Genomic DNA, 288,358 nt, shown 5'->3' on the forward strand with positions numbered 1-288,358 from the left:
TCCCCCACTTTTGTTGACCCCCAGTGTCCCTTTCCTAAGGGAGAACTCACCACCCTCCCCCCTCTAACTAAGGAAACCCTGACATCCATAATACCCTTTGTCAAATCCGGCTCCCCACTAGACCCCTGTCCTGCCCATATTCTCCGCCACATCTTTATCACTTGCCCAGACCCCCCCCCTTCACCTCCTCAATAGCTCCCTTTCTCAGGGCGTAGTACCGAACCCAATAAAATCTGCGGTTATTGTACCCATCCTGAAAAAGCCGGGCGCGGACCCCTCAATCCCCGCCAATTTCCGCCCCATCTCCCTCCTGCCATTCCTGGCAAAGGTGCTCGAGCGCCATGTCACCTGCGCTCTGAGCTCTTTTGTGGAGAAGCATGGAGCTCTTGCCCCCCGCCAGGCCGGGTTCCGCCCTGCACACTCTACGGAGTCCGTAGTCCTCTCGGTCCTGGACAACCTCAGGGAGGGTATGGATACTAACCAGCCCCAGGCCCTGGTGCTCCTCGATCTCTTGACACGGTGGATCATACCATCTTGCTTTCCCGTGTCAAGGCGGCGGGGATCGGGGGCACCGCTCTGGTCTGGCTATCCTCCTTCCTGAGCGACCGCACCCAGGCTGTCCGCCTGGGCGACTTTACTGCGGACGTTCGGAAAGTTCAGTGCGGGGTCCCCCAAGGCTCCTCCCTTTCCCCTCTTCTGTTTAATCTTTATATTGCCCCTCTTATCTTTTCTCTGCAACAAATGGAGGTCGCCGAATTCAATTATGCGGATGACCTCCAGCTTGTATTTAATCTGTCTTCTTCCCTCTCTTCTGTTCTAAATTTCCAATCTATTATGCTCCATATCCGGGACTGGATGAACCACAACCACTTGAAGCTCAACCCAGACAAGACCGAGCTGGTGTTGACGGGTGGTTCATCCAGCCCCTGGTCCTCTTTATTCTGGCCCCCCTCTCTTGGCCCTTCACCTATCCCTTCTACCTCAGTCAAAACACTAGGCATAAAACTCAACTCTCAACTCACTCTTCACTCTCAGGTTAGTTCTGTGGTTTCTTCTTCTTTCCTATCACTGCGCACTATACGCAGGGTGTCCCGTTTTTTTTCCTTCACTGCCCTCAAACTGATCATCGTGGCCATGGTGGTTTCCCGCCTGGATTACGGCAACGCCCTATATGTAGGTATTCCTGCATATAGCCTACGGCGTTTGCAACAGATTCAAAACCAGGCGGCCCGCCTGGTCTTTAAACTCCCGAAATTTCACCACACTACCCCCCTCTTGAAATCTTTGCATTGGCTTCCTGTTCGTGCCCGGGTCCAGTTTAAGCTCGCCTCCATCACCTTTCAGGCTCGACTGGGCTCGGCACCGGCTTTCATCTCTTCTGAGATTACCCCTTACGTTCCCACCAGGGAACTACGCTCATCCACTCAGTCCCTTCTCACTATCCCACGGTACCGGAGAAAGAAATGGGGAGGTTCGAAATTTGCAACCCTTGCCCCGCTCCTCTGGAACTCTCTTCCTCTTGAACTCCGAACCCTCACCCTGTACCCGCAATTTCGGAAACACCTCAAGGCTCATCTGTTCATGAAGTCCTTTAACTAACCCTCCTGTAGTTTGTTTTTGTTTTTCTGCTCCGGTCCTTTGTTAATTGTAGCGCCAAGAAACCGCTGGTGTATGTGCGCTTTAAAAATAATTTAAATTCAAATTCAATTCAAATTCAGTGTGTAATGCTAACACATTCAACGTCACCAAGGCTCATTTCCTTTGCTCTACTCTAATCACTCACCCTGTAACACATGCTGATGGTCTCAAGTAGCTGTTAGGACATGTACTCTTTTCTGCCTCTCTAAAATATAAGGAAAATGTGTCAGGCTGCCATAGTAATTATCACTTACTCTTCCACAGTAGTAAATGTGCTTTGAAATTGCCAAACCAAAATAGTTTTTTTGCCTAGAATCACACCATGAGTCTGTGTGCACACAGGGATTGATGTTAGAGATTTAATATGTGTTGCTCTTGTTCTGTCAGACTTGCAGTTGTAGGATAGGGACAGGTCATATGATAGGATTTGAAAAGCTCAAAAAAAAATCGTAATGTATTAAAATTACATAAAGGTCTTTTTTTTTTAGTTTCTTTCAGGTATTGCTGAACAACAGTGAAATTAATTAAAGATGCCTATAAAGTCAAGAAAGAGAAAAGAACAGCAACAACATCTATATTTGAAGAAAACTGGACCAAAAAAAATAGTTGAAGAACCTCATGTTGGAAAAAAGAAAAAGTCTTCTGGTAAGCAGACTAAGGATTTTTTTTTAAATATCTTCAAAAAAAGAAAAAATTTTAAGAATATATCCACTGCAAATAGTGTTTCATGTACAAAACAACAACAGAGGCGACAGAAAATACGAAAAGCCAATGTTGAATCAGAAGTAAGAAAGAGTGAATTAACACGAAAAATAGATTTTAAAAACATTCATAGAAAAATGTGTCAGAGAAGAGTGATGTTAAATTTGCCAAAGGATGTGAAAAAATATAAGAAGAAAACCAAATTTTATAAAAAAAAAAGAAATATATTGAAACAATTGTTGCTAAGGCTTTGGAAATAAAACGAAAACTATTCATTTTAATTTTGAACAGGATGCGTAGATTAGAAAAAGTAGTCAAAGCAATGAAGTCACAAAGCAAAAGGAAAAGAGTAGTGAAAAAAAATAACTTTTGTAAAGTGTTCTTAGGAGAATGGAAGCATAGTTCAAGTACTGAGCCATTTTTTAATGAATAGAGTTATCTTCAAAGTAATATTTTGTTGCATGCAGTTGACACCAATGGTCGAGCTTATGAAGTTAAAGATGGTTGTGTAATGGAAAAGGAGAAAATGGTTCCAAGAAATGAGGAAGAAGTGTTAGCTGATGAGGTTGTGGGGAGACGTCCTAAAGCCCCAGTGTACACTTGGAATTGTAGTAGTATTTGCACTGTGCGACAGGAATCTATTGAAAAATTATGTGACTTCCTAAGAGAATATAGTAAAAAGAGTGTTAAACAGAAGATTAAGGCGCTTCAAAGACTAGACCCATGCAGAGTGAGAGAGAATACTGGTTTGCAAGGACATTCTCTTGCTTGTCTATCTAGGAAAGTTTGCCAAAGTGTTTTACACTATTTTAGGATGCTGGCTATTCATCATACTGAAATGAGAAAGTTTGTGAGAACATTGTATTTTGCTAAAAGTCCAGCACTAAAGTTAAATGAGTTGAATAGTGCTCTGTTCCGTGGATCTGTATCAGATGTAGTGAAGGTTACTGATGATATTCAGTTTTGTTACTTTGGTCCAGAGCAAGAAAGTGCAGGAAATGACACAGTTATTGAGGAAAATGTGGAAGAGAATGTAGAACTCACTGTTTTTGAAGATGAAATGACAAAATTTGCTATCATCTCTAATGAAAGACCAAATATTACTTGTATTTGTTGCCGGAGAAGCCATTATAAAATTCAAACAAGAAATGTTGATCTGTATAAAAAAAGTGAAAATGAAGATAATTATAAGTGGAAGGATTTTGCAACATATATGTTTCTGGAAAATAGTTTTGATTTGGGTGAAGATCAGCGTATTTGTAAATACTGTTATAACAAGTTAGAAGAAAATAGAATGCCAGCCAGAGCTGTACATAATAATTTAGAATTGGTTGATATTCCAGCAGAACTTTCTGATTTAAATACGTATGAGTCTATACTCATTCAATGTGTCCATCCGTTTCAGACCATAGTGCGTATGGAGCCAAAAACAGGTAAATTACCTCCTTCGGATTTACAAATAGGTTTAAAAGGAAGACTTGTCTATTTGCCATTGGATTTGAAAGAAAATATGGAAACAATTGATGCAGATAGATTGGAAACTGAACCATTAGTTATTCTGGTTAATGGAGTACCAACAAAGAATAAGAAAATTTGGCAGGAGCTGGTAGATGTACGAAAAGTACAAAGAGCAAATTTATATTTGAAAAGAAATAATAAATGGTATGAAACAATTTATATGGATGAAGATGAAGAAGTTTTGCTAGCAGACTCAGGAATACCAGCTGGGCAAATTGAAAAAGTGGATAAGTCAAAAGAAGAAGAAATTTATGAACATTTCAGCATACATCCTCTTCATTCTAAAGAAGTTATGGGAAACACTATTGATCTGTTTCAGATGAAAAAAGCACAAGGAACTCCCATGAGTGTATGGGAGGAGAGCTTGGAAGCTCGTTGTTTTTCCCAGCTGTTTCCTACAGGAAAAGGTGGACGATATGATGAACGTCCAGTACAGATTCCTGCTTCTCAGTATCGGACTACAAGGTTATATGCAGAAGATCCAAGATTTCGTCAAAGTATTCCATATTTGTTCCATCTTTTATTTGAAAGTGACTTGTCTGCACTATCTTATGCAGTAAATCACATTTTAAAAACTGGAGTACATCTACATAATGTGTCTGCAAAGGATTTTATGAACAAAGTGCAACAGCGAGATGATCATTTGGAATCTCAATTGATAAATTTGATGGCTTGTCAGCGAGGAACTAATGAATATTGGTACCGACGCCATGGAGAATTGAAATGTATGTTACGGAATTTAGGAACTCCTACATGGTTCCTTACCCTAAGCTGTGCTGAGTACGCTTGGGATGATTTACTGGATTTTCTTCGAGAGGCAAATTCAAATATTGAAAACATCCAATACAAGACAGCAGGAGAATTGTGCTCATTGGATCCGGTTAATGTTTGCAGATATTTCAATCAAAGATTTGAGGCTATGATGTCCTTCATCTGCAATAAAAAAAATCCACCTCTTGGAGAAGTTGTGGATTTCTTTTGGAGAAAAGAGTACCAAGCAAGAGGTGCTCCTCATATTCATATGCTGTTGTGGATCAAGGATGCCCCAAAATTTGGAACAGATTCTGATGATGCAGTTTTATCTTTCATTGAAGAATATGCAACATGTGCTATACCTAAAAGCACAGAAGAAAAAAACTTAAAAGAGCAAGTTTTATGTTTTCAAAGACATCGGTGTGGAAAATACTGTCGACGAAAGTACAAGAGTAAAGATAAATTCTACACAAAATGTCGATTTGGATTTCCACGACCTGTTCTTTCAAAAGGAAGAGTAAACAGTTTTATGTCAGCTGTGCGACATACTATTACAACCTAAGAAGAAAAGAAGAGTCAAAATATATAAATGACTACAACCCAGTCATTTTATCCATGTGGAATGCTAACATGGATATACAGTATGTAGCTGACAATTCTATTGCTGTTGCTCGGTATGTCACATCTTACATCACTAAATCTGAGAAAACAGAATTGAAAGAAATGTGGGAAGAGATTTCTCACGAGAAGACTGTCAGTAAAAAGCTATACAGTTTCAGTTTAAAGATGTTATCGCATCGAGAAATTGGATCCTACGAATGCTCAGATAGGTTATCATCTGCAAATCTGTACTCCAAATCCAGAAGAATAATTTGGGTAAGTTTAGGCCGAGAAATTGAATATTTAGCAGAGTACGAACCTGAAAGTACAGACATTTTAAGAACAAACATGTTGGACACATATTACCCACAAAGAAGTCATCATCTTGAGAACATGTGTCTATATGAAGTGCTGCAGAACTACATTTATAAACGGAATACCACAGAAGACATCAACAATGGAAAATATAAAGTCACTGGTGAGGAAGGATGTTTGGTAAAACAAACAAAAGGAAGTTTGATTAATCACCGGAAGATGAGTTGTGACGCTACTGACAAAAAGGAATTTTACTACTTGGCACTTTTACAGCTGTTTAAACCCTGGCGTTCAGAGGACGAACTACTTGGAGATTTTCAGAGCTATGAAGATTCCTTTAATGCTTGCAAAGATAGCATAGAATGCAGTACTTTCTCAACTTATGTTCAAATGTTAAATGAAGAAATTGAACAAGAAGCAACAATTGCAGCTGAAGTAGCTAGAGACAGTTCTCAAGACAGTCAAAGTTCTGGGATGTTCAGTCAAGATCCTCTAGGACAACCAATCGTAGAAAATGAAGCTGCAATAGCCATGACTGAAGTCGAAACAGCTATGAATCAAGCTCAGGAAGACTTAATAAACTTACCAAATATGGAACAACAACTGAATGATGAACAACAACAAATTTATGAGGAAGTCAGAAAAAAAATTGATCACGGATTACTACATGAAAATAAAGAGTGCTCATGCACATCGTTTCAACCAATCAGAATATATATGAGTGGACAAGCCGGAACTGGAAAAAGTTTCTTGATTAAAGTAATTAGAAGCTACCTACAGCAAAAAACAGATTCAACTTTGTCTTGTGTTGTTACTGCTCCAACTGGGTTAGCAGCATATAACATAAAAGGAATGACCATCCATCATTTGCTAATGTTACCAGTAGAGCACGAGAACAAAATACAATACCACAAGCTAACAGGAGAAGCATGTTTTGAAGTTGCAAGAGTATTGAATAAAATGAAAGTTCTCATCATTGATGAGGTAAGCATGGTATCAAACTTAATGCTTGCCTTTGTGCATTTAAGAATGCAGCAAATTCTAAAGACAAACTATGACGTGCTATTTGGAGGAAAACATGTTATAGTTTTTGGGGATCTTCTGCAGCTTACTCCAGTTAAAGGACAACCAGTATTTCAACGCCTTACACATGAAGACACGAAAAAGTCATTAGGAAGTATAGGTAATGTGAATATTTGGACATACTTTGAGTATAAAGAACTCATTACCAATATGCGGCAAGCCAATGATGAGGATTATGCAAGTATTCTCAAAGATATCAGAATTGGACTACTCACAGAACATGGCAGAAAAGCTTTACAGAGTCGATTGCTATGTAATGTGTTTCCAAAAGAACAAATAGTTCCAGAGAAAATATACAAGATCATTGCTGGAAAAAATACTGTAATCTGCTTAATGCCAACACTACATGAATGCTCTATATTCAATCAAGAACTTTTGAAATTGGAAAATGAAGAGATTGTCAAACTGGAAGCTGTGGATAAAATACAACATGAAGGAATAACTATTATATTGACAAACAAATTGACAAATAAATTGGATTCTCTAGAGAAAAACATCTCGAAAACAGCCGGTTTAGAAAAGAATCTTTATGTATGTATGAACTGTCGAGTAATTTTAAGACGTAATTTGGATGTAGAGAAAGGTTTAGAGAACGGAGCTATAGGTAAAGTTGTGGGTTTTGTTAATTACCAGAAAAAAGTTGGAATTGAATTTTTAAAAATAAATTTTGATCAGATTGAAGAGATAAAAGACATTTGTCGTTGTTCAGTTCGTTTCTTGCTTGTGAAAGACTTATATGTACGTAGGAAGCAGTTTCCGTTTTCTCTAGCATATGCAGTAACTATTCATAAATCTCAAGGATTAACTGTAGATAGTGCATTTGTAAACATTGGATCTACTGTGTTTAAAGAAGGTATGGCATATGTTGCTTTGTCACGTGTGAAAAAAAATCTGGTTTATTCATGATAGACTTTGATGACTCAAAAGTAAGTGCTGATGCAAACTGTGTAAAGGAGTATAATAGATTAAGAAGAAGCTATGCTCCTCATTTAGGTCAGTATTCTGTGTTTGAAAAACGTGTTGTTTGTCGGAAAAGGAGATTTGAGAATATCTGTAATGAGGATGTACAGAAGAGAAAACAAAAAGAGAGTGAAGTGACTGCAAGCAAAAAGAAAAAGGACAATGTTGAAGAGGTTGTTGGTTGTCATTTTGAAAATAGCTCTGGTGTCAACTGCTACGCAAATGTAGTGCTCAATGTTGTATTTTATCTTCAAATTTTGCAAGAGCAGATAATACTAAATCATGAAAAACGATTCTGTTCTCTGCTGAGTCTCCTTTATGAGAAGCTGAGTAATGATAAAACTAAAATAGAAAGTGCTTCTGATGTTAGAAATCTTTTAGATGAACGTTCTGGATGTACACAGTTTACACAAGATGTCCAGCAAGATGCACAGGAATTCTTGATGTATATGCTTATGGTACTGGAAGATGAAGGGGTCGAAATAGAAAATATATTAGGTGTCTCATATAAATGGGAACATTGTTGTGAAAACTGTATGAACACATGCAGCAGTAATGTTGATTCTGAAAGGTTCATATATTTAATATTACCAGAGAGAAAAACAGTGACTTTTAGTAAATTAGTTAAAGATGCAAATCACAACATGGAATGTTCTCAATGTAAATCAGACATGTTATCAACGTTATTTTTACATAAATATGGACAGTATGTAATTTTAATGATGCAACGTTGTAGAGCAGATGGAACTAAAATGGAAACTTTACTAAAGAAGTTTGTAGGAAATCAATTATCAATATTAGGTAAACCTTTTGTTGCAGTTGCAATTATTTTTCATGATGGACCTTCTATAACTTCTGGTCATTACACAGTTTATCTTAAATGTGAAAAAGGATGGACACTGTGTAATGATTCTCAATTAATTTTCAAGCAACGTTTGCCTTATGATTTACCAAATTGTTACTTAATTTTTCTAAAACCAAAATTTTAGATACAAATTCCAGCATCTGAAGAAACCATTATTTCAATTTTATAGGATTAACATTGGATATTTCACTTACAAAGGATTTTAAAATTACCATTTGGCCTCAAGGAAAGGTAAAGGTAACAATTGTGGACTTGTTTGACAGATAATATTTTGGTGTACGTGCTTAAGCAGCAAGATTTACAGATGTTATTTATTGCAAATAGTTATTGTTCTTAGAAGGTATTTTTAATATATTTGTGACATTTCTATCAAGGTCTGTTTTAGTGAGAAGAGATTCAGGGCTTTTTTTAAACAATCTTTCAGATTGTTTTTTTTTTTGCCGCTGTTAAATGATGAAAACAATTGATATCACTATTTTCAGTGAAATTCAATACATTCGGAAAACAGCAAAAAAAGGGCAAAACATTGCTTTGATAAGTATGAAAAAATATGTACTGCTTAAGAAAATGTATTGTTGAATATTAATACTTTTTTTCTTTTTTCAGATCTTGAAAGAAAATTTAGGAAATGTAATCCATTTTACTTGCAATTAAAAAAAACATTTAAAAATGTGTTTAAATTTAAAACAAAGGTGGAGAACATGGGAAGGGGGCATGGTAGAGACTTCCTGACCCCCTAGTCTTTGTCAGAGAGTCCCTGAAGGATCACAAAGGGTGAAAAAAATGATTATTATTTTTTTTTAAATCATGGGGTGTGCGCACCGTGCGCGCACCCTAAAAAAAAATCGACAAATAGATTTAAAAAACAAGTTTTTGTGTTTAGACTTTAGGTGGCTCTAAAAAGAGCCCTTGTGTTAATGTAGGGACAGAGGAAGAGAAAAACAAAAAAATGAAAAAAACTATGGCCTGGTGCATAAGTGCTGCTCTAATTTCCTCACAATGAGATCAATACTGGTCTCACCCAGAGAAATGAGAGCATGACAGTCCATACACCGTGTATACAGCCTCCCAAAAGAAGGGTGTATATCCAGAGGTGTAGAAGTAGGAGAAGGCACCACTGCAAAAGAAGTGCTCGGCTGAGCTGCCAATGGTGTGCTCGGCTGAGCTGTTGCGGATGTGCTCGGATGAGCTGCTGGTGAGTTTTCACTAACAGCGCGAGCAAAAGTCGCAGGATGCACTTTTTCAACGTGCCTTAACATTGTGTGAAAACTAAAAGAGTATTTCTTATTAGCATTTCCACGTGATAAGGTCCGGTGACAAAGAATGCAGGTGACTTTTGGTGCATTCACCTTCTTTTGGCCTTCTGGAAAAGTGAAAAACTGCCATATGAAGGAGTCTTTCTGCTTCCTCTGACTCTGTCTCACAAGAGTATCCTGTTCACTCTCAGAAGATGGCTGCTGCTCTGCCATTGTATCTCAAAAACAGATTAGCTCCTTCTCCTAGTGAATCAGAAGTAATAATGAGGGGAGTGGGTGTGGTATTGGAAGAATCTGGAACTGAAACTACTTTGAACCAATGAAAAGTGTTGTTTCTTGATCACATGACTTGTCATGAGGGGAGTGGGTGTGGTGTTGGAAGAATCTAAAACTGAAACTAGTATGAACCAATGAAAAGTGTTGTTTTTAAATCACATGACTTGAGGTGCGCGCTCGGGGCGCGCACGGCGGAGCAAGTACGCATGCGCGAACGAGTATGCGCGCATGCGCGTAGTATTACACGCGTACATAGCGCGCATATGAAGCACGTGCGCATGCGCGAACAACTACGCGTGCATGCGGGAACTCAGTGCGCGTAGTATGCGTGCATGCGCGAACGTACCGCGCAGTGCACGCACGACGTACGCATGCGTACGTAGATAACATACGCATGCGTACACGAAAAACGTACGCATGCGTACTTAGTGCACGCACCGAGCGCACACTGTGACGTATGCATGCGTACGTAGATAACGTATGCATGCGTACACGAAAAACGTACGCATGCGTACTTAGTGCACGCACCGAGCGCGCACTATGACGTACGCATGCGTACGTAGATAACGTACGCATGCGTACACAAAAAACGTACGCATGCGTACTGGGTGCGCGCACCGAGCGCGCACGGTAAAAAAACCCTTTAAAAAAAATGAATGAATTAAAATGTATAAAAGTTAATAGAAGATATTAAGTATGCTGTTCAACTTTATCCAAATTCAAAAATTAAAAAAAAAAAAAAGCTGAGCCATTCCAAATTAAAGGATACAGATAATCTATAAATATATACATAGGTAACTTGTTGTAAAAGAAATATATAAAAAATATAATAAAAAATTCAAAAATTTGCATTTAAAAAACCTTTGAAATTCACTGAAAAAACCATAGGTTTCACACACGTTATAGTTAGGAATTAGCATTTAAAAAACCTTGCAAATTCACTGAAAAAACCATAGGTTTCACACATGTTATAGTTAGCTGGACATTTCACTCGTACAAAACCATTGAAATTCCCCCGTTATAGTTAGTTCAGATAACTATAACTCGCGCGCCCGCAATGCACTGCTGATGACGTCACATATTACATCACTCATGACATGGTCAGTGACATCACTCATGACATCACTGATGACATCTCAAATGACATCACTGATGACATCATCCTTGTGATTGAGAGGCAGACCTCCTCTCCCCCTAATATAACCTTTGATACACACATTCAAAAATAGAAACAAAAATGTTCAAAACAATGGACACACCAATATCAGTTACAACAACCTATTCAGTAATTCTAAGATCCACATACACATCCACTCATTCACAAACAGTCCTATACAGTCACTCATACATGTACTCACTCATCATATGTACTCATACACCTATACATCCTGTTACACAACGCCACTCATCCATAGAGTTACTCACACACATAGTCACTCAAGCTAATAAAGAATCAAACATCCATTTACTTGCATATACAGTTATACACATACCACCACACTTACTTCTCCAGAAACTTACACATACTTAGTCTTTTCAACAATCACTTATAGAAACACATACTTATACATACAGGAACTCTTTCAATCTCTCACTCTCACATATACTCACTTATAGACACCAATAGTCACATATACTAGTTTAAAACATATGTAGTTACTCATAAAGACACTATTGAGACAGTCATTCACTCACTAACACACCCATGCACACACTCATCCACCCATACAGTCCTGCACACATGCTGTCTTCAACACATACAAACAGTGAGTCACTCATTCATGCACCTATGCACTACGTAATACCCCCACCGAACCATACAGACACTCAGACACTCATACTGATACTCAAAAAACCAACTAATAACCTATATAAACACTCATGTAGCTACTTACCAACCCATGCAGCCACTCATACACAAAGTGAGAGACTGATACAGATATTTACATATTTAAACATCACTCACTAAGCCATGTATTCACTAAGATACACTTAAACAGTCAGTTATACAATCAATTTTTCGAAAAACAAATCATCCATTTAGACACTTATATACCCATTTATTCTTCCATCGACCTTGAGATATACATATATAAAACATATGTAATTTTCAGAAAAACACACATTCACTGGATGATGTCATCAGTGATGTCATTTGAGATGTCATCAGTGATGTCATGAGTGATGACATTTGACTCATATAAAACCAGAGAAATTTGCCTGTTATAGTTAGTTGAGCTAACTATAACTTGCGCGCCCATGATGCACTGCTGATGATGTCACATATTACATCACTCATGACATGGTCAGTGACATCACTGATGACATCTCAAATGACATCACTCATGACATCATCCAGTGAATGTGTGTTTCTATAAAATGTAAATATGTTTTATATATATATGCCAAGGTGTATTGAAGAATGAATGCATTTACAAGTGCCTAAAGGAATTATTTTGTATGTATGTGACTGACTGTATAAGTGAGTGATTGAACGTGTCTTACTGAATGCATGGGTTACTGATTAAACTGTGTAAAAGTCTGTATTAGTCTCTCCATTGGTGTGTAAGCAACTGCATGGGTTGCTGAATACCAACATGAGTGTCTATATAGGTTATTGATTTGTTGTCTGAGTATCTGTTTGGGTCCCTGACTGTCTCTGTGGGTGGGTGGGTGTATGAGCCTGTGCATAGATGTCTGATTGGGTGATTCAGTGGTTGTATGGATTAGAAAATGCCTCTGGAAAGGGCTGTATGGGTGAGTTAGTGTGTCTATGAGTGTGTTGGTGGGTGAATAAATGTCTCAGTGGTATATCTGTGACTAACTACATATGTTTTAAGCCACTATATGTGAGTGTATAAATGAGAATACGTGAGACTAAGTTATTTCAAGAGTGGGTGTATAAATAAGTGTCTGCTTCTATCAGTGATTGTATAAGACAGTAAATATGTGTTAGTATCTGTATAAATAAGTGATGTGGTATGTCTAAAAATAACAAAGTTGGTGTGTATAACTGTATACATGATTAAATGGGTATGTGATTCATTCTTTGCATTACTGACTAAGCATGTGAGTAACTCTATGGATGAGTGGCAGCGTGTGAATACATGTATAAATGTATGAGTGCATAGTATAGTCCTCTATTGATGAGTAACTACATGTAAAAGTGACTGGATGTATGTGTAGACCTAGGAAATAGTGAGTGCTATGTAGTACATGGTATTCTTCTGTGTATGGTTTCAAAAATAATAGTCAGCATTTTAGAATGGGTGTATCAAAGTTTATATTAGAGCATCAGTATGTGCATCAGATTGTCACGTGGATGATGTCATAAGTGATGTCATCAGTGCTGTCATTTGAGATGTCATGAGTGATGTCATCAGTGATGTCACTGACAATGTCATGAGTGATGTAATATGTGACATCATCAGCAGTGCATTGCAGGCGCGCGAGTTATAGTTAGCTCAAATGACTATAACAGGCGAATTTCTCTGGTTTTATGAGTCAAATGTTCAACTAACTATAACGTCCCTAAAACATATGTTTTTTTAGTGAATTTCTAAGGTTTTTTAAATGCTAATTCCTAACTCTAACGTCTGTAAAACCTATGGTTTTTTTAGTGAATTTCGAAGGTTTTTTAAATGTTAATTTCAAATTTTAATGTTTATAACACCTATATTTGTTCTATTATATTTTTTAATATTTTGGAACTCTATTATACTTCTTGTTTTTAACTTTAAAAATCATGTAATGTTTTATATCTTCCCCAAAAAATATGTCTATATTTCCTTTGGGGGGGAGAAAACTACCCTCCCATACCGGTAGCATACCAAGCACCATCACCACATGAATCCTATCCGCCATTTTGCTCAACTCGTAAATGATGTGCATTTCGTATCCGACAAGTTCATGGCACTGCGTCCCGCGTAACATCATATACACATGAAGTCACCCCAGGTACTACTTTGGTATCCGACGGGTACCAAGCCACGCATTACATCATGTACATATGGGGTCACGCCTGCTGCGCGTTGCGTATTCGACAAGTACACGCTGCCAGGCCCTGTGTTACGTCACAGACGTATAGTATCGCGCTGGGTACGCCATTCCCTTTTTTTTGTCTCAAAAGTATATCTAAATAACTTTAAACAGTATATGAGAGCACGCGAAAATCTAAATTATTTTAAACATTCATATATTTCTAACTGTCATAAACTTATATTATGATAAATATATTTTGTCAAAATCGCGTCGTGGGCGGCATCCTTGCGCGCTCGGTGCGCGATTGCCATGTGACCTTAAAAAAAAGCATTTGATTAGTTCATAACATTTCCCATTGTAACAGTTGTACGACCCCACCCATTTTACTCATTCTCTCTACAGCGTTTGATGAGAGACACCTCTTCTGCTTAGAAAGTTTTTTTGAAAAGTGTTTTCCTGTATACACATATCTTATACTACATACAACATGCAACGATCATCTTGATCAATATTCATGCTCTGTGCATTAGCCTTCCACGTGTGATTGCCATGCATCTCAAACGTTCCATCAAAAAACAGATATGTGTTACACGATGCCCCTGGTGTGGGTGTCTGCACATTATTGTGCTGCCTTTCGGCCTGGGTATTGCTGGCTCTAAGGAGCATCATCAGCCACGGGCAGACTGCACATCCTAGATCACATGCCATCTCATTAACGATACTTTCCACCCTCCCGACACATGCTACATTAATCAAAATTGCACACTCTGCGAGGTCAAAACTACAAAAGTACACTTCCTGGCCAGGCAGGAACTGAACAACGGCGGAATAATTATTCACACCCCTACACTGGCCTGGCGTATGCAAGCCCAGCCCACTACGTATAAGTAGGATAATCACAACGCCACACGTCCCTCTTCTTCCATACTACCTCAAATGATTTGCCGCATCCACCTCGTATATCACAATGCTCAATAAAAAAATAAATGGATCCATGAGGTGTACTCCATCCTGGCAATCAACACAGGCTCTAAATTGTGAGCCCTACTGCCTGTCGTCCACGAAAGGGATCCATGAGGTGTACACTCTCCTGCAATCAACACTCCATCTGAATTGTGAGCACTGCTGCCCGTAGTGGTTGCTCACACAACAATGACAGCAGGTAAGCAGAGCGGCCTGGGTGCACAGGGCCTCCAATTGAGCTCATGGGGGAGCGGGGAGATGGGTGGGGCGCTTCAGCTTAGCTGTGCAGGTCCGAACAAATGATATTGCCATGTGTTATGATGTGATCTTTGACCTCATTCAGTCACATCTCTGTCTCATTTTAAAGACCTGCTAGACTGTACTGTAGACCTGAGCCAGCGGGCAGCGCTGCCATACAGACACCTCTTCAGCACGGTGTTATATGATCTTTGACCTTATTCAGTCACATCTCTGTCTCATTTTAAAGACCTGCTATACCATAAGGTAGGCCTGAACCTAAGGGCAGCGCTGCCCTACAGAAACCTGTTGAGGGTGGTTCTGTGGGAGTGGTGGGGTGCATCACCCTGAGTGCACACGTGCGAAAAAGCAATGTTGTTGTGCGTAATGATGTGATCTCTGACCTCATTCAGTCACATCGGTCTAATTTTAAGGACCTGCTGGACCGTACTGTAGGCCTGAGTCAGCAGGCAGAGCTGCCATACAGACACGTGGTGTTGGCTTTTAGGACACTGTAGTGAGCTCCTTACTAAGTGTACATGCACACATGCTCCCGCCACTGCATTACATGCGCACATTATGCTTCTAGCATGCGCTCTGTTCCTTTGTATGTGAACGCTGGCATAACATATTATTATTTAACCTTGTGTATTCTTGTGCACTCCAACTCCTCTTCGAACCACGATTACCACTAACAGTTGGTAGATCGTACTTCAAAAACGAAGGATGCACTCAACTCCTATTTTCTATCAAGCTTGAAATAAACCTTCATTTACCTCCAGACATTTCCAAGATTAAATTATTTCTCCATTTTCAGACATTCCATTGATTGCCACAAGATGGGCGGAGCGGGAGCTGACCCCGCAATGATGCCCTGGCATTCTGACACCTTCCATCGTGGTATCAAGACACCGTTCCCGACCGGAGACCTAGTCTATCGGACAAACATACCCCGGACTAGGAGCTTGCACCAACACGTCGTGGGACACATCAGTGGTGGCAGGTGAGCAGTGAAGCCTCGGTGTGCATGACCTACAATTGAGCACAGTGCGGGGGAAGGGGTTGGGGTGCAGCACCCTGGGTGAACAGGTGCATGCAAGCGATTTTCCCGTAGCTAATAATGTAGGACTATATTATCAAACAACGGCGATAACTTTATCACCACTTTAGCGACAGGAAACTGCCGCTAAAGCAACGATAAGGGATTGATAATATGCCCTTCTAAATTCCCATAGAAGCCCAGGTTCCCACCAGAACCTGGGCTTCTAAGGGAATTCACAAGGACATATTATCAACCCCTTATCGACGCTTTAGTGGCAGTTTCCTTCCGCTAAAGCGGCGATAATGTTATCGCCCTTCCTTCATAATATGGCCCATAATCTCTGGCCTCATATATTTAATTTTAAGGACTTGCTGAACCACACTCTTTCTCGCAGACCCCAGCGTCCTAGACAAACGGGTGATGGAGGGTAAACACTAAGGGCTGGGTGCAATAGGCCAACGATCTATCTCCTCCTCCCTCTCTTCTTTTGACTCTCCCTCCCCTTCTCCCTTCCACCCACTCCCCCTCCCCTCCCTTCCATTCTCACTATGGTCCTTTCATTCGGACTACCTTTCTTTACCTCTTCCACATAGCACACATACTTATGTTTCATTTTTGTCTTGCAGGTTTCCTATGCTGCTTCCACTGGAGTCCAACTCACGTTTTTTTATTATACTGTTCTATTAAAGTTACATTTCTATTTATTTCTGTTTTAATAAAGGTTACTTATTTTTTCAAATATATAACTGAGTGTATATGTCTTCTTTTTCTGACGACACGTGTCTATTGTTTATTGTGAAAATCATCTGTTTATAGGAGATTTTAAGGACAACATTATTTAATATTAGAGTGCACCTACCAAACATAATCTAACTGACTATTAGACAAATGAAGCCTGGGTAATTGTACAACTGCAAGAGTTCCACAAGTGTATCACTTTATAACACCATAAGTACTGCCCGTGTGATTACAGAACAAATAAAGCACTTCCTAGGACCACCGAGGCTTCTGGGACTGCCGAGGCCCACCCTGCATATTTAAATAAAGACCCGGAGTGTGGCGATCCCCGGACTTCAGTTGGCCTCGAACCCCCCGAACAATTAGTAAACAATACCCGGGAAGGTGGCGCTCCCCTAGGCTGCAAAATGTTTCTGTGCCCTTCCGCGCCAAATTTACATGTGACATTAATATCCCCAGTCCTACAGAGACTCCGCAATATAATAATTGGATTGGCCACGGAACATTACCCACCCACCAGGGGCCTCATTTAAAAGAACGGGTGAGACCCCGCTTTTTGTTTGTTGTTCTTTTCTCTCTATTTTTACCATCCGCTTCCCCTCTATTACAGCGATACGAGGTTTTCCTCCTCAGGCTTCAAGTAGTCGAACAAGTATTTGCTATGACAGGGTGGAAGCCATGCACCATCCTCTAATAGCAAACACAAATGTCCAGCGAATGCACACCCCGGGACATTGTATGAGCTGCGCCTGAGAGGTCGCCCTCCCTACTACCATGATGCATTTGTTAGTATAATCGCATACTAACACTACTTACACACGTGTAGTACAGCGACCAGAATGTAGTGAAGAAGCAGAGGAAGCGCAAAATCTAAAAATATAAATCCTACCAGAAGTCGGATGACATAGTTCAATGAGCCGACGACCCTGGCATGAGTAGAAACAGCCACACAAATAAAACGGGTCTTCAGCACAACGCAAGCAATTTTGAAATATTGCTGAGTGGTGCCTTCTTTTTGCCTTCTCCCACTCGGCGCCAAATTTATGTGGTGAAGAGGCAGACAGCAGTGAATCCAATAAGTAGATTTATTACAAGAAAACAAGACACCTGAAACAACCACCAACAGGAGCAGACAGCAAAGCAACCGTCCAATCCAGCACCGTGTACAAACTCCGCAAGGTTCCCCTCATGACAGCCCTACATTCTAACATTACATACTGAGGGCCATATTATCAAGGAATGGCGTTAAAATTATCGGCGCTTTAGCGGCAGGAAACTGCAGCTAAAACGGCGATAATGGGCTTGATAATATGCCGTAGAGAATTCCAATAGAAGCCCATGTTCTCGTGTTAACATGGGCTTCCATTGGAATTCTCTACGGCATATTATCAAGCTCATTATCGCCGTTTTAGCTGCAGTTTCCTGCCGCTAAAGCGGCGATAATTTTAACGCCGTTCCTTGATAATATGTCCCTTAGATTCTAGTAGAATTACATACTAACATTCTATTATGACTTACAATAGAATACTACACAGAGCACATGACTTTACAGCAATGAGCTCATAGTTTCATCCACGAGTCTTGACACCGGTAGGGGTAAGACTTTCGCTTCCCACTCCCTACATTGTATAAACGTAAACTAACACTTCTTCCACAAATATGCTACAGTACCCAGAGCACATCACTTTACAGCAATGAGCTCACAATTTAGGCTCACGGTTTAATCCCAGAGTCTTCACACCAGTAGTGATGAGTAGATTGCTTCCCACTCCCTATATACTATAAACGCATACTAACACTACTTACACACTTATACTACAGCGGCTAGTATCCTACACCGCCCAGAGCCCATCAATGTATAGCAATCAGCTTGGTTTCATCCTTAAGTCTTAACTACTTCGCTTCCTGCTTCCGGTATACTGTCAACACACAGTACCGGTCAGTAGTTCGCTTCCCACTCCCTGTATGGTATAAACGCCTACTAACAATACTTGTACACGTATGCTACAAACAGCAGACCACATCACTTTACAGCAATGACCTCACGGTTTAGACTCTCGGTTTCATATCCGAGTGTAGCACCATATCATATCACCACCATGCCACTCTGAGCAAACCGCACTTTCAGACCATTAACAGTGATAACTACCTACTGACGACCACCAGTAGGTAATCCAGAACAAATGACAATAGTTCCTTGATTCTTTTAGCTTTCAAAAATTCTGCCTATTACTGTCTTTCTACTTTTCCATATAAATAGTTTTTTTAATATCCAAGTACACATCGAAGTCAGAAATGCAACGTATTCTATCAACACACTTTCTAGAACATTCTACAACACGTGGAGGTTAAAAGTTCATCAATTTTTGTAAACCTAACAATATTTTTTTGCAACATTTTCTCGAACATTTAACGGCACGTGCAGGTTAAAAGTTCACGATTGTTTTCAGTTCGAACAGTGCCTTTCAAATGCAAGTAGCAGGTGTGGTTGAGTTGAGAACATTTTATCCTATAATATGTACTATAATATGTACGTGCAAACTGCTTTTTCTTTACCAATCACAAACATACTTTTCCACAAAACGAATGTGCACCCTACTTTTAAAAAATAATGCTTTTCATCTCCCAATCAGGTACCGTTTTGTATGCGAAAAGAAACTAGTTCCCCATCTTTAAACATATCTCTTATTCTACGAAGGAACTGCATGAGCTACAGACATCTTTCCATACCTTCCAGCCATACCTTCAAAGTGCTAGTGTGGATCGTAGGACATAGCTATGTTTTCTGGTGCAAAAGGTATGCAGAACAGAGACGTATTGACTTAGACCTAGGTTTACAAAATGTGGACATTAAATGGTTTGGACAGAGAGGATTGAAGTGGCACAAATTGTTGCCTTTGGTTAAAACCTGTTTGCATCTCCAACACCCTGACCTCTTGATTGTGCACTGTGGTGGCAACGACCTAGGCACATTGACTGGGGTAGATTTGGAAATGCTTATGAAGGACACCTTTGGACAATTGATGTTACTTTTGCCTCAAACTGTCATTGTATATTCCAATATATGCCAAAGACAGAAGTGTAAATGGTCCAAACAATTTTGTCCTCAGATTGAAAAATCTCGGAAAAAAGTCAACAAAGCTGTATCTGCATACCTCCGAGACCACAAAATGGGGTCCATATACAACAACAACATACGCTTTGATATGGCGGATATATACATAAATGATGGAGTACACTTCACAGATCAGTGAAACCGAGTTTTCCTGAATAACGTGAAGCTGTGCATCCACACTTATATGTAGCTCCAACTAATGAACACAAGGGCTCTTTTTAGAGCCACCCTATAACTTACAACTTAGGCTCGCCATTTTAGGGCCAGATAACGCCAACTCCCGCACCCTCGCCAAGATGTATTTTCCACACAGCTGTGGCGCAGCGGCCAGACCATCTCACTTTGCAGCACAGACCTCTCGCTTTGTTCCCCAGCTCTACTCACCCATAGGGGTGAGTAGTTTGCGCTCTAAAAATACCATATTTATTTACCTTCGCACTCCCTGTACAACACCACCTAAGCACCATACACAAGCTACAATGTTCTAAACAAAAGTTCATCCAAGTACCTATAACTACATGCTGACACTACTTGCACAGATGTGGCACAGCGGCCAGAGCACATGACTTCACAGCATATGACACACAGTTTGGGCTCATGCTTTAATCCCCGACTCCGGCAGCAGCTCAGCTTAGCAACATGAGACTCTAGACAATACCTCACATATATTCCATACCCCAGGAATTTCATACCAGTATGGGTCAGTAGTTCGTCCTAGTAGTTGTAAACACATCCGGACACTACTTCCACAACTGTAGTGCAGCGGCCATGGCACATGACTTTACAGCATCAGACACACAATTTGGGCTCACGCTTTAATCCCCGAGACCCGCACCAGTTCACCTTTCCCGCATCAGACTCTACCCAATACCTCACTTAATTTCTGTAGCCCACCACTTACACACCGGTAGGGGTAAATACTTTGCTTCGCACCCCCTCTATAGCACACCCTAAACACCCCACAGAGGTTACAGTGCTCCTACCCTCCTATTTCCCACTTTTTTCCCCCTTTTTCCCCCTTTTTTTACCTTACTCGATTCAACAAAATGGTGGCCAACACTTCCTAGTTGCAACCGCTCGCACCGCTCGCAGCCAATCAGCAACAAGCTTGTGCTCGTAACGCCTCAGCCAATCAGATGGCAGAATTCCCAAATATCGATATTTGTAAATTTCGACATTTCTCAAAAATTACTGAACGAATTTACACCAAATAAACAAAAGGGTGCTTTCTAGACCAAGACCCTTCTCCTTTCCAACTTTGTGGTAATTCCGTTCACCCGTTCGACCTGTAGCCTTGTCTAAAGTTTTCAATGGAAATTAACATGGAGAAAACACGTTTTGGGACCCCCCTTTTTTCTCGGCCCCCCTTGACAAATCACCCCCAAACTTTTAACATAGGAGCTGATCTCAACAAAGAATTAGTTTTGAAAATTTCGCGAAGATTTGTCAATCGGCACCAAAGTTATTGGGAATAGAATGTTGCCATTTTCCAATAGTAACTAAGTGATGAATCACCCCGAGACTTTCAGGGTAGGAGCTGAGCGGAGCGCCCCATTAGTTTTGAAAATTTCGCGAAGATTCGTCAACCGGCGCCAAAGTTATTCAAAATAGAATTTTGAGATTTCCTATGGAAACACGGTCCTAACTATAACTACCTACTGGCGATTGCCAGCAGGTTATATATATATATATATATATATATATATATATATATATATATATATATATATATATATATATATATATATAAAACCTACTGGCAGTCGCCAGTAGATAGTTATAGTTAGGACCGTGTTTCCATAGGAAATCTCAAAATTCTATTTTGAATAACTTTGGCGCCGGTTGACGAATCTTCGCGAAATTTTCAAAAACTAATGGGGCGCTCCGCTCAGCTCCTACCCTGAAAGTCTCGGGGTGATTCATCAAGCGGAGGCCGAGAAAAAAGGGGGGTCCCAAAACGCATTTTCCCCATGCATTTTTCCATAGGACCTTTAGTCGAAGGTACAGCCCGAACGGCTGAAGAGAATTACTTGAAATTTGGCAAAGAGGTAGTCCTCAGGTCAGGGAAGTGCCTTTTGCAGGTCTGGTGTCAATCTGTTCAGTATTTCCTGAGAAAATAGCATTTAAAAGCATATAAATATCTATACGCGCGCACCGTGCGCGCACGGTGCGCGCACGGTGCCGTGCGTGAGCGAAATTCTGATTGGTTGTTAGATGTCAGTCAACATCCGAATCGGTCGAAATCAGGAAGTGTGGCCGCCATTTTGTCACTCGCACTGAAACGGAAAGGGAGAAAAAAGGTGGAAAACGTGAAAAGGGGGCAGAGAAGAGAGTTCCTGACCCCCTAGCCTTTGTCAGGGGGTCACAGAAGGACCCCCAAGGGTGAAATAAACATTTTATATTTTTTTATAAAAATCGCGGGGTGCGCTCACGGTGAAATACCTTTAAAAAAATATATATATATTAATAAATACATAACTTAGCATTTAAAAAACCGTACAAATTCACTGAAAAAACCATAGGTTTCACACATGTTATAGTTAGGAATTAGCATTTAAAAAACCTTGCAAATTCACTTAAAAAACCATAGGTTTCACACAGGTTATAGTTAGGTGGACATTTTACTCGTAAAAAACCAATGAAATTTCCCCGTTATAGTTAGTTCAGATAACTATAACTCGCGCGACCACCACTCTATCACAAGGATGATGTCATCAGTGATGTCATGATTAATACCACTGACCATGTCATGAGTGATGTAATCTGTGACGTCATGAGCAGTGGATTGCGGGCGCGCGAGTTATAGTTATCTGAACTAACTATAACGGGGGAATTTCATTGGTTTTTTACGAGTAAAATGTCCACCTAACTATAACCTGTGTGAAACCTATGGTTTTTTAAGTGAATTTGCAAGGTTTTTTAAATGCTAATTCCTAACTATAACGTGTGTGAAACCTATGGTTTTTTCAGTGAATATATATATATATATAACTTCCAACGGTGTCCAAAAAGTGAAGACGCACTCCAGAGCAGTAATTCAAACCAAATTCTTTATTGAGGGAAGCCAGCGATTGCAATCCTGATCTTCTTTCCCTCCTTTCGACCGGTTTCGGAGCCCCCAGCTCCTTCTTCAAAAGCACACTGAAATCTTGCAGACGCTGCTTGCATGCTAATTAGTACATTGCCCTCCGGTAGGCCTCACAGGTGAGTGTTTCAGAAGGCATGCTGGATTTCGTAGTTTCCATGCAGCTACATCTTACCCTTCGGTGGGTTCTGCAAGAATGCAGTTTATTAAAAGGTATTCGCAGCCCTCCAGTGGGCCTCATAAAGACAATTGCATGGTTTAATTTTTAAATCTGCTGCTGCCAATTGTGGGTTTTCAACAGTTCAAGCCCCTGTGGCCCCATCATGATTTCGAAGGAGGTGTAGTCCTCCACGGCTTGGACTGTCGTGATTTATGTCTTCCAACGTAGTCCAAAAAAGCGAAGACGCACTCCAGAGCAGTAATTCAAGCCGAATTCTTTATTGAGGGAAGCCAGCAATTGCAATCCTGATTTTCTTTCTCTTTGCTTGACTGGTTTCGGAGCCCCCAGCTCCTTCTTCAAAAGCACACTGAAATCTTGCTGACCCTGCTTGCATGCTAATTAGTACATTGCCCTTCGGTGGTCCTCACAGGTAAATGATTCACAAGGATGCTGGATTTTGTAGTTTCCATGCAGCTACATCTTACCCTTCAGTGGGTTCTGCAAGAATGTCACCAGTTTATTGGCCAAAACCTCAGCTAATACTTTTGCCTCCATATTGATCAAGGAGATTCGGCGGTAGGAGCCACATTGGTCAGGAGGCTTCCCAGCCTCGTGTATCACCACAATGGTAGTCGCCCGTAGGTCTACTGGAAGTTGTCCCTTCTCGCAGGGCTCTGACAGCATGTTTGGGAATGGTGCTGATACTATGGAAGCCTAAATTTTTCATAACTCGACTGGGAGTCCGTTTGGACCCGCAGCCTTTCCTGATTTAAGGAATCCCAGGACCTCCGTTAACTCTTCCTCCGTAAGGTCAGCGTCCAATTTCTTACGCGCTTCCTCAGTTAATGGGGGTAACGAGAAGTCCCTTTATAGTTCCTCGCAATCGCTCTAGGTTCTAGTGCTGACGGGTGCATAAACCCCCTCGAAGTACGTGGTGAAAGCTTCCGCTATTTCTGCGCTTGAGGTTAGCAGTGTCCCTGCTTCGTCTCGTACCCCAGTCACCAACGATCGTTCCCTGTTGCTAGTAGCCTCAATGCTTTTTCTCCACATCGTATAAACGATGCTGCGTTGCCAGGACATACGCTCTCACTTCGCTGTCTGCCAAGGCACGCAGGTCACGCTGGCGCAGCGCTAGAGTATGACGTAGATTGTTATCAGTCCCAATCATCATCTCCCCTCCATATGGAGAATTTCCTGCTCCAATGACCTGATTTGTAGAGCCTCTTCTTTCTTTTTGGCCTCAATTAGAGCCTGTGCCTGCCCCCTCAACACCGCTTTATAGGCCTCCCATAAAGTTATGTGTGATTCCACTGACCCCATATTCTCTTTGAAATACAGATCCAAGCTCTCTTGGATTTTATCTCAAATTATTGGATCTTGTAACTGCCAAGGGTCGATCCTCAGGAACCCTGCTCTGTCAATGGGCAGACCCTTGATGACCACACTCACCAGAGAGTGATCTGAAATGCCCTTTGCCATGTGTATGGGATGCATAAATTCTCCCACCCTGTCATTTAGTGTAAAGAGATAAGTCGATTCTAGTAAAGGAGCTGTGGCGCGCAGAGTAGTATGTGTACTGTTGTGACAGTGGGTGGTGTGCCCGCCACAAGTCCACCAGACCCATGACCATCAGGAAGCCCGAGATATGCTGTTCCCCCTTCCGGCCTTCTAGTGCGCTGGACCGGTTCAGCCCCGGATCAATGTCTGCGTTAGCCTCCCCACCCACAAGAAGGGTGCCCAGGGGCAGTCCCGTTAGGAACTAACTGATCTTCAGGCAGGCGATAGTGTGGAGCCCGGGGGGGGAATACAGAACAAGCACAGTACCAATGAGCTCCCATGCCATCTCCCCGCTACCGTGGTGCAGCAGCCAGTGTCATTAGCCCAGGTGCCTGTTATAACAAAGGGCAGCGTGTTATGGATCAGGATTCTCACTCCCCGGGCCCCTGTTGAGTACCTGGAGTGAGCTACCAGCCTATACCCAAAGCAGACCAGGGCATTTCATCGACTCCCTTTTAAGTGTGACTCCTGTACTTTGTCTGGGGAGTGCCGCTTAATGTGTGGAAGGACAAGTGTTCGCTTGATTTTATTTCCCAGACCATTTACATTCCAGGTCCATACGCTTATATTAACCAGTTCTCCCATAATTCCAAGTTAGAAAAATCATACTTATAAAACCCTCCCTCCCTCCCTCACGATAGTCTTGAGTCATCCTGAAATACGTCCTGGCTATAGTGGTCTTAAGTGCTCGTACAATTGCACACAATAAAAAGTAATATTTTCCCCAACTCCCCCCTTCCTGCAACCCTGGTAGGTGAGTTGCAAACCTCCCACCTCCCAAACACGCAGAGTGTCTGTCGTCCTAACTGAATAATAAACATTGGTGAGGGGTTGTGGGTCAGCCTCCAGCATGAAGTTAAATAAATCTGCTGTTGGATATGACCAAATCCTTTTAAGATATGTCTTGAGAGTAACCTTGTTCAACCTCTCTTTGTCGATGTCCCCCAAGAGGACCGCAGGGGTCACATCACTTCAAGTGTTCACTCGGCTCCCAGCTTCAAATGGGCAGCTACTTCTGTTTCACCACTGAACCTCCCCGCAGTCCTCCAATGCCTGCTTCCGCCGTGGGCACCTTTTTGGGCCTTATTAGGAGGTCCGCTCGGAGTAAGTTTATCTCCTTGGTTACAGAATCAAGTTTCGGTTCTAGGGTCCCTCACGGCTCCCTTATTGCCACCATAATGTCTTTTGGGGATCGATCAGGGGTCTGATCGTCCTGTTCGGTCGGTGGCACCCCTCACATCGCTCCCTCCTCACGGGCCACAGTCATCATGTATTTGTCGATGTGTTTAGCCTGGCCTTGCCCCACATTTTTGGTTCGATCCATGGCTGTTTTTGCAAGATTAGTAGCTTTCCGTCGGTTTGCTCAGGTTCTGAGGAATATTCATTCTCTGGCTGGGATAATAGGTGCTGGTATTAATATCTTTAATTGCCACTCTTTATCTCGTCTTCTTGTCAAAGCTCATACAAGGCTGCAGGCATGTTACTGTCTACCTCTTGCCAGTGGGAGACCGTCTCGCCATCTCAGCCAATTGGGGGGGACCCGCTTGCTGCCTCTCTGCTTGGGCCTCTCACGATTCTTTGCTGGCTCTTGCGCCGGCTTCATTCTGCGTCTTCCTATCACCCAGACTGTAATGGTTCAGCGCCGTTTTACTAGGCACCCCTGTGAGCTCACTCAGTGCCCATCCTCTCGTAACTCCCTTGCCTTGACCCCGGTGTCCTAGCCTTCCGGCCCGGGTCACACCCCGGCAAGACTCTGTTGAAGCCTGTGAGGGACCTCACCCACAGCACCCAGTCCACACCTCGGTCATATCCCCAGGGGGGCCCCCGCTGTCGGCAACCTCCCGGGGCCCCGCACATGCAGCTACTTGGATCACTGCTCCGGCCCAGTTAAGTCTGGGAGGCGGGGTGTATCAGCGCAGCTTCTCCATGCAGCCTGGTCAGCTTCTTGCTGCTCCCAGTGCTCCGGTGTCTACCGTCATCTTTACCTGCCGGTCCTTAGCCCAGCTACGATCGGTACTTCTCGGGTCTGCGATTGGCACTCCATGTTATTCAGCACTAGCACTCTCAGCAGTCCCTTCGCTTATGTAGCTGTGCGGTACCTCATCTCCTCAGACGGAGCGCTGGGCCTCCGTCCTTCCCCTGAACACAAGGGCGCCACCATCTTGCCCGCACAGGCCGACATTGTTCTGTTCTTCTTGCCCGGACATGCAGCCTCGTTAAGGAGCTGTATCATGTACTGGGGCAGCCACCGCCTCCTTGACTGGTCCCGTGTTCCTGGTTTCCTCCGGAGCAACGGATGGTGATGGATTGTAGCAGGTTTTTAGCTGTCGGCTAGCGCTGCTCACTCAGATGGCAGCCATCTGCATAGGCTGCTGGCCACGTCCCGGGCTGACTATTGTTGAGGTAACTGTTAGAGTGGCCCAGCTCTTTCAGGTGTCAGGTGCTTGTAGTGCAGTCTCACAGCAGAGAACTTTCCAGAATTTCCAGGAGCAGCATCCTGGTTAAAGTAGTACACGAATTTCCTCATGGTTACCCAAATGAACAACCAGGTCCCAGTCTCTGATCTCCTAAGATGGGTTGGAGATGGTGTTATGGAACACATTATGATTTCGCTCAACGTTGAAAGCTTGTGATGTGAATCAGAACTCGTCAAGCTTCTAATACACTTGGAGTCAAACTCCACTTCGTCACCCCCTTCCTCCATGCATGCTGGGACACACCAATATTGATGTTGTACCTCAACAAGCAGGGGCACCCAATGCTCTCTATCAGCTATCTAGAGAGGTGATGGAAGACGATAATGTCTCAACCAATCATCATCCTCCCTCTTTCATACACTACTCTCTCCTTGCTTTTGCACTCTTCCACCTCTCTCAACGCCCCGTACATTAAGTGCCGTAAATCATTTTTGCCATAGAGAGGCAGAGATACTTTGAAAAGCAAATACATGAATTATGAAACAAACAATGGTATAATTACAGTGGTATTTGCACTGCACTTTGCTGTGGTTTGTTCCGGGGCAGTAGGCTTGACAAGCTTTGCAGGTGATGCTGCTTGTTCCACATTTTCAGTCACACAAAGAAGGGAGGTTTTGTAAACACTCTAAAAATGTAGTGGAAAGTCAGTATGTTCCTCTGATGGCTTGTGTTCCTATTATAATAACTCTCAGGTGCCATGTTGGCACTGCCTACAAAAGTTAAATATATTGATCCATATCCTGGTTTCTTTCTTCTTTGGCAAACACAAGATGATGGATGAAGCACTGAAACTTTTCAGACACTCACCCCCCAGTCACAGATCTGGATTGAATCCATCATCGTTCTTTAGCTCACTTGGCCACCCCAGTTCAGACACAGCTATGTGCAAATCAGTCTTGCCACTGTGCCTCATGGGAACAGTCCAAAAGGAGCTGCCAAGCCATGTCTTTCCTGGACCGGAACCAAGCATCCTGGGACCGGATTCTGGCTAACAGCCCTCATCAGCTAGGCGAGCTTGAATCCAGTGGCAAAGTGAGCAAGGGACCCACGTCTGGGCATACCCTGCCAACTTAGGGTGAATAAAGCAAAGACAAGGAGATGACGGACAGAGTGCTGAAACTTTTCAGACACTCACCCCCAGTCACAAATCTGGGTTGAATCCATCATCGTTCTTTAGCTCACTTCGCCACCCCAGTTCAGATACAGCTATATGTCACTGGAGTCAAGCTAGCAAGCTCTCTTCCACTCAAGCTTCCTTCTATCTGTCATGTCCAGACAGCAAAGATATTACAAAAGTAAGTTTGATCCATGATACTCCATGTTGAAGAAGAGGTCCAACAGTGCTGGTTCTCCACTGGAACACACCTTGAGAACTTGTTTTCCTGTGGAGTGCCATTAGTGCGCCAAGCAGCACATTGTTGAGAGAGATCCTGAACTGAAGCAGCAACTCGAGTTCCTGCTTGTAGGTGTGCTGACAACGATCAAGGAATTCGATACCTGTCATGGCCATATTCAGATTCAAAGAATCAAGGGAAGTTTGGTTAGCTGGGTGCAAGTAGCACAAACACCGACACCTGGCAAGTCCTAATGGCAAAGGCATTCAAGTGCAAACAGTAAGCAAGGGAAATATAGAATGATATCTCAATGCACGAGATGTGTAATTGCGGCAATATTACAAATATAGAGTAATTTTTCTGTCGATAAATGTCTTTGAATTTACATCTGAGGGTTTGAAGCTCTTTGGTGGGATGTTTATAGCAGGCGTAGAATCTAAGCCATCAATTGCATTGATTGTGCTAAGCTATTCGAGGACTATATGTTTATTTCTGTGCAAAATTATGCCTGATTGAGTAATGCATTTTCTAATGTACAGAGGCTAGTAACTGATTATTGCAGAAAAAATCATTGTTTTTTGAGTTAAGACAGAGTTATACACTCTCATAATCATTAGTATTTCTACTTAGTTTAAGGTTATTGATTGATAAGTCACAATCAAAAAGTAAAACTCCCAGGAAAGTCAGTTCAGTGGCTGTGCTTTCAAATTTCTGTGAAAAGTGTGTGTGCTTCGAAAAAGGCCTTTTACCAACAGCTTAGAAGAAATAAAGCAGGCATTAACTCGATAGTTAATTGGCCTACACTTTCAGACCACATGTGCTAGAGAATGAATGCAGAACTAGCAATGCAAAAGAAGGGTTTTTCTATCATTTTAGGCTTTGAACCATAATTCAGGCTTTAACAAATGCTAAAAAAGGCCATACGTTGAAAATAGGCAGCTCTTTGCCTCTGGTAGGGCAAAGGCAGAATTTCAAAATATCATTTGGGGCTGGGCCTCCTAATTTAAATTGGTCAACTAGTGTTGCGGACCGATTTCCCCTAAAATTGAGCCATATAAAAAATCATAACTAATAACCCACACATGATAGCAGAGGTGTATTTATTAATAGTGCAGCGGGGTCAGTCAGTGGTACTGGGGGCCCAAGGGTTAGAGGGCTACCTTGGATCACTATTATAGTTGTTTTTACCAACCAAAACAGGCATGGTGGCATTTCCCTTTCTTACATTAAGAATTGAGGCAGCTTTGCTACACCCACTGCGTGACGGAAGCATTCACTCAGTCAGTGTGTGGGTGGAGGGAGTCAAAGTGAGAGTGAAAATAGGATCTGCAGCACCACCCTAATTGGATGGGCCTTCACATACCACTTCCCAAAGGGTAAGAGGCACATACAAAATATGTCATAGAGGGTGCGTACCCATCCATAACAATATTTTATACGGTGAAAGTGGCAGATTTGAAAAAAATAATGTGAGTGTGTTCCTCCCATTGGCTTCCATTGAAACAGGCAATTTCAGGTGGGAGACTGCCATAATCGAGACTGTTGGTATGTATGCTTACCATAGCTCTGCTGCCAGGAACTCTGCCTTCCCCCTATTGGTAAATGAGGGAAAGATGAGTGGTCGTGACTGTCGCTGATTTCTGGTGAATGTCCCTTTACATCTAATTTAAACATCTCCTATAGCACAACATAAAATATATTGCTGCTTGGTGCTAGAGCAGACCAGATGAGGAAACAATGTACTGTCTGCTCTGACTGCCCCCCCCCCGACATCCATCCATGCGACAAGAACCAAAACTGACCCAATCATAAGTTAAAAAACTGGGCTTGGGCCTAAAGTGGTGAATTGCTCAAGTTCACATAACACCCCACACACCAGAAATAAGTCCCAACAGCAACCTGCAGTGCTGTGCGCAAGCAACCATTAGGACTAGCTGCCAGCACTGCAGTAAATCATGTGTTAGACTCAGATTTCCTCGACCGACAAACACTCAGCCAGACTCTATGTTTATAAAATAGCATCCATGACCACTCCCTGATTGACAGACTTACGTGCGTGAAGAAGCATCAGACACTACAGGTCAAATCTGCACAGACTCGATTCCTTGGTTTTCGAACTGTCACACCCTTTCCAACTCGTCACAGAATGGGGATCCTGCTGCAGATCGGAGCATATAAATTCTCCCTACTTCCACGGACAGAGTAAATCCACGGTCACACGCACATACACTCATCATACGCTAGGGCCCATCACACTAACATTCATTGTATTACTCTATCCACACTGAATATATGGGAGAGATCCTAAACCAATCTACATCTAAACGAGGTCAATGCGACCTTAAAGAAATTGTCCTGAGTCATGATTTTAAACATAGGAAATACATTTGAAAACTCAATAAATGACAAGGAAATAACCACCCGACACTGGAATTCAAACAAAGATCATCTTTTATCTAAATTAGTTCTAAAGAAAGTCAATCATTAGTGAAATCATTATTCTCATAGTTACCTATTCTAGCTAAATGGGTCAGGACAGGTCTCTCAGTAAAGTCTCCCGAGTCGCCGTCCTCTCAATCAGCATCGATCCTCACGAGCATAGATTCGGGAAGAAGTGGCCTTAGACCCTCTCTAGTCTAACATTATTTATAGGCAAAATAACAATTTGAAAGTAACAAATAAACTCTAAACGTCCGTTGAGCTGCTGAGCAGAGCGAGCAGGAAAGGATGTTGACTAGCAACATTTCGAAAACCTCCGCTCAGAAAAAACACAAAAATAAAAACACGGAAGAAGGAAACTCAAGCTAGGAAATCGATACATTCATGAATGCTTTTCCTCGGAACCATTGTGAAGCCACCGCAAGTTTATCAGAGTTCATTGTGACTTTATTCTCCTCCAAGGGCAATTGGCAGCAAGCCTGGAGCTGCTGTCCTCACGGAAACTTTTAATCCAGACAGAGGCTGTGGTCAGGTGACTTCCAACCATGTTCAGCAAGGCCTCTCGTCACACTTCAATCACTCGAGTACAGGCTGCAAATAGCGGCCATCTTGGTTTAGGCCAAAACGGACCATCTTAATTAAAAGAAACACAAAACAACGTTACCACATCGTAATGACTATACAGTGTTAATCCCCACTAATACCCTTATGTGTATGTAATTATCTAGCCGTCTGCGACACAGAGAAGCATTAGAGCACGTTATTTAAAAGCGCAAACACGAAACAAATAGCACTTTTGCTCACCAATTTAGTTCACGTATTAATAAAGAAACATAAACGTATTCCCACGTGTAATTTCTCTCATTAGTAATGTTGATTAGTCAAGACTTCTAACAAAGTTAGTAATTAATGATTATAAATCAGTAATTTTAATCATGACATATAACGTAAACTGGAGTTTAAATCTCAATAAATTTTCAATAGAAAACCCTGCTCCAGCAATCCCCCCTTTGGTGATATATATCACCACAAAAACCAACCCAAAACAAAATGTAGTCCCCATTTTTAGGAGAAATTGAAAATGTCTTTTATGACACAACATTAAACACCAGATTCTCTTTCATCATCCCTCTTCGACTCCAAGTAAACACTCTCCCTCAATTCTTCTAATTCTATTTCTTGTGGGTCTCTCTTTGACCTCTTTTGTTTCTTTGCAGTATTTCCTCTAATTATTCTCTTTTTCCCTCCCCTGTTTTTACAACACAAACACCCCAATCTAAGCATCAATAAAGCAACAATTACACATGTCAAAGGAAATAATATCTTACCAATAATGGTACTACCTATCTTAGCAATAAAACTCTTAACAGCAAGTAGCTTGGTTTAGGCCAAAACGGACCATCTTAATTAAAAGAAACACAAAACAACGTTACCACATCGTAATGACTATACAGTGTTAATCCCCACTAATACCCTTATGTGTATGTAATTATCTAGCCGTCTGCGACACAGAGAAGCATTAGAGCACGTTATTTAAAAGCGCAAACACGAAACAAATAGCACTTTTGCGACACTCATTTAATTAATTTGCTCATCAATTTAGTTCACGTATTAATAAAGCAACATAGACGCATTCCCACGTGTAATTTCTCTCATTAGTAATGTTGATTAGTCAAGACTTCTAACAAAGTTAGTAATTAATGATTATAAATCAGTAATTTTAATCATGACATATAACGTAAACTGGAGTTTAAATCTCAATAAATTTTCAATAGAAAACCCTGCTCCAGCAATCCCACCTACACTCTGTAACGAGTTGGTAAAGGGTGGGGTGACAATACTCTCCACTCTCTGATTGATGTGAAGGATTAGCATTAGCGGGCTTGTATTTAAAACTTTACCTCAACTCCATTAGTGGGTGGAGACTCGGTGTTGAAGTTAGGTCTTTGCCAAGCTAATGACCTAACAGGCTTCAGGGCTTCAGGGCTGTGAGGTTGTCAGCTCGGCAAACATTTAAGACTTTCAGCCTTCCTGGTGAGCAAGTTGTTGACGCAGTGAGTCATGTGTCCACATGGTTATTGGGCACAACAAAATCATTGTCGGTGAGTGGGGCAGACAGTGCCCCGTGTTCTTCAAAATTACAAGGGGGGTTAAAAAGCAATACAACATATCAGTATTGTTAATAATGCTTTGAATGTAATGGGGGAGGAGTTCCGACACCCTTGGATAGAAACCGCAGCTGACGTGTTCTAGTCTCTATCAAATCTTCAACGAAATCCAGACTCCAGACTTGCCAGAATACTTCTGGGATCTAATTCATTCAAAAAGTGTTGATATGAATAAACTACCACTGCTTCAATATTTTATAGTACCTGATAGTAGACTCGACTTCAATCCGATATTTTGAGAAGTTTAAATTGAGGAAGTCCACAACATTTTGATATCCATTACTTTCCCATCAGGAGGCATTTTTTAAAATCTAATAGAGGTATATGGCTGATATATATCCCCAAACAGGATAGTCCACTAATGTTGGGTATATTATATCGTAGTGTTTGAATATTTGTTCCTTTGCATTTTAGTGACCATTGCAAGGTCTTATATCTAAAGTTTTTGGGTGTTCTAGTAAGGCATAAGGCGTAACAAATCATCTATCTCATATTCCTTAAAAATTACATTTACAAAAAAAATTATCTATCCAATTTATTCCTGGGGATTCAAAATATCTATAAGAACAATGCACAAAATTCATAAAATAATATTCTTTTTAAATCAGACAGGGCGGGACCCTTGTCCTTAACTGACCTGTAGAATGTGCCTATCGCCAACCTAGGAGTTTTGTTGGCCCAAATAAAAGCTTAAAACTTTTCTGCCATTTCTTTAAAAAACTTCATCAGAAGAGCTCAGGGAATAGCAGCAAACAAAACATTACGCAAATGTAAAACCGACATACAGACCAGTGCAATCCACCCCACTATTGATATGGGTAAATTATCCCATCATGTAAAAAGCAACTTAATTTAACTGATCAAATGGGAACAGTTCAGTGCATATAGATAATTAATATTCTCTGTTGTGTTTATTCCCAGATAGGGCTTAGAACTGGAATTAACGAGATAATGAAATCCTGGAAGTACAGTGTCGGGTGTGCAGTTACATAAAAAAACACAGTTTTTAACTTATTAACCTTATATCCATTGTGTGCATGATACTCTTGAAAAATATCAAAAAACGTCTTTTGATTCTTTAGATCAGGGTTTAAAAATAAAGCTATTACACCAGCATACACTTTGAAATTAGTCATCTCTCTTATCGGTGGCTATATACCCATGTTTGTCCTTACAGCTATGGATAAAGGTTCTATAAAAAGAGCAAAAAGTATGGGTGACAGGGGACAGCCTTGTCTAATTCCTCTGTGGACTTCACAAGAACCAATATTTATAGAGTTAATAATCAATTGAGCTGCTGCACATTTATACAATTGTGATATACACTGTATGAAACTAGTGGGGAATCTAAATTCTCAAACAATAATGAAAAGGCTCTCCCAACAAACCAGGTCAAATGCCATTTTGGCTTCTAATAGCAAGACCTGTGAGCAAACTTGTTTTAGATGAAAATAGTCTAAAGCCTCAGCCTAAAAATTTGTATTAGAGAACAGTCGTCAGCCAGAAATAAAACCACATTGGTCCAGATGGACAAGTGTTCCAATAATTTTACTCATACAGTTGGCCAAATGTTTCAGCACGATTTAATAATCCACATTCAATAGATTAATTGGCCTATAGGAGTTCACAATTTCCCTTAACTTATTCTTTTTCAAGAAACTGGCCATCTCTGCTGCAAGCTTTTCCCTTAGCCAGGGATTTAAATACTTTCTCAACTTCTTCTGGGGAGAATTTAGCTATCAAAACTTGGGCTTTCAAAAAGTGTTTTACGATATGAATGAATGACCATTTCATCAATATTTTAGAGTGCCTGGGCTTGTGCTTCTCATTGCTTTGGAATGGGAAGCCGACTTAAAAACGCCTGAGCTGGGGAACATCCACCGTCTGATGTATACTATATATCTGTTCATAGTGTTATGAAATGTTTCCTGAATTTGAACGGGGTCTACAATATGAGTTCTTATTTCTTCACCAAAGAGTAATGTTATCCTATTCTGAGCTTGTTGCTCTCAAGCCTGCCATTCCTCTCCATAAACAGGATCTATGAATTGTTTTATGATGCTCAAAGAAATGGATATAAAGGTGCTCAAAATGATTGTACTGTGAGTCAGTCCTCATACCAGTTTCTATATGCTGTACCCCCGGCGCGGTGTTCAATTAAAACAATTGTTCCTGTTTTGACAAATGCCTCCTATCCTTGTTTTTTCAAGGTAAATTTGTATTCGAGCAACAAAAGTAACGCATGCCAAAAAGTGAAAAAAATTGGGTTTTTTCACTATTCGTTGAGGGGGCGTTCCATGGGCAGTACCTGGATGTTTCTGTGCAACCACCCATGGATTCTAATGCTAAAACCTATCTACTAACAATAGTAGCCAGGGTTTTGCACCAAACGTTAATTACACTTGAAACCAAGCATTAGAAGAGAGAAATGCTTTTATTTCTCCTAAAAATTACCGCTTTAAATGTAAATTGTAAATGTTAATTGATACTTGTATAGCGCACTACTCACCCGCAAGGGTCTCAAGGCACTTGTACGAATACCGCTGTGGAACCCATCCTGGCTTTCCCTGTGAGGCGTCCACTCCTGGGCACCCCCAAGGTGGAGGCCAGGCATCCTTAGCGTTGTGGGGGCCGTTGTGGAGATTAAGCAAGCTATTGCCCAGAGTTGCAGAGTGGGACTCCATGATTGGAATGGCACCGAGGTGAGAATTATCAGGTCCGTGGAATTTTTGAGCCCAAGACCCGCCAAGGCGGGGAATTGAACCCTGGTCCCAGGCTAGACCTCTGCATCAGGGTCTGCCGCTCTAATCATTGAGCTAATCATTGAGCTTTGCATGTGTGCTGCACGGTACAGCACACATACAAAGTAGGAAAAAATGTTAACTTCGTGTAAGCATAGTATTTTGTACCGACTAGCATAAACTGGTCTTGAAAGTAAAAAAAGTATTGCGCATTATATTTTGGAAGATGACTGACAAAATATCTGTCGGCTCCCAGGAGAAGTGAGTGCTCTACATGATGAAATGCAACTCTGCTACTACCCAACATCCTGTTGATGAGACTAGAGACTTGCTTTCCAGAGCAATTTCCACTAAGACATGGAACTGGCAAACTGCCAATCATAAGATAGACCTATGCATCTATAAATCACTTTCCGACCCCACCTCCCAACATTTCATTCCACATTTCTGAAACTACATTCCACATTGCCCTTGGTTAAATTACTTAAAAGACCGAACCTTTGCTGGCACAAATTTTGACATCTGGAGAAAATAATCGATTGTGAGTAATTTCTGAATATTTCATGTGCAACATATGGTACGTTTTTACTGCAGCTTTTTCTTTTTTCTTTACTCAGGTTATCTTGTTCGATATTTTTATCTAAGGTTGCATTAAAAACTTTTACTTCTTATTCTGTTCTTTGTACAAGTGATGATCCTGTTTCATTTGAATGCTTTTCATACTTAACTTTACAAATACAAATATAAATCTTTGTATGTATATCAGAACACAATGTGCATCATCGTATTTTATTTTTTGGTGAAGCAGCTCTAAATGTCTTTTAATGTATTAACAATTTATTATAACTTGTTCTGGGCCACAAGGAACAGCCATAGATCAAACTTCTAACAAGCCTGCATAACACTGAGTATATTTGGAGCATTTCATCATATACAAGCAACCATCTCAAATTCTTTGCAAAAGTTCTGAGCAGAGCAAGTAAACTCTGTGATTGGAGCACAACTAAGCCCTTTCTAGTGTGGTATGCTGACAATCTGTGAGCATCATGAAAATCCTGTGCCTTCTGCTCATCGCTGGGATCTTCCTTATTGGAGCTTCTGGTACGATCCGTAACATTAGAACAATGGGGCTTTAATGGAAGCAAAGATTTAAGATTCTGCAGAGTGAATTATTGTTTGGGTGAATTCTATCAGTCGCACAAAAGGTGATGGCAGGAATGCTTGCAAATAATCTAAACACTGATAATCACTCAGGGTAGCATTCAACCTATTGTTTTTTGCTCACTGTGCCAATCTAGCCAAAAACCTGCCTTATGCAAATCAATACTGACCCTGCTCCTCCTGAGAGCAATCTATCTCAAACTGCAGGTGGGGACCCCTCCAGAAGGATACACAATCAACTCCAGACCTGTTTTGGCCTCGTCAGCAAGGTATAGCGTGTATCTTATGGCACAGTGAGCAAGGGACCCACGTCTGGGCATAAATTCATAAGGAATGAGTTTATCCTCATTTATAGTTAACTATGATGCCAGATATTAAATATTTGTAACAACATATTTATTCTGTGATGGGATGGGGCATATAAGAAGAGTCTGTGCATTGTGATTATTTAATTTGTAACCCAAAACCTCGCCAAAAGAGAAGACATTAGCCTTGACGACTAAAACTGCTATTTTGTGGTCAAGTTTAATGACCAATACATCGTCACCGTGTGCCATTACTTTGATTTCATTTATAACAAGGTACAGGAGGATTTTCAATATAACCCATCAATGACAGAAAAATGATTCCATGTATAGTGGCCAAAGGGCTGGAGACAGAGGATATCATTTTAAAGTTTCTAGGGACATTAAAAATGGAGCTGAGGAGTGGATATTAGAAATGGAGCTGAGGCGTGTTTGTTACTGTCTAATACTACAAGTGGGGCAGACTATGACATGAGACTGCCCATAAAGATATACACTTCACTTGATCAATTGCCTTATTTCATCAAAAGATATAAAATAAATAGGATGTTGTACAGACTTTGCGTATTCAAACAGAGCGACAGCTAGATTGGCATTTTACATTGTATCACGACCTAGCATAAACTCGTGTTGCCAACAGATTGGTAATAGGCTAATAAATGTATTGGTTCTCAAAGAAACATGATGTGCATACATTTTATAGTCATTGCATAATAGTGATATAGTATGTTTTGAGTTTAGTTGTAAGGAAAATCTGCCTTTCCGAAGGAAAGCCCCCCTTTAAATGAGATTCCAGAAGGCGGGAGCTGCTGCTCCCTTGAATATTGCCTTGAGGAAAAATCGGGCTCATTCATTAATCACCAATCTCAGCCACTTTACCTAGTGGAACTTGTTTAACATCATCCTGGAGCTCATCCAGAGGTACTGGAGCTGTAATGATACCTTCTTGAGCTTGTGTGAGGTCAGTCGGAGCAATTTGGACTCAGAATTGCTCCAAAGTCTCCTATTCACTATAATTGCCTACTGAGGTACTATATTGATCTGTGTAGTATTTTGACCAGACAGTAATATTGGTAGGTTATGTTAGGCAAAGCTTCCCTTCCTAATGTTTAAAATAACTTGGACGGCGAGGTTGTCTCAGGCTTGCACAGCTAACAGAGGTCCAGCTTTGTCCCCAAGGTCATAGTGATCTCTACAGGATTGGAAAAGTTGATTAGCTTTGATGCTCCAATTTCAGAGCAACCAAAGGCTAATTCACCCCATGTCTTTTGGTGTTGCGTATTCCAGGTCTGAATAAATAGAGAATGTTATTTTTTCCCAAATCACTAATTTAATTCTAGGCTCTGCCTGTGTTATTATGGCATATTTTTGCTTTTGTTCTCTGTATTGTTTAATAATACCTCAAATGGCTGACTTCATGGTATTTAAGACTATACTGCTTGAGGCTAACTGGATGTTAAACTCCTGCAAATCATTTATGAAACCCTTGATCTTGTTAACATATACATCATCCCGCGAAGAACATGAAAAAAATGTCTATTATGGCCTATCTTGTGAGTCATCTGTTGATATTAACAGCAAAGTCAAACATGCATGATCACAAACCCAAATCAACTGATACATGACCTGAGAATATTCTAGTAATGCAGGACTAACCAAAAAGAATTCAATCCAATCCTCCAATATTATTGATAGAGCAGAGAGTAGAAGGAACAAACTCTCTCTCTTGCAGATGCTGAACCCCCAGAGATCAGAAATAACTAGTGATGTGGAAAGTGATAAGAACTTATTTCAAACTAGTAACAAGCCCATGCCATTGGGCATTGGTGGTATCTAACTGCGTGATACAATTGAAATCTTTAGCTATTATGATATTTCTTGAAGTCGTTAGGCGTTTCTCTTGGATGTGAATAAAAGGCATAGGAACTGGTGTGGCCATGTACTGAACAGATATGTAATTTCAGTGTACCAATTCCAATAATAACCTAATAGACATTGATACCTACAGTTATACAAAAAATGTTTAGGGCGGGATGAAACAAAATAATATGATGTTTGAGAAGTAGTATCTGATGATTTGGACCCCAAGTGAGAAAAACGCTGCAAATGTGTAAGCTCTTCTTTAATTTCATATTCCACATTGTGCACATATAGCCCTTTACCATTAAGGGAAGCAATTTTCAAATGCTCAGACATGACTATATAGTTATAAATATCACTTTCTTTCTTAAGCAGAAAACTGCCCTTGTTTTTTTCAATTTGTCTATTTCTTTTTCCCAACCCAGCACCCACCCATAACCTATGTACAGCGGTTCCAAAAGGGTGCAGAGACCTAGTGAGGTCATGTACTTTTTCTCATATCTTCGTGTTTGGGAATGTCTGTAGCAGTAATCCAGAAAGTAGCTTAACTGTACCTCACCCACATTCAATTTCTTTTATTAATGCCTACATCTGACTTACTTTAGACTAGAACTTAGTCAATAAATAAGTCTCCTTTTTTACTGACTTTTTATATGAAAATTGTGAACTTCTGGTTCATGAAAGGCATTTGTTTCCCTCTGAGAGGTGATTTTCAAACTAGGCAAGGCTAATATGGAGGCTGGAAGACCCATTGTCATTAGTTTGAATTGGGATGATCTAATTTTTCTTAATATCTTCAACGTACTACAGGAGCAGTCAGGTAATATAGAAAAGCAGATGGCAATTTACAGTAGCGGTACGTGGAGGGAGTGACGGTGGGGCAATGAGGCGGGGGAGGGGCAGGGTGGGGAAATGTAAACACAGGAATATGGATATACGGAGGTAAGTACACATTTAAATAAGTAAAACGAATTTCGTTGCGTACGCTGCATCACATTTTGCGATGCAGAGCGCGCAAAGGAATTCGTTTTATTTACACCGTTCATCCATATTCCGGTGTTTACATTTCCCCACCCTGCCCCTCCCCGCCCCACCTCACTGCCCCACCGTCACTCCCTCCACGGACCGCTACTGGCAATTTAACAATAATTCGGTGTGCAGTTCTTCTTCTTCCTCCAATATCTAATTCCTACGTTTCTGGGAGATCCACTTTATCCCCTTCTGCAGCATCTTTGACACCCTCACGAATACCCACTATCCTCATGATATTCTGTCATGAAAATCCTTCCATTTCCTGGCACATTTGAGGCTCTTTATGTGTAGACTTTGCTGTATTGTTTCTTTCTGCAATATAGATCCCCTCTTTATAACCCATTCCTCGGTCTGGGTTATTCTCTTACCAAGCACTCAAATCTTTTCAAATATTTCATCCACCCTTTCATATAAATTCTCAGACAAATTTGCATATGTTTTTTTTAAATAAAACATTTTAATATGTGATTCAATAAGATTTTTGTATTTGTTTGACTTACATCTATATTTTATTGAGCATTCAGGCACTTAATGTCCTTGTTTCGTTTTATCTGATCTAACTAATTTCTGTTTTAGTGGATTAGTTACTTTTTTCAAAGCTAGAATTTTTCACATTTTTTGAGCCAACTTAGTCAGTGAAAAGATATAGATCTGGAAACCAGAAGCTGTCTTGCAGCACATATATACAGTAATCAGGGTGTCGTTTGATGTTACTCTTTCCTTGAGCAAACTGCGTTTTGTAGCTATTGTCATGGCCTCTTGCTTTCTTGATGCTCTTCCTTGTCACGCCTTCTTCATCTCTTCATCAACATTTCTACTAGCAGTTTGCTGTTTAGCCAGGCACTGCCTTTCACCTTTGGTTATACCGGGAAAATGTCCTACACATGCAGCTGCGAGAACGGGTGGAAGATCAACCATCCTGCTGTGAAATCAAGTCCAGTCTGTGCATGAAACACAGGCAAGTCTACTCCAAGAAGAGAACATGGGAGATGTTCTTGTTAGTTTTAAATGTCTTGGTAGGGATAAACCTACCTTATTGTAACTAGTAAGCGATAATGTCTAAATAGGAGATGGTACCAAGTTCAAGTTCGGTATCTTTGCAATTGTAATGGAAGATCCTCTCTCATGGTGAAGTCAGATTTTAAATTACAATTTTGTAAATGCCACTTTTAGCCATTTAGTGCCTGCAGCCTGTCTCTGGGTCACATGACTGGGTGTGGTTGACAGTTGGGCTTTGTTTATTCCTCCTAGACAGCCACACACAACAGAGAGCTTAGATGTTTGTGGGTAGGACATCACTGGCAGGATTGGAGAGCCTGAGCTCCGCACAGCCCAACTTAGAGCTGGATTTGGCTGTGCCCTGCCTCTACACAAAGGGCTACACGCCCCTTGTAGTTAGTCTGGTGCTTAGACAGAGACACCTCTAGAAGCTTTTCCCACTTCAAAGGAAGGACCTGTTATAAATAAGGGTCCCCAGACAACAACTCTTCAGTACACGTCTAGACTTGTGGATTCTCTGCCATAAAGAAGGACTGCTGTTCTGCTGAAAGGACTGCCACTCTGCTGGACAGCTGCTCTGAAGGAACTGCCTCCCTGTTGTGCTGACTGCTACACTCTTTTTTGAAGTTTAAAAGACTTTATTTAAACTGCAAGATAAGCAAACAGGAGTAACACAATAAACAAAGTAAACAACTGTTACATCATATGATAAGAGGTCATAACATCACTAAATTCTTTATAATTTTAAGGAGACGGGGAAGGAAAACAAATAGCGAAAGGAAATTTCACATATTGCAATAAAAGAGAAAAATGTCTCCTAACCATTAAAACTAAGACAATTAATTACAAAATTGAAATAGAGGGTAACAGTAACAATAAGCAAGCATACTGTGTGAAAAAGCTGAAGTGACAGACATTTAGTTTATATTGGTTGGAGATTTTCAGACAAAGTAGAGGTGGTAGAGGATTCACAATTTGATTGATTTGAAATTGTTGACAGGAGAGGATAAAAGTAACCATAACAACTGAGCATTATGATAAGAAGAGCATTGAGAAATATACAAAGTATCCAATTTATGGTGTAAACAAATATATTTCCACCAGGCCTTATATGACAGTTTTGAGGAACACTTCCAGTTAGAAGTAATTTGCTGACAGGCAATTGCTAAAACAATATCATGGAGTTTCCAGTCGGGGAAGAACAAAGAAAACTCAGTAGTTAAGGTACCGAAAAGAGATAGAGAATGTGAAAAGTATATTGTATGTGAAATATTTGTTTAATTTGTGACCAAACCTTATGCCAAAAAGAAATCATATTGGGACATCTAAATAGTATATGTATAAGATCACTATTGGGAAATTTACAGGACCAGCATTGGGACGAAGTGGTTGGAGGGAATTTTGAACACTGAATGAAGTAAAGTATGTGATAAAAAAAAGAAAGTTTGAGTAATACTAGTTGTTCTACAGATGTTATATGTACGTGGCAAGCTCTTGTTCCAGAAGGAAGTATGCCAGACAATGCCAATATCCTTTTCCCAAAGGAGTTCATCTTTGGACTTGGGTCTAGAAGGAGATAAAGATTAAATACTTTTTATAAATAGTAGAAGCTCTCGGGCAAATAGGGAGAAGCTTGGTGAGGTTTAAAGGATGTGATATGGAAAGGGGAGTCTCTTGAAGGGAGAAAAGAGCGTATAGGATAGAATTAATGATAAGTGAGAAACAGGAGTGGAAAGATTGGGGACATTGAAAAATACTCTTAACTTTAGGAAAGGAAAAAGGGGCATAATTCTGAAATAATTGCACAATCCATATAATACATTTAGGCCTCCAAGAATGCCAAAATATCGTTCTGTTGTTAATTTTAATAAGCTTATTATGCCACATGAGCATATTGAAGAAAATGGAGGGTGTTAACATAAAGGTATAAATGTAGAACTACACAAGGAAGTAGTATGTTTAAAAACAGGGAATATGATCAGAGAAGTTTTAGAGGAAAACAAGAGAACTTATTTTTAAATATAAGGATGAAGAAGGGCTCTCTCCACTTCCGCCCATAAAGGAGAAAAAGATTAGATCAAGTCAGAAACCCAGAAGGCAGCCTGAAGCAGACCAAAAGCTTTATGGTAATGGGTAAAATCTGGGAAATTAACTCCACTCTCAAGTTTTGATTTTTGTAAAATCGACGAAGGAAACTCTTTCTTTTTATTCTTCCATAGACATTTCTTAAGTTTAAGTTCTTAAAGGTAGTCTTGGGAATAGGAACTGGCATCTTAGAAATAAGATAGAGTACTAGTGGGGAAATCATTTTAATGGCGTCTAAATATCCCTACCAACAAAAAAATAAGGGGATTTATGCAGAAAGCATGCTATCAATTTTTGCAAATAATTCTTTAAAATTAATTGATATGGATACCTGCTCTGATTTTGCAAATCAAATACCCAGGTATTTAATTTTTGAAGTTGATGCCGATTGAAACCCAGACTCTAGAAGGGGGTGTTTAATGGTATATTTATTTAGGGGAAGAATTGTGGTTTTGACTCTGCTAATTTCTAACCTCAAATGGCGGGAAGAGGGTAATTTCATTAAGTAATGCCAGCAAAGATGATTCTGGGGATGAAAGAAAGAGGAGAATATCACCTGCATAAACTGCCAGTTTTAGAAGGCGATTACCATAGTGAAAGCCAGGTATAGATGAGTTCAAACACATATGGGAAAGGAAAGGTTCAAGAGCAAGGACAAATATTAATGGGGGCGGAGAGAACCTTGTTGAATACCACATTGTAGGGGGAAATATGAAGAGGCTATACCATTGACAAAGACAGATGTGCATGGGGATTGATTTAGAAGAGAGATTAGAGCAATAACCTTAGGGCCAAAACCATGCCAAGCCAGAGATTTTGTCATAAAATCCCAGTTAATCCTATCGAAAGCTTTCTCCGTTTTAATTATCGCTGAAAGCGGGGGTTGTAAGAAAAGGATATTTACTAAGAACATTAAGGAATAATCTAGTGGTCTCTATTGCTAATTTTCCTTTTATTAAACCAGGCTGCTGTTTACCCATAAGATGTAGAAGAAACAATTCTGGTCGGATAGCTAAGAGTTTTGCAAAAATCTTATAATCTATATTTACCTAAGAAATGTATAGTTTTTACATAAAATGTAATTTTATCGTCCTTATGTGTCAAACAGATTGTGGCTTCTTGAAAGGTGTCAGAGTAGAGCCAGAATCAATAAAGTGGTTAAACAGACTCAATAGATGAGGAAGGAGAATAGTGGAAAAGTGTAGGAAAAATTCTACAGTAAACACATTCCGCCCGGAAGCATTCCCATTTTTTTAAAGAGAGTTCAAGTCTTTGGAAATCTCCTTAACAGTTAGATCCGACTCAAAGGAAGTGAAATCTAAAAGAGAAAAAACAGTTAGGCGTCCATAGTAAATAGTCATCAATGTGAGAGTGTTGTATGGTATTGCAAGGAGTGTCTAGGGTCTTGTAAAAATTGACAAATACATTCAGGATGTTGTTGTGATTAGTCAGTGAAACTCCTTGCAAATTAATTAATGAATCTATCTGGAGTCTCTGCTTTTTCACCTTTAGATAGTTAGCAAGTAATTTGCCAATCTTATTTCTTCCTCCATGATAATGAGCATTACTTCTTTATTAGATAGAGAAAGCATCATTAGTGGATAAAGCATTACATTTTAGTTTGGCATTAAGTAGGTTTTGTTGATTTGGTTTTAATTTAGATGAGAAATGTTTAGCTCTAAGATCTTAATAGAGGGAAATACCACTGCATATTCTTTATTTTGAGCTTTCTTCTTTTTAGATACATAGTTAAGGACAAAACCACATTCTGCTGCTTTTATGGTGTCCCATAGTATAGGAGGAGAGGTGGAGGTAGAATCATTAATGTGGAAAAAGTCAGAATCGAATGAAACAAAGGAAGTGGAAAATCGTGCATCCAATTAATTATTAAATCTCTGTCTATGAGAGACTAAGTGAGGGGGAACCAAGTCCAAATCTGTAATGACCATGGCGTGATTAACGAGTACGATAGGACTAATTGAGGATTGTATTATGTGTTGTGATAGCGGTTTAGAAACAAAAATATGATCTAATCTTGTAAGGGTACCATCTGTAACAGAATGTAAAGTGTATTCTCTGGATGTGGAATTAGAAAGCCTCCAAGATTCAACCAAAGCACCATGAGAGACACTAGTATGGAATTGTTTATGCATCTTATGAGGGAAAAACTGGATCTGAGATTGTCTATCCCAAAAAGGATCCATAATTTGGTTACAAACGCATCCTAGGATAACATTTGTTGCGTTATGTTGCACGCTTTTATGAGCTACTGCAGGCAAAAAGTATAATTGGGTTGTGTTGGTGCATGAATATATTGAAAACAGTTAAAGGAATTTTATTGACTAAAAGTTTTATAATGATCCATCTGCCCATAACATCATTTTCTTGCGAGACTACTACAAGGCCTAAAGATTTCTTACATAGTATAATGAACCCATTCTTTTTATTGGCAGTGTGAAACACAAACACAGAACCAACCCACCCACATTTGAGTTTTAAGGCTTAAGGCTCAGTTAAATGTGTTACTTGAAATAGTACTAAATCTGGAGCCCTATTGGCCAAGTGGGATACAACTCTGTCGTTTGACATGGTTAATGTAGCCTTTTATACCCTTGTTTACAGCCACAGTGTAGTGTATTCTGCCCTGTCTGCCTCAACCGTTTCCTGCAACGGGACTTTGGCTGTATCGCCGGTTGTGCGACTTCATCCTCCAGATTTCCTGGTCTGGTGGTGTCGTGGCACAAGGTACCGGAGCGCTAAAACATCAACAGAGGTGTACCACAGTGTGGGACCCTTGTTTACGGCTGCAGTGTGTTCTGCCCTGCCTGCCCTGCCCATTTCCAATACCCAGGACTTTTTTTTGCTGCAAACCTGGGGTGGGAGACTATGTCCCCCAGCTTGCATGGCCCGGCGGTGATGTAGCACAAGGTGCCGGATTGCCACAAAGTCAGAGGTGTCCTTCAGCACCGGACCCGCATTTACGGCCTAAGTGTGTTCTGCCCTGCCTGCCCTGGCAATTTCCTTTATCTGGGACTTTGGCTGCATCGCTGGTGTGGGAGACTTCATCCCCCAGCTTACCCAGCCCAGTGGTGACATGGCACAAGGTGCCGGAGCACCATAAATTCAACAGACATAAAATATAATGGGGTAACGCAGTATCCCTCAGAATCTGGGTGCCTAAAAAATATACTACAACTGGTTCTATTGGGCAACCAATTTCTTAGCATTCCATCAATAATGTACAGAAGTAAGAAGAAACACACAAAAATGAGATACATCAAGATTAGTATATTGTACTATTATTCATATGCAAGGCTGTCACCAAAACAAGTTCATAGTAGAAAAGACAAAGAAGTGACTTATAATTGAATAAGTGACTAGGTGTTTAAGTGAAAGCAATATGTGCAATGCAATTGGATAAAAACAGCATATATAGTGTTTGATTCAATGGATATCCATCCCTAAGAACATGAATCTCCAGCAATGCTTCTTTGGATTCTATTATTTTTAATGCGGTGGAGAACGTAGGGTATGGATTGTCAAGATCCGTCAATGTTTCGACCCAAGAATGTGTGTGATTACGACAAAGTCACCGTTGGTCTTCTTCAGGGCAAGGTGTGGACAGCCTATATGGACAGAATGAACAATGAGTGAAGTGTGTTTCACACAAGTGTCATAGGAAACTGATGGTCAGGGAGACCGACCAGTATTGGTGGTGTAGGGAACACTTATAGTCCTTGTGAGAATTAAAGATGAGAAATCCACCGTCCGGTTGGATTCTGAAAAGAAGCAAATGAAGGAAGGGTAAGAAAGGGCTAGGATGAGGCTAGCTCAGTTGGAGTCAATTGTAAGGAAAGGGGCGTACCTTTGGAGTATCAGGCACTGGAGTTTATCAGGTACCAATCTGTTCAGGGTGGAATTTGATTCTGATAGCCAGAACAAGATGGAGGCAATGAATTCAAAATTTGTGGTGTGAACATGGTGCGTCTAATTCGATTGTGTCCCAGAGACTTGCGTGGGGTGCAATAGGTGGCTGATTTGGAGCTAAAAAAAGGTGTTCGCCACAGATTAACAAAAATGACTTTGCGTGTGAATAATGCTCCAGTTCAGGAGATAAGAGGGCGAGAACAACATGAGTGACTGTCAAGAGCAGAGGGTTGCTTGCGTGTAGTAATTGTCACCACAACTGAAATGTTTAAGAGACAATGCCGTACAAGCCGGGAGCTAAACAAGGTGCATGGTATTGGAGTGTGACCCAAACACTGGCACGTAGTGCAATCAGTCTCTAAATAAATTAGTAGCTAACGAGGGTGTTTGACACATATGAGCCAAAGGACCTTGCGAATGCATAACTGAACAGCAGAACCGCTCTAATCCCAGTGCGGGAGATAAGAGGGTGGGAACATCAAGCGCAGCGGGGTACTCACGTATTAGAATGGTAGAATTACATGTTTAAGATACAATGCTGCATGAGCCGGGAGCGCATTATTACGAAAGTGAATATTTTAGGGGTAAACGGTGGACCGGAAGCATGTCCCCCAATTTGTGGAGGGCCTGTTGATCAGTAGAATAGTGAGGGTATTGTTAAGGTTACACCAAAAACGAGCAACACAGAGCAAGATGCTAGCGTGTCTTACCTTCTGTCAAGCCTTCAGTTCCCAAATGACGTGGTCTGCAGAAGGAATTTAAAGACGGGCCTGTAAAGTACAGGCAGAGACGTGCATGCAATGACGTGCTAAAGTGAAGCGTACTGATTGTTTACTACATGAGGCGCCTGTCAAAGTTTTTGACAGTGACGTGCACGTAATGATGCGCCACGGTGAATATATGTAACATAGGGCTCCATCATTCATCGCAGGAGCCAACCATTTGCGTCGAAAATTCATAACGCGGTGTAGGCTATGGCGGAATTTCTATCCTTGGATTGATTTAATCAATTTGTGTCAAAGTTGCTAAGACAAATTACCACATATGTAGACAAGTGACAAAGGTTCAATGGATATTTCAGTTTTGTATATCGTGGTAACAATTATACTTCAATGTGAACCTATTGGAGCGAACTTTGGATCTTTCAGTTTCGTATATCATGGTAGAGAACTACTTATACTCCTACTTATACTCAGTTGAAAATGTCCATCGTGTGGCAAGAACAATTGAACATGATCACTTAGCATTGCCTATACAGTGACAACAAATAAAATTGAATCACAGGTATTTGAATTGAGCAAATCACAGTAACTGATCCAAGTGCGTTCACATAATGTGCATATTCTGTTAACATAGCACATACTATCACCAGGTCATTTATAGGTACCTACATGGAACAGAGTACGATAAAACATTCAATATTAGGATCAAGAACGTCATGGTGAGATACCTGATCAAAAATTGTATTGACATGGATGCAAAAACTGGATTTCAGGATGCTACATGTAGACTCATAATGCACAACACAGGATTTAGTTTTCATAAAACAATTACTGGATTAAGGGTAGCCTGTGCAGAGTTATATTGTAGGGTCCAAGCAATTGTTTTAAAATAACAGAGTTACATAAAATCTAGATGCAAATACTGAATCAAAGGTGACATGTAGACAGTCATATTGCACACTCCTGGCAGTTGTCTTTAGATCAACAGAGTTAAATACGGTAGAGCAACACTCGAGAATTAGCTAGACTTATGCAGATGTTGGTGATGATATTTTAACCTCTCTTCATGTCTTAGACAAGAGTCCAAGTTGTCTACTGGTCTCCTCTAGCTCATTCAGGCCCTAGGTCATCGTGTTCAGAATACATATCCATTTTGCATTCTTTGCAGCTGAGGGATGATATAATATCCCCACCTCTGGAATGTTGGTAAATCCTTGCCACAACCCACCACTTAAGGCTTTCTACCTCATGTCCCATGTTAGAAAAATGATCTACTTAGGGCGCTCCTTGTACTTTGCAGAGAAGCTTGCTGCAATGTTGCAGGATCCTGCTTTTCACCTTTTGTGTTGTTTGGCCAATGTATATCTTATTACAAGAACATTTAATAGCAGATAACATTCAAACTGTTGCAGTTTGTGTGGCTTGATGGTTAGAAATTAGGGGTGGGCGGAATTTGCGTAGTCGCGCTACACAAAGCTCTACGAAAAGGTAAAAAAGCTCCGCAAGCATGCAGAAATTCCGCGAACACGCGGAACTGCTTTTTCGCAATACTTTTTTCCTGTTTGCATGCTCGTGGGGAAATATCTCACGAACCTGCATTTTGACAACGCGAACAAGCAAAAAATTCCGCGAAGTCGCGGACCGCAGAATTTTGGGCAATTCCGCATTCTCCGCGGAAAGCGAAATTACCCAAAGTTGCCGATTCCGATCCGTTAAAAAAATTTACCGTCCGACTCGTATCCGTATATTTTTACGTACGAATCGTACAAGTACTGTACAAACGGCCAAGTACGATTCATACGTGAAAAATACATACGAATGGCGTCAGGAAAATGGTCCGAGAGGGAGCCGTAAATATTTACGTCCGAATAGCGTTGGGAAAAGTGTCCGATAGGGAGCCGGACATTTTTACGTGCAAATCGTAAAACAGAAGTCCAAGCGCGCAAGTACGATCCGTACCGCCCGTCCGAATACACAACCGCATGTAAAAGGCCCAGTACGGAGCGAACGCTGTAGCCCACATGTACACGGGTAAATTTGTGCCCGAATACGAGTCGTACAGCCCCCCTCACCCCGCACATGTCAGCACCGTACCCCCGTATGTCAGCACCGTACCCCCCTCCGCACCGTACCCCAACACCATAGCACAGCCCCGCACCTGTACGGGCCACACCCCAGGTGCGGCTCCCATCCCCGCACCTGTACGCCCCGTACCCCAGGACCGTACCCCAGCCCCCCACCTGTACACGCCGCACCCCAGGCCCATCTCCCAGCCCCGCACCTGTATGCGCCATACCCCAACACCCTAGCCCAGCCCCGTACGTGTACGCACTGTACCCCAACACCGTAGCACAGCCCGCACCTGTACACGCCGCACCCCAACACCTTAGCACAGCCCGCACATGTACGCGCCGCACCCCAACACCATAGCACAGCCCGCACCTGTACGCGCCGCACCCCAACACCATAGCACAGCCCGCACCTGTACGTGCCTCACCCCTACACCGCAGCACAACCCCGTACCTGTACGCACTGTACCCCAACACCATAGCACAGCCCGCACCTGTATGCGCCGCACCCCAACACCTTACCCCAGCCCCGTACCTGTAAGCACCGTACCCCAACATCGTAGCAGAGCCCACACCTGTACGCACTGCACCCCAACACCGTAGCACAGCCCGCACCTGTACGCGCCACACCCCAACACCGTAGCACAGCCCGCACCTGTACGCGCCGCACCCCAACACCGTAGCACAGCCCGCACCTGTACGCGCCGCACCCCAACACTGTAGCACAGCCCGCACCTGTACGCACTGCACCCCAACACCGTAGCCCAGCCCCGTACCTGTACGCACCATACCCCAACACCTTAGCACAGCCCGCACCTGTACGGGCCGCACCCCAGCCCGTACCTGTACGCACCATACCCCAACACCGTAGCACAGCCCGCACCTGTACGTGCCGCATCCCAACACCGTAGCCCAGCCCCGTACCTGTACGCACCGTACCCCAACACTGTAGCACAGCCCGCACCTGTACGCGCCGCACCCCAACACCTCGCACCGTACCCCAACACCGTAGCACAGCCCGCACCTGTACGCACCGCACCCCAACACCATAGCCCAGCCCTGTACCTGTACGCACCGTACCCCAACACCGTAGCACAGCCCGCACCTGTACACGCCGCACCCCAACACCTTACCCCAGCCCCGTACCTGTACGCACCGTACCCAAACACCGTAGCACAGCCCGCACCTGTACTTGCCGCACCCCAACACCGTAGCACAACCCGCACCTGTACGCGCCGCACCCCAACACCGTAGCACAGCCCGCACCTGAACGCACCGCACCCCAACACTGTAGCCCAGCCCTGTACCTGTACGCACCGTACCCCAAAACCGTAGCACAGCCCGCACCTGTACGCGCCGCACCCCAACACCTTACCCCAGCCCCATACCTGCACGCACCGTACCCCAACACCGTAGCACAGACCGCACCTGTACGCACCGTACCCCAACATCGTACCCCAGCACCCTCACCCAGCATCGCGTATGTACGGCCCGTAGCACTATGGCGTACGCCTACGGCAACACTACTATAGTGCTACGGGCCCTACACACGCGGGTACGGCCCGTAGCACTAGGGTAGTGTTGGCGTAGGCGTACGCCATAGAGATACGGTCCGTACCCGCATATGTACGGCCCGTAGCACTATGGTGGTGTTGCCGTAGGTGTACGCCATAGAGATAGGGTCCGTACCCGCGTATGTACGGCCCGTAGCATTATGGCGTACACCTACGGCAACACTACCATAGTGCTACGGGCCATACCCGCGTGTGTAGGGCCCGTAGCACTATGGTAGTGTTGCCGTAGGCGTACGCCATAGTGCTACGGGCCGTACATATGCGGGTACGGACCGTATCTCTATGGCGTACGCCTACGCCAACACTACCCTAGTGCTACGGGCCGTACCCGCTTGTGTAGGGCCCATAGCACTATGATAGCGTACGCCATAGTGCTATGGGCCCTACACACGCGTGTACGGACCATATCACTGGAGTAGTGGTGCCCTAGGGGTACGTGTGGAACGCAACATACCTGTGTGTGGATAGTGAAATTACATAGGGGACACATGAGGGACAAGTAGAAGGGCCTAAATGCATGCTGGTTGTCATGGAGACCGAGTTTCCAGTTCAAAATTTTGCATCAGGTGGCCAGCAAAAGTCGGTTGGAGACAATATACTATGTTGCAAAGTGGTTGTTGACGTGACATCATGCTCAAATTTTGAACCATGCAAAGGCCCTCACTGGGGTATGTTTAAAGGGATTGGAGGAAACGTAGGATGCAAATGAGATTGACCAATCACTCTGTACTCCTGCAAATGAAACAGCCCAGCAAGGTAGATATAAGGCAGCCAGGACCCATGAGAGAGCACTTGCCTGCACAACCTTTTATTCCACACCACTGCTGCTGCTTGTGATTCCTCTGGCACCATGTCCAGGTCTGTGGAGAGGGCCCAGCCATTCACCCAAGAGGAGAATGAGGCGTTGCTGCACGTCATCCTCCCACAGTACCCCAGCCTGTATGGGAGACCAGGGGAGCAGGTGAGTGCTGACTCCACTAGCTTTGACTGTGCCCCTTTTTTGTGTCTGTCACTTCTGGCATTGTGTCCAGGTGTGACAGACATGCAATGTTGTTCATGGTGGGTCCCAGGGGGGGGAATGCCTTATGTCTCCCATGCAGAGCCTGATGTGGTTCATATCTGCACTCCTCACTTGCATTGTGCTTACTGTGACAATCACTGCATGGTGCATGCCACATTCAAAGCATAACCAAAGGAAATGATGGACGGAGTGTTGAACATTGCAAGCACTCACCCCCAGTCAACTGATCTGGGTTTAATCCATCACCGTTCTTTAGCCCACTCTGCCACCCCAGTTCAGACATGGCCATAGGCAAATCAGTCTGACCCTGTGCCTCATGGGAACAGTCCAGCCCGAACTGCCAAGCCATGTCTTCCCTGGACCGGAAACAAGCTTCCTGGGACCGGTTTCTGGCATTTCAGCCGTCTTCAGCCAGGCTTGCTTGAATCCAGTGGCAAAGTGAGCAAGGGACTCACGTCTGAGCATACCCTGCCAACTTATGGCGAACAAAGCATAACCAAAGGAAATGATGGACGGAGTGTTGAACATTGCAAGCACACACCCCCAGTCAACTGATCTGGGTTTAATCCATCACCGTTCTTTAGCCGACTCTGCCACCCCAGTTCAGACATGGCCATATGCAAATCAGTTTGACCCTGTGCCTCATGGGAACAGTCCAGCCCTAACTGTCAAGCCATGTCTTCCCTGGACCGGAAACAAGCTTCCTAGGACCGGTTTCTGGCATTTCAGCCGTCTTCAGCCAGGCTTGCTTGAATCCAGTAGCAAAGTGAGCAAGGGACTCACGTCTGAGCATACCCTGCCAACTTATGGTGAACAAAGCATAACCAAAGGAAATGATGGACGGAGCCACATTCAGCCTGGCTAATCCTCTTGGGAATGTTGTTTCTATAGTCCTGATGTGATCCTGTGGTCCCCCCAGTGTGACAGGTGACTGTACCCACAGATGTGTGTGAGTTGAGTGTACCTGTGGTGATAGTGTCCAAATGATGTGTACGGCCCATGGGCATTGGTGTGTGTGTAAGTCCCCTGTCTATGTGGAGTGTTGCACCCCAGCTGCATGGAGGATGCATATGCCCTACCCATCTGATGTGAGCAGGGAGCCGTGCTGTGTGTCTGACGTGCTGAGCTAGCCCCACACCTGTGACTCCCCCCAGTCAAGTGGCACATGTGCAGAGTGATGTTTGTACCTGCAGTTGTCAATGGCAGGTGATTGTCCGGTGCATGTGTGTGTCTGTGTACTCCGCTGAGGTTGCGTCAGTGGCCTGGGGCATGTGACTGCTTTGAGGTGCTGTCCATAATCCTGGTGTTGCTTGTGATGCACAGTATGAGCCATGATCATTGATTCTGTCGCACCCCTCATGCCACCTGTGTACTTTAAATGCCACGTAGTGCATTTGGCCTTCCCCAGAGGATATTGTCCCTATGACATGGTTCAATAAGTTGGCTGCATACTATGCCCTGTTCAAACAAGCCCAATTGTTCTAATGTGTGTCTCTGTGACATGGAGAAGGTGTATTGATGTTGTCTCACTTTGTCATCCTCAAAGGTAGCCGCCTATGCCAAGGGGGAGATATGGAAGCAGGCCGTCAGGGCCATGAGGTCGGTGGAGGGTCGCAGTCGGCGCCTGGCCCAGGTGAGGAAACGCTGGCAGGATATCCGGTGCTGGACCAGGAGGATCGCCCGGGTCCTGCTTGGGGACTCACCTCCATGCAAACACGGCGGGCGCGGGCGCCTGACCCACCAAATGAAGCGTGTCCTGGCTGTGGTCTTCCCTGAAATGGATAGGCGGTTACAGGAGAAGCAGCAGCAGGAAGGGGGTAGGTACATGTGTGTTTGTTGTGTGTCACTAGCTTTTGGAAGTGCTCATTCGCCTGGATACACAGCCAGGGTTTATATGTGCAGTGCATATCCTGTTCCCCAAAGTCAACCGGTCCTGTTCTTCCTCCCTTCCCCTCCTTGACATGTGTTCCCTGGTCTGTGTGTAGTCACTCTTGCACAAGGTAATCTAGGCTGGCAGTTAATCCAAGTGCCCAATGCTTGCAGCATCATGTGTGGGGGTGGTCTGTGACATGTGTTGGGACCTTGCCTGTGCCCTGTCCAGTTCAGTCATTTGGGGGTCCTTGATTGTTGGCACTGATGCAGAGTCTCAACATAGGAGTGTGTGGCTTAAAATGAACTGCCTTGCAGCATGCATGACCGATGTTGTGGCCTCAGACATGATGTGCATGAGAGGGAGATATGCATAGTGCGGGGACGGTTGCTCCTGTTGCAATCAGATCTATCCAGGTCCATGGAGCAGTGTGGCCACTACAGTCCCCTGAGACACCTTTTCCTAGGAATCATGTGTGTCATCCAACACTGTGGACATTCTCAGTGTCTTCAGCATAGGTTGGCCTCTGTGGCATTGTACCCTGGCCTTATTTGTATTTACGTAAAGTGTGCTACATGTGTACACTGTACAGGGTGACCCAATGTGGCTTGTGCATCCTCACACTGGCCAGTGCCTGTGTGTCTGTGTACAACTATCTGATGATGGTTGTTTGTCAATTATATGTGTGGTCAGCCCCACGAGGGGTAGTTAGAGTGCAATTAGGATTTAATGGAGTCCATTTCTGTGATCCCTGATTAAGAAGTGTAAGTCCTTCCTCTGTCTCAATCACATTGTCTCAGGTAGGGGGGGGTTTGTGCGGGCAAGGCCTACATGTCCAAACCTTATGTCTCCTTGCCAGGTCTGGCCTGTTTGTGATGATAGTCGGAACAGACACTCAACAAGTATTGACCCAGTCATGTTGTGCAGGGTTTAATGTTTGTGCTTTGCAGCATGTGTCAAAAGTTAAAAGACATGGTTCCTGCTCATCCATTTTTGGCAACGGTGTGTGGTCCAGATGCTGTGCTCGACTGTCCACAGACACTAGCTTCTCTGTATAATTCGATATCAAGTTCTTTGCTGTTGTGTCATGCTCTCCATTGTTTCAAAGTGGCATGGTGGGTCAACCAACTGTGTAGTGCAGGGCCTACATATGCGCGTAGTATTGTAGATGCTACTCATGATGCTTTTCATGCTATGCACTGTGACCTATGTAGTTTGGACTCATGTGTCATATGTATACAGGTGTCTGATTATTTCCTGTCTCTTCACCTTGCCCACAGCATCGTCGGGGGACACCGAGGGAGACACCGGCACGGACGTGGAAGAGGGATCCAGCACCGGTGCCACCAGTGCTGGGGAGTCTGGCGCAGAAAGGGCACGGAGGGCGAGGGGAGTCAGGCGGAGGACCTGTCCAGTCCCAACACCGACTATGACGCTGACGGGTCCGAGGCTGAGCTCCCAGAGGGGGCGGATGTACTGCTGAAAGCAGCAGTACATCTCTCGCCGCTCCTCCGTTCCCATCACCGCCCTCCCACTTGCTCGGGTCCCTTCTGTCCATGCTAGGAGACAACATGTCTCCTTCGTGCCAGGCACCGCACCCCCTGCCCCTGTCTCCCCTGCTGCCGTCAATGCCGAGTCTGTGGACATCCTGCGGCAGTTGCAGGTTGGTCAGACATCGCTGCTTAATGTCCTCCATGGCCACACCAGACTGCTGACACAGATGGTGTCGTACATGGAGGGCATGTCAGCAGCAATGTCTGACCAACGGATGTTGCTGAGATCCATGGACTCGTCACTGACGGCAGCAGTGGGTCTCCTGCAGCGCTCCGTCCCCCCCTACCCCTGCACCATCCACACTTCCCACTCCCATGCCTGTCCCAAGCACACCCAGACATCCCCATGCACGCACCCCACCAGACACAGGCAGCACACCAACAGGGAAGGCCAAGCGCACACCTCCTGTCACGCACACACAGGGGAAAGTAGGCACACCCACTGGGTTGGGGGGCAAACGGCAGCCACTCAGCCACAGTGGGAGTACGCAGTCCTCACGACCCACTTCCTCCAAAACCACTCCCCTTAGCTCCCCTGCCCAACAGTCGGACAGAGAGTCCTTCATGGCCAGTCAGTCCCTCAGCCCCAGTGTGACACCACCCCGCAAGCGGTCGAGGAAGTCCCCAGGCAGGGGAGATGAGTCTCCCCCTGTCCACACCCTCCCCCATTAGCGCTGCAACCCATCCCTCTGACCCCCCCCCCCTCCTTGGGGCTTGTGGTTCCTTCGGGTGCAGGGGAGACGCTGGGAGACCTTGCTACCGTGTGCAGTGCCATCCTAACCACCACCTTTGGCGCTGCCCCGCCCCCTGTGGTGGAGTCGTCCGTCACTGCACCCACAACACCTACCCTTGCCCCTCCTGTCCCTGCGGTGCCTGGTCCTTCCCCCCCACATGATGCCCCCCCCCTGTGGATGAAAAGGAACTCTGAACTGTGCAGGCAAGCTAGGGGAGACACGTCCCAATGTGTCCCCCCCCCCAGGAATTGGCATATGGACTGGCCTATGGGCCTTGTATATAGTGTACATTTCAAATCCAATCATTTTTTATGCTGAATAAAGCCTTTTGGTTTTCATTTGCACACAAATGCTTTTCTGATATTGCTGTTGGTGCTGCTGCTCCCTGAGTTGGGGTTGTGATAATGTGTTAGGTGTCTGGGAAATGTTGTAGTGTGCTGCTCATGGGGAGGACCCTGGTATCTGCGTGCCATCACAAGGTCTCTGCAAATAATCTTTGGTCATGTAAGCTCTTACTGTATGGTGACATTGTCCCAAGGAGTGTTCCTTCCTCTGTGGCACCTGACTTCTTCCCTGCGGGTGTTTCCCAATTGTTGTGCTGACCTGTGTCTACATTTCCTTGCTGCGTGAGGGATCCCTTCAACTTTGCCCATGCCTGCTCAGCAATGTCTCCGCCTGCATCGTCTGTGCCATCCTTGGTAGTCACTGTACTTGTGTATGGAGTATGTTGACATGGCTTTATGTGGACATGGTCCCTTTTCCGCACTATGCATGTGTGTACTCCCAGCCTAGCACACATGTGTTACTTGTTCTGCAGGGTATTTGGGCACCTGACTGACAATTGTGGGCATTGTATCTGTGGGTACTTCACCTTTTCCCTCCATGGGAGGCAACAACTTGTTGGCTGCCCCAGCACCTGTACATTCCTATCAGTCCTGGAATGTGGGTGACCGTGTGTGTTCCCTTAGGCTCTCTTAGTTGAGTGGGGTTTAACATGAGGATGCAGTCTTGTTGCATGATCTCAGTGTGTGTATTGTGCTGCCACTGCCAGGGGTGGGTATGCATGTGTAATTTGTCATCACACCCACATGTGGTGTGTCATGCAGTGGGGGAAGGACATCCATCCTCATGGGAGTGGGACACTGCTGTCAGTGATGTGTTGTCATGGCACTCTCAACATAGTCGCACATTGTGGATGCCTTCATGCACCCATGGAGTTTTGCTAATGGGAGGATGATGTACACACCCCCATGTCTCTGTCCACTGCTGGGGGTCCTCTGCACCCACCCCTCATATGTCTGGCCACTGCTGGGAGTGATAGGTACCCACCGCTCATATGTCTGGGCACTGCTGGGGGTCCTCTGCACCCCCCCTCATATGTCTGGGCACTGCTGGGGGTCATCTGCACCCACACCTCATATGTCTGGGCACTGCTGGGAGTCCTCTGCACCCACCCCTCATATGTCTGGGCACTGCTGGGAGTGATAGACACCCACCCCTCATATGTCTGGGCACTGCTGGGGGTCATCTGCACCCACACCTCATATGTCTGGGCACTGCTGGGGGTCCTCTGCACCCACCCCTCATATGTCGGGGCACTGCTGGGAGTCCTCTGCACCCACCCCTCATATGTCTGGGCACTGCTGGGAGTGATAGGCATCCACCCCTCATATGTCTGGGCACTGCTGGGGGTCCTCTGCACCCAACCCTCATATGTCTGGGCACTGCTGGGGGTCCTCTGCACCCACCCCTCATATGTCTGGGCACTGCTGGGAGTCCTCTGCACCCACCCCTCATATGTCTGGGCTCTGCTGGGAGTGATAGGCACCCACCCCTCATATGTCTGGGCACTGCTGAGGGTCCTCTGCACCCACCCCTCATATGTCTGGGCACTGCTGGAAGTCCTCTGCACCCACCCCTCATATGTCTGGGCACTGCTGGGGGTCCTCTGCACCCACCCCTCATATGTCTGGGCACTGCTGGGGGTCCTCTGCACCCACCCCTCATATGTCTGGGCACTGCTGGGAGTCCTCTGCACCCACCCCTCATATGTCTGGGCACTGCTGGGAGTGATAGGCACCCACCCCTCATATGTCTGGGCACTGCTGGGGGTCCTCTGTACCCACCCCTCATATGTCTGGGCACTGCTGGGGGTCCTCTGCACCCACCCCTCATATGTCTGGGCACTGCTGGGAGTCCTCTGCACCCACCCCTCATATGTCTGGGCACTGCTGGGAGTCCTCTGCACCCACCCCTCATATGTCTGGGCACTGCTGGGAGTGATAGGCACCCACCCCTCATATGTCTGGGCACTGCTGGGGGTCCTCTGTACCCACCCCTCATATGTCTGGGCACTGCTGGGGGTCCTCTGCACCCACCCCTCATATGTCTGGGCACTGCTGGGAGTGATAGGCACCCAGCCACTATGTCTCTGTCCACTGATGTGGATCGTAGCACAACACCCACCCACCCGCCCACACGCCCTGAAGGCCTGGGTATGGGCCGTACCCCAAATGTTGGGGTGCTGTAGGGTACGGACCGTACCCAGGCCTTCAGAGCGTGGGTACGGGTCGCACCACGCATACCCTTCCGTCACCCCAACAATGGTGGTACAGCCCGTACCCAGGCCTTCAGAGCGTGGGTACGGGTCGCACCACGCGTACCCCTACGTCACCCCAACAATGGTGGTACAGCCCGTACCCACGTTCTGTAGGCCTGGGTGCGGGCCGTACCACCATTGTTGGGGTGCCGTAGGGGTACGCATGGTGCGACCCGTACCCACGCTCTTCAGGCCTGGGTACGGGCCGTACCACCATTGTTGGGGTGCCGTAGGGGTACGCGTGGTGCGACCCGTACCCACGCTCTTCAGGCCTCGGTACGGGCCGTACCACCATTGTTGGGGTGCCGTAGGGGTACGCGTGGTGTGACCCGTACCCACGCTCTGAAGGCCTGGGTACGGCCCGTACCATGATTGTTGGGGTGGGTACAGGTCGCACCACGCGTACCCCTACGTCACCCCAATAATGGTGGTACGGCCCGTACCCAGGCCTACAGAACGTGGGTACGGGCAGTGCCACCATTGTTGGGGTGACGTAGGGGTATGCGTGGTGCGACCTGTACCCACGCTCTTCAGGCCTGGGTACGGGCCGTACCACCATTGTTGGGGTGACGTAGGGGTACGTCCCGTACCCAGGCCTTCAGAGCGTGGGTACGGGTCGCACCACGCGTACCCCTACGTCACCCCAACAATGGTGGTACGGCCCGTACCCAGGCCTACAGAACGTGGGTACGGGCTGTACCACCATTGTTGGGGTGCCGTAGGGGTACACGTGGTGCGACCCGTACCCACGCTCTGAAGGCCTGGGTACGGGCCGTACCACCATTGTTGGGGAGACGTAGGGGTAGGCGTGGTACGAACCGTACCCACGCTCTGAAGGCCTGGGTACGGGCCGTACCACCATTGTTGGGGTGATGTAGGGGTACGCGTGGTGCGACCCGTACCCACGCTCTGAAGGCCTGGGTACGGTGCGTACCACAATTGTTGTGGTGACGGGACGCGTCCACATCCACTTCCGTTGTGGCGGGATGCAGGCCTTGGTGGACACGCCCCCCCCAAGTGAACAGACCCTGTAGGTACAGTATGTACATGGCATGTATACATTTTGCCTTGGGTGGGGGTTATGTTTCCTGCCCCTGCCCCCCACCTTTGCCCCTGGGTTTTGCTCTGACCTTCTGCGGCGTCTGCGTCGGTTCCTGTGCACCAGGTCGTAGGCTATGAGGGCCGGGATGACACGTAGGATGGGGTCCATGGCTGTCCGTCACGTACAGGTGCTCCTTCCTCGCGTCCTCCTCAATTTCCCAGCAGTTTTTGGCTGCTGTATAATATTATCCGTGCGGAGTGACGTAGGCACGAATTGTACTTGCTGGTTCATAAAACGCTGCCTGACTCCGTCCGGACGTCACGTACGCGGTGTCCCGGATCGGAATTGTGGGTATATTATCGCCGGTCGGTGTTTTTTACGATTCGGACGGAAATGGTATTTCTGTACGAATCGTACTTGCGGGTTTGTAAGGTGGTTTTACCGGGTACGAGTCGGACGGAGAAAACGCTCCGTGCGACGGTTCGTACCCGTGTTTTTCAGAATCGGAATCGGCACCAAATTGCTCAAATTCCGCGAGCGGAACGGAATTTACCGCACAGGCCTATTAGAAATCACAGCCCTGATGTGTGGAGGTGAAACCTTCAATCGTGAGCTTACAAGCCTTGCAATTGCTACACTTGAAATGACCAATGTGTGGTGGTAAGTGCAATTGTGTACTAATGTCAGATGGTTTAAGAGGTGCTAGGAAGGAGTTCACTACATAGTCTTCTCACATTAATTGCTCTTTTGAAGGCAAACGTGGGGTCTGTCACGCAATTGATTTCTGAAGCTACCAAGTTCCAGTATTGTTTAACAATTTTCTTCATTTCCTGGCTCCTGGTGTTGAAGGTGGTGACACAAACCAACTTCTCTTCAGTGTTGGACCTTGGATGAACTTCTAACAAAGTATCTCTAGGACAGTACCAGGCTCTCTTCCGTGCTCTGTTGAGGAGTCCTTTAGGGTAACCTCTCTCTTTGAGTCTGGCGATTAAGGTATCCGTCTCTTTAAAGAAATCTGATCTGCATGAACAATTCTGCCGTAATCTTAAAAACTGTCCGTAGGGCAAGTTGTCACAGAGGCTTCTGGGATGGTTTGATGCGTATTTCAACAGAGTGTTACTCTCTGTAGGTTTCCTGAACAAAGTGGTATAGATCAATATGTATATATATTTTAGAAAATAAGTAATATAAGCTTTGTAGAATAGAAAAAGGAAAAGGTAGTAGAGATAACCTAAATGAATACACAAACATTAGATGAATAATAAATTATAAATATATGTAAATGAGAATATATAAATTAAAGAAGGATTAGAATGTAAGGTTATATTGTAGATAAGAGTGGAAAGAAAAGAATTCAAGGTTTGTGAACAAAGGGAGCCCATAATTGCTGAAAGATTTCCTCTTGATCCAGTAATCTATAAATAATACGTTCATGAGAAGCAGTTTGAATCATTGCTTCGATCCATTCTTCCTGCGTAGGGGGACTAGATAGAATAGAATAGAATAGAATTTTATTGCACAATTAATTAAAATCATTGCAATCGTGAATACTGAGATACAGAATAAAATGCATAAGTTTCAATTAAAAAAATGTAGGCATTCACATTAAAAAGGGTTAAAACTGATAATGGTGGAATGAGCTTTATGATTCTATGGATTTTTCGGAGGCCAGTATGTCCTTTGCGGCCATCAAAAATTTCATAAAGCGCGTCAACAACTGTGGTGAATCACCCTTCAAACATTCCACCAGGAGTCTTGACATTTCCGAATTTTTAAAATGCGCCAGATGGGTCGAAGCCAATACGTTCTTATTGGGCGCAGTGTCTCGCAGATACATAATATGTGAGTTAACGTTTCTTCTTCTCCCCCAAAAGCGCGGCACTGCATGGCTGACATTTCTTTGTAACCTTGCCCATACTTGTATGCCAATTGAGGGCTCAAGCCAAATTGTAGCCTCATTAGTTGGCACTTCGTTGTTAGCTTTCTGGGGGACAACAGATAGTGCGGTAAGCCTCTGCTATTGTATAGTGTTAGAGCCAAGCTTCTCTGCTTGAGTTCTTTTAAGCTTGTTGCATCATTGACCTCTGATATTATTTTTGCCTGTTTTATTAACATTTTTGGTTCCGCCGGTATGGGTATGGGGACGGCCCATATTTCACAGGCTTCCAATGTTTCAATAGAGTGAATGAGAAAATTGTGCCAGGTTGACCAGGTTTGTTTATCATTAGCCAGATGTAATTTTTTAATGAGTTTTCCCGTGCTTGTTTGGCCTTTAGACAGAATGCTATGAATCATGCTTTGAGTACCAGCTTTTGAGATGTCAAGTTGAATTCTTTACGAATATGCACATGCGGAGTGGAAGTGGGTAAGAGAAAAACTTTATGGAAGCAAGCAGATTGAGCTCTATCCAGCCAGGATGACATCTTATCTTTAAAGGCAATAGCGCCATGGGAGATGGAGGGTAGAAATGTTGCCCCCATTTCTTGGATTAAAGTGGTGAGGTTAGGTGAGCACATGTATTTACTTGCAGAAGGCAACCTCCAAGGATTGTGCCAGGCCGTGCATCGCTGTGATGTGTGTGGACTGCCTTCCTTTATGGTCGATCCATACACCAAGATACTTGTAAGTCGAGACTGTCTCGATGTCAACCTGCCATAAACCTCTTCTCTTCGTTTGTCTGGAGATTATCATCATCTTTGTTTTTGTCATGTTTATTTTCAATTTGCTTGCTTTGCAGTATGAAGACAATGCAGTTAGGAGTCTCTGTAGACCAATCGTAGTTTGATCTAGCAGAATGGTATCATCTGCGTATTGCGGCGATTGGATTTTAGATCCAGCAAGTTTGGGAGGGAATGCCCGAACCGCTGCCGAGAAATCAGGAAGGTCAGCTAAATACAAGTTAAAAAGCATTGGGGCCATTATACAACCTTGCTTTAGGCCTTTGTTAGTTTGTATCTTTTTTGTTGTTGACCAGTCGGCGGACACTCTGATTTTGACCCAGGTTTCAGAGTATAGAGAGCTTTGTGTATTTTATGGTGAGTTGTTAATGTCCCAGTTTTTTTGTTTCGTCCGCAATCTTGAATGGTCCACGCTATCGAAGGCTGTTTGAAAATCAATACAAGCTAGATAGAGTGCCTTCTCTTTCATGTCCAGATTTGTTTCTATTAAGTAGGACACGCAGATCAAGTTATCTTCGATGGTAGAGCCCTTTTTTAAGCCAGTTTGCGTAAAGGGGATCAGATTTTGTGCTTCAGCCCAAGCTGTCAGTTCTTTTAGCAGCACGTTAGCGTTGCATTTCCCATCAACATCTAAAAGGGCGATCATGCGATAATATTCTGGGTTCCATTCCATCCCTTTTTGTGTATTGAGACTAAAAGAGAACCCATCCATGACTCTGGAATGTGCCTTCCTGATCTATACTCCATGAATAGCGATGCCATAATGATTGCCCATTTAGAGACTATTCCCTTATATACCATTGGAGGAATGCCGTTTGGGCCTGGTGCCCCGCCGTATGATACCTACAGGAAGATTGGTGCGGAAAGAAGATGTGTAAAAACATGAATTAATGCTAAGTATTTTAAAGTCATTCTTTTACTGTTGGGGCAAAGATTACCAGAAGAATGAATGCCTACACAAAAATTCATTGTGTATTTTAACCATACACGTCTCCTGAAATAAGGCAAGGTTAATGGTTTTTATTTTGGTGTAATGTCTGTTTTCCTAAATTCGTTGCTTATAGAATGCTATGTATTTTTAAAATGTCACATTTGCTATAACGTATATTAGTCAACACAGTATAAATGGACTTGAGTTATTGTCAATGTAAGACATTGGGTTATTAGTTGAGAGGGATGGAAGCCCCACTAAAATACTAAACACAATTCTTGTCAAAGTGATAATAGCACAAAAAGTGCCACTTTCGGATACCTGGCTATGCTGGACTGCATCAAAGTCACAAGTTCAGACCAGCTGCAATGGAATGTGGGTCGGATACAGGGACCAGGTTTGTCCCATTGGAGGTTTTACCTTCTCAAAGGACAAGTCCATGCAAGAAGCCTCAGTAGAAGCTTTGCATTGGCGAGGACCAAGAGATTTTTTGTTGCCAGCACAAGGAGCAGTTGGCGCTCGAGCTTTACTTTGGCAGGTGATGTGAGCAGTTGCTGTTTGGTGCGAAGAGCAGGTCAATGTCAGAACTTCGTGTTGGCGGTAGATGTGATGCCCACTATTGAAGCGAGGAGCCCGCTTGCGAAGAGCCCCAAACTGATGGATTTGCACCTATAACTTGGTTTAGGGGCCGGTGGTGTACACTCTGATGCCCGCCAAGGGTCCAGGACCTGGGGTACAACTCTTAGGGATCAGGACACACTCCAGCAGAAGCCAGCAGCAGGGCTCAGACAAGTTCAGGCAGGTCCTGTTGGTGCTGGCCAGCTTGGCTGTTTTATGGAAGGCCTCTCGATGTTTTTTGTGGCCCTGTAGCCTGAACAGGAAGTAAGCTAACTAACCCTAGGAATCACTTCTGGAGATCCTAGGGTCAAGGCAAGTAGGTCCAGTTTTCCTTCTTCAGACAGTAGGGCAGTCCCTGTTCCCTGTCTTCTACAGGTCCAGGAGCGTTCTGATGAGAGGTTCTGAATGTACCTCAGTTATACCTAATACCAGCCTTTGTGTGTGTGTGGGGGGGAATCCCTGGCCTACTCCCAAACTGGTTCTGGGCAGTTCTTCTCTTCCCCTGGGTTTGTCTCCAATCAGCCTAGGGGGGCAAAGGCAAGGGCAGGCCTGCTATCAGGTTCCTTTGTGTGTGCTGCAGGCAGGGTCCTTTGCAGTGCGATCATAGCAAGGCACTGCTCCTACCCAGCCATGCTATCAGGAAGACCTACTCCCTCCACACTTAAACTCCTTTTCCCCCATATCTGAAAGGAATATACAACACATCACAGGAGAGCCATTCACAGACATATGACCCTGGATGCTGGCAAAAAAGCACATTAGGCTTCGGTAGAAAAACGCCAACTTTCTAAAAGTGACATTTTCTCAAATGAGAATAAGAATTATTTTTCTGTCTGTTCCCAAACTGAAGTTATCACTTATTATGTGTAATAAGTTAACCAAGTGCTGGTCTGTGGGATATATAGATTTACATTACTGAAAAACAACTTTAGTAGTTTTTCCCTGCCAGGACATGTAAAACATATGTACACATGTCATACTTTTTAAATATCATGCACCATGTTTAAAACGGAAGATTTAGGCCTAGCATAAGGTTTTATTACCAGGTCAACACAGCAGTTTAAAACTGCATGATAGGCTGCAGAAGAAGGACAAAGTCTTAGTTTATAAGTAGGCCTGGGCGAAAATTTCGTTCCCGTTCGTGGAAATTGCGATAATTTGACATTTTCGCGTTCCGCGGAGAGTGCGAAAATGTCAAAAATTCCGGTTTCCGCAGCTTGGCGATAATTCGTTTCTTGCTCGCACTGTAAAATAATACATTCTCGCGCGCGCGATCGCCTTACCTGAATCCCTGCATTCGCCGACAAGTTTTCTTGATCCGGTCGCGTTCTCCATGAGATGTTGTATTGTTTTTAGCCATTTACGCTGTCTCGCGACAGTTCGCGCCCGCAGTGACGTCATGCGTCGCGCGATCACGTCTTTCTTCTCCCGATCATGCACCGCGAGACAACTCAAAACAAGATGGCCGCGCCCGCAAGCAACCACTTGGGTAAGTTGGCGACCCGCAACCATGCAGAAAATCTCGCGAACATACCGGAAAAAAACTTCCGCATCTTCGGGATATTTCCGCTTGTTTGCGATAATTTTAAACATTTTCGCGATAATTTGCGAAAGTTAATTTCGCAAATTCTGCCCACCCCTATTTATAAGCACCTGTAGTTGGTGGCACTATGAGTCAGTGGCGGTAGGTGACCCACAAAAATGATGGACCGACTTAAAATTTAAAAACATACACATAAACATTTACATTTAAAAATGAAAAAAAAGTGTCACTACCTTCTTAGCCAGCAGCACGTCCTTGGTTCCAGACTCCTTGAGCGTGAGGTCCACAGCTTTCAAATCCAGACACTACTCTCATGCTGAATGAGAGCAGTGTCTGGATTGGCTGAAGTAGGATGCCTCAGTGCCTGCTTTCCAACCCAGCTAAGACAGCCGGGTTGGAAATGTGAATTGCGCATGTCAGTGTAGCCATAGCAAGGTAGCCGGCCAAACCGACATGCACAATTCATATTGAAGTTGCCACTTGTCACTCATTGACCCCTCCCTGCCTTCTCCATTTATTACTATTTTATTTTTCCAGCTTTCTGCAGCAGTTTGGGGGTAGGCGGCGCTCCTCAGCTCATATGGAGGAAACGCCGCTGATCATAGACGTTGTAATAAATGGTCATTCATATAATCACCGATTGATTTACAAGCGTGTTCAAAACATTACCTTTTATTTGGCTTACATCCCCCTTACAATGCATGCACCAACAGGACCTGCCTGAACTTGCCTGAGCCCTGCTGCTGGCTTCTGCTGGAGTGTGTCCTGATCCCTAAGAGTTGTACCCCAGGTCCTGGACCCTTGGCGGGCATCAGGCAAGTTCAGGCAGCCCACCAGTAGCATTGAAATATACAAGTCCTGGGTACCTGGAGTACCAAATCTTAGGGATTTATAAGTAATATAATTGCACCAATCATGTGGGGTAATTTTACCATGTTTAGAAAAGAGAGCACAAGTACTTTACCAGAAGTTACAGGAGGAAAGTGCGGAGAGGCCTACCAGCCAACAAAAACAGGTTCAGCGAAGGAAGGCGACAATCTGGGCTGACACTGCAGAAATGACTCACTCCAACAATTAATTAAAGTTTTGTGGGGGGGATTCTCTATTGACTTGCACTACTCTCTGCTCTCTTTTCATTCAGAGCTATTTTTGCTGGGGCACTTCATTTCGATGCATTTGCTCAGCAGGTGCACATTATTTATCACTGCTTTGGATCTCTTTTGATTGCAGGCCCACTTTTACTGACTTGGCAAAGTTGCATTGTTGATTTATTTTAACATATTTTCGGGTTTGGTCCCATAAGCACAATTTTCTGGATGTTTCTGAACATTCCTCTTGCAGAGTATTTTGTTAAATCTGCTCATAAACAGACCAAGTGACAGCCTTTTGGTAAATTATTTCTGGACCAGTTTTTAATCTACTTTGCCGCCCTGATCCTGCGGATCCTCCATTTCTGAGGAAAGCATGCAAGCATTTAACATTAGGGAGAACTCGACAAAAGAAAACACTGATTTTTTAACAGATGTTTTAGTTCTCATGTGGTTATCTTAAAGTCTGTGAAATTCAACAGCACAATTATAAATTTCGTAAAACAAAAGAAAATAGAAAAGTGCTACAGCATTTCTTAAATGATAAAAGTGAATTTAACTTTGAACAACAAAGAGTAACCCAGACTTAATTCTCAGGTTAATGGAAATTCCTTATTTAAGCAAGTAAATTGTACTGTGAGATAAACTATTAATTATATGTAATCTTTTCAGGAATCTAACCTGAGCATGCATTGTAAGGGGGATGTAAGCCAAATAAAAGGTAATGTTTTGAACACGCTTGTAAATCAATCGGTGATTATATGAATGACCATTTATTACAACGTCTATGATCAGCGGCGTTTCCTCCATATGAGCTGAGGAGCGCCGCCTACCCCCAAACTGCTGCAGAAAGCTGGAAAAATAAAATAGTAATAAATGGAGAGGGCAGGGAGGGGTCAATGAGTGACAAGTGGCAACTTCAATATGAATTGTGCATGTCGGTTTGGCCGGCTACCTTGCTATGGCTACACTGACATGCGCAATTCACATTTCCAACCCGGCTGTCTTAGCTGGGTTGGAAAGCAGGCACTGAGGCATCCTACTTCAGCCAATCCAGTCACTGCTCTCATTCAGAATGAGAGTAGTGTCTGGATTTGAAATGGAGCTGTGGGACCTCACGCTCAAGGAGTCTGGAACCAAGGACGTGCTGCTGGCTAAGAAGGTAGTGACACTTTTTTTTCATTTTTAAATGTAAATGTTTATGTGTATGTTTTTAAATTTTAAGTCGGTCCATCATTGTTGTGGGTCACCTACCACCACTGTCTCTGATATGTGTTGTAAATCTCCTTCCTCACAGTACGTTCCTCAAAAAACTCCCCTCATCTGAACACTCTAAACCTCTAATGACAAAACCTTGCTGAATCAGCGATGCAAGGGTGGGCTTGGGATATACTGTTCGGCAGTATTAGAAGAATTGACATTTCTGAAGTGAGTTTAGAAGCTGACATGCAACTTTTTAATAGAAGCTCTTTCTTATGGCCTACTAAAACTGCATGTGCTACACATGGATGACTCAACCCATATTGACAGCTTTATCCCTTGTGGCCAAGAAAAGTAAACAGGCTTAGTTAAACACTTTTCAGATAAACTCTGAGTCTAAATCAGTACACAAAGACATGAGATTAGTTCTTTATGAGAGCATTTGTGCATTTCTATGCCACTTTTCATTGCATTAACAATAAATCTGAAAATAAGAGCCACATTTCATTGGCAGACGAGCATGAAATAAATGATTATACAAATGGTAGCGTCTAAGAGTAAGGTTGCTTGGTCTAAATTTGACAGAAGTGAAATACAGCAATCTACACATAATTAACAGCTACTTTGAGAATGTATAATAAAATGACTCCAAGATCATTGACAAAGTATTACATGGAAAAAACCTGTAAACAACTTATATGGATGAAAGCAGGTCCCCTTAGGGCTTCAGTTATCTATACACATCTCATACACACTATTTGTATTTACCTTTAAAAGCACAGTCCTACATATCATGAGCTTGTTAAGATGCAATACATCCCTTCTTTCTAAACAGCTGTGCTCTCAGGCTAAACCCAATGCCTGGCATCTCCCAACGCCCAAAATTACAAATCATATGGCAAGACCAGAGACTCATATTGTGCTTAGCTATTCTAGCTTCATTTGTATAACAGTCCAGATAGAAAACAATTCATTCTACTGCCTTCCCCTCCTGTGCTCCTTATTGTGTTTGTTTGTCAAGTTCCCCATTAAATGCCACCAGGACATTTGTGAAGTCTTCATACTTTTGTCTTAGTTGTCTCTGTGTCCCACTGCATTGCTCACTACTAGTGGCACAATTATTGTGTATGAAGAAGTTTGTCATTATCACCCATAGCATGTATACATATAGGGCCAGATGTATGACAATTGCATTTTGCTACTCGCAATTTAGGAATCGCAAAATGCAATGTACAATCAATCAATCAGAGCATTTGTAAAGCGCACAACTTACCCGTGAGGGTCTCAAGGCGCTGGGGGGGGGGGATGCTGCTACTGCTCGAATAGCCAGGTCTTGAGGAGTCTTTTGAAGGTGAGCAGGTTCTGGGTCTGCGGTAGGAGGATGGGGAGGGTGTTCCAGGTCTTGGAGGCGAGGTGGGAGAACAATCTGCCACCGGAGGTCGCTCTTCGGATGAGGGGGACTGTGGCGATGGCAAGGTCGGCGGAGCGGTGATGGCGGTTGGGGGTGTAGAAGCTGAGTCGTCTGTTGAGGTATGCTGGTCCGGTGTTGTGGAGTGCCTTGTGTGCGTGGGTGAGGAGCTTGAAGGTGATCCTCTTGTTGACGGGAAGCCAGTGCAGGTCTCTCAGGTGGGGTGTGATGTGGCTGCAGCGAGGGATGTTGAGGATCAGGCGTGCAGAGGCGTTTTGGATGCATTGAAGTTGTTTCAGGAGTTTGGCCCAGGCTCCTGCATAGAGGGCGTTTCCGTAGTCCAACCTGCTGCTGACGAGGGCCTGGGTGACCGTTCTTCTTGTTTCGATGGGGATCCACCTGTAGATCTTGCGGAGCATGCAGAGGGTGTTGAAGCAGGAGGACAAGACAGCGTTGACCTGCTTTGTCATGGAGAGAGTAGAGTCGAGGATGAATCCTAGGTTGTGTGCGTGGTCGGTGGGTGTTGGAGCTGTTCCCAGTGCGGTCGGCCACCAGGAGTCATCCCAGGCCGAGGGGGTGGAGCCGAGGATGAGTACTTCCGTCTTGTCCGAGTTTAGCCTCAGTTGGCTGCTCTTCATCTACTCGTGACGACTTTCATTCCTTCATGGAGGTTGGTTTTGGCAGTGAGGGTGTGTCAGACACTGTTTCCAATTCCCGATGGGGTCGCAAATTGCATGTCTCATCAACATTCATGAGGCAAGCGCAATTTGTAACCCCACTGGGAAGGGCTAGCACTGCCGGGGATGGTGGCCTGCTTGGGTCAGCAGACCACCATGTCTGGGACTGCTTTTTCGATGAAGCGGGTCTTTTTTTTAAAAATGAAGCCCGTTTTCCTTAACTGGCAAAATATAATTTGTACATGCCTGGAACATTTTTTGCAGTGGCAAACGGGACGATCTCCTGTTTGTGGCCGCAAAAAAGGGTTGTACATCTGGCACATGGTGTTTGAAGCAGATTGACTCATTTGGAAGGTTTCTGTTGTGCAATTTATGTACACTCTGTCACTTTAATTGTCCTTTCATATCACCAATGTTTTAAGGTGTAAGGGTAGAATTGTCATGCCCTCAAGGTACAAGTGAGTGAATGAGGTTGAAGGTATGCAATGGCCGCTGCTATTAGGAGTTGTTGGAGGGCACATTCTGTTCTAGCACAAATCAGGGTACATTAGTACCTTTGGTAGGTTATCCCTATTTTTATAGTGCGCCACTCACCAAGAGGGTATCCTGGTGCTGATGTGGAGTATGGGCCCGGTCAGTGCCGGGTATGGTGAAGAGTCACAGAGATTTCAGTCTCTTATGGAACTCAAGAATGGGAGGAAGAGGCTCTTAAGTGCAAGGGCAGGTCACTCTAGGCTATAGCAGTGAGCTAGAAGGAGGCACGACTGCTGAATCTGAGTATGTGTGTAAATAGGATTCTGACTGAGTAGAGGTGTCTGGTAGGTTTGTGGAAGTTCATGCGGTTGTTGAAGTATGTGGGGCCAATGTTGTGAAAGTCTTTGTATGCGTGTGTGTGGAATTTGAACAGTGCTCATTTGTGGATTGGGATCTTTCAGTTCTGGCACAAAGCTAGCTTGTTTCCGGTCCAGGGAGGACCTAGCTTAGCAGTTTAGACTGGACTGTTCCTATGAGGCACAGGGTCAAGACTGATTTGCATATGGCTGGGTCTAAACTGGGGTGGCATGGTGAGCAAAAGAACAATGGATTTAACCACAGATCTATTGACTGGGTATGAATGTTTGATTTGCTCTGCATTCTGTCCATCATCTGTGTGTCTTTTGCTTTCTTGGCCTAAGTGCGCTGGGTATGCCCAGACATGGGTCCCTTGCTCACTTTGCCACTGGATAAAAGCTAGCCTGGCTGATGAGGGCTGATGCCCTGAAACTGGTCCCAGGATGCGTGTTCTGGTCCAGGCAGGACCTGGCTTGGCAGTTCGAGCTGGACTGTTCCTATGAGGCACAGGGTCAAGACTGGATTGCATGTGGCTGGGTCTAAACTGGGGTGCATGGTGAGCAAAAGAACAATGGATTTAACCCAGATCTATTGGCTGGGGGTGAATGTTTGATTAGCTGTGCATTCCGTCCATCATCTGCGTGTCTTTTGCTTTCAGTTGACATACAGCACATCCACATTTTGTCCACATTTCCAACTTCGCATGATAGTGACAAGTGCCAGCACCCCTCCTTGCACCATGATGAATGTGTGTCAGCTTAGTGTCCAGGCATGATGTCATGCTTTAAGGGACACGTTCCAGAAACACTTTTAATACAATCTGAGCTGTTCCCTCCTTCAATGTGTCATGCGGAATTCTGGACACAGTATAATTGGACATGAGAATGAGACATGATCGATCAGCCCAGTTGACTTGTACATATGGGCCACAGCGGCATAGGTGGTGTTGACTTATGTGACTTTTAGAAAATGTTTTGCCCATATGCCATGTAGTATGGGACAAGTATATCCGACCACACCAACAATGTATGCACTGTCTCATTCAACCCAAGACTGACATGTCAACACATTCCTATATGATTGAGTCCCTTGTGGTCTGTCATGTGCTTGAGATGTACTTACCAACAAGCAGCTATTCCCATAAGTCCCAATCTAGATTGATGGCAGAATGCCGGAAGATGAGTGAGTCATGCGCACTGCCCAGGTACTTACAAGGACATTGATGAAAAGGCCTAGATGGTCCACGATTGCCTGCATGTTCATGGAATAGGTGTACTTCCTGTTGCAGTTGATATGGGATGTAGCCGCTGGAGGAACAAGTTGCACATGTGTGCAGTCCATTGCCCCCAACACATATGGGAATCCTGCACTGGCATAAAAGCCTTGCTTGTTGTCCTGTTGATGCTGCGCTGTGTTGGGGAAGAAGAGGTCCTGGGGCGTGAGGCTTATGATGGCATCCAAGGCGGTGAGGAGGAACCTCGAGAAGGATGCCTGTGATATTTCTGCCACTGTGGCTGTTGTGGCTTGAAACGTTCTAGGCACCAGCCTGTGTAGTACAGCCAGTAGTTTGGCCTGTGGAGGTGGGTTGGTGCGGAGCTGTGATGTTTGCTGCAGCCTTGGCGCAGTCTGGTGCACGAGGCGGACAATGGGCTCCCTCCTGAGCCAGTAATGGGCCATTACTTCTTCCTTCCTGTGGTAAATGGGAGCTATCCTCTGGTGGTATGTCCGCTTCCTTCTCCTGCACCGCCTTTGTGGTGGTGGGCTTAGTGGTTGTCGCCTTGGTGCTCCTAGCTGCAATAACAGTAGATCCATGGTGTAGTTGAGCTTTCCAAATGGATTTGGGTCTGTTCTCCTTCTGTACCAGTGTGCTAGCATAAGTTTTAAGACCAGTATTTCCTTAGCGGTAAAATAACTGCAGCTAATGAGACCTAGTGCCATTTTTGGAAAAATAGCGGTGTTTCCAAAATTGTACATATGCCAGTGTCAGTTTTGCTAGTTTTTTTCTGAGTGAGATTTCCGGGGGGCATATCATTTAGGGGAAAATGCCTCTAGCAGAACCGGCATTGAAAAAAATTGGCACTAGCAGTGGAAAAGTGACACTAAAGGGCTCTAGCGTCACTTAGTAAATACAGAGCTAAAAAACCCTACCTGAATGTCAAAAAAGTGACGCTACGGCAGCGTTAACTCCTCGTAAATATTCCCCACAGTTGGTCACTTTGGCCATGCAGGTTGTAAAATTGGTTCTTATGGTGTTCTTATCAGTGAGGGATAGGATGAGCTTCAGAGATGTAACATTGACACCAACACCCCCACTCTGAAAAGTGTTCCAGCACCTCTATAACTTAGGGCCTGAAGTAGAGTTTGGTGGATACAATGCACTTGTAACAAGGCAGAGGGGATATGTGTCATGTTTGTAATGGGGAACCAAACTCTAATTCAGCCCCTTAATGAGGGCAAAATTGGGTTTACATTGCAGGTCACTGGTTTGAATTGCTGAAGAGCTGACTTCTCCCTTTATGCTTATAAGGCCGATACACTGAGTAAAATTAGGAACAGATTAGGACTGGGATGGGACGCTCGGACCTGTGTAGAATCTCCTGTTTGTGAAGGGGTTGGAGTACAGACTTTACTGTACAACTGATAATTGATTCACATTGTTCGTTCAAAAACTAATCACTGTAATGACTGGGTGCAATGGAGTCTGGCCTTGCCAGTAAATTATAGTGGGTCGAACCTGCCAGAATGTATTTTTTATTGAGATAAATGGCCTGGTAATGGCCAGGACATTAAGATTTTGGTGCACCTGATACATTCCAAACCCAGGGATGTTGGATTTTATCAAGTGCAATAAATACTGTAAACTCACATGTGGCACTCGTAAGGGCACCAACATTTGATAATAACAACACCTGTTGGTTACAGTGGTAGGAAATTGCATACTTGGCGCAATGAATGATATGTAGGAACCAAGGTGTTATTTTCATGAACTTTTGTGTAACCAGGTGGTTTTCTGAAATGTGTTCAGATTCCTGTAACTGATGCTTTCAGCTTTGAACAAATCGTTAGTTTGTTGTCTTTGTTTGACAGATGGTCGATTGATTTGGCTAATTACAAGATTTGAATGAACGCACGTGGAATAGAAATCTAAATGAACAAAGTCCTTCCTCCTGTCAACCATAACGCTTGGTTTCCCCAGATTTGTTTTCGGGGGCTGGATCATATGACACAGCCCTAACCCAAATAGCTTCTCAGTGGGCCTTACTAGCATATTTGAGAGGTGACAGAAATTATGACCTTGAGGACTGTGTGTGGCCTAACCAACCCATAACCCCATATTTTGGTCCACTATCGGGCCGCAGTTAGTCTTTTTGAAACCTTGAGTGGGGCAGATCTGGAAGTTCACCAGCAATGTACCCGTTCCCCCCTAAACAAAGGGGTCTGACAGAAACACTAAACACAGTGGACTGTTTTATTAAAACAATCCAGCACACAGTATTTATGCTTCAAGTGAGGCAGATCAGAGGATTTACTCTGGATCTGCCTGCCCTAGCTGGGCAGAAAGCACCAGTAGATACTGGGAATTGTGCATCTGTGAGACTGGCAGTCATGCAGGCACCAGCCCTGGTTACACAGTACCTCTTTTGGTTCACTACGAAACACTCCATTTCTTTGGTCAAGAAGAACTTGGAACAGGAACAATGTGGGTGGTCCCACTTTAAGATACATTTTTCAGAAAAGGGATGTGGAAGCACTGTCTAAGGCTTCAGAACTGGTTTGTGTTGGTTCTCTTTTAAATGTCATTTTATGACTGTTCCTCTGACACAACCTTTGTGCAAGGTGATGACCCTCATAGCAGGTAGTAATGGGAATGGCTCCAAGTAGCAGTAATCGAAAAAGGAAAAAATAAAGTGGGAGAATTCTGTACTTGGTTGTCATCAGCCTTCATGCAGGAGCAATCAGGGACTGGTAAAATAGCAGGGCCTGCCTAGAACCTTCCAACTTTTAACAACCGAATCGGCTGACTCGCACCTTTCCTATGCAATCTACCAAACAGCAGTGTTCATCAAGAACTAACCAGCAGCCCCTTGCTAACAAGGACCTCATTGAACATCTAAGGGAAATCTTGTGTCCCATTTGGGCAGTTTAGTCTCTGGAACTCCATCTTCTCGCTGCAGGAAGGCAGTCAATGCATTTCTACTGTTTGCAGAAGCTGCATTACTACCTTCTTATGCCATGTAAAAGCTTAGGCTATCCACCATAGATCACATTTCTTCCAGTACTCAGACTCATACTGCTCCCAGAGTCCTACTTATATACATTTGCTACACACTCAGCGCACATACACAGACTTGACACGCACACAGAATGTCAGCGCAAGATTCTGGGAGTCACATACCAGTGAAAAAGTACATGAAAGGGGCCATAGACTCTCTTCACACTGACACAGGAAAAGTGTGGTCACACTAATGATTCACACAAATTCAGTACCTTGGCACCTCCGCTTCCACAATTCACCCATGAGAAGGCGAGTAGCCCTACACCCAATATGAAGGCATGCTTTGTGTGCCCCTCCAGGTCACAAAATTGGTCCTAGACCTCACATTACCTGTGCACACAAGCTAGATTGGCGTGATGCCAAAAAACAAAATAAAAAGTGGACAAACACGTTTTACATATATTCAGGCACTCAGGGCGCACACACGTGTGTTTACCATGCATGGGACATTCCCATCCAACTAGACATTGAAAGAAAGTAGCACGGACCCGAGAAGCAGAGCCAGGCACATTCGTCGGCAATGTGGACTGGGCTTTCTAAAGAGTCATTTTTCCACCCTCATATATTGCGCCAGGCAGGAACCAACACAATGAATGAAGATTGAGTGCAATATCCACATTCTGATCATGACATCATAGAGATGAAAGAAAGACTAGCAGAGGACCTTTTAGCATCACACAAAAGCTCTTATCTGTAACTATTGTAGCCTTCGTGAATCCGTAAACCTATGTAAGTAATGTTACTAAAAGATACTCATGGTATTAAGCAGCCTGTGTAAATACGCCTACATTCATGGCCAAAATTACAAGTGTAATCTTAAATCTGATTTCAGCATAACAAGAGTTTCTGCCCAAATCGATATTACAAGACCAGCTTATTTACCACATTATTCAGGATTACAATGGTTCTGGACAAGTCCTCCAGTTCAAACCTTAAGTTACACTTTTTCATAGAGAAATCAGTGCAGAAGTGCCCAATACCTTCAGTTCCGGTAATACTGAGAGCAGTATTCCCACCCACAAATACCAAGCAGCTTTTATTGAAGGTCAATGTGTTATGTGGACTAAAAGGTACAGTGTGGACTAACCGCGAAGCCACCCCATAATCATAACTTCTTAGACATTTCAGCGGAGCAGGATGTTTGGCGTCATTCCAGAGGGTGCATTCCTAGGGATCCAGAGTGGCACAATGTACCTGAAAGTTTGCACTTGCAAATAACAGATTGTACCATTTACGTAATACCTGGTCTACTGATGCAACACAGAGACAAGCATTGGAGAAATAATTCATTTCTGTTGAAAAAAGAAAGCACAGTGAGTAACTTCAGATCAATGTAATTTTATACCATCATCATTATCTTTATTTCGGCCACTAAGGACCATAAAAGAATGCATCATATATACATTTATGAGTTAGATAATAAAAGGTTACAATTGAATGATTAAAAAAGATCCATAAAACAGTCATGTAAAAAATCATTTCTAAATTATCATGTACTATTGTCGGACATAGAGAGTCGATTACGGATAAACCACATAGATGTTAGAAATTTGGCAACTGCAAATACAGTTGGGGCGTATAAATCTGACTTTAAAATTCTATATGCAGGATAATAATTCCTAAATCCTAAATTCCTAAGGAGTGGGACAAGCCAGTAATTCCGGGGTGTATTATATGCTGGGCAGAAAAAAATAACATGCAAATCATTCTCTCGCGAGTGTGGGCATACTTGACAATTCACTGAGGAGTGTGTTTTAGACCAGTGTTTAGTATATGCCCTCAAGGGGAGAGTTCCATAACGCCACTGCATATATAACTTCCTTGTTATTGGTGGACCCACGTCGTCAAAAACTGGTTCTAGATGATAGTGATCTTTAACAACGAGGAAGTGTTCGGATAAAGATTCCTGGCGTGTAGACTCAGTTGTAACCCGTAACTTGTGCTCGTAGTACGCCTTTGCTAGGGATCTACGAGAGATCCTACTGCAAGCATTTTCCGGGTTGAACCACAATTCCGGCCTGCCCATAATTTCGAAAGTGTGCTTAATATATTTAAACCATGGTATTTGAAGAACTTTGGGAAGGCGCAACATTTCTGCAAGTTCAGCCCTATAACTGGATAGCTCCGACGAGCTCCATAATCTGCGCCAGAAAGTCAATGGTTTAAGTCCCAACTCCTCGGTAATTGGCCTAAGGCCAAGATCAAATCTTAGCGGGAGAAGTGGGGTACTAGATGGTAGTGCAGCCAATTGCCTTATGAAATTATTCTCAGTTATCTGTAATTTCTGGCCGGCTGTATGCCCCCATATCTCACCCCCGTATATTACTGCCCCTCTTGCCTGAGTTTTGTAAATGTGGAGGGGTGGGCCAAGTGGTTTATAAGATGACCCAGATAGCATCCTGCATATGCCGCCCGTTAGCTGAACCAATTTCAGATTTGCCTTGATTGTGTGCGAATCCCAGGTCATAGATTGGTTGAGGGTTACCCCCAAATATTCAAAGGTGGTAACCCGGTCTAGTCTGACAGGCCGGGTTTGGGCGGGTTGAGAGGGGTGGATTGAAAATCATGTACTTAGTTTTAGTCGCATTGATTTCCAATCCACGCCTCTCACAAAAGATCGCAAACCCGTCCAACACCCGTTGTAGACCCATAGGGGATTTAGAAAGCAGCAGGGTGTCATCCGCAAACATAATTGCAGGCACCCTGCTGCCATTCAACTTCGGGGCATCGGTATTACTTAACCCTGTTAGAAAATTAATGACCCCGTCCACGAAGAGGCAGAACAAGGTCGGTGCAAGCACACAGCCTTGTCTGACCCCCGTGTCTACGGGGAAGCCGTCAGAAAGTGCTCCCCCTCTGCCGCACCTCACCTTGGCAAAATTGCCCTGGTGTAATCTCATCAGCATGTAATTTTATACACACGTGCCACGATATAAAACAAATAGTGTTCTTGAAATAATGTTTTTTCCCCCCAAATATCCACTATTGGCTGCAACCAATAAGACTTCACTAACACTTTCTTCACAGCATTCAGCACCACACAGGGCCGTCTTTAGAGCTGGTGGCACCCGGTGCGACAATCAATTTTGGCGCCCCCACACCCCTTGACCACCTCTTTAGATTCTTTCACTACCACATGCAAAAGTGCCCCTCATCTCTCCTATCAAAAGATAATGCCAAGGACAGTGCCCTCCTGAGGTCACAGCGCCCCCTTCACAGGTCAGCGTCCAGAGCGGCCGCACCAGTCGCACTGCCCCAAAGCCGGCCCTGGCACCACATGGCCACTCCAGTGGGCTCAGGAATGATACGGGGAGTGCACTGAAAATCCACATTACTGGGAATACACTGTTCCAGTTCCACTAGCGTTTTTTGGGGGGGCTTAATTCACAAAAAGGTATATACCTGGAAAAGTTTTACGAATTATAAATACTATGGGCCCGATTCTCTAAAGTAAACTGTGACGAAAGACTAACTTTACAGCTTTCGGTATTCACAAAGGGCATTTACGAGTAGTAAAGATAGACTTTTGTCTCAGTTTTGGTCTCAGTTAAACTTAAGAACATAACTAACTTTACAGCTCGAAAATACCATTTGTGAATACCGAAAGTCGCAAACTTTTGTCTCAGTTTACCTTTGTGAATCGGGCCCAATATACTTACTTGCAGGGGTTATCTCCCAGCCCTCTTCATCCATTGGTCTGTTTTTATGTTATGTTCTGTTATACTTTATCTGTAAAGAGCACGTACACCAGATTGGTTTCTTGGAGCTACTCTACGGGTGCTAGTCCAGGGATGTTACTCGTCTGCCTGTCTTTAGAAGCCTTTGAAAGCTCATGAGGTCTGTGCAGAATCTGATTTCTAGAGGCAGGGAATTCCAGTATCTGAGAACTGGTATGGCAAAGCTAGTTCCACCAAAACGCTTCAGTTTGAAGGAAGGTAGAGTAAGGAAATGCATATGGGCAGATCGTAGATTGCGGGTCGGAGTGTATCTTTCAATAAGACTATCAATACATTTGGGGTTTCTACCATTCAGGGACTTAAAGATAAAGCATCCTACCTTAAAGGTGCATCTCTTGTTGGGCCACTCTCGTTTTTTCTTCCACCCTCTATAGCATGCAGCAAGGGACAGTGGGTCAGACCACTTTAGAGGTTCAGTACTTCACTGAGAGTGACAACATTCTGCTCTTCCACAAGGAGCACATCCTCCGTTCGGTGAAAGGGACCGCTATGGCAATGTATGCTTTTTGAGACTAATCACTTTTAGCAAATGTTTTACTTTTTGTTCATGGATGGTGACTCACTAAAAAGCCAGGGGTAGCAGCAGTAATACCACACATACTTTGACACCAACATCAGTATAGATAGTCAAGCCACATGACTCGGCTGCTTTCTCAGGATGCTATTCCATGTGACCTTTGACCCAGATGACATCACATGAGGTACATCATTAAAATTAAGAATTCATTAATTAGTTCAATATTAATAAAATACCACAACATTTACTAATGCAGACACATATCTATTTTAAATACCAAGACTAATTAAAGTAGGATACTGGTATTATAGGCCAAGGACCTTCATTTTCACACCTTCAGCTTTACTTCTTCGTCGATCACCACCTACATCTTACCCTATTTTATCTCTACCCTCATCCTCTCTTATTCTAACCTATATTTCATGTTCGTTTCGCGTGCAGACCTTGAATTCTCTCTGCTCAGTCCTTTCCACCTTCTTGTTCATGTTCATCCCTATTTATGATCACTAAATATCTTTATCTCTTCCTTTTCCCTCTTAGCTTTTATAAAACCTTGATTATGTAAACATCATTTCAGAAAGTTAATGTTTCTCAGATACATCTTGCAGATTCCATCTTTCTTTATTACAAATCCAATGTATTATCTTACCCTACTCTTGGCTCTCTCATTTTTCATCTCAGCTTCCTCAAGACCTGGCTTTTCGTCTGACCAGGAACTGCGCAACCCTCTTCCCCCAGCACCTTGAGACCCTCACAGGTGAGGAGCGCGCTTTAAAAGCCCTTGATTGATTGATTGATTGATTGATAGCATCCCCAAAAGAAAATAGCAATGTGGACAAGACACCCAGCACAGAAGATAAGTGTTTTCCATGTCAACAGTTTATAAGTGCTGGCAGCACGCCAAAGCGGACCGGGTAAATGAAGTGGGAGTGGGCATCTGAATAACTGCGAACTCGTCCATGTATGAATCACCATCAGGAGTGCACCTTACAAAGAACACTGCGACAACCCTTTTCATTCAGTGAGGAAAGAATTGCCCAAACCATCACTCCTACCCCCATGGAAAGGTCAGCTTAATAAAGGTATTTCTAGGACTCTGACATAGCAACAAATTAATTTATCATTCAAAAACTATTTTTAATTTTAAACTTGAAAAATTCTTACCTTCGGTTCTTTTTATTGGATTTTTTATTGTTTTCGTGACATTTTATTTACTAAAATGTTCTTCAGTTTTCTAAATTAGTTTGGGATTGTTCTTGTGTTCTGTTTTGTCTTTAATATGGTTTTGATACTGCATAAAAACGTTACCAATTGCCTCCTTTAAGTCCGTGTGCTCTGTGCCATTGCTACCAGGGTGTTGAACGACTAAAATGGTTTACCTGACAAGGATTGTGGCTATTGCTTGAGGTGGGTCATCATCCCACTTAACCAATATCCCTAATTTCTTACAACGGGCAAAAGTGTAGGGCTTGGTGTGCACATCCAGTAAGTAGTACAAAGTCATGTGACAACTTCAGCCAGTCCTGGCTTTTCATATTACAGCCCATTAACACACAGAGACTTGAGGGAAAACAAAGAGATGCAAAGTTGAGAGAGAGCAAAATGAGAAAAGTTATGGAAGAAACAGAGATAGAGAGTAGTTTGGAAGAAAGAAACGTTTACAGAGGGGTGAACAGCAAAAAGGGGAATGTGATGTAGAGTGATATTAGAAAGTTGAGAGACATATCTGAAATAGAGAAAGAGAGGTGAGGTTTATGCAAAGGAAGAGAGTTGTGAGAGAAAGAGATGGTGCAGTAGTAAGATCTTTAAAGAAAGTGGAGAGATTGATGTGTAGGAGGTGAGTTGAAATAGAGAAGGGGGTCCGACGAGATATGAGTTCTTGTGTTAGAAAGAGATGAATAGAGAGGGGTGTTAAAGATAGAGTAAATGGAGTAGAGCAATGGAGGTATCTAGCAATGAGTAAGATTTTTTGAGAGGCGAAGTAAAGAGACCAGAGGCAGAATGATAGAAAAGGAAGGTGGAGAGGTGAGGTAGTAAATGGTGAGATAAAATGGAGATTAAGAAGTGAGAGAAAGAACATTGGCATTGAAAGAGGAGGGTAGTGAGGGAGATGTGAGGTAGAGAGAGTAATTAGGAAGTTGAGGAAAAATTGTGGTGATGTAGAGAAAGGAATGAGAGAGAGGTAGAGTTTTTGCACTGGAAGGTAAGGGGCATATATATGAATTTTGACACAATGCTCCGTTGCGACAGCATTGCATCAAAACACTTGCGCTTCGTGTTGCCATTTACTTGCGACATGAATGCGCTGTAAATATGGTATGGTGCACCATGTTGCAAGCTTTGAAGCTGTGCCAAAATTAAAAAAGAAAAAAATTACACAACATGTCGTAAGGCAGCTGCCATCTATGTGACGGAAAGCTGATTTGCATGTCATAAAGCACTTGTAAGTGCCTCAATTCAACATTGCAACATTTAAGCGTGCGTTGCGGGCATGAAGCTTAAAAAAAGGCTGATTTCAAAAGACAGATCAGCAGACCAGAAATAACTTCAAAAATGGAGGGAGCACCATCCACCAGTCAGGAGGGCAACACACCCAACCCCAGGCAAGAGAACCAGACAGCAGACCAGGGAAAAAGTAAGATACATTTCAGTGAGGAGGCGAAACAAATATTAATATCTGAAGTGACAAAGAAGGAACACCTTCTCTTTGTCACTTCCAAATTGTGATTAGGGAAGAAGGAAGCCATTTGTCAGTCCATAGTTGATAAGATCAACATTGTAGGGCAAACAAAAGGACAGTGCCAGAGTGCAAAAAGTGCTGGCATGATTATAAGAGCAGGACAAAAGAGAAACTGGCCAAGAACCTGAGGGCAGCTATGAGGACCGAAGAAAGGCCCAATCTCCAGGAGGATTTGGACCAATTGCAGGAATAGGTGGCATCATCCCAAGAGAGTTGGAGGAAAGAGTGGAAGGAGAGAATAGTGCAGCAGTTGAAGACTAGGAAGAACTACAGGCTAAGTTAAAATAAGGGACCATAAGGTCAAAACTGTAATGCAGTGCAGCGCAGCAACACATTTTGCTGCACTGCTCTGTGCTGGGTGCAAGGGAAAGGGCAGGAATGTCTCACTTGTTAACTCAACCATCACATAAATGAAATTTACTTGGGCAGTGAAAATTCATTCAACCCAGTCCAGTCATGCCAAGTTACTCAGATCTGTGCGTGATGTTCTGCCCCGGTCCAAGCTGTCCTTTGAATCCTGGGACTTGTAGTGTAATCTACAACATGATTGATCAGGATTACAAGTCCCACAATACCAAGCAAAAACACATCAAATCATGCATGGACCTTTTATATTTTGCAGATATGTCAGTGACAATACAGGCCCCCCTTGCACCATGAAGCAGTGCAATGTAATGGAATGCTGTGTGCCAGAGGGTAAACTCCAGTTGCTGAGTATGTGAAGGCTCTCCAAGTAGGATCATATAGTCACTAGCACTAAATCATATTGCATGCAGCTGTCCTGATGTGCTGGATATGAATTTTTACAGGGATTGCAATTTAAGAGACCACCCTACCTCCTGTCTTGCTCAAATGGATATTGGGGGTTTGGCAAATGCAAGTGATCCATGGTTGTGTGTTGGAAGCGTAAATGGTAAGTGAGCTATGTGGGCCTCTGGTAGTGTAGTGCTTTGTAGGCGTGACTGAGCACATTGTACTGGCAGTGTCACAGAATGGGCAGCCATTGTATCTCAAGGAGGTGAGGTGTGATGTGTGTGCTGCATGGTAGGCTGAGTGGTAGTCAGCCACTGCTGTGTATGGCAGTTTACCGCTTATGTAGCAGCTGTGCAGAAATACCATGGTAGAGGGCATTGTTGTACCATAGTCTACATGTGCTGATGGACTGGGTGATGGTGTTGCAAGTGTCAGGAGGGAGCCATTAGAAGAAAAGTCTGAATAAGAAACATATGTGAAACCAGGTGCATGTGAAACAGGGAATTGTGAAGTGCCAGAGTGAGGTAGGTGCCCAGGATGATGGGCAGGTTTCTGGAGTGGTTGGAGGGTGAGGTGTTTGGACCTAGTTGTGTGACCCACCAGGGTGCTAACATGTGGCAGATTAGCCTCCCTAGTACCTTGTGAGATACTGTATGAGACACAATTCTCACATAAAGGTAGGTATGCTGGAAAATGTTACTGGGTAGCAAATGTGTGTGGTGTTGATGTCTCCTGAGGTTCATTGTATGACATGAGTGTCATCAGTATGTGAGAAGAAGTTTAGTTCCTCGGTCTGAATGATGATTGCCACAGAGGTCATGTACAAGTACAAGTAAGTGGGGATGAGTGAATTCATTTGCAAAACTCTGCAGATGAGCAGCTTAGATTGTGAGGTGCATGAGCTGTTGCATAAGTCCAAGTGTGACGGGGGCTATCCCCTTCAGAGATGGTTCTCAGTACCTAGTGTTCTAGACTCTGGAGATGAATGTGTGTGATAGGAAACAACTGTTTGGATTCCACAAAATAATATGTAAAGCATGATAAATAAATGTCATTGCCCATTCCTGCTGTGTAGCAAGGTTGCCTGCTTTGTGGAGTTGTGTGGCTATGGGTCAAATATGACCCCTAGGCAACAGAATTGCACAAATTTCATGCAAGACAGTACAGCAAGCCAGATTGGTGTGTTGTTCTGTGCGAATGGCAGAGCACAGGATTATATGTGATTGATTATAAAATACCATTACTTTCCTGTGCAGCTGCCTGTCCTTGATGGCCAACCTGTTGGTGATGGCATCCTGCCCCCCCCCCGGATGATGACACTTTTCAACAACTCCTGGACTCCATTGAATCTCCTCCTCTGACCTTAGCAAAAAAAGATAGCATTGCATGGGCTCCAGAGGAACTGTCACCTACCGGTAATGCCCAATTTATCTGTCCATTCCCACCTGAGTACTCCGAGGACCCCCAAGTTGTATTCCAACGGCAAGTGGTAGGAGAGTCGAGCAGCCAATGGTTGAAGAGGTGTGGGCGGGGATGGAGACCCGAGCCGGCACCCTAGAAGGAGTCTGTAGGTGTCTGAGTCCTAATAAGGAAATGACTAAGGCAACTGGAGACATCTACATTTGGCTCCATGGACTGGATGAATCCATAGCTGGCATTTCTGGTGACTTGAAGCAAAGGGAGCAACAACAGCCCTCTACATCTGGCAGCAGTGAAATTGCCAGCCAGCTGGAGGCAATCCTTAACATCATGGAATCCCTGGAGCAGAGATTGGACTGGTTTCGGGCAAACATTATGCCCTCAACAGCAACGTTGTGACATTGTTTGCAAGCCATCAGACCATTGCCAGGGAATTCTAGGCTGCCTTTCTGGCACCAATGAATGCCGGTGGGGACAGGGGAGCCACAACATCTGACCCTGATGTGTGTGGGCCTCAGATGGCTCCCATACAAACATACCCGATCTGCCTAATGACATTTGTCAGTGCCTCCTGGACAGTTTCATAGTGGTCATGTATTTATCATCATTCCATCTCCTTTGTCACCCATTACTGGACTTTTTGTTTGGGCCCATATTGATCTTATCCACTTGTGGACTTTGAATCATCCATACCTTTCCTAATGGTAATTTGTATCTCTTTAATGAAATACTCCTCACCTCCACATGTTGCATGACATGTCTTCTAAGCTTTCAGTAAGTGTTGATGTTTCCCTAAATTAAACATGCAGTAAACAATGTGGGAGACCTAAAATCTCTTATAAAAATGTTTCTTAAATTCCAATTTGTCCAAAAACACAAAGAGCATTGTGTGTATTTTTGATGAAAGGACTACTTATACCATGGTGGAAGTGTACATTCGTAACCAACTTGTTTGCATCTCAAGAAGAGTGATCTCAAGTCACTTGCACGTGCTGACTTTGGATATGCACCTACAACAAGTGCATCCACTGCAATGACATAATGAGGAATGTGTTGTCTCCCAATGGAATGTCAGGGTGTGAAAACAAGCGGCAGTAACTTGAATGAGACACAGTGATGAACTCTTTCTTAAGACACAAATACTTACCTGCTATAAATGGTTTGTGCGAGGAATGTTAGGCCATAAAACTGTTTCACCCATCCACATTTCTCTAGCTCGGTGAACAAGGCAACCGGATCACCCTAATATGATAACCTTTATGCTCACACTGAAGAGATTCTACAGTACATACATTTGCAGCCAAATACTCATGATCATATTCCTCATACCTGTGCCCCACAAGGATACACAAGGCCCATCCAATACCTTGATTTCCAGTAAGCAAGAAATGCAAGGGCTTCTTGTTGTGGCACTGTGTCAACTGATACATGGTGAATAATACTAATCTGGGATAAGTGGGGTAAATTGTAGCTCTGCCTCTGAGCAGCCTCATATGTGTTGAGTGTGAGTGACACCACATATTACATTCATTTTATGTGTACACAAATATTTTTCTGTAAGATCCAGACCACGGAACCAGAAACATTGCAACACCTTCCTAGAGGAAGAGGACATGTTAAACTCATTGATACTTTGAATGTAGTTAACCTAAGTGAGCTGCATGAAGTGTCACACTTAGCAAATAGTCAATAACAATTATGATGGAAAATCTCTAGGTAGGTGCGGATATAATTAAAATGATTTATACCAGCCAACAGTAATTACCCACTTGCATAATGGTGCATAATGGTGCAAGGGTGTGTGCGACACTGGCAGGTACAAGTGTATGCCCCACCACAACCAGAGATCTGTTTGTATTGACAAGACTAACCCTAATATGCCTGCCCTATGACTTGCACACAGAGCGCTACAGTAGGAAGCTACCTGTGTTGTACCGTGTGTAAAATCAACAAATGAGACTCACTGAGAGTAGCAAAAGAATAAAAAAGGGTCTAGGCTTAGATCTAATGTGAGGTACACTAACAGTTGTCCATTGGCCTCTAACTAAAGCTCCATGTATCTCCAAAGACTAAAAGTGAAATACCCAGGCAGCACCCACGACTCATTCATCTTCCGCCACAGTGGGATTCACCGACGACTCACAAATGGTGAATTTGGTGATGGCTACTTACTAGGTAAATACGTTGGTAACAAGGACACACCAGTGAAGCGCAGCAGCGGCAGGACAGTGTTTAACCTGATTCTTCTCACCCTACAGGTGACAATGCATATGCTGTCCGTGACTACATACTGACTCCGTACCTGAATCCTGCCACCACTGGGGAGCAGAGGTACAACAGTGCCCACACAGCCACCCGCTGTACCATTGAGAGGACAATTGGAATACTCAAGAGCCATTTCCGCTACCTACATAAGAGTGGAGGGGCACTACAGTACAGCCCCGAGACCTGTTGCAAGATCATGGTTGTGTGTGCCATGCTGCACAACATCGCCACCAGGAAAGGCACCCCAGTTCATCTCACAGATTCGGAATCATCAGATGAGGAGGGGCCAGCTCCAAGATTCAGGCCAGCCGGTGTTTTTGGTGCGGCTGCCGGGCGCCAGAGGCGAGATGAGATCACACAGAACTATTTCTACGTGAGAAATGATGACACAATGCTACAGATTGGTGCAAGACTGTGTTTTTATTTCCTTACGTTCAGGAAAGTTACCATCACACAGCCTGACATGCACACTATGTTGGTCTAAATGTCCCGCACATGTTGAACAAACAGTGAAAAAAAACCATAATAAACATGAGTCTGTGTGCAATGGGTTAACTCACCCATTGCCATGTGCTAGTCAGAGCTCCTCAATGTCGGCGTTGACGGCTCGTAGCCCCTCGCTCAGAGTGCACAGTGCCCTCTCCTGAAGCATTGGCAGTCCTACTCTGACGCACACTACGGCGCCTGTCCTGTTGGAGAGGTGGACTGATGCTGCTCCTGCTCGATTGCCCATCCTCCTCCAGTGAGCTGAGGGCTCACTGGAGCACCTGCACATGTGACCTGCACTAGGCCCCTGGCCACGTCCTTGCAGCAGTGTACCAACTTATTCTGCATGCTGACGCAGTGACGTGATAGCACTGAGCTGGCAGAGGACAGCCGGTTTACAGCCCTCATATAAAAGTCCAGGCGTGTGTGGAGGCGCTGTCTCTCCCTGCGTCTGGCTGCACGGTCTTCTCGCATCTCAGTGCACAGTGCCTCCAGGGCACCCGTCAGGCCCATGAATCCCACCCTCATTTGTCGCTGAATTGATTTTATTGTTTTCGCCTGCAGGCGCTGTACCTCCAGCATGTTGCCCTCAAGCACTCCGAAGACCGTGTCCTCTCCTGCGGCAGCTGGGCTTGTGGACGGCCGTGCCCTGCGCCCTGTTGGAATAGCTGGAGTGGGACGTGCAGGAGACTATGCTCTGTGGTGTGGGTGAGACTGGCCCTGGACTTGATGCTCATCCTCATCTGTGTCCAGTGTTTCTACCTCCAGTGGTGACAATGGTGGTGCTGCGATGTGCCGTCTGCGTTTCGCTGGGATCACTGAGCTGCCTTCCTCATCCTCCTCTTGCCCTGACACTTCCGCGCTGTGGGATTCATCCTCCCCTCATGCCATCGGTCCCTGTGTTTCTGGGGGTGCTGTGGACGTAAATGCACACATTAATTTGGTGTCCTGCCTTGCATTGGCCATGCAATAAATTGCACTGTTTGGAGTTACATGGGTCCTATATGTCTGTATTTTGCCTTTCCTGATACACACATACTGATTGACCCTTGCTGGGTTCACTGCTACACTGTTTGGTGCATGTGACTACATCTCCCATAATGCATTGCTTTGTGTGCTTGTGTGCATGCACTGGACTTGCATTTCTGTTAGGTGCCTGGGTCTCTCCTGAGTGTGTGGGTGAAGTAGGGATGCATCAGGGGTGTGATGGCATGCTTCTTACCTTGTCTGGGGCCTGGGGGTTCGGAGCTGTCAAGGTCTGCCATGCCACTCACATTCTCCGGCAGCAGGGTCCCCTCGACTAACTCCTCCAGTGGCGTGGAATCAGTGGCAGTGGACGTCCCACCACCAGTCTTTTTTGCCTCCTCCAGCCTGGCAGCAACCTTTTCCTTAGACCTCTGGTGCATATCGTACCAGTGTTTTCTCAGGTCTTCTACGCTGCGGTGAGTGATGCCAATGGAATTCGCAATTAAGGAATCGCAATTTAGCGATTCGCATTATTCTTCTGTGAATATTTGGGAATCGCTAAGTATTTGCGATCTTTTTTTTACATCGGGTTTAGCGATTCTCAAATTGCGCTTCGCAAATAATCGCAATTTGAGAATCGCTAATGCCGATTTTGATACATATGGCCCTTAGTGTCTGAAATGGAAGTCAAAAAGCCTCAGATGGGCAAGGCAGCAGGTTTTCTGCAAGAAAGACTCCACGAGTCTGGATAGCTGATGGACATTGTTCTGGCAGGAGAAATTCAAAATTAACGCTCGGGTATGGTCCCTCTCCAGCTGGATACTTTTGTCACCTTTGTCTGGTGAAAGTTTCTATGTTCGGACGACACTTTTTTTAAGCTGTTTTTCATCTAGCAAGGAAAGGCTGCAAGCAGTAGCCGAACAGGGCACCACAAGGTCAGATGGCCTCTTCGTAACGTTCCACTGAAATGGAATTGCTACTGTTGAAAACGTAGAGCCAAGCAACATGAATCTTTGGCCCAGTGGCAATGGCCCTTCATCACATTGTCTTGGCAGGTTTGTCCCAGTTCTCTCGAAGTCTTTGGAACCAAAATTTGGCTAAGTCCCTGTTTTTTTCTACAATGTTAGGAGGAGTACTTTTTGACACAGCCAAGGGTCCCAGGACCTCACGAACAGCAATTGGGGGCCAAGATTGACTCCAGTAGAAACCCCCAGCAGGATCCAGGGCAGGTCCAGTTGGAACGGGTCACCTGGGCTCTTCAGGAAAAGGGCTTCTAGCAGCATGTCGTGCCCCGCTATCTTAACAGGTGGTCAGCCAACTCATCCTTGGAGTCCACTTCTTGTACTGGGTACAGGTGGAGGTAGGTCCAGCCCTTCAACTCTCATCAATCAATCAATCAATCAATCAATCAATCAATCAATCAGGGGTTTATATAGCACACTACTCACCCGGTAGGGTCTCAAGGTGCTAGGGGGGCCCAACTCAGATGGGGTCATTCAAAGAGCCAGGTCTTGAGGTATTTCCTGAATTGGTTCAGTGTCGGGCTTTGCCATAGATGAAGGGGAGATCGTTCTAGGTCTTGGCTGAGAGGTAGGAGAAGGACATTCCACACGCTCTGTTCCTATAGAAGCGTTGGACGGTGGCAAGGGAGAGGACGGCTGAGTGGAGGTTTCTCCTGGGGGTGTGGAAGGAGAGGCGGTTGTTGAGGTACTGTGATCCAATTTTGTGGAGGGCCTTGTAGGTGAGCGTGAGCAGCTTGAAAGTTATTCTTCTTTCAACTGGTAGCCTGTGGAGGTCACAGAGGAGTTGGATGATGTGGTTGTGTCATGGGATATAGAGGATTAGTCTGGCTGTGGCGTTCTGGAAGGTCTGGAGTTTGCGGAATAATTTTTTGTTGATTCCAGCATGGAGGGTGTTGCCGTAGTCCAGTGTGCTCGTGATGAGGGCGTGAGTGACCGTTTTCCTGTAGTTGGAGGGTATCCATTTGAGGTTTTTGCATAGTATGTGGAGGATGTCATCACAGTTCTCAACAGCAGGAAAAATCCTTTTTGTGTCTTCCACAAGTCAAGTAGTGTTCTGAAGAGTATGCCGAAGGGTGCCACATTTATGCCTTGGACTATCCTCTAGGTGAGGGTAACTCCAGCCCTCTCCCAAACCAGTAGGGAAAACAGTTACCAGGGATAACCCTATCCACTTTTGCATCATGTTCTGTGTGTCCTAGTACAAACAATCCTACAATGCCCCTCCCTCCCTAAATCCTAAATGGTGAAACCTTTCTCCCGTTGGGCAGAGCATGTGTTTCCACCTCAGAGGTGTGGCCATAGAAAGGAGCAATCCCTCCTCTTTGGCCACTTCAAGCCAGTTCTGGGGCAGTTAATCTTCCCTTGGGATTGGTGACTGCCTGATTAGGTGAACAAAGAAGGGCCCTGCCCGAAGCATGCTAACATGTGCCTATGATAGTGTAGACCTCTTTGAAGTTAATCAAGTTCCTGGGCACCCAAGACCTTAGTCTCAGCTCTGAAAGCAACTTAATGCTTCATCAACCAGGCTATTCAGCAGCCAGGTCAGGCTTTAGGCAAGCAAAAGATATCTTTATAAAAGTACCTTTTCCCAAAAATGTATTACACATTTGACTTCAGCAGTGAATTGAGCTTCTATAAATATTTTGGTAGGTGTTTCTGAGCCAGAAATAACATTAATAAATGTACTATTATATCCCAGTGCTTTTCTATGGAACAGCTAACTCTCCAACAGTGAAAATAGCTTTTGAGGCCTTTTTCACTGTAAAAACCATTCAACTTTTCGATGTTTCACTTTTCATTATCATGAACCCTGCCTTATGGGCAGACAGGCCTATTTTGGGATGACTTGTTAACATTTAAAAGGATGGTTTATGCCCGTCAAAGGGTGCTAATTTGACAGGTCAAATTAGAAGATTTTAAAACTGCACAGACTGGCAATAGTGGCAGGCCTGTAGCCATGTTTGCACTGTCACTGTAGTGGGGTGGCACAATGGGTGCTGCAGTTCAACAGTGGTATTTGAACATGGGCACATTGTGTACCCATACAAAGGAATTATAGGTGAGTTAAATATGCCACAAGGCCAAGAGTGGTCTTAACATGCAACAAGGCAGCTCTTAATTGCTGCATATGTAAGACTAGTTGAATCTTCAAATGGTTCAAGAGGAACATTGATGTCACCGCAGACAGTCAAAGGCCCCCTTCAAATGGGGAGTTCTATTAGAAGCTCTTTATACATACTTTGATCATCTATATTAGGGGCATATAGATTACAAATGGTGACCTCGAAGGACTCCATGATCAGCCTGCAGATAAGCCACTAGTGCTACCACGCTGTGGGAAAGTTGTGGGATCACCAGGCTGACACAAATTTCCTACCACCCAGCATTCCCCCAGGTCTTCAGATAAAAATGGTACCTCACTCGTGTGGGTGGCCCAAGTACCCATGACAAGCAGGGGCCCAAAACGTATTGAGGAGACATCAACATTACCTATCACAAAAAGACCTGGTTTTGCAAGGGGGGGTCACCTGGATTTTTGCCCCTGAGCACGGTGGTACAAAATGTGTCTCACATTGTTGCTTCTCATTATATTGCGTTGGACTCTATTTCGTCAAATTCCTCCTGCTGGCAAACTTTCTTACTTTTTCCGCATTCACAGTTGAAGTGTTTCCATGTGCCATTGTTGCTTAACTTGAATTCTCTGTAAAGGAGCCAGGCTGAGTATTGATGTCATCAAGGTCTGTCTGCCGATCAGTGTCCATGGCAAAAGTAGTCTTTTTGATGTGGTTGCTGTTGCAATTTATTCACTGTAAACCAGCCTAGCACTGTGACTCTTTCAGTCTTTTGTGTGCAGTTTTATGTAGTACCGACACCACCCGAAGGTAGTGGAGTATTTTACATTAGCACCACTTACTTTTTTGTGTAGTTTTATATAGTGCAAACACCACCCAAAGGAATTGGAGAGCTTTAAATTAGCACTAACCCTGGGCGTAGTTCACGAAGTAGTACTACCTGAAGGTATTGAATTACTTTGCAGAAGCACCAGTTACTTTTTTGTGTGCAGTTTTATATAGTGTCAAGCGCCAGCTGGAGGTATTGGAGTGCTTTATATTAGCACTTGTTACTTTACACAAAGACACATTCATTTTTGTGGGCATGGGAGATTAATTGATTTGCCCAGAATCAAGGATGTTAAGCCAACGCCGAAACTCAAATCTGGTTACCCAGCTCCATAGTTGGAAGCTCTGGACCTTATGCCACATCCTCTCCAAAGAGAACGCCACATCATTTCCCTAGCCTCAGCCTCAGTTTCACATTTTGTGATTCTGGGCTAATCAATTAAGGCCTGATTTAGATCTTGACAGGACTCCTGTCGTCCCTCCGCCAAGCTGACAGAATTCCACCTGCCATGTTTTTCAGGTGTACTGGCTGACTCGCAGCCGAAAGTGTTTTCCGTCACTAAGACAGGTTTTCTGCTATGGATGCAGCAGACTTCCCTGCTGGCTAACATTACTCCCTTGCACGTTTGCAGAGTAGTGGAGAAACAAGGCGGGGCCTCCAGCGAGTTGCTGGCTTCCTTTTTTTGGGGTTATTTTAGGAAGGGGGTATGTGGCCCCCATTCCCTTCACCCTTTTGGGCCCTGGGGACTACATTCCCAGGACTTGCCCACATCATTGGGGACCGCGGGGAGGCTCAAGGCCCCCGTGGTCCATGATGGTTCTCCGCCTCCTGCGGGAACCAGCATTGATTTTGGGCAGAAGGAGCTGCAAACATGCAGCTCCCACTCCTCAAAAGCAATTCTGCTCCACTTTATGAAAGCAATGAACATTTTTCCTGCTCTTATTTCCATCAGGCAGGCCAGAGTTTGCATCCTGCAATGTCCCTGGGGTGGGCACCCAGGGACATTGCTGGACGGGCCCTGGCGGTCCCCAGGGCCATTTACGGCTCCATGATGGGGGCCACATGGCCCCCCTCCAACAATATTTGTGCCCCGGGGAGGTGGTGGTCCCGGGGCTCTGTTGGGGGGGACTCAAGCCCCCCACACTTTAGTTTTTAATATAGCCCTAGGAGGTGGTAGTCCCAGGCCCTGCGGGGTGCTGTGTGCCCCTTGCATTTAAGATAATTAGCCCTGGGAGGTGGTGGTCCCCAGGACATGCGGGGACCCTAATGGGTGCCTGCACCACACTTTTTCATTGCCCCCGGGACCTGGCCCACCTGGGGGCTTAAAGGAAATGAAGCACTGGAGCATGTGCCTCATTTTTTTGTAAATGTTCAGCTGCATTCGCAGATCCACATTGAATCCTGCTGATTTGTTTAATTTTTTTCAAATGCATTTTTTGGCCCTGGGGTCCCTGTGGGTCCCCCTGAGCAGGCCTGGGTGGTCAGGCCTGCTCAGGAATTGGTGGCAGCCATCTTTGGACCAATATACATGATAGTACCCCATTGAAATGCATTGTAGTGAATCAAAGATTTTGAGGGTTACCGAAAGGAGAACTATAAAGTGTGATAGCAGACTTTAGTTACATTAGAATTCATTTGTTGATGGTACCATACTAATTTCAGGAACTGTGGTGTGTTCTAAGGTGATTTTACCCTGTGAAAAACCTTCTGCTGGGATATCATGAATCATGTTTGAGAGAAAACTGAAGCTAAAATGAGAGCATATTTTATGTAAATTCACATTATCTTTCTCAGTCATGTGAGAATAAAGTCTGTCATTCTCAGTAAATCATGTACATCCAACAAGGGCAGAGACTGTCATTTGATTCCTTTGTGTTCTACTGCAGACAAAAGTATGGCACACCTCAAGCCATCTTGATTGGAATAAACTGGTAACTCTTAAAACATTTAATTTAAAAAGGAACAAAATGAGGGGGTCCATTTTGTCATAGAAATTATGGTTAGTGCTGTTGAAAGAAAAATTAGGACATATTTTAAGTGAGCTCTCAAATATCTTCCTGTTATATTTCAACAGGAGCAGCCTGTCAGTTGATGCCTTTGTGTTCTATTGCAGCTTCCCAGAGTGTTCTAAAGAACAACTAGAGAGCTAACAGTCTTACTTATGACAAAATTATGGCACACCTGAAGCCATCTTGATTGGAGTAAACTGGTAACACTTAAAACACTTAATTTAAAAAGGAACAAAATGAAGGGGCTCATTTTGCCATAGAAATTATGGTTAGTGCTGTAGAAAGAAAAATTAGGACATGTTTTAAGTGAGATCTCAAATATCTTCCTGTTATATTTCAACAAGAGCAGCCTGTCAGTTGATGCCTTTGTGTTCTACTGCAGCTTCCCAGAGTGTTCTAAAGAACAACTAGAGAGCTAACAGTCTTACTTATGACAAAAGTATGGCACACCTGAAGCCATCTTGATTGGAATAGACTGGTAACACTTAAAACATTTAATTTAAAAAGGAACAAAATGAGGGGGTTCATTTTGCCATAGAAATTATGGTTAGTGCTGCAGAAAGAAAATGTAGGGCATGTTTTAAGTGAGATCTCAAATCCTCTTCTATTTCATTAGAAAATTCTGACATGCAGACTGAAACAATCACTTTCAATACCAGCAGAAGACTTCCATTTAACTCCCTGGTGAGCAGCAGCTTTACTAAAGTGATCTAATGAACAACTAGAGTGCTAACATTCTGAATTCATGGCAAATGTGTGACACATCTGAATGCCTTCTTGATGGAATTAAAAGTAAAAAACTGAAAGCATTTCCTATTGAAAAGACTGCAGTAAATGAGGAAATTAGGAAACTTCATAACAAATAAGTCTCCCATGATGGCCGCCAGTGAAAAAAAGAGCCCAAATGTAGCACAAATATCACCCAGATGTAGCCGACATATAGCCCAATGACAGAAGAGTGCAAAACACTTTTTATTTTTATTTTTTCTGCAGTTTTATATAGTGCAGACTGGTCAGGTATTGGAGTGTTACATCTTAATTGGACCCCTTATTGCGTATTTTGCACGAAGTACCTGAGATTGATCTTGCGAAACATTGAACTTTACGATTCTGTTAACCTGAAGTTGCTCTGAACCGGGCTTTGTAACACCCGTTTTTACCTACTGGTTTTAATTAATTCTCACTGTATTGTATTAGGAAAGAGGATTTACTGTTTTATGTACACTTTTATGATCTATGTTTCTAAATCAGATCGAATAAAGTTTAATGAATTCTATGGCAGGACGGAGGCGAGGATTATGCATATCTTTCCTCACTTTATTTGCATAGCATTTCAAAGAAAATGTAACACAACAATCATTAAACAAAAGACTACACAAACCATGAACCATTAGGGGGGTAGTCTCCAAGGCAACTATAGTCCAATCATATCACAGTCCATCGTATATAATATCGTGAGGTCCTTTATGCTTCCTCTTTCTCCACTGCTCGTCAGTTAAGTGCATTCCTAACATTCTTGGCTTAATCTGATATTGTTGCTGTTTGTATAGCGGTTTCTTGTGCACGTTATCAGCATTATTGCCTTGGTATTGTTTCATATTCCCTGCGCAGCAGGCTCTTGCCCGAGAGTGTTCTCCCCCTCGCAGTTTCTCCCGCTGTGCGCTCTGCGCACGGTGAGATCCTGTCAGGCGCGTCTGGTCCGAGCGAGGCAGCTCCGTCGAGCACTCCCGCTGGTTTTTACGCGCGTTTGGGAATCCGGTCACTCCTTTAGTGTCTGCTTGATTCCCGACCAACCCTCACCTATTTTTGGTTGGATTTCCCCACACGGCCACGTTAGTTGGTATTGCGCCTCAGTCGATTCTTATAACAGCTTCGGGGAAAGCCCAGCTGTTGGAGCACCGGCGAGGGGGCTGCCTTAATGATTTTAAGGGCATTTGTTCTGTGCTCACACATTCCTATCATGTCTTCTCCAGAAGACCATTTTTACTCCTCCTACCAGGAAGTGGAGGAGGAATGGCCCCCCAACTTTTTCCTCCAGCAGTGGACAAAGCCCTCTCTCTGGCTATTTCTAGGGCGCTAGCTCCTCTTAGGGATCAGGTTGATAGCTGGTGAAAAGCATCCCTGGGGTGTTCAGTGACCCAGATCTGGTGGTGGCGGGTCCCAGTAGCTCCCAGATGGGGAATAAAAGGGCCGTTAAGCATAACGCGGGGCCCTTGGAAGGATTTGATAAACTTACGGAGACCTTCCTCAAGAATGCGTGAACGCTAAAACATGCACCCTGCCGGGAGGAGGAGAAGTCCGGAGAAAATTGCGACGCTGTGACCACTATTGTAGACCACGACAGCAGGTTTCCCTTAGAGGAAGAGGGTGTTTCGGAGGACGATTTCTCCTCCGATGAGGATAAGGACTTGGGGCGTCCCTGGCAGCCAGAGTCCCACTCCTCTCAGTCCCGGGTTGGGGACGGGGTCCACTCGGACATGTTCGAGCCTACCCAAGTTTACCATCCTAGGTCAGTGGAGTGGACCCCTGACACCAAAGTGGCAAAGTATGTGGTGGGAAAAATCCATCAACCCCTTGAAAGGGAGGTCAGGAATAGGATGAGGGGAGAATGCCCCAGGCACTCACTGAAGGGGAAGGTGGCACACACGCCTGAAATTGATGAGAAACTATGTACCTTTTTCTCCAAGCATATGAGGGATCCCAAGAAAGGAATTGAAAGGTCTTGGAGGGCCCTTGACCCAAATTATTCAATTGGCAGAGCGTTCAAAAGAGTCAGGATCCCCTTTGTCCACAGATATTGTGGCTGGTTGGGCACACTACCCTAAACCCTAATACACTACCCCTCCACTACCCAAACACCACTGCACTACCCTAAACCCTAAAACACTACCCCAGCATGACACCCTACACTACCCAAACATAACTGCACTACCCTAAACCCTAAAACACTACCACCAGCACGACTCCCTACACAACCCAAACACCACTGCACTACCCTAAACCCTAAATCTACTCCAGCACAACCCCCTACACTACACAAACACCACTGCACTACCCTAAACACTAAAACACTACCCCCAGCATGAGCCCTTCACTACACAAACACCACTGCACTGCCTTACACCCTAAACACTACCCCAGCATGACCCCCTACACTGCATAGACACCACTGCACTACCCTAAACACTAAATCTACCCCCAGCATGACCCCCTACACTACACAAACACCACTGTACTACCCTAAACCCTAATGCACTACCCCCAGCACAACCCCCTTCACTACCTAAACACAACTGCACTACCCTAAACCCTAAAACACTACCCCCAGCACAACCCCCTTCACTACTCAAACAGCACCTCACGACCCTAAACCATAAAACACGACCCCCTACACTACACAAGCACCACTGCACTACCCTAAACCCTGAAACACTAGAACCCAGCACGACCCCCTACAGTACACAAACACCACTGCACTACCCTAAACCCTAAAACACTACCCCCTACACTACCCAAACACCACTGCACTACCAAAAACCCTAAAACACTACCCCCAGCACAACCCCCTACACTACACAAACACCACTGCACTACCCTAAACCCTAAAACACTATCCCCAGCACGACTCCCTACACTACCCAAACACCACTGCACTACCCTAAACCCTAAATCTACCCCCAGCACGACCCCCTACACTATCCAAACACCACTGCACTGCCTTAAACCATAAAACACTACCCCCAGCATGACCCCCTACACTACACAAACACCACTGCACTACCCTAAACCCTAAAACACTACCACCAGCATGACCCCTTACACTACTCAAACACCACTGCACTATCCTAAACCCTAAAACACTACACCAGCACGACCCCCTACACAACCCATACACCACTGCACTACCCTAAACCCAAAAACACTACCCCAGCACAACCCGTTACACTACTGCACTACCCTAAACCCTAAAACACTACCCCAGCACGACCCCCTACACTACCCAAACACCACTGCACTACCCTAAACCCTAAAACACCACCCCCATCCCAACCCCCTACACTACCCAAACAGCACTGCACTACCCTAAACCCTAGGGAAAAAAACCCACCCCATGACCAATCCCCCTTACCTCTCACTCCTCGTGGTTTCTCTCTCCTCGTGGTTCCTGCTTTACGTCGTCTCTGAGGGGCGGTGCACATCGTTGTGTCGAAACAGAACAGCCTCTGTTTCCTTACAACAACGTGGATCGTCTACATGTTTTTTAGAATGCATGGTCATTTACCATACATACCTTTACAACAAAATTTGTTGTAAAAGCATGCGTGGTAAATGACCAAGCGTTCTAAAAAAATGTGTAGTAATGACTTCGCGATGTACAACGCATGCGTGGTAATGCATGCACTGTAATGGTATCGCGAAGTAAAAAAGTCGTTGTAATGGCTGTTTACCGATCGAAGCTGGCCCCAGTTCTTCAGTGAGACGTTTATTTGATTAATTAGGAGGAAGGAATGTGTTTTTTTTACCGAAAAGTGCATTCCCAGCTGTTGTATTGTGAAAGTGTCCGCGTGGCCTGGTCTCACTTCCGGTGAGAAAGTGGAAGAGTCTGGATCTAAAGGAGTTCTGTTGTTGGACGGGGCCGCCGCGACACGTCATCAGAAAACATAGCTAATGGAAAGCGTCCTCCCTGAAGTGTGGAGCAGTGCCATGAGAGGTCAACAAGTGTGCATCCCACCGTTGTATGACCGTACCGTGTGACTCATGTGCCGCCTCTAGGGTACGGGAGGGAGAAGCGGCATCACAGGTCCTCTTGAAGACCATTGTAGCACTAATTCTACATTTTGGTACTAGCGCGTTTTAACTTCATTGTTCCTGCCAGATACAAAGAGAAGGCTCTGTGTTATTCAGTGCCCTCGTTACCTTTTTTGTAGGTTGTGGTGCTTGTCACTTCGCTGCCCCGCCGGTGCACACGACTCGGCACCCCACCTTGTGTGCCAGTTGCTCCCAAAGGACTAGCCTGAACACTTAGGTGAATATCCCCTTCACCAGCATTCCACGGAAATTCTTTCCTAGCTCTCCCACTTCAACGAGGACGTCATAATAGCATGGCTCCGCTTGCAACCCCGTATGACGTCATCGGAGCCATAAGAGGACCTCGTTGGCGTGCTGACGTCAGTTCCACCCATTTTTTCTGTGCCACCGAGGCAAACAGCCGGACCGAGACATTTTCACATGTATACATAGTATAATAAATATATATATATATTCACTGAAAAAAACATAGGTTTCAGGCACGTTATAGTTAGAAATTAGCATTTAAAAAACCTTAGAAACCTTAGAAATTCACTGAAAAAAACATAGGTTTCGGTGCTTTATAGTTAGTTGGACATTTCACTCGTGCAAAACCATAGAAATTCCTCCGTTATAGTTAGTTCAGTCACATATTACATCACTCATGACATCACTGATGACATCTCAAATGACATCACATCATCCAGTGAATTTGTGTTTTTCTGAAAGTTAAATATGTTTTATATATGTATATCTCAAGGTTGATGGAAGAATAAATGGGTATATAAGTGTCTAAATGGATGATTTTGTTTTGTAAAATTGATTGTATAACTGACTGATTAAGTGCATCTTAGTGAGTAATGTTTAAATATGTAAATATCTGTATCAGTCTCTCACTTTGTGTATAAGTGGCTGCATGGGTTGGTGAGTAGCTACATGAGTGTCTATATGGGTTATTAGTTGTTTTTTTGAGTATCAGGATGAGTGTCTGAGTGTCTGTATGGTACGGTGGGGGTATTACTTAGTGCATAGATGCATGAATGAGTGACTCACTGTGTATATGTGTTGAAGACAGCATGTGTGCAGGACTGTATAGGTGGATGAGTGTGTGTATGGGTGTGTTAGTGAGTGAATGACTGTCTCAATGGTGTGTTTATGAGTAACTACATATGTTTTAAACTAGTATATGTGAGTATTGGTGTATATAAGTGAGTATAAGTGAGAGTGAGATATTGGAAGAGTTCCTGTACAAATAAGTAGGTGTTTCTATAAGTGATTGTTTAAGAGAGTAAGTATGTGTAAGTTTCTGTAGAAGTAAGTGTGGTAGTGTGTGTATAACTGTATATGCAAGTAAATGGATGTTTGATACTTTGTTTGCATGTGTGACTATGTGTGTGAGTAACTCTATGGATGAGTGGCGGTGTGTAACTGGATGTATAGGTGTATGAGTACATATGATGAGTGAGTACATGTATGAGTGACTGTATAGGGACTGTTGGTGAATGAGTGGATGTGTGTGTAGATCTTGGAATTACTGAATAGGTGTGTTGTAACTGGTATTGGTATGTCCATTGTTTTGAAAATGTTAGTTTGTATTTTTGAGTGTGTGTATCAAAGGTTATATTAGGGTGAGAGGAGGTCTGCCACTCTATCACAAGGATGATGTCATCAGTGATGTCATCAGTGATGTCATTTGAGATGTCATCAGTGATGTCATGAGTGATGTAATATGTGACGACATCAGCAGTGCATTGCGGGCGCTCGAGTTATAGTTAGCTCAACTAACTATAACAGGGGGAATTTCTATGGTTTTGTACGAGAGAAATGTCCAACTAACTATAAAGCCCCTGAAACCTATGTTGTTTTCAGTGAATATATACATATATATATATATATTCACTGAAAAAACCATAGGTTTCACACATGTTATAGTTAGGAATTAGCATTTAAAAAACCTTGCAAATTCAGGGAAAAAACCAAAGGTTTCACACATGTTATAGTTAGCTGGACATTTCACTCGTAAAAAACCAAGGAAATTCCCCCGTTATAGTTAGTTCAGCTAACTATAACTCGCGCGCCCGCAATGCACTGATGATGACGTCACATATTACATCACTCATGACATGGTCACTGACATCACTCATGACATCACTGATGACATCTCAAACGACATCACTGATGACATCATCCAGTGAATGTGTGTTGTTCTGAAAATTAAATATGTTTTATATATGTATATCTCAAGGTCAATGGAAGAATAAATGGGTATATAAGTGTCTAAATGGATGCTTTGTTTTTGAAAATTTTATTGTGTTACTGACTGATTAAGTGTATCATAGTGAATACATGGCTTACTGAGTAATGTTTAAATATGAAAATATCTGTATCAGTCTCTCACTTTGTGTATAAGTGGCTGCATGGGTTGGTGAGTAGCTTCATGGGTGTCTATATAGGTTATTAGTTGTTTTTTTGAGTATCAGTCTGAGTGTCTGTATGGTTCGGTGGGGGGTATTATGTAGTGCATAGGTGCATGAATGAGTGATTCACTCTTTGTATGTGTTGAAGACAGCATGTGTGCAGGACTGTATGGGTGGATGAGTGTGTGATTGGTTGTGTTATGAGTGAATGACTGTCTCAATAGTGTCTTTATGAGTAACTACATATGTTTTAAACTAGTATATGTGACTATTGGTGTATATAAGTGAGTATATGTGAGAGTGAGAGATTGAAAGAGTTCCTGTATGAATAAGTATGTGTTTCTATAAGTGATTGTTTATAAGACTAAGTATGTGTAAGTTTCCGTAGAAGTAAGTGTGGTGGTGTGTGTATAACTGTATAAGCTAATAAATGTATGTTTGTTTCTTTATTAGCATGAGTGAGTATGTGTGAGTAACTCTATGGATGAGTGGCATTGTGTAACAGGATGTATAGGTGTATGAGTACATATGATGAGTGAGTGCATGTATGAGTGACTGTATAGGACTGTTGGTGAATGAGTGGATGTGTATGTGGTTCTTAGAATTACTTAAGAGGTTCTTGTAACTGGTATTGGTATGTCCATTGTTTTGAAAATTTCAGTCTCTATTTTTGAATGTGTGTATCAAAGGTTATATTAGGGGAAGAGGAGGTCTGCCACTCTATCACAAGGATGATGTCATCAGTGATGTCATCAGTGATGTCATTTGAGATGTCATCAGTGATGTCATGAGTGATGTCAGTGACCATGTCATGAGTGATGTAATATGTGACGTCATCGGCAGTGCATTGCGGGCGCGCGAGTTATAGTTAGCTGAACTAACTATAACTGGGGAATTTCATTGGTTTTTTACGAGTGAAATGTCCAGCTAACTATAACATGTGTGAAACCTTTGGTTTTTTCACTGAATTTGCAAGGTTTTTTAAATGCTAATTCCTAACTATAACATGTGTGAAACCTATGGTTTTTTCAGTGAATTTGCAAGGTTTTTTAAATGCTAATTTCTAACTATAACGTGTGTGAAACCCATGGTTTTTTCAGTGAATTTGTATGGTTTTTTAAATGCTAATTCTTAGCTATAACATATGTGATTCCCATATTTTTTTTTATTGATTTTTTTTTTTTTAATAAATTCTTATATTAAATGTGTTTTTTTTTTTAAAAAACAAGTTTTTTTTTTAACTTTTTATTCTCTTAAAACACTGTTTTTTTTTCTTTAAAACCTGCAATATTTCAAGATTTTTTTATTTTTATTTAACAAACAGGTAAGATATATTAGTATAACTTTGAAAATATATATATTTTTTTTTTTTTTTTTTTTTTTTAGTGCGCGTACGGTAAGCGTACGGTTTACGCAATGTCCGTAATTTATCTACGCTGTTTGCGTATAGTTACGCAATTTGCGTAGCCGCGCGTACTGCGCGTGGGGCGCGTACGCGTGTACGCTACACGCGCACGTTACGCGGAAGTGTTGGGGAGTGACTGTTATGCGCATGCGCGCGAGCGCGTGTCTTTTTTACGCGCATGCGTACTTTTGCCGTAAGCGCACCGTAAGCGCACCGTAAGCGTACGGTTGGTCATGTGATCATGAAACACAACTTTTGATTGGTTGAAACTACTTTCAGTTCTAGAACTCTCCTACACCACACCCATTCCCCTCATTTCTGCTTGTGATCCCTTAGGAGAAGGAGCTGGGTTGTCTTTGTGATACGATGGCAGAACAGCAGAGCCCTTCTGAGAGTGAGGCTAGCAGCACTACCTTGAGGCAGAGAGCGAGGAAACAAAAGACCTCTTTCATATGGGAGTATTTTTCTTTTCCAGAGGGCCAGCAAAAGGTAAATGCACCCTTAGTGACTTGTAAGCTGTGTGGCCGTGTACTTTCAAGAGGGAATCCCGACAGGAAGTATTCCTTCGGGAATCACACCATGATGAGACACCTTAAGGATGTACACAGAAGGACACATGCTCGACTTACTGAAGGTAACCCTTCAGTAAATCAACCAAGCACATCCACAGCAGCTCAGCCTGGACCATCATCTGCAGTGCCGAGTCCTTCTTCTGCAGGTCAGGTGAGCCCTTCATCTGTGGGGGGAGCATCTCCTTTTTCTTCTCCTCAGGAAATTAACCCTCGGTTTCTGAGGGTTGAAATACGGTGCGCCACTTGTCATGATCTAATTTGTTATAGGGAGACCAGTATTTCCCTAGTGAACAATAAAATAGATCAGCACACTTGTTGTACCGTCTAATATTCCCATTCTTTCTTTCCTCTGTCCCTGCATGAACACAACGGCTCTTTTAAGAGCCAACCTTACCTTTCATCTATTTTTTATATATGTTTTTAAAACTTTTTTTTTTTTTTTTTTTTACCGTACGCGTACGGTACGCGTAATTATTATTATTTTTTTTTAAAAACACTAAAAATCAATTATCACATTACAAGGTCCTTGAGAGACTACAATGAAAAACTGAAAATGTGATTGTGGAGAAGTGGAAAAAAGGGACCATGATATTTTTGACTTACCATACCCACTCAAAAAAATATTTATTCATTTAAATTTTTTTTTAATTGCTTTAAAAATGGTTCTAGTTTTCGAAAATTATCTATCTCAATCTGAAAAAAAAGAAAAAAGTATTAATATTTAATAAAACATTTTATAATACAGTACACATATTTACATATTTTTCAAAAAAAAAAATTTGCCTTTTTTTTTTGCTGTTTTCAGAATATATTGCATTTCACTATAAATTGAGAAAGCAATTGCATTCATCATTTAACAGCGGGCAAAAAAAAAATAACAATCTCAAAGATTGTATAAAAAAAGCCCAGAATCTCTTTTAAATTAAACATAACATTATAGAAATGCATAATATTCTAAAAAAATATCAACTAATATCAATACTTATTTCTTTAAAATACCGTCTGATATTTTTGTTTCAGAAGTATAATCCCAAAAATATATCTCAAATAACTCCACAATACATCTGGTTCCATTTCCTTTAGGCCAAGTAGTAATTTTAAAATTCTTTTTTGATTAAATTTCCAATGTTAATCCAATAAAAAACTAAAGTTTAAATTGTACAGATCTCACCGATTCTCTGTAACATTTTGGTTTCCGAAAGATTTATTAATAATTAAATAAGTCCACAATAGAATTGTTTACCTTTCCGCATGGCCAAATAGTAATTTTAAAAATCTTTTTTGAATAAATTTCCAATGGCAATCCAATAACATTCCAAAATTTAAATTGTGCAGATGTTACCGATTTTGTCTAAATTTTTGTTTTTCCAAAGTTTCATTAAAAATTAAAAAAGTCCACATTACAATTGGTTACCTTTCCATTAGGCCAAATGGTAATTTGTAAAATCATTTCTTTTGAAAATTCCACTGGTAATCCAATAACATTGTAAAATTGTTTTGTCCAGATGTTGCCAAATCTCTCTAAAATTTAGGTTTCAGGAAGATTAGATAGGAATTTGCTAAATCAAAAGGCAAACGTTGCTTAAAAATCAATTGGGAATCATTACACAGTGTCCAGCCTTTTTCACATTTAAGATAAACTGTGTAATGTCCAGAAGTTACAGTAGGTCCATCATGGAAAATTATTGCAACTGTTACAAAAGTTTTTCCTGAAATTGATAATTGCTGTCCTGTAAACTTCTTTATTAAAGTATCTAATTTTGAACCATCAGCTTTACAGCGTTGCATCATTAAAATTACATACTGTTCGTATTCCTTTAAAATTAACGTTGAAAACATGTCAGATTGACACTCACTGCATTCCATGCTATGATTAGCATCTTTAACTAATTTAGCAAAAGTGACTGTTTTACTTTCTGGCAATGTTAAATAAATAAACCTTTCAGAATCAACATTAGAGCCACATATATTATAACAGTTTTCACAACTATGTTCCCATTTATAAGAGAGACCAAATACATTTTTAATGGGAACCCCTTCTTCTTCCAGTACCTGAAGAAAAAACATCAAGAATTCCTGGGCGTCTTGCTGTACATTTTGAGAAAACTGTGTTCGTCCTGAACATACATCTAAAAGTTTTCTAATTTCAATGGCACTTTCTATTTGAGTTTTATCATTACTCAGCTTTTGAAAAAGGAGACTCAACTCAGAACAGAATCTTTTTCCCTGATTTACTATTATCTGCTCTTGCACACTTTCCAGATAAAATGCAACATTCAGCACTACATTAGCGTAGCAGTTGACACCAGAGCTATTTTCAAAATGACATCCTACAACCTGTTCTTCATTTTCCTTTTTCTTTTTGCTTGCAATTACATCACTCCTCTTTTTTTTCCTCTTCTCTACATCTTCATTACAGATATTCTCATTTCTCCTTTTACGAGAAACTACACGTTTCTCCAACACAGGATACTGACCTAAATGAGGAGCATAGCTTCTTCTTAATCTATTATACTCCTTTACACAATTTGCATCAGCACTAACTTTTGAGTCATCAAAGTCTATCATGAATAAACCTGATAATGTTTTCACTCGTGACAAAGCAACATATGCCATACCTTCTTTGAACACAGTTGAACCAATGTTCACAAATGCACAATCTACAGTCAATCCTTGAGACTTGTGAATAGTTACAGCATATGCTAGAGAAAACGGAAACTGCTTCCTACGTACATATAAATCTTTCACAAGCATGAAACGAACTGAACAACGACAAATGTCTTTAACTTCTTCTATCTGATCAAATTTTATTTTTAAACATTCAATTCCATCTTTTTTCTGATAATTAATAAAACCCACAACTCTTCCCATAGCTCCATTAACTAAACCTTTTTCAACATCCAAATTTCTCCTTAAAAATACTCTACAGTTCATGCAAACATATAGATTTGTTTCTAATCCAGCTGTTTTGGAAATGTTCTTCTCTAGTGAATCCAATTTATTTTTCAGTGTGCCTGTTAATGTGACAGTAATTCTTCCATCCTCAATTTTGTCCACTGCTTCCAATTTCCTGATATCTTCCTTTTCCAATTTCAAAAGCTCCTCATTGAATATTGAGCATTCACGTAGAGTTGGCATTAAGCAGATGACACTTTTCTTTTCTGCAATGTTCTTGTATATCTTCTCTGAAACTATTTCTTCCTTTGGAAATAAATTATGTAGCAGCCGACTCTGTAATGCTTTTTTGCCAGCTTCAGTGAGTAGTCCAATTCTGATATCTTTCAGAATACTTCCATATTCTTCATCGTTTGCTTGCCTCATATTAGTAGTTAGTTCCTTGTACTCAAAGAAGAACCAAATATTTGCATTACCGATGCTTCCCAATGACTTCTTTGTGTCTTCATGTGTCACAGTATTAAACACTGGTTGTCCTTTAACTGGAGTAAGTTGCAAAAGATCTCCAAAAACTATGATGTGTTTTCCTCCAAATAACACGTCATAGTCTGTCTTCAGAATTTGCTGCATTCTTAAATGCACAAAGGCAAGCATTAAGTTTGATACCATGCTCACCTCATCAATAATGAGAACTTGCATCTTCTTCAATACTCTTGAAACTTCCAAGCATGCTTCTCCAGTTAGCTTGTTGTATTGTATTTTGTTCTCATGCTCCACTGGTAACATTAGCAAACGATGTAAAGTGATTCCTTTTATGTTATATGCTGCTAACCCAGTTGGAGCAGTAACCACACAAGACAAAGTAGAATCCGTTTTTTGCTGTAGGTAGCTTCTGATGACTTTTATAAGGAAACTTTTTCCAGTTCCAGCTTGTCCGCTTACATACATCCTGATTGGATGAAATGATGTGCATGAGCACTCTTTTTTTTCATGTAGAAATCCGTGATCAATTTTGTTTCTGATCTCTTCATAAATTTGTTGCTGCTCTTCGTTCAGTTGTCTTTCCAAATTTTGTAAGTCTATAAATTCTTCTTGAGCTTGATTCATAGCTGTTTCCACTTCATTCATGGCTATTGATGCTTCATTTTCAACGATTGGTTGTCCTAGGGGATCTTGACTGAGTGTTCCTGAACTTTGGCTGTCCTGAGAACTGTCTCTAGCTATTTCTGCTGCAATTGTAGTTTCCTGTTCAATTTCTTCATTTAACATTTGCAGATAAGTTGAGAATGTACTGCATTGTATGCTGTCTTTGCAAGCATTAAAAGAATCTTCATAGCTTTGAAATTCTCCCAGTAGTTCATCCTCTGTACGCCATGGTTTAAACAGCTGTAAAAGAGCCAAGTAGTAAAATTCCTTTTTGTCAGTAGTGTCGCAACTCAGCTTCCTGTGATTTATCAAACTTCCTTTTGTTTGCTTCACCAAACATCCTTCCTCACCAATGACTTTATATTTTCCATTGTTGATGTCTTCTGCGGCTTTCCGTGAATAAATGTAGTTCTGCAGCACTTCATACAGACACATGTTCTCCAGATGATGACTTCTCTTTGGGTAATATGTGTCCAACATGTTTGATTTCAAAATATCTGTACTTTCTGGGTCATTCTCGGCCAAATATTCAATTTCTCCAACAGATTTCAGTACCCGATTTCTCATTGCTGCAAGGCCTAAACTTGCCCAAATTATTCTTCTTGATTTCGAGTAGAGACTTGCAGAAGATAACCTATCTGAACATTCGTAGGATCCAATTTCTCGATGCGATAACATCTTCAAACTGAAACTGTACAGCTTCTTACTGACAGTCTTCTCGTGAGAAATCTCTTCCCACATTTCCTTCAATTCTGTTTTTTCTGATTTCGTAATGTAAGACGTTACATATCGAGCAACAGCAATGGAATTGTCAGCTACATACTGTATATCCATGTTAGCATTCCACATGGATAAAATGACTGGGTTGTAGTCATTTATATTTTTTGATTCTTCTTTTCTTTTAAGGTTGTAGGTATTCTTAGGTGATTTTCTTGTGATAGTATGTCTCACAGATGACATAAAACTGTTTACTCTTCCATTTGAAAGAACAGGTCTAGGAAATCCAAATCGACATTTTAGTGTAGTATTTATCTTTGCTCTTGTATTTCCGTCGACAGTATTTTCCACACCGATGACTTTGGAAACGTAAAACTTGCTCCTTTAACTTTTTATCTTCTGTGCTTTTTGGTATAGCACATGTTGCATATTCTTCAATGTAAGATAACACTGCTTCATCAGCATCTGTTCCAAACTTTGGGGCATCCTTGATCCACAACAGCATATGAATATGAGGAGCACCTCTTGCCTGGTACTCTTTTCTCCAAAAGAAATCCACTACTTCTCCTAGAGGTGGATTTTTTTTATTGCAGATGAACGACATCATAGCCTCAAATCTATGATTGAAATATCTGCAAACATTAACCGGATCCAATGAGCACAGTTCTCCTGCTGTCTTGTATTCGAGGTTTTTAATGTTTGAATTTGCCTCTTGTAGAAAATCCAGTAAATCATCCCAAGCGTACTCAGCACAGCTTAGAGTAACGAACCATGTTGGTGTTCTAAATTCCGTAACATGCATTTTAATTCACCATGACGTCGGTACCAATATTCATTTGTCCCACGCTGACAAGCCATCAGATTGATCAGTTGTGTTTCCAAATGATCATCTCGGTGCTGCACTTTCTCCATAAAATCCTTAGCAGACACATTTTGTAAATGTACTCCACTTTTTAAAATGTGATTTACTGCATAAGACAGTGCAGACAAGTCGCTTTCAAATAAAAGATGGAACAAATAAGGAATACTTTGTCGAAATCTTGGATCTTCTGCATATAGTCTTGTAGTCCGATACTCAGAAGCTGGAATCTGTTCTGGACGTTCATCGTATCGTCCTCCTTTTCCTGTAGGAAACAGCTGGGGAAAACATCGAGCTTCCAAGCTCTCCTCCCATACACTCATGGGAGTTCCTTTTGCTTTCTTCATCTGAAACAGATCAATATTGTCTCCCATAACTTCTTTTGAATGAAGAGGATGTATGCTAAAATGTTCATAAATTTCTTCTTCCTTTGACTTGTCCACTTTTTCAATTTGTCCAGTTGGTGTTTCTGTGTCTTCTTGTAAATCTTCTTCTTCTTCTTCTTCTATATAAATTGATTCATACCATTTGGTATTCCTTTTCAAATACAAATTTGCTCTTTGTACTTTCCGTTCATCTACCAGCTCCTGCCAAATCTTCTTATTATTTGTAGGTACACCATTAACCAGAATAATTAATGGTTCAGTTTCCAAAGTATCCGCATCAATAGTTTCCATATTTTTTTTCAAATCCAAGGGCAAATACACCACTCTACCTTTTAAACCTCTCAGTAAATCTGAAGGAGGTAATTTACCAGTTTTGGGCTCCATACGTGCTATGGTCTGGAACGGATGAACACATTGAATGAGTATAGACTCATATGTATTTAATTCAGAAAGTTCAGCAGGAATTGCATCCAATTCTAAATTATTATGTACAGCTCTGATCGGCATTCTATTTTCTTCTAACTTATTATAACAGTATTTACAAATACGCTGAACTTCACCCAATTCAAAACAATTTTCAAGAAATATATATGTGGCAAAATCCTTCCACTTATAATTATCTTCATTTTCACTTTTTCTATAGAGATCAACATACCTGGTTTGTTTTCTATAATGAGTTCTGCGGCAACAAATACAAGTAATATTTGGTCTTTCATTAGAGATTATTGCAAATTTTGTTATGTGATCATTAAATGTCTTACTTACAGAGGGTTCTACATTCTCTTCCACTTCTTCCTCATTTACTGTGTCCTTTTCTGCACTGTTTTGTTCAGGACCAAAGTAACAAAACTGAATTTCATCAACAACCTTCTCTACATCTGATACCGATCCACGGAACAGAGCCCTATTCAATTCATCTAACTTTATTGCTGGACTTTTAGCAAAATACAACCGTCTCACAAACTTTCTCATTTCAGTATGATGAGCAGCCAGCATCCTAAAATGATGGAAAACACTATTACACACTTTTCTAGATAGACAAGCCAGAGAATGACCCTGCAAACCAGTATTCTCTCTCACTCTGCATGGATCCAGACTTTGAAGCACCTTAATCTTCTGTTTTACACTTTTTTTAGTATATTCTCTTAGAAACTCACGAAATTTATCAATAGATTCCTGACGCACAGTGCAAATACTACTACAATTCCAAGTGTACACTGGGGCTTTAGGACGTCTCCCCATAGCCTCATCCGCCATCACTTGTACCTCATCTCTTGGAACCATTATCTCCTTCTCCATTATGCAACCATTTTTCACTTCGTAAGCACGACCTCTGGTGTCAACTGCATGCAGCAAACTATTACTTTGAAAATAGCTCTCTTCATTAAAAAAAGGTTCACTACTTGAACTATGCATCCATTTTCCTAAAAACACTTTACAAAAGTTTGTTCTGTTCACTACTCTTTTCCTTTTGCTTTGTGATTTCAGTACATTAACCATTTTATCTAATGTACGCATCCTATTCAAAATTAAAATGAATAGTTTCCTTTTTAATTCTAATGCCTTTGCTGCAATGGCTTCAATTTCTTTTTTTCTCTTATAAAACATAACTCTTCTCTGAAACATTTTTCTACGTATCTCTTTAAACGCTGTTTTTCTGTTTAAGTTTATCTTTTTAGTTGCAGAAGGTATATTTGCATTAACTAAATGCTCAATTTTTTCCTCTCCTTTTCTATTGAAAACATTTTTTCCAGTACAGACATTTTGTACATTTTTCCTTTTTTTGAATATGTTCTTTAAAAAATCTTTTGTTTGCTTACCAGAAGATTTTTTCTTTTTCCCAACATGAGCATCTCCAACTAACTTAGGTCCTCCAGTTGTCTTCAAATATAGGTTTTTTTTGTGGTCTTTCTTTACTCTGGATTTTGTAGGCATCTTAAATTTTGTTCACTGCTCTTCAGCAATACCTGAAAAAAACTAAAAAAAAATTCCTTTATTTTATTTAAATATATTACTACATTTTTTATGTTCTTTAGAAATCTTAAAATACTATAAACCCCTTTCCTATAAATGAAAATCACAATAACACCTTCACAAATTAAATTTCTAAAAATAATTCCTGTGTGCACACAAAGTCATGCTTTGAAATTAGGCAGAAAACTGCTTTTTCAGACCAGCACCATGTGTAACCTGGTTGACTGCCTACACTCCAGCAAGGGCAACCAGCCTTAGTGATGCTGAATGTATTTGCATTACTGACTGAAACCTCAAACCCCACTCGCTTGTGAATACTGTGCATGATTCCACAGGGTAAGCAGCTGGGTGTGTGCTAAGAGTCTGCTTCTGCACCAAAAAATGGCTCCCCCTTTCCATCTAATGCAACTGTGAAATCACCAGAGCAATACGCAATAAATCTCTGCCTGTAATTCCTATATGCACACAGAGTCATGTTTTCACATTAGTCACAAAACGAAATTTCTTTGCCAATTTGAAAGCACACTTACTACTCTTTTTTTTGGCAAGTGATAAACAGTTTTACAGACTGACACATTATGAATCCACTTTTCAGATTCTTAAAAAAGCACATGTCCAAACTGCTTTTTCAGACCAGCACCATGTGTAACCTGGTTGACTGCCTACACTCCAGCAAGGGCAACCAGCCTTAGTGATGCTGAATGTATTTGCATTACTGACTGAAACCTCAAACCCCACTCGCTTGTGAATACTGTGCATGATTCCACAGGGTAAGTAGCTGGGTGTGTGCTAAGAGTCTGCTTCTGCACCAAAAAATGTCTCCCCCTTTCCATCTAATGCAACTGTGAAATCACCAGAGCAATACGCAATAAATCTCTGCCTGTAATTCCTATATGCACACAGAGTCATGTTTTCACATTAGTCACAAAACGAAATTTCTTTGCCATTTTGAAAGCACACTTACTACTCTTTTTTTTGGCAAGTGATAAACACTTTTACAGACTGCCACATTATGAATCCACTTTTCAGATTCTTAAAAAAGCACATGTCCAAACTGCTTTTTCAGACCAGCACCATGTGTAACCTGGTTGACTGCCTACACTCCAGCAAGGGCAACCAGCCTTAGTGATGCTGAATGTATTTGCATTACTGACTGAAACCTCAAACCCCACTCGCTTGTGAATACTGTGCATGATTCCACAGGGTAAGCAGCTGGGTGTGTGCTAAGAGTCTGCTTCTGCACCAAAAAATGGCTCCCCCTTTCCATCTAATGCAACTGTGAAATCACCAGAGCAATACGCAATAAATCTCTGCCTGTAATTCCTATATGCACACAGATTCATGTTTTCACATTAGTCACAAAACGAAATTTCTTTGCCAATTTGAAAGCACACTTACTACTCTTTTTTTTTGGCAAGTGATAAACACTTTTACAGACTGACACATTATGAATCCACTTTTCAGATTCTTAAAAAAGCACATGTCCAAACTGCTTTTTCAGACCAGCACCATGTGTAACCTGGTTGTCTGCCTACACTCCAGCAAGGGCAACCAGCCTTAGTGATGCTGAATATATTTGCATTACTGACTGAAACCTCAAACCCTTAAAGTATTCTTTATTTTTACCAGTACACCTTAATTTATGGTGAAAACATAGTCCATATTATTTTACATGTTCTTCACATTTAAATTTCTCCCAAAACAGAAAATAATAAACACAACTTCAACAAAAGGAATCCCATTTCTATTATTCATTTCTTAATTTACCATATACATCCCCTCTCAAACTCTAAACTCACCTTTAAAATTAGTTAGTTGTGAAAGAAATGTGGCACTCAAACAGCAGATTATCAGAGCCAGGATCTCTGTTCTTTACACCTCTCTCCTCTCAGCAGAACCAGATAATGGCAAACTTTCCCTCTCTTTTTCCACACATATACATGTTAGTTTCAAATCTCAGTGCTTCCCCCTTTTTTTCAAATGTAATCACACATTTCTATTGGTTGAAAACCAACCCTTTTCCAAAAGTACCCTTCCCCCAACTTGACTTCTGCCTAGTACCCTTCCCCCAACTTGACTTCTGCCTGCTACCATAGCAACAGCTCATGGAACACTGCTGTGTGGAGTTAGGTCAGAAGTTCACCAAACAATGTTTCAATTCCACAGAGCAAGAGTGCTTGAATTTTCAAACCTAACAGCAAATCCATAGTACTGTTCTTTGGTAATACATTTTTCTGTACCAATACAAAACATGCTTCTATTAATTTACACATACAGCCTAGTTTTTATTCTAGAATGGTATGAAACAGCCAATCAGTTCTTTTTTTTATGAAAAAAATATGTATGCCTCCATTTCCAAACTGTCTTTCTTTTCATATTGCCATTCTACTGAAAGACACCTCCTGAGTGCATCCAGTTCTCCTTTGAAGATGTTCACAGTGTGGATTGTAGGGCACAGCTATGTCTTCTGGAGTGAAAAGTATGCAGAGAAAACAGATATGGTGAGAGACCTTGCTTTGCCAAATGTAGACATTAAATGGATTGGTCAGAGAGGGTTAAAGAGGCACCAATTGATGCCATTGGTGAAATCCTTCATGCACATCCAACACCCTGACCTCATAATAGTGCACTGTGGTGGCAATGACCTAGGCACTTTGACTGGGGTAGGTCTGGAAATGCTTATGAAGGACACCTTTGCACAACTGTTTTCACTTTTCCCTAAAACTGCCTTTGTGTTTTCTAACATATGCCAAAGGCAAAAATGGAACTGGTCCAATCATTTCTGTCCGCAGATTGACAAAGCAAGAAAGCACGTCAACAAATCTGTTTCTGCTTTCCTCCGTGACTATGGTATGGGTTCCATTTACCACAACAACTTGCGTTACGACATGCAAGACATTTATAGAGGAGATGGTGTGCACTTCAATGATGAAGGGAACAGAGTCTTCCTCTTGAACCTTAGACTCTGCATCGGTACTTACTTGTAGGTACCACTAAAAAATCATTTCATAAACACAACGGCTCTTTTTAGAGCCCCCTAATATCTAAACACTTAAATCTGAATTTCATTTCTTTTTTTATTTTATTTTTTCTACCGTACGCTTACGGTAAGCTTACCGTACGCGTACCCCGCGATTTTTTTTAAAATCAATAAATGTTGTCTTTGTACTTTTCTGTCCTTCTTTGACCCCCTTACAAATGTTAGGGGGTCTGTAACTCTCCTCCTTGCCCCCTTTTCAAGATATCACTCTTTTTTTTTCTGAGTGAAACACACGAAATGGCGGCCGCCGCTTCCTGGTTTCGACCGATTCGAATGTTTACTAAGATCTAAGAGCCAATCAGAATCGCGCTCGCGCACGCCACCGTACGCGTACGTTAAGCGTACCGTAAGCGCACCCTAAGCTGGCTCAGATATATATATTGATTTAAAGGATATTTTCTCAGAATCTACTGAACAGATTTACACCAAACCTACAAAAGGCACTTCCTTGAACTGAGGACTACCTCTCTGCCAAATTTCAAGTAATTCTGTTCAGCCGTTCGGGCTGTAGCTGTGTCTAAAGGTCCTATGGAAAAATGCATGGGAAAAACGCGTTTTGGGACCCCCCTTTTATCTCAGCCCCCGCTTGACGAATCCCCCCGAGACTTTCAGGGTAGGAGCGGAGCGTAGCGCCCCACCTATTTTGAAAAATTCGCGAGGATTCGTCAACCGGCGCCAAAGTTATTCCAAATAGAATGTTGCGGATTTCCTATGGAAACGTGGTCCTAACTATAACTACCTACTGGCGACCGCCAGTAGGTAATGTATATATATATATATTTCAGCAACAGAAGCATACATTGTCATGCCCCAAACGGAAAGCACTCTCGGGTGTAGTTTCAGGAAAATACTTTATTGTGCAGACCCCCCTGCACTGGCAGACGCGTTTCGCCTTGTGGCCTTTTCGATGTCAGTTTCCCTGTGCAAAAACGGCTGTATTTCACCACAGTGTCAGTCAAGTGTTTATTGTGTCAATTAATAAAAATTGTTACAAAAGATTCAAATAAAATCTCACATACTTCGTTACAATTAATGCGTACCAAGCGAGTTTTGATATATTATATCTACTAAAACTAACAAAGATGATTTTTACAAATGGGGCTTTAAAAACAGATAAAATCAGTAAAGTGCTGGTATAAAACAGTACATTAATTCAATACTGTAGGGTCCTTCCCCTTATGTGCAGACGTTGCAAGTCTTTCAGGGGAGGGTTGGAGTCACAGAGTTATGAGTACATTCATAATTATCTTCAGGATGTTCAAACCAAGTTTTAAATAAAGAGTTTCAATGAGTACTAAATATACATGGCGATTTCATTTCAATGAAGTAAGAGATGTGCAATCCTAAATAAAGCATGAGCTCTTCGCGCCAAATAATTTTATTTCAAAGGTGTGTCACATTGTCTTACAAGAACATAAATGATGGACTCACATTTCATTACTACCCAAATTCATGGCGGCCATCTTAGATGATGTTTTTTAGTTACACTGTTGGTATACCACCATAAAAAGTGTATAAAGTGCTCAACTGTATACATTTTAAAACCATTGGTAAAGAAGGGGGCAAAAATTCATAAATTAAGTAATTGCTATTCAATTTCAACTTCATTCTATACATTAATTTGTTGATTAGCAAAAATACTTAATTACACATATAAGAATTTTTTTTTTCTTTTGGAAAGTTTTTTGTTAGCCCTTCAAATCAGAATTGAGACCTGTATTGGCAAGTGACAGGGTTATCATTGGAGGAGCCGCAGTTGACTGGATTATATCTACTATCACACCAATATTTTTCAGTTTTAATTCCAAAATGGATTTCAAACAGTAAATGCCCTTTCAATCCAAATGGACCCACAGCTCCTCGTCGTTATTCAATCCTATGGGAATCTTCGTTTGGAGGTCAATAATATATTTAGACTCCAACACCCGCAGTTTCCTAATTCTATCACCCCTCTTTCATCTCTCCCCACCTGATCAATGCAATAGAATTTTAAGAGGTCTCGATTGCTTTGATGGAATTGCTCAAAGTGTCGCGCAACCGAATAGGTGGCATGCTTGTTGTCAGGGACTGGATTAGTGACCCGAATGATATTACAGCCACTAACCTTCGTCGCGGGGACTCAGCAGGAACGATGGTCGTTGCGTGAACCCCACCTCCCGTAAGCGCCCCCTCCCACAGAGAGAAAACACCCTACTGCGTGAGGAGGCCCCCAGGGGAAACGGGGAAAAAAGGGACAGAACAACAAAGGTAGTTGCGGCAGGTGAGGTGTTCCCCCAGGTCAGTTCGAGAGGACTAGGACTTCTGATGCTTGGGCTGCTCTGGAGGGGGGAACAAAAGCAACAAGGATTAATAGTTCTCTCAACTGCCTGCTGGATATTTTCCCCTCTGTGTTTGCCTCTAGAATTAACCTTACTACTCATCAGGTTTCCCCTACATCCAGGACGTTAGTTCCTCAACTCTCTGGTAGGGTGCCTGGGAGGAGGAGGATCTGCTGTCACCTGCACAAGTCACGATAATGCACAAAGGATTCCTGCAGTGACACTGGTCGAATGACAAAAAGGTTCTGTAGTCGCCTGCGGAATGTCTCGTAATAACAAAAAGGAAAGTTACCTGAGAACGGGTAAAGTTTCTGCAAGTGTCTCCGCATGGGGAGAGACAATGCTCCGGTAATACGAAGCGGTTTCACTCACCGCTTCTTCGTCCCCCGGAAGGCGGCCACGTAGCAGTAGTGCCTCAAGTAAGACGTATCTCGGTAGAATGTGGAACCGGCAATCAGCGCGTCGGAAGACCAGGTACACGCTGACGAGAGCAGGGTTTGGCGGTCGCACGCTGTTCGTTTCCTTCGCTTTAACTATTTCTTCCGTGTCCCCTGGGAGGCTCGAGAAGGCGGTTACAGTTCCTCCCGTAACTCCTGGGCTAAATGGGAATGCGGTTTTCCCCCTTGGTGAAAGGAAACAGAGAAGGCGGCGCGCTGCCCTTCCTACGAATACCTGATTCTCCCGCTCCGTTCTTCTCGCGGAGGGTTGCTTCGCAGTTCCGCTGTTCACTCGACTCGGCTTGGCGTTTGACGACTGGAGAGACGCTGCAAATACTTCCCGCTGGTATCCGGCGGGGAGCACCATCCGCCATATCCTCTCGGTCTTTGATTGTCAAGCACCTTCCTCTTGAGGAGGTGGTGCTTATATACAAGGGTGGTCCTAGCCTCATTTTGAGGCGGCCCACGGCATGCTGGGACATGTAGTATCCCAGGCCTTTCTTCCACCAGCTTCCTGACTTTGGGGTCTGTTTGTGTCTACATAGTTCCAGCCTAGCGGTTGCCCCTCGGGTGATCGCTAGAGTAACCCCTCTCAAGGACCGCCGACTCGGCGGGCGGCCTGGTTTTCCAGGGTGAGCGGCATGAAACCATTCCATCAGTTCAGGACAGCGGAGGTTACTCTCAGGTTCCCAAGTTCTGTCCTCCACCCCGAACCCCTTCCAATCTACCCCCTCGGGTGATCGCTACACTTGTTGGTTATTGCGCGCATGTGTTTGAGGATGCGCTTTCTTGCCGGGTGTATCATACTCCCTACCTACCGTTTGGAGCATGGGCATTCCAGGCAATAGACAATGAAATCTGAATTGCAATTCAAAAGCTTTTTGATTTGTCTAAGAGGCCTAGGGTCCCCCGGTCTCCCCTTAAAATTAGTGACTTTATTAATGTTCTTACAGGCTTTACAGCGAAGGCATGGCTAGAATCCCACAATATCAATTATATTTTTGGCCCTCATAGTATCTTTCTAGGGACTATGAATCAGATGGTCGCTAAGAGACTTGCAGTGTTTATATGTGATTAAAGGGCAAGTTGGAAGATGGTTTCTTAAGATATTATCTGTTTGTAGAATGTGCCAATTTTTCTTAAAAATATGTACAATTTCATTCGATCTATCGTTGTAGGTTGTAATCATCCTAGCATGTTCCTTCTGCATAGGAACATCTCTTATTTTTGTAACCAGCAAGTTCTTCCTATTTATTTTCTCAACCCTTTGCTCAGCTTGTTGAAGAGCGGCATTGGTATATCCTCCTCTTTTAAACCTCTCCATCACTTCAGTTTTAGCTGATACAAAATCTCGTTGATATGGAGCAATTGCGTTTAAGACGCAAAAGCTCCCCAAATGGGATGTTTCTTACGAGGCTTTTAGGAAGGTAACTGACTGCATGTAATACCGTGTTACCTGCGGTGGGCGTGGCCTCGGACCACCTGTCTGCAACGCAGCTCTGTGGCGCTTACTGGAGGTACCTGGTGGGCTATTTGGCCCCCAGGGATCCTAAGGATTCAAGGGGACTTTATCCACCAACTTAAAACGAGCTACGGGGCGCGTTTGCACACTTGTTACATCAGGTCCCATCCCATCTCTTCACCACTGTGCAAACGGGCCCTCTGGGGTGTTGTAAGTTGGAGGATTAACTCCCCTTGTATCCTGAGGGTCCCTGGGGTCCAACTAGCCCACCAGGTACCTCCAGTAGGCGCCACAGAGCTGCGTTGCAGAGAGGTGTAAAAGGGGGCATGGCTTTAGACCACCTCTCTGCAAAGCAGCTCTGTGGCACTTACTGGAGGTACCGAGTCGGCTAGTTGTTCCACAGGGACCCTTAGGATTCAAGGGGACTTAATCCCCCAATTTACAACGTGCTAGGGTGCGTGATTGCACAGTGGTGCAGGGATGGGTAGGGGCCTGATATTAGAAGTTAGCAATCCTGCTGTGTTGGACTTACTGGTGGTAATAAAAGGGGTAGTTGGCCCCCAAGGTTGACGTTGGGGGCTAACTACTCCTCCTGTTATCTCCGGTAAATCCCACACAGTGGGATTGCTAAGAGGTGTTTGAAGGCCACGCTCACCTTTCTCCACCACTCTGCAAACGCGACTGCTATGTTATAGTTAGAAATTAGCATTTAAAAAAACATTGAAATTCACTGAAAAAACATAGGTTTCAGGGATGTTATAGTTAGTTGGACATTTCACTCGTACAAAACCATAGAAATTCCCCTGTTATAGTTAGTTCAGCTAACTATAACTCGCGCCCCCGCAGTGGACTGCTGATGATGTCACATATTACATCATTCATGACATGGTCAGTCACATCACTGATGACATCACTGATGACATCTCAATTTACATCACTGATGACATCACTGATTACATCATCCAGTACTAATTATAACGTCCCTGAAACCTATGTTTTTTTTAGTGAATATCTATATGTATATGAGTAAACCCCTTTCCTGGGAAAGTTTTTTTATATCCTTCTGCAACTTATCAATTTTACTCTCTATCAGAAAGTCCTTGTGTTCATCGATCTCTTAAAGTCCTTGCTGGTTTTGATTTTTATGAGTAATGCTTCTGAGAGATGTTTTGCTGTATTTATAATTAGAATAAGCCAGTGTCTGGAGCATTGCAAAGCAATTAGTGATCATTCTTTTCAAAACAGGGGGTCATCCAGGAAAATCCTAGGTTCATTACTCACAAGTAGACCTGAGGGAGTAATGTTTGCCCTCAAGTACTTTGTCATTACTGCTCTGTGAAGGAAGGTTTTCATCTGATTTCGCTTAAGTTCTTTCAGTTCATACGAGTTTTGGAATTGGGCTTGACTCTGTGTGGTATGGGTGTCTGGAAGTAGGGATGGTGCTGCTAGGATCATTGATGCCATTTTGTCTGTATATGCAACTCCTAGTCGTTCTGTCATTTTTCAACCATGACAGGGTGTGTTCAGGGGTTACAGTTATTCTAGCTTTTTTTACTTAGTGAGATAATAGCCTACATCTGTGCGCTGACAACATTTTCTTACAAAGTGGGGTCTGGAGCACAACTTCAGAACCCAAAAAGGGTAGAAAGACCCTTTCAAGGCTGAAAGGAAAGGGGGTTGTGTTATGATCTGTACTGTTGGAATTCTCTCCATGTCATGGAATGGAGGGATGCATCGGGTGATGTATCATTCATTCCAGAGAGAGAGAGACGATGGCTGAACAGTTGGTACTATCTTACTGATCCTGCTGTACCTGAGAATAAACCTCCATTATTGCAATTAGAAGCGGATTGACACTTTATTACACTGGCGACGAGCAGATTTCACCTGATTGGGGACAGGCAACACGGCTAAGCACCAATTCCCCTACGTAAACTTCGTTGATGTTTCTCTCTCAAACTTGGACTTCTATGATGAATTAAGCTAGAACGGACGGTCGGACAACACTAATGTGAGTTAGAGCACATGTTTTTTTAGGGCATAAACAAGTTATTTAACGTTGCGCAAATCTTACCGTTAGACTCACGAGCTGATCCGCGAGCTGCTGGGCTGCATCAATGGAGTTCTTTGTTCGCGTTTTGAGCGTGTTGAAACGCAAGTGTTGAAACGCACGTTCCTACGCGCCTCGTCATTCATGCGGCCATTTTGTCATCGGTTACCTTGACAACGATACAACAATACTTTATGTGAAAACGTCTATGGTACCAACACACACTATTGAATTTTATATATTTAAAGGTAAAACGGATGAAAAAGGAAGTAGGAAAATACTCACGACTGATATGATGTGCATCTTCTTTGGGACAATAATTTATGCACATGTCCAATGTTAGTTTATGCCAAAGAATTGGTTTTTAATATGAGATTTCAGCTCTATTAAAACTTTCAAGTGTCTCTCTTATCTCTAACTTTTGACTGCAATGAAAGAAATGGCGTTGGCTTCATCCTCTAGCATGTCACAACCACCGGCCTTTTTGTCAGAGGAAGGTGACCCTACTCTTCATTGGAAAAGGTGGAAAAACCTTTTTGATTCGTACATTGTTGCCATCGGCGGAGAAAATTTTTCGGCTGTTAGGAAACAAGCCGCATCTCTCTCATTTTTCTAATTACCCGCACTGTTTTGCTAGAGAGGTGGTGTGTAACAAGTGTGGTATCAAGGGGCATTATGCGCGAGTCTGCAAGGCCCTTGATAAAGCCCGTAACCCACGGAAAGATTTTGAAGTAGTACGCACTATTCTTTTGAATGTTAGGGCTGATGATGGAAAAGTAGATGCAGATAAAATAATAATGTCTGAATGTAAAATTACGGTTGATGGTTATAATTTCACTGTTCTAGCTGACTCAGGTTCGCCTCTTACCATGATTGGTAATAGGCAGTGGGATGAGTGTGTGGGTCTCGACAATGTGACCTTGTTGACACCAGATATCAATCCTGTTAGTTATGGTGGTTCTAAGATCAATGTTCTTGGTTATGTTCAAGCCCTTATCAAATTTAAGGACAGACATACAATGGGTAAGGTTTATGTAGCTGAAAGAGGAGACAATTTACTTGGGTGGAGGCATCAACGTGACCTTGGCATCATGCTTAACCCCTGTGCTAAGGATCCCAAAGATCAGGTTATGTTAGTAGATTCTTTTGATTTGAGATGTGAGTACTTTGACAAGTTTCCAGAGGTCTTTTCGGATGCTTTGGGCTGCCTTAAGGGGTTTGAGCATCGCATTGTCCTTAAAGAAAGGGCCATTCCCTGTGTACACAAGGTGAGGAGAGTACCCAATATGATGGTTGAACCACTCAAAGCTGAATTGCATAGATTGCTTAACTTGGGAGTTATTGAAGAAATCGAAGCTTCGGAGTGGTTTGCCCCCATTGTTCTTGCCACTAAGGATGGGGGGGGCGAGCGTCAGGATGTGTGTGGACTTGAGGGGACTGAATGAGTGGATTTGGGTGGATCGTCAGCCCTTACCCAACATATCTGAGTCTCTCAGCATTCTCAAAGGAGCTAGGATTTTCAGTGTGTTAGATTTATCTTCGGCCTACCCCCAAGTTATGTTGCACAAGGATTCGAGACACCTTACATCTATTGTGACACCTTTGGGGGCTTATCGCTTCTTGCGGATGCCCTTTGGGTTGGCGTCTGCGGCGGCATGTTTTCAGAGGGTCATGAAAATGGTGCTCGGGAAAATACCTAACGTTATGTTATTTCAAGACGATATCTTGATATATGGGAAGGATGAGAGAGAACATAGCACAACCCTCTATACTGTGTTAGGGAAGTTGAGGGATGCAGGTGTCACAGTTAAGAGACAAACGTGCCGTGTGGGGTTGAGTTCTGTAACGTATTTAGGTCACGTGATCTCCGGAGAGGGCATCCAACCCAAGTTGGAACTTGCTGAAAGTGTTGTGAAAGCTCCCACTCCTCAAGACAAGGAACAAGTGAGATCATTTTTGGGACTCGCTGCGTTCTATTCTAAATTTATACAAGGATTTGCAAGTGTAGCTGAACCCATCAGGGCTCTGCTTAAGAAGGGGACACAGTTTGCTTGGTCTGACGATTGTCAAAAAGCCTTTGATTGCATTAAGTGTGAAATTGGTAAAATGTCCACTTTAGGACATTTTGATGTTAATCGCAAAACTATTCTAACGACAGATGCTAGTCTTAAAGGCTTAGGGGCTGTGCTCTCTCAGGTTGTGGATGGTGAGGACAGAGCAATTGCTTTTGCCTCCAGAGCTCTTAAAGATGCGGAAGCTAATTACTCATGTATTGAAAGAGAAGCTTTGAGTGTGTTCTGAACGGTATAACATTTTAAATTCTATCTCTGGGGGATTCCTTTTTTGGTCCGAACGGATCATCGTCCTTTGGTGAAAGTTTTCTCGTGCCGCCATAATGAGCACACCACACCCAGGCTCAAGCGTTGGAGTGAGGGTCTCCAAGAGTTTATTTTATCGTTCGGTATATACCCGGTATGAGCAATAAATCTGCAGATTGTCTTTCTCGCTTGCCTGTCAGTCAAACCTCAGAGTGCAGTGAAGTTGAGTGTGTACTTTGGGTTGCTGAGTCTGCCTTTTCGTCTGAAGAGTGGTTGGAGGGTGTAGGTAGTGACAATGATTTTTCTCTTCTCAAAGGATGGGTAAGTCATGGCTGGCCTGATTATAAGGTCTTGGATCAAGAGATGAGACCCTATTGGGCTGTGAGGGAGGAGTTATCATTTTGCTGTGATAATCTCATGAGAGGTGACAGAGTAATTCCTCCAAGTGTTTTCAGGGACAGAATAGTCAACCTTGCCCATGAGGGTCATTTGGGCAGAAGTCTAACGAAAGTCCGGGTGAGGGAAAAGTACTGGTGGCCTGGTATGGATCGCATGATTGAGAGTGTGGTTAAGGATTGTTTGTCTTGTGCTTCTAATGACAAATCTCACACTCTCACCAATGCTCCCCTGTCTCCTGTTGAAGTTCCTGATAGGGTGTGGTCGAAGTTGGGTTTCGACATAGTTGGTCCATTTGAACTGCTACCTTCTTTTGAGAGGTTTGTTCTTTTACTTGTGAACTATACCTCTAAGTGGGTGATCACCAAGTGTGTGTCAATGGCTAATACAAAAACAGTGATAGATTTTCTTAAGGACGTATTTGTTTCTGAAGGGGTTCCAATGTTTTTAGTCACTGATAATGGGGTCCAGTTTGTGTCTCATGAGATGTGCAATTTTCTTAAAGATTTTAATATTGTTCATCAAAAGATAGCTTTATATTCGCCTCAGGCCAATGGGTTAGCCGAAAGGATGAGCAGAGTGGTTAAAGGGTGTGCTCAACGAGCCCTTGAATCGAAATTACCTTTCAGTACTGTTTTGAGAGATACCTGGTGGGCTCATCGCACTACACCGAATGCTGTTACTCTAGGATCTCCTTTTGAGGTTTTGAGAGGGAGGAAAGCTTCTTCCAAGTTGAATCCTAGTTGGCTGCCTCCATGTATTGAAAGCGGTATGTCTGCAGCCATGAGACGTACCAGAATTTCTAGTTATCAAAACAAATATAAGTCAAGTTATGACTCTAGGATGAGTGAGAAATACAGAAAATGGTGCATTGGTGACCAAGTGCTAGTGAAGAATCCTAAACATACCTATAAAGGCAGATCTGGTTTTCTGGGTCCCTTTACCATTGTTGCCATCAGGAAGAATGCGGTGAAGGTTAACACAGACTGCTGGTGGAGCATGTCTAGACTAGTCAAATACACTGGTGGTTTCCAGAATTTGGGGGTTCCAGGGCCTTCTTTACCTGATGGAAATCGCTCTGATGGAGGGGATGTTCTTGACAGAGGAGTTTCCAATCATCATCCTTCAAGGGGTAGGAGGGTGCCTGTTAAATTGAAGGACTATGTGTTGTATTAGTGTTTGTGCTTGTGCTTATGCTTACCTTGTTATGTTAATTGATGCTGTGTTTTCTCTCACAGGTTGCCATATTGTGGGGTTGCTCTTCTTTGCCCTTTGTTGGGAATAAGCTTTTATTTTTAACATGTTTCGTTCTGTTTCTATTTTATTGGGAAGGGGATGTGTTATGATCTGTACTGTTGGAATTCTCTCCATGTCATGGAATGGAGTGATGCATCGGGTGATGTATCATTCATTCCAGAGAGAGAGACGATGGCTGAACAGTAGGTGCTATCTTACTGATCCTGCTGTACCTGAGAATAAACCTCCATTATTGCAATTAGAAGCGGATTGACACTTTATTGCAGGTATATAGTCCCGATGCAAGGACCTTGCCCTAAACATTATCCTCCCTTATAAACCAATTCGAGAGGAGAAAAAGATATACCTATCCTCAACAGCACTTACAGGTAGGAAAGTAAACCCACTTTAGTAGTGGCATGCTTCATCATTAGGCTCATCCTGACTCCTAAAGATCAGACTGGGCTCGCCCATATTCCAGGGAGCACTTGCTTTTTTCTTTTTTGGAGGGTTTAGATGTAATTAAATATAAGAATTCCTTATCCATGCCAAGGTATCTCTTTATTTGCGGGGGTGAGTGGGAATGGTAACTTCACAAAAGTAATCTGAGACAAAATCCTAAACTTACTACTTTTGGTATTCACAGAAGGCATTTAGTAGTAGTAAAGTTAGGATTTTGTCCCTAACCTAAAAGCACCAACATGTTTCTGTCCTACACTATTGGCCTGGGCATTCTCCAGGGTGATACTAGAGAGAGAAAAAAGATCCCCTGTGACTGAACATTTTACAGGTTAATGTGTAATGTGCTAAAGATAAGCTACAGCATGCAAAAAGACAAATGTATATACTGTGTTTAGGAAGCACCTGTAAAAAGAAAAAACAAGATCAATTGCAGCATAATCATATTGGCAGGTTAATTATGACTCCTTAGTCATTACATGGTTCCAGACTAATTTCGTCTATATCGTCATTTGCTAGGTGCCTTGCTACTGTGATTTTTATACAAGTCCAATTGTTCTGTATTTAACTCTATATTTTCATGTGTGCTGGTTCCGGACTAATCTCATTAGTGGGTACTAATGGGTACCATGAAAAGAAGCGACGTTCACTGTAATATTTTTTTATACACCCACTGAATAAACAAAGAAACAGGAACAACAAGCAATTAGGGCTATGTGGCCGTGACATGCAACATTTACAGAAGACACACGTGGAGACGATACCACAAGCATTTTTAGTACATTTATGTATGGGCTTACCCCAGTTCTACATAAATTATACTTACCAGGGGGCAGTGGGGGCAGGCCCTGTAGTCAACCTCTGAAGTGCATATAAAGCATGGGGCAAGCAGAGAGAGAAAAAAGGTTCAGAGGACATAGTAGAAGTATTTACCAGATGTAAATAGCGTTAGTTTTAATCATTCTGTCAGTTTTTGGCCCATCAGCCGATCATACTTACAGGTCCCAACCCGCAGCAAACCTAGTAACTGGCACGCTCTCCCTGGCTGGTAGTTTACACTAGTTAGAGCACTTGTTACATCCCCCAGGGCTCTGTGGTTCAGATCAATTTCCGGTCATGTGACCAATGTTCCGTGCTTACGGTCTTGTGTTCTTGACTATAGTGAGCTGAAAGTATTTTCAGTGCCTAAAGTTTGGAAGTGGAGGAGTGCCAGTGCGATTGATACACTATCATTCTACCATGCACAACCCCGTAGTTATGGTTGTGTCCATGTGCCCTGGGCTGGTGGGCATAATCCCACGTCAAGACATGCCTCGGCATAAGGGCGCGCAGGGTCACCTACTGTCACGTCTTGAAGTGTCGTCATCAATAGGCATTTGTGGGGCCCTATGGTATCCCATCTGCTCAATTATATTAATACTCAATGCCTAATTGTAAAAGCATCTTGATAGTGGATCAAGTGTTGGTTTCTTAAATATATACCTTAAATGTATGTCTCATGAGGGTCCGGATGATGCAATTAGTATAAACCGGACTTCACTTTATTAAGAGACACAAGAAGGCAGGAAAACCAGATATATCAAAAACCACCCAGAGGTCACAATTGGGCTCCCATCTGTTGGTGACGGTTATGTCACGTATTACGTAGGGACGTTTGTGCTATATTTGGAGGAGAGTCGTATTTATTAGGTCATTATGCCTGGTTGTTCTTATAAATGGGACCATGGTAGTAATACACCACAGTGAGTATGTGGTTTACACTCAGAGAAAGCATGATCATTAGAATTGCAGGCTTAATTGGTGCCACGGTATCGCATCGGACAGCCCTATTGTGTTTGTCTGTAATCTGTAGACCCTCTGTTGTTCCTTCTCGAGGAATCTATTGGCTGTGTTGTGATGTGGGATCTGCTTCTCAATGATTGACCATCTTAGATCTTGGATATCTATCAGAAAGGGGTGGAGGTATCACATAAGTCTCAATACCAGAGTATCAGAACTGTTCGTCTCAGAGTTCCTCAACCTCACTTGCAAAGACTGCAGTGTATGTAATCTCCATTAAGTGTGGTGAGGTGGATAGCATCATCATCAGGTCGTATTACTAAAATGTCCTACAAGTGATACCAAAACCTCCACCAGGAGGGAGACTGTTTGGATGTGGTGAGTGGATTAAAATGATCTCCTATCCTTTTGGTGAATCTTTATGGGGGGAGAGTAGGATAGTGATAAGTCTAAAAACAAAGCTGTGTTTAGTGGATGAGTCACTGATCCATGCCACCTAGTGGTCGGGTTGAGATGTTTCGGCTTGGAACAGCCCCTATGGATCTATGGTCAGCCAAAAAAAACTTTATTCGATATATACAATATCATAAAAGTATGGGTCTATGGACTTCACCAGGACCAAAGAAATATATATGGAGACCTTATACTTCAGGGCTTCACAGTGTTATTAGTAAGTGGAAGCACTCACTTGTCTTCGTCAGTGAGCACATTTTGCTGTAGACGAAACGTGGTTATTGGTACAGTCTTTAGTCTTATAACTGTGGGAGAAACAAAGAAAAATTAAATGGAGGATAGAACTAACGTTGCCAATTTCTCAATTCACCCAGTGTGACACTGAAAAAACTGTGGGCAGCGATGTTGTTGGTGGCAGCGGGTTATCTTCCTATAGATATGAATTAGTGAATGAAAAATAGAGCCAGGGTGAACAGGGACACAGTCCTGCTGTCACTCTTGGCAAATCTGTATAAAGAACTGTGAGGCAAAACGCTCTATCTTATAAATAATAATGATAGTGTGTATATAAATAATAATCATCCCTGGAGTCAATATTGGCAAACATGCTGGCACAACTAGGGGACAAACATGTCTATTAGTAGTTTAAACAATTGAAATGATAATACTATTTTCTTTAAGGAACGCAGAATAGGAGAGGGGGGTTATTTTTTTATTTAAAAAACAAAATGTACTGTTACCTGAAATATGCATTTCATGTGCATCATGGTGTTGAGAAATGTAGGACAGGGGTTTAAGCCTGTAGGTAAAATTAAATAAGTAAGGCAACAAATCCATATGCACTTTTGAATTGAAAACTAAAGCGTGTGAATTCTGTACTCTCTGTCAATTGCATTTACTTGGCTGTAAGCCGACCTGCGCAGTGCTCCTAGATCTCTCCCTAAATTAATGTTGAAGATGGTCTGGAGAGACACAAGGGCAGATTCACAAGGATCAACTGCCCTTTATCGCAGCCAAAGTAGCGATAAACTTATCGCCCCACTCACAGCACCAGTTTACCCGCGATAGCAGCCGCAAAAAACATCGTCACAGATGACCCCCGCAACTATCGCTAATGAGATGCAGAGTAGGCGTTCCCGTGCCAAAATCTGTGACAACACCACTCCACAACATTCTCAATGACCGGCCAGCTCTGCGATAAGAACACAAAACAGGCGATAAGGCGCGTTAGCAGCAGGAAAATAGCACCTGCTCTGACCTGGTGCAAAATCAGATGACAGCCTGCACCACAAAAGGGAGCCCAGCCCAGAGCCAAACCTGAAGAACAACAGATGCACCCGGGCAACTGAGCATGCAGCCCGGAGGGCCGAAAGGGCAACAACACTCGCCGCCACCACCCCCAGGACCCCCCCTCCCCAGCACCCCCGACGCAAACACATGCCACATCAGCTACACCTAAACATGTACAAAATAATCCGCATGATGTCGCGCAATCACAATTAGTGTCGTCACAAAAATGAGCATCACACATTCACTTTCGAAGCAACAAATGAAACTTTATTAACATGAACACTGAACTGAAATGAAGATACATGGCGGCTTCCCTCGGGACAATCCGTAGGTCACAGCCTGCAAGACAAAAATCATGATGAGAAGGTGTGTCCTGCGCGCATCAAAGGACAGAGAGAGAGCCAAGGGAAGAGAGAGGAAGAGAGGGAGAGAGAGAGAGAAGAAGGGAGGGGGAGAGAGAGAGAGAGTGCTGCCCCTGCGCACCCCGGCCACACTGCTCACCTTCTGCCACCTGTGTGTCTCCAACCACTTCCCGGTATGTATTGCAGTTCACCAGGTCACACATCTGAGACAGACCCATCATCTGAAAAAGAGTCCAGATACATGATTGGCACAGTGCACACAATTGCACAAGACAACAACGCCTGCCTGCCCATGCACACCCTGACAGAGGCACCCCAGCCCAACCCACCACCCATCAGAGCATGCCCACCCATGCACACCCTGGCAGAGGCACCCCAGCCCCTTCTGCCATTCAGTGGAGCATGCCCCCCATGCACACCCAGGCAGATGCACCCCAGCCCCTCGCACCACCCATCGGAGCATGCCCACCCATGCACACCCAGGCAGAGGCACCCCAGTCCCTCCCACCACCCATCGGAGCATGCCCGCCCATGCACACCAAGGCAGAGGCACCCCAGCCCCTCCTGCCACCCATCGGAGCATGCCCACCCATGCACACCCAGGCAGAGGCACCCCAGCCCCTCCCACCACCCATCGGAGCATGCCCGCCCATGCACACCCAGGCAGAGGCACCCCAGCCCCTCCTGCCACCCATCGGAGCATGCCTGCCCATGCGCACCCAGGCCTCACTGCTCACCTTCTGCCACCAGCGTGCAGACTAGAGGTCCCACCACATGCCGCTGCACGCCACAAGCTCGGGGCCCACGGACATGGCACCCTCCACATCATGCAGCCCCACTCCGCAGGCCACTAGGTCTCACGTTTGGTGCTGGGTCTTGATTACTCCATGGCAGAGGACATACCAGTGCACCCGGCCTCATTGCAGGCTAAACAGCCGCTCAGCCCAATAGGTGCCACTAACTCCGTGATCCCGGAAGCGACGCCACGTGGCGGTAGGCCCGTGCTGCCCGCTGGCTCTGGCCTACACTGAGGTCCAGCAGGACACACAAAACCTGAGCTGTCCGACCACCGGGATTGGGCATCATCGCAGACTGTACACCCGCTCAGCACTTAAGGTGCCCCTACCTCAGCGCACCCAAAGTCACCGTCCTGTGGCAGGGTGCCTGTCCCGGTGGCAAAGCTTCGGGTGCCACTAACCCTGTGAAACCCCAGTCTGCGCCACATGGTGGTAGGCCAGTGACGGCCGCAAGGCCTCGGGTGCCACTAACCCTGTGCACAACAACTCATAGGCCCTTTATGATTGACAACCGTGGAGCGACCGTCATCCAGTCACCACCGGCAGAGGAGAAAGTGACGTCGTCGGCCCCTTATGTTGGAGGGGTCACATGGCCTGTGATGCCTGTGCCGGATGGGTGTGGTGTGTGTGCAAACCTGCCATCAGGGAGTGGCTGTGACATGCTGACAACTGGACCAGTGACCTGCACACCACCACCGAGTACGCCTGTGACGGGTAGCAATGAGGGCCCCCCTCACAGCGTAAGCAGAGTGGTCTGGCCTGCTGTACACCGGACCAGCGCAGGGCTTGCAACAATGACTCGTGGGCTCTGGGCGTGGTTCAGTCCATGTCCGGACATGGAAGTGACTGATGCATGTGTCCCTGTTGTAGTGTCCGCAGCACCCGGAACACAATATGCAATGCAGCACCCTCTGACTGGCATCCCACAGGATGAGCATCATTGATGCAAGGGAAATCACTGTCCCTACATTCATCCACACATTCATACATGAATTATGAAAGACATAACACAGCAGTGCGTTACTGGATGTTTATTGCACATCCAGTGCAGTTTTGCAGCTGGAGCGGTACAGGGCAATGCCAAGCACACTACACAATATGGGCCCGTGGAGGGCCAGCCAGAGTCCATCCGGGGTTGACAAGTACTGCGGGAGAGGAAGGGTACAGTCCACAGTCTGCTCACCGTGTCATTGGTCATCAAACAGGATATGGCAGTCCATGTCGCTCTCCAAGGTGAGTGCATCGGAGTGTATTGGGGTCAGTGGAAGGTCATGGGGCCACGTGTGGCACCAAGCAGAAACAGGCCAGGTGGTGGAAATGAATGCTAGTGCCTCCTTCTGATCCTCGTCTCCGGATGTGTGCTCTGCCCCACCTGTGGGTGTTGCAGTACTGGCTGAGGCACTGTGTGCCACTGACACATCAGGTGCCGAAGTGGATACATCTGCCGCACTGTGAGGCAATGGCACACCAGGGGGCAGAGATGTGGATGGTGTGGGGGCAGCAGCATTCATCATCACCACGCCTTGTGGCAGCAATGCCATGATGAGGATCTGCAGGGCATGGTAGATCCCAGCTACATTTTGGTGGTGTGCAGCGGTGGCTGCCATCCTTTCCGCCTCCATCCGCACCATGTCCTCCATGAGCTTCCGCAGGTATGGCAGCTCACGGCTGGTCTCTCCGCATCATGACTCTAGTGATGTCAGTCAGGGCTCATTGGAGACCATGGAGTGGGCCTAGACACCCATGGATGGCTCGCAGTTTGGTAGCCATGAGGTCGAACGCCACCCCCACTTGCTCAGCCATCACCCTCTGGTCCTCCAGCACACGGTGTTGGAAGGCCGTAGGTGCCTCCTGCTGGGTGGTTTGGGTGGGGGGTGGTGTCTCCTTAATACATCTGGGCAGCCCTGATCCTGGAGGTGAGTCACAGAGGATGTCAATGATGTCTAGGAGGGCTTGTGCGTCGATGCTGGGGTTCTCCTCGTCATCACTGAAGAGTGGCTGGGACTTCTCTGCAGGGGGTGTAGACGGTGGCCCTGCAATGTGAAGGGGAGATGGTGTATTGCAATGTGTCCACATGTATGTAGCCGCATGGTACATGTTGACATTCAGACAGCATGGCATTGTACATTGTGACATGGTGTGGATCTGGGCGATGAACCAGAGTCATTGAGGGTGTGCACTGTACTCTGCTTCATTGTGCATATGTGCCATTGTGGCCATCTCCACCCGTCCCCCCAGTACCTGGTGGTCACTCACCCTGTTGCGGTTGTGTTGTGTCCTGTCGAGCAGTGTCCGGTCACCCGACTCCGGCCACAGTATCCACATTGATGACTGTCGACACCAGCTCCTCCATGTCATCCAGCACGAGCTGTGGTGCTGGGCCCCCACCTCCAATCTGCATTGCTGCCTTCTGGTTGGCTGCGAGTTCCTCCTTGGTCTTTCGCATGATGTCATTACCTCGCCTCTTGACCTCATCCATTGGCCACTTGTGCTCTCCAACGGCATTCACCTTGTCCACGATGTCCGGCCATATTCCATTTTTGGTGCCCGATGACATGTTGGAGGTGACAAACAGTTGTTGATGGTGTTCCATCACCTCCGTAACTATGATCCCGTTCACCTGCGGACTGAACTTCGTCTTCCTCTTCTTCTTGTCTTTGCCCTTCCCTGTCCCCGAGGTCCCGGGCTGGTTGTCCGGGGTGCTTGTGGAGTTGCGCTCGTCCTCTGTGCCTGTTCCGGCTGCCTCCATGGTGCTTGGGTGTTGGTCAGTTTGTGTTTGGGTGTTTTTTCTACTTTTATGGTGATGTTTTCCGCCTGCCAGGTGTGTGTTGCAGGCCTGGTGGTGCTTAGAGCTGATTTCCTCATCACGCTTTGGCACATCGCAGGTTTTTCGCGCTGGTGTTTGTGTTTTTATCTCCGTCCAGGTGGTTGTATCGCGGGCATTAGCCGCGGTTTCGGCAAACTATCGCATGGGGCCGCCTTGTTGCGAATTCCATGTTGACACAGGGTTATTTTCCCGCGATGGGCTGCGATGTGTAAAGTTGCATTAACATTCTTTGGTGATGTTTAGCACACGTTCTTGTGAATATACCCCACAGTTTTTATAGCTTGTACTGTTACCCTAAATATGCCTTTCATTTGAACAGAAATGTTCCTCACTTGTAACTTTCACATCAGATAATGATTTATGGTCCTTTTCAGCAATTGTTCACAAAACATAATTTGTTTCCATCCACACAAGCCTACAGCAACCAAATCTCAACCACTATTTCTTTATAATTCAATTAAGGTCACAGAGCAAGCTATAAAAACTGTGCCTCTCCAGATCACTTTCAACATTCGGTTGGGTAGAGATGCATGCTGAGCACTGCGAAGGATGGTTTAAATCTAAGAGAGTGAATTGACAGAGAGTACAGAATTCACACCTTTCTGGTTTAGTTTTTAATTTAAAAGTGCAAATGGATTTGTTGCCTTACTCTTTTTTCAATTTTTCTTCAGGCTTAAACCCCTGCCCTTGATTTCTCCACACCATGATGCAAATGAAGGGCAAATTTAGAGAAACAGTACATTTGTTTTTTTGGGATAAAAAACAGCACCCTTCCCTCGTTCTGGGTTCCTCAAACAGCCTAGTATTATCATTTCACTTGTTTAAATTACTAAAATACATTTTTGTCCCCTAGTTCTGCCAGCATGTTTGCTAATATTGAACGCAGGGATGATTTATCTATACACTATCGTTAATATTTAACAGAGAGAGCACTATGCTTTACCTCACAGTTCTTTATACACATTTACCAAGAGTGAGAGCAGGGCAGTGTTGCTATTCCCCCTGGCTGTATCTTTCTTTCGCTAATGCATATCTAGGAAAATAACCAGGCCGTCACCAGCAACATAGCTGCCCATGGTTTTTTCAGTGTCACACTGGGTGAATTGGGAAATTGGCAACGTTAATTTTATCATTCATTTAATTTTCTTTTGGTGCCCTCACAGTTCTAGGCTTAAAGACTATACCTATAACCATGTTCTGTCTTTGAATACAATGTTAAAAAGCTGACCGATCGTATATCCAGCCCACCTTATAGTCAGCCTGATAATAGTGCCCCAGGTATGCGCAGCAGTTTTATCATCCGACTAACGCTCCAGTCATAATAGTTCCCCATGAATGGGCTACAGTGTCCCCGAGCTTTATCACAGTGTTCATTTGAATAGTACTCTAGTTACAGGCGCCGGACTACGCATGCGCATCCTCACATTAAGCCACAGACAGCGTAAGGTCAGCGCACTAGTTTCAGGATCGTGCGAGCCTCCCATTTCTGACGACGTGATGACGCAACCACTCCCTCCTTCATCCTACTTTTACCAGTCAGACCCTATGCACACCACAAACGGCGGGATCCGGTCCACAACGTAGGTCACAGTGATTTATATCCCCAGACAAACGTGAGTATAAGTGCCCGCTGGCTACTCGCAGGAGCCACGATACGATCCAGTGCTTTACCGCAACCGCTGTCCTGGCCTCTTTACTTCTTCTTTAGGGTCAAAATTGGGTGTAGCATTGTTTGACCGGATCCATGAAGCAATTTTCAAACAGAGTCAAAGTGAGGCCGCATCAATTGTTGTCAGTCAACATGTCCCGTCTTTTCTGTGTTAAATGTGTTCTCTTGATAAATATCACGTGCAATCACTAGATACTTAATTTTAGAATACACACCAAATGTGCCATAACGCAAAACATTTGAAGACTACATATAGTCCACCATTGCTTAAATTACATAAGTCAACAAATAGACATCGTATTCCATTATTTTTTATTTGCATTTAACTAAGCACCACCGGGGCACATTGTAGCCACCCATGGTTGTTTTTCAGATAGCCATCATGCATGCTTTCACCTTGTCAAATGCATGATGCAAAATCCCAACATTTTCTGCTACTCTTCGCATGAAGGAGCGTTATTAAGTAAGACATGCATGATATACTTGAATAGTAACGACTATGTTGCATTGTACTTGTACTTAGTACTTCTTTCCTTCACAGGTACTCCCCACAGAGGATCTGTAAGTAACAAGGTCCCACCACACTCACAGCAGATTTTAGGGTGTGTGCTGAAATTTACACCTCAGTGGCCCCTTTCTTTGGCCACGCACTTAAAAATTGGTCCTGATGAAAGCCTCTTGAACACATCTGAAGGCTGCAACTAGTAGACCTAAATTTCTAAGGGATACAGAGGTACATTTTAAAACCTCATACATATCCCAACGATGTTTTTTACCCATGTCCTAGGATCCTTTCATTAAAACTTTTATAAGGGTGATTCCTAGAGATATTTTTAACACATAATTTCACTTCACATAGCACTTCACACTTCTCACACAACAACCTGCTCCGCTGTAATTCAGGCGTTGAAGCACAGCTGGATTGCACTCGGTGATCCAGCTGGGCCCCGATGATGAAGCATGCCACCTCCTAGATAGGTGGGTGAGGGGTTTCCTTAAACAACTATTTGTTGTCTGCGCTCCTTTTTCGAAGGTCCAGGTCAGGAACTACGACCTCAAACCTACTAAGGACTTGTCCACTTTGTTTATTTGCATACTACCCAGGGAAAAGGACAAGTTGCCTTTCTATCTTTCCTTACTCTCTAGTTGTTCTTTTGTATCTAGGAAAATAACCATGCCGTCACCAGCAACATAGCTGCCCATGTTTTTTTTCAGTGTCACACTGGGTGAATTGGGATATTGGCAATGTTAGTTTTATCATGCATTTCATTTTCTTTTGGTGCCCTCACAGTTCTAGGCCTAAAGACTGTACCTATAACCATGTTCTGTCTTGAGCAAAGTGTGCTCAGTGACGAAGACTGGAGTGCTTCCACTCACTAATAACACACTATTCGAGATGCCCTGAACTATGGTCCTGACGAAGGCCATAGACCCGTAAGGGCTGTTCCAAGCCGAAACATGTCAATCCGACTACTAGGTGTCGTGGACCAGTGACTCATCCACTAAACACTGCTTGTGTTTTAAACTTCTCTAGATTTTCCCCCAATAAAGATTCACCTAAATTGTAAGGGATAATTTTAGTCCACTCACCACTGTCAACATCCAGACAGTCTCCCTCCTGGTAGAGGTTTTGATGTATTTGTGAACGGGACACTCAAGTTCAAGACCCGATGATGACGCTATCCACGAACCACACTAAGCGGAGATTACATACACCACAGTCTGTGAACTCGTGGTTGAGGGTCTCCAAGACAAATGTTCTGAGTCTCTGGTATTGAGCCTTATGTGGTTCATTCCCCCCCTTTCTGATCGATAACCAGTACCTCTTGGAGGCTGAATGAACCTCTGCTTCTTCCTCCCTCCACTTTTTTGATCTGTATCATCTTAGATCTTGATCTGAATGATTTTTTTCAAGTGCACTGTTAGTTTCGTTGATAGTTTTCTACAGCGTACTGTACTCCTGTGTTCACTTATTCATATTTAGATTTTCTGGTTCTCATGCCAATGTAGCGTAAGCCACAGGGGCATGTGATCATGTAAATTACATTACTGTTATTGCAGTTAGTGTGAGCTCTTTGTTCCCATGCTTTCACCAGGCCTAGTTCCAGTGTGCGCATGTGTTTAGTCAGGACACAAAGTAAGAGGTTCCCGCAGGGGTAATGGCCTGTTACTTGCCCCTTTTTTCACAATCCATTATTATCTAATATAGAGTTCTGTATAACAGACAATAATGGATTGTGAAAAAATGGCCGATTATCTTTTTAAAAACTAGAGCATAGGAGCCACAGTGCGGCAGGCAGTGAATAGTGGTAATTGCCAGGGAAAAGGGCTAGTATGAAGGCTACTGTGAAGAGCCGTTGGAATTACAATAAACTACTTGTAAAGAACAAGATTGAGGAAACCACATCGAATAAGTACTGCATTATTACTATAAAATTTTTATATATAAATTATCTCGTGGGCCAGATGGGGGTATATAGATTTACATGGAATCTCATAGAGGGGTTCTAACTTATGAATGTTGGGTGAACATTCATCCATCATGTGCACTGTATCTACTTGGTTTGTGCAATAATACTTTGGAGTAACACTCAAGGGAGGGCTGTGGAACACTCCTTTCACCCCTCTTTTCTGTAATACGCTTTCAGAGGCCTTTCTCCCTAAAACTTCCCAACTGACAAATTCCAACTGGACCTACCCTGGACCGTGCAGCTGGCCTCTGCTGGATGAGTCCTAACCCCGAGTGGTACCTTCTGTTTTTAAAGCGTACTCCTCCTGTCACCAAGAAATTGGACAATTTGTACAAAATTGTACAAAATGTGTACAAAATTGTTGGACCTGGCCCTCTATGCAGCATCATCCCCAAACAGTTTGCCTTTACCCTCCATTATCTTTTTTGCTGAATTAGTTTTTGTTGGCCTTAGGTCTCTGTTTTACTTTACCACTACTAACCAGTGCTAGATTGCTTTTGATCTTTCCTTAAAACATGGTACAATTGGCTAACACCTGATTTGCATATGTAGTTTACCTATGAGTCCCTTGTAGAGTAGTATACCATATACCAAGGGCCTGTAAATTAAATGCTATTAGTACGCCTGCAGTTGTTATAGTACCACCCACTCAAGTAGCCCCTTAAAACATGTCCCGGGTCTTGAATTACAGCCTGAATGCAGTTTTAAACTACCAATTCTACTTGGCTATATAATCCCTTGCGGAGCTTTACACTCCCATTTTATTGCATATATGTCACAACTAAGGTAGGAACTAGGTAGCCCATATGGCAGTGTGCATTGTTGTTAAAAGGTTGGACATGTACTCTTGAGTTTTACATGCCCTTGTAGTGAAAAACTCCCTAAGGATAACATTGGGTTGCCTTATTACATTTAATAAGTGCTAACTTTTCATTGGGACTATGTAAGCATTTCATGTTTGGTATCTATGAAATTGTAATGAAAAATCCTGTTTAGTGTTAAAGTCGGATTCTAAATTACAGTTTTGAAAATGCCACTTTTAGAAAGTTGGCATTTTCCTGCTCTTAGTCAATTGGTGCCTGAAGCCTTCCCTGGGTTACATGACTGGGCGTAACTAGAAGTTAGACATTGGGAATTCCTCCTGGGCCCGCTCTGCCTTCACACAAAGTGCTTGTCCCTTCCATATTGTCTCTGTATTCATCATGGAATCAGGGCTGGGGAGTCAGGAAGTTCCAAGCCTCTCAAAGAGAAACTTCTAGAAACTTCTCCAAACTTCAAAGGAGGTACCAGGTAAATAGGGCCCATAGACTAACTCAGCAATCCACTCTCAGAACCTATGACACATCTCTCAGATCATTGCCTGCTACTGTAGCCTGCTGTGTACCACACAGGACTGCTTTGTTGCACCTGGAAGGTCTGCTTTGCTGCCTGGAGTCTGCCTTGAACCCTCAGATGCCAGCTCTGCTGTTTGAGCCCTGCTTCTTCACCTGTACATAGGACTACCATAGTGACTCCAAGGGTTAGTTGCTGCCCTCCTGTTCAGAGCAACAGGGACATAGCAGACTCCCACTATCTAGACCAACACCTGGACCCAGCCTGAGTGAGTCTTGAACCCCCAAGTGGTGTTGCACAGTCCAGGGCCCTTGATTGTGGTGCGTAAGGTGCCCAAATAGCCAAAATCCAAAACAGGAGACGTAGACTTTTTTGGGCTAAAAACTGCTCTGTGAACCAAGGTAAAACCAGGACTAATATGGGTAGCCTTAGTTCGCCACTGCTCCCACTACGTTCTTCCCCGCAGCAGCAAATCCTGTTCAGGGGTCTAAAGAGTATCTGCCCTCCTGGAACTGCCTTAGGTTACAGCCTCTTGCCTCGACCTGCAGGAGATTTCAAATTAACAAAAAGTGACTAATGTAGAAATCTTCACCGCAACCTCATCCAGCGGCTCCCTGACAATGATGATCCCTCCTTGGACAAAGCCTGCAGCCTTGCCGCACTGAACTTTACCTTCTCAAAATAATTTATTGAAAATTCATCCACGTCCAAAGCTAAGTGCTGACTGGGCCAAACCACTACTTGTATCCGATCCGCACTCCATCGTGATTCCACCATATTTTTCGACTTTGACCCGGTCTTGTGCGACTAGATGTCCATAAGTTGCACTTCTGTCTTTTAGGTGCTACCTTTTACTAAACACTCCAGTTCTGCGATTGGATTTCTGTCATGTTGGTGACAAATAATTTATTAAAATTAACTCTTGTAAATTGGTAGGGGATTTCTCTTGTGTTGTGTTTCCACTTTATTACTGTTTGTGTGCTGCATACATACTTTACACATTGCCTCTAAGATAAGCTTGACTGCTTTTTTTTCAAGCTACCCAAGGTTAAGCACATGTAAATTTAGTTACTTTTGTGGTTCATTCTGCCAGGGATTGTGGCTGTTGCTTGATCAGGGATCACACCCCAATTTCTCACATTATTCCTCCCTCGCTAAGGTCTTTCCCGTGGTATCCCATTGTCTGGCGCCTTACTCTGGATACTCTCTTCAGGCTTGTCAGTATGACTTTTTTTGATGCTGCCAGCAACCTCCCTGTCAGCTGCCATACCCTCACTCTACAATGTCCCACATTTCGGATGGTACTGTCTTTTCTGCTAGGTCTTCCTCTGGGGTGAAACCACGGAATCTCCTCCACTGTGAATGAGACAATTCATCAGCCACCTGGTTATCTAGGCAGGGATATGCCATGCCCTATATACGATGTTTCAGGTAACAAGTTTCCTCAGCAGGCACAGAACATGCTGATCCCTTGTGGACAGCCTGTTGAGCATGTGCACCGCTAGCTGGTTGTCCAACCTGAATGCCACTTTTCTGAAATGCAACCGTCAGCCTCGCCGCCAGCACTAGTGGAAAAAATTCCCAAAATACAATGCTGTACTTCTTTTTCTGCCATGCATCCAGCTATGCTTCTGCACATCACCTTCATTTCCTGCCCAAGCAAAAGCCTTCTGTCCTGGATGCATTAGAAAATATTTCCACTGTCCACATGACTGCTGTCACACTATCACTCTATTGCCATCTGCCAAAAATCGGTGACACACCACCAAGTCTCTATTTATACTATTAGTCATTCTGATCATGTGATGGGGATTGGTCACTCCCCTCATTCAGCAAGCCAACTGTCTTCAAAAACCTCTACCTGGAGGACAAGCACCTGACATGCAAAGTTCAATAGTCCGAGTATTTGCTAAAGAATACTCAGCTCCCTTTCTTCCTAATGGCCAGTGCCAACAGCACTCATAATCTTTGCAGCTTATCTGCTGGCAAATGTTATGCCATCACCACTGAGAAAAGCTCTATTTCCCAAAATGTTAGCCGCATAGTGGACCTCTCTGTTTTAAATCAGCCAAGTGGATCCCAAAATGCTGTGTTAGTTCCTGGAAGATCGCCATGAGCTGTGCATAATTAATCTCGTTCTCTACCTTGCCTACTATAAAAAAAAAGTAGTTGTGGTAGTGCAGCACATGCCTACAACTCACCACTCTTCTCACTGTCCGCTCTACAAATGTGCTGAACCTCTCAAAGGCCACACATGCACCCACCCAGCCTCTGGGCATGGCCTTGTCTACATATATCTGCCTTTCAAATTGTATACCCAGTAACTTAAGATCCCATGAGTAAACTGGAAGCCGTCTGAAAGCCGTCTGAAAGCAGACTTTATATCTGCTTTCCCATCTCAGCTGCCTTTCCACACTGTTTAACTAGTCTCGCTGTCATGTCCAAGCTGAAACCGAGCACTCATCTTAGTCCAAGTAGTTATTGACAGAGGACCCTTTCAGTCACAAAAAGGTGGTGTAATCAACAGAATGCGCCCTCTGTCTTCTTTGACCCAATGGCAATTAGTGATATTATATAGTCATTTATCAGTGATGTCTCAAACAGCCCTGGCATCCTCCCACCTACTACCTCCTTTGTCAATCTGTCACATATAGCCTGTTTTCTCCCTTTGCACGATTGCAGATTCACCTCCCACCTCTTGCTTCTGGGGATTACATAGGATATTCTGAACCAATGTGCAAATTTCCCTTCAGATAGTCTACTGCCTTCCAATTTGGGTACATCCCCTGCCATTTATCCATGCTGCCCATGTCAAGGAGTGACTGCCCTTCTTATGTACCCATTTTCCATCTCCCCTGAACCGCCACTCTGTGTTCCCTTGACCTTTGTGATAGTGGAGAACCAGATATATCCCCTCATTTTTTTGTAGTAGTGCCTGCATTTGCAACAATATAGGTAGACTTTCTTGTTTTCAGTTTCTATTTTTTGTTAATGCTGGTGTTTTTTACCCAGTGTTTTCAATACCTTAACAAAAACTGTGGTTATCAGTTGTTACACATTTTCGAGCAATTAAAAACAAAAGAAGCAGTATTTATCCAGTGTTTCTTGGAAAGTTTTGCTTTTATTATTGCTTGCATTCTGCACTGATGTGCATGGTATATAGACAGTGTACATACTGTGTATATGAGGCCAAAATACATTTTTACCAATCAAACTTATTGTAGTATACCATACAATATTTCTTCTGTGAGTCTTTGGTCATACTTGCTCGCTCTTTCCTTCCCATGTAATCTTTTATCTTTGAAAATGTCCTCAACATTTGCACTTGAGACGGGCAATGCCAAAACAACCAGTACACAATTTGCTAACTCTGGTCACTGACATAGCTTTCCATGCCAATAGTGGTGTCCCGGAAGATTGTGATTCTCGTAGACAGGTGCAGCAACATAGAAGGTGAACTGGGCACATATGCCCTCAGAGTTATTGAAGCGGTCAAAAATTAAGCAGTGCTGTTCAAAATCCGCTTTATGGAAGGGATCTAAAACTTGTGCATGAAGGGTAATTTCTATGCAAAATACTTTGTAAAAGAAATTACTTCTCAACTTTTTTTTTGCTTACCAAGTGACAAGCATTCAACAAAGTCACTTAAAGTTTCGCTCAGCCTACTCTCAAGGTGATGTTTCACATCTACACCAATTAATGCTGAACACTTGGTAGACAAGGGTGTTTTCAGACTCTAAGTTTTTGATTATATCCAGTACAGCACTCATGTCTTCGCGTAAAAATTTAATATTGCGGTAAAGTGTTCTTTTTTCACATCACTATCAATATGGGCCTGAAGATCCTTACATTTTTGGCATTTGCCATCATCACTAAGCAAAACTTCTATAAACAATCGACACATGGATAATATAGGATTCACCACCTCTATCACTGAGAACTACTGGCTAAATGACACAGTTGGAATGACCAGAATGGACTACAAAGTCAATTGCATTCATCATTAACTCTGACGATTGTAAAGATGCTTTCAGCATACCATCTAGCAAATGGCAAAGATCTCTTACAGGGAGGCACTCCAGCTCAGGTATCGATTTTTGACAGTTCATAACACAACATTTTCATATACGTAGCTAAATCACTGTAAATACAAACAATATCACTCCAATCTTTGTTGAACTTGCTATGAACATTTTGCAGAAGCATTCCAAATGATACTGCTTTCAATGTTTTCTAAATGTCTGGTGTCAGGTTTTTACCACTATCCCAGATGCTTGTTGACAGCACTCTTTTCACATATACCTGTAACTACACCGTACATTGAGGGGCCGATTCCGATCTGGGTTGGAAGGGCACCGAACGTGATCCGGCCGGAAAAACTACGAGCCGTACGCGTGTTTTCCGGCCGACTCGTACAGCTATACGAGCAAGCAAGTACGATGCGACCTACATGAGATTCACCGACCGAGTCCTTTCCGGGTCCGAACCGCTCCGTATGTCTCGGTCGTAAGCTAACCGTGGCGTGCAATGGATGCGATTTACAACCAAGCCAATACGATGCACGCGTCAGACAGCCTATGTGAGCCAGAGTGTCCGGCTTACAAAAGCTCCCGGAGTAGGACTTCAAGGTTCCACGTTGGACCCCCTGACACCCGCAGCCCTACGGCTCGGACACAGGGGGACACCTATGGGTCTCCCCAACACAGGTATGTGCGGTGCGGATGGCATCGACACGTACCCACTGTAGGGGGCGCACTTGTTCGAGACGTATCCATTCAGTCATTGGGAGCGCATGTACGTGTCGTATAACTGGCTCCCATTGACTTCTATGGGAGTCCGACCGAACCGAGTCCGACAGCATACGTGCGCATCGTACTCGCTCGGTCAGACTGTAGGGGTCCGGCTCGGTCGGAAAACACTCCGGATCCGACTCGGGCCGGAGTGCCTTCTGACCCAGATCGGCATCGGCCCCTGAATGTTTAAAGCCTAGAGTGTTTGGCAATTCAACTACTATCAATACTGAATTGCTAGAAAAGGGTGCTGATGTATCAAAGGGTTTCACCCATTCTCTGTGGGTAAATGTGATGGTACATATTGTGAAAGATTCTTATGAAACCAGCCATTTTACTTATCAGTGAAAGAATCAAATGTGGCATAAATATCAAATATGATTTTGATATTCCCTGATTCTCTACAGTTTACAAAATAATTAAATAAGACCTAAAACATGCTTCCAAACACCACAAAACTGAAAAAAGCTAACGGAAGAAGAAACAATATTTTAGTGACATCACTAAACAACAAAACTCAAGCTAAATAATGTTAGCCCAGTCTTTCTCGCTGCTACCTTGTATAACAAAGTTACATTGTATTGGCCCCTTTAGGAATAAATAAAAATTATTTTCACTCTCCTTTTCCTTTCTTCAAATGGCAATTAGTTTTTGGTTGTGAAGGTGTTTTTTCGGTTTTTATGTGTTTACACTGGTGAGGGCTATTTCCCTTTAAGTGGGGTCTTATCACTTATTATTAGTTTAATCCTAAAACAGGATAGCCTAAATATAGGTAACACTCCTTTGATGAAGTTCCACCAGCTGCCATTGGGCTTATCTGTCCTTCCTGTCCCACTCTACTCCTGGTGTAGGATGCCCTAGGAAGTGCTGTATTGGTAATGGTAACCCGCTAGCTGTGTGGTTTATAGGCTTATTGTTGTCATGAGTTGTAACCACAACTCATTGTCCAGAATTCACAATGCCTTAGTGGGGTTCAAGCTCCTCATCGGTCTTTACTCCTCATCATATCTAAGCAATGCTAATCTTCTGAAGCTGATGCTGGCCATCCTTCCAACATCCATGTTTTTAAACAGCCCTACACTGGCTTCTGAGTTCTTTTCAAACATAATGCTGCCCTAGATCATGAACCGGCTATTCACGTACTTATGTTTTTAGGCACCAACTCTCTTGCCTCTGCTTTAATCCCTTCCTTGTACAGTGTATCTCTCTGTAAAACTGCAAAGATGTTAATGAATTTGGTAACCCATATGTTTCTTGCGTGCTCATAAGAGTATGCACCCTAAAGCATCCGGTGAGCAGTCAAAATATCATTTTTTTAATATTGACCTACAGTAATATCGAGTTTTTAATATTGTAGGGACAGAATATCGATGTCAAGCATATCGGTGACCAGAATATCGACCTTATGGTAAGTAATATCGGTTTTTTTAATATCGAAGTAAGTAATATCGAAGTTAGTAATACCATTAGCAAAAATATCGTTGTTAATAATATTGATATTTATATTAGTGTTATGTATTTTAGTATGTATTTTATATGTATGTTTAACATTTTTTGTAAATTGTTATTATTTTTAAATATTTGTATTAAATGTTTAGAAATTAGTAATTTTTTTAAAGTACATTTTGCGTTTTAGTATCAGAGCGGGTTGTGGGTTTATAGGGGTATAGGGTGTGAAATAATGTAATTATAATTAATTAATTAATATGTTTTATTTATTGTTATTGATTATTAATTGATTGTTAATTATTAATTGTTCAATCATTTTCATTAATTTATTAATGTATCATTATATTAATGTATTATTCTTTTTATGTATTGTAATTGTTAATTCATTTTTTGTTAATTCATTATTAATTGGTAATTCATTATTTATTGATTGATCAATTGATAATTACATTAATTATGTTAATTTTTATGTGTTGCGGGTTGTGGGTTTATAGGGGAATATGGTGGGAAGTAATTTAATTATTATTAATTAATATTTTATTTTTATTTATTGTTATTGATAATTTATTTACTGTTGATTAACTATTAATTGGTAATTATTTTTTATTAACTGATTCATTTATAATTATATTAATCATAATCAATGTATTATTGTTTATTTGTTTTTACTGTTAATTAATCTATCGTTAATTTATTATTAATTGGTAATTAATGTATTAATTGACAATTAAATTAATTGTGTTCTTCTTATGTGTAGCGGGTTGTGGGTTTATGGGGAATAGGGTGGGAAGTAATTTAATGGTATTTAAGTACATATTAATTTAATTTATTGGTATTTATTATACAATGTTTTAGTTCATTCATTTTTAACCCCTTCAGTGCCCGCCCCTTTCCCCGCCCTGTGCCGGCGCTTTCATTAGCGGGCGGGGTCTATGACGAGCTGGACTCGTCATGGGCACAGCGCAACCGCGGCCCATGACGAGTCCAGCTCGTCATGGGCACTGAAGGGGTTAATATGTTATTTATTTTACAAAAATTATTTAATTAGTAAGTATGTTAATGTAACCCCTATGCTATCCTACATTTTCAACACTGTTACTTTCTCTGGAGTTGGAATAGTCATTTTAACCCCTACGCTATAAAACACTTTCCCTACTGTTGCACTCACTGGAGTGAGAATAGTAATGTTTACCCCTACGCTCTCCAACACTTTCCCTACTGTCGCACTCCCTGAAGTGGGAATAGTAATTTTAACCCCTATGCTATCCAACACTTTCCCTACTGTTGCACTCACTAGAGTGGGAATAGTAATTTTTACCCCTACGCTATCCAACAGTTTCCCTACTGTTGCACTCCCTGGAGTGGGAGTACTCATTTTTAACCCTATGCTATCCAACAAATTTGCTACTGTTGCACTCCCTGGAGTGGGAATAGTAATTTTTACCCCTACGCTATCAAACACTTTCCCTACTGTTGTACTGTTTGGAGTTGGAATAGTAATTTTATTACCTCCGCTATCTAATATTTTTTGTATTATTTTAGTTAATATAGTGTATAATTAAGATTAAAAATATTTAGTTTAATTTGTTATATATATTTATTTAATTTTTATTTATTTTATTGTTTTATTTGTATAGATATACTTATAATTCATATGATATTTTTAGAAAAATATATGTTATTAAAATAATTATTAAAAATTATTAGTAAGTAAGTATATATATTATATATTGTATGTATATTTTTAATTTATTTTTTCATTATATATATATTACTTATAATTTTGAAACATTTAAAAATATTTTTAATTATGTTTATTTTAATTATATGTATTATTTACTTTATTTTCCATTATTTTTATAACTTAAATAAAAAACAATATTTCTAATAACAATATTTTTAACATTGAGATTTTTTTTCCAATATTTTTGTACTTACCATAATGTAGATAGGATGTCGATATTCTTGACTTCGATATTCTTGCGTCGATATTTCTGTAGGTCAATATTCTGACCTTCGATATTCTGTCAGTGATTCAAAGCACCCACTAGTCCCATAAATTGAAAAATTTCGGCTTTTTCTTCTCCTCTCTTCCTGTCCTATTCTACCTTTCCCTCACCCATCATATCAATCAGCTTGTCCTTGCAACTTCCTTTCTCTAAATTCAGCCTTTCTACTTGGTCCATCTCCATCCATTTTCTGCCATCAAGCTCTTTGTCCCCTGTTATGTTTCTCCTTCCTACCTCTTCTGTTTCCTTCTGCCCCCTTCCACTCTTCCACTTCATCTTTTCTATCAAATACTTCTCCAACGACTCCAAAGGTGCCTTTTATAACTCCTCCCATTTCCTCTTTCACACTCCTTCATGACGCACGTCCCCCACCAATGCCCTTTTGCATACTCTCCAGCCTTTCTTCCTCCCATCTTTTACATTGCCACTTTCATTAACACTTTCGACTGTCTTCCCTCATCTATTTTATATCCTCCTGTCAACAATCGTTAGTCATCGTGCTGTTCCCCCTCACTTCAGTCCCTCACTCTTTACCTTGGTGCCCTTTGAAGTATCATCTCCCCTAATCAAATTACCTCCCAATTTGCTCCTGCCACCCTCTCCTTTGTCCATCTTCATCATTTGCTCAGACCCCAGTCTAAACTCTGAGCTTGCGTCCCTCTCATTCCATGTTTTAAAAATGGAGGCTTTCAGCAGTTTCCTAAATTGGCAATAGTTCGGAAAAATAAGGATGTGCACCGGCAGTTTATTCCAATAAATAGGAGCCAGGGAAGAAAAGGATCTCTCACCACATCTAGCCACGCAGATGAAGAGGACACACTGCAGGGCTTTGTCCTTAGACTTGTGGTGGGTACAAAGGATTTAACTGTCTGTTGAAGATAACTGTGTCCATTGCCCCTTAAGGCCTTATATGTGAGGCAGCAGATCTTTAAAATGCTCCCTTTATTTAATGGCAGCCAATTTAGAGCCTTCAATGAAGGGGACGACATGGGGACCCGGCGGAAGATTAAGGATCAGTCTGACGTAATTTGCACTACCTGTAATTTAGCCATGAGCCTTGCATGTACTGCAGCCAATAGAATGTACCCATAGACTTGTCGGCTTACCACCAGAGCTTGAACTAATGTTCATCTATCAGAGATCCAAAGGTACGGAAATATTCTCCATAGAAGATGCATATTATGATAGCACAGGCCTATAGTAGCCAAAATTTGATCTTTCATAGAGAGAGCTTGGCCCATTTTTATTCCTAGCTTCTTAACTGATAGTTTGGGAGACAGGACTGATCTCAGTTGAGAGGGCCACCACTCATATGACCACAAGGTGATGGCTTTGCTGAACAGCATGATCTTGGTCTTGTCTGCATTCAATTGTAAATAATTGTCAGTCATCCAACAAGAGATGGCTAGCATTCCTTTAGCAAAGCACTCTCTGGTTAAATATGGATCAGGATCAAAAGTGAAGGTCAGCTGAGTGTAGTCATCATATGATATTATTCCAAAGCCAAAAGTCTCAATGATCTTGGCAAGAGGGGTTAAATATATATTGCATAGAGTGGGGCTCAAGCATGAGCCCTGTGGTACACCCTTATACAAATGAACCTTGCTGGAGGTATAAGGGCCAAACGTGATTGTTTGGAATCTATTGTCCAAGAAGCTATGTGACCATTTGAGTGCAGTCCCCTGAACACCTATCTTACACAGTATCTTCAACAGGCTTGAATTAGAAACTGTTTCAAAGGCTGCAGAGAGATCCAGCAGCACAAGTCTAGAAGGAGATCCTGCCTCCAATAGGAGTCTCAAAGAGTTAGTGACTGCCAATATGGCCATTTCCGTGCTATGGCCCAGTCTGTATCTGGATAGGCTGTTAGTTGGTTGTTAATAAGCCTTCTAACAGTTTACCCAAAAGGGGTAACAGAGATATGGGGGGTAATTAGATAAGATGTTTGGGCCCAGGCTAGCTTTCTTTAGGATCGGTAGGACAAGCGTGGTTTCCATTCAGAGAAAATTGTCCCCATTTCCACCGTAAGATTAAATATAGTTTGAATAGCCGGAGAAAGATGTTTAGATAGTGCTGTGTACAAACATGCTGCCTTCTGCAGGCTATCTCGGTCCCGCTGGTTGGGAGTGCTCGCTCTTGAAAATCTACCCCTTTGGACTAGAAAATGCGACCTCCTCAATGGAGCTGTCCCCTTCCCTACCACTCGGCCTGACAAACTAGTTGTGCCTATGCCATCTTTTGTGGAGATGTGTTGTTTGAGGCCCCTGCTCTTGTTTCTTCTTCTGGCTCATCTCTCCTACACAGTCTATCGGCCTCCCCACATTTCCTATGCATGGGAGGGCCAGCTCCCAAGTACTCTGCTCTTCGTCCTTCTCTTTGCCTTTGCTGACTGGCCCCAGATCAACGTCTGTCCGTGTAATGCACCTTAACACTACCTAGTCCCATCTTCACAGTGCCGATCCTGGGCCCTTCCTGCAGTCTATTGGTCTTTCTGGCTGCTCCAGGCTCTGTCGGCGGCACTATCTCTGCTTGGAGGGTGGGAGGCTTTCTTTTGTGAAACTTTGGGCTTCCGGTTCGGTCAAACTAGCTCTGTCCGTTCCTCTCCTGGTACTGCAATCGCTCACCAAAATAAGGTTGCTCCCTCAATGACCCTCATCCTGTACTGTTCTCGGAGCCAATCTCACTCCTGGCCACGAAACTCCAGGGGAACTCAGTGACTCCTCTACCTCCTGGGAATGGGTAGTTATCTGCCAGTTCCACTGTCCTTATCCCAGCCAACTCTGCCTGCTTTGGCCTCTGTTCAGGCTCTTGTGTCAAAAGGGGATGGCTGAATCTCTGCAGTTAATCTTTTCACCACCCTCAGCACCATAAGGGCAGCCTGGTCCTCAGTCTCCAACGAAACTCCATGCGTATCCATCCCTTGCCAGTTGAGGCCCAGTGCCTCCTTTTCTAGCTCTAATAAGCACTCAAGTAATCCTTTTTTTATATACACTCAAACTGCAGGGAATCGATGCCATCAGAAGGCCCAGGCATCCTTGCCAAGTGCTGGGAAAATGTTGTCCTGAGCTTTGGTTTACGCTGCGGTGCTGAGCATGGTGTCTGCACAATAGTCACATCATCAAGGCGACATCCCAAACTTTTCCCAACGATCCCCAGGCACAGAAGGCATACTGTCCCCTCTGCCCAGGGCCTGTCTTGAAGCTTTCGCTTTGCTCTCTTCTGATTTTTGAGGAGATAAAGGCAGTGGAAGGCTGTTGTATTTTTCAGAATAATGAGGCGGTAGACTTGTACTAAGTAAGACGTGTGTATTCCACCCTCTGCTGGTCGGCATCCACAATCAACTGTCAACAGCACTTCTCTTAGAATTCTCAGAATACAATGTTATAGGAGAAATCAAGGGAGCACAAGGGGAGAGAAGGGGAAGAAAGAAGCAATAATGATAAACATGTTAACTCTCATTTACATCCATTAATAATATAACATATCTCCTTCCTTTAGAGCAAAAGACTTTCACCAACCCTGCAGCACTTTAAAAGGATGTGTTCTAATGCGTATGTTAGACCTTACCCTATCTGCTATGGTGGAAGTGTCATGTTGGAGTTCTCTGACCCTTGAGATTTCCTGTCCCTGTTCTATCATTGTTGCCTTATCAGAGGAAGTGGTCGCACTTGGATTAGAGGTTTCTGACAGAGGTTCAGGCAGCCTATAGTGCACTGACACCATGCTCCCATGAACCCTTGGCATGTGTCATTTTCCTGGGTAAATCGGTCAGTATCTAATTTTGACACTCTTTTCTTATTTCAACATTTGCCATCTTGAGTTATTACACTATTTTCATTTACTTTAACTACCTTTATAGATTTATAGGTCGATAGTATTTGCTCATTCCTTTTACTGTTCTCTGGGGAATCTGTATTCTAACTTTGTCTTCCACTTGGAAATTCTGTGTAAGGAGTTGTACTTTGACTCAGCTTTTCCTTGGTAATTGGAAATGTTGCTTTGTATGGACACCATATTTTGTTTGTAGTGGGAAGCCATGCCAATTTGCAATTAGGTTTTAAGCCACCAGGGACAAAGGTTTGAAGATGGTTGTCTTCCCTTTAGTAACCAGAATGGAGACATGGCAGTAACAGAATGGGGAGAAACTCTGTATGCCCACAACCTCTTTCGGATGGACAAAATGCAGGTTACCCAGCCCATGAGAGCTAGGTTAACGCTTTCCTTCAGGTATCTATTAAACATTGCACCTGCCCATTGCATTGTGGATCGTATAAAGCCGTACAGGTGTGTCTTATGTGATGAGGTTGTAGGACCTCAGTGATCTCCCTGGAACATAGTTGGACATCAATGTCTGTGACCAAAGTTTCAGGTTATCCCTCCCCACTTAATACTTCCATCAACATTTCAAGCATCACAGATGTGGTGATCCTGTCTGTGAATTTTACTTCAAGACATTTGAAGTGGTAGTCAATGAGTACAAGTGTGTACTGAATATTGGACGGTAAGCCGTGGAAAGGGCCTGAATTATCTAATCCCAATTTTTTTTATACCATCATGGGCCAGGCCATGCACTTCATGGGAGGTACATGGGTTTTGCAAGTTTCGTCTGAGGCAAAACAGACCGTGCATGTTCTAATTATGAGCGCAGCCTCAAAATCCATGTCTGGCCACCAATAACATTCTCTCCACAGCTTTTTCAGCGCAGATGTCCCCTTATGTCCTTGGTGACCTACTCTCACTAAACATTCTCAAACACCCCGAGGAGGAATGCATTGTCATTTCTAAAAAACACATTGCCTACTACACTGACTACAGGGGCAACCTAAGAAACAGAATAAATGGAGTCTTTTAGGGTTTTCGGGGATGGCCACCCCATGAGAATGTACTCTCTCAATAGCTTTAGATCCTCATCTTTGGTTTCTTCTCAATGCACACACTCTCACTTCATCCCTTTACCACAATCTCTGCATCTATCACCAATATAGGACACAACGTCTCCATAATCCATTGAAAGGCATGTCTCCAGTGGCTCAGCTAGGAGAAGTCTGGATAAACAATCCACTGGTTGGTTACATTTACCCGGTACATCAGCCACTTCGAAATTGTATTCTTGCATTTTGGAGCACAACCTTGTGATCGTGCTGTGGCTTTTTCCCCACCACCCGGTGACAATATCTGCACAAAAGGTTTGTGGTCAGTGTGTAATGCAAATCTACTACCCCATTCATAATGTCTAATGCGATTGATCACCCAGACACATGCAAGCAGTTCTCTTTCAATCACAGAGTATTTCTTTTTGGTTTTGCTTAATGTTCTGGATGTATATGCTACTGTCCATAGCCTGTCACTTGACTTTGTAAGAGGATGCTACTTGGACCATAAACACTTCCTTCCACCGTTATGATACACAACTTCGCATCGAAAAACTGTTGCAACATGGGGGTCTCTATTATCTGGTCTTTAGTGCTGAGAAAAGCTGTCTGTTGTTCCTCTTCCCACACATACTTGCCATCCTTTCTTACCATTTTACATAGAGGTTCCATTAAAGAAGCAACATTTTTGACAAATACACTGTAATATTTGGAGAACCATGCAAAATACCTCAATTTCTCTTTATCACCTGGTGGATGAGCGTAGGGTATAGCATCCACTTACCACCTTGTGGGTTTGACACCATTTGTGACCAAAATACTCCACTTTTGCTTGAAATGATTTGCATTTTTGGGAACGTAGAACCAGACCAGCCTTCTTCAGTCTCAACATACTTCACTGAGAATTTCACTGTGTTCTTTTTCTGTTTTTGTGAAAACTATTATGTCATCCCGAAGGTACCGCACATTGGTTTCTATATCTTTAAATAGATGGAACATCATTCTTTGGAATTTGTAAGCGGTTAATGATAAGCCAAAGGTCATCCTTTTGTACTGATATACCCGAAGCGGGTAATGAAGAGTGTAAGATGACATGATTGTTTTGACAGTTCGATCTGATGGTACGCATTGTGCAAGTCTAGAGTGGAAAAGATGGCTACTCTATTCAACATTGAAATAAGCTCAATGATCCTCGGCAGGGATGACTGTCAGCAATGATGCAAACATTGCCAGCTCTTAGGTCCACACATAGTCTCATAGTACCATTTGATTTTTTGTCAAAACAATCGTAGAAATTGAATCAGAAGGATCTACTTCTTCAATGATGTCATCTTTGTGTAGTTTCTCTAATAGCTTTTGCAAATCGTTCCTTGCACTGAAAGGCACAGTTCTAATTTTCTGTCTTATTGGTGTATAGTTTTCTTTCACTTTTATGTAACAGGTGAAACTTCTTAGTTTCCCAACTTTGTTGCCGAACACCTCCGGAAACAAATGGTAGATGTATGTTCCTTAATCTTCTCCAATGATGACCATGACCGGCTCAGTAGCAAAGGGATTGAGGATTACTTTTAAGAGCCTTTAGTCTCTCTAACCTACTAAACACTTGAATTGGCTCTGCAGATCTTTATTTCAGCTTATCTGTCTTTGAAAGATACTTTGGTGGAGAAGTACACATGCAGATTGATCCTGTTCCCACTGAATGTCCTTGCTTGAATGTCTGCTGGGATCAAAGGTATGCGTTTGGTTGGCCATTTGGTTCCAAAGTGTCTCTGGGCACTATAGTAACTGGTGACCCTGACTCGGCAAGAAATTCCAACTATTCCAAATTTACTGAAGATAAAGAACGCATTGGGGAGGTCCCAAATTTTGTATGTAATCACCTTCCTTTTAACAGTTCATTAGCACTAAGTTGGCAACAGTTTCGCTGGTTCCTTACTCTGATATATGGGCAACCTTCATACTTCCTCCATGTGTGGCATCTCTGCATACCATGGCAAAATGTCCTCAAAGATGACAAGTGGTACATTCTTTGGTCAGTGCTGGACACCCTCTGTCCAACATGGGTCATGCTTTAAAATCTGTATCAGTCAAACCTTATCCCAGACTTCTTTTCTTTGCGGAGTTTTTTGTTGCCTAATTATTTTTTCTCCATTTCCAACTCTCCACTTCCTTTTTCTGTTCTTTGACTTCATTGACCTCCTTCACCCAGGACATCGATTGTTCAATGGCTTTTGCAGACTTTACTACTTCTTGTAGGGACGAGACTCCCATGACCCATAGATGGTCTTGGATCTTTCTTACATTGGTGTTAACCAATAATTGATCCCTGATCCTCTCATCTATTTTCATACCATAAATACAGGTACTGGAGAGACTTAGTAGGTCCGTCAGAAACTCATCAAAACACTTGTCATTCCTGGTATAGAAGTGATACCGCTCCAGGGTTGTGATTAAAGTAGGTTTCAACATAGCTTCTTCAAATTCATCTAAATCATCATTTGCATCAGGTGAATGCACTTTGGGGAAATATCTGAAGATTTCTCGGCCTTCTGAGCTTAGAAGATGAAGTAAAATTATTTTTTCCCCTCTGAAGTCATTTTATCATCATCTATTGCTGTAAGGTGAGTAGTAAACTCCTCCTTGCACCTTTTCCATTCAATAGGTGGGTCTCCCTTCACTTGTAGGACCTTATGAGGTGGGTCAAACTGCATAATGACGTGTATTAAACTCAGCAGCACTAAAATTAGAGGTGGCTGAAGCAATGCAAATGTGTACAAGATAACAGTCTCTATCCTATCTATTATACAAGGCATTTGTAGGAACATTTTGTAAAGGGTATAATTGCCAAGGTTCACAGTCTAATGCACACACACATGTTGTGGTGACAAGTTGTTCTTGCTTCTTTAAGAACAACTTGTCTTCTACGTGCGCCTGTTCTCGGGCGCTGTTTGTCTTCAATGTCCACTCCACATTCTGTCGTTCTCGTCCGCTCTGCTGAAACTGTTTACTTTGGCAGTTACGACGAGAGCACCAGAATGAGCGGTTGTGGGTTGCTTATTCTCCCACGCATATTTCTTGAATAAATGGATGTTAAAACGCCATCTTCTTCCTGATCTTCACTTTCAACATTTGGCGACGATTGATTACCTTATTCTTCGCAACCCACCGACTGTCTCCAAACATTTTCAGCCGATTTCTGAATTCCTTGTGGCTGTCTTCATCGTGCCTCTTCTACATCGAATCTCCTGCTGTTAGCTGTGCCTCCGTCGACGTGACGACTCACCGCATATACAGAGGAGGGATTTCCAGACATTTTCGAGCGATTTGCATACCCCGCTCATCTATGATTCACGGCGTTTATGGTTGCCTAGCAACCTGAGTTCACTTCGACGTTTCTTCGCTGGAAAACACAGTTTATTGTTTTTCTTTCTACGTGCAATGTTACTTTGACTCCGGTAAGCTTTGCCTGCGGTTCGGTGACAGGCCCACCTTTTCATTATAATTTTATTCCTCATTTGCCTGCCAATTCAGTGACAGGCACACTATCCTTCAATTTGTTTACTGTGTTTTTGAACGTGCCAAACCTGCCTGCACATTCAGTGACAGGCACACTTACAATTTGACTTTTCTTAATCATTTTCTTATATTGCTCACTTTCTACTTGGCATCTTATATACTTATTACTTTATATCAATGGCTTCTAACAATCAGTTACTTACCATACCTCATTTTCTCTCTGCTCCTGGAAAACCAGTCATACCTTGGAAACATTGGCTCAATATGTTCCAGAACTACCTTATTTCCAATGATGCAGTTGAATATGATGCCAAAAGAAAGTTTGCTTTAATATATGGTCATTTAGGGTTTAAAGGACAACAAGTCTTTAACAATTTACCGCTGATTCAACCACCACCAGGTGCACAGGAAGGATGGAATGTATATTCAGAAGGATTAGCTAGACCTACCGGAAAATTTGCAGAAGAACCTAGAGGCCCATTAGAATGTCGGGCGGATCGCCGCCGCCCGCTTGGCGGTGGTGATCCGCCCGACATTCTTTCCCACCCGCATGCCAATTCCCCCCCGGGGGGACCCCGGCGGACGGAAAGACCGTCTGACGGTTTTCCGCCAGTAAGCAATCTGCCTGATTGCCTACCGGGCGGAAAAGCTGTTAACATGGTGGCAGTGCCTGATAGACACCGCCATCCATATTAATATGCTTTGCCGCCACGGAAAGGCATGCGGTCTTCGACATTGGGGGCCCGTAACGGGCCCCCAGGGATTCTGGGGGGTGGGGGGTGAACATGGGGGGTACCTATGGTACCCCCCTGCATTTCAATGTACAATGTGGCAGGCACCACATGGTGCCTGTCACGTTGCGCATTGAAAGGCACAACTTGCTTTTGTGGCATTGCGGCGGGCGGTGCTGAAAGCACCGCCCATCGCAATGTCATGAATGCAGTATGCGCCCGCCAGTGTGGCGGGCACATCCTAATTGTAGTTGCGGGATCGCCGCATGCATTGCGGGTGGTCCTGTTTCCCGGGTGTGTGGCGGGCTGACAAAGTCCGCCCACTATACTAATGACCCCCATAGTGTTCTTTTAGAACGTTTCAACTTTATGAAAAGAAAGCAAAATATGGATGAGTCTGTGGAGGATTACATTCCTGCTTTAAGAATAATACAAATACACTCACTGAAACAGACAAAAATAACAGGAATGCACTCTCTGAAACAGTGACAAATAACATGAATACTCGCACTGAAACAGTAACAAACAACGTGAATACACTTACTGAAACAGCACAAATATCATTTCACCCACTAAAACAGTGGTGAATAACATAAATACACTCTGTGCAAAAGCATCCTGTAAATGCCTCTGACTGTGCCCTAGGCTCTACTAACCAAGCCTTGGGCCAGTTCCTTGTTTAAAAAGATATATAGTAATTAGGTACATGTACAATTGGCCATGACAGACCCTTGTAAGTCTCTAGTATATCAATCAATCAATATATTCTTTATTCAATAAAAAAAAAAAAATCATGAAAGTCAAGCACAGTATGATACATTTCATATATATCAACATTGGATAAATTACAATTAGAACACCAAAAAGATAGCAAGGTAAACAATAGCACACTGTGGGGGTGGTTAAAACTGGAGGAACAATAGTGCAGGTCTCACTTTGTCAAAATTCATGGGCTTCAAGAGTGGACGTATGTATTTAGAACACAGATAATTATATTTCAGACAGTTAATGACAGTGCAGGTTATCATTGGCGGAAACATTATCACAATCATACAAGGTCAACCTCGAGTCCTTAAAGCAACCATGATTGGAGGGCAATAGCCACAGGAATAAATTAAACCAAAATAAGTTCAGCAATCGTCGCTGGTGGTTGGACCTGTCCAAAGAAAGGTATGGCTCTAAGCCGCTTACAGTTTTCACTAAAAACAGTTTGAACAATACCACTTGGATCGAAATAGTTTAGGACTCCCTAAACTTTTCATAGTGAAGGAGACATAGGTCAGCCAAGGAATCAAAGAGGACTCGTCCAGGTTCATGCAGTTTTGCATGATTAATCTATTGAGGCCTATTTGTATTTATTTATTGATGAGTAAAGTGCCCGAATCACCCCCAGAGGGGTTTCTCTACGCTATGGAGGTGCAACAGTTAGGCCAAAAAAAAAAAAACATTTTAGAAAAGCTCAGTTTTAAGGAACTTTCAAATAGCAGATAATCTGGGCATTTCCTACCTCCTAGGGCCTAGCTCCTCCTTAGACCAAACAGAGAGCTAGAGAAACAGGGCGCAGAGTCGGATAAAATCAGTCACATAGCCCATGTCCAACTCTTTGTAGACAACCACAGATGGTGTAATTTGTGGGACCCCAAAATGGCCTGTGAGGAATTTATTTTCCGCTATTTGGATCAGAGTGACTGGCACATATCCCCAAATACCACACCCATAGCTAGCTATTGGAATGCACTAAGCCTTGAATATATCCAAAACTGTTTTACGTGGCTACGCCCCAGCCGCAGAGGGAAGTCTGCTATGCTAAACATTGCCTTATAGAAAGCCGCTATGTTATCATTTATTAAAGAGACTTGTCAACCTGACTAATATGATGCCCTCCTACTATGAATGTCATGGTTTTTGTCTTGGGTGGGCCAAACTTCATCACATGTGATTTGGAAAAATGAATAAACAAGTCAAAGCCGTTCATAAAATCAATTAAAAAATATAAAAGTTTATGTAGCCCCCTGGCAGTCCGTGCACTTAATACTGTATTGTCTGCATAAAGCAGAGAAGGGATCTGATGGCCTCCAGCCCTAGGGGCATCCAGGTGAGAATATGTAAGAACTGATTCTAATCCATTGATATAAAAAATAAACAAAAATGGTGCTATTATGCAACCCTGGTGAACTCCTCGCTTCAATTTAAAGTGTGGTGTGCATTGCCCGTTGGGGCCATACTTAATAGATGCCAAAAGGTCTCTGAGCAAATCACTCAAAAAATAAACTAGGGTGGGGTCTAACGCCATCTGAGCCATCATGGACCACAGCTTAAAGCAGTTAACTTTATTGAAAGCTGAGCTGAGGTCCATGAAGGCTAGATGGATTGCCCCCTCTTGGCCCTCGTATACTTACAAACTAGCAAATAGAGGTTCAGACTTTTCTAAATTACAACAGGACCCGGCCAATGATTTTCATCTCCAAATCAATGAGGGATATGGGCCTTCGGGTTTAACCTATATCCCCTTTTAAAACTTGGGCCTATAACCGGTTGACGCCAAGTTGGTGGAAGGGGACCTCTGGCGGCTGCATTCAAGTGCTTGGGCCTTGTTAGAGGTAAGATTGGAGATCACTGAGGTCACCTCAGCCAATTAAAATATGATAGTATGATCCTCCTTGCTACCATCTGACACCGTGGACTCTTTCTCTTGATTATAAATGATCTTGAAGTGCTTGACCCAAGCTTGTGAAGTAATAGTTGACGCTTGGATAGAAAGATGGTCCCTGTTAAACAGAGGGAGATTAACCACCCGCCAAAAGCAGCACTATCCCACAACATACTAGTGGTAAGTAAATTATCCCAGGCTTCACCTTTTAGCTGGATCTTACACTCCTCACAAGTAATACAATAAACCATCCTAGCTCTTTTCCTGAAACCGAAGTGTTTCATGCAGGGATTTCAACAGGTTCTTGTGTGCTTTAAAACACTTTTTATCGAATCATTTAAATAGTAGAGGCGTGGAAAGGACACCTAAATTTACTAAGTGCCGATTTGATAAACCTGCAAATTTTTTAGAAGGACAGCATGATACTATGAGCTGTGGCGTCCTCTGTAAGCTATCAAAGGGAATCAGTGACCAGATCAGAGATGAAATTCGTAGAGACAACTGAAGCCCACCACACCCAGTGGCCTTGATCAACAGGGAGTACTGGCTCCTTATTGGAATAGACCACATCAGTTGGCTTTTTGTCCCATAAACAGGTGGCCAACAAAGGCTTGCGGTCGCTAAGATTATTCCACATAGCCTGAAATCTACAAAGGCTAAGGATAAACAGAAAGATACAAAGATATAATCTATAGTTGTACTAAAGCCTCTTGAATGTAGGAATCCTCTCCGCTGACCCTCTAATCTTGGATCCATTAATTGACCAGATTATACTCGACAATTAAACTATTAACATCATTGCCTTGCTGTGTGTGCAGGAGATGCACCTGATCAGTTTCTGGGTTTGCATTCTCAAATGCATCATTGACTTGACAAGACAAACAAGGATGCAAATTAAAATTCTCCAATAACATAATCACAGTAAATGAAGATTAAAAGTGAAACAAATCATCTATAAAAGGCTTTAAGCTGGAAACAGCATCTTCTTCAATCTGGGGTGAGGCTGCATGTAGAAATGTATGACCAGGAGTCTACATTTATTTCTGAAGGTTGAAAGAGTGCCCAGAACCTCCTTCGACTTGGACCTAGTTCAATTTTGCAGTAAAAGCTCAAATTTACTAATGTGACAAGACCACCACTAGCACATTTGCTGGGTGACAAAGTAAAGTGGCTGGTATAATGAATGAGGTAAAGCCTTCCAGATGCAAGCAGCCTCTGATATCCCACGTCTCCTGTAGACATACAGGGGCCGATTCTGATTCCGGCCGCAAAAAGAACCGGCCGACACGGCCCCGGACCGAATACCGACCGACATGGACCAGCGCTGTATGACCCGTGCAGTACGATGCAACGCGAGTGAATTATAACCGACACGTACGGAATACAAGCCGTACGACCAAGCCGGAGGAAAAATAGTGATCCGGCCGGAAAACCGACGCGATTTTCACCGACCGACAAGAACCCGGAATCAACCCGACCGACCCGTAACCGCGATGTTCGATTAGCGCAGTACTATGCAATGCATGTAAAACCAGACCGACTCGCACGGAGACCAAGCCGCACGACCGACACGCACAGACAACCCGGCACACAAGCAATAGAGACCGCCGCGAACGACGCCTACCAAACACAGAAGACAGGTAGCGTGAATGAGGCGGAGAAGCCTGCACGAGACAACAGCAGCGTCCGTTTCCGTCACATGAATGTCTCGTACATGCCTACAAAACACAAAGGACAAAAACACAAACAAAAGGGCCAAACAAGCAATGACTAAGCCAATAAATACCCAACACAAATGAATTGGACAAAGACACACCCAGAACTACAACTATATAAAGGACTACAATCACTACCATCATCCTTTGCAAACAGGAGACACAGCCAGCAGCAAACACCAGTACACAGCAACCACAGACACACTCACAACTCACACATCACACAACTCACACACCATCAGCACCTCAGACAAAAGCACACACACATACACACAGCAAAACCAACACCAAACCAACATCACTTGCACCCTCACACACATCCCTCACCACCACCACCCATCACCATGCCTCCAAAGACGAATCAAAAGTTCACAGATAGTGAGTTAGAAGTGCTGGTAGACAAGATCATCAGAGTAGAGCCAAATTTGTTTGGTACATTGGTTCAAAGGACCCCCATCTCACAGAAAACCAAGATGTGGGCGAGGATTGTGGACAGGGTAAACGCACAAGCACCAACGTTGCGCACAAAGGATGATATCCAGAACCGGTGGTATGACGTGCGCAGGAGGGTCAAGAAACTCATCGAGAAAGATCATGCCTTGAGTCAGCTCACCGGCGGTGGCCCTCCTGCCAAACCAGTCTACTTCAGGACCTGGGAGGGGAAGGTGCGGGACATCCTACCACCAGAGAGCGTCCATGGCCTAACAGACATCCCAGAGACTGGTGAGTACACAAATAACAAACCCAAGATTGTGTGGCAAGGGGAAGGTGAACCCATGCACCCCAAGCAAACCTACACTAACCAATAGATAATCAACCCAAGATGTGTATGCCAGTCACACAAACACAATACCTGCCAGCTCATAGTGACTGGGGACTGTGTCATGACATGCACCAACCTACAAACAAATAGAGCAAGCCACTAGCACTAAGCCAAATACATCCAGCCAGACAGTTTGCCACCACAAACACACCACCTCACAGTGCAGCTGACTGTCAGGAAGGAATAGTGGGGATGCAGGTGAAGTGAGTGTAGACAAAAGCATGATGGGGCCTGTAGTCACAGATAATGCTCCCCCTCCTGATTGGCCCATCAAGACCTCTCTGAAACATGCCCACATCACAGGGAGTGGAAAATGACTGACAAGATGGCTGACACTGGGTCCTGCTGTGGGGAGCACAAGGCCCTGCTAGGGCATGTGCGCAAATCAGAAGCAGGACACCACTGACTGACATCCTGTAAGAGAACTTGCACGCCCTACAATGGAAGCACGTGTCATGATGGGAAGGAGGACTGACAGCCCTGACCATACTAATCCGCATGGGGAGACACCCCCCCAACACAAACTCCACACAACTCACCGGGTACAATGCATTGACACACACATCATTGAAATATCAGCAAAAGATCCCCCGTACTGGGTGCTGCTGTGTGAAGCACAGGGGCTCACTTGGGACTTGTAGCCAAACAAACACCAGGATTTCACAGTCAGCCATCTTGCCATTGATGTCACACCCCCTCACAGGGAAGCAGAGTCAAGAGGGCGGAAGCATGGGCATGCTGGGAAGGGGGGTGTAGCCAAGAGTATGATGGGACTCGCAGTCACAGACAGCCTACACCCACCCACATGGCCCAGCAAGATCAATCTGAACCATACTCACCTCACAGGGAGTGGGAAGGGACTGACAAGATGTCTGACACTGGGCTCTGTTGTGGGGAGCACAAGGCCATGCTGGGACTGCTAGCCAAACAAACACCAGGATTTCACAGTCAGCCATCTTGCCATTGATGTCACAACCCCTCACAGGGAAGCAGAGTCAAGAGGGAGGAAGCATGAGCATGCTGGGAAGGGGGGTGTAGCCAAGAGTATGATGGGACTCACAGTCACAGACAGCCTACACCCACCCACATGGCCCAGCAAGATCAACCTGAACCATACTCGCCTCACAGGGAGTGGGAAGGCACTGACAAGATGTCTGACACTGGGCTCTGCTGTGGGGAGTACAAGGCCATGCTGGGACTGCTAGCCAAACAAACACTGGGATTTCACAGTCAGCCATCTCGCCATTGATGTCACACCCCCTCACAGGGAAGCAGAGTGTCAGGTGTGTGTCCTCAGGGTCGGAGTGATGCTGAGATTGGGTCCACCCCCTGATCTACCCAAGACCAGAATGCCGTAAAAGCCGTGGTCTAAAGGAGGATCAAGTGAGGGAAGGATAGGAAGTGGACTGCAGGGAAAAAGGACCTGAAATGACAAAGCACATCGGATATAACACTCTCTTTCCCCTAGACTCTCACCCTCCCGTCAGAAACCAGTAACATTAATATTCCTGCAGTGCAAAGTATAAACACAGGACAGAAGATTCTTCTCTTCTATGACCCCAAACTAACGTTGCCTCTCGGAGTGACAGTCTACCTGTGATGCAGAGAAACATGGTTTAGTAAAATCCTATTGCTACCTTGACTGGCCAATACATAGTTTACAGGAACCACAGTACCTTGGTTTATGGTGTGCGATTGTACTCTGGTCGTTGGTTTGGTGAGGCGTTGCTGACTCCTCCGATGGAAGGCAAAAGAAATCCGTGAAGTGAGTGGGAAAACCGTCCTCCGCACGAGCCGCAAGACGCAGGCTCACCAACGGAGGACACGTGAAGGTAGAGTGTAGAAGGGTAAAAGCAAGGAAACCGTGCCCCGCACGAGCCGCAAGACGCTAGCTCACCAACGAGGGCGCGGTATCTGTGGTGAGGCTGGTTAAGGAAAGAACCGGAAACAAAACGTCCTCCGCACGAGCCGCCAGGCGCGTGCTCACCAACGGAGGACCCAGGTAATAATTCAGGAGCACCGCTCCCCTTGTAGTTCCTAAACATGTCCTCCGCATGAGCCACAAGACGCAGGCTCACCAACGGAGGACACGGAACGTTGGGACCAGGGACAAAACATCCTCCGCACGAGCCGCAATGTGCGTGCTCTCCAACGGAGGACCAAGATAATACTCCTCCACTGAGGACGTGATAGATGGAATCCGGGTGCACAACGAGTTAACGGCCCCTGCCGGTGTGCTGAGCTCCGGGGACCGGGGATTGGTAACAAGGGTATCAGAGCGAGGTCCCTGAGCGTCAGCAAAGCTCAGCTTGGATATCTCGCCACTCACCCTCCGGGGACGATGTACGGCAATCCAGCTGGAAGCTGCTCCGTATGCAGTGTTCGGCAAGCTTCTGACTTCCGGGTCAGAATATCCAACGCTGGGGAAGGGATCTTGGCGGTCTTTATAGTCTCTCCTTCCTCGTTGCGTCGCAGGGCTTCCTGGGTGATGTAGTACGTAAAACCTCCCGCAACTCGCGTGAGGCGCGAATCGGAATCGTGACAGTACATCCCCCCTCACCGAGAGCGCCTCAAGGGCCCGGGCTTCAGCGGGAACTCCTCATGGAACAAGGTCACCAGCCGTGGCGCATGGACACCCGACGACGGTACCCAAGAGTCCTCCTCCGGGCCGTACCCCTTCCACGCCACTAGGTATTGCAGCCCGCGGCCCCGAAAGCAGGAGTCCACCACGTGAGCCACCTCATATTCCATCTCCCCCTGCACCAACAGAGGGGGAGGCAACCTCCGTAGCGCAGAGCGTGACGGCTTCAGCAGGGACACATGGAACACGGGGTGAATCCTGAGATGCGTAGGCAGCTTCAGCTTCATCGCCACCGGGCTCACGCACTTCACAATAGGATAAGGTCCAAGGAACCGAGGATTGAACACACTATGCCTCCGAAACCGAATGTTCCGGGTTGACAACCAGACCAGATCCCCCACCTTGTAGAGGGACCCCTGACGCCTGTGCTTGTCTGCCGAGGTTTTGTATGCAGACTTGGCGGCCTCCAGGGCTATGCGAGCAGCCCCCAACGTCTCCTTGATGTGTGCCGCTCTGTTCGCCGCCTCAGGGATCTTATCCCCCCCGCTGGTTGTAGGAAAGGGAGAAACCGTGGGTGCCTCCCATAGTTGCAATAGAACGGGGAAACCCGAGTGGAGCTATGAGCGGCGTTGTTATACGCGATCTCCACAATCCAGAGATAGTCCACCCAGTTGTTCCAGCTATGGTCCACATAGCAGCGTAGGTATTGCTTCAGTGTTTGGTTGAGGCGCTCCGTCTGCCCATCGGTTTGCGGGTGGAAGCTTGTTGACAGGGCAGCAGTGGCATGGAGAGACGAACACCACGCCTGCCAGAACTGTGCGGTGAACTGGGAACCCCGGTCCGACACTATAACTGCTGGCAACCCATGCAGTCGTACCACATGCTCCATCAGCATCTGTGCTGTTTGCCCCGCCGTGGGTACCTGGGGACACGCCACAAAGTGCCCCATCTTGGTCAGGTAGTCTACAACCACAAGAATCGCGGTGTACCCCTTGTTTCGGGGGAGAACCACCACAAAGTCCAGTGATATGCGCTCCCACGGGCAAGAAGGGGTAGGCAATGGCCTGAGCAGACCAGGAGGTTTCCGACGGTCTGTCTTGGCTGCTTCGCATACCGCGCACTTCGCCACCCACTCTGCGATGTCAGCCCGCAGTGAGGGCCACCAACACTGCCTGGCTATCTTTTCCGCTGTCTTCTCCACCCCCATGTGCCCCGCACTCGGGGATTCATGGCACCACCGGTACACCTGTTGCCTTAAGGCAATCGTAGGAAGCAGTAGCCTTCCGTTGTTTAATGGGTAGCCGTCCTTCAGGCTCCATTCCCCATGGTTCCTGAGCTATGTTTTCCATCCAGCAGTTTTCACCCCCTCACAAATCCCTCTCAAGAACGCGTCTGGCTGTATAATACACACTGCCTTGGCGGGATGAATGATTGCTTCTTCCGTCGTCTCTATTGGAATGAGGGTGGACTTCTGGTGTGTCAGGGCGTCGGCCTTTCTATTGTCCACTCCGGGTCTGTAGGTAATTACGAAGTGGAATTCTGAAAAGAAGAGCATCTACCTGAGTTGTCTGGGAGAGAGGTGTCTGGCTGCTGTCATGAACTGCAGATTTCTGTGGTCCGTGTACACAGTGACTACGTGTCTGGCCCCCATGAGGAAGTGTCTCCATTCAGTGAAAGCCGCCTTGATAGCCAGGAGTTCTTTTTCTGCCACATGGTAGTTTAGTTCGGCCTCATTCAGTTTCCTGGACATGTAGGCGATGGGATGCAGCTGTCCGGTGACTTCGTTCCTTTGGGACAGGAGGGCTCCCACTGCCACGTTGGACGCATCGGCTTCCACTACATAGTGTTTTTCCGGATCGGGGTGTGCCAATATAGGCGCAGACACAAAGGCCTCCTTCAAATCCTGAAATGCCTCCTGGGCTTCTGCAGTCCAGTTGAACGGTTGCGACTTCCGTAGCAGATGCGTGATAGGGGCAACGACCTGGGAGAACCTCCGGATAAAACGCCTGTAAAAATTGGCGAAGTCGATGAAGCACTGGATGTCCCTGACGTTCTGTGGTTCTGGCCAGTCGCGAACAGCATACACCTTGCGCTCAGCCATTTCTTGTCCTTGAGGACTGAGCATAATCCCCAGGAACTCCACTGATGTTACGTGGAAGTCGCATTTGCTCAGTTTGCAGAATAGGTTATGATCTTGCAGGAGACCGAGCACGGTCTTCACGTGGTGGACATGGTGTGTTTCTGAGTCTGAATAGATGAGTATATCATCTATATACACCACTACGTAGTGGTCCAACAATTCCCTCAACACGTCGTTGAGAAAGTATTGGAACGCCGCAGGGGCATTACAGAGCCCGAACGGCATCACCAAATACTCAAACAACCCGTATCGGGTTTTGAAAGCGGTCTTCCACTCATCTCCCCTCCTCATCCTCACCAGATGGTAAGCCCCCTTCAGATCTAGCTTTGTGTAGATCTTGGGACTCTTTACTTGTTCCAGCAAAACGCTTATCAGGGGCAGGGGGTATCGGTTCTTTACCGTTACAGCGTTGAGTGCCCTGAAGTCCACACAAGCCCGAAGTTCGCCGTTGGCTTTGGGGATGAAGAAAAGAGGGGAGGCCGCAGGGGATTTGGAGGGTCTGATGAACCCTATCTCCAGGAGTTTATCTAGGTACTGCTTTAGATGGGTGTTCTCTGACTCAGTCAGAGCATAAAGGCGCCCGCTGGTTACCACGGCCCCCGGGACGAGGTCGATTTGGCAGTCATACTGTGGGTGGGGGGGCAGTGCCTCGGCCTGGACCTCATCGAACACCCCCTTATATTCCGAGTAGACAGGAGGTAGCAGCACCTCTTTTTCAGCGGCCGTGGCAATGTGCGTTTGAGTGGTCAAAGCAGAAACCGGTTGGGCCAGTTCTCTCCGATAGTGCTGCTCACACATAGGTGAATTCAATGTGACGGTGCCCGCTCCCCAGTCTGTCTCCGGATTGTGCTTTCTTAACAAGGGTATGCCCAGAATCACCCCATAATGAGGAGCCTTGATCACACTCAGTTGGAGGATTTCCGTGTGATTTCCTACTCTCATTTCTACGACCCCTGTGTGATACCCTACTGGACCCGTATCCACTCTCCTCCCGTCTACGGCATAGACTTCCTCCTGGATCCTACGGGTGACCAGGGGAACCCCTATCCGGTGTGCTTTGTCTAGGTCAATGAACAGGCCCGTAGCCCCTGAATCTACCATGGCGTGCATCGGTACCCACTCATGTCCTACCTTTAAGGAACCCTCGAGAAACAAATGAGTAGGACCGGTTGTCGCCTGGCAGGACAGTGAAGGGATAGCCATCCGACTCCAAGGGACCCCTTCGTCATCCCGGGAGTCCTCTAGTTTTCCTGCGGTGTATCAAGCGCGGCAGAGGTCGCCCTGTTGGCCCGAAACCTGTTTAGCTTGGGTTTGTTCGGGCATTCACGGACATAATGCCCTTTCTTACCGCAATAGAGGCAAAGCCCCTGCTTGCGGCGTTCGTCCTTTTCTGCCCCCGACAGGGAGGCCCTAATGGCCCCTATGTCCATAGGTTCGGGCGTAGGAGCTGTCCCAGTCTCTGGGGACTTTGTGTGCCCAACCGCAGGTGTGGGTTTCCCTTTTCCTCGGTGGTCCCCCTTGCGTTCGCGCAGTCTATGGTCGAGGCGTAAAGCCAGGTTTATCAAGTCTTCACAAGACGCAGGTTGGAGGTCTATCTGAGCTATGATATCCTTCATGTCTTCCTGCAACCCCTGGTGAAACAGAGAAGCCTGCTTGGACTCGGGCCATTTGGTCTCTGTTACTAACCGCCTAAATGAGTTTAGGTAGGTAAGAAGGTCTTGGCTACCTTGCCTTAATTCCAATAGTTCCCGGTCGGCGGTGTACGAGTCGGCCCGTCGATCGAACACCTTGATAAATTATGCCTTGAAGGCCTCCCAATCATGAATGAGTGGGTCGTCACGATGTACAAGGGGCACCACCCACTGTGCTGCATCCCCCGACAAATACGAAACTAGAAAGGCCACCTTGGCCTGGTTTGTGGGAAACGCCCGGGGTTTGCATGAAAAATGCATCATCACCTGCGTGAGGAAGACCTGTATCATGCTGGATTCGCCCTTGAATCTCTCTGGGTTGGCCAAAGGGATGGACACCGGCAGCTCCACTACCACCGTACTAGGAGGAGGAGCCCCTGCATTAAAGGGATTCCTGTGCATGCCATCTATACGAGTACGGAGATCCGTGGCTTCTTGCCGGGACGCCGCGAGCTCGACCTGGACAGCCGCCAGGGCTGTCAGGACGTCCTCAAGGGTGGCCATCACTCACGCTACCCGACCGGGAGGACACTATGTCGTGGGTCGGATATTCTGTCAGGTGTGTGTCCTCAGGGTCGGAGTGATGCTGAGATTGGGTCTACCCCCTGATCTACCCAAGACCAGAATGCCGTAAAAGCCGTGGTCTAAAGGAGGATCAAGTGAGGGAAGGATAGGAAGGGGACTGCAGGGAAAAAGGACCTGAAATGACAAAGCACATCGGATATAACACTCTCTTTCCCCTAGACTCTCACCCTCCCATCAGAAACCAGTAACATTAATATACCTGCAGTGCAAAGTATAAAAACAGGACAGAAGATTCTTCTCTTCTATGACCCCAAACTAACGTTGCCTCTCGGAGTGACAGTCTACCTGTGATGCAGAGAAACACGGTTTAGTAAAATCCTATCGCTACCTTGAATGGCCAATACATAGTTTACAGGAACCACAGTACCTTGGTTTATGGTGTGCAATTGTACTCTGGTCGTTGGTTTGGTGAGGCGTTGCTGACTCCTCCGATGGAAGGCAAAAGAAATCCGTGAAGTGAGTGGGAAAACCGTCCTCCGCACGAGCCGCAAGACGCAGGCTCACCAACGGAGGACACGTGAAGGTAGAGTGTAGAAGGGTAAAAGCAAGGAAACCGTGCCCCGCACGAGCCGCAAGACGCTAGCTCACCAACGAGGGCGCGGTATCTGTGGTGAGGCCGGTTAAGGAAAGAACCGGAAACAAAACATCCTCCGCACGCGCTGCCAGGCGCGTGCTCACCAACGGAGGACCCAGGTAATAATTCAGGAGCACCGCTCCCCTTGTAGTTCCTAAACACGTCCTCCGCACGAGCCACAAGACGCAGGCTCACCAACGGAGGACATGGAACGTTGGGACCAGGGGCAAAACGTCCTCCGCACGAGCCGCAATGCGCGTGCTCTCCAACGGAGGACCAAGATAATACTCCTCCACTGTGGATGTGATAGATGGAATCCGGGTGCACAACGAGTTAACGGCCCCTGCCGGTGTGCTGAGCTCCGGGACTGGGGATTGGTAACAAGGGTATCAGAGCAAGGTCCCTGAGCGTCAGCAAAGCTCAGCTTGGATATCTCGCTACTCACCCTCCGGGCACGATGTACGGCAATCCAGCTGGAAGCTGCTCTGTACGCAGAGTTCGGCAAGCTTCTCACTTCCGGGTCAGAATATCTGACGCCGGGGAAGGGATCTTGGCGGTCTTTATCGTCTCTCCTCCCTCGTTGCGTCGCAGGGCTTCCTGGGTGATGTAGTCCGTAAAACCTCCCGCAACTCGCGTGAGGCGCGAAACGGAATCGTGACACAGAGTCAAGAGGGAGGAAGCATGGGCATGCTGGGAAGGGGGGTGTAGCCAAGAGTATGATGGGACTCGCAGTCACAGACAGCCTACACCCACCCACATGGCCCAGCAAGATCAACCTGAACCATACTCGCCTCACAGGGAGTGGGAAGGGACTGACAAGATGTCTGACACTGGGCTCTGTTGTAGGGAGCACAAGGCCATGCTGGCAAATGGCCAACAACAAGATCAAACTCTGTCTGTGACAAGCTGGGAAAAAGCAGTGTTCAGGCAGGCATCTGTTATAAAAGTAGAAAATGTCATGTTTGTGAACCAACGATGCATGTAGAAACATAAATCACATTGTGTGTCTCTTCCAAAGACAGGTCGTGCTGGGCACCCACTGACAAATGACGAGGATACCCAGTCCCAGACTCTGTTGGACACTGAGCTCTCTGGTCTGACTCTCTCACTGTCCTCTTCGGATGACGACGACCAACCTGGCCCTTCCGGAGTGAGCCATCATGCAGCACCAGCAGCAGCAACATCTGCCCCCCCTGTACCCACGCCTCCACCATCTGGACACCGACAGGGCACCCCCGTCAACACGGACAGACCAAGGACAATCAACACCCACAGCACAGGGACACAGGACCCCCCGGAAGCTACAGCCAACACCACCAGCAACACCACCCAAGGGTCCCGGGGTCACCTGTGCATACCGCCGCTGGTCCTGCCCGTGTGGAGAGGGGTGCTGGGAGGGGTAGGAGGCACAGGGCACGCCTTGCAGAGGGGTCTGGACTGCATGATGACCCCCAACTGGCACGCATCATAGATGCGTACCAGGATACCACCAGAGGATTTGGCCAGGTAGTGGGGATCCTCAAGGACATAAAACAGGAGCAGGTCGCCCACCATGCCTGCATGGAGGCAAAGTGGGATGCCCTTACTGCGGTGCATCGGGACATACTACAATGCCTCCGCCAGATCAACACCAACCTGTCCCCACCCCCCTGTGTGCCCACAACATCTGTCGCAAAACCATCTGCCAGGGCCACAGAGAGGGAGGAGGACTCTGGCGGAGAGTCCCCTGCACTGCAGAGACCTGCACATGAGGATCCACCCCCCCGGAAGAAGAGGGGTCGTCCGAAGAAGGACATGTGAGAGGCAGATGTCCCAGCACATCCCCCAGGGCCTCTAAACCTGTTCTGGACAATGTTCTTTGTGCGCAACCCGTTCACCTTGTCCAATCGCACACAACTCACCCACATGACATGGAGGATTCATGTTGGGCCAATGTATCAGATGACTGTGGACTTTACTCTGGACATTTCATCTACCAGCACTTCCAACTCAAATGTGAACTTTGGATTTCCAAAACCACTATACAGCATCCACCATTCTGTGCACCTCACTCACACATGTTGGTAGACCATACTTGCCTCTGTTGTAATTCAAACTTGTCATGTTCAGTGCTACACAACACAGTGCATGCCAAATACTGCAACAATGTGACCAACGTAAGGTCAGTCATGGGGATGTGACACATGTGAGGGAGGCACACCACTATGGCAACACAAAGCATACTCACCATGGCCATGTGACTCATCACACACAATGATGTTGACCTGAAACACATTGGCATGCACAGACACAACACCAAGCACAGTCAGTGGTAACAAGTCCACAGGTGAGGTAGGCAGATATCACTCAGATGTGGGAAGATAGACAACGCACATAACAAAGCGTAGCACAGGTTCATTACACATCATCAACACGTTTATTCCACAATAATTGCACGGTAATTCTACGTAACAGTGGACACACTCTCACAATATTTTGGAGAATGGTAGTCCAGGGATGTGTGGTACATCAGTTGATGGGAATTGTCAATTTCCACATTGGTGTTGGCTTCTGGGTGTTGGGGGTCAGTGTTGACCACACAACAGGCAAAGGACTCTGGGAAGGACAGACAAGATAGAGTCAAAAGCACAGACGAACAGGAGAGAAATGCAATACACATGCACAAAACATGTTGCAAAACACCTACACAAACACTAGTTAGCAGTACTACCCTATTGTGGAGTACACACCACCTGAATGGACACATCACAGTACGCATCCAGTCAAGTGGCACACAGACACACTCAGACAGCAACAGAGCTGGCTCAACACATTCCTGGCTACCTCCATACATTGACATAACAAACCCTGGAAACTCACTTTCAGGTGAAGAAGTTGTTGATGAGCTGAGAGCGGACGTCACCATCATCTTCATCATCACTGGCATCTTGGCCCAGGCCGGGATCCTCCACAGGTGCCGGACGTTGGTCGTCGTCATCCTCATCCAGCATGAGAGGCACCTCTTTCCGCACCGCCATATTGTATAGCATGCAGCAGACCAGTATTATTTTGCACACCTTTGCAAGCCTCCGGTCTTGTCCAGGCAGCGAAAGCGGCTTTTCAGGAGGCCGAATGTCCGCTCAATCACCCTCCTGCTCTGACCATGTGCCCCATTGTAGCGCAGCTCGGCTGGTGTCACAGGGTTCCTGAGGGGTGTCAGCAACCACGGCATGTTGGGGTTTTCCGGAGTCACCTACACACACAAAAATGAACAAGTAGATGAGTTTGGTAGGAGTGCGGAATACAACACTGACAAACACACACAATGAGAAACAGTCAGTACACACCAACAAGCCAGGCACGCTGAGCTGGCATCTGTGACATCAGCGTTGCATTGTGACTAATCCTCATTATGTCGGCATCGTGCGCCGAACCAGGGAACCGTGCACACACATGCGTGATCAACATGTCAGCAAGACAGACCACCAGAGCATTGATCGAATGGTAGTGCTTCCTGTTCCGGTATGCCTGCTCATGTGCCTGTGGTGGTATCAGGGCAACATGTGTCCCGTCAATGGATCCAATGACGTTTGGCATCCTCCCCAGTGTATGAAAGGCATCCTTAATTTCAGGGAGTTCATCTTGGCTCGGGAACTTGATATACAGGTCGAGGAATTGCAACATCCCCTCCAAGACATCGCATAGCACCTGACTAAACATCGTTTGCGACATACCACCAGCAGTAGCCACAGTGTACTGGAAGGTACCAGTAGCAAAGAAGTGCAGGGCTGCCATCACCTTCACCTCTGGGGTCAGTGCTGTAGGGTATGTCCGGCCAGGTAGCAGATGTGGCACCAACTGCTGCGCCAACTCCTCAATAAGTGGCCTGGTGAAGTGGTACCGTCTGATGCTGTGGCGTTCCTGCATGGTTGCAAGGTCTGGGAACGGACGATGCACAGCTGGTGCCCTGCAGTCCAGAGATGCATAAAGGAAGATTGTCAGTACATCCCCCATGTGGCCATGACCACGATCACTCTCACATGCTAGTTCATGACATTACATAATGTACTGCGGTGTGTGCTGTTGGTCATGGACACATATATCACCTACAAGACCACCACCTCACATCTCAATTCCACATGTCCACATGAGTCCCATGTAGTGCAATGGGCTAATCATCTGGCTGTGTCACCCAAACCATGTGCTGCTGCGACGTTCAAAAAACCCACCCCAGTGACTAATGAGGACTCATGTCTCCCAGGCATCACATATCTTTGCCATGCAGAAACCCAGGCTCCCTGTTTTGCCACATCAACACAGCAATGGACATGGCGTAGCAAATACACACCACAAGGCAAGCGTAAGTCCCACAGGTAGTGGCCACTGTTGTTCATGCCGGCCCTACATGTAAGTCTCTTAGACACACATGCCATCAAGGTTGATGCATATACCACATGGATGTGGAGACTGTCACTCATTGGTAACATATGATCAGACACATCTGAGATACAACATGCACATAGACTGAGGGTGCACATCAGTATTGTGGCTACAGGTCTCACTGTGACGTACGTGCCATCACCCCCAGGACTCAGGGTGTATGTGACATGCCCCAAACATATCCAACCTGACACTGTGGCCTTCACTCATGCCCATTACTGTCCAATTGCACATCACAGTGCTAATGTGCACAACACACAAAGGACTCTGCCCCCAAGTACAAGATAACAGCCTGGGAGTGGCTGTACAAAGTGCCAGACAAAAAACTGCTGTGGCCCCCTCAAACACCCAGGGAATGCAGCCTCACATGCCATGGGACACTGTGTGGCCAATGCTATAGTGTGGCAGGTGTGTGCAGGTGTCCATGGTGAGTATATGTGTGTTGCATCCGTCTAATAGTCACAGTAATGAGGTCCGACACAAGTGACAATCCGTATGTAGTGCACGGGTCATGTCAGAGCCGTGCGTACGCCTTGTCATTGAATGCAATGAGGTCCGACGCGGGTGACAATGCGTACGCATTGCATGGGTCATGTCCGAGCCGTGCGTACGCATTATCATTGAATTGAAGAACCAGAACCTTTTGGGTCCGGCGGTGCAGGGTACGCCCAAAGTCTCCGGAGTTCTCCTGCTTCGCTACACAGAGACACGGGACACTCTGTCGGCGTTAGAAGATCAAATTTATTTAGCTGCAGCTAGTACAGTTATCCTAGAAGTACACAGAGTAGGTTCTCAGGAGACTGCCACTTCACTCTGTGGCGCACAGGGTTAAATACTATACAAGGTTCAGGCATATTGACCCAGAGCCCTCCCAGAACATACAAAAAAAGCCAATAAGGAAAGTTAGAAAACAGAGTGGAACCAATGGGAAAGGTTGGAAAACAAAAGTGTCAGATGACTCGAAGAGACCTCTCCTCCAACTATGTTTGTCATCCCACCCTCAAACTAATTTATTAACAGATTCATAACTAACTTGCAGGTGGCGAGATACGTTTGTGTGTGTTGGAGGACAGTTGTGAAACGAGAGAATGCTAGCAGGAGACAGTGAAGGCCAGTTGATAAGATAAGGTCAGGAAAGAATAGTGTGAATCAACAGATAGTTGAGACGGGGATTAGGAAAGCCAGACGGGGATTAGTATACTCGGCTAGTTCCAACACCAGCTTTGCAAATAGAGGCAGAAGGCGTATTTCGACACCAGGCTACAGAAAAAGCAGAATAGACTTTGTTCGCCGTGCTGCCTGAGTGATGGCAACACAAAATGGCGGCGGGCCACAAAATGGCGGGTCGATTCGATCGCGATCAAAAAACGAAGTTCCTCAGAACCTCCTTTTCCCAGAACTCAGGCAAGATAGACTCATGCTAATCTGAGTCCAAGTCAATAGCCATGAGGTCATCGAGTTGTTGCTGTAACATCATTCTTATGTTTTCTGTTACTTGTGCTTTGGGTTTTGGGATGCACATAGTAGCACAAAGATCACAGATAGCGGGACCACAGTGCATACAAAGGCAACAGGAGAAGATAATGGTCAAGATTATACCAAGAAACGTCAATGCTTTCCAACCCCGTTTGGACAGTAGTCCCCAAAACCATTCCGTTAAAGACCAATCTCCTTCGTCCTGATGGATAGACTCAGAGATTATGTGCAACTTGGAGATAGCTTAGTATACTGTCGGAGCGTCATTAGGTATGAAAATACAGCAACTTGACCCGATCAATTTGCATACTCCACCACGATCGGCAAGAACAAAGTCTAAGGCAACTCAATTTTGTAAGGTCATAAGACGATCCGCCTGTAGTTCTGCCGTGATGTTACTTAAGGCTCCTATAGTGATGTCTATTGTAGTCTCTACGACACGGACCAGTTGCCTTATATTTCTGCTGTTAGCAATTGGACCCAAGAAGGGAAGAAATCACTTAAGGAAATCTCCTCCCTCTTGTCCTGCTGTGTCCTTTGAATCAATAATCCCTCTGCCGTATCGGATTCGGTGATGATTTGCGGAAGCAGTGTAAGTAGGGGGAAGAAGAAAGGCTATATAACAAGTACCAGAGAAACCCGTTGGTAACCAAGTATAAGCTCTATTATAGCAGATGAAATAGGTGCCTTGAGAAGGCACTAGAGGAGGCGAGTTCTGAGAAGAATAAACGTACGTGTAGGAGCAGTTATTCCTTTGTGTAGTGTCAGAAGAGCGATCATTTATCTGTAAGCAGAAGTTACCCTGTTGTGGTATAGTCCAAATTGGTGAGGACTTTCCTTTTCCAACTTTACTACTAAGACTAGACATATATTGGGTGACGTTCCAATTAGTGTACGCTTTTCTTTCGTCAATGGAGATTTTACTATTTTCCATGATTTTAGCCATAACTACCATACCCTTAATCAAAGAACTATGACTAAAATCCGGATAATTAATATGTGAACTAACAGATCGTCTGAATTTACTTTGATAAGTGTTGGAGAAGATGACGAAGTAAGCCCAAGCAGAACCCTCATAAGAAAAAGGGAGAACTAGATATGGCATTCCTTTCTCTGTGGTATGTGGCATAAGACCACACACCCAACAATCAGTTGTATTAACCACTAATTGGTGCTGATGTAATAGCTGGATAAAGGAATTGTTATAATATTCGGTTCTTCTGACAAGTTCATGTGAAGGAAGAGTGTGAAAGAGGTGTGGACAGATAGTAGAAGAAGGCAAAGAAGAAGAAAGGGAGGCATCTTTTGGCTGCAAAGCATAAATTATCCAACTAATAAACGCCAAAACAATACACAATGATATAATAATACATAAAGTTATGCTGAAACGACTGTACATTATTTTACAGGATGCTTTCTTCATTTCGTCTTTTCTTTCTTTATTACCTAGTGTAGTTTCCATCTTTCTAATGGATGCTCACGGCAATCTTCCTCAAGCACTAACTCACGATGTTCCACCGTCCTATGACACTGAAGATCCTGCAAGCCTATTGCCACTACTCAGGTCGTGAATTAGACTCCTACCGTGACCCTGCAACCGGGACAGAATACTACACAAGGGGGAAGAGTCTTAAATGTTCTTTGGTCTTGGTCTTAAATTATACCGTTCTTTCACCGGAACATTCTGGTCTTGGAACAATGTTCGTGGTTTAGTCGTATCCAATCGGCGATTTGATGGAATTGCTTCCCGTAAAATGTCGTTGTCCTCTTTCTCAGACAGTGTCCCACTCAGGTGTGCATCGCTGAAGGGTACGAATCGTGGAACTCTTTCATTTTCACAGTCACCAACACCTCTGCGTACCCATTGATCGTATGGTAAAGGCAAAGGCACTTTCTTACAATGCACACCGTGAATCCAATTTTTCTTTCCTTCCACTTTAACTGCTGTCCTTGTAGTCAACAAGACCATTCGAGGTTCCCACCACCTGGGTTGCAAATTGCTGGACCTCTGAAAATTCTTTATGCATACCCAGTCACCTGGTCGGATGGAGTGACCTGGGTCTGTGGAAGCCTCTGGCAGAGCACTCTGAACCTGTTGATGAAGAACACGCAATTTAGTCGTAAGGTCATGCAGATAATCAATCAACATTGGATATGGCAAGTCTGAGTATTTCTTAGGGCGAGGGATTCCCCATACGTTGGCCGGACGGCCAAAAACCACTTTGTATGGGCTAAGTCCCAAACGAGAGTGTACTGCAGTTCTGGTGGATAGCAGAGCTAACGGCAAAGCATCGGGCCAATTGAGTCCTGTACTTGCTTGAACCTTTGCTAATTTTAACTTCAAGGTTCCGTTGTAACATTCTACTAAACCCGCTGACTGTGGATGATTTGCCGCGTGGAACTTTGGCTTGATACCAAGACCTGCACAAACTTTTTGCATGACTTGGCCAACAAATTCGCTCCCATTGTCACTCCAGACAATGCGCGGCAAACCAAACCTGAGGAAGAATTATTTTAGAAGGATTTTAGCTGTGGATAGGGCTGTGTTATCCTTCAGAGGGTATGCTGCTATCCATCTTGAAAAGGCACATACTACCACCAGAACATATTTGAGGTTGTTGCATCACTCCATATGAATGTAATCGATTTGCAACACCTCAAATGGATGTGTCGGAGGAGCAAGTGACCCGCTGGAGTTGGGGTTCCCTTTCCTGGGTTGTACATTAAACAAACAATACAGTGCTTCACTACATTGTCTGCACATTTTGGGATACTTTCATTCTGCCACACTGGAGCCAGAAGTTTACAAATTCCTTTTGCACTTAAGTGGGCTGGACCATGCACCATAGTAACCACTGGGAGAACATAGGCATCTGGTAACAGCCAACGTTGATGTTCAGATAATTCCACCCAACAGCCCATCTCATCTAACATTCCCGTACTTTCTTTCCACTTGCTCATCTCCCTCTCTGATACCTCTTTCTGAATCGCTTTTACACTTTCCACTGTATTCTCATACATTCCTCTCTCTCTGACCCAATTCGCAGGACCTGCCACATACATTCGACTTGTTGAATCTCTCGCTGTTTTCTTCGCTATTTCGTCTGCAAACGCATTTCCCCGACCAACATCATCCGTAATCTTTTTGTGTGCACTACACTTCACTATCGCTATTTGGGTGGGTAAGGCAAGTGATTCGAGGAGATCAGTCACTAACTGACCATGTTGTATTTTGGTGCCATGTGAAGTGAGGAAACCCCTTTCCTTCCAGAGACGCCCAAAATTGAACGCTACACCAAAAGCGTATTGGCTGTCAGTGTATACGTTCACTCTTTTCCCTTTCGATAATACACAAGCTCTTGTTAATGCTATCAATTCTGCTGCTTGCGCTGAATTGTGTCTAATGCGTGCAGCTTCCACAACCGTATGTAAAGTAGTTACAGCATAGGCTGAAACTGCATCTCCATTAGGCATTTTAAAACTAGAACCGTCTACCCATAGAGTTCCATCCGGATTCTCTAGCGGTGTGTCTCTCAGGTCAATTCTTCCTTTGGTCTCTTCCTCAGTACGGAAGAAACAATCATGCTTGTCCTCAACATTTTTCTCATTTGGAAAGGGCAACAGAGTAGCTGGATTTAGGGTATTACATCGTTTGATATGTATGTGACTAGCCAAAAGTGTCAGCTCGTAACCAGTTAAACGAGCGCTCGTAAGATGCTGTGTTTTTGTTCTGTTTAGCAAAGTATCCACTGCATGTGGCACCATGACAATGAGAGTGTTATCCAACACCACTCCAGCAGACTGTCGGATAGAAATTGCTGCTGCTGCTGTTGCTTTGAGACAACTAGGCAATGCTTTAGCTACAGGATCCAACGTAGCCGAAAAATAGGCACATGGCCGCTGTTTGTCTCCAAATTGCTGTGCTAAAACTGACAATGCACAACCTTCTCTCTCATGAACATAGAGCGTAAAAGGCTTAGTGTAATCTGGGGTGCCTAGTACAGGAGCGGAACACAGGGCGTTACGTTGGTCAGTGAAACTCTTTTGGCACTCATAAGTCCATGGAAGGGGCTGAGGCGTATCTTTTAAAGTGAGTGCCAACAAAGGTTTGGCAATTAGAGAGAAGTTAGGGATCCACTGTCTACAATAGGAAGTAATACCCAGAAAGGCATGTACTTCCCTTTGTGTGGATGGTACAGACATTCGCGCAATCGCCTGAATTCGTTCTGTTGTCAATCGTCGTCCCTCCTTTGATAGGAGATGACCCAAATAGGTAACCTCTCGACAAACATATTGTAGTTTGGAAGGTGAAACCTTGTGATTCAGTTTAAACAAGTGGCGTAACAATGCAACAGTGACATCTTTGCAGATATCTTCTGAATCAGCGGCGACTAATAAGTCATCCATATGTTGGATAAGAGCAGCACCATACGGCAAATGAAAAGTATCAAGATTACATTTTAAAGCTTGGCTGTAAATAGAGGGACTTTCACAATAGCCCTGGGGTGCGCGCTTAAACCGGAAGCTTCAGCCTCCAAGAGAGAAACCAAAAATGTCCCTACTCTCATCTGCAATGGGAATACTGAAGAAGGCATTCTTTAGATCGATAACAGAAAACCAAGACGCTGTGGAAGGTATCATTGTCAACAAAGCAGTGATATCTGGAACAACAGGAAATTGTGGGATCACAATTTTGTTTACTTCTCGCAGATCAATTACGAAACGGTACACAGGAGGCTGAGAAGGATCAGTGTGTTTAAGAACAGGAAGAATAGGACTATTACATGTATTACCTCTTGTTTCTTCAACCACACCCTTCTGAATTAAGTCATGAATGATTTCCAAAAGCGCTTTCTCACCTTCAGCAGAAATTCTATATTGTGGGATGCGGGGTAATTCAACATTGGGCTTGAGAGTGACAACATAAGGCGGATTCTCAAGACAACCCACATCGTTCGGACCCGTGGCCCAAAGTGCTGTTGGAAGAGAAAGTAATTCAGGTGGAAACTGATCTTTGGATAAATACATTGGGGAGACCAATTTCTGTCCTAAAGTGAGATGTATGCCAGAAGGAGAACAATATATTGTAGCATGCATTCTTTTCAATAGGTCTAGACCCAACAAATTCTCACCGCAACCATTCGTTAACAGAAGTGGAGCTTCCAAATCATAAGGACCAACTGAAATAGGCAAGGGGCAAGAAACTGGATTGCGAACAGGGGCGCCAGAAAATCCTAGGGAAACATTCGTTAAGCCAGACAAAGGTGCCCCAGGGAGTTTAGAATGAATGATAGAACTTCTCATTGCTCCAGTATCCAGAAGAAATGGCTCTGAAACACCCATTGTAGTGACGTTAACATAAGGTCCATTTTGATCTACTGGGATTGGCACAACTTCCTTACTTTGTCCATGGCTGTCCTAGTTAGCATGAAGACTTTCATTCTCGCTTTCAACATAATGGTCTTCATTGTAATACTGTGCAGACCTCACTTTCTGCTGATCAAAGTAGTTCATGGAATTGGGAGAAGGTAGGGCACATTGTTCTTGAGACAACACACCTCGACCTCTACCTCTGTTTGCTGACTGGAGGCCAGCACGACCTCATGGAGCAGGTAGCGCTCCATTGCGCTGCAATAAAGCCGGACAACTATTCTTAAAATGACCTTCCTCTCTACAATAGGCACATTGATTAGGACCTAACAAAGGTCGCGGATTGTATGGCTCAGGTTGTTGATACAACCTCCGAAACTGTGGGGGCTGCTGAATTTGAGGCTGAGCATAACGTGGCGGATAGGCTTGTTGCAAAAGAACCTTCGTTTTTAATTCTTTCGTCTTTTTCTCTTGCTTTTCTTTTTCTTCCTTATCTCTATTCTCATAATATTGTGCAGTAGCCAATATCTGAGCAGAAGAAGAAACAGCCCATGAACTTTCTGAAACTTTTAATTTGTGTGACAGCTCGGGAAGCAAATTGAATACAAATTTGTCCACGAATAATCGCTGTCCACCCTCTGTAGCCATGTCTTGACCACTGTGGTCGATACATGTCTCCTCGAAATGAGTAAAGAAGTCAGAGACACTTTCCTCTTTCTTTTGTTTGCATGCTGCTAGTTTATCCCAGTTAACTCTCAATGCAGGCATCATAGTTTTCATTAACGTAATGATTCTACCAGGAAGTTCCGAAATCAGAGCGTCAGGCTTTGCGCCACCCACTTGGTCTCTATCTGTATTAGTTATAACATCCCAAGTAGCACCTAGTTCCTGCGCGTGATCCTCTCTACGAATCTTAGCCCATATTGTCTGTGGGACTACATTTCCCATTAGCATGTCAATATCTGCTAGGTTCATAATGCAGGCGTCAACTGTCTGCGATAATTCTTTATAATAACCTGCAGGGTTCTTACGAGGATCTAGTAGAGTCTGCTTAAGGGCCAAAACTTCAGATCTCTTCCAAGGGACATGTACCCATATACGTTGGAAATGAGCAGGGATAGGTGCATTACCACCTACTCCCGCAACCTCTTCCTTCCATACTGGAGGAACCTCTCTCATAGGATAATTTTTCGACGTCAGTCTAACCGACGGATCGGAATCAAGGAAAATCTGGGAAAATAATAAGGATCTATAAGAGATAAGCGTCCTTACAGCTTCCTCAACCTTAGAACCCACAATAACTCCTTTTTAAAAATCAGTCTGAACATTTAACAGATCCTGTGGGATCGGACTCGAACTCACATCTTCCCATTCTTTAATGAGAGTGTCGCACATTACATTAAAAACGTATCTTTGCGTAGGCGCATTCCATTGCAAAAAGGTAGGCATAATATCAAGCACACTGTATTGTGGACCCTTCTTGATCCATTTTCGTGCAAGAGAGTCTAACTTCTCTCGTTCCTCAAAATCTGGGAACTGACTACGAGATTGTCTTCGAACAAAAGCCGGAGACACATTTAAAGCTTCAAAGAAGGGAGATAGAATACTAGTGACAGAGTCTGTGAGACGCTTACGCACAGACGGTGAATTAGACATAAGAATTGGAGACAGAGTATTAGGGGAACTGACAGGAGAAGAATGGATAACCGCAGGAGGAGTAGAAGGCAAAGGAGATCTAAGATCAGGAGATGAGGGTAAAGAAGTTGAGACTAACGATAAAACCGGCAAGGGCGGCAATACTGGAGGAGGCAAATGCGGAAGTGCCGGAACAGGCGGAAGTACCACTGGTGGCTGAACAGGCTGTAACGGCTGAGGTACATTGGCACTTTGCGCATAGGGCGGAGGCAACCTTAATAAATGGGACATTAGGGGATCTTCTTCTATATCTTTCTTATTATCAGAAGAAGAAGCAGGCAACATCGGATAGCATTTATCTATCGCCATACGATGTTGTCTTTCTGAAATTTCAGTCGCATTATCAATTTCATCGTCTTTGAACTGTTGGGCAGCCTGTATAATTGTCATACACTGTGCTTTCCTATCTCGTTTTGCTTGTTTAATTTCTTTCTGTTTGGCTTCCTTACGCCAAAGGCGGAAAGAGTCAAACATTGCCGGCCGGGCTTTTCTTTTAAATAAAACTGCTTCCAAATTATCTAGCACATCAGGATCAAAACTACAATTTTCTGGCCATTTGAGAACACCATCTTTCTTCGTGTATCGGGTCCATGTCTCGTTAAAGGCAATGGGGCCGATACCATGTTTTGAATAGAGCTCATATGTGGGAGTTCCAACCAAAGGAATCGGACAAGAGTCCTCAAGTCGGGAATCCCTATTACAACCAAGACAACAAATTCTTACAAACTTAGTCAGACCAGGCATCTCGAGATTTTTCCTGTCTGTTCACAAACTTCAAGGGAGTAAAACTCAGTTTACGCAGCACAAATGCACTTACCCTCGGCTTTATCTATCGCGAGAGATAAATCTAAGTACACAAAGAAATCAATCAAAGAACCAAACTTGTGGGTGCGACCCACGAAAATACTTAACTAAGGATGTCTTCTTCCACCAACAGAGGCCCGTCTATCGTCTTGCCTTACCATACATCATCAAAGGAAGGGCCAAAGCAGGGCGGAAGTCAGGGCAGCGGTCGTCAGTAGCCGTCAGGAAGGAGTAACCACGCTGCAAAAGACCTTCGGACCACTTTCGACATACAGGGGTCGCTTAGTGTGGCTCGCGAACCCTCCGGAATTTTCTTGCGGGGTTCCTCACGACCTTCGAGCAGAACCGGTACCACTGAAGCCGCCCCACGTTGGGCGCCAGTTGAAGAACCAGAACCTTTTGGGTCAGGCGGCGCAGGGTACGCCCAAAGTCTCCGGAGTTCTCCTGCTTCGCTACACAGAGACACGGGACACTCTGTCGGCATTAGAAGATCAGATTTATTTAGCTGCAGCTAGTACAGTTATCCTAGAAGTACACAGAGTAGGTTCTCAGGAGACTGCCACTTCACTCTGTGGCGCACAGGGTTTAATACTATACAAGGTTCAGGCATATTGACCCAGAGCCCTCCCAGAACATACAAAAAAGAGCCAATAAGGAAAGTTAGAAAACAGAGTGGAACCAATGGGAAAGGTTGGAAAACAAAAGTATCAGATGACTCGAAGAGACCTCTCCTCCAACTATGTTTGTCATCCCACCCTCAAACTAATTTATTAACAGATTCATAACTAACTTGCAGGTGGCGAGATACGTTTGTGTGTGTTGGAGGACAGTTGTGAAACGAGAGAATGCTAGCAGGAGACAGTGAATAAGATAAGGTCAGGAAAGAATAGTGTGAATCAACAGATAGTTGAGACGGGGATTAGGAAAGCCAGACGGGGATTAGTATACTCGGCTAGTTCCAACACCAGCTTTGCAAATAGAGGCAGAAGGCGTATTTTGACACCAGGCTACAGAAAAAGCAGAATAGACTTTGTTCGCCGTGCTGCCTGAGTGATGGCAACACAAAATGGTGGCGGGCCACAAAATGGCGGGTCGATTCGATCGCGATCAAAAAACGAAGTTCCTCAGAATGCAATGAGGTCCGACGCGGGTGACAATGCGTACGCATTGCACGGGTCATGTCCGAGCCGTGCGTACGCATTGTCATTGAATGCAATGAGGTCCGACGTGGGTGACAATTTGTACGCATTGCACAGGTCATGTCCGAGCCGTGCATACGCCTTGGCCATTGAATCGTATGGAGACGGGTGCATGTGTACATTCAAAATACGCGTTGTACAGTCAGTTGAATGAGCCGGGCGCACCCATTGGCTCAGGACTGTCATGGAGACGGATGCGGATTCAAAACTTGTACGAGTTGTGCACTGGAAATTCAGTTGGATGCCTACAATAATGTTGCAATTTCAAGTGTTCCATGAAGGTGAAGTTTTGAACGATGCGGAAGGCGTGTACGAGTCGTACTTTTAAATGGATTGGCCAGATTCATAGAATGCAACCGAGTTGGACCTTTCACTTTGGACACATGGCACAGAGTCTGCCTCTGCAGCACAGATATAAGGCTGGCTGGACCCCAGGGAGCTCACTTGCCTGCACTACATGCTACTGGACCACATCCCTGCTACCACTGCTGCTGTCTATGCATCCTCTGGCTCCTGCTATGGCACGTACACTGGAGAGGGCCCCAGCCTTCACTGAGGAGGAGAATCAGGCCCTGCTGGACGAGCTCCTTCCAAAGTACAGAAAGCTCTATGGGACATGTTGTCTGACTAGCAGTACTAGCAGTGTGTACAGCAGTGGCAAGCATTATCACTGACTACTTTCATCCCCCAAAGTGTGTAGGGACATGTACTGAATATTTTCCTGCTGCTAAAGTGCATTTTTGCCAGCTTAAACTATCCAGGCATGATTAACATGTCAGACATGCATGTGAGTTTTCATTCTCCAGGGTTGCACTACCTGTGTAATTATTTTCCCTTTGTGATGATGACATGTATATCTAATTGTGTGCTGCACAAATCTGGGGCATGTGTGTTAATGTTATTTTCACTTTGTCCTCCTCACAGGTTGATGCCCACCAGAAGCAGGAGATCTGGCTGACCATCGCCCAGGCTGTTGGTTCAGTGGGGGTCTACAAGCGCCGCATCCGCAACTGCCAGAATAGGTGGCAGGACCTTCGGGGCTGGACCCGGAGGATAGCTAGAGTCCAGTTGAAGCTGTCACCTCCACGCAGGAGGGGCCGACACCGGACCCTGACTCCCCAGATACTGGCGGTGGTCTTCCCAGACCTGGATAGGCAGCTGAAGGCCAGACAGCAGCAGGAAGGGGGTAAGTCCATGCCTGATCTTTGTACTATGTCTGACATGCAAATAGCAGTCTTTTGTCCGGGTCACACTTCCACATTACGTAGGTCTTGTAGTGCCAAAATCAGCTCCCTCCTCATCTGTTCCACAGGTGTGGCCCCTACAGTCTTTTGATTGTGTCACTAGGGAACTGTGTCCCTGCAGTCAGCTATGTATCAGGTACCAGTTAGCATCAGTTCCCGTGACTCTGTTGTGTGTGTCATGGGTGGGTCAAATGTTTACACAATGCCTGAGATCTGACATGTGAACTGTGTGTGCCTTTGAGATGTGTACCAATTGCTGGTCTGACTCGCAACATGTTTCTGGGGTATTCAATACAAAACCATGCAGCAGGGTACTCCAATTTTTGGGCATCAGGAGTAGGTATCACAGGTATGCCACAATTGTTTAGTCACCTGACTACTGTCCGGGGCAAAACACTGTTTCACTTAGCCCTGCCCAGTCCTGCCCCCTCAATGGCATTCAGAAACACTCTGTAATCCCACTCCTGTGTGTGAAATTGCAGGTTGTGCTTCGTGACATGTGCCCACAGGTGTGTGCCTCTGTGTCATTAGGGTGTGGCTTGTTGCTACGTACAACTGGGGTGACAACTGGGGTGTCTATGATTCCGAGGGTCAGCATGACATCTGCAATGTGACTGTGGGAGACAAGACCTGTGTGACTTATAGGTGTGTGAGCATCTGACAGAGCACAATGGTGTATGCAACTGTGTCCCTCATGCAGCTGGGTTATATGCATGGCAGACTGTGATGTGTTAATGTACATGGATTTGTGTTTGCTGAGACTCATATGTCTGATTTTCATGATGTGGGGTCTTCTGGGTTCTGGATATGTTGTTTGCATGGGATGGGCAAGTGCGCCGGTCATCTGCAGAGTCATATTTGCCCCTGAGCTTGGATTGTGAGTCAGTGCATATGGTTGTTGTCTGGATGCCCTGCCCCTGTGACAGGAGACAGTGTTGACTGACTTACAGGGCATCCCAGTGCCATGGCATTGAACTTGCTATGAGTGAGCCTGCGTTGTGTTCAAGTGTGCACCATGCACCCCATTGTGGCCTTGCCCATCAGGACATGAGTACATAATAGTAAGTGTTGGTGGCATGCATCCCAAGCATGTGAAATGAGTCTCTGCCCATCCGGACACTAGTGCTGAGTCAGTCGCAAGAGATGTGCTGTGGGTCTAGTGACATACTCCTACATGTTCACTTGCATGTACAACTAATGTGTGGGTGGTGCATGTTGGCACATTGGGGTATTAGCATCCAACATGCAACAGCCATATGTGTGCAAGTCAAGGAGGGATATATGTGCCATGGTTGATGTTAAAAATGACAATTGTCTTATTCTAAACAGTGTTGGCACTTTGAGCTGTGTTCATCTGATGATGCCAGGGCTTGCCCTGTGAGGTGATGTACTCACTGTGGTGTGTGCAGTCGGTGCAGGTCACTGATGTTGTTCTCTTACTTCCTATTCCTATCCAGATACATCCACGGCCACAGGAGGGGACAGCTCCACGGAACAGGAGGAGCTACAGAGCCTTACAGGGACAGAAGGAGAGGATTCAGGTGGACCCAGTGGCACGGAGGGCGAGTTGAGCCACACAGAGGAGTCGTCAGCACCATCCCCCCCAGCTGAAGGCCACAGCAGCTCTGAGGATGACTCCCCTGTGGAGGTGGGTGTCAGCAGCCACCAAACCCCTGCTAGTGAGGCTGTCTCCGCCACCACCAACACCACCACCACCCCCCTCCCATTGGCTCCAACCCCAGAGGTCCCTGTGGGCTTCCGTGTTCGTGAGCATGTCTCCTTTGTGCCAGGTACCACACCCCCTGCCTCTGTGTGCCCTGCTGCCCTGAGTGAGGAGTCTGTGGACTTACTTTGACAGATTCATGTGGGGCAGACGTCGATGCTGAAGTTCCTCCATACACACACAGGTCTGTTGACACAACTGGTGTCATTCATGGAGGGCATTTCCTCGGGCATGTCTGCCCTACAGAGGACCAACAAGTCCGTGGCCTCATCCCTGACGGCAGCAGTGTCCCTCCTCCAACAGTCCCACACCCCTCCTACCCCTGCAGCACCAACAATTCCTAGCACACTACCTGTCCAAAGCACAGACACCCCCAAACCAAGGTCTAGACGTGCACACAAGCAAGTGCAGGGGACTGATTCCACACTCACAGGGGCTGGTTTGCTGACACACACACACAGTCATCCACAACCACTCCACAGTCCTCCAAGACCTCTCCCTCCCAGCCCCCTTCCCTTGCCTCACCTGCAACTCCATCCCCCCAGAAGCTCTTCCTCTGTGACCTTGGCCTCTTCCCCAACGACCCAACAGATCCTGATTACAAGGGGAAGAGGAAGTCCCCACAAACAGAAGGGAGTGCCCCTCACACCCGGACACCCTGCCCCAGGCGCAGTCAGACCGAGACGCCCACCCGCAAGTCCCCCCGGCACAAGAAGAGCAAGACCCCCCACCAGCACGCAGCTCCAAGGCAAAGTCTCTGTCCTCCATCCCCCAGGCCACCACCCCAGAGGTTCCCCCGCCACTCCCTGCCCCAGGTTCCCCCACACACAGATACACCATCCCCAAAATGCTAAGGCCATCCCCCCTAGCACTTGCTCCTCCACAACTGGTCAGACAGTTGCTGCCACTGATGTGGGGACCGTGTCACCACCCCCTGCCCTGCAGACCCCACCTGTCCCCCATTCCGCTCCCATGGATGTAGGCACTGCTTTGGAGTCCACGCCCACCCCGTCTGACTTGGGCACTGCAGTGGTGAGCCAATCCACTCCATCTGACCTGCCCACTGGAGTTGTGCCGGCACCCACCCCATCTGACTTGTGCCCCACAGTTGTCATCTCCACTGCAGTTGCAAGTGTCGCGCCTGCATACCCCACCTCTTCACTGCCTCCTTCTGCTGCGCCCTGATCCTGTCCCTGCGGTGACTGGCCTGCCCCCCTGTATGCCCCTCCGAGGGGATGACTCCGGTTCGTAGCAGTGCAGGCAAGCAAGGTATGACAGTTGTCACTCTAGTTCACTCCTTGGCAATTTGACATGGACTGGCCATTGGTCTTTTGTTTGCACAGACGTTTCGAATTTCATATACTGAATTTGTGACTCTATTTCACTCTTTGCCATTTGGACATGTGCTGGCCATTGGCCTTTGGTTGGAACAGACGTTTCACTTTTCATATGCTGAATAAAGCTTTTTACTTTGTCCCTGTGAACTTGATTTAGCTGTACATCATGTGGAGGTTGTTTTACATGCCATTGCACCTGTAATGCTTGGTTTACAATGTTGCATACTGATGTGTTGATGTGAGGTACTCGCTGTGGTCTATAAGATATGTATCCTATTCTGGTGGGTATCCATGTCATCCTTTGCAGCTACCTGGGTGTGTCTGGATCAACTATTTGTGTACATCTCTCTGTGAGCATTTCATTGGCATGGTCACATCTGTGGCTTGCACCCCTGTACATATGATGTGCTTCCCATTGTCCAAATTGTCACTTCCACATACTTCGTGCTCATCACAACTGGCCCTACAGGTGTGGGCATTATTGTAATAGGAGAAACTGGGTCCTCTGTGCAACTTGCTAGACATATGTTTTGGGTATGTGCAGCTGACTTAGGGGTGACTCCCGTACCCAGGCTTTGTGACCAGAGCCTTCAGTGTGCAGTAACTGATGGCTGACTGACCAAGTGTTCTGCAGACATGAGTGGGACCTGTGGTGAATATGTTTGGCACAGCTGGGCTCCCACAGGAGTTGTGTCCCCTCAAGTTAGTTTGTTGTCCAGTGACATGGCCTGGGCCCATGGTGTGTGTTGTATGTGCATGTGTGTGAGTCCACATCCCTGTTCATACACAGGCAGGGTTCCCTTGATATGTTCCTGTTGTTGATGCTTGCTGAGTGGTACTGGGTTAATCCCACTACTTTTCCAATGGGCTACCAGATGTGTGGGTGCATGACTCACTACTGTTAATTGGTGTATCATCATTGTGATTTGTCAGTTCTGAGTGTTGATGATGTTGTCAGACACAGATGGGACACAGTCATGGTTCCTCAAGGCACTTGTTTGTTCGCAATATCATGTAGTTGTCCCTAGGTGGTAGTTTTCAGTGATTGAGACATTTGTATGTGTGTGTGACTGCTCCCAGTTGTCGGGTTCACGGCAGCGATGCTGGCAGGTGTCAGCATGGGTGCCTTGTGTTCCTCCTTGGCATCTGGATAGTCCTGGGACTGTGGCAGGGATTGTGAAGGTCACATGAGCTTTGAGGTCATGGCCATGTACTGCATACTGTGCAGTGTGTCTGTCATTCCCCAGGGTTGTAAACAGTCCTTGTGTGATGTGTGTGTGCACCTTAGCTCCTGCCAACATTCCTGTGTTTGTCATGTGGGCATGTGCAATGTCACCTGTCCAAGTGGGCTTCACAGATACACATTGTTGCAGTTCAGGTGTGTGGTGTTGAGGGTGGACTGATGTGAATGTTTGCATGGATGGTCCCCTAGCTCCCGTTTGTCCATGGATGAGGGGCCATGCTGAGTGATTTGTGTTTGTGTAGTTGTGATGTACGTTTGTGGCACAGGACGCATGTCTGGGTTTCCCAGTTTGTACGACATCAGCCTTTGTCATCACAGTGGAGGTGTCATGCATGCTTGTGTCATACCAATGTCTTGTCCCTGGGGATTGTGCTGTTGTGTGTCAGTCTCTTGCTGTGTTAGTTGGTGTTCATTCCAGCTAGTGTCACATGTGTCTGTTGTGCTTCCTCTCATCTCCCAACACCTTATTGCCCACTGAGGGTGTCCTAATGATGGTTTACTTTTGTATGGCACTGTGTCCACATCTGTGTCACTGTGGTTCAGCCCCCCTCATGTGTTGTGTAGTTGCCTGGGGACACTGAGACACACACACACACACACATGTTGTGTCCGATGTGCAGTGTGAGTTTGCCTGTTTGTGTTTGTGCATCTGCACCAGTGCATTGGTATTGCTGTTGTGGGCCTTTGTCTGGATGCTGTTTCTGTGATTTTGCATGCTGTCCCTGTGAGTCATTTCCCATCATTGTGCACATTCATCCTGGTTGTTGGGTGCCATTGCTGGCATGGAATGTGAGTTAGTGAGCTGACACCTACAGTCTACACATGTTGTTTTGGTTGGTGTGTCTATTTTCGGGATGTGTGCATGCTTGGTGATGGTCACTTCTGCTGTTGTGTCATTGTACGCTGTGTGCATTGTCAGCCCCCATGTGTTATGCTTGTCTGCACATGGCCAAGAGTGTTATGTTTTCACAGCACTGTTTGCCTCAACACATCTCTGTGGGTATGGGACACAACCACTAGTTTGCCCCAGAAGTGTTTGATGTGTTGGAAGCAGGGATCATACATGCTGTTTGTTATTTGCAGCTTTGACCATGATGACACTTAACTTTTGGTCATTTTGTAAGCCCCCACTTGACTTCTGTTCTACACAGTGAGGGGTGTTCTTTTTACATTGCCACAGTGATATGGTGATACTTGCCCTGTGTATGTCACACTCATGTGTTTGTCACACATCTGCTGTTACTTACATTGTATGCTCGTAACCATATTCACTGTTGTGGGCATTTGTCACAGACTACACACTGTTGTCATGATGTCGTGGGTGTGTATTTTGCCTGATGTTTGCGTATGCTGGATGTGTTGCGCATCACCCATCCTATGGCTGGGGGTGGCAGGGGTAATGGCCAACAGGTCCCCTATGAGTGTGGGTGGCAGGGGTGATGGGCAACAGGTCCCCTATGGGTGGGGGTGGCAGGGGTGATGGGCAACATAAGCCCTGTGAGTGGGGGTGGCAGGGGTGATGGCCAACAGATCCCCTATGAGTGGGGGTGGCAGGGGTGATGGGCAACAGGTCCCCTGTGGGTGTGGGTGGCAGGGGTGATGGGCAACATAAGCCCTGTGAGTGGGGGTGGCAGGGGTGATGGGCAACAGGTCCACTATGGGTGGGGGTGGCAGGGGTGATGGGCAACAGGTTCCCTGTGAGTGGGGGTGGCCGGGGTGATGGGCAACATAAGTCCTGTGAGTGGGGGTGGCAGGGGTGATGGGCAACAGGTCCCCTATGGGTGGGGGTGGAAGGGGTGATGGGAAACATAAGCCCTATGAGTGGGGGTGGCAGGGGTGATGGGCAACAGGTCCACTATGGATGGGGGTGGCAGGGATGATGGGCAACATAAGCCCTGTGAGTGGGGGTGGCAGGGGTGATGGGCAACAGGTCCACTATGGGTGGGGGTGGCAGGGATGATGGGCAACATAAGCCCTGTGAGTGGAGGTGGCAGGGGTGATGGTCAACAGGTCCACTATGGGTGGGGGTGGCAGGGGTAATAGGCAACATAAGCCCTATGAGTGGGAGTGGCAGGGGTGATGGGCAACAGGCCCCCTATGGGTGGTGGTGTTAGTGGTGCTGGCCATGCAACCCCTATGGTGGGCTGTTGTTAGTGGCCAGGATATGTGTCCCCTCTGTGTGTGTGCCCTTTTGCGGGTACGTGTCATTTGTTTATGTGGCATGTGTCTGACTTACCATCTGCGCCGTCGGCGTCGGTCCCTGATCCGGTCATAGATGTAGAGTACTCGTATGACCTGCGCGATGGGATTCATGATGTGTTTGTGTCGTACACGCTGCTTGTTGCTCTGTCTCGTAACCGCTGCAAGCTGGTCCGTCTCGTAGCCGTGTATTGATTTGTGGCGCGAATAGTAGCTGATATGCTTGTTTTCTGTATGTTGTGACGTGCCATATGTGACGACCCGTCCGGCGCGTAGGAAGTACGCATCGTACTTGTCATGCCGGAAACTGCTATGGATACTGCTTCCGGGCGACACGGTTCCTCTTTGGGAGTTACGGCTCGGATGGAGAATGGGTCTTGATTCACAGCCTACGTGTCGGTTGTGTTTTTGGCAGTTATGCGCATCGTACTTCCTATACAGGACGGACCGGCTCCGGGTACGTGTCGGTCACAGGGTAAGGCTACAGACAGCTGTCCAACCGGCTATCAGAACTGGCCCCACAGTGTTAAAGGTAGCCAACATTCCAATCCAGCCAGCATCGGTTAGCTTACCCCGCAACTCAGCAATATACCAGCTGAGGACCCTTAGGTCTGAGGGTCTACTGGGTGCCATAGATTTGGGCGGGTCCTCTTCACTAGAGGAAGGACCCAGTCAATCAAGATCTTCCAGCTAACTCAGGGGTTCAAAACAATTACTCAGTGGTATGCTTGAAGTTTGACTTTGGAGTAGATAATTGAACAATCCGTCTTGTAGGCTGTGCTGGCCAGAGTGCAGCCCTCCCAAATCCAATTATCTTACGGTGAGAGGTGGATAGAAAAAGCCCAGTGGGAGTACTGAAATACGGTCCTTGGAGGAACCTTTAAGGCCAAGCGAATTGAAGATATGTCCAGCCTGGACAATGTTATTGAAGTTGAGTATAATAGATTCACCTGAAAACATCTTCTGAGACGGGTCAATCCAACATACTCTGCGTGGTATGATAATTTTGTTCGAAAAGAACTGGTATAAGGGCTGGGCCACATTGCCCTGGATGCCAACCAGTTGACCACTTTGTCCTTGAGTTGTCCATAGTTTTCCTGAGTCTCCTTTCTTAAGGGGGGGCGTCCACCATAATAAGAACATAAGGAGTCATAGATGGGGGCAGCTGGATTACATCAGAACACGAGTAAACTGCTGACACGGCCTAATGTGGCAAGAGTTGAGCTGCTGCTGTGGGGCATTAATGACGCTGTGATTAAGCAGTTGGGCAGAATGAGAAGATGACTGGTGAAATGGTTTATCTGAACGTATAAATGGTGCCATTGATCGTATAGGACATACAGCCTCAGTCACAAACACTGGACTGTTATTAGCTAGCTGAAGGGGGGGCACCATGCAATTTAAAGAGCCCGTGGTAAGTCCTTTGGCAGTGTCAGCCACCATATGGGTACTAGAAATGGGGCCAGAAGTTCAAGGCAAGTTTTCAAAATATGTTTGAATGGTGTCCACTGAGCCATATAGCCTTACAGCTGATGACTCCAGAGCAATAAGCCAAGTTCCAAAGGCATCAAGGGCTGAAAGAATCTTAAGTTCCAAAGTATGAATCAGCCCTAAGAAATTACTCTCAGCCTTGTCTATCACAGGAGCGGTGTGGATTTCAATTTTATTATCAGTTAGGGGCTTTGAAAGAGCCTTCCATGAGCTGTTGTAAGGATTCCTGCTAGGTTTTTGGGGGAGTGGCTGTCCTAAATTTTTAGTTTTGCATCAAGCTCCTAGCCTCTGGATGTCGTCAGATTCCTTATTAACACGGGGTTCCTGAGTCTTCGGAGGAGCCACTATAGTTGTAGAATTTGTGGACAAATGTTAGCAAAGGGTGGCCGTACTAGGAGTAGCTTCCCCCTCCTCTTGAGAATCTCTGGATAGAATAATGACTTGGGGGTTTGAGGACAGTTCTACCTCGGCACATGAAATTACATCAGAGAGCACACTCACTTTCTGGTTAAAAAATAACAGTATAGATTTGATGGCTCTAGGTCTTTTATCTCTCCCATTAGTGGATTCCGCTTTCCTCTTCCCCATACTAAAGGTAGCTCAATGCTCCCAAATTTTTAAATAATCGAGGACCAAATATAAGGCAGTCAGAGTCCATATGGGAAATTCATGAAAGGCCCACAAAATGGGTGTTAACAACACTCACCAGCTCTGGGTACAGTCGCTCTGGAAGATGTATGGGGTGGCCCAGCACCGCCTCTTCCGGGTGCTGGCGGAACAGGCTGCGCTTGGCCCAGGCTTTCCCCGGGCACAGCACGCGCGCGTCCTGCGCTGTGTGACCCCTGGCAATAATTTATGCAGCTGCGGGCTCAGGGATGATGCGGCAATGGCCGCCAAGCAGTCTGGAGGCTAGAGTCATTGCCTATTCTTGGCAACGCTTCACAGCGTTTCCGGATTTACCCCCAATTCTTTGACTGACTCTGACTTGGCCCTGCGCTCTGCTAACCAGGCTCAGGGCCAGTGCTCTGATAAAAAAGGTATATGGTAATTGGGTATAATTACAATTGGCCATGAAAGACCCCTGTAAGTCTCTAGCATATAATAAGGCAAGGGAGATTCAAACCACCTGAAAGTCCAAAGTATATAATATATATAATAGATCAGGGGGTTATAGAGGTCCAGTAGGATTCCTGCACTGGAGTGCTGTGTTGCCTGCTGGCATTTTTAAAGGCAGCCCTGCTTCACAGGCTGTCGTTAAAAGTAAATCATATGCAAATTCAACTTTGGAATTAAAGCACTTCCAAAGTCGTAATATACCTTTTTTTACATATCAGTCACCCCTAAGGTCTCCTCTAGGTATCCTAGGGATAGGTGCCATGTAACTATAAGCAGGAACCGTATAAAGATGTTTTGTATGCCCTGGTGAGTAAAAAAACGCCAATTTAGTTTTTCCCATTGTAGCATTTTAGCTCCAAAAGCTAACATAGGAATACTGTTATACAGTGTAACTACTGAGAGGAGTGAGCTAAAATAAGATATCAAGGTCTTAAAAGATTGCTAATGATAAAGCCTACTACTTGCCACTGTTGAATTTATCATAACTAATACAGAATGGAAGTAATAGGAGTTTCTTTTCTGTGAGCCAAAATCAAGCCTTCTAGCAGCCTCTCCTGATTGGTCAGCCTCAACAAGCTTAGCAAAATTGGTATGATGAGGTGATAATTGGCCTGCATATAGAGACAGAGGTTATCTGATAGGTGGAGCTCTGCAGCTGCAAAGAACGGTCCAGGAAGGGAACTACACACATTAAACTGGGCTCTCTAAGAGATCAGGACAGTAAGAAAAGCCAGCCAGGCCTACCCCCTCTTCCTGTACCCCAAGGCAGATGGCAACACCAGAAATAGAAATTGCATGAGGTCTGGAGGAGGAGTGTTAATGGAAATGGGCCACACTAGTAGGTTAGTTTAGCCAGGTCATACTCCCAAGGAGAGGAATTCTCCATCTTAGAATGTGAAGTACAATGCTTGGGGGACAAGAATATGTCACACTTTGGAGGAAGCTGTAATGCTTTTGGGTGGCACTCTGCATCTCATTGGACGGGGTGCCCCTTGAGCTTCAGCCCAGATCATTGGATAAATATTTGATTGCTGGATAGCAGCTCAGATCTGCTACCTTAAAATACAAGAAGAAGAAGGACTGCCCTGCTGGAACCCTGGCCTGCACACTCAGAACAACAGCCCTAAGGACCATGCCATGCTTCAAAAAAGATTAGGGAGTGGACTCCTGAAAGCAATAGATTAACATATCTCACCTGCACCATCTCCCTCAATGAGTCTGCAGGCTGGAGTGTGTCCAGTGGACTTTTAAAGGATTTGGCAAGATATATTGTGGGAATTGTAGCCCAAACTTTCAAGGACCATCTCAGAGCTTCTAGACCCTTGGATGTGTGTTTTGGACACTATGAACCCTCAAGTGGAACTCCGAGAAGAAGTTCCAGAAATTTGGAGAAGTTTTGTGCAACTTTTGGGAAAAGCACTATAAGGTGACTGACTTGACATCAAGAGTCAAGCCAGCGACCTTCAACCGTGTCCAGACCCGGATTTCAGGTTCATCTGGCTGAAAGCTCCTCATTTCCAGGATTTGACCAGTGCCTCGTGGAGAAGCAATCCAATGACGTCACATCAAAAATCCTCCAGAAAAGTTTCAAAGTCCAAAGGTAAAATTGTGACCGGTTCCTATCGCTTAGTGTATACAATGAGGACTCCATTGTGATCAGTCTCAAATTTTTACTTTGAGCTGGTCAAGCACAACCAGATGTCCCTAGTTAGTGCTATATGTTTCTAAGCACTAGAAAGTGTTTAATCTTAAATATTTCATTTCTCCGGTTGCATTTAATGTATTGGTGTTTTTAAATGCTTTACATACCTGTCTCCTACGTTAAGCCTGCCTGCTCATTGCCAGCTATTAAGGGTTGAGCAAGGGCATAATTTATTGAGACCATGTCTGGGCCTTATATTACGTTGTTGGCCTTATGGCTAGTTGTAGGTGCATACTTACCCCTACTAATTATCCACCTTCCAACATTTGGTATTCAGTGGTGTGGATACATACTTGGGTTTGAATTACACCATACGGTAAAGCAAGTTAAGATCTGCAGACATCTGCTAAATTGACTTAGAACAAAATGTTTGATTTCAAATTTTTGAAATTTGGACTAAACTTAATCAATTTTTTTGATTTTTCTAAATGCATTTCCTTTCTTATTTGTTAATTTTGTGTGGTCCACAACTGGTGATACCTTGGAACTAGATCAGGCTAAACTGAACAAACTCACAGTGGCTGAACTTAGGGTTGAGTGTAGGTCCAGGGGACTACCTAATAGCAACAAGATCAGGAAAGCAGAGATGATTAGGTCCCTCAAGGCCTGGGCACAGGCAGCTCCAGAGAAGGAAGGAGAGGGTGACCCCTCCAACCACGACCAGGAGATAGATGATGACACCTCATCCATTGCATCTAGCACTAGGTACACACTTCCAGCTAATGGGGGAGGGGAGGCTCCTCCACAGAGAGTACAGGTAGAGCCCTGCGAAGTGGGAGAAGGTGAAAGCAAAAAGAAATGGTGGCAGCGACACTACTCAGGGGTGGTTGGTTTAATCCCAGGCTTCCCAAGGGTATAGTTCCCATGTACACTGAGGGGAATGATATTGACTAATGAATCACTGCATGTGAAAGGGCCCTTGCGAGGAGAGGGGTACACTCCAAGTATTGGGGTTCATTTCTGTGGGAACTGATCCCAGTAGCTGGAAGGGCTAGACTCCTGACTATACAGGGGGCCAAAGCAAACTATTACTGCCACATGTTTAATCAAGAAATTTGGTCTGACCCCAGAGTAGTACAGGGTGAAGCTCAGGGACACCCAGAAAGTTAATGCATAGTAGTGGGTGGACTTTGTAGACATCTCAGTGAAGACACTAGAGGGCTGGATTAGTGTAAACCAAGTGAGCACTTACGAGGGGCTATACAATGTATTGTTGAAAGAGCACATCCTGACTCATTGTGTACAAGTGAAGCTACTCCAGAACCTAGTAGACTCTAAGCTGAGTAGTCCTATAGAGCTGGGGGAGCTCGATGATCACTGTTTAATAACCAGGGTTATCAATCAGCACCGGGGGGGAGATCAAAAAAAGGTCCCCCAAGGTAAACCCCAAGAGAAAGAAGGTCAAAAACAATAGGAGTCCTCACAAGACCCACAAAAGCCCGCACATGGGGGAGGGACCCCAAGCCAAGCCACTTTAAAGAATAAGGGGTATCAGGTTAAGTCCTTTGACCCTGCAAAGGCAGGAAAATTCCGTGACTTGGTGAAGGCAGGTCAGTGTTTTTACTGTTATCAGCAAGGACACAAGAGAGGAGATACTGTCTCCAAAAAGAAGCACTCCAATGGTGTGCAGTCCCAGTGGATTGCTAGTATAAGGGTGGGGGTGGAGATTGTCCCAGAAATGGGGAAGCAGGTTGACTGAGGCAGCCTTAAGTCCTTGGGTGGGGTAAAAATTGCACACTGGCCACCTTGCCTCCTAGTAAAGGAGCAGTATAGACAGAGGCCTAACATCAATGGAACTAAGGCTGAGGCTCTGAGAGATACAGGTGACCATGCTCACAGAGAAACTAGTTTCCCCAGGGCAGATCCTACCTGGTATGTATCACTAGCTAACCTTTGCAGACAGCAGAGCCAAACTCTATCCCACATCAATGGTGAGTTTGTAATGGAGAGGTGTGACAGGCCCTAAGCAGGTAGTTGTATGGGTCAGGCTCTGTTGCTACTTGTGACCTAGCGTTTTAGCGCGTCGCTCCTCAGCGCTGTATTTTAACTTAGAGTGCTTTTATCAGCGTGTATTTCTTCCTGCGCTTTGCTGCTTGGCCGGGGGGCTAGGGTCTCCTCTTACCTGCACTTAAACTGTTTGATGCACCGCCGTTTTGGTGGGTCCGGGTCCCGAGGGGGCATGTCGACTTAACTTTGGCCGCCATTTTGGATTGGGGCTTTGGCGCTTTTGCGGGCGCCATCTTAGAGCGTCCTGACGCTCGCTTCAGTACAGGGGACGCCTATTTAAGGCGGACTCGGGGGATTTGACGGCGGTCAGGCTCTGTTGCTACTTGTGACCTAGCGTTTTAGCGCGTCGCTCCTCAGCGCTGTATTTTAACTTAGAGTGCTTTTATCAGCGTGTATTTCTTCCTGCGCTTTGCTGCTTGGCCGGGGGGCTAGGGTCTCCTCTTACCTGCACTTAAACTGTTTGATGCACCGCCGTTTTGGTGGGTCCGGGTCCCGAGGGGGCATGTCGACTTAACTTTGGCCGCCATTTTGGATTGGGGCTTTGGCGCTTTTGCGGGCGCCATCTTAGAGCGTCCTGACGCTCGCTTCAGTACAGGGGACGCCTATTTAAAGTCGTCCTCTCCGCGCAGCGGGAACGCGCAGCTGGGACGCCGTCGCGTGGCCGGAGTCGTGCCAGAGTCCTGCCCGTCTGCGCCCGTCCGCGCTAGGGACGCGCTGGACTCTGGCTAGGCCCTGCTGGTACGAGGTGCGGTTGGTTTCTTCCAGCCATGCTGACATACTCTTGTGACACCCTGCGTGACCTGGGGCGTTGGACTGCTGGCTGTAGTCTACCCCTCCTTCATCCATTGGACGGCCCCTATTTTTGTGCTGGCTGTCAGTGGTTTTTGGAGCAAGCTATTTCTATCGCTCCCGCATGTCCGGTGGCAGCCGCTCGTTACACCCGCCCGGAGCATGCTCTCCGCATTTTCAGTTTTAATGCGAGGTCTTTGGTGGCACATTATCAGGCAGTATTTGATCTGCTGCAGGATGCAAGCCCGGACATTGTGGCTATCACCGAGACATGGTTGAAAGACGAGGACGCAGCCATTATTAATCTGGCGTTCCCCCCGGACTATACAGTCCGTACCCTTAATCGATCGTCTAGGGGAGGGGGAATTGCCCTGGCTATTCGTTCTAGTCTTACGTGCTCCTGGACCGCACTGACCATTGCGGGATGTGAAAGTGCGCTGTTTAAGATTCTGGTCACTCCTCACTTTTCGCTTTCGGGGATGGTTGTCTATCGTCCCCCAGGGAGCGAGGCGGTGTTTCGCGCCGCTTTCCCGGATGTGGTTAGCTCCTTGGTGGTGGGGTGCCCCAACTTTTCGATTCTGGGGGACCTTAATCTCCATTTCGATAGACCTGACCTACCCGCGGTCAGCGGCCTTCTCATGGATTTGGAGGCCTTACAGCTGCTGCAGCTTGTTCAGCAGCCCACCCACATCTGTGGCCATACGCTGGATCCCTTCTTCACCAATCTGACAAATGCTTCTGTCACTGCCGTTTCGCCCTTGGGTTGGACTGACCATTCTTTGGTCGCCATTAGTACCCCTTTGTCAGGTAGGACCGTCACCCCTCCTGCAAAGTTGATTGTAAGACGGCACTGGGGCAAATTACGGTTGGAAGATCTGCACCGTGTCCTCGCGGCAGAGCCATTAGAGCCGTTTGTAACCGTTGATTCAGGTTACGATGGGTTCTGCGCGTGGATCTCTAAAGCGCTCGATGCGCTCATCCCACTTACTGCCTGTAAGACCAGTGCCAGAGAATCTAGCCCATGGTACGATGGTGCCCTACGTGCGCTCAAGGGCAGTTGCAGGTGTGCAGAGAGGGCTTGGCGGAAGGCGTATGACTCGGGTAAAAAAGCTATCTATCTCGCCTCCGTCAAAGTATACCATCGGGCTGTGTGCCGTGCTCGGGCTTTGTATTATACGGCCGAAGTAGGCCACAGCTCTAACCCCTCGAAAACTATTTTCAAGTTGATGAAGGATCTTCTAGCTAAGCGCCCCGATGCTCCTACGACGGGCTCTACCGCTCACTGTGAGGCTCTTGCGGCGTTCTTTCAGGAAAAGGTCCAAAACATCTATATGACCTTTCCTTCCACAGGACCTCCAGCTGAGTCTCCAGTTTCCATCTGTGGAGTCGCAGCCCTGCACTCACTTCCCCTGTTGACATTAGAAGGGTTCAACATCTTGGCAAAGCAGGTGAAATCTGGGTCCCCCGCCGACCCTCTCAGTTCGGCTCTCTTTAGAGATGAGTCGTTCGTGGGTCGGACCGTGATACACTCCCTGATTAACATCTCGTTGGAGTCGGGCACGGTCCCCCGTAGCTGGAAGCGGGCGGTGGTCTCTCCCATCCTTAAGAAGCCCTCATTGGACCCAGACAAGCCTGAAAATTTTCGGCCCATCTCTTTGCTTCCCTGGCCTACCAAAGTAATGGAGGCCTATGTCAACAAAGTTCTCTCGGCCCACCTCATCCAGTTTAACATCTTGGATCCCACCCAAAATGGCTTCCGTGCGGGTCACAGCACGGAGTCTGCCCTTCTCTCCATGGCCGAACATCTACGCACAGTGATGGATGCGGGGCAGACAGCGGCGCTCGTCTTATTAGATCTGAGCGCCGCGTTCGACACCGTGTCCCATCCTATCCTGTTGCATCGCCTGGAGGAGGTCGGGCTGGGTGGCTCTGCCCTCCAGTGGTTCCGCTCTTTCCTAAACGATCGTTTCTTTAGCGTTGCGCAGCCTCCGTACCAGTCCCAATTTCTCCCTCTGAGACAGGGGGTCCCGCAAGGCTCCTCGCTAAGTCCCACTCTTTTCAATCTGTATGTGAGACCGCTGGCTGAGATCGTCAAGCAATGGGACATGACTATGGTCTCGTATGCTGACGATACTCAGCTAGCGGTGACTATCAGCGGGGATGCAGATCGGGATGCCCCCAGGTTTCAGAGTGGACTTAGGGCGGTGGCAAGCTGGATGAAGAACAACTGTCTCCAGCTCAACGCGAAGAAAACTGAGATCATGATCGTTGGCAGGAAGGCGGAACTGTGGGGGGACAAGTGGTGGCCCATTGAACTGGGGCCGGCCCCTTTCCCGGTCACTGAACTTAGGAATCTTGGAGTATGGATGGATCCCGCTCTAAGTTACGTGGGCCATTCGAAGAAAATCGCGGCCGGTTGTTTTGGCATCCTGCGGTCGCTGAGGCCCATTCTTAAGTTCTTTGACCGTGGTACCAGGCAGCTGATAGTCCAGGCCACGGTATTATCTCGCCTGGACTATGCCAGCTCGCTTTTGGTAGGGGCCAATATGGCGGAGACTACCCGCCTTCAACGAGTGCAGAACGCTGCGGCTAGAGCCATCGTAGGCCTACCCCGAAGGAGCTCTGTTTCAGGCGTCTTGAGATCCTTGCACTGGCTCCCCATCAAATCACGCATCCAGTTCAAGGTGTTGTGTCTGGCGTTTAAGATCTTGAGGGGAGTTGGTCCGCCAATTCTTGCTGACCTCCTGTCGTGGTATGTTCCTTCCCGCGTTTTGAGATCGGGAAGCCATGCGCTTGCGCTGGTCCCCCGTTACAGGTTGTGTCGGGCGGGTGGTCGCTCTTTTAGGGTGAGGGCGGCCGAACTCTGGAATTCCCTCCCAGTAGACTTGCGGCTTCGGACTGACCTCTTGGCCTTTCGCAAGGCGTTGAAAACGTTTCTTTTTAATTAGTTCTTTTTTGGTGTTGTGTTTTCTGCTTTCTGTTGCACTTTGCCTGCCATGCGCCAGGACGCCCCTTAGCTGGGGCAGCTGTGCGCAATACAAAAGTGCATAACATAACATAACATAACATGTCTTGCATTCCCAGTAGACTGCCTACTGGGAAATGATCTTGAAGCATCTGACTGGTCAGTGGTGGAGAGAATGGTCCATGCAAGGATGCTGGATCTCGATGCGTGGGTATATGTTGTGACCAGGTCACAGACAATCCATAAGAGAAATGCTGGACACTTAGGGGCAGATTTACAAGAAAGCGCCGCAAGCCCTTTGACTACGTCATGCTGCAGCACTTTCAGAGCACAGGAATGCAACATATTTACAATTATATGTCGCATTCCTGTGCTCTCCACTGTGCTGGCACACAAACAGCTGCCATGCACAGGCACAGGTACCCTTGCACCATGGTGCAAAGATGCCTGCGTCATGGGGAGATTGTTTTTGTGCAGGAAGGGGAGCCTTCCTGCACAAAAACAATCATTACAGGCATTTTCCCCTTTCAATGCATACTGTAGAATGCAGCACACATTGAAAGAGGAGAAAAACGAGGAGAAATGGAAACATTTCTCCTCGTTGCGCCTCGCTACGCCACCCTTAGGGTGGCGTAGCATACTGACGCATTTCCAGTTTTACGATCCCTCGTAACTCTGGAAATGTGTCTGGTTCCATGGGTGTTGCGTAGGAACACCCACAACACCACCCATGGAGCGCCCCTTTCACGCAAAGTGCTGTGTGTAAAGGGGCCATATTTACAAGGACCGGAAAAGCCATGCAGGGTGGCTTTTCCTGTCCTTGGAAATATGGGGCAGGGAAATGCACTGCCAGTGCATCACAAAAAGTGACGTACTGGCAGCACAAGGGTCTTAAAAATCTTCCCCTTAGACCCTGAAACAATGGACCAAACATCCAATGGCAAGGGAAAGAGCAATGAGTATGGTGAGCCAGCCCAAGGAACTCTGGAGGGGCATCAGGAATATGATCCTGGGTGGAAGGATCTAACCTCTGAAGAAGGTTTACTAGATTACACAGAAGTGACAGAAGCTGGCGGATCCTCCAGAGAGGAGTTTTAACAGAGAGTTTTGACAGAGAGAGTGACCCACCCTTGAGGGCTTGAGGCAGGCCGCATCCAAGCAAGAGGAGGGGGATGTCAGTGGATTCCACAGCGTATGCTGAAAGGATGGAATTTTCTACACCGAGATCCTCAAAGAAGGAGCTACCAGGAGGTTTGTGGTCCCACAGAAGTCCAGAGAATTCCTCCTGACTTTAAGCTATAACATTCCCTTACCAGGTCATTTAGGTCAGAATAAGCATTTGAACTGGCTGGTTAACCATTTCTATTGGCCCCACATGTCTATCAAAGTGAAATGTTTTGCAGCTCCTGTGCAACTTGTCAGGCCAGTGGCAAGCATGGGGCAAGCCAAAGACTCCCTTGATACCACTGGCAGTGGTTGGGATTCCCTTTGAGAGGGTGGGGGCGGATACTGTGGGCCCCCTAGAACCACCCATGCATTAGGGAACAAGTATATCTGAGTGGCGGTGGACCATGCCACAAGATAGCCTGAAGGAATACCCCTCAGAACAGTCACTGCTCCTTAGATGGCTAGGGCCCTACTTGGTGTGTTCACCAAAGCAGGTTTCCCAAAGAAGGTTGTTTCAGATAGGGGCACAAATTCCATGTTCAACTATCTGAAGGTGATGTGGGAAGAATGTTATGTTGCAAGTTCACCATCCCTTATCACCCCCAGACTCATGGTCTGGAGGAAAGGTTTATTAAGATCCTGAAAGCCATGATCAATGGGTTATCTGATAAACATAGGAGGAGATGGGATATTCTCCTAACATGCCTACTGTTTGCTTACAGGGAGGTCCCACTAAAAAGATTTGTTTTAGCCCCTTTGAGTTGTTGTGTGGGCAACATGTAAGGGGGGCATAGTGCCTGGTGGCAGAGTCTTGAGAAAAGCTTCTCAAAGAAGTCAAGGACAATGTGCTGAATTCTGTGCTAGACCTCAGATATTGTATGGCAGAGTACATGAACAAGGCAAGCAGAAAACTGATGGCCAGCCAGTAGCTTATGAAGCACTGGTATGACCAAAATGCCGCTATGTATGAGTACACTCCATGGCATGTGGTGTGGGTGTTGGAGCCTGTGACTCCTAGGACCCTCCAGAATAGTAGGCGGGGTCTTATCCTATCCTAACGAAAAAGGGAGAGGTCCCCTACTTGGTAGACCTGAACACCCCAGAAACCCTCACTGGGTCCTGCCTGTCAATAGGTTGAAACCCCACCAAGACAGGGCAGACATGACCATTTTGGTGGTCACTGATGAGGGAGGAGAGGAGGAGACTTAGCCAGTGCCAGATCTCCTTTCCCACAATGTGCAAGATGGGTCAGTAGAGAGAGTTGTACTTCCTCCAAATTGACAGACCAAAGGCAAAGAGACTGCAAGGAGGTGCTGGAGCAGTTTGCCGGTCTGTTCTCAATGATCCCAGTTATCACCAGCTGGTGTCTGTACAACATTTACACTGGTGATAGCCTACCTGTTGAGAACACATTGCACAGGTTGTCTGACCAGGTCAGAGCCCGCATATAGGCTGAAGTATTTCAGATTCTGCAATTGGGGGTTATTGAGCCTTCTGACAGTCCATGGACCAGTCTACTGGTGCTGGTACCCAAATCTAATACCCCGGGACAAAAGGAGTTAAGGTTCTGTGTACACTACAGAAGACTCAATGCAGTCACAAAGGCTCATCCTCTACCTAGAGCTGATGAGCTCATTGATAGGTTAGGGGCTGCTGAGTACCTGAGTACATGTGATGTGACCATAGGCTACTGGCAGGAGCCAAGGAGAGGTCAGCATTCTCTACCCTAGAGGGACATTACCAATTCAAAGTAATGCCCTTTGGCTTAAGGAAGGCCATGTCACCTTCCAAATATTGATGAACAGGCTCCTGTCTGGGCTGGAGCAGTTCAGTGCAGCTTATCTGGATGATATAGCTGTGTGGCTCATGTGATCCCCCACCTGGGAGGATCACATGAGCCACCTGAGGGATGTGCTCCAGGCCCTGCAGCAGACAGGCCTGACTATTAAAGCCAATAAGTGCCAAATAGGGCGTAGTTCAGTTGTTTACCTGGGCCACCCTGTGGGTGGAGGCCAAGTACAACCTCTCCAGGCCAAAATCTAAACACAGGTCAGGGGCCTCCTTGGTCTGACTGGGTATTATAGAAGATTTGTTCAGAACCATGGTACCATTGTGGCTCCCCTGACAGAACTTACTTCTAACAAGTGGCCAAAGAAAGTCATGTGGACCCCAGAGTGTAAAAAGGCCTTTGTCACTCTGAAAGAGTGTAATAAAGTAATAACAAGATCCAGGAAGAATGTAGTTGCACATCGTTTAGTTTAATGATCTTCAAGATCAGGAGAAGCACCCCAGCCACTGGACACTTCCAAGCTCTAGTTCATCTCTCCGTCAGCATTCTAATGGAATATGCACATGCAAGGATTCCAATGGAATGATAACATTGCTTTCATCTCTGTACAACAAGTGACTCCATGAAAAAGACATCAGTTATCACACACCTTCCACCTTAATAAAAAAACAACCAAAACAAAAAACCCAAAAAACCCAAAGCAAATACATAGTGGTCTGAGACTATTAACCCACATAATAGCTTCAGAAACCTCCAACAATAGATTGAACAAAATCCTTTGAGTTTTTGGGAGGTGGAACAGCTCTAGAACGCCGTCTCACATCCGTCACACTCCTTCCAAAGCCTCCAACACTTGCCTCATCTCCACATGCTTCATAGTTCACCTCTATTGAGGTTCCACATGCTCCATAATTCACCGCTTTTGAGGTTACATAGTCTTGTATCCGCAGTTTTTACAGCATTCTTAAACAACTTTACAACACAAATGGGTTTGGAAAACTTTGCACGACAACCCAGCAACTTGCCTCACACCCAATCTCCCACCTGCAAATCAGTCTGACCCTGCAATGTTCAACACTCCGTCCATCATTTCCTTTGGTTTTTGCTTTGTTCGCCATAAGTTGGCAAGGTATGCTCAGACGTGAGTCCCTTGCTAACTTTGCCACTGGATTCAAGCAAGCCTGGCTGAAGACGGCTGAAATGCCAGAAACCGGTCCTAGGAAGCTTGTTTCCGGTCCAGGGAAGACATGGCTTGGCAGTTCGGGCTGGACTGTATCCATGAGGCACAGGGTCAGACTGATTTGCATATGGCCATGTCTGAACTGGGGTGGCAGAGTGGGCTAAAGAACGGTGATGGATTAAACCCAGATCAGTTGACTGGGGGGAGTGCTTGCAATGTTCAACACTCCGTCCATCATTTCCTTTGGTTTTTGCTTTGTTCGCCATAAGTTGGCAGGGTATGCTCAGACGTGAGTCCCTTGCTCACTTTGCCACTGGTTTCAAGCAAGCCTGGCTGAAGACGGCTGAAATGCCAGAAACCAGTCCTAGGAAGCTTGTTTCCGGTCCAGGGAAGACATGGCTTGGCAGTTCGGGCTGGACTGTACCCATGAGGCACAGGGTCAGACTGATTTGCATATGGCCATGTCTGAACTGGGGTGGCAGAGTGGGCTAAAGAACGGTGATGGATTAAACCCAGATCAGTTGACTGGGGGTGAGTGCTTGCAATGTTCAACACTCCGTCCATCATTTCCTTTGGTTTTTGCTCAATTAAACAGACACCAGTTACCACAAAGAGGCTTTTTGTTCAACACCAGTTTTACTGGCCCCTGCCTACTCAAACAAATTTGTAGTTCAGAGAGATGCTTCCAAACAAGGGATTGGGGCAGTGTTGCCACAGGTAAATGAAGAGGGAATTGATCAGCCAGTTGCCTTCACTAGCAGGTAACTTCTCCCCAGAGAGCAAAGATGGAGTGCCATTGAGAGGGAAGCCTTGGCTGTGGTTTGGTCCCTGAAAAGCTGAGGCCACACCTATTTGGTACTCACGTCCATTTTCAAACAGACCACAGACCTCTCAGATGGCTTTTGCAGATGAGGGGGAGAATCCAAAGCTATTGATTTGGTACATTTCTCTACCGGAGATGGACATCACAGTAAAACACTGACCTGGGATTGCCCTTGCAGATGGGGATGGACTTTCCAGGATTTTCCACCTAGCTGATGAGGACTACTAGGTTATTTACCCATCACACTTCATTTGGGGGGGCTTGTGAGAAAGTCATCCTTTTCGCCCTGCTCACCCTCATTTTTTTGACTGATACCGACTCTGACTTTGCCCTGGTCTCTGCTAACCAGGGCCAGTGCTCTGATTAAAAAGGTATATGGTAATTGGGTATAATTACAATTGGCCATGACAGAGCCCTGTAAGTCCCTAGTATATAATAAGGCAAGGGGAATTCAAACTACCTATAAGTTTTATTTATTTATTCATTAAGTTTTATAAATCGCGAACATGACCAAAATGTTGGTGTCAGAGCGCAGTACAGCCTAATAAATAGCATCAAATATACAAGAGCAAAATATAGAATATACAGCATGAAAAGATAATACAAAGAGACATAGTGAAAACACCAGCAAAGAAATCATATGGCATGGATAGTCACCTCAGATAGGAAGGATATTGTTCAGTAGTCTCATTTTTACTTCATTTTTTAAAGGAGCAAATGAAGGGATGGTCCTGATCTCTAGGGGAAGAGAGTTCCAAATTCTTGGGGCAATTCCAGAGAAAGATCTCTTATAGGTTTTCTTTTTGTGAAATGCTTGGGGTTTCAGCAGTAGGGAGCATGTACTACAAGAAGCTCTATTCCTTCCGGATAGAACCAGTTTCTGAGCCAGGTAGCGAGGAGTGTTTTGGTGGATAGCTTTGTATGACATGCAAGCTATTTTTAGGTGGATCCTAGATTCATAAGGTTGCCAGTTCGGAGAGCGGAGGGCTTGGGTGATGTGATCATTTTTCTTTACGCCTATGATGAGCCATGCAGCGGTATAGAGGGTAGCCCTCAGCGGTGGTAGTTTTATTTTCGGTAGGAAAACAGGGGTAGAAATCCCATAGTCAAGTTTGGAGATCACTAGAGCCTGAACTGCCATCTTGAGATCTGCATTGGGCAGGAAACTCTTTATTTTTCTTAAGACTTGAAGATGGAAATTGGCCCCTCTGGTTGTGAAGTTCGTGTGATTTACCATGGAGAGGTTGTTGTCTAGTGTTATTCCTAGTGATTTGGCTGAATCAACGATGTGTGAGGTACAGTTCAAGAGTAGTGGGAGACGGTCTTTGATGTTAGAGGTGCGGTTGGGAGGCGAAATCAATAGGAATTCGGTTTTGAGGGTGTTAAGTTTGAGGTGGTGAAGTGTTAACCAGTGTTGAGTTTAGTTCAAGATGTTATTGGGAGTGCTCATGTCGTTAAGGGAGGTAATCTTCATGTACAATTGCGTACCATCAGCGTACATATGGTAGGAGATATTGGAGTGTTTGAGGATTTCAGCCAGGGGTTCCATGTAAAGATTAAACAGGGTGGGTGAAAGTGAAAAACCTTGGGGAATGCCATTAGTGACCGATGTCTGATCGGAAATGTCATGATTGATTAGGACTCGTTAGGATCTGTTTTGTAGGAATGAGCAGAAACATTTTAAGACAGTACCAGAGAGACCCATCCTAAGTTCTAAGAGGTTCAGGAGGGTTTCATGTTCGAGTGTGTCAAACCTGCTGATGGTCAAAAAGGATTAAAAGACAGGATTCATTATGATTGAGAAAGCGTAAAGCATCATCGACAATGTGGACCATGGCGGTTTCAGTACTGTGATCTGGTCTGAAACCAGATTGGCAGTGGTCGAGGAGTTGGTGTTGGTCAATGTGATTGCAGAGCTGTTGATGATCACATTTTTCCAGATGTTTGGCTAAGGTTGGGATGGTCGAAATGGGGCGAAAATTGTTGTGATAAGAGAGGTTTGCGTCAGGCTTATTTAGGATTGGTGTGACTTGTCCACTTTTTAGACATTCCTGTGTGGTAAATAAAATCTTCTTTACCGGACTGAATTTCATACGGAATCTTAAAATAAAGTAAAATAGCTCAAAATAACAAGAGGCAGAATCCGTGGTATAAGAGGTTTTCTAAATGGGTTTTATTCCATTCAAAATGGCCGACTCGAGTCGCGGCCTTCAGGTTCCGTCACCACGAGGGTTCAGGAAGTGAAGTACAATACTTTATTGACAGACATGCATTTTTATAATAAGTACATTACAATGAAACGAATGTAGAAGGCGTAACATTTGATAAGAAAAGTGACATAACAGGTATGTAATCGAAACTAGGCGTAATAAGGAATAAAAGAAACATGATTGGTTAGGATTATCAGACATAGGTGGATCTATAAGATAATACTTGGCATAGATGCGCGCGCAGCAGCATGACGTGTGAGTGACGTGCAACTAGGGGGTGAAGGGGACTTGACATTTAGCTCTACATGTGGAGACGAGAAGTCTGGGGGGTCAAGTCAACCTAATCCCAAATCATATCTAACATCCTATGTTTAGAGAACTATGTTATCCACAAGGAAGGACTCTCGGACAGAATCTAGTCTATACTGACTGTGTGCGTGCACAAACGCCTGAGTGTCTATATGAGATGCGAGGGGCAGAAAACTTTCCATGGCAGCAGGGCTATGAATCACTTGCAGGAGGACGGAAAGGCTGAGTCCTTTGCTTGTGAGCTAAAGGAAATGTTTACCTAAATCACTAGACAGGAATGCATCGGCTGAAGAGCAAAATAGATAATTCGAAGGTGAAATACAGCTTCTTGGCAGGCAGGCGAAAACTGGCCGAGGCAGGCACCGTTAGCTGCGCAGGGAGTAGGACAAAGTTCATGGATACAGATGCGAGCTCAAGCTGAAGCTGTCAGAGACAGAGAGCAGGGAAAGGCTTTGAGGACAGAATCGGGCCTACTTGCCTGAACTGTAAAAATGGAGTAACTTAGCCATATAAAGTCGGTGGCCTTCATACTTAGGAATCGAATATCCAGCCCATTGATGGCGGATCTGACAGAGAACATGTCGACGGTAGACACACATATGTTTGCGTCTTAGAAACTGGAACTGGAGGGAACATACATGTACTTGTAACATGCATATAGAACCGTTGGGGTCCAAGATAGGGGACATAACTGATCAGGAAAATCCACATTTCCACATTCCCTCCTTGTCCCCTACTTGCCCTTCAAGAGATATCAATCTTCATCATTCCATCGATTTGCTCATGGAGCATCATTTCTTCTTCCTTCTTCTTCCGGTATTTTGAACGAGAACTGTGATATGGAATACATGATGTGGCACACAGACCACAAATCGCTGGTCCACATTGCAGGCATAAACAACAACTGAAGAGCATAAGAAGGCCAATACCTAGGAAGGATAGAACTCTCCATCCCCAGGCTGATATCACACTCCAAAACCACCCGGACCACGTCCAAGTGCCTGGATTTTCGTGTATCTGGCTCACAATCTTATGAAGGCGTGTTATAGCTTTATATACAGATGGCGAATTTTCTGGTATAAATATGCAACAGCTGGATCCGATGACCCTGCAAGCTCCGCCCCTATCGGCCAGGATGACGTCAAGGACAAGACGATTCTGGAGAACAACAATTCTCATCACTGATTGTTCCTCTGTCAGATTGCCTAGGGCGGCTATAGTCTCGTTTACTACAGCTTCAAGAGTCTTGGTGAGTCTGCGTATCAGCTTACTATTTGATATGGTACCTATATAGGGAAAGATACCTTTATTGAAATCTACATACTTGTCCCATGCCGTCTCAGTATAATCGACAACTGGGAGATCTCTACGCTCTCTATTGTGTACTAAATGAACATTTCGATAATAATCAGGGGGAGCTAGGAAAACAGGTGGCAGAAGGAATGCTATGTAACAGGTACCATCCCAATCTAGAGGCAGACGCATATATGCCGTCTGACCACATATAAAGTAAGAATGGCGAGAAGCTCTAAATGAAGATTTACCTTGATCACGATATTCTACTGTAGTAACGCATTGGCTATGGCCCATATGTATGGAACCAACTTTTCTCACACATAATTCACCCTTAACTGGAAATACAGACATAGTGGGCAGAATTAGTTCAACTTCGGATTTGACATTCAAAATCATAAGATTAGGCGTAAAATTACCTAATTTATACACTTCATTTTCTAAATCAGTTCCTGTTCTACTGGGGTGACCCTCCTTATTGGGGTGACAGACTTTGAATAAAACTAGATTCAGATTTCCCCATATCCAATGTTGTTGATAAACTGCTGTGTCTGGGTCTATGGAATTTAATAAACTAAACCATGCTCCACAGGAGCCATTGTGTGTGAACGGATGTGGAAAGAAAGGCAGAACTCCTTTGTTATTCTGATAGGGAGGGAGTCGGCCACACACCCAACAATTGGTGGCATTACTAGTCTGATGGGAATGATGTAACATACTAATGAAGGTGTTGTTGCGCAGCGCAAGTCTATAGGACAACTCATGTGGGGGTAATTCACTAAAAGAATGTTCATCAGTTATATTGAAAGCACGTTTAGAAACAGGATAATACATATGCAACAATATACTTGCAGTAACTATTAAAAAACTCAAGGAAAACAAAATTAATAAAGTCACAATACAGTGGCTACGCAGTAATTTACAATAAGCATGTCGTTTCATTATGATTCTGGACTCTACATCATTCAGACCTAAGGGATACATGTCGGGACAGATTCAACCGCTTCACCTTGGAGAGGACTTAAACAATCAAATCGTCCGACAGTTTGGATCTGGACCTGAGTTTCTGCTTATAGAGTTCGGTGCTACTGGCCTCAGCCAAGGGTAGCTTTGAGTCAATGGGAGAAGACACACGGGGAGTACTGTTTGTGTCAGGAGGAAGTCCATGAAATTTCTTGATATGGCTGGAATGCACCCAGCCTTTTCTCCCTTCGATCTTCACAGCTGTTCTGGTTGTCAGCAGGACCAACTTAGGAAGCCTCCACCTTGGCTCCAGTTGGGTTTTCCGATCAAAATTCCTGACGAGAACATAATCGCCGGGAATTACATCATGAGGTTTCACCTCGGTGTTGTCGGGAAAAGCTGCGACTACCTGTGAACGACAAGATTGTAGTGCAGACATCAAGGAAGCCAGGTAATCTGTCAGCATATTACAGTCAACATCAGTTATTTTACGGGGTATAGGCGTCCCCCACATATTCGGTGGTCTACCAAAGATCACCTCATAAGGGGATAGCCCTGTTCGAGAGTGTGCTACCATTCTCATGTAAAATAGCGCAACTGGTAAGGCTACTATCCAGTCCACACCTTTTTCCTGACATATTTTAGACAATCTGATTTTTAAAAGTTGATTATGTCGTTCCACGAGACCTGCTGCATCGGGGTGTCGGACACAGTGGAATTTCCACTGATATCCCAACAAAAGTGAGACATGTTTCATTAATTCGGATGAGAAAGGCTGGCCGTTATCTGAATATACAACACGTGGTAAACCGTACCGTGGGAAGAATTCTCGAACTAGCTGCTTGGCAGTAGTCGGGGCAGTGTAATCTGATACGGGATACGCCTCTGTCCAACGGGAGAGAGCGCAGACAACTACGAGAACATATTTGAATCCTCGACAACGTTCCATCTGAATATAATCCATCTGGAGGACTTCAAAAGGATGGTCAGGAGGCTGAAATCCACCCTGCTCTACGGGAACACTCTTTCCTGGATTAAACTGACAACATATCATACAGGTACGAACTTTTTGTTTAGCTGCTGCTCGTAAATGTTTGTTGAACCAAATGTGCTGAATGCTGTCTAGCATAGCCTTCTCTCCTAAATGTGCTGGACTGTGAACTGTAGCTATAATGGCTTGAACCATGGAATCAGGGAGAAACCATACAGATTTCTCCTTCGTCATCCATCCTTGATCTGTCTGGATCCCTCCTAGTTCAGTCCACTTCTTTATTTCTTCTGCTGTGGCATGTGTCTGTATGTCAATTACGTCAAGTGCGGGATCCTTAATTGTCATACACTGTGTTGGTGTCTGAACTATTGGCTTTGTCATGTCTAATATGCGATTCTGAGCAGTCTGTTTAGCTGTTCTGTCAGCTAAATCATTGCCTTGAGAAATGGTATCAGTAACCTTCGTGTGTGCTTTACATTTCATAATCGATATAGCAGTGGGTAGATGTATTGCGTCTAACAAAGCATGAATGAGGGGTCCGTGCTGAATGTGGGCACCATGGGAGGTTAAATAACCTCTCTCTCGCCATAGCACGCCGAAGTCGTGTACAACTCCGAATGCATAACGTGAGTCAGTGTATACATTAACTTTCTTATTTGTGGCTTGAATACAGGCTTGTGTTAGAGCAATAAGTTCTGCTGCTTGGGCTGACAAAGTATCTATACAATTTGTCTTAATAACTTTAGTGTCTGTTGTGACTGCATACGCGGCCACTAAATCTCCTGTACTTGTTCTCATGCACGATCCGTCTACATACAACGTCAGGTCTGGATCTAACAATGGAACGTCTGTCAAGTCTTGTCTAGGTTTCGTCTTTATTTCAATGATTTCAACACAATCATGAGCTAGTGGGTCTGTTCCAATTATAGGTAATAGTGTAGCAGGATTCAATGTATTACACCGTCGGATCTCTATGTGTGGTTGAAACAATGTCCGTTCATAACCGGTAAGTCTTGCTATGGTCAAGTGTTGTGTTTGTGTTCGGTTCACAAGAACCTCTACTGCATGTGGTACTTGTACTGTCAATGGGTGTCCTAACACTATGGCATCGCTTTGTCTGATTGCTAAAGCTGTCGCTGCCACTGATTTCAGGCATGCAGGCAAAGCCTGAGCTACGGGATCTAATGTACTGGAAAAATAAGCACATGGCTTGCGTGATCCTGCTTGATCCTGAGTGAGTACTGACAAGGCAGTACCTTCGCGTTCTGTAACAAAGAGTGTAAAATGTTTGCTATAACATGGTGTTGCTAAAACAGGTGCTTGACATAAAGCTTCCTTTAGGCTTTCAAAAGCTTGTGTATGTTCCTGAGTCCAAGGGAGAACAGTCGATGTGGCTGCCTCCTGTGTGGTTAACTGAATGAGTGGTTTTGCTAGAAATGCGTACTGAGGGATCCACTGCCTACAATATGAAGTGAGGCCTATGAAAGCCCGCACCTCCTTTTGTGTCTGTGGTATTGACATGTTAGCAATTAACTGGATGCGATCTGGTGTAAGCTGCCTTCCCTCCTTGGACAGCGAGTGACCAAGATAAATAACTCGCTGGACACAGAATTGCAGCTTAGAAGGAGACACCTTGTGCCCCTTGTCGGCTAGAAAATGTAAAACTGTCAGAGAAGCTTTTTCACATTCTGGCTCGCTTCTCGCTGTGATCAGCAGATCATCGACATATTGAAGCAGTGCAGTATTGACTGGCATGTGGATACTGTCAAGTTCTCGTTTCAGTGCTTGGCTGTAAATGCTGGGGCTTTCTGTGAATCCTTGGGGAGCGCGTGAGAATTTAAAGCTGCGCCCATTTAAACTGAATCCGAACAAATATTGGCTTTCCGGATCTATTGGGACGCTGAAAAAGGCATTCTTGAGATCGATTACAGTAAAGAATGTTGCTTCGGAATCAATTGCTGTCAACAATGATGATATATCAGGGACCACAGGGAATTGTGGTACAATGCACTTGTTTAGTTCACGCAAATCAATAACCAATCGGTACACTGGTGGGGCAGTAGGATCAGTTCGTTTAAGAATCGGAATTATCGGTGAATTACATACATTGGAGTCTGTTTCTACAACTACTCCCTGGGCAATCAGCTCATCAATGATTTTCAGCAAAGCCACTACAGCATCATGCGGTAACTTGTATTGTCGCATTCGTGGTAGTACCACTCCTGCTTTCAATGTGACTCGATAGGGTGTAATGTTCATGCAGCCAACATCCGTAGGGCCTTGTGCCCATAGATGTACTGGTAAAGTCTGTAGTCGGGGATCCATGTCTCTAGACACATAGTGACCTTTAAAATCACGTAAAAACAACCTTACTCCTTCCGGAGAACAACATATTATGGCTCCTAGTGCTTTCAGAGTTTTAATTCCTAACAGATTTTCTGGGCATGATTTAGTAAGCAATAAATCTGTAGTTCGTGTCAAAGGTCCTATCGTAAGTGGTAGAGGCTGTGATACTTCATTAACAATAGGTTTTCCTGAAAAACCAAGGGAAACATTTTGAGAGCCTGAGAGGGGTGCCCCTGGAACTTCACTACGTTTTATAGTTGTTCGACTTGCCCCTGTATCGAGTAAGAATTTTCTATCTTGACCTAATAATTCACTATGTACATAAGGTCCTTCTTGATCTACAGGAATCTCGATAAGCGGTAAGTCAACTTCCCTCTCTAGGCTGGTTCATGCGTAACGCTGATACTCAGGGTATTCATACTGTGCAGTCTGATACATTTGTCGTGTTGTGGTTTGTGTGGCAGTAGCAGGCAACGGTGGTGCAGCTGGCACAAACTGTATGGGTTGCTGTGAGGCTGGCATGGACTGTTGCTGAACTGGCATGGACTGTCCATGCTGCATAGCTCCTTGTTCATTCTGATCTGGTCTAACTAATCGTGGTCTCTCCTTTGCAATACCTGTAGCTATATTACGTTTCAGGACTGGACAATCGTGTACATAATGGCCTAGTTGTTTACAGTAGTGGCAGGTTCCTTTTACAGGAACTGCAGAATCACCAGAATGTGTCACACCCTTTTTGTGACCATCTGCTGGTACTGTCTGAGAAACTAGCATTTTCATTTTTGTATCCTTCATACGTCTATGCTCGTGTTCTTGTTCATCCCTAATTCTATTGTGATGATACTGTAACATTTGTAGCATTTGTGACGGAGTGTTACTTTGCCAGGTACTCTCGAATTTCAATATTCTATTCTTTACTGGAGGCAATGCATTTTCCACTAATTTTGTCACAAATAAATGTGGATATGAGTCACTGCTTGCTTTTATACCACTATTTATACCAAAACATTTTTCAAATCGAGCATAATAATCGCTTGTGTCTTCATCTTGCTTTTGTTTGCAGGCTGTGATTGCACCCCAATCTTCCTTTTTTGTAGTTAATAAACGTGGCAGTACCTGTACTAGTAAACCTGGTAACAGTTTAACTTTATCCCCGAGCCCTGAACCTGCAGTTCGGTCCCTTTCTTCCTCTGCTAATGCTGTCCAGTCTATCTTTTGGTCACCCACTTCCCACTCTTTTTCTTTCAGTTTTTCATAAATGCCAGCAGGCAAAAGCACCTTTAATATCGTCATAATATCAGGAAAGGTGTACTCTCCCATCAGTAACATATCTTTAATTTCTCGGTGGAAACCCGCTGGGTCTTTGTCATGACTAGGTACTACTTTTTTCATTTCTAATAATTCCATTTTTGATATGGGTGTGTAAACAAATACACGGTGAAACTCATTGTCTTCGCCTTTTATTGGGTGCAAATCTCGTAAGGGATTTTGTCTATCCATATAGTACGGCGCTCTCTCTCTGCGGGGCAGCGGGAGAGAATCCGGACTTACAAAAAGGACATACTGCTTACGTGACACTAATATCTCTTTAATTAGCTTGTTACTAGAACCTCTCCATCTGTTCGTGAGTAGTTCCGTTAATATATCAGGTAAAGGACCAGGGTCAGCATGTTGGCTCTTATATAATATGAGGAGTTGCTGAATCATATAGATTCCAGCTAAACGTTGTTCATCTATACTGAGATTAAAAAACGTGTGTGCTACGGTCTCATCACCGTATTTTTCAGGACTGTCAATCCAGTGAACGGCTGATCTGGCTAATTCTTGCTCATCCATGGAATCGAGGAGGTGGTAACCCCTTCGTTCTCGTAGTATTTTATCTGCGGCTTGAAACGAATGTTCAGGAGACTTCAGATTTATTACAGGCGTCGGATACGTTCTGCTATTATTTGGACATACAGAGTGTATGGGATCAGAAAAACATCTAGTATTTTCACAGGATCTTCCTCTGCCTACATAGGCTATGGTCTCTGACTGTCTTGCCGAATTCCCTGATTCGGACACTTCATCTTGCTCGAACTCGTCTGTTCCCAATCTTTCTTCATGAATACGCTCTATTTCTTTACGGATTTTTCGGCACATGGCTATTATACAATTTTGCTTATCGTGTCTCCCTTCTGATATATTCTGACTCCATCTTGTAAGAATAAGCATTGCATTCGGGTCTACCCCCGGACGGTCTTGATTTCTGATCACACAGTTTATGAGGAAACGTAACAGTTCCCCCTGTATCTCTACTTTCTGGAATTCCATAGCTCTGTTAATACATCCTGGATCTCGTCCTGTTTGAACAAAATGATATATGTTATCTAGATGCGTAATCATCCCTGGTAACCTCGCTAAATACTCTGCGGCTCGCCTGATACGTAATGATGCCAGGACCATTTCGTCCTCTTTACCAACCACCGGGTCATATCTACAATTTACAAGGAGTTCTTTAAGCGTACGTTCACTTACGAATTTAGGTGTACGTGAATGTGCTGACTCTTGAAAAAAAAGTTTATTTATTCTGGGTGGTGTAAAGGTACTGCTAGCACCTCCCGTGGCCCCATCTGGGGCGTCGGGTGTGAATGGGTTCGTTGAACGTGACACAGCAACTATGGGTGTCGATACCTCTGTAGAGTCGACTGCGGAGACAGATGCGGAAACAGATGTGCTTGCCGACGCTTGCGTCGGGACTTGCTGTTGCACGGGGACAGATACCTGATCCTGACGTTGAACCCCTACACCAGACGGTCTATGTGGTGCGGCGTTAGCATACTCGGGAGCTGCGTCGTCTAGGTATGAGGAAAGAAAAACATCTTCTGCGGTTCTGGGATGCCCTTTTGGATGTACCTTAATTGGAAATAATGGGGGTGGCAAGTCTTTTGGCATCTCTGGAGCAGCCTTAGGTAGTCCTTCGGCTAGAAGGGGATACATACCATTCATAAGAGCATTTCTTTGTCTATTTACTTGTTCTGATTTCACTCGGATACCTTCCTTAATTAATAGATTTTCTTGAACTTTATTTGAACTTTCTTTACTCCTCTCTTCTTGTCTACGTGCTTTTTCTGTTCGTCTATGAGATTCTTTACGCCATAACTCAACAGCGTCTTTCTGTGATTGTCTGACCTTTCTTTTCCATAACTCTTCCTCCACTTTCATGATGCACTCTGCATCCCAGGTTCCCGCTACGGGCCACCTTTGACTTTCCGGCAATCCCTTGGTATAATCTACCCATAGATCAAGAAACAATATGGCATCTAAGCCATGCTTATGGTACATAAAATGCCCTGGAGTGTCCCTAGGAGGAATAGGAACTGCTTCCTCAAGCACCCCTTTTCTGGTAGTAATCTGTCTTAACTTCGAGAAGAGCGGCATATTGACAACTGATCTGATACTTACTCTTGAACTTACTTAATACGAAAAACACAATAATGAACAGTGAACAATGAACAATCATTCATACCACAATATGCAAGACATTTAAACACTTTAAATATTTGAACATTAAATATTTTAACAATGACCGACAATGATGACAGTCTGCCTAACTAATCACCACGCTGAATTCTTGACAGTAACTGAATACTTCGGAACACTTGATATACTGCTAAACAGTACATATACACTGCTAAACAGTGCAGACCGGATTTGTGTACCCAAATCCGTCTTGACCGGCACAACCTATGTGCGCGTCAACACGCCTCCCCGGCGATGGTACTCACCGAGTAGCTCCTTGAAACGGAAGGCCTCAGAGAATGGACAGGACTCGATGACTGCGGACAGCGGACCCTCTGGACATCGGGATTTCGAGAAACCTGGTGGGCCTCTGTATACCTCGGATCTTGCTCTCTCAGCTAGGCTCTGGTCGGGATACTTCGCACTTCTCACCGCCTCGTCTGGGTTGATCGCAGCCTCAGTCGCCCCCGCTTGACCGGAGGGAGCTTACAGGAAATCCTGCTGGTACGCGTTTATGGTCCGTCCAGCTGTGGCAGGAGACCGGGCCTGCAACGCACCGCCGGCGCGTGAGATGAGAAAGTGTCCCTATTCGGGCGCCATTATGTGGTAAATAAAATCTTCTTTACCGGACTGAATTTCATACGGAATCTTAAAATAAAGTAAAATAGCTCAAAATAACAAGAGGCAGAATCCGTGGTATAAGAGGTTTTCTAAATGGGTTTTATTCCATTCAAAATGGCCGACTCGAGTCGCGGCCTTCAGGTTCCGTCACCACGAGGGTTCAGGAAGTGAAGTACAATACTTTATTGACAGACATGCATTTTTATAATAAGTACATTACAATGAAACGAATGTAGAAGGCGTAACATTTGATAAGAAAAGTGACATAACAGGTATGTAATCGAAACTAGGCGTAATAAGGAATAAAAGAAACATGATTGGTTAGGATTATCAGACATAGGTGGATCTATAAGATAATACTTGGCATAGATGCGCGCGCAGCAGCATGACGTGTGAGTGACGTGCAACTAGGGGGTGAAGGGGACTTGACATTTAGCTCTACATGTGGAGACGAGAAGTCTGGGGGGTCAAGTCAACCTAATCCCAAATCATATCTAACATCCTATGTTTAGAGAACTATGTTATCCACAAGGAAGGACTCTCGGACAGAATCTAGTCTATACTGACTGTGTGCGTGCACAAACGCCTGAGTGTCTATATGAGATGCGAGGGGCAGAAAACTTTCCATGGCAGCAGGGCTATGAATCACTTGCAGGAGGACGGAAAGGCTGAGTCCTTTGCTTGTGAGCTAAAGGAAATGTTTACCTAAATCACTAGACAGGAATGCATCGGCTGAAGAGCAAAATAGATAATTCGAAGGTGAAATACAGCTTCTTGGCAGGCAGGCGAAAACTGGCCGAGGCAGGCACCGTTAGCTGCGCAGGGAGTAGGACAAAGTTCATGGATACAGATGCGAGCTCAAGCTGAAGCTGTCAGAGACAGAGAGCAGGGAAAGGCTTTGAGGACAGAATCGGGCCTACTTGCCTGAACTGTAAAAATGGAGTAACTTAGCCATATAAAGTCGGTGGCCTTCATACTTAGGAATCGAATATCCAGCCCATTGATGGCGGATCTGACAGAGAACATGTCGACGGTAGACACACATATGTTTGCGTCTTAGAAACTGGAACTGGAGGGAACATACATGTACTTGTAACATGCATATAGAACCGTTGGGGTCCAAGATAGGGGACATAACTGATCAGGAAAATCCACATTTCCACACCTGCATGGTGCCTTGCATAAGAGAGGCATTGATAATTCTGGTCCATAGGGGTATCAGGAGTTGTGAAGTGTCCTTGTGGAATTTGGAGGGGAGAGGGTCATTGAAGTGGTTGGAAAGTGTAGTGGAAGACAGTAGTTTTGAGATGTCAGCACCCTCTATATCTGAAAGATCGACCACGAGGCATTGTTTTTAGGTTTAAAGAGAAGCTGCTAGGTCAAATTCCCTGTGAGATGGAGGTGCATTGTGACTGGGTTTCAGGCAGTATGCAATTCACAGCATTGTGGAGCTCATTGTCAATTGACTTAGTTTTCTCAGAAAGAAGGAAGAAAATGTTTGACAATTAGGTAGAGTTGTAGTGTCAGATGTGGAGGATTTACATTTCCCATTAGTTTGCTGTTTCACCAGTTCAAAAAGTTTTTTGTGACGGTTGAAGGCTGTGTCCAGTTGCTGAATGAAAAATTATGATTTGACACTACTGATGCACCTATTGTAGTTCCTTTTTTTTTTAGGCAACAGTTTAAGGTTTGAAAGAGATGGGGTCTGTCTACTCACTCTTTCTGCAAGTATAAAGGCACGGCGTTCCTCGTTAAGGCTACAGTTGAACCAGGTATTGGTTCTTCTTAATGGGACTCTCTTTAGTCGTTTGGGGGCAATGGAGTCCATGATGTTAGACACAGAGCTAAGGTAGTTTGTGAGGCATCAATCACATCAGTGGGAGACAAGAGGTTAAGGCTGGTGGCAGATATCATGTCTGGATTGAGATTGAGTGTGTTTCTGACCCAATGTTTAGTTTTCATAGGCTGGACTTTGCGGATGGTTGCCTTTTCAACAATGGAGTGATAATCGGTCCAGTCGCAGGGTGAAAAAGAATCCAATAGTATGGTATTTTCCTTGACTATGATTAAGTCTAAGATGGCCCCTTTTATATGAGTAGGGCGATTACAGACTTGGGTTAGGTGGAGGTTGTGGAGGAAAGTCTTAAACAATTCACTAGTGGATCCTTAGTGTCATTCCAGTGAATGCTGAAATCACCTAGGAAAATCTGGTTGTTGTCTGGGGTAAGGTTGGTGGAGATGATTTCCATGATTTGTTCAATGAAGGTAAGATTATCACCTGGGAGATGGTAGAAAGTGTGCAGAGTGCAGGTGGAGTTGTCTCTGGTAGAGATATTGATCATCATACATTCACAGTCAGATGTTAGAGAGGAAAGTGATCGTTTGACAGGGAGATTTGAATGATAAATACATGCAATACCACCCCTAAGACGGATAGCTTGATCTTGACGGATGATAGAATAGCTGGATGGAACCAGGATGTCTAGTATAGCAGAAGAAGAAGCACTTAGCTAAGTTTCAGTGAGAATTAGTAGATCCAGGTCCAAGTTGAATAATAAGTCCTGTATGTCGGTCGCATGTTTCACTGCTGACCTGCAGTTGGGTAGTTAGCATTTTAGGTTGGTTGTGGTAATGGCAGTGGAAGAGTGTGAGATGGGGACAAGTTTGTGGTTAGATTTATTAATGAGTCTGGGTTTAGTATGTGGTATCCTTTGCGGTTGGGTGATAATGGTTTGAATCCTAACTTGAGGAGGGAGAGTATATCTGTGGTGGAAAGGTATTTGACAAGCTTGTTGGGTCGGGTGGAATGGTCTAGATTAGGTTTGCATCTCCATCTAGGTTCGTGATCTGAAGTATGCACAACTAACTGTGGGAGGGTGAGTGGGAGAGGGAAGATTACAGTGTTGGTGGTAGATCGAAAGGTTTGACATATTGAGTTCTAGATTAGAGGTGATGCATAGAAGAGTAAGGTAATCAGCCCGCAACATCTGTATATCAGATTGTATAGTATTCAGTGTAGAATAGAGTATTGGGGTATTAGTGTGAGTGGGGTTACGGCACAGAAGTGACCGGGAGGAGAGTTATCTAAAATATTGTGTGTGACGGAGGGGTTCTTTAGTTTTGAGCAATAGTTAATTAGTCTTAGGAGTATCCCAACCTAAAGTGATGGGATTATGGTCAGACACCATAATGTGATGAGGAGTGAGGGGACGCGAAGAGGGGAGGTCGTAGAGAAAAGAGGTGGAGAGAATGTTGAGAGGCTGCTTTTCAGAAGTATTGATGTCAGAGAAGGAGCATGTTAAGGTTGAGAAAGTGGGAGACGTGGTTTGTGGGAGCCCCTGCATGTGTAGTGATAGTGGTTTGCTGACTGGGGGAGCTGTGTATCCCAAGCTGAGAGGGAGCAGTGTTGTGAATTATTTCGTTATTAGGTTGGATATGAGGGTTGACTAAGTGAGGGTTGGAGGAATGGTCGGCTCCAATCCGAGTAGGGGTACTGTTCTGAGATGACGAGACATCTGGTGTGGTAGTGTGGGCAACAGTCTGGGTTGAGATGTAAGAGGACGAGTAGATAGGAATGGATAGACTGTGAATGTTATTGGGAGGGGGATCCGTAGGTAGTTGGGATAGGTGGGGTGAGGTAAAGTCAGTGTTGAGTTTGTCCTTGAGGAAAGGGAAGACATTGTCAAAAAGTTCCAGGTTGTGGTTAGAAGACTGAATGAGTACTATGCCAGTATTATAGGTGGAGATAGTCGTTTCTGCCTTGTAAAAAGGGGAGGGTGAAATAATTAGTTTGTGGTGGTGGGTTTGAGAACTGAGGATAGGGCATTTCTCCACTGAGCACAATGAACGGTGAAGAAGATAAGGTCATTAATAATGTACCCTTGTTAATGCAGAACTAGTAATTGAAAAGGGGTGTTTAAGGATGAGATTTGAGAGCTTTGTGTTTGAAGGTTTCTGTCGCATTTTTGGAAAGATTGGAGGGAAAGTCAAAATTAAACGAAGTGCGACCAGCGAAGGATAGTGAATGGTTCTGTCTAACATCCTGCAGAGGTTCTATGATGCTGGGCAAAATGTGGAGGAGCAAGGGAGAGAAGGGTGAGTATGGGAATAATTGTCAGGTACCACACAGGGAGAGAATGGGCGAGTATGGGGGCAACAGACTGGAACCACATAGCTGGCGGACGAGAAGCAAGCAGCAATGTGCGAAGAAATTAAAAGGGGTCCTATTTTGAATGTAAAGCTGGTGTGGTGGAAGAAGGCTTTAGGTCGTTATCACAAACCGGAAAGTTCGGGAAAATAGAGGGAGAGAGAAGGGCCATTTAGCTATCTTGCGCAGAATCAGGTAGGTGAGTGGAGGAGGGAAAAGATATGTTGACCACCAGAGAACCAAAGAGAGATGAGCTTCTCCAAAATATGAAGGGAATTTGAAGATGGGTTTAGAATAACAAAATATAGGTAGGAACGTTTCTATAGATGATGTGGCATTGATGTGAATTGTTGTCATCTGGTAGAAATATTGGAAGAGGCCAGTAGGTGACGCTGAAATCTCAAAAATCAAAACTGTTATCCTTTGAAAAAGTGTAGCACTTTTACAAATTGCTCGGTGAAAAATAGGAATAATTCCAGGGTGACCTCGATAAGTTTGTCTACAAAAAAAAGAAACCCAAAGCACTAATGAACAGACTGACTGCCCACATCCATGAAAGCAAGCACAGAGTCAGTCCCCAAGTCTCAGACGGAGAAAGCCAAAGGGGAGGCTGGTGCATAGGGGCGAGATAGGCGTCGCCCTCCCACCCTGGGGAAAAAAAAAATGCCTGATGAAAAACACTGAGCAGCTAGGAATACATTGTGCTGGCTGCTAGTGCTCAGTGAACAAACGTGTAAATTTGGGGTTTTCTTTAGGAGGGGTGGGGGGTATGGCCTTTGCTCTGCACATGCTTTTGGCTGGGCGAAGTTTTCTTCGACCTGGAGCCAGAAAGCAGGGCAGTGGCGACACACTGGTGGGTGCAGCCTGTTTCTCATTTGCAGAATAGCATTTCGATTTTGGGCGTTTTCCCCTTGGCCCAGGGAGGAGTTGGAGACCCTCCATTCATTCCAGTGGCTGGGGGTGGGGCTGCCTGGCAAGCTTAGAGTTTGTGGGGGTGTGGCAGTGGCCTTTGCCTCTTCCACCAGACCCAGAAACAGTTGTTGTTGCTTTCAAGTCATTGGTTTGCTGGGGTGTGTGGGAGGAATCCACAGATAAAAAATCCAGTATTTTCTGGTTTTTGGCTTGCTTCATCGTGGCTTGTGCGTGCATGCTCTCATAGCTATTGCCACGATGTGAACAGTGAACTGGTGCAGTCCTCTTGGTCACGGAGCCCGGCTTAGTTGGACTGTCTGAGACACAACCAGGCCTGGACTGAACAACATCGAGGTGGCGCCGGTCATCTGCATCTTCATCTCGGAACACACGGGTAATAAATGCCGGCCACCACCACCCACAACAACCTCTTAATTATAGGGGCACTGTTTAGGGTTTTTATCAGCGAGGGTAATAGGCAAGATTAGATAGAGGCCGCGGCGTTGAGGTGAAACACGAGCAGTGAATTCAAAGACAGGCCAGGAGGTGAGAGACACAGGAAGGGAGCAGATAAATGGGCAGTAAGGTCGGTGAAACAGGCAGAGAGAGCAGCAGGCGAGAGACAAGTTACAGCCAGGACGGCGAGACACAGGCAGCCTGGTTAGTCCGATAGACAAGGATCACTGCCGGAATGGGCAGCCCCGGCCGCGCACGCAGGGCAGGTGCGTCACTAGAGACCAGCCGATGCCACAAACACTGTAAGTGAGGGGACGCGGCGCGGGCGGCGAGAGGCAACGAGAGCAGCGAGGAGCGGGCGCTCAGAGCAGCAGACACAGTGTTCTGCGAAGGTGGGGGGTCTTGGGGGAGCAGGTGGCACTGGCACCACCAGCGCTGCAGAGGGTTAGGGGCTCGGGGCAGCTGGGAGTGCAGGAAGATCTGAAATTGCGTCAAGTATAGGGAGACGTTAGGAGCAACAAGCCCTCCCACCCCACTGCATCCTCAGTCCCAGACCGTAGAGTTTGGGGGGAGCAGGGCAGCCGTAGCCTACCGACAAGTAACGCCCCAGAAAGGATTACTGATAGGGCTCGTGGGGACACAAACAAATAGCCCCACGCCTGCCCAAATACTGCAGTGGTTGAGGTCAGTAGATGCAGCAGTGCTAACAGCAGGTACCACAAGGCTGGTAAAACAGCCCCGCATGGGGGAGGGGACAGAGGAGCAGGGCAATAGAGTTCCGGCAACCCCAAGAACTGCCTCGGCAGTGGGGTGAGAGCTCGGACTAAGGGGTGACCATTAAAGGCGACCCCCAAAGATCCAGTGAGGCTTGGACTGGGATAGCTTGAGCAGGGGCAGAAGCAACCCCCACCTGTGTGATAAGAGCAGGGGTGACAGTCACTGTGCTGGGACTCGGAGCCGAATCAGATAATGTATTACTTTACTGCCTGGGGGCCCGGCCGGCAGGCAGGGTGACTTTCATTCTGTGGTGGTGGGGGTGGCTTCAGAGAGGCCTTGCCTTGGCGGCGCTTTAGTGTGTAACTGTGTACACATTACACACGCAGGTCGGACACCACGCATTCCATTCACGTGGCTCCGAGTCCCGGTGCAGCCCTCAGAGTCAAGCCATAGCCTTCGTGTTCTCCTCAACAACCTCTTAAGGGGAACTGTTTAAGGTTGTTAGCACTGTGTGTGCTGGGAGCCGAATCCGATTTATTACATTACTCTGACCGTCGCCTGGGGGCCCGGCCGGCAGGCAGGCAGGGTGACTTCATTCTGCGGTGGTGGGGGTGGCTTCAGAGAGGCCTTGCCTTGGCGGCGCTTTAGTGTGTACACATTACTCACGCAGGTCGGACTCATAGGTGCAGGGGCAGGGCCAGGCACCAACGGAAACTCGGAAGGAAAGAAAAAGAAACAGGGCAACACCACGCATTCCATTTCCGTGGCTCCGAGTCCCGGTGCTGCCATCAAGCCATAGCCTTCTTGTTCTCCTGCAGGATTTTATGCACAATCCATACCCCACACGAGAGGGCAGCGCGGTGCCTCGTTGCACACAGCGTGGTTCAATCAAAGCCCCCAGAAGAGAGAGAGTGACTTGCCACTGCACTCTATCTGTGATTCATTGTATGAATTTTCTGCCCAGTGTAATATACTTCTTGCAAATTGCAATCTGTAAAGTGTAGTATCTTTTTGGCGCAGAAGCCCTATAGAAGTCCGTTCATAAAAGTGGGAGGCCAGAAAGAGAAGAAGTGCAATTAAAGACAAAAAGCACACCAGCAAATCATTAATGCAGTGTCTGGAGTGCGCCAACTATGTATGTTTGAGAGTTATATTATGCAAGACTCCCGTCTCACTCTGGTGATGCCATAGCAAATAACTGCTCTTTGAAACTCCATTACACAAGGTCACTTTCATATCGTGGACACGGGGAGGTGAAGTGATCTGCCCAGAGTCACAGGGTGCTGAGGCAACGCTGGTACTCGAACCCTGTTTTGCCAGTACCACAGTCGACAGCTCTGTAATGACCCATTCTTTTCCAGCCAATAACAGTGAGGGCTTCTAAGCACTTTAGAGTCTAAACACAGGCAGCACCCATCACAGCAACAGAAACAGAACAAGGGGGCGCGGCAGATAACAAAAGAAGTAACAAAAGGGTTTGAGGGTGACACCCTTGTGCAGACTCTTTATTGTGGTCTGCAGCAAGGATAGGCAAGGGGGTTTCTAAGCACTATAAAAAGATCGGAGGGGAAACTCAAAAGAAGGGAAAGAAAACAAAACTTCTGGCTCTGTACTTTCACTTTTACATGCTTCATCTAGCTCGCTCCTCGCAGCGAGGCTCTACCTGGAGAGTTATGACGCGCTGCTGTTCTGCCTTCTGATTAGTGGGTTCTCTTCTCCCTCCGAGCCCTGGGAGGACTGATCTCAGATTTTGTGAAGTTCTCACCGGAGCGGGTCCTCACTTCGACGCTGTGGTTATTGCCCCATCTGTGACCTCACTGCTGCCCCCACCCCCTCATCATGACCTGGGGTGCCCCCCTCCTCCTGCTCCTTGGTGGACTACTCATGCACACCTACTTCTCTGTAGGGAAATGCGAGAAATGCGCATGCCCAGGCGTCCGCGCATGCGCATTTGTCACAAGAAGTTGGAAACGAGGAAGAGGGAGCACCGGAGACGCCGCACTGCAGGTAAGTCTTTACATTTAATTATTTTATCATGCATGATATTATTTTAAAAGGAGGGCGGGCGGGAGGCGGGTGGCGGGTGGCAGGCGTGTGTGTAGCGCTGCCTGCTTCGTCTACTTCGAAAGCTGCGAAGCAGGCAGCGCTACGTACACTACGTGGACGAAGCGTAGTATAACGCCCAGGGTTAATTAAAAGGACAGCATCCCCGCTAAAATTGTTGGTAATGTTCCCAAAAACTATCTAATGACAACAAGTAAAGATACTGTGTCATTAAAATTGGAATTCTAGTGCTGACTCATTAACAGTGCTGAGAAGCGTGGACACTGTACAATTAAATATGCATCAGCATTGCTGAGTAGTAGCAACCGGTACTGTAACATTAAAAGTCCATCAGCCCTACTGAAGTTCCTGTACCGTCGTAATAAAGTTACAGCAGCCCTGCTGGCACTACTGCTCCCTGCTGGCCATCTCTGGAAAGCGGACAGTGCCCGCCGATTAGGGCCCAATTCTGAGTTACTGGGGCTCTTATACATAGGGTGAAGTCAACCTTGTACCGTATGGCGATAGATTTCCTGGGTGTATTCTAAACCAGCACATTGCCAAAGAACAATATTAACTATAAAAGGGCAGGGCAAAGCACTTAGGTTAAACAAATAAGTAAAGGGGGCTCCATTGCAAGCATACAACAGTCCTGGCATGCAAACCTTTCATAGTGTATTTTAAACTATAAAAAGTACAGAGAAATTCTCCCGTACTTTTCATAGTTTAAAATACACAATGGAAGGTTTGCGTTTAAAATACATGATGAAAGATTTGCATACTTGCATGCTTCACCACCTTTAGCTTTTAATATCCTATCAGTGTGCGCCGGCAGGCAGGGCCTGGCTCAAAGGCTGAGAATGCCAGGGGAAAACACAATTCGTGCACCTGCAGAATTCTTTCTAAAGTTGTCTATTTTTTTTAATGCATAATTGTATTAAGCTAATAACTTCAAGTCAGGCGCTTTATTTTTTAGCTTAGCATATATGCACATTATGTAATTAATAGCATCATATAGAAGAGAAAAAGGAGGGGGAATGTGTAATATTTACCGGAGGAGTTATTTCCGTCACACAGATGGCTTGGTTCTTTTTTTTAGTTGCAAGGAAATGTGTGAGTAATGCAATTGCCTCTTGCCATTTAAAGTGTTGAACCAGAACCACTGAAGTTGAGTGATTTCAAATTATAGCATGGAAGGAGGCAGTGTATAAATTAAAATTTGGAAACACTTTATAAACCAGATCTGTCTTTTTCAGTATATCTTTGCTTTCCATCCAAAAATCTTGTCGTCAGGTTCGTATGTTTTGCACCTCAATTTCTGTTATGTGGACTTTCTGTCAGTGTACATTTATAGTATATAAATGCTATATTTTTCAAAATAAACACATTTGCTGAAATATAATTTCTGTTTGTCTGGCTAATCTTAAAAAAATCAAGGATGAAATGCAATCCTGGGATGGATCTCTTTCGACATCTAATTTTCAAAGTATTTGCAATGTACGGTCTTACCAATGGTGTGAGCCTTGATGACTTTATTAACCAATACAGTAAAGAGGAAGAGATGTGTTACAGGTAGAAAACATTTAGAGGGCCTCTTCCCATTGGCTGTGTGTGCTTGGCTTGGGGGTCGTTTTGCAAGCAGACCAGTTAGAGGATTGGGCACATTTTTGATATGTTTGTAATGTTTTCTTCACACTTGTGCTTTAAAATGCTATATTTGGAACCCGTTTTTGAAAAAATTGACAGTAAATATGTGGTGTAAAACCCACCATTTGAATACATTTTTTGCAAAATTTTCTTGCGGGAGGAAATCCACCCGCACCCTCCTTTTTCAGTTCGGGCTGCAGAAACCACCATTGCACCAAACATCGCATCCAAAGCAGTGGACGTGACGCCAATGGTTTGTACACGTGCCTGAGAACCTGGTGGCAGGGAATCTGGAGCAGAGGCGGCGCGATGAGAGTTAGACCAGAGGAGGTGAAAATCAACTTCAAAGAAGTTAAATCAAGTGAGCTATAAGTGCATAGTATATAATAGGGCAAAGAGGTTTAGAGGCCCAGTAGATTTCCTGCGCTAGAGTGTGCACTGCTGTGTTGCCTGCTGTCTTTACTGTCTTTAGAAGCACATTATATGCAAATTCGACTTTGGAATTAAAGGTACTTCCAAAGAGGTAATCTACCTTATTTGTGCATAGAAGTCTGACCTAAAGTCTCCCCTAGGGGACACAGGGGAGGGGTTCCATGTAACTATAAGCTGGGACATAATATGCACTGTTATGGGAAAAACTGCCAATTTAATTTTACCCCATTGTAGCATTTTAGCACCATAGGTTAACATGGCAATACTGTAAAACAGTGTAACTATTGATAGGTGTGAGTTAAAAAAAGATTTCAAGGACTTAAAAGATTGGTAGTGATAAATCCAACAACTTAACACTGTTGAATTCATCATAACTAATACAGAAAGAAAGTTATAGGACTTTCTTGTCTGTGAGCCAGAATCCCTTCTTCTGTAACCCTCTCCTGATCGGTCAGCCTTAATAGGTTTAGCCATACTGCTTTGATGAGGTGACAAGGGCCTGTAAAGAGACAGAGGTTATCTGATGGGTGAGCTCTGCAGCAGCACAGAACAGGCCAGGAAGGGGGTTAAGTAAATCATTCTGGGATCTTCCTGTACCCCCCCGGTCAGATGGCAGTCCTTGAAATGGAATTTGCTGGAGTCCTGAAAGGAGACTGTTAATTTAAATGAGCCACACCATTTGGTTAATTTAGCCGGGTGTTAATCACAAGGAGAGGAATTCTTCGTCTTGAATTTTGAAGTACAGTGCTTTTTGTGACAAGAATTTGCCACCCTTTGGAAGACGTTTTCATGCCTTTGGGTGGCACCCCGCACCTCATTGGACAGGAGTGCACCCTGGTTTTCGCGCCTGATCATTGGACAAATATGTGAGAGCTGCATAGCAACTCAGATCTGCTGCCTTAAACTACAAGGAGAAGAAGGACTGCCCTGCTGGACACCTGGCCTGCACCCCAAAGAATAGCAATATGAAGGACTGCTTCTGCTACAAACTTGGAACTACTGACCTGAGGTCTTTGCCTTGCTTCAAAAAGAATTAAGGGATGGACTCCTGCAAAGCAACAGGTTAACAGAGCTCACCTGCACATCTCCTCTAAGGAGTCCTCAGCCTGGAGTGCGTCCAGTAGACGTTTAAGGATTTAGCAGGGTGCACTGTGGGAACTCTAGTCCCAAACTTCTAAGTATCTAGGAACTTCTAGACCCTTGAATTTTTGTTTTGGACAATTTGAAACCTCAAGAACTTCAGAAAGAAGTTCCAGAAGTTTGAGAAGTTTTGTGCAAATTTTGGCAAAATCTCCATAAGATGACTTGTTGTGTTTCGATTTAGATGCCCGTACATAGGTTTCCCTGAATCATCTCCTTATATAGGCACAATTTGCATTGCCTTTATTTAGGCATAGAATCCTAGTCCTTATTTAGGCATTAGCCATGCTATCCAAATACAGGCATGGTCACCTACATCCGTCCATCCCACGTCACAACGAGTTCTTAGAAACCAGATCCTTAAGCCGTTGGGACTTTCCATAGCAAGGATTATTGATTTCTCCAAGAACTCATCTATTATGCATGAACTACTATTCCTTAGGGGTTCATCCATGACGTCTTCCTCTGCCCGACTTTACGTCAATGCTAGCATTCCTAAACACCTTCCAGGTATAAATATACCTTCCCTCACCATGGCAAACCACAGCACGGCTCGGCACAACTTGACTGCGCGGTTCGCCACGGCAATTTTGGAAGAGACCATATCCTGGCTTGACGCACTGACCAGACGCTGTCACCCCTGCTCGCAGAGACTCCAGCTTCCAGATTCCAGTGTTCTGACTCCCTTTGTGGGGTTGTTAGGGTTTAAGACCTGGAAAGAGATTCCCACCTCTCTCATTCATAAGGTATGGAGCTGACTAGAACCTAGAGGGACTCTTGGCATACAAACTTAGTATATACCATACTATAGAATACAGCACCTACTTTTACCTCGCACTACACTTAGGTTAGGTACATTGGGGTAGAGCTATTTAGATGCATCAGGTGAGTATTCACTTTTTAGCCTGTGTTATTTATGTATGTATATATGAATATATGTCATAGCTAAAAGACAAAGCTATTGCAGTATTATTTCTTCTTACTGCTTACGCTGTGCGTAATATATCTTGCTTACTGTCTAATGATTGTAACAGCCACATCTCTTACACGAGAAACAAGACTGTTCAATAAATCCTTTTATTGAAACACCCGCCTATCTATTTCTGTGTAACTCTAGAGAAACTAAGCATGCACGATTGACTGAGTGAAATTGTTATCTTTTGTTTCCACGATTCTGAGACGCGTTCCTATTCTAAGGGAAACAAAGTTGTCATGTTTATGCGGTTGTCAGAAACTAATCCCTTCCAGTTCTTTTGAGAAGTTTCTAGGGACCTCTGAGTTAGCTGGCACACACAAGTAATTAAGTTTAATGTACTCAATAGGAGCATACTGACCTTAGTCCTATGCAAAAACTATAGTGTATATTATTCCAATGCGCAGAGCCTATAAGGGAAATAGGAGCTAAACTACAGACTGACTGGACGTCAAGAGTCAAGCTGGCTACCTTTAACCACGATCAGATCCGGATGTCAGATTTGTACCGCTGAAAGCTCAGCAGATCCAGACTTCTAGGATTTGACCTGGGCCTCACTGAGAAGCAATCCGACGACATTGCATGGAAATCGGTCTGCTGGAGAGGACCATTTGACATTGAGAGAAAATCCTCCAGAAAAGTTCCTAAGTCTAAAGGTAACATTTTGACCAGAGCCTCCCACTTAGTGTATCTGACTAGAGCTCCATCGCAGTCAGCCTCAAACTTTGACTTTGTAGCTGCTATATGTTTTTAAGCACTAGAAAGTGTTTAATCTTTAAAATTGATATATGCTGTTCCCTATATTGGATCTTTATAAATTGGTGTCGGATTTTTATTGTGTGTGTATCTTCCTTATTTAATGAATGGGTGTTTTTAAATGCTGTACATGTTTGTTACCTTAGTTAAGCCTGCCTGCTCGTTGCCAGCTGCCAAGGGTTGAGTAAGGGAATAATTTACTGAGACCTTGTCTGAGGCTTTCATTTCATTGGTCGCCTTATTACTAGTGGTAGGTGCATACTTACCCCTACTAAAAATCCAATTTAAAATACACTCTATGAAACAGAGACAAATAGCATAAATACACTCACTGAAACAGTGACAAATAGCATGAATACACCCACAGAAATAGTGACAACATAAATACACTCACTGAAACACCTAAAAAATGAATACACGCACTGACATAGTGACACATAACATGAAATTAATACACTCACTGCCACAGAGGCAAATAACACGATAGAAACAGGATTTGGGAGGCTCAAATTATGTTGATTCATTCAGTCACATATTCTGTGCAGATTGGCCGATTTGCCCTTGTGAGCTTATTAAGGTGTGTATTCGTGTCATTCAGATTTAATTAAATGTCATTGTTCAGGGTAGAGGTGGACATACAAGGGTTCTTAGCAAAGGAAGGAAGCCAGAGGTTAACCGATAATCCTGTTTGGTTTTAAAAGCCATTGCACTAGCTGGGCGATGATTGGCTTGTACACCTCGACTTGTGTTATATGTTTGTGAGCGTGCCATGCCTTCGGCTTAACGTTTCTAAGACTAAGGAGCTTGATTGTGTTTAATGGTGTCTGTCCTTCTGCACCGGACCAGCAGAAGCCCCCCATAAGGGCAGAGGGAGCGTCGCCCCCTGTTGCCAGTGCAGAAAAGGTGAAAAATAATATGATAATAAAATGAATTGCAGTGTTCGTGGATGGGGCGATTGCTGCTGACTGGCAACAGTTGAGTGGAGCTCACTCAACCAGTTTACCCTGCACAAGTTGCTTTGGCCAGCTGTCTTGCGACAGCCTGCCTTACATGCGCAGTGTCAACCTCTCCACCTAGCTGTCCCAGACAGCTGGGTGGAGAGCATCCAAAGGCATCCAGTGTCTACAGGAGCGTAGAGGCATCCCACTCCAGCCTGTCCTGGTGCTGCTCTCATGCTGTTCAACTGCAACATAAGAGCACCATAGGGATTTGCAGAAGGGGTTTTCTGAGGCTCCTTGAGGTGCTGGAATTCAAGAAGAAAACAGGAAGAGGAAGAATCGTAGGAAAGTGTATTTTTTATTTTCTTATCTTTTTGGCCCACTGACAGGTACTGTGAGAAACTAGCCCTCAGCCTCAACTTCAGAGTTCTCAGTCACGGCCCGGTTTAAATCTGGTAATGCGTCATGATTAAGAGATTTGTCCTTTGAGCTTAAAGGCATTGTGGTTTATTACAATTAAGGCTTCCAGTTTACAGTTTTTACTTATTTCTACAGATAAATACAGACAGAAAACAATGTGTTTCCTGTCAGTGTTTATTTTTAATATGGCAAAATACAAAAAAATTTACTTTTTTGTGAAAGACTCTCTGTTGGAATTGGACCTTTCCGCAGGGTCATCCCCAAGCCTTTTGCCTCCTATTTTTCTGACCCTTTTTTCATTGGCTATAGGATTCCGGGCACTTTACCATTGCTGATCAGTGCTTAAGTGCATATGCTCGCTGTATAAATTGTGATATCATTGGTTATCATTGATTGGCATGTTTGATTTACTGGTAAGTACCTAGTAAAGTAAATTAAATGCTACTTGTGGATTTGCAGCACTGGTTGTGCCATCCATATGAGTAGCCCTGTAAATGTGTCTCAGACCTATCACTGTAGTATCTGTGCGCACAGAAAACTGCCATGTTGTCCCGACAAGTGCACCTTCACTTTCCTTACATGTGCGGCACCCCATAGGTAGGCCCAAGGTACCCCCATGGGCATGGTGCAGTGTGTGTGAAAGGTAGGGCATGTACTGGGGTGTGTAACATGTCCTGAAAAGCATTGGTGATTGTTTTCAAAACATTTATGATTGTTTTCAAAACATCCATGATTTTTTTAAAAACATATTCATTCTAGAAAAAAACCTTTAGTATAAAAGACCCTCACTCCTTCTTCAGATTAGAGGAGAATTGCTTCTAGGCTGAGAAGGGGTCCTGCATGCTGAAATCTTCGACACACAGTGGCCTGACATACCTTGCAAGCTGTCATCCTTGAAGCAGAGATGGGGTTCTTCATTCCCAACCATCAGGTCCATCCCTAGGGGTTTCTTGGCTACAGAGTCACATAGCTATACACATCTCCCAACAGTCTATACAAGGTTTCGACTATTGCAGGGGCACGATAGATACAAAATCCATCTGGGAGATGAAAGATCGCCAGGTTCAGGGAACAAAGGCTTTATTTAGTGCTTGCCTCATACTGTGACAGATGATATTCCTCAACAGAACAGTGCAACAAACTACCTGCTATGGGTTTGCAAAAATTAAAGACCTGAAAACCCCACGCATCCCCTTACCCATTTCTATTGTAGGTATATCAAATGAAACACTGATTAGTGAGGAGGTACTGGGTGTAAAGATACAGAAAGGTGCGTACAATTTCTCAGCTCCCAATTTTAAGGGATGGTTGGTTTGGCCTATCAACACAAATAGGTGTCAATTAAGATTAAAGGGTACCAACAGAGGGTTTAGCATCCATAGGTCAGACCCACGCTATGTACACACTGACGACCCAGGGTAGTGACTTCTTATTGTGTTGGGAAGTTGTGCCTAGAATGGCTAAAATCCTCAACACTACAACAGGTGAAACAACACTTGTCCCTTCTATCAGACAACATGGATCTTAAGGATTTCTTGTTAGGTCCCAATAAACCGCACAAGAAACACTTACTTCTTGTATGTCTTCTCCAAAGAACTGTGGAAAGTCTACCAACAGGATGCTGCTGAGAGCTTACGTGAAATCGATAGGATTAACCAAGAAAATGCCCTGGCTGTGGTAGACAGTGGCATGACCACACTTTCTTCACGTATTTATTCACTGGGCAACATTGTGTCCTCGGCAATCAACATAATGTAACAAGATTTTTCGATTCTACAACCTGGGTAATCTCAATTGCACTCTATTATGATTTCAAGTTGGACGCTGCAATCATTGCGTTGAGGCCGCGTGCCATGGCAATACATTAACAGCAGAAGTTTGTTCTTGGTTTGCAATCTGACTGACAGACAGTTGACTATGCCGGCAGAGATGCAAAGTACACCATGATGCTCATTGAAAAATTACAGAAGTTACATTTCACAGTAGCTGATTCACCGTCTACTGAATGGGTAATTCATGGCTATAGCACATGGCCTGTCACGAACTTTCAGTTCCAGTACTGCCTAAGATACAGGCAAATATGAAGCATTGGGTGAAGGGTACATACAGGAAACATGGGAGTTACTGTATAGACATAGGAGCAGAAATAAGGACACTGAGGTTTTCTTAAGTGGTACTGACTGCGGAAAGGCTTTAAGCGGGTCTTCAGTGTGCAAAGAAGTGTCGCTTCATGGAACGTGTTATGTGTCAAATGTGAACTTATCTTGCTATTTGAAAGGCTACCCAGCTGCCGTGATTCATCCGGTTTTTGGATGCCTTTCGAATGGAAGGTATTTAGTGCTGAATGATCAAGGCTGTTGTGGAATGGCGCCAGGCATCACATATCTAGTCACAGTAAACTTCAGAGTTGTTTGCTGTAAGCAAGTATTGTTTCCCCTGGCTTGCACAGTTAGGGAGGCACCACTGTGGCCTTTGTTGAATGTTTCCAGTACAAGGTTTGATTCGCTGAGCAGACTAAAAGCCATGTTGTTATAACAAAATGTGACCTTAACTTCAGCCCAAGAAACTTTTGATTTCCAGGTTGCATGGTCTTCAGCAGAGATACAGGCCCTGGTCCGTATGAACTTCACAATCCATTTTAGAGAAATGGTTCATCGTATCTTTAACATGTCTGATATGAGTGGGACCGTACACTTATTTAAGCATCTTGGATCAGGTCTCTTAACCACCTTTCAGACCATCTTTGGAGTAATTCCAGCCTTCATACACTCAGTACTTGGAAGCATTTTTGGAGGGCTTCCTTTGGTTCTGCTTTCGGTAGCGGGCATCCTGATTTTGATACTCTTGCTTTGCAATTGATGTCGCAATTCCTCAAGAAAAGAGAACACTGCTGGAACTACGGTGGTGTGAGTGAATGGTGTGCTACCTGACTATGCCTTGGCTTTGAGAGCTGACTGAGCATTGGTTCCAGTCTTTCAGACCGGTCTGGCTAGACTGTGCCCTGCCTGTGTTCCGTTGCCTCTTCTGCGGATTTGGCTGCGTGTTGGACCTGTGCCTGTACACTTCCATCAGTTGCGCCGGCGGACATAGAAGCGCTTCTGGTGTCTTTGCAGGCCCACGTGTGCGTTGTCCCTAGTGTTTTCCCATGTTGATGACGGCATTCTTGAAGCCTCCACGGGATGCTTCCACTCCTGTTGGAAGGGATCTCGGAGACTGCTCAAGAAGTGAAGGCATCGGCATGAGGCATGCAGGCATCTAATTCTTCCCCGGCGGCTGCTGTGGAAACCAGAGATCAACATCTTTGCTAACTCGACATGATACTGGAAGTTCTGGAGGGAGTGCCACCTGCGGACATGATGCTCAGGAGTGTTGAGTCTTCAGCGCAGGATTCTTAAAACAATCCAGCCTCTCCTGTGCTGGGAACGATTTGGCAACTTTTTAAACATTTAACAAATTGAAGGTCAAGTGTGAATTTGTTTTATTTTTCTTCTGGGCTTTAACTGAGCTCCATTGCTTTCAATGTGCTCAGTGCAATAATCACAATATGAACAAGTTTAGAGGACCTTTTAAATGCTTTTTAGTGAAAAATGACTTTTTTTTATGCCTTTCAACAGCGTTAACTTTATCATTACCTAGCTGACCTTGTTGAACTTTTGATGAGGAGTGGGTCTCATGTCCTTTAGGATGGTCCTGTCCTGTGTACCCCATTTAGCTTACATTGTTCCATCCACATGACAATAACGATTCCGTTTACTTTGTAGCTAGCTCCTGTCTCTTCAACATCAGGCTCTCTGTACTTTATCATAATCTCTATACCTGATGTACATAAACATGTCCTCTGGCACAGCAGAATTATTCTGTATAAGGGTCACCACTTTTTTTCATCCTTGGCCAACAGCCAGCTGTGCATGATCGCACTTGTTTAGAAAAACATTGGTGATTGTTTTCAAAACATTTATGATTGTTTTCAAAACATCCATGGTTGTTTTAAAAACATATTGATTCAAGAAAAAACCCTGTAGTGACCACTTTAGTATAAAAGACCCTCACTCCCCCTACAAAGTAGAGGAGAATTCCTTCCATGCTGAGATGGGGTCCTGCATGCTGAAATCTTTGACACTCAGCCGTCTGACATCACTTGCGGGCTGTCATCCTTGAAGCAGAGACGGGGTCCTTCATTCCCAACCATCAGGTGAGGGGGCTGGTTCATCCCTAGGAGTTTCTTGGCTACAGATACACATAGCTATACACATATACACTTACACAACCAGGTTAGGCTAGGTACATTTAGGCAAATTACTTAGGGCGCGTATTTGTGGAATATGCAAGTGCTACTGTTTTTGTCTGAACTGCTTATGTTCATCTTATTAGCACTTTGGTAGAAATGTATCTACTAATTACTATATTTGTGCTAGCAATCTCTTATGTTTCTATCTCCTGATTGGCACTGCATATATGTTTTACACAAGGCTGTCACTGGACCAATAAATACTTATTGAAACGTCCTAATCGCCATCCTGTGTATTTTCTGAGAGAAAGCAAGCACGAGTGTCTGAGCAAAACGTACTGTACTGTTTTCCACAATCCCTGAGGAATCAGGGTTGTCATGTTCAGTGGTCGCCAGAGACTGCCGACACCGCTGTAGAATGCAGGGGGGTGGTAGTGGCACTATAGAGCTGCAGGGCTAATCGTTGACATATCCTGTGGGGGTGTCTGGAAGCGGTTGGGACACCAAGCCCTCAGTTTAGGTCATCCAAAACGCGCAGGTCCTGGGGGACTCCTGGGAACTACACAACACCTAGGAAAGTGGGGCATTGGTTGGCCGCTACTCCAGTGTGGAAGAAGTACCCAGAGAGGGTGGTGGCTGCAACGCAGGGTTGTCAGCAGTGGCCTTAATGTGATTCCACCCGCTGGGAACCCAGTGAGGTCTCCCCCCCTCAATGGGGCAGGTTGTAAGTAAACTACCGCCTTGGTATTGCTGGCATTACTGGGGCACAGCTAGTCCCATCAGCCAGAGAAGAGTGGCCAGGCCCCCGTAGCATTTGTCTCAGTGGCCCCGAAACAGAGTGGGCAGCTGCCCCTCACTTGGAAAGCATTGTCTCTAACATGGGGAGCCCAATTCGGTTACCAGCCGCCAACAGTTGCCACCAGTTGCCACACAGGGGGAGACAGCGGAGCCCGTGTGGCAAGCCTCGCAATTACTGCCGCCATCACCGCTGCCATAACCAGCTGTACCAGCACTGCTGGGAGGTAGGAGACTACACCTCCTAGCAAGATTTGCGGCAGGGACACCGCTTTGTGACCGGGACACGCCAGGAGGCGAAAAAACTGCCCAGGGCTCCCGCAGCGCGGAGTCCAATTCAATTACCAGCCGCCACCAGTTGGCACAAGTTGCCACGCAGAGGTAGACAGCGAAGCCCGTGCGCCAAGCCGCACAATTACTGCCGCCATTACACCCGCCATCAACAGCTGTACCAGCGCTACTGGGAGGTAGGAGACTACATCTCCCAACAAGCATTGCGGCAGGGATGCCGCGTCGTGACCGGGACACGCTAGGAGGTGATAAAAACTGCCCAGCGCTCCCGCAGCACGGGCGTGCCCGGGCAGAGCGCGAGCTAAGGGCGGGCCCGGCCACACTGGTCGGAGCCCAGAAGAGGCTGGGCTGGGGCCCCCACGGACTTAAGACACCCGGTCACCAGCACTAGAGCATCTCACCCAACCCTCAGGTATTGTTGCGCACATTTCTATTTCAGCTGTTAGATTGTATTTGTGTTGAACTTGGTCCTGTCCATACACAGACACAATCACCGTCATGAGCAAGCGCAAAGGAGTAGCGGGGACCCTAAATGCATTTATCGTGGGAGCTGAATCACTGTTAACCCACAAAATAGAAATGACTGAAAGCCGACTCTCTCTAGACCCCAGCACACTACAAAGTCGTTTGTCTCTAGGCATTTCCAACTCGGTTGGCAGCCCCCAATTACTCCTTCCTTCCACGCCCTCAACTCTGCCTCAGAATACCCCTCTGGTAAGCCTGGTTTTAGCACCAACGGCAATCCCTAACGGACCTAGCATAATTACTAGATGACGGGTCGCAAAATCCCGTGATGAGCCTAAGGCGAGAGCACCACCAGTCAAACGGAAGCGGGGTGTTGCCACCCAAAAATCCAAAAGCACAAAAGGTACTAGATCTGTCAACCCTGCGACCCATGCGCCAAGTGATGTCATAACATCAACTAACTCTGTCAGCACACAGACCGATGCCGTCCTACCAGTAACATCGAAAGATACTATTGGGGATGTTTTACTTTCCACTGTTGTAGAGAGCATTTTGGAAAAAGCATTGGGAAAAGCACTGGCCCACTTCAAAGATCTGCTTGATAGGAATCTTACCCCCCTCCGGGAAAAGGTACAACATCTGGTCACTGCCATGGACACTTTAAATAGTCATGGTACTAATTAGAGCCCAAAACCGGTTGACAACGCGGGGTGGACTTTTTAACGCTGGTAGATGCCAACTCAAGATAGAATCTGCCAACCTCAAGTTCAAACTTGCATGAAGCATCCTCTTCTACCAATCCTCGTACCATCAGTCGTAAACCCAAAGTACCCCCTGCGCCAAAATCTTTGAGCTGAGAAACTCACAGGACCTACATGGGGAGCCTATTACGAGAACCCTGGGCCTATGCAGCAGTCAGCCTGAACGTTCAGTTTCTGGCAACATACCATCCACACTATCTGTCATAAGTCGGAATACAATAGACAGCGTGAGGAGAAAACACCCCCAAGACCCAATGCAGATGTTTTAAATTTACCTCCAGCCACCTGCCCTTTTGTATTGGCTCTGGCTGGTGTACCTGTTCAATTAGAGGGTCAGAGGGAATCTTGAGCTGATCTCCGTAACAAGACTGTGGATTGACTAACTAATCACAAAAGGTTCCACCCATCCTGCATAAACGAGATCCTTTTGGTCCGCCAAGCAGGGTGGATTGGTCAATCTCCCAAAAATATCGATGGGGACTGCATTGGGATTAACTTCCGCAGGCCTTATTTGGTTTGTTGTATTTTAAGCTTTTGTGAACAAACATTCAGCCAAAGCTCGAGAATTTGTGCACTCCCCTTGGGTTATTTTTACAAACCACAATTCAGGCCCACAGACCATGTGTTTAACGTAACTTCTGTATCTAATAGATTCCAGGCCCTGTCAGATTTAGACACACAGGAACACCTTCCCTGTCCCCTGGTAGATTCTCAGGATTTTGCTCCCTCCCCCCCTAACTGATATCCCAGACGATCAGCTCACCACACTCAAAGCTAAGGCCGATACAGACATAAGCATTTTGAGCTGGAACGTTGCCGGCCTTCAACAGAGGCTTGGTGACCCGGACGGGCTATGCCTGATTAAGGATCAGGACATAGTCATGTTTCAGGAAACCTGGGCTACCCAAGATCTACACATTAATGTCACAATATTTTAGCCCCCAGTACCAAATTTGGTCGCCCCTTGGGGGGCTTATTTGTTGGGATCGATATTGCCGCTGGGGGCAGCACCAAGGTTCTGCCTACTAACAGTCGTAACTTCCAAGTCCTATTATATAAAAGAAGAGTCTCTTTTTATTTGGCCAATTTTTACAATAATGATTTTAACACTATCCCCAATGGGAATGTTATTAAGCTCTTTGATTTCATCTCCTATCTTGATTCCCAGCAAGAATCAGCAAAAATCACTGGTATTCTTTTGGGGGGTGGTTTCAATGCAAAACTAATGGACAGACTAAACAGCTCAGGGTCTTATAACTCTAGCTCTACCTGTCATAGGGGCGCTGAGTTGGCCATGTTTTTGAACCTGCACAATTTCACCAATGTTATGGACATTGTTGGAGCAAATCACGTAAATAACCACCCTGTGCCAACATTTAGGGGAAGAGGGGGTTCCTCTACCATAGATTTCTTTTTTATATCCCCCTACCTCGCCGACCACTTAATGGAAGCTGAAATCATTGCCACGAGTCAAGGGGATCACAATCCCATTAGAATAGGGCTGAGTCTAGCCCCACAGCCCATGTTCACCTCTGAATTTGGGGCCAGGAATCTAACACCCTCCACTGATAACTTGAGACTAATATGGAGGGGCGTAGACAATAACGATCTGTTTCAGACGGTGGTAAAGGAAAACATGCATCTCATAAACTCATGTCTATCAGCTCAAGACCCACCGCCCAAAGCTGTTCATGGGCCATATTCTCAAGGAGCTATCGCTGAGTCATCGGCACTTTATCGCAGCCAAAGTCGCGATCAATTTACAGCCCCATTCACAAGCTGGTGCAAACAGCGGATATCACCAGTTTTCCGGCGACAGCATCTTCAAAAAACATCACCACATGGTGACCCCGGCAACTATCGCTAATGAGATGCAGAGTAGGCATTCCCGAGCAAAAATCCGCGACAGCACCACTCCGCAACATTCTTAACAACCAGTCATATCGGCGATAAGATCACAAAACAGGCAATAAGGCGTGTTAGCTCCAGGAAACTAACACCTGCTCTGACCTGGTGCAAAGTCGGACTACAACCTTAGCCCAGAGCCACACCTGAAGAACAAAGATGCCATGGAGCCAGTGAACATGCATGCCGGACACCCAAGAGGGCCACAACACCCACCGCCACCACCCCCAGGACTACACCCCACCCCCCCGGACCCCACCCGGGCACCCCCCACCTCCCCCGGACCAAGACACTTCACATCAACGGCATGAAAACATGAACAAAAGCACCCGCCTGATGTCACTTAATTGCAACAATCAACATACATGTGAGCACCGAAATCTTGATTCATACATTCACCATTGAAAGGCCAAACAAAATGTTACATCCTAATTTGTCACCAAACAACTATTTTGAAGAGTCATGGCGGGGCATCCCTGGACACACAGCCTGCAAGACAATATCCAAGATAAGAAGGTGTGTCAGGCACTCATCAAAGGACAGGATGAGAGAGAGAAAGAGAGAGACTGAACAAGGAGCGCAAGGCCAATCGGGCCCTTGGCTCATGCAAACATGCCAACAGCTGCGTGTGTCTCGAAATCTGTGTACCCCAAATCACAGGCAAGGCATCAAAGTCAACACGAAGTCCACATCACATCCAAGTAACGCAACCAGTAGTCAGACTGATATTAAGAATAAAAGCCCCTTTGTCTCAACACACAAGGCTGAAGGCCAACCGGAACCCCAACCTTGGTCCTGAATGCGGCTGGCACACCCTTTGTGAGACACCATACCAGCCTCCGACAACTCTCACACCACGAACTGCGCCAATGAAACACCAATGTGCCCACACCCCATACACACTTGTCCCTGCACAACCTACACCTGCAAGGGATGCTCTTGACACAGAAGTTAAAAACTACACAAACGTCCAAACATCGCACACACATACGACTCATTGCCCAGAGCTGTGGCATATCGTCCACAGAACTTCCGCCGGTCTGAGGAGTGCTGGTGCCATGAGCCCAACAAACGCAATGGCAGGCATTCCCGGGCACATGCACTACCCCTGTCACGTGGAACTGTACCGTGCACGAATGCTGCATCTGTTGGGATCCCTGCCAATGGCAGTTTTGCAAATCAGTTTCCATCTGAGTTTCTGTCTTGCCTACGTCACCTGCGTCCAGCCCTAGTTCCAAAGTCGATCATGCACATTCGAGTGGCCCATGGAGGTCTGCCTAGCCAACGCAACGGTAGCTGAATTGGATTATGACCTGAGAGTGTGCCCCCTGTTGGCCCATGAACAGGAGTATCACCAGGATAGCAGTGCATGGGATGCACGTCCTCGTGTGCAGTGACCACATCGAGGCGCTCCCCTATTGGGCTGTGTTGCGGATCGGGGAAACGGCGTGGACTGAGCACATCTGCCCAGACCAGTTAATGGATTGGCTCACCCTGGTGTTCCTTGAACCCGACAACGACGTACTATTGGAACACATTGCACATGAGGCTGCACTGGCATTCATGGACAAGTAACTACATTCCTGCAGCCACATCGGATTGTCACCCACAACACAGATCCCAAAACCTTGTTGCATCGTGGGTAATGCTCACATATCTCACCACTACAGAGGACATGTCTGCCTTCGTCTGGACTCTGAATGCATGTGCGTGGAACTACGCATATGTACACACACCTGTGCAAGGTGATGCAATTCCATAGTCGGAGCAGCACAGCGTCATTTGGCAACGTTAACAATTTGGACACACTGCTGGGGGAGAGCACACACATGGCAATGTAGCACGGCATGTGACCTTGTCAGACCCTTTCACCTGATCACTGTCAGCAGAGCAGACAGTCGGCGCAGTCCGGTGGCAGAGCACTATGCAGACCCCATAGGCTGTAAGTTGTGCCCCCTCACACGGGGCAATGGGCAGACGCCAAAAAACACATGACTCATCCAGCAAGGCAAGGAGGGCTGAGACCGTTGCCATCCGTAAAAATTGGTGTTCAGCTCTGCCTCCCCATTTCCTGCACCTCAAAAGGTTCCCATGCTGCGTGCAAGTGCCTTAAGCATGTCGCTGCCTATTGTGGCCATTGCCTTGACCCTACTGGCACGCACATGCCAATAAAGTCTATGCAACTTCACTGGTGTCTAACTGTGATGAGTGTTGATAAGATTGACCACTCATGTGCCACAATGAGCATCGTCCATACACGGGGGGTCTGACTGACGCATGTACAATCGGTGTGGGTCCCTTTTTACAGCTCCACCTCTGTGAGCCAGACCATTGTTTTGGTATAGTTGCTGGCAGACCTGTGCACTTACGTGTCTTCAGCAATCTGAGTATGGTTTACAACCTCTGACCATGTGGAGCAATGCCATATATCATAACAGAATGTGTCCACACAGATGTGTGTGAGTAGGTATGTGATGTGAAGTTCTGTTGTCACATGTGATGTAGGACACCACTTCTGGCCTGCTACCGATTTGGTCATTCTTACACACAGCCCTATGTATGTATGTATGTATGAAACTTATAAAGCGCAGGAATCATCCCCATAGGTGTATCTCCGCGCTAACATAGAAAACAGACTGACATAGCTTTACAAAGCTCAGATCTTAAATAATTCCGTCTTCAGGAGTTTTCTGAAACGCATCAAGCTAGAACATTTCTGAAGAACCTCTGGTAAGGAGTTCCAGTGTTTAGAGGCCAGGAAGGCGACTGTTTTGCCTCCAGTTCAACTTTTTCTAAAACGAGGAATCACCAGAAAACCTCTATTTTCTGATCTCAGATTCCGGTTCTGGCGATACATCTTAAACTTATCTGCCATATAGATAGGGCATTTGCCAAAGACGGCGTTGTGCGCAAAGCAACAGAGCTTAAACTTAATTCTCTGGCGAATAGGAAGCCAGTGATGCGACTTCAAAAGTGGCCTGGCGGTGGTACGAGGTGATTTACTAAGAACTAAGCGTGCGGCCACGTTTTGGACAACCTGTAGTCTACTAAGGAAAGCCTCATTTGCAGATGCCAATAAGGCAGTACAATAATCAAGACGACCGATTATCAAAACCTGAACTAAGGTTTTGCGTACTGTCAGAGGAAGCCAAATGAACACTCTGCGCAGCAGGCTCAGGATGCGATAGCAGGTCCCAATAGTGGTCAGAACTTGATCTTTCATTGACAACCGTATGTCCAACTGAACTCCTAAATTGTTTGCCACCAAAGTAGGAGAGGGGGCAGGGCCCAACACTGCCGGCCACCATCCAGGCGCCCACGAGGTGAGTACAGGACCAAATAACAAGATATCAGTTTTGGCCGCATTCAGCTGCAAAAAATGATCCGTCATCCATTCTGCTATGGCAGTCATGCCTTCCGCAAAGCGTTGATCAACTAACTCCCTATCTTTATCAAAAGATAGGAGTAATTGAGTGTCGTCTGCATAAGAAAATGGCTTAAAGCCAAACTTTCGAATAGTTTTAGCAAGGGGGGCCACATAGATATTTAATAAGGTCGGGCTTAGACATGAGCCCTGGGGCACCCCCTTACTAAGCTTCACAGTACGTGAGCGAAGTGGGCCTAGATTAATAGTTTGTGTACGCTGGTCCAAGAAACTAATAAGCCATTTAAGCGCCAACTCCTGCAGACCGATCTCTTTTAGCAGAAATATCAATTTCTGATGAGACCGTGTCAAAAGCTGCGGTTAAGTCTAATAGGACCAGCATCACTCCTTTATTCTCATCTAAGGCCATTTTTATATAATCCGTAACTCCGATAAGGGTTGTCTCTGTAGAATGGTTAGATCGAAATCCGGACTGTGATGAGTCAAGAATGCCATTGATTTCCAAATGTTCCGTTAGCTGCGTGTTAATATGGCTCTCTACCATTTGGCCCATTAAAGGAAGAAGCGAAATGGGACGGTAGTTGGAGAGCACATCATTCGCCACCTGATCTTTCTTCTTGATGGGAATTATTTGGGCTGCCTTCCAGTCTAAAGGCAAACTACCTTCATATAATGATGAGTTCAAAATCTCAGCAATGGGAGCGGCCAAAGATGAGGCTAAGAGAGCAAATTTATGTGCAGGCATAATATCCAAGGGCGAACCAGATTTAGCCTTTTTTAACATAGCTTCCACTTGTGCGATGTTCATACAGCCAAATCGTTTCAACCCATCTCCTGAGTCCAATCGCAAAACTGAGTCTGATTTAACCAAAGTCTCTTGATCCCTCCCCAGAGGGAATTGCTTGTAGATCAAGGTGATTTTATCATCGAAATATGAAGCAAGGTTATCACACAGCCCCTGCGAATGGATGTTCACCTGCACACATGCCTTCAGATGAGTAAGGGTTTTAATAATTTTATAAAGGTCTTTTGATGTATTGCCTGCCTGATCCAATTTGGCTATAAAATGAACTTTACATGCTTTTTAAAATATTTTTATGATAGTTGGCAAGGGCCAGTTTAAATCTTAATTTGTCATCCTCCAACTGGGATTTGCGCCAAGATTTTTCCATATTTTTGCATCTGGACTTTTCACAGCGCAATACATCCATGTACCATTCTTCACTTTTCTTTTTCCTCCTGGTAATACCAAGATGATTTGTCCTAGGTGCCAATGTATCAATCACCTTACTTACAGAAGTATTAAAAATCTTAAGTTTAGTAGAGCTGTCCATACACTCACTAAACCTAGGGGGAGTATAGATTTTATTGAAAGATTCAAGAGTGACCTTCGGCCATTGTCTTTGTGGAACTATCGCTGAATGTTCCATCAGTAAAGATCTAGACTTACTAAAAATTTTAAAAGGAATCATAAAATGATCTGACCATAATAATGGATAGGTGGGATCAGCAACAATATGTGGAGATGTAGAAAATATGATGTAAATTGTATGACCCGCTGAATGTGTGGGCCCAGAATTAATTTTGTTAAGGCCTAAGGAGGCCATGTCAGCTAAGAAAGTCGACGCCTCTAGATTTTCCTTTTCCTCACAGTGAACATTAAAATCTCCCAGTAGCAAAAATTGCGTTGATGCAATTATATAAGGACTAATGTGTTCCATAATCTTTAAATTGAAGTCTTTTAGTGGCCCCGGAGGGCGGTAAACAAGAGCGCCTTTAATAGTATCTTAGGGTGTAATCTCAATTTTAAATATACACATTTCCATTGTGTGATCTTGGAAGGAATCAATCATAATTATTTTTATTGCCTCTTTATAAATAATTGCCACCCCTCCTCCTCTTTTTCCTGCTCTGTCCACTCTGAGGATACGGTAGTCATGTGGCAAAGCAAGGGCAATATCCGGCATAGAATAAGATTTAAGCCATGTTTCAGTAACAAAGCCAAAATCAAACGAAGCCGAGCTCAGCAAATCCCAAATTTCAGTTGTATGTTTAGGTAAGGGCCGCACATTTGCCAGAAACCCTTTCCAGGAACAAGCGAGTTCAGGAGGATGGGACTTTAAACAATTATAAACAATTAAATCTCTATCTGATAGATCAATAGAGCATGAAAAAAGACAGTATGGGCAAGAGAAAGGACCTTCCAGATTCACAGCGCAATGGGCGCGAGAACAGGGTGTTAAAGCTTGTCTCACCTGAAACAACTGCAAAGAAGTAAAGTAATACCTAGGGGCATTAGCGTTCAACACCCCCACAGAAGTTCTAGCATCTGGCATCGTCCTGGCGCGGACGGGCACAGACGGGCGCAGACGGGCTTGCCTTAGGCGCGCCTGCTACCGATTTGGTCATTCTTACTCCCAGCCCTATTCAATACATTGACATATGCCTACGTTGGGGGGTTGTGACTTTGTTGTTAATGTGCAATGGGGACACAGCTAGTGTTCACCTTCACAGTCATCCAATTGGCTATGTGTCTCAGGGATGACCATGCGCATTGATGTCATTCACCAGGGTGTACCTTCTTGTGCAATCATTGTCTCTACATCCAGCCATACTTTCATACACGAGTGAACATAGTCATGACACATCTGTGTGATTTCGAATGTTTTATTCACATTCTGGTGAATGATGGAGCTGGACCCGTACATGGTCATCCAAGCCCACATGACATGGAAGCCCAGTGGTGGGACAACCAGAGTTCTTTGGGGATTGAAAAGTGATTGGGAAGAGGGGGAGTGCAGTCCGCAGCAGGTTTGCTGTGTAATTGTCAAGCAGTGAAGATGTGGCAGTCCATGCCGGGTCTGGGTGGATGTCGCAGAGTAATCCTTGGGACAGTGTGAGGTGTTGTCCCAGGGCATGATGCATATGGATAACCAGGCAGGAACAGGCCATCTGACAGTGATGGATGCTACTACCTCCTTCCTCACACAGTAATTACCATCCACATCTTACTCCACTGATACTTCTTCGGTGTCCGGTGTGTGTGGCGGTGTAATGGCTGCATCACTGTGTGCCACTGGCACATCAGGGCTTAGAGATGTGTGTGTCAAAGTTTCCGCTGCCGTCATCTGGGACTGGTTCAGTGGCAGCAATGGCAAGATGATGAACTGCAGGGCATGGAAGATCCCAGCTACATCTCGTTGGTGTTCAGCCGTGGCAGCCCTACTTCCGGCCTGCAACTGCTCTATGGTCTCCATTGTCCTCCGCATCTGTGCCAACTCTGTGCTGTCATCGCTTGTCAGTGAGCATGGTGCGGACAAGCGGTGCCCGTAAGGGACTGTATGTGGTCCCTGATGGGACTCGGACACCCACATATGGCCTCGAGTTTGGCTGCCACAAGCTTGAAACACACCCGCAGCTGATCCGCCAACTCCACCTGGCAACCCAACACACGGCGTTGTAATTCCATGTATTGTTTGTGGGGGTTCTGGGAGACAGCTGTGGTGGTGTGTTTCCTGCTGTGTGGTCTATGCAGGTGGTGGGGTCACCTTGAGGCAGCTGGCCTGCCCTGCTCCTGGGGGTGGGCTGTGGAGGCTGTCCATTATCCGTTGTAGGATGTCTTGACATATCTGCAGGTTGTCCTCTTCATCATCAATGGTGGGGTTTGGGGTCTGCTCTGCAGTAAGTGTTGATTGTCCCTCTGCAATGTTAAGGGGAAATGCAGGTTAACAGAATTTCCCCTGTATGTTGACGCTTGGCAGATGCTTACATACAGACTACATGACAATGCACATTGTGACTGTTTTGGTGGAGCTTGCTATTTGATACCAGACAGTGGGATTTTTGAATACATGACGGATGTGTGGTAGTACTCGTACATTATCATCACACAATGTCAGTCAATGCCAGATGTGAGTGGCCAGTTACTATGCACAAGCGGAACCTGCTGTTTCCTCTGTCCTGTGGTGTAGGTGTTGCACTTTGAACCACATTGTCGTCATTGCTAATGTTCTGTGATAGCTATGTGTGTGTGCTGCATTGTGGGGAAGTTGCCCCTGCAGCTCTGATTTTGTGTACCCTTATCCCTTTGAGGCGGTGTGCCTTTGAATTCTGTGCTTTTCGGGGACTGAAATGTTTGCGACTTTGGTCATATGTGCTCTTGGACAGATTTTGGGTTCTTGTGCATTGTTCGTCTGCTGCGTGTATTGGACGGCATGGGTTGTGGGTGCACGTGGATATGTCAGAGTGTGACCTGCTCCTTTACGGATGTGATCCGCACTGTGCCCCCTTCATGTCAAATTGTGCACAATGTCATGTATATTGGCTGCTGCCATGCTATCGGTCATGCAGTATCACTTGCATAGTCAGTGTGGCTCACATAGCCACTGCTTTTCTGTATTCATCACGTGCATGGCTGGGTTGTGTCGTTGGTGATTTGGAGGGAGCCCATGTGTGCCCATAGTGGATGGGGGCCTACTTGGTGTTCCTATGTGTGCTGCAGTGTGCCAATGGTATCAGGGACATGTTCCACAATCATTGTGGGTGTGCAGTGTGCTACACATAATTTTTCATGTGTGCCATTGTGCCCATCTCTCCCCTGTCCCCCAGTCCCAGGTAGTTACTCACCCTGTTGCTGTTGGGCCAGGTCATTTTGAGCTGTGTCCATGCCCCCAACTCCTGCCACTGTCTCCACACTGATGACTGTGGGCACCATTTGCTCCAGCTCATCCAGCTCCTCCTGCGGCACAGGAAGCCCACCTCCAGTCGCCCTTGCTGCCTCCCTGTTGGCAGAGAGCTTCTCCTTGGTTTGGCTGTGCACTTCATGCCAGCGCCTCTTGACCTCCTCCATTGACCTCCTCGACACTCTGACTACATTGACTTTGGTGACGATGGACTGCCTAATTTCCGTTTGGGTTGCCAGTGCCTCAGTGGAGGTGACGAACAGTTGTTGATGGTGTTCTATCACCTCCATGCGAATGATCCGGTCTTCCTGAGCACTGAACCCAGTCTTCCTCTTCTTCTTGCCCTTCCCCGAACACAGGGTTCCTGGCTGGTCCTTTGTTGGGCTTGTGGGGTTCGGCTTGTCCTGTGCACTTGGACCGGGTGCGTTCATGGTGCTAAGCAGTTTGAATAGGTTTTGGTGTTTTTAGTTTTTTGCGTTTATAGTGCATTTTCACGCCTGGCGCGTGGGAATTGCAGGCCTGTGGCTGGTTTTCACTGATTTTGGTATTGCACTTTGAGGCATCGCAACTTTTTGAGCGTTCGTGTTTCGCATTTTTTGTTTGTCACGTTGTTTTTTACGCGGTCCTTTGGCGCGTTATCATGCTACTATCGCATGGTGCCGCCGGGGTGGGAATTGGACGTTAAGACGGTGTTATTTTCTCGCGATTGACTGCGATATGCAAAGTTGCGTTAAGCTAAATTTGCGATGGTTATCACATGTTCTTGAGAATATCCCCCTCTGGCTTTAAGAAACTTTGCTCAGCCATACAAATGCTTTTGTCAAGACCCACCTCCCGTGTGAGGCATGACCCCAGATGGTTCGATCACAAGTGCTCTGATGCCAATAAACAAATGCGCAGAGCCTTATCATCTGATCCAAGATGTATTTCTGAAGTGAAATCAGCCAGGCGGAGGTATAAAACTGAGATTGCCAATCAGAAAGGGGAAATTAAAAAAAAACTTTGGGAGGCATTAGTGATAGCGGCAAACACCAAAATGGAGATACATTCTGGCCAGCTGTGAGGGACTTGCGATCTATGGGGCAGCTTCTCACCCCCATAAGCTGCACCATCACGTGCGAGTCCTGGGAAAAGCACTTTACAGAAATGTATGCTGCACCCGCACAAGAGACGGACCTCTATGAGCTGGGGCCACTAACCAGAATACAGATGACCCTACCTGAGGTGGAAGAAGCGATCCATCAGAGCGTGGGTAATAAAGCCCCTGGACCAGATGGCTACCCATTGATCTTATTAAACACAAGCCAGACTTTTGGGCGCCCCTACTTTTAAATGTTTTTAACAACCTAATGCACGCTCCATTACCCAGCTCTTGGTCCACAAGCACTATTGTCTCAATTTTTAAAAAAGGGGATAAATCTCAACCCAATAGTTATAGGCCCATCTCCGTAATTGACAATAATTTAAACATTTTAGGCAGAGTCCTATACAATAAGATTTTAGAGTGGTCTGAGGAAAATGGAATTTTAGATCCTTGTAAACTGGGCTTCCGAAGTAAGGTGGGCACCAACGAACAATGCCTTAATCTTAATTTAATCATGGGCAAATACACCATTGCGCGGGTCTCCCCAGTCTATCTGGGCTTTATGGATTTGACCTCAGCTTTTGACCTTGTCAATAGGTCAAAGTTCTGGTCTATCCTGCTGACATAAGGATTGGATGAGCCCTTGGTATATTTCTTGGCACACCTGCACAAAGATCTTAAAGCCCGGTGAGGATTGGTTGCGGGGGTGAGGTTTCTGAAGCCATCGATGTGGGCAGGGGGGTCAGACAGGGTTGTGTTCTGGCCCCCCTGCTTTCTATTATCTACATCAATGGACTGAATAAAACTTTAAAATCATTAGCCCAAGATTTTCCAAAAATCAATGGGAAACCACTCCCCATAATACGTTATGCGGATGATGTGGTCCTTATGGACCACCCTCCGAATTCCTTATGTATGCTAGTGCAGGGCTTTGTCAACCATATGGATAGCCTGGACCTACGTACTAATTTTAAAAAGTCTATTATATTGTTGTGTGGTCCAAAGAAGCGTCAACTTAGTTCCATATCTGTGGGCAACCAGAAGCTGATGAGTAATAGCACCTTTCCTAATCTTGGGGTGGTCTTTGCTGCGAACAACTCCTGGAGTGAGCATATGGCTCACTCCAGGAGCAAGTTCTCAAAGGCCTCCAACTCGATCCTCAGCCTCCCATGCATAACAGGTGCCATTTAAAAAATGTTTAATGTGTGCCAACAGCTACATATGGCGCTGAGGTTTGGGGCTTTGCCAATAGTACCTGCATCCAACAGGAAGAGAATAGATTTTGCAGGAAATTATTAGGAGTCCCACACCCCAATATACCTGCCACAATGAACTTAACCTACATTTTATCGAAGATTTCAGTAGGGCTCGCCCTGCCCTTTTCTGGTTATCGGTCTGGAAAAACCCGGCCGCATCCTTAACAAGAGAGATCATTAGTGACTGTATGGGATGTGCGAAAGGGAAAGACATACCATGGCTGTCAGGGGTGTATCAGAGCCTTGGTAGCGTTAATAAGGGAAGACTTTTATACAGCTCCTAGCACAGCAATGGCCGCGAACAAAAGTGAGCTTAGGAGTGCGCTCTATTCATAATATAGAGCAGAAAGGTTCCAAAAGAAATCCCAAAAATCCCTTGTTTATAGTTACATCGCCATTGAAAATTCTGCACACCCTCTGGCTAATTATATTTCCCTGCCAATGAGCAACTGAGAGAGGAGCCTTTTGTCTCATTTAAGGGCTGGCACTATTAAATGTGTATTATGTTTTCCCCTTGGCTACCACTCTGACCTTGATTGCATAATTTGCCCGTGTAACGACCAGAGTGGCAAACCTGTTCTGCACTTCTTGTATTTTTGTAAATACTATGTAAAGTATATTAAGTGGCTTTTAACTCCGTATTTTAAAAAGCATATGCCCATCAGCTTGGATAATGATTATTTAAAACTTCTTACCCTGGACGATGAAGAGTTGGTCTTTCGCACAGGCACTTTTTTGAGAATTGCAGTCCGAGCACATCAAATGATGTCTAATCCCTGAGCTTTTATGATTTGAATTAATGAATTTTTATGAATCTAAAGATTATTGTACATTGTATGCTGCTATGGTTTTATTGTGACTCTCTAATTTGCACATTTTTAACTTGTTTGTTGTTGTGTTTTTGTGCTTTTATGGATACGACGTTATCCGAATAAAGTGTTGTAGAACTTTTGAACCTTTGAGCACTATGGTAGAAATGATTCTACTAATTACTATATTTGTACTAGCAATCTCTTTCATATGCTTCTGTCTCCTGATTGTCGTGGCACATATGTTTTACACAAGGCTGTCACTATACCAATAAATACTTATTGAAACGTCCTAATCGCCATCCTGTGTATTTTCTGAGAGAAAGCAAGCACGAGTGTCTGAGCGAAACGTACTGTACTGTTTTCCTCGATCCCTGAGGAATCAGGGTTGTCATGTTCAGTGGTCACCAGAGACTGCTTACACCACTGTAGAATGCAGGGGGGTGGTAGTGGTACTATAGAGCTAGCAGGTCTAACGGTTGACATATCATGTGGGGGTGTCCGGAAGCGGCTGGGACACCAAGCCCTCAGTTTAGGTCATCCAAAAGGCACAGGTCCTAGGGGACTCCTAGGAACTACACAACACCTAGGAAAGTGGGGCATAGGTTGGCCGCTACTCCAGTGTGAAAGAAGTACCCAGGTAGGGTGGTGGCTGCAACGCAGAGTTGCCGGCAGTGGCCTTACTGTGATTCCACCCACTGGGTGCCCAGTGAGGTGTCCCCCCCAATGGGGCAGGTTGTAAGTAAACTACCGCCTTGGTATTGCTGGCATTATGGGGGCACAGCTGGCCCCATCAGGCGGAGCAGAGTGGCCTGGTCCCTGTAGCATTTGTCTCAGTGGCTGCGATATGGATTGGGCAGCTGCCCCTCACTTGGGGAGCTTTGTCTCTAACATGGGGCAAGCTCAGGACAGGGCCCCCAATTAGGAACTCTCTGCCTTTGGGAGGAGCATAAGGAGCTGTAATCTCCCAAGAAGGCACACAGGAGTTCTGGTACTCCGTAATCTCCCAAAAAGGCACGCAGGAGTTCTGGTGCCTTAGGGGTCCAGGTTGGGTCATCCCATAAGCTGTTGTGAAGGGGCCAGGAAGCTGCACCCTATAGATTCATGGTTATAACAATGATATCTGGTGATATATGTGTAACAGAACTTTAGCAGTTTTATGTTCTCAGGTTATAATGTGCTATAAGCATTGTACAAAGTGATTTGTGTGCATGGTACGGGTACTGGTTCAGTAAACGGTTGTGATATTATGCCTTATGTTCCCTAACGTGTGCAATCTATGATTATATATCTTATTTCACTATCTATGCTGTTTTGATAATTGTCATGACAAGGTCCTAGTAGCACATTGATTGATGTGATTCTTGTTCTTATGTGTTTTATATACAAAATAGGAGATATTTTTATATAAACCTGTGTGGAGTCTCTTTTTGTGGTGTGCCAGGTGTGTCCCTGGTGTTTGTGTGTGTATTGAGCGAACACTTTACACATTGCCTCTGGGATAAGCCTGACTGCTCTGCCAAGCTACCAAGGGGGTGAGCAGGGGTCAACTTGTGTGTGTAACTCCCTTATCCTGACTAGAGTGATGGGTTCTGCCTGGCTTAGGTGCATACTCTAGCCTACCAGAAACCCCATTTCTAACACTATCCATGCTGTCTTTCATGAATTCCAGGCAAAAGCTGAGCAGACAGACAGAATGGAGAGTTTCAAAACAGGATCATATTTACTTAAATACATGCATATGTATTTGTAGCAGAACACTAATATGCACCCATGGGTGTAGTATTTTTGTTATACGTGGCTGCTAGATGTGCCAAAACACGGCACGCATCCACATATGAGTGCATGTCTAAGAGTTGAAAAAAAGGGGGAATATACCAATTTATTCTCAAAATACAAAATAAATATGGATAAATACTAAGATGACTAAAAAATAAATGTGGATAAAGACAGATGGAAATGTTAAAGCCCTAATTCCAATGCCTGTTACAGCGTTTGGCTCTCTATCCGTTTCATGCCCCACCACTGTTGAGGGTCATCGACCACCACTGCACATGACTCATTTTCTTTACCAGGATTGCGAGTACTAGTATTTGAGTCTCTTACAATGAAGTGCAGGGCATGCAGTATAATTGTAGAATTATTATCACGTGCATTGAAGCAATATGCAAGTTCCTCGTCTTTGTGATGCTAAAGAGGCCACCATTGCTGCATACCTGTGTTAGGAAGGTGAATGGGGTGGTCACCTGCACTGGGCTTGACACCTGCAGGCGCCCTGACCTTGACATAATTATACTGGCTGGTTCTCTGTAGTATGGGACATCATCTTGTTACAATTAATTATTGGTAATCATTATAATGATGGTATTAACATACACATTGCTTAAAGGGAGAAAGTGTATACTGTATTTTTCCCATTTTGTATGTATGTGGAAAACCCCTGGTACCATGTTGTAAGTGTTCATAGGTGTCTTACACTAAGTAAACAATAAGCTGCAAAGTGAACTGTTGCCAATAAAGAAATAAAAACAAACATGCTTTCCAGTTTCTAAGTCGGTTTGACACAGTTTTAATGATTTATTTCAGTACTGGTTTCCATTGATGCAACCATTGGTATACTGTATGTTCGAGGCTGCTCCTGTCTGTTAGTTTCTCAGGGCTGGCAGGCAGCAGGCTGAAAATCCATTGTAGCTGGTTCCATTCTGGCGTGTCCTGGAAGGCAGCTCTTGCCTACTCTGCTTGTGCCGTCACTTCTATGACTGGCTGTTGTCATTAGCACCTGGAGCTGTGGAAAAAAACTCGATCAGATTCGCTGTTATTCGTCAGGTGTAGGAGAGTTTAACAGAGCCCTTGCACAAAAGCTTCTATTTTTCATGTTTGTGTTTAAACTTGACATCTTTCTAGAAAAGTGAATTTGCCTGCTTTTTACGTACATGAGAAAGTACTCAGAAAGTGTTCTGCTTGCATCTTCGTGAACATTTTATCACATCACAACACTGTACAATTATGTTCAAAGATAAAGTACACTTAGCACACTGCCCTTGCATATTGTTGTTGTTGTTTGGAGACAGCTCTGAACCGGAAATATAAACAACGAATAGCTAAGGACATGAGACACAGTGCGAATGAGGCCAGTCTTTATTATCTAAACTGTTTTTGACATTTAGCTCGCGAAAGGAGCACTGTCATGGATTTATTCTGGAAGTTCGCCCATGGCTGATTTCTAGCCTTTTTGACTTGTGTCACCATCATGCAAAGGTCAGAGGCCTGTTCCACACAAGCCTGGCTTTCTGATGCATCACTCATACAGGCAAATGGGGGGTTAAACTGCTTTTTCTGGCAGAGTGCACTAATCATTATGCTCTCAAGAGTAAGGTTACGGTAGGAAGGGTTCTCATTATGATATATATTCAATTATGCATATAATCACTACAACATAATAATGGTTGAATTATTTATCTTTTTCACCGTTCTTGTAATGCTGGTAACAATGCTTTGTTTCCTTGTACTAATAAATGCAGCACCTGTATTTTACGCAAGAATCTAATTGCTTCAATAAATGTTTGAACAGCCAAATGTGTGCGTTTCTTGTGGGATCTACATTTTCGTTATTACCTTAATAACGAAAAGTAGATCTGTTTCCATGATTTCTCCGAGTGGGGAATCAGAGTGGTCGTGTTCGGAGGTTGCAGAAACCATCCGGTCAGGTTTAGATGTCCTGATGGCACACTGCGAGTTAGCCAGGAATTATACCAACATATTCAGATTATATCAGTGGACTAAGTTCCCATATTTTGGTGCAATGTAGTCCAACCGCACAGTCTTACTTGATTAGGACTGCCGAACCACATCAATGGGCAGAAGCTCTTTGTTTTCTCTAATCAAAGCATTTGGAACAAGGAAACAAGTGAGGCTGCAGCTCCCTCGGATGTTCATGGAAGCCTAACAACTAAATCCTTGTCCAGGTTACAGATGGAAACAAATTTAGACGAGATGGTAAAACGTTGCTAAGGCTTTTAATCCAGGCCCAGCCAAAGGATTCTGGGTTTTTGGAGGGATGTGAAGACAAATTGGTGGCCAGAAAGATGCATTTGAAAATGGGGAAAAAAAACAAGGGTTCGGAGATCTGCAGGTATACACTGACAATTTTAACATGTATACGAAGAGAAGGTATACTTACTTGTTAATGTTGGGCCTAAAGGATAGCACCAGTTCTCATTGTATACTGTACGCCGGGGTATTGTTAACAGGGCATGAATGAAGACCGTGCCACAACCTGAGTGTCCACTTGGCATAGCTGCAAACTGTACTCAGTGGCTACCGGTAGCAGGGGCACTGGGCTCAGGGCATGGGCACAGGTCATGCACAGTCTGTAACTAGTGCTCACGAGGCATTGAAATACCTAGTGATTATCACGGATACAGGCATACTGGCTACAGGGCAAGTCTGAAATGCATAACCTTTGAATGCAGGGGTGGTATGATATTCCAGCTGACCATTAATGGTGCAAAATCAGTATCTGTTAGGTTTTACATATAAATAAGGTCCTTGTGGCAGTGGTCTCAGCAATTATATTTTGCAGGAATTAGATTAGAATTCATGAGTCTGCAATCATTGTATAAAATCTGATCTAATTTTTACTATTATATTTCAGTTGTGAAGTTTTAAGTCATTCTGTAATAAGAACATGACATAGATGTTTAACTGTAATAACTTATTACGTCATAATGTCGGATGTCATAGTGAGCAGCCAAGGTGAAAGGGAGGCCACAGAACATTATTACACTTGCAGCTTAAAGAAGGAAAACAACAACTGGATTTTCTTTCTTCTGGTCATTTTTCCTCAAATAAACAGGAAGTCACAGGAAGGAGATAATTATTGCACTTTAATGTTTGTGCAAAATACATCTATTGAGAAAAACCTCTCCCTATATGTTTAAACACATTCTTAGCCAACATCTTTTAATCTGACCTACTTTAAACTGATTCTTGTGTCTTTTTGTAACAAATTACTAACTGCTTTCTGTCGTCTTTTATTTCACAATACAGATTTTGCTTTCATTCTTCATGTCTGCAAACATAGTATCTCTTGTATGTGAAAGATACAGACACCAAAGATTTAAGTGGCATGTGGAATGGGTGATGGATGACTATGCATTGTAAGGAATGAAATACTGTCTGCCGTACATTAAGAGAATACCTCAGAATTCTATGACTATTTAAAGAAATTCCTCAGTGACTGGAAATATCCTTGGGATGTATAGTAGAGAGTACTCTATCTTGTATATACATTTTCATGTTTGTTAAGACTTGTTGGCATAAGATCAAGCATTTTTAATAAACTGAAACTGATGGCACGAGAACCCTACGTTGACAATATATAATTAAGAGCATGCAGATCATAAACTTTGCCAGTGTAGTTTTATATTATCCTGTCATATTTCCTGCAGCTTGAAGTCCATTTGGGCATCTGGCTGCAAGGAATTGTGTTTTTTTCTCTGTCACTCAGACCCACCAACCATGAATGGCAGCAAGGGATGCAATAGTTGCCTTGAGACAAGCAGTATGAATCCACTTCTCTGCTGCCAAAAATTCAGTGAAGGGAATTTAAGTATCAAGGTAGACAAAGTGTGTGGTTCATCAGAACCCATAGGATACAGCAGAATTGTGGGCCCGTTTGGTAATGGGAATATACCAATTACTGTGCGTAGCTCCTTTTTGCTGCTTTGTTTTTTAAACCTCTGAGCCTTTACCTGTTCAAAAAGTTTTGAAATTTAAACAAATATGTATGACATGCTAATTTCTGCAACTTTTTATACCTCTACACAGACTAGCAATGCAAGGTTGATAGGTTATCCTTTGTGTTTTAATATTCATTTGACCTCTTTTGTTTCATTCATTATTTTGGCTGATGCTCAGTTTCTAGTACAGAAAAGTGGTAGCAACTATGACTTTTCCCTTAAACCCCGGGAATATAATGCCTCAGTCCCATGTTGGATGACCAATATCCTTTGGAAGCTCAATGCGGATAAAATGATTCTACTGAATCAACTTTAGACCTGACCCTTCGTTTCGTTGATATCTTCTTCTTGGTTTTGGCTCCTACTTCCACTACACCAGAGGTTAAAGATTCTGCCCAGCTGAGTGCAGGCTAAGTGATAAACCTTCTAAACTTCAAGGTGCCACGCAGTAAAGAGAGGCCTATTGAAATTGTCAATACTTGGTGTTTTAACAACCTTAGAAGCCACATACTTGCACAAACAATTCAGTCTTGGAGTTCTTTCCAATAATAATGATTTAGAGCTTCGAGAACATGGTTCTCTGCCACAAATAGTCAGTCAGGCAGTAATTTTTCCTGAGGCGGTGCTACTACTGGATTAGCTGGCGGAAACTCTACAGTTAAGGCGTTGGGGCTGTTCCTTTAGGAGCATCAAATCATCCACCCTATGTAGAGCAGACGGTCTGATGTACGTTTGTAATTCTGGACTGCCAGGTAACTTCTTTTAGGCACGGGTCGGCAGAGATCTCTCAATATGGTGGGCAAAAATCTGGCCAGGGTGGTAGAGTCAATTACCTCTGCCACCCTGACAGATGGCGGGCTGCCCACCATATTCAAAATGAGCCCTAACTTTATTTTCAGTATCCACATCCTTCTCCTAATTTCCTATCACAATATATTCTGTCTCTCTATAAAAACTACAGTTTCTCAGAAATTTTGTGTAGCCAATGTATATTTCAGATACCAATATATATGTTGATAATTTGACAAGACAAGAACTTTAGTATGTTGCTATGGTCTATACAAATAGACATTACATATTTTCTTTAACTGGCACGCTGCTTGGATTCTAGACATGCACAACAGCTGGATTTAGGTTTAAGGTGTATGCTTACGTATTGAAATCCTGTCTGTTCGTTTTTCTTCCTCCTTTTGCTCTTCTAGTGCCGCGTTCAATATGTGGCCTGAAGCGCAGATGATAGTTGCCATCGGAGAATAAGAAAAAAGAGGATTAAGAGTTAGTGTATCTGCACCAAGGAGCATTAAACTCTATACAGAATCTACACACACATTGTCATCGTTTCACAGGCATTGGTGTTGGCAGAGTGAGGCCAGAAGGACCCGATTCCCCAGTTCTCTTTGACCTAGTCCTCACTTGGGTCCCAACACCTTAGGCGTTGAAAGTGAAAAAGGTAAAATCGGAAAAAAAGACACTGAACCTTCCCACACACATTTATTTGTCAATCAAATCAATCTGTGTTTGTTTGAGACTACCTGATTGCTTAAAAAGTTCAAGTCAGATTTTCTATGATTGTGTGCATATATGTCTATCACTATAAATTAAGATATGAAGGTAAACTGTACATTGTATGTGTTGTGACACAGTTAAGGAACAATTGTTTTATTTGTGAAACATATGAATATAACTTACAAACACTTCAAAATCCAGAAGGGGATCTACCATACTCAATAAAGAATTTGTATTGTTTGCATCAAACATAGTCACACAGATCCGACACACAGGTACACACAAGTCAACAGACTTTCAAGGCAAAGTTAAAATACTGGGTATTTCCTATAAGAGAAAAAACTATAAATGTGGCTATGGATATGACGACATTGTGACAAGTAAGGTTCCCGCTGGTGTGCAGGCATCATTTTCCTTTTTGCCACTGTGGAAATGTGGATTTTCCTGGTCAGTTATGTCCCCTATCTTGGACCCCAACGGTTCTATATGCATGTTACAAGTACATGTATGTTCCCTCCAGTTCCAGTTTCTAAGACGCAAACATATGTGTGTCTACCGTCAACATGTTCTCTGTCAGATCCGCCATCTATGGGCTGGATATTCGATTCCTAGGTATGAAAGGCCACCGACTTTACATGGCTAAGTTACTCCATTTTTACAGTTCAGGCGAGTAGGCCCGATTCTGTCCTCAAAGCCTTTCCCTGCTCTCTGTCTCTGACAGCTTCAGTTTGAGCTCGCATCTGTATCCATGAACTTTGTCCTACTCCCTGTGCAGCTAACGGTGCCTGCCTCGGCCAGTTTTCGCCTGTCTGCCAAGAAGTTGTATTTCACCTTCGAATTATCTATTTTGCTCTTCAGCCGATGCATTCTTGCCTAGTAGTTTAAGTAAACATTCCTCCAGTTACCAAGCAAAAGGCCAGGCTTCTCTGTCTTCATGCAAGTGATTCATAGCCCTGTTGCTATGGAAAGTTTTCTGCCCCTCGCATCTCATATAGACACTTAGACGCTTGTACGCGCACACAGTCAGTATAGAATAGATTCTGTCCGAGAGTCCTTCCTTGTGGATAACATAGTTCTCTAAACATAGGATATTAGATATGATTTGGGATTAGGTTGACTTGACCCCAGACTTCTCGTCTCCACATGTAGAGCTAAATGTCAAGTCCCCTTCACCCCCTAGTTACACGTCAATTACACGTCATGCTGCCGCGCGCGCATCTATGCCAAGTATTATCTTATAGATCCACCTATGTCTGATAATGCAAGCCAATCATGTTTCTTTTATTCCTTATTACGCCTAGTTTCGATTATGTCACTGTTACGTCACTTTTCTTATCAAATGTTACGCCTTCTACATTCGTTTCATTGTAATGCACTTATTATAAAAATGTATGTCTATCAACAAAATATTGTACTTCACTTCCTGAACCCTCGTGGTGACGGAACCTGAAGGCCGCCACTCGAGTCGGCCATTTTGAATGGAATAAAGCCCATTAGAGAACCTCTTATACCACGGATTCTGCCTCTTGTTATTTTGAGCTATTTTACTTTATTTTAAGACTCCGTACGAAATTCAGTCAGGTAATATTTATTTTATTTACCACATAATGGCGCCCGAATAGGGACACTTTCTCATCTCACGCGCCGGCGGTGCGTTGCAGGCCCGGTCTCCTGCCACAGCTGGACGGACCATAAACGCGTACCAGCAGGATTTCCTGTAAGCTCCCTCCGGTCAAGCGGGGGCGACTGAGGCTGCGATCAACCCAGACGAGGCGGTGAGAAGTGCGAAGTATCCCGACCAGAGCCTAGCTGAGAGAGCAAGATCCGAGGTATACAGAGGCCCACCAGGTTTTCCGAAATCCCGATGTGCAGAGGGTCCGATGTCCACAGTCGTCGAGTCCTGTCCATTCTCTGAGGCCTTCCGTTTCAAGGAGCTACTCGGTGAGTACCATCGCCGGGGAGGCGTGTTGACGTGCACATAGGTTGTGCCGGTCAAGACGGATTTGGGTACACAAATCCGGTCTGCACTGTTTAGCAGTGTATATGTACTGTTTAGCAGTATATCAAGTATTCCGAAGTATTCAGTTATTGTCAAGAATTCAGCGTGGTGATTAGTTAAGCAGACTGTCATCATTGTCGACCATTACCAAATGTTTAATGTTTAATGTTTAAAGTATTCAGAAAATGTCTTGCATATTGTGGTATGAATGACTGTTCATTGTTCACTGTTCATTATTGTGTTTCTCGTATTAAGTAAGTTCAAGAGTAAGTATCAGATCAGTTGTCAATATGCCGCTCTTCTCGAAGTTAAGACAGATTACTACCAGAAAAGGGGTGCTTGAAGAAGCAGTTCCTATTCCTCCTAGAGACACTCCAGGACATTTCATGTACCATAAACATGGCTTAGATGCCATATTGTTTCTTGATCTATGGGTAGATTATACCAAGGGATTACCGGAAAGTCAAAGGTGGCCCGCAACGGGAACCTGGGATGCAGAGTGCATCATGAAAGTGGAGGAAGAGTTATGGAAAAGAAAGGTCAGACAGTCACAGAAAGACGCTATCGAGTTATGGCGTAAAGAATCTCATAGACGAACAGAAAAAGCACGTAGACAAGAAGAGAGGAGTAAAGAAAGTTCAAATAAAGTTCAAGAAAATCTATTAATTGAGGAAGGGATCCGAGTGAAATCAGAACAAGTAAATAGACAAAGTAATGCTCTTATGAATGGTATGTATCCCCTTCTAGCCGAAGGACTACCTAAGGCTGCTCCAGAGATGCCAAAAGACTTGCCACCCCCATTATTTCCAATTAAGGTACATCCAAAAGGGCATCCCAGAACCGCAGAAGATGTTTTTCTTTCCTCATATCTAGATGACGCAGCTCCCGAGTATGCTAACGCCACACCACATAGACCGTCTGGCAGAGGGGTTCAACGTCAGGTTCAAGTATCTGTTCCCGTGCAACAGCAAGTCCCGACACAAACGTCGGCAAGCACATCTATTTCCGCATCTGTCTCCGCAGTCGACTCTACAGGGGTAACAACACCCATAGTTGCTGTGTCACGTTCAACGAACCCATTCACACCCGACGCCCCAGATGGGGCCACGGGAGGTGCTAGCAGTACTTTTACACCACCTAGAATAAATAAACTTGTCTTTCAAGAGTCAGCGCATTCACGTACACCAAAATTCGTAAATGAACGTACGCTTAAGGAACTCCTTGTAAATTGTAGATATGACCCAGTGGTTGGTAAAGAGGACGAAATGGTTCTGGCATCATTACGAATTAGGCGAGCCGCAGAGTATTTAGCAAGGTTACCAGGAATGACTACGCATCTGGATAACATATATCATTTTGTTCAAACAGGACGAGATCCAGGATGTATTAACAGAGCTATGGAATTCCAGAAAGTAGAAATACAGGGGGAACTGTTACGTTTCCTCATAAACTGTGTGATCAGAAATCAAGATCGTCCGGGGGTAGACATGAACGTAATGCTTACTCTTACAAGATGGAGTCAGAATATATCAGAAGGGAGACACGATAAGCAAAATTGTATAATAGCCATGTGCCGAAAAATCCGTAAAGAAATAGAACGTATTCATGAAGAGAGATTGGGAACAGACGAGTTTGAGCAAGATGAAGTGTCCGAATCAGAGAATTCCGCAAGACAGTCAGAAACCATAGCCTATGTAGGCAGAGGAAGATCCTGTGAAAATACTAGATGTTTTTCTGATCCCATACATTCTGTATGTCCAAATAATAGCAGAACGTATCCAACGCCTGTAATAAATCTGAAGTCTCCTGAACATTCGTTTCAAGCCGCAGATAAAATACTACGAGAACGAAGGGGTTACCACCTCCTCGATTCCATGGATGAGCAAGAATTAGCCAGATCAGCCGTTCACTGGATCGTTAGTCCTGAAAAATATGGTGATGAGACCGTAGCACACACGTTTCTCAATCTCAGTACAGATGAACAACGTTTAGCTGGAATCTATATGATTCAGCAACTCCTCATATTATATAAGAGCCAACATGCTGATCCTGGTCCTTTACCTGATATATTAACGGAACTACTCACGAACAGATGGAGAGGTTCTAGTAACAAGTTAATTAAAGAGATATTAGTGTCACGTAAACAGTATGTCCTTTTTGTAAGTCCGGATTCTCTCTCGCTGCCCCATAGAGAAAGAACGCCGTACTATATGGATAGACAAAATCCTTTACGAGAAGTGCACCCAATAAAAGGCGAAGACAATGAGTTTCACCGTGTATTTGTTTACACACCTATATCAAAAATGGAATTATTAGAAATGAAGAAAGTAGTACCTAGCCATGATAAAGACCCAGCGGGTTTCCACCGAGAAATTAAAGACATGTTACTGATGGGAGAGTACACCTTTCCTGATATTATGACGATATTAAAGGTGCTTTTGCCTGCTGGCATTTATGAAAAACTGAAAGAAAAAGAGTGGGAAGTGGGAGACCAAAAGATAGACTGGACAGCATTAGCAGAGGAAGAAAGGGGCCGAGCTGCAGGTTCAGGGCTCGGGGATAAAGTTAAATTGTTACCAGGTTTACTAGTACAGGTACTGCCACGTTTATTAACTACAAAAAAGGAAGATTGGGGTGCAATCACAGCCTGCAAACAAAAGCAAGATGAAGACACAAGCGATTATTATGCTCGATTTGAAAAATGTTTTGGTATAAATAGTGGTATAAAAGCAAGTAGTGACTCATATCCACATTTATTTGTGACAAAATTAGTGGAAAATGCATTACCTCCAGTAAAGAATAGAATATTGAAATTCGAGAGTACCTGGCAAAGTAACACTCCGTCGCAAATGCTACAAATGTTACAGTATCATCACAATAGAATTAGGGATGAACAAGAACACGAGCATAGACGCATGAAGGATACAAAAATGAAAATGCTAGTTTCTCAGACAGTACCAGCAGATGGTCACAAAAAGGGTGTGACACATTCTGGTGATTCTGCAGTTCCTGTAAAAGGAACCTGCAATTACTGTAAACAACTGGGCCATCATGTACACGATTGTCCAGTCCTGAAACGTAATATAGCTACAGGCATTACAAAGGAGAGACCACGATTAGTTAGACAAGATCAGAATGAACAAGGAGCTATGCAGCATGGACAGTCCATGCCAGCCTCACAGCAACCCATACAGTTTGTGCCAGCTGCACCACCGTTGCCTGCTACTGCCACACAAACCGCAACACGACAACTGTATCAGACTGCACAGTATGAATACCCTGAATACCAGCGTTACGCATGAACCAGCCTAGAGAGGGAAGTTGACTTACCACTTATCGAGATTCCTGTAGATCAAGAAGGACCTTATGTACATAGTGAATTATTAGGTCAAGATAGAAAATTCTTACTCGATACAGGGGCAAGTCGAACAACTATAAAACGTAGCGAAGTTCCAGGGGCACCCCTCTCAGGCTCTCAAAATGTTTCCCTTGGTTTTTCAGGAAAACCTATTGTTAATGAAGTATCAAAGCCTCTACCACTTACAATAGGACCTTTGACACGAACTACAGATTTATTGCTTACTAAATCATGCCCAGAAAATTTGTTAGGAATTAAAACTCTGAAAGCACTAGGAGCCATAATATGTTGTTCTCCGGAAGGAGTAAGGTTGTTTTTACGTGATTTTAAAGGTCACTATGTGTCTAGAGACATGGATCCCCGACTACAGACTTTACCAGTACATCTATGGGCACAAGGCCCTACGGATGTTGGCTGCATGAACATTACACCCTATCGAGTCACACTGAAAGCAGGAGTGGTACTACCACGAATGCGACAATACAAGTTACCGCATGATGCTGTAGTGGCTTTGCTGAAAATCATTGATGAGCTAATTGCCCAGGGAGTAGTTGTAGAAACAGACTCCAATGTATGTAATTCACCGATAATTCCGATTCTTAAACGAACTGATCCTACTGCCCCACCAGTGTACCGATTGGTTATTGATTTGCGTGAACTAAACAAGTGTATTGTACCACAATTCCCTGTGGTCCCTGATATATCATCATTATTGACAGCAATTGATTCCGAAGCAACATTCTTTACTGTAATTGATCTCAAGAATGCCTTTTTCAGCGTCCCAATAGATCCGGAAAGCCAATACTTGTTCGGATTCAGTTTAAATGGGCGCAGCTTTAAATTCTCACGCGCTCCTCAAGGATTTACAGAAAGCCCCAGCATCTACAGCCAAGCACTGAAACGAGAACTTGACAGTATCCACATGCCAGTCAATACTGCACTGCTTCAATATGTCGATGATCTGCTGATCACCGCGAGAAGCGAGCCAGAATGTGAAAAAGCTTCTCTGACAGTTTTACATTTCCTAGCCGACAAGGGGCACAAGGTGTCCCCTTCTAAGCTGCAATTCTGTGTTCAGCGAGTTATTTATCTTGGTCACTCGCTGTCCAAGGAGGGAAGGCAGCTTACACCAGATCGCATCCAGTTAATTGCTAATATGTCAATACCCCAGACACAAAAGGAGGTGCGGGCTTTCATAGGCCTCACTTCATATTGTAGACAGTGGATCCCTCAGTACGCATTTCTAGCAAAACCACTCATTCAGTTAACCACACAGGAGGCAGCCACATCGACTGTTCTCCCTTGGACTCAGGAACATACACAAGCTTTTGAAAGCCTAAAGGAAGCTTTATGTCAAGCACCTGTTTTAGCAACACCATGTTATAGCAAACATTTTACACTCTTTGTTACAGAACGCGAAGGTACTGCCTTATCAGTACTCACTCAGGATCAAGCAGGATCACACAAGCCATGTGCTTATTTTTCCAGTACATTAGATCCCGTAGCTCAGGCTTTGCCTGCATGCCTGAAATCAGTGGCAGCGACAGCTTTAGCAATCAGACAAAGCGATGCCATAGTATTAGGACACCCATTGACAGTACAAGTACCACATGCAGTAGAGGTTCTTGTGAACCGAACACAAACACAACACTTGACCATAGCAAGACTTACTGGTTATGAACTGACATTGTTTCAACCACACATAGAGATCCGACGGTGTAATACATTGAATCCTGCTACACTATTACCTGTAATTGGAACAGACCCACTAGCTCATGATTGTGTTGAAATCATTGAAATAAAGACGAAACCTAGACAAGACTTGACAGACGTTCCATTGTTAGATCCAGACCTGACGTTGTATGTAGACGGATCGTGCATGAGAACAAATACAGGAGATTTAGTGGCCGCGTATGCAGTCACAACAGACACTGAAGTTATTGAGACAAATTGTATAGATACTTTGTCAGCCCAAGCAGCAGAACTTATTGCTCTAACACAAGCCTGTATTCAAGCCACAAATAAGAAAGTTAATGTATACACTGACTCACGTTATGCATTCGGAGTTGTACACGACTTCGGCGTACTATGGCGAGAGAGAGGTTATTTAACTTCCCATGGTGCCCACATTCAGCACGGACCCCTCATTCATGCCTCGTTAGACGCAATACATCTACCCACTGCTATATCAATTATGAAATGTAAAGCACACACGAAGGTTACTGATACCATTTCTCAAGGCAATGACTTAGCTGACAGGACAGCTAAACAGACTGCTCAGAATCGCACATTAGACATGACAAAGCCAATAGTTCAGACACCAACACAGTGTATGACAATTAAGGATCCCGCACTTGACGTAATTGACATACAGACACATGCCACAGCAGAAGAAATAAAGAAGTGGACTGAACTAGGAGGGATCCAGACAGATCAAGGATGGATGACGAAGGAGAAATCTGTATGGTTTCTCCCTGATTCCATGGTTCAAGCCATTATAGCTACAGTTCACAGTCCAGCACATTTAGGAGAGAAGGCTATGCTAGACAGCATTCAGCACATTTGGTTCAACAAACATTTACGAGCAGCAGCTAAACAAAAAGTTCGTACCTGTATGATATGTTGTCAGTTTAATCCAGGAAAGAGTGTTCCCGTAGAGCAGGGTGGATTTCAGCCTCCTGACCATCCTTTTGAAGTCCTCCAGATGGATTATATTCAGATGGAACGTTGTCGAGGATTCAAATATGTCCTCGTAGTTGTCTGCGCTCTCTCCCGTTGGACAGAGGCGTATCCCGTATCAGATTACACTGCCCCGACTACTGCCAAGCAGCTAGTTCGAGAATTCTTCCCACGGTACGGTTTACCACGTGTTGTATATTCAGACAACGGCCAGCCTTTCTCATCCGAATTAATGAAACATGTCTCACTTTTGTTGGGATATCAGTGGAAATTCCACTGTGTCCGACACCCCGAGGCAGCAGGTCTCGTGGAACGACATAATCAACTTTTAAAAATCAGATTGTCTAAAATATGTCAGGAAAAAGGTGTGGACTGGATAGTAGCCTTACCAGTTGCGCTATTCTACATGAGAATGGTAGCACACTCTCGAACAGGGCTATCCCCGTATGAGGTGATCTTTGGTAGACCACCGAATATGTGGGGGACGCCTATACCCCGTAAAATAACTGATGTTGACTGTAATATGCTGACAGATTACCTGGCTTCCTTGATGTCTGCACTACAATCTTCTCGTTCACAGGTGGTCGCAGCTTTTCCTGACAACACTGAGGTGAAGCCCCATGACGTGGTCCCCGGGGACTTTGTCCTGGTTCGGAATTTTGATAGGAAAAGCCAATTGGATCCTAGGTGGAAGTTGCCTAAGCAGGTCCTGCTGACGACCAGAACAGCTGTGAAGATCGAAGGACGGAAAGGATGGGTGCATTCCACCCATATAACAAAATTTCATGGACTTCCTCCTGACACAAACAGTACTTCCCGTGTGTCTTCCCCCATTGACTCAAAGCTACCTTTGGCTGAGGCCAGTAGCACCGAACTCTATAAACAGAAACTCAGGTCCAGATCTAAACTGTCGGACGATTTGATTGTTTAAGTCCTCTCCAAGGTGAAGCGGTTGAATCTGTCCCGACATGCATCCCTTAGGTCTGAATGATGTAGAGTCCAGAATCATAATGAAACGACATGCTTATTGTAAATTACTGCGTAACCACTGTATTGTGACTTTATTAATTTTGTTTTCCTTGAGTTTTTTAATAGTTATTGCAAGTATATTGTTGCATATGTATTATCCTGTTTCTAAACGTGTTCTCAATATAACTGATGAACATTCTTTTAGTGACCTACCGCCACATGAGTTGTCCTATAGACTTGCGCTGCGCAATAACACATTCATTAGTATGTTACATCATTCCCATCAGACTAGTAATGCCACCAATTGTTGGGTGTGTGGCCGACTCCCTCCCTATCAGAATAACAAAGGAGTTCTGCCTTTCTTTCCACATCCATTTACACGCAATGGCTCCTGTGGAGCATGGTTTAGTTTATTAAATTCCATAGACCCAGACACAGCAGTTTATCAACAACATTGGATATGGGGAAATCTGAATCTAGTTTTATTCAAAGTCTGTCACCCTAATAAGGAGGGTCACCCCAGTAGAACAGGAACTGATTTAGAAAATGAAGTGTATAAATTAGGTAATTTTACGCCTAATCTTATGATTTTGAATGTCAAATCCGAAGTTGAACTAATTCTGCCCACTATGTCAGTATTTCCAGTTAAGGGTGAATTATGTGTGAGAAAAGTTGGTTCCATACATATGGGCCATAGCCAATGCGTTACTACAGTAGAATATAGTGATCAAGGCAAATCTTACCAGAAAATTCGCCATCTGTATATAAAGCTATAACACGCCTTCATAAGATTGTAAGCCAGATACACGAGGATCCAGGCACTTGGACGTGGTCCGGGTGGTTTTGGAATGTGATATCAGCCTGGGGATGGAGAGTTCTATCCTTCCTAGGTATTGGCCTTCTTATGCTTTTCAGTTGTTGCATATGTCTGCAATGTGGACCAGCGATTTGTGGTCTGTGTGCCACATCGTGTATTCCACATCAAGGTTTTCGCTCAAGATCCCGGAAGAAGAAGGAAGAAGAAATGATGCTCCATGAGCAAATCGATGGAATGATGAAGATTGATGTCTCGTGAAGGGCAAGAAGGGGACAAGGAGGGAATGTGGAAATGTGGATTTTCCTGGTCAGTTATGTCCCCTATCTTGGACCCCAACGGTTCTATATGCATGTTACAAGTACATGTATGTTCCCTCCAGTTCCAGTTTCTAAGACGCAAACATATGTGTGTCTACCGTCAACATGTTCTCTGTCAGATCCGCCATCTATGGGCTGGATATTCGATTCCTAGGTATGAAAGGCCACCGACTTTACATGGCTAAGTTACTCCATTTTTACAGTTCAGGCGAGTAGGCCCGATTCTGTCCTCAAAGCCTTTCCCTGCTCTCTGTCTCTGACAGCTTCAGTTTGAGCTCGCATCTGTATCCATGAACTTTGTCCTACTCCCTGTGCAGCTAACGGTGCCTGCCTCGGCCAGTTTTCGCCTGTCTGCCAAGAAGTTGTATTTCACCTTCGAATTATCTATTTTGCTCTTCAGCCGATGCATTCTTGCCTAGTAGTTTAAGTAAACATTCCTCCAGTTACCAAGCAAAAGGCCAGGCTTCTCTGTCTTCATGCAAGTGATTCATAGCCCTGTTGCTATGGAAAGTTTTCTGCCCCTCGCATCTCATATAGACACTTAGACGCTTGTACGCGCACACAGTCAGTATAGAATAGATTCTGTCCGAGAGTCCTTCCTTGTGGATAACATAGTTCTCTAAACATAGGATATTAGATATGATTTGGGATTAGGTTGACTTGACCCCAGACTTCTCGTCTCCACATGTAGAGCTAAATGTCAAGTCCCCTTCACCCCCTAGTTACACGTCAATTACACGTCATGCTGCCGCGCGCGCATCTATGCCAAGTATTATCTTATAGATCCACCTATGTCTGATAATGCAAGCCAATCATGTTTCTTTTATTCCTTATTACGCCTAGTTTCGATTATGTCACTGTTACGTCACTTTTCTTATCAAATGTTACGCCTTCTACATTCGTTTCATTGTAATGCACTTATTATAAAAATGTATGTCTATCAACAAAATATTGTACTTCACTTCCTGAACCCTCGTGGTGACGGAACCTGAAGGCCGCCACTCGAGTCGGCCATTTTGAATGGAATAAAGCCCATTAGAGAACCTCTTATACCACGGATTCTGCCTCTTGTTATTTTGAGCTATTTTACTTTATTTTAAGACTCCGTACGAAATTCAGTCAGGTAATATTTATTTTATTTACCACACCACAACAAAATTCCTCAGCCAAGTCAAATGACATCTCTGCCGCAGATGCCAAAAGAAGATTTTCTTATTTTGCCTTCATGACATCTACATGTGGTGTCCCATATCCAAAGGCGATCTATTCTGCTCCCAAAAGCCAACTTATTTTTGACTGAGGGCCACAATTACATGCCAGGTCCCTTCCCCTGGTAAATAAATTTCTTAATATGGAACGATCTGGCTAGAAATAGTTCCACAAAAAACCCAAATATGCTCTAGGAAGGAGAGGTAACCTGTTCTTCGAGGAAACCGTCCTGCTCCTGGGATGATTAAGAGACTCGAAGCAATTCACTGATACTGGTCTCTTCCTCAAAGTCAGAGCTAATTCTGAGCTTTAAAAAGCTAAAACAGGAGTTTCCTACCCCATAGACTGATCTGTAAACAGTCAATCCTTTCAAACACACTATGTTAGTTAACCCTGTTACCATCTGAACAGTTCACAAAGGAGAGTCCACTACTACAGGTTTGACAGCAGCTCCTGCCACTCCACTCCTTCAATGTCTGCACATCCGGAGGCTCTGGTGCCATTCATGTAAACTTCAGCACCTTCAAAGGTGCTTGTCCCGTCCACTCTGCTCCATCAGCAACAAAGCCTCTTGTTGTCATAATATCTGAGCCAATACTTCCACTGACTATACCCTTGAAGTTGGCTCACATTATCTGAGGGCTAACGAAAAGGTTTGAGCCATTTCAACAACGAGCCTTTGGCTGAGCTGCTCCCTAAAACCCAGACTCCAAAGAGTCTGGTGGTCCAAAGTTAAGCATTTTTCCTACAGCCCCTCCAGCACAAGAAGCTAGGAGATTGTCCTGTATTTTTGTGCACTGCAAAGGCCTCGTATCTTCTGGGTCTTCTACCAACACTCTGTTGGTGCTTGTAAGAATTCCTGTCATTGGTCTCCCCGTCCACATGAAAAAAAGCCCTTTTCTGATCTGGTCAATGATGGTCTCAATGCCTCAGATTATGAAGACTGGCCTGGATTCCAAAGAAACTGGCTTAATCAATGGACACAGTTTACCCTAAGTTGCTATGCTCAGATGTGTTCCACTGGCTTCTCTGGAGATGTCCAGGTGACCCACATGAACATGCTATTTGATGGAAAATTGTATTCAGAGGAAAAGCTGACTCCTCTGTAGAGTACAGCTGAGCCACATCACACTCACTGGGCCTGGCCATCCCAATAAAGAAATTTCACTAACAATACACAAAATGTTTCATGGCTACTCCAGAACACAACAGTCCATTCAGAGGGCCCTTGCAGCATTCCAAACATTCCAACACAATTACTGCTCTATTTGGGTCGTGGTGAACATAAGTGACACAATCACTCATACAGCAGCAGTATTCACCATATTCTGCTCATCTTGCTGCCTCAAAACCTTAACTCCCAATACACACATGAGATTCCCTGGGGTGAAGTTCTTTGATTTCTCCATCATTGGGAGATAATCAAGATTGATATCTGGATGGTCGAGCTCACCTTCAAGTGCTATATCCTTGCCTTCCTCTTCCTCTCTCTGCATCGCTTTACTTCCTCCAGGACATGGTCTCTAGCTCACACCTCAAATTTGGAGATGGAGGTGTGTAATGACAGAATTCACAATACAGGACACTTGGGGTTAGTGAAAGAGAGTTCCCACACCACCGGTCACTCTAGTCAATCTCCCTTCAACATTATACTGGTTCCTTTAGCTCGTGAGCTGCTCATGGCTCAGGAGTAGCTTGTGACATCCATGAGCTCAACACTGGTTCAAGAGCAGACATCACAAGGCGATTACTCCGATGAGCAAAATTGCCTTAGAAGTAATGGCCTTGGAAGAAAGGGGTGCAGGATTCTACTGCTTTTATTTTTAGTTCAATAAAAGCAAACGAGGTCTCAGACCCATCAAGGACTTGGCCTCTTTTGATATTTTTATTTGCTAGGACAAGTGCAAAATGCTGTCCTTGAGATTTGATTTGCTGATACTCAATGAGGATGATTGGCAGGATCTTAAAAATGCCTATTTCATCCGCCAATAATTCTAGATCACAGGAATTACTTGTGGTTCACTATGGGATTTCAGCACTTCCTGTGGGAGGTTCTTCCATGTGGAATGACAAATGCACCTTGGATCTTTAACAAGGTGCTGGCTAATGGGACAGATTTACTGCAGAGTTTAGGAGTTCATGTATTTCAGTACTTGGATAATTGGCTGGTCAAGGCAGGGTCCCTGCCCTGGTCATAAAATATTTTCAGTGCACCATGTCCCTATTGCATGATTTGGGCTTCCAAATCAACACCTGGAAGTCCCACCTAATTCCAACGTAGCTGTTAACCTTGATAAGTATGGTGCTAGATACAACCTACATGAAGGCTTTTCTTACTCCTTGGAGGAATGCAGATTAATGGGATGTGATTCTCATTTTCTGACTTAGACACTAATCCTGGTTCTCAAGAACTATGATTGTTTGAACTGTTGGTCTCATGCATCCTCCATGTGCCAGACACCAGCTGATAAAAGAGGGTCCTTCACTGATGCCTGAGGAATTAGTGGTCCCAGTACTATGGGAGACTACTGGTTTAGGTGCAGACTTATAATTCTGTCAACCCAGATTTACAATGGTGGATGTGCCCCTCTAATCTGAAGAAGGTCATACTTTCAGTCCTCTTAAGGTGGAACCTACCATGATCATTGGGCTAGGGTGCCTATCAGTGTGACATTCCAATGCAACGCCTGTACTCTGTATCAGCACTGTGTCTACACATAAATACGTTGGTGCTGCCAAGAAAGCTCCCAGGAGCAGCCACCTTGCAGCGCCTTTGCCAGGTGATGCTCTGAGCCTTCTCTATCAAGAAGACCACAAGAGAGAACTTTATCCCAAAATGACACAAATGATCTTCTTAAGATTAGAGTAGTTGCGCTGGATCTCATCGCACAGTCTAGGCCTGCTTTCACAGCAGGATGGTTGATCTTCCATCCCAGTTCAGCAGCTGCATTTGTAGAGATTGAGTGGTGCCTGCTGCAGTCCTTCTTTTTGCCATTAGAAGTTGCAGACGTCTTCTTGGTTGTGGGGAAACCTGCCACAAAATCCATTTATGTGGAAAACTAGAAAAGGTTTGTTGACTAGTGTGAGTGAGAAGGCCTGAATCCCTTTCAGTCCTGCCTTTTCAATGTCTTTCCAAAGTAAATCCAAAATGTTAGCACATTTGTTAGGGTCCCTGCCAGAAAAAAGAAAAATTATCTTTGACTCAGTTCACTTCTAAAGTAAGGCAGATGTAGATATTAATCGTAAACACTTGGATGACGGTGATGAACAGTTAAGCTGTTTACTGGAATGCTGCTATATACATTCAAAAACAAGGAGACAGTAGTAACTGTACAAAGCCTCACTAGGTCCTGCAAGATGCTTCGACCTGCTGGACATAAGGGATGGGTGGGTATTGGGTTTGCTGAAAAGGAGAGGACAAATAGAAAAAGAAGGGTTGGTTTTGTGCTTGAGACAGAAATCTGTAAAGATTCCATGTATAACTACATTGTTAAATCTAAGCTTTTGAGAATTTCTACCTTTAATGTTAATGTTTATGCAATATAAAATAAAAGGAGAGCTAGCATATTTGAAACCAAGGTCGCTTATAGAAGGGTTGTATTTTTTTTCACATTGGGGGCCAAATCATCAGATACTTCTTCTCAAATGGCATTGGTGAAGGCAACCAAAATATTTAGTTAGACCCCTCTTTCAAAGTTGTCTATGTTACTAAAAGTTTCAATGTTGGTTAGGTTATCATTGGAGTATGAATCGGTACACTGGAGTTTCTTAGCTGTTCAGTACATGGCCCAAATAAAGAGTTTGCTATGTCGTTATTTCACATCAAAGACAAATGCCTTTAACTAATTAAATAAATATCATAATAGGCAGTGTTTTCAATTGTATCACATGCCTGACGTTAGATATCAACAATACCCAATGGCAAGTGGGTCTCATTCTGATATATATTCATATATGTATATAATCACTGCTACATAATAATGGTTATATTATTAATCTTTTTCACCATTCATGTAATGCTGGTAACAATGCTTTGTTACCTTCTACTAATAAGTGCAGCTAACGTATTTTACACAAAAATCAATTGCTTCAATAAATGCTTGTGTCTCCATTTGGGCATCCCTAAGGTAATAACGAAAAGGTAGATCTGTTTCCATGATTTCCCTGGGGTCGGGATCAGAGTGGTCGTGTTCTAAGGTTCCAGACTCAATCTGGTTCCCTGTGAGGTTTAGGGGTCCAGATGGCGCACTCTGAGCTAGCAGCCAGGAATTGGTCCAACCGATTCTGATGATATCAGTGGACTAAGTTCCCTTATTTTGACGCAAATGTTGTCCAACCACACAGTCCTACTTGATTAGTAGGAACCATATGGCACAGGAATTCAATGATATAACGCGTAGTACCCCTGAGAACGAGCCGAAGCGCATCAATGGAAGGATGCTCTTTGTTTTCGCAAATCAAAGCACGAGGAACAAGGAAACGAATCAGGCTGCAGTTCCCTCAGCCATTCACAGAAGCCCAACAACTAAATCCTTACCGAGATCAATGATGGAAACACATTTACACAAGATGGTAAAATGTCGAAAAGGTCGTCACACCAGGCCCAGCCACAGGATTCTGGGTTTGGGATGTATGTGAAGAAGAATGGGAGGTACAGAAAGATTTATTTGGGATTGAGGAAAAATAATCCAAGGTTTCAGAGAGCTGCGGTTATAGAATGACAGTTTTAACATGAATACGAAGGGAAGGTTACACTTATTTGGCAATGCTGGGCCTAAGGAACAGCATCAGTTGCCATTGTGTAATGTAAGCTGGGGTATTGCACAATGAGCATTGATGAAGGCCTTGCCACAACTCGAGTGTCCACTCTGCACAGCTGTAAACAGTATTCAGTGGAGGCCGAGAGAAAGGCACTGGGCTCAGCGCATGGGCACAAGCCATGCACACTCTGTATCTAGTGCTTGCGAGGCATAGGAATGCCTAGTGATTGGGACAGATACAAGCATCTTGGTGATTGGGCATGCCTGAAATGCATAAGCTTTGAATCCAGGGGTGGTATGATGATACGGCTGACCATTAATGGTGCAAAATAAGTATCATTTAGGTTTTGGATATTAATAAGGTCCTTGTTGCAGTGGTTTCAACAACTATATTTTGTAGGAATTATATTGTAAAAGATAAAAGTCTGCAATTCTTGTGTAAAAACCTTTCTCTAATTTTCATATTACATTCCAATTGTGATGTGTCAAGTCACCCTGTAATCAGAAAATGACATAGCTGCTCAGCCATAATAAATTATTACAGCTGAATACTGACAACATAATGTCAGATGCCCGAGTCACCAGCCAAGGTGAAAGCCAGGCCACAGAGCATTATTACAGTTGCAGTTCAAAGAAAGAAAACAGCAATTGGCTTTTCGTTCTTTGGTCATTTCTCATAAAGCTTTTGTAACAAATTACTAGCTGCATTCCTGCATCTTTTATTTCACAATAGAGATTTCGCTTTCATGCTTCATGCCTGCAAACATAGTATCTCTTGTATGTGAAAGATACAGACACCAACAATGTAAGCGCCTTGTGGAACAGTTGAGGGATGGCAATGCATTGTAAGGAATTAAATACTGTCTGTCATACATTAAGAGAATGCCTCGGAATTGTATGACTGGAAATTCCTCAGTGACTGGAAATACCCTTGTGATATGTAATTTTATATTATCCTGTCACATTACCTTCAGTTTGTTGTCCATTTAGGCACCTGGCTGCAAGCAATTGTGTTTTTTTCTCTGTCACTCAGTTCCAGCAACCATGAATGAAAGCAAGGGATACAATAGTTGCCTTGAGACAAGGAGAACGAATCCACTCCTGTGCTGTCGAAAATTCAGTCCAGGTTATTCCAGCACTAAGGTAGGCAAAGTGTGTGGCTCATCAGAACCCATAGGGATGCAGCAGAATCGTGGGCGAGTTTGGTAATGGGAATATACCAATTGCTGTGCAAAGCCCCTTTTTTGCTGCTTTTTATTGTTAAACCTTTGTACTGTTCACAAAGTTTTGATGTTTAAAACACGATATACTACACGCTAATTTTCGCAACTTTGTTTACCTCTTCCTTCACACACTCGTGATGCATAGTTGAGATGTATATCCTTCGTGATTTCATGATTATTTAACCCCTTTCGTTTGATTTAATATTGTGACTGATACTCAGTTCATAGGACAGAAAAGTGGTAGCAATTCTAAATTTCCCCTTCAGCCTCGGGAATATAATGCCCATGTTGGCTGACCAATATCCTTTTGAAGTCCAATGGATATACAACGATTCTACTGAATCAACTTTAGACCTGAACCTCAGTTTTCTTGGCCTCTCCTCATTGGCTTTGGCTCCTATATTGAGTACACCAGAGGTAAAAGTCTTAGCCCAGCTGAGTGCAGAGTAAGCGATGAACCTTCGAGAGTGCAAGTACCACACATTAAAGAGAGGCCTATTGGCATTGCCAATACTTGATATTTAACGACCTTACAGCTACATATTTGCACAAACAATCCAGTTTTGGAGTTCTGTCAAATAATTATTATTTAGAGCTTGGAGAACATAATCATCTGCCCCACGAAGTCAGTTGAGAAGTCATATTTCTGACGGCAGTGCCACCGGTGGCTTATCTAGCGGAAACCCTTTAGTAAAGGCATTGTGACTGTCCCTGTAGGTGCATCAAATTACCCGCTCTATATAGAGCAGATGGTCGGAAGTACATGTTTATAAATCTGGACTGGCAGGTGACTATTATGATGCATCGGTTGGCAGAGATTTCCAAATATGGTGGGCAATAGTCAGGTAACAGTGGTAGAGTCAATTAACTTTGCAATACTGATAGATGGGGTGCTGCCCACCACATTCTAAATGAGCCTGAACTTAATTTTCAATATGCACATCCTTCTCTTAAGTTCCTATCACAGTATTTTCATTCTCCTTATAAAAACTACAGTTTCTCAAACATGTGGATACCCAATGTATATTTCAGATATCAATATATCTGTTCACATTTTGGCAAGGCAAGTACATTTCTTTGTTGCTATTCTCAAAAGAAATGAAGGTTACATATTTCCTTTAACAGGCATGCTGCTTCTTTCCTAGACCCATACAACAGCTGGATTTTGATTTAAAGTGTATGCTTACGTAATGAAATCACATCTCTTGGATTTGCTTCTTCCTCTTGTTGTTCTCGTGGTTGTTTCGATTTTTGGTCTGATAGTTGCCATTGGAGAATAAAAAAAAGAGACGATTAAGAACGAGTGCTTCTGCACTATGGAGCCTTAGACTCTAGACAGAACCTACACACATAGTGTCATTGCTTCACGGGCAGTAGTGTTGGTAAAGTGGGGCCAGAAGGAGTCCATGCCCCTGCTCTCTTTGTCCAAGTCCTACCTTGGGTCCAACTTCATCAGGTGTTGAATGTTAATGAGGTAACATGGGGAAAACATATGCAAAATTCTGTAGAACTTAAAATAGGGTGTTGACATTTAATCTACAGAAAAAGAACATGAACAAAATTATGAGCAAGTAAATTATATGGTAGAGGAAATATATGAAAACATTGGGATGATAGGTAGGAGGGTATACCCAGACGATTGGGATGTGAAGCTGGAGTCCACAATACAGCAAGACGAAATGCAGCAACATCTGTCCAGAAAGAGTCTCAAATGTGTGAGGAAATGGAAAGACATTCATGGTGGAATAGTATAAGGACAGCGGGCATTCCTGAGGGCCTCAAATATGCTACAGAAAGGGTATCCCTAATCAAGTGGGTCATCCACTTTATTAGGGATTACCCACTTTCTAGAGAATGTCAGATTCCGTACAATACCCTGAAATCTGGCACTCCACCCATAACTGGAAGAGTTTTTCCAAGACTTTCTCATTAAGGAGAAAATTCTGCATGTGAAAAAGGTGAATTTAGTCTTCTGCTGGATAATGTTTATCCAAATTTCCAAATTTCCAGGATATTCCAGTAGTGTGATCACTTGATTAAGAGAAATTAGATAATGCCAATTCAAATTAAAGACAATTGTTATTCCAGCTCCCATATTAGTCTTGACTAGTTTGAAAACCACTTGGCAGGCATAAAGACATATATTTCATGAACCAGAAAGAGTTGACAATACTCCTATTAAAATCTGGAAAAAAATGAAACAATCATTGACTAAGATCACATCTAAAGTAAGCCAGATGTAAACATTAATCGTAAAATTGGAATGTCGGCGATGAACTTTTAGGCTGCTTCTTGGAATTCTGCTACAGACATTCCCAAAGAACGAGAGAGTACTAAATGTACAAGGCCTCCCTAGGTCTTGAGACCCACTTGGACCTCCTGTACATGGGGGATGGGTGGGTGTAGGGTTGGTGAAAAGGAGGGCAGTTTTGTGCATGAGGCAGAAATCCGATAAACTTAATTGTATAGCTACATACTTATGAAAAACAATTTGAGAATTGCTACCTTTAATGTTAAAGAGCTAAATGTCCCTACTAGGCAATATAAATGTTAAGAAGAGCTCCCACATTTCAAACCAAGGTTGCTTAGAGAATCGTAGCCTTTTCTTCAGGCTTGGGGCCAAATCTTCAGATACTACTTTCAAAAGGCATTGGAGAAGGAAACCAAAAAAGTTTTTTGATCCCTTTTTCAAAGTTTTCTGTGTTGGCATGTATAAAAACCATTGTCCATTAGGTTATTATTGGGGTACAAATTAATACACTGGAGTTTCATAGCTGTTCAGTACATGGCCCCAAAAAAGAACTACCTTTGCCTTTAACTCAAATCCATGAGAAATGCCTTCAATGACTTCAAGAAATATCATAAAAGGCAAGGATTTTATAGTATCACTTGTCTGCATTTAAAAATGACCTATACCCAATGGCAAGTGGTTCTCCTTATTATATATATTCATATATGCATATAATCACTGCTACATGATAATTGTTGAATTATTCATCTTTTTCACCATTCTTGGAATGCTGGTAACATTGCTTTGTTTCCTTCTACTAATAATTGCAGCACATGTGGTTTACACAAGAATCCAATCAATAAATGTTAGAAATGCCAATTTACATTTTTCCTGTGTCTCCCTTTGGTCATGTCTGAGGTAGAAACAAAAAGGTAGATCTGTTTCCATGATTTTCCTGGGAGGGAGATCAGAGTGGCTGTGTTCTAAGGTTTCGAACCCCATCTGGTACCCGGTGAGATTTAGGGGTCCAGATGGTGCACTGTGAACTAGCAGCCAGGAATTGGTCCAACCGATTCGGATGAAATGAGTGGACTAAGTTCCCATATTTTGACGCATATGTTATCCAATCACACACTCTTACTTGATTAGTAGGAACCATATGGCACAGGAATTCATTGACAGAACACTTCGTACCCGTGAGGACGAGCCGATGCGCATCAATGGAAGGATGCTCTTTGTTTCCTCTAATCAAAGCATGGGGAACAAGGAAACAAAATAGGCTGCAGTTCTTTTGGCCATTCACGGAAAGCCCAACAACTAAATCCTTGGCGAGGTTAAAGATAGAAACACAATTACACAAGATGGTGAAATGTAACAAAGGTCTTTATACAGGCCCAGCCAAAGGATTCTGGGTTTGGGAGGGATGTTAAGTAGAATGGGTGATTCAGAACGATGTATTTGGAAACGGGGAAAATTAACCCAAGGTTTCAGAGTCCTGCGGTTATAAAATGACAATTTTAACATGAATACAAAGGGAAAGTTACACTTTTTTGGTAATGCTGGACCTAAGGAATAGCATACGTTGCCATTGTGCAATGTAAGCTGGGGTAGTGCATAGAGAGCATGGATGAAGACCTTGCCACAACCAGAATGTCCACTCAGCACAGCTGTAAACTGTATGCTGTGGAGGCCGAGAGAAGGGCACTGGGCTCAGCGCATGGGCGCAAGTCATCCACAGTCTGTATCTAGTGCTTGTGTGGCGTAGGAATGCCTAGTGCTTGGGACAGATACCTCCTACCACTTTGCCCCTACGAATATTGATCCCACCCCCTTGGCGGACAACCCTCCCACCTTCGCCTCCCCTTCCATCCCAACCAGCCAACCAGGAATCAGCCATACTCTCAACCACAGATTTACTAAGCCCAATCCATGACATGAGCCAGTGCTCCTCCTTCCCATGATCCCACCCAGAGATAAATCAGGTAGCTCCTCCTCCAATAGCCACCAAAACTTGGAACCGTCCCACCTCCTTGGTCAACTCTGCCCAAGACACCCTCCCTCCCACCTCGGATAGTATGATGCATCGCCTCACCCACCTTGAAACTCAGCTTGAAATCCTAATCCAAGGCCTGAGTGAAATTTTAACTAACCTGGACACGGTCCAAAAGCCCATTCATCCCCCACCATAGCGCCAAATCTCACCCAACTCTGGCCTGCCAAGGTGCCGCCCCCTAGTGGGCTCCCTGCCCCCTCAGGTCCCGGCCATCGACCCCTAGAATAACGGTAACTGAGAAAAGCTTAGAGAGACCCAGAAGATCAAAAGCCGCACTGTCCTCTCTGGATGAGGCAGATCTAGCTTCAACCTATGACTCTCCCTCCACTACCTCCCCCAAATCTAAGATCCAAGTGATTACAGGAGTCGGAAGAGACCACCCTCCACCGAAATCCCCAAGACCTCCGGTTCACCTCACTTCTCTACTTAGGGCCCCTTCTACAAAGAATTAGAGCACAAAGGGTCCCCCATTAATTGCATGCTCCTAAACTGCAGATCAGCCTCTAAACATGCAACCGAACTAGCAGAAGCCATCCTGGCCCACGATATAGACATAGCATTCATTACGGAGACTTGGCTCAACAATCTCTCCTACCCTAGCTTGGACATGCTGGTGCCTCCTGGTTTCAAAATGATCAACAAAGACAGAAAAGAGGAGGAGGTATAGTAATCATACACAAAAATAACATTTCCATTATGGAAACTGCCTCTTGCCTGTACAGCTCCTTTGAATGTCTCACAGCCAACATCAACACAAATGACAACAGGCCAACACTTTGCCACCTCTTGTATCACCCCCCAAGCAACACCGCCGCATTCGGGGAACAGCTCTTCGACCTGATTGCCCATTGCTCACTCAGAAACTCAAACATCATAATTCTTGGCGACCTCAACCTAAGGTGGAATGAAACAAATAACTCACTAATTCAAACCCTAAACAACCTCCTACTAGAAAAAGATCTGACCCAACACTGCTCAGAAGAAACTCATCACAGAGTAGCAACCCTTTACGCAATCTTTGCCCAAAGCAGTGCAATTACCATTGACCACATCCTTCCCGTAGACTGCTCCAACCACCACATCATCTTATTTCATATCAACCATTTGGTCCCAACTCAGCCCCCCACGCAGGACCCCCCCAAATGAATTAGAAACATAGCCAGATCCCTCAAGCTGAACTAGAAGAAAGGGTAAGCTTGCTCCTTCCCAACATCACTGAGCACCTCCCCGCTACCGAACTCACCTCTCTCTACAACTCAAATATGACGCTCATCCTGGATGAACTGGCTCTGCTGAAAGTAAAAAAAGACAGGAGCATTCCATCCAGTTCATGGTTCACCACTGACATCAACGAAGAAAGAAGACAACTAAGAGCCTCAGAAAGACTCTGGAGGAACAACCCCACCGTCATCCACCGTGATCAACTCCAAGCAGCCAGCAGGAAGTACAAAAAGCACATTAAGAACAAAAGTAATCTTTTTTCCGCTCCGCGCTAGACAATGCAAAAAACAGACCTAAAGAGCTCTTCAATATCATCAGGAAAAAAACCTCCAAATCCGTTGCCTCCCCAATTCAGGCATCCTATGAACTGTGTGACAACTTCCCAATCTTTTTCAACTACAAAATCACCAAGATTGATCTCTCACTAGACACCAATGACATCCTCTCCACCGAGAACCCGACGCTGGAAACCAACAACAGCGCCTCCAAAAAAAACCAAAACACTGGTCCTCCTTCATTCCCATTCAGTAAGCAGAGATAGTCAAACTAATCTCCAGGGCTAAGCCCTCATCCATCGCCCTTAAACAGCTACCCCTCAACTGACCAGTGACCTGAAGCTCGTCCTAGCCCTGCTATGGTGCAAGATCATAAACAGCTCCCTAAGATCAGGAGTCGTACCAGACTGCCTCAAAGTCGGTCAAGTCACGCCACTGCTGAAAAAGCCCGGCCTAGACACAGAGGATCTGAATAACTTCAGACCTGTCTCAAACCTACCTCTTCTGTCCAAAATCCTGGAAGGATGTGTACTTCCATAAACTGACCCAACACTTAGACAACATCAACCTTCTAGATCCCCACCGATCGGGCTTTAGAAAAGGCTGCAGCACTGAAACCGCGATCCTTAATGTCATAGATGATTTAAACAATTTACTTGACTCAGACCTTTGTTGCCTTCTCATTCTCTTGGATCTATCGGCTGAATTCGATACGATCGACCACAAACTTCTCATCGAGGTTCTACAAGAAAGGGCAGGTCTTGAAGAGACGGTCCTACACTGGTTCTCTTCTTTCCTCCACAACCGCTCACAAAGAATAAAAATCAAAAACTTTGACTCTGACCTTAACCCCGTTAACAGGGGTGTTCCACAAGGGTCAGTGCTCTCCCCTCAGCTTTTCAACATCTACATTGAACCCCTTATCACTCTACTCGGAAAATCCAAAATCCCTTTCAACCTATATGCTGACGACACACAGTTATATCTGGAAACCACCTCCATTGATGACATCCAGAGACTCAACGCCATGCTCAGAGAGGTACAACATCGGCTCTCAAGTAATCATCTAAAACTCAATCAAGAGAAAAAAAAAATACTCCTCATCTCCAAAAAAGACGAGAACCCCCAAATTGCAGAATGGCTCAAAGCTATTGATGCTCTCAATGGTAACCTCACCCTGACAGAATCGGTAAAATCTCTAGGTATCACCCTAGATCCAAAACTGGACATGAACAAACACATTACAAGTTCTGCTAAAAGCGCCTTCCTTAATTTGAAGCTACTGCACAAAATAAAACCCTTCCTCCTGCCCAAGGACCTTCAACAAGCCACCCAGGCACTGGTGCTGTCCAGACTCAACTACGGGATTGCAGCCCTGACTGGTACAGCAAAATCTCACCTTGTCCCCCTCAAAACAACCTTCAATGCAGCAGCTAGAATGGTCACAAGAGCTAAGAAATTCGACCACATCTCGCATGCACTCAGAGAACTAAAATAGCTCCCAATTGAAATGCGGGCTAGCTTCAGAACAGCCTGCCTTACGCACAAAGCCCTTCACACCAGCAAACTGGAATACCTGGCCACCAAACTCAAAAGGTCCGGCCAGTCCAGGAATCTCAGGAGCTCCAATATGCTGCTACTCATCCCACTGAAAACATGCAAACAAAAAAACGCGGCCAGGTCGTTTGCTGGTAAAGTGCCCAAAATCTGGAACTCCATCCCCCCCACATCAGAACGATCCCCTCTTTTGCAAAATTCAAAAACCTGCTCAAAGTCCTCTTCCTCAACCGTTCACTAGCAAACTGATAGGATCCACGGAAGTACCTTAGCCGCCACTCCATCTGACTTTAACCCTGTGTCCTGTGACACACATCCTCTACCCCCGGACCCCTGCAGGAAACCCTATTCCCCCCTCCGCCCTGAACAAGAAATCTTATTGGCTACTCGTTCTGTGTGACCTGCAATCATGTTTCCTTCCGCTCAAGCACTCCTTTGTTCGAACTCTACCCGTTGCAAATCTCTATGTTCTACTATGATTTCTGCACTTCTTGTTTGCTTATAAGTGACCTGTTGTGAAGTGCTCTGATACCCTCGGGTCCAGCTAGCGCTATATAAAACTCCTAAAATAAATAAATAAGTTACAAACATTTTGGCTACAGGGCATGTATGAAATACATAAGCTTTTCATCCAGGGGTGGTATGATAATACGGCTGACTATTAATGATGAAAACTAAGTATCATTTAGGTTTTGGATATTAATAAGGTCCTTATTGCAGTGGTTTCGACAACTATGTTTTGTAGAATTAAACTATAAAACATGAAAATCTGCAATTCTTGTATAAAAACACCTGGCTCTAATTTTCATATTACATTCCAATTGTGATGTGTCAAGTCACCCTGTAATCAGAAAATGACATAGCTGCTCAGCCATAATAAATTATTACAGCTGAAAAATGACATCATAATGTCAGATGCCAGAGTCAGCGGCCAAGGTGAAAGGCCCGCCATGGAGCATTATTGCAGTTGTAGTTTAAAGAAGGAAAACAACAATTGGCTTTTCGCTATTTTTGGTCATTTCTCCAAAAGCTTGAAGGTAATATTAATTGCAGTTAGATTTTTGTACAAAATACATCTATTTAGGAAAAACTCGAAATGATTTGACTCATTCTGAACAACAGCATCTTTTAATCTGACTTAATATAAACTGATTCTAGTGTCTTTTTGTAACAAATTACTAGCTTCATTCCTGCATCCTTTTTTTCACAATTCAGACCGCGTTCATGCTTCATGTCTGCAAGCATAGTATCTCTTGTATGTGAAAGATACAGACACCAATGATTTAAGCGGCCTGTGGAACAGTTGAGGGATGACCATGCGTTGTAAGTAATTAAATACTGTCCATCATACATTAAGAGAATACCTCAAAATTGTATGACTGTTTTAAGAAATTACTCAGTTACTGGAAATACCCTTGTGACATATGATAGAGAGTACTCTATCTTGCATATACATTTTCATGTTTGCTTTAACTTGTTGGAATACGATCAAACTTGTTTAATAAATGGAAAGGGATGTCAGGAGATTCCTATGTTGACTATATATGATTAAGAGCATGCAGATCATACAATTTTCCAGTGTAGTTTTATATTATCCGGTCATATTACCTTCAGTTTGTTGTCCATTTAGGCATCTGGCTGCAAGCAATTGTTTTTTTGTCTCTGTCACTCAGGTCCAGCAACCATGAATGAAAGCAAGGGATACAATAGTTGCCTTGAGACAAGGAGAACTTATCCACTTCTCTGCTGTCAAGAATTCAGTCCAGACAATTTCAGCACTAAGGTAGGCAAAGTGTGTGGCTCATCATCAGAACCCATAGGATGCAGCAGAATCGTGGGCGAGTTTGGTAATGGGAATATACCAATTGCTGTGCACATCCCCTTTTTGCTACTTTTTTTTGTTAAACCTTTATACTGTTCACAAAGTTTTGAAGTTTAAAAAAATATATATGAAAGGCCAATTTTCACATTTTTGTTTACCTCTTCACACACTCTTGATGCATAGTTGATATGTATATCCTTCGTGATTTCATGTTTATTTAATCCCTTTCTTTTGATTTTTTATTGTGGCTGATGCTCAGTTTGTAGTACAGAAAAGTGGTAGTAATTCTGACTTTCCCCTTAAACCTCGGGAATATAATGCCTCAGTCCCATATCATTTTGAAGTTCAATGCAGATAAAATGATTCTACTGAATCAACTTTAGACCTGAACCTCAGTTTTGTTGGCCTCTCCTCATTGGCTTTCACTCCTATTTTGAGTACGCCAGAGGTAAAGCTCTTTGTCCAGCTGAGTGCAGGGTAAGCGATAAACCTTCTAGAGGGCAAGTTCCCACACATTAAAGAGAGGCCTATTGGCATTGCCAATTCTTGATATTTTAACAATCTTACAGCTACATATTTGCACAAACAATCCAGTTTTGGAGCTCTTTCAAATACTTATTATTTAGAGCTTGGAGAACATGGTTCTCTGCCACAAGTAGTCAGTTGGGAAGTCATATTTCCGACAGCAGTGCCACTGGTGGCTTATCTGGTGGAAACCCTATAGTAAAGGCGTTGGGACTTTCCCTGTAGGTGCATCAAATCACCTGCTCTATGTAGAGCAGATGGTCCGAAGAACATGTTTGTAAATCTGCAATCGCAGGTGACTTCTAAGAGGCATGGGTTGGCAGAGATTTCTAAATATGGTGGGCGATAGTCTGGCCAGAGTGGTAGAGTCAATTACCTCTGCCATACTGATAGAAGGCGGGCTGCCCACCACTTTCAAAATGAGCCTTAACTTCATTTTCAATATGCACATCCTTCTCTTAATTACCTATCAGAATATATTCTTTCTCATTATAAAAATTACAGTTTCTGAGAAATTTGGATACCCAAAGTATATTTCAGATATGAATATATCCCTTCACAATTTGGCAAGGCAGGGACATTTCTATGTTGCTATCCTCCATAGAAATTGATATTACATATTTCCTTTAACTGGCGCACTGCTTGGTTCCTAGCCCCATGCAACAGCTGGATTTTGGTTTAAAGTGTATGCTTACGTAATGAAATCAGATCACCTGTATTTGCTTCTTGCTCTTCTCGTGTTGGTTTCGATTTTTCGTCTGCAGCGCATGTGATAGTTGCCATTGTAGAATAAACAAAGAGAGGATTAAGAGTGAGTGCTTCTGCACTAATGAGCCTTAAACACTAGACAGAACCTATGCACAGTGTCATTGCTTCACGGGCAGTGGTGTTGGCAGAAGGAGTCCATGCCCCAGCTCGCTTTGTCAAAGTCCTACCTTGGGTCCAAACAACTTACGTGTTGAATGTGAAAGAGGTAACATGGGGAAAACATATGCAAACATTTTGTTGAACTCATGTTAAAATAGGGTGTTGAGATTTAATCTACAGAAAAAGAACATGAAGAAAATTTTGAGCAAGTAAATGATATGGTAGAGGAAATTAAAAAATTGGGATGATAGGTAAGAGGATACACTCAGACAAGTGGGTTGTGAAGCTGGAGTCTAAATTATTGAAAGACAAAATGCAGCAACATCTGCACATAAAGAGCCTCAAATGTGTGAGGAAATGGAAAGACTTTCATTGCGGAATAATATGAGGATAGCGAGCATTCCTGAGGGCCTCA

Source organism: Triturus cristatus, chromosome 6 (assembly GCF_964204655.1).
Source record: "Triturus cristatus chromosome 6, aTriCri1.1, whole genome shotgun sequence".
Taxonomy (NCBI): Eukaryota; Metazoa; Chordata; class Amphibia; order Caudata; family Salamandridae; genus Triturus; species Triturus cristatus.